Source organism: Girardinichthys multiradiatus, chromosome 14, assembly GCF_021462225.1.
Source record: "Girardinichthys multiradiatus isolate DD_20200921_A chromosome 14, DD_fGirMul_XY1, whole genome shotgun sequence".
Lineage (NCBI taxonomy): Eukaryota > Metazoa > Chordata > Actinopteri > Cyprinodontiformes > Goodeidae > Girardinichthys > Girardinichthys multiradiatus.
Window position 1 is genome coordinate 29,352,222 of NC_061807.1, and position 223,069 is coordinate 29,575,290.

The 223,069-nt window shown below is 39.9% G+C and overlaps 1 long non-coding RNA gene and 1 pseudogene across 1 annotated transcript; one reads left to right on the top strand and one right to left on the bottom strand.

The window, feature by feature from the left end:
* Positions 1-7,375: 7,375 nt before the first annotated feature.
* On the bottom strand, positions 7,376-154,395 carry LOC124880324 (annotated as a pseudogene).
* A 14,071-nt stretch (positions 154,396-168,466) lies between these two features.
* On the top strand, positions 168,467-170,684 carry LOC124881195. Its single transcript, XR_007041568.1, has 2 exons — positions 168,467-170,056; positions 170,495-170,684. It is a non-coding gene; the product is annotated as an uncharacterized LOC124881195 (long non-coding RNA).
* The last annotated feature ends 52,385 nt before the right edge of the window (positions 170,685-223,069 follow it).

Genomic DNA, 223,069 nt, shown 5'->3' on the forward strand with positions numbered 1-223,069 from the left:
GATAGGTGGCTTCATCCTCGTCAGAGTCCCTCCAGCTGAGTAGAGTCTCATGCTCCTGTTGTGTTCATTTTGTCTATGCAATTGTGCTGCCTTTCTTTCCTTGGCCATTCACTCTCCTTGTTTCATTATTCCTCTTTTTGTCGAGTTGAAAAGCAATAGTAAAAGCAACAGACTACAACCCCATCTCAAAAGATTAATTTTATTATTTTCTTTAGGGATTAGATAGAAAGATATTATCCTAATGAATGAAAGCTTGAGTGTTGCCGCACGGTCAGCGAACTTTGGCCATTGTAGATCTGATCCCCTGCGATCCAGCGAGAGCACTAATTTCTCAATTTTTATGCAGTCATATTAGGGTTCATGATGGAACAGATGCCAGCGTGCACACAGGGCTAATGAGGTAGAAGCGTAAGGCTCAGAGTTTGCCCCAAACTCTCCACTGTCGAGACCTGAGTTTATTTGGAGCTGTGCCATCAGTGCTCCATCGCCACGAGCAGAGGAGTCAGAAGATCACACAGGTCTCGACTATTCTGCTGTAGGGAATGATAATAAGAGACTGGTGGAGAAACCTTATGAAGAAAATTTTATGTAGATATACAGTGCTGTGAAAAACTATTTGCCCCAATACAGATTTATTCTGCATTTTTTGACACAATTTAATGGCTCAGATCTTTAAACTTATTTAAGTCAGACATAGATTAGCCCCTTTTCCACCAAAAGCCCCAGGATGGGGCTTTCTTTGGGTAAAAGAAATCCAGAGGAGTATGGGTACCTTCTGTTCCATTGCTCAGAAAGCCCACAGACCATTTATTTAAATCCACCTAATGTCGTTTGAAGATGTTGTGAAGAAAACTACTGCACCTTTTCAGTCCAGCGGATGGCATTACTCCTTTACTCCTTTAAAAAACTCTTAACAAATAAATAATTTTTTTTGTTTCAACTGACAAATGATAGTAGGTGAGGAGCAGCTTAAGGGTTAAACATTTCATTAATTCCTTTCATTACACCTTAAGCTGCACTGGATCCATAAGCAAGAAAAGGTTACATTTTATTTTACATTTACATTTTTTACCAACCTGCATCAGGCCAGTGTTGTGGCTTTACAACAACGTGATTCATTTACAATAACTACTAAACACTGATTAACACACTTTTTTTTCTTTTACTATTACAATAATCAGATAAACTCATATCAGGTATCTACAGCAAAAACAGAACATGTCTTTAGTAAAATTTGTATTTATTAGAGTAAAAAATACGCATAATCTGTACAGAGGTACAGAGAATTGATACCTTGGCTGTCTACTCATAAGCAATTATTTATATAAAGTAGAAGATGCGTAGACAGTGGAGCAGACAATGGCAGGACACGGGGGTGAAGAGGATCACTGGGAGCTTTTAGGAAACAGCACCAAAAGCTGTAACTGTGGCTTCTGTCCTCCTGCAGAGCTGTCTGCACACAAACCATGAAAAATGGAAAATAATAGAGTTGACACTCCACTTAGTTAGGTCTCCATAAAAATCCAGTCTAAGGGAAATGTGTATTTTTTTCTGTACAAGGATACCTTAAAGTGCACTGTTTGATCACGGGTGCTCCATTAAAAAATCTTTTCCTACAGAAATGTAGCAAAACACTTTATAATTAATGTCTAAGTTAACTTAATGTGTCAAAACTTTCCAACAAAAAATATTACATTTTATACTTTGATACTTGCAGTTATTCAGATAAATAAGATCCGACTTTGTTTACAAGGGAATCCTACTCCAACCACCAGACTAGCTTAGCTTATTTTAGCAGCTATACCGGTCTGTCAGTGGAGCTCCAAAAACTCAGAAAGCACAATTTAAAGTTGGTTCATATTCTTGATGAACTGACTGCACAGATTAAGTTTTGGGGTCTACATTCTTGCTTAGAAACAGCTTAAAACTAAAATTTGTGGCAAATTTATGGTATATAAATAATAAGTTTGTACACCATTTATCTGCTATTACTGCTGCTGGTGATGCAGTGCCTTGCTGCACACAACCCGGCCCCTTTACCAATTTGGAAAGGCCTACCTCAGAGGAAGACCTATTACCCATAAATGTAAGGCCACAGCAGTCTCAGAACATAAAAAATAACTTTAGAACAATGAAGCTTGCGTAAAAACCAGACGTCTCACTTCAACATAAACAGTGTGGGTATGTATCTGTGTCTCATGCATTATTAGGTTAAACAGGTTTGTTTATCATTCAATAAAGTAACTCCACGTGGGTGGAGCTGCCAAAAAGTGTACTCATGTCAGAGTAATGTTACTTCAAAATAATATTATTCAAGTAAAAGGAAAAAGTATGGGGGTGTAAAATTACTCCCAGGAGTACCTTTTTTTTTCAAAAAGTTGCTCAAGTAAATATAACTGAGTAAAAGTAACAACTTGTTACCCAACTCTGACTATAGGCACAATGTTATTTTTCTAAAATGCTGTTATTTTTATGACTGACGCAACAGGATGCACACCTGTCAAATGTTTCACTTTTGTCCAATCAAACGTATTTCTTCAAGAATCTCGGGGATTCTGAAGATGTTTTTTTTTTTTTAGCAAATGTCAGAAAGACCTTTGTGTTCTTTGGTAAGTATTGCTTTTGGCCTCATAACTCTCCCATTGAAATAATTGTTGCCCAGTATGCTTCTTACTGATGAATTATGGACACTGACCTTAAAGAGTCACTAAACCCCAAATCAATGTTTCTTTTGTAGAAAACTGTATAAACTGGGCCTTAAGGTTGCTATCTTTATGTTACTGTGCAATTATTATTTTTTTATTTCATGTAAGCAGTTGAATTTCCTATTGGTTCAAACGGTACAGCTTGGTACATGCTTACATCACAATCCCCGGTTTGGATCTGACTCCGACATGCCCCCATAGTGATTCAGGAGCTGGGACTGCTCCTCCACTGCCTTGACAGCGCCAGCTCCGGGCATTTCTGAGTCTGTGCCTTGAGCCAGCGGCTCAAACTGATAAGGCTCAGGCCCGCTAGGCTCCATAAAGCCTCTCTTAACATCCGGTGACAAAGGGGGTGAATTATCCTTCACCTCAAAAGATCCATCCATGGTGAAACAACCAGCATCGTGCTGCTCACTCTCCATGTTTTAATATAATAAATTAATTGTCCGTTCTTGGCATCTTGGTGTTGGGGGGCTGTTGTGAGTATGGTGCTCGGTGGTGTCTGCTCTGTTGCACTTGTGGGCGGAGGCTGGGCTGGCGTTGCATGGGGCCCTTGCCTCGCTGTCACAGTGCACTATGTGGTGGGGAGCACGGTGTGGTGGGGGTGCTTGGAGCGGGGCTGGGTGTGGGTCTTGTCTATGTTAATGTGTCTTCATTGGCTTTTCGGGCATGGATCTCATCTGTGGGGGTGTGCCCCTTTGGGGAGGGGATTCATGGCGTTCGAGCTTGGAGACATGTGTTCAATATCTGTGTCCTGGTTGGGGGTAGGCCTGTATGAAACTTCATTTTGGGTTTCATTGGGGTGGGTGGCTCATGGGGTTGAGATCGGAATTAATTCGGTGGTTGGGACTGCTTTGTCCTGGGGGGACTCTGGTTGGCGGGCTCATTTGGACCAGGTAGGCCCCTCTTTTGTTTATGACTCCCTCTCCAGATGGGGATGGGGGTCATTGGGGGCTGGTGTCAGGGCGGGGGGTTAGTGTCTGTGGTCATTCGGGCACTGGTCTGGGCTGGTGCTGGGATGGCCTGCCTGTCTCCACCGCTCTGGGTTATCGGTACCTGAAACTGGGCGTAAAGTGTATGTATGTAGCGCGTGAGTAAGTGTATGTGTTGGAATAATTGTATATAGATTTATCTTATATTTCCTCTCTTGTTGTTATCTCTGCTATTTGACCTTTATAACCTTTCATGTTGTATGTGTAAGTAAACATGTGATGAGTTGTTTGCAGGCAAGGACGAAAGGTGGAGCCGGGATGATGCAGTCACAGTTGAGGACATCACAAAGATAATGGCTGATTGTGCATAACAAAAGATGCACATATCTTAAGATTATGGAGACTGTGCAAGTGTGTTTGTACAAGATAATGGTGTGCATGACCTATGTCACGTTGCTGCTGTTTTCCCCCACCCTTCAGAAGCAGCAACATTTATTGTAACTAGGGACCGCTCTAAAGATAATAAAAAGAGGATTCGGACAGATGTTTTTCAGAGCGGTAGGAGATTTGTAGCTGAAAGCACATCTCTGTCCGTTCTCCTCGCAGTGAGTAAAATCTAATTATCTTGTCTTTCTCTTCTTTTTGTGATGTTATAAGTATTTAGGTTATTTGAACCTGACATTTTTGGTCCTTCGAGCCGGAGTCCAATTACGCCTGAGGATTCCAGCGGGTTGGTGGAATCCAGTAAAGTCCATGCGCATGGCAGACTCTATCAGGGAGACTCTCAGACCCTTTCCGGGACTGGACCTTGGCCCGCCCGCTGGGGTTTGACGGCTGACGGAACTCCGAGAGAGAGGGGATAGACAAAGTGGTGAGTTGAGTTTGGATTAAAAAAGTGTGACGAATGACTAGGGGTCATTGCGTGTATAAAACCCTGGTAAAAGTAGGACGGCGGAGTCCCGGAAAAGTATTAAGAAGTCAGTCAGTCAGTCATTTTCTACCGCTTATTCCATAGTGGGTCGCGGGGGAGCTGGTGCCTATCTCCAGCAGTCTATGGGCGAGAGGCAGGGTACACCCCGGACAGGTCGCCAGTCCATCGCAGGGCAAGTATTAAGAAGTAATACTGAAAATTCCGTGTTTAAAGCACGGTGGAGTCCTGTTAAGTATTTAAACAAAAATACTAAGAAAATTCCATGTTTAAAAAAAAAAAAAAATGTGTGAATGTGAGAAATGAATGGAGGATTTAAACCACTAGGTTTGCCTCATACCAAAGCAGTAGGATTGTAAGTGACTAACTTTTGTGGATGCAAAAGGCAAGAATTCTCCACTCGAAAGAGTTGAAGTGAGAATTACCACAAAAGGAGATTTTTTCTGTCACCCTACTGAGCAGAATAATCCAGCATTAAGAATACCCTTGGTATTTATATACTGGACCAAATTTTTCAAAAATGGGAAAAGGGGCAAGTAAAAATATACTAAAAGACGAATTACAATGCAAAGATTTGAAATTTATAGAAGCACAGGATCCAAACAAATTAAAATATTTAGATAAATGGATAACCACATATAATTATGATGGTCAATTAAACTCTCAAAAATTAGTTAATCTACAGGATGCAATAATTAAAAGTACAAAATGTGATTCAAGAAAAATGGAAAAAGAAGGTTATGAGGATGTAGATTATTGATTAAAAGTAGCTAAAAAGAGAGAGATGTGATGCAGGACATAAGAATGGATGTTCTTATGGAAAGCAGAAAAGGTCAGAGTGCTAAGAAATAATTTTTGAAGTAGAACAGCAGGACCAAAGAAAGTGAGTAAAAAGAGTAGGTGGAAAGTTTTTGTTTTGTACCAAATATCTGATGAGTGTTTGACAGGATTAGATGGGCTACAATGAGTCCCTTTGGCTTGGGATTTTCCCTGTTGGTGAATAAATCCATCCCCACCATGTCTGTACCTCGTATATGTTTTATTTGTGTTAATTTTGTATTGTTTGAGACGCTGGAGGCTGTTGATACAGCTTGTCACGGAGGTTCACGGCATGACAAGTTTTTTTCTGTGTAACCTTAGAAAATATTTTACTCTTTTTAACAGCAGAACAAACATTGGAGATTTCAGAGTATAAAATGATGCACGTGAAGAAATAAAACCAGTAATAGAGGATTTAATAACTGCAGGGGTGAAAATAAAATGCGAAGACTCACCATGTAACACCCCCATTTTTCCAGTTAAGAAACAAGCTCCATCAACAGGATGGCGCATGGTACAAGACTTACAGGCAGTTAACAATGTTCAGAGAGCACTGTGTGTTCCTGATCCTTATACATTATTAAATTCCCTAAGACCAGATGCTAGAATATTTACTGTAGTTGATATTAGCAATGCATTTTTCTCTGTACCTATAGATAAAAATAATCAGCTCTGGTTCTGGTCAGTTCAGTTTCACTTTTGAGGGACAAAGATATACGTATACCAGACTACCTCAAGGCTACTGTGAAAGTCCAACTATATACTCTCAGGTAATGAGTGCAAGCATGGCCAAGTTTGACCCTCCAGGAGGTAGTCAGGTTTTACTATATGTTGATGATGTGCTATTAGCCTCTCCTGATGAGGAGACTTGTAAAAATGACACAATAGCATTATTGAAACATTTAGCAGAAGAGGGCCACAAAGTCGGGTAAAAAGAAACTTCAGTTGTGTAAAATTGAGGTTAAATACCTAGGCCACAATCTTAGCGCAGGGGGATGCACAATTGTAGAAGAAAGAAAGACTGCAATATTACAAGTTCCAAAACCAGTGACAAAAAAGCAGATGATGTCCTTCCTTGGACTAACTAATTATTGTAGAAACTAGGTGCCAAATTATGCATAAATAGTAGCTCCATTAAACAAACTAATGTATGAGGAAGAGCTGAAAATATCGTCTGAACTGAAATGGAATGTAGAAGCTGAAGAAGCGTTTACCAACATAAAACAAGTTCTAGTTTCCGGTACTGCTTTAGCATTACCAGTAGGGTTGGGCGGTATCCAAATTCTGATACCATCATACCGTCTCCACATTTTACCTCGGTAAACGGCATTACCGTGACTAATTAAAAATTATGACTTAAGGCTGAGACGGCGTCACCAAACTGTTGACTTGTGCCTACTTGTTCAAAAATTAACATAATGTGCACAATATTAACGTTTATTAGAAACAGCTTAAAAAGTGCAAATATAACAGTCAAAAAAATGTATTTAACCTGACCACCCAAAACAGTTTTTGCGCAGAATGCGCACACAAATCAATTAAATTAAATCACAGCCTGAACAACTTTAAATAACAAAAAGAGCGACCTTTAAAAAAGTAGTAAAAGTAAAAGAAACAAATAATAGCAGTGAGCTGGGTGGCAAGTGTCAACAGGTTTAGTCAAGATTTTTAGCCAGAAAAACCAGCATGTTAACTTTTTCTGAATTTAACAGGGAACGTTGGGGACTTACAACTTTTCCTGCGGTGCTGAAAACCCATTCCGACGGCAAGCTTGTGGCACAGACGCACAGGTACTTTCTGGCCACTCATGGCAACAGGGGAAAACGCCCGGATGCACATTTCCACCACAGAAGTGGGTCTTCGTCTGCTTGGATAACGGGCTCCAAACAGTAGGCTGTTATTTCAGCTCCAGCTCGGTCTTCTACGCTGCCAATGGGACCTGCCACTGCATCGGCTTGTTTTTGCAGAAGACTTCCCAGAGTCACCCTTTTTCATGGGGGTTCGGGTTGCGCCTCTCCTTCTTCCACTCTGATGATGACCACTGGACCTGCTGGTGCTTGGTCTTCTAAGCTCACAAACTCAGCTTGTAATTCTGCCTTGGTCTCAGCCAATGCGTTGGCATCAGTCTCATATCCTCCACAGTAACAAGGGTTGAGGAAAGTGCATTTTTGTATTAATTTGTGCACTGAATCGGATTCATACTTGGCCTCTAGCTTTTTTAGAATTCCAGTTTTGATTGACTTTGTTAGCTGGAGGTCGTATTCTGACAAAGCCAACACATTGTCCCTGCATAGCTGGAGTATGGGGAGTATAGAGGAACTGGTCACATAATGTTCTCCTGACAAAATATCAGTGAAGTTACCGACTGGTTTCAGTGCGTCGTGAACAGCTTTCAAGTCATCTGTGTCCTGCCAGGTCAGGGACAGGCTACTCCTTCTGTCGTCAGACAAGACGTGCCTGATCCCCTGGGCCTGCTCCAGGATGCGCTCCACCATTGCCAGTTTGGAGCCCCAGCGAGTTGCGCAGTCCTGCCGATGGATGAATGAATGAATTAATAAACAAATGAATTAATAGATGAATAAACAAATGAATTAATAAATAAATAATAAATAAGCCCCTTAATGTATGTGATTATATTTTTAGTTTGCCTATGTTATAACAGATTCAGATTTTTAGATACAAATTTATGCTTACTGTTATGAGACTATGTTCTGGGAGTCCCAACTCCACTTGCTTCTTGTGGAGTTCACTTTTACGTTGCCAGCTGTGTGAAACGGCCCCGACAAAAATACGGCACACTCCGAGTGTGCGCTTGTTTTTTTTCCTATTGTCATGCATTGCATTTGTGACAGCCAGGTTTAGATTGTGACCGAAGCAATTAAGCCATGGCCAATGCAGGGACCTGATTGCGGCAGAAATGTTGGCAGCGTTGTCAGTGGTTATGGCTGAAAGTTTTTTCTCGTCAAGTTGCCAGTCCTGAAGTGCAGTTCTGAGCGCTGCAGCAAGGTTTTCCGCTTTATGACTCTCAGGGAAATACGTTGTTTGGAGGCATTTGGATTCAAGTTTCCACTCAGGTGTAATAGTGTGGACAGTCAGGGACATATATGGAGTCAGGTTAACTGACAACCACATGTCAGTTGTTAAAGAATAACTGTCTGCCTCTGACAGCAGTACTTGAACCTTGTCTCTAACTTTAATATATAAATGTGGGACGGCTGTTTGTGAGAAATGTCTCTGTCCAGGTAGCTCGTACTGGGCATCTAGGAACTTTACCATGTCCTTGAAGGACTTTTTTTCCACCGTGTGGAAAGAGACCATTTCCTTCGCCAAGTATTTTGTCACTGCATCCGTGCAGGTTTTCCAACGGACACTGTCCCTTTTGTACTTCGTTGTTTTCCCGAAGGCCCCTATTATTGTCAACTGTGTATAAGTGGTGGTGGACTTAATTGTCGTTGGTCTTGGTCCTGCATCGGTATCAGCGGGAGGTGTTGAAACGGTTGCACTTGTTGAACTCGGGGCCAAATGCATCCTTGCAGCAGTGAGTGGATGGTTAACTCTGAGATGCGTCCTTAGGTTCGACGTGTTTCCGTCCCTCGCAGTCACCTTTTTATTACATAATTTACATATTGCCTCGTCAGTATTTACTGGCTCCCCCTTCTCATTTGCTAGGAACCCGAAGTATTGCCAGACTGCAGATGTCGTGTTCTTAGCGACGAGTTCATGCGGTGCGCGACTTGCCATCTTTCTCTCTCTCTCTCTCTCCTACTACTGTGGAAGTAAAACTGAAAATTCAACCACATATAAGTGCTGCTGGACATAGATGCATTTTTAGACACTGATTTAATTATCTTATATTTAATCCTTATCTCCTATATTTTTTAAAGATGCAATGACGGTATTGAAACTGATACCATTGCTTTTGAAAGATGCCGCAGGTATACCTTATTACCGCCCAACCCTAATTACCAGACTATAGTAAATTGTTTATTCAGATGGTAGATTGCAAGGGACATTTTATGACTTCAGTTCTGGTTCAACAACATGGAGATAAAATGAAACCAAAAGCTTATTTCTCTTCAAAACTAGACTGTGTTGCGTGTGCGCAACCATATTGTGTGAGAGCTGTAATTGCAGCTTCAATGGCAGTTGAAGTCAGAGCCACAATAGTGTTATTCCATCCTTTAATTTTAAGAGTTCCCCATGCAGTTTCAGCATTATTACTGCAAACAAAAATGACCGTTCTATCACCTGCCAGACATTTGTTCTGCATGTCAACCTTACTGTCACAACCACACTTAACTATAGAAAGGTGCACCACCTTAAACTCAGCAACATTGTTACCCACGCCTGAAGATGGAATTCAACATGACGGTCAAGAATTAGGAGAAAAAGAAGTAAAAACTAGAAGTGATTTGCAGGATCAACCCCTGGTACAGGGCAAGATAGTCTATGTAGATGGTTCCTCCAGAAAAGATGAGAGAGGGAAGACACAAACAGGATTTGCAGTGGTGACAAAAGATACAGTGTTAAAAACGGAACAATTACCTTCACATTATTCTGCACAGGCTGCAGAGCTTATTGTGCTAACCGAGGCCTGGAAACTATTTGCAAATGAGGAAGTAACTATTTATACTGATAGTCGATATGCATTTGCAACAGTGCATACATTTGCTCAATATTGGAACAATAGAGGCATGGTAATGTCTGCTGGGAAACCAGTAACGCATGCTGATTTGTTAAAAAACTTACTGAAATCAGTACACCTCCCTAGAAAATTAGCAGTCTGTAAGTGTGCAGCTCACACTTCTGGCACAAATGATATCATAAAAGCAAATGCATTTGCAGATAAAACAGCAAAAGTGGCTGCAGCTGGACAAATCAAAATATTAGTTATGGAAAAACGGCATGGTATAGACAATGTTGTGTTAAAAGAAATGCAACAATAAAGCCCACCACAGGAGATATAAATGTGGAAAAAACATGGAGCTGCATTAAAAGATGAAATCTATATTTGTCCAGATAATAAACCTATCCTACCAAAGAACCTATACAAACGGGCAGCAATATTAGGCCATGGTTTTTCACATGTCTCACAAGCAGGGATGGTAGGACAGATAGATCAATATTATACAAAATGGATTTAACTCTTACTCAAAAAATCTTCATAGAACATGTTTAACATGTGCAAAACACAATCCACAAGGAAATCTAAGACCACGAAGGGGACAATTTCCAAAACCAAAATACCCTTTCCAAACAATTCATATGGATTTTATTGAACTAAACCACAGTGAAGGGAAAAGATTATGTTTAGTCATTATAGATGCATTTTCTAAATGGATAGAACTATTTCCAACTAAACATCCAGATGCCTTAACTGGAGCAAAAGCACTGTGTAAAGATATTATTCCCAGATATGGGATTCCCGAGAAAATATATAGTGATAATGGAGCCCATTTTGTAAATCAAATAATAAAGAAAATATGAATTATGTTCCACATAGATCTAAGAAACCATTGTGCTTACCACCCTCAAAGCGCTGGATTAGTGGAAAGAATGAATGGGACTATAAAGAACCGCCTGAAAAAGTGTATTGAAGAGACAGGAAGACCATGGACACAGTGTCTAGATCTAGTAAAACTATATATAAACATTACAAGCACCTCAGGGCTAACACCCTATGAAACGTTATTTGGAAGACCATACAGATTACCACAGTTCAAAAATCAGTGGGAGTTAGATGAAGAACCCAACCTAGCTGATTATATGAGGAGTATGTTAGAAAAGCAAAAGAAACAAAATCAAACTAATGAGGAATGTTCTATTTCCCAACAGGAAAACCAACTAAAAAGGTAATTTTGGTTGAAAACTCCACCAGGGGAAGTGATTTACAGACTGATAATAGGGTGTTTGTGCAATTTTTGGAGAAAAATTTTGCACATTCATACCTAACAACACTGCTGCTGATGGCAGCCTCAACTAAGCCATAGAAGGTTTGAGATCTCTAAATGGCAAAATGAAGGAGCATTCTGGAGTAGACACCTCGATGTGGGACTCCTGGCTGGATGTGTTTGGGAAGTATAAGGTTTTAGTATCATCAGTAATAATTTCCTTTGCAGTGTTTGCTGCAATTTTGACATTGTGTGGATGTTGTTGTATTCCCTGTCTTCGTTCTCTTCTTAACCGTCTCATCACCACAGCTATTTCTCCTATGGAAGATAGAGTTACCCAGCTCTATCCGTTACTTAAACATCAGGATGAGGATGATGAAGATCCGACTGACCACTTTTCTGACCTATACCCAGATCTATCTCTATATGATTCTGTGGTTTAACTGTCAGTAAGTGCCTCTGAGTGTAAATGTTATTTGTGCTCATGAAAAATTATCTTACAGTTAAAAATCCAAAAGAAGTGGCTGTTTAAGTGATATGAGCAAATATAAGATAAACAGGGGGGGAAATGTTGGAATAATTGTATATAGATTTATCTTATATTTCCTCTGTTGTTAACTCTACTATTTGACCTTTATAACCTTTCTTGTTGTATGTGTAAGTAAACATGTGATGAGTTGTTTGCAGGCAAGGAGGAAAGGTGGAGCCGGAATGATGCAGTCACAGTTGAGGACATCACATAGATAATGGCTGATTGTGCTGAACAAAAGACGCACATATCTTAAGATTATGGAGACTGTGCAAGTGTGTTTGTACAAGATAATGGTGTGCATGACCTATGTCACGTTGCTGCTGTTTTCCCCCACCCTTCAGAAGCAGCAACGTTTATTGTAACTAGGGACCGCCCTAAAGATCTGCTTTCTGCTCTCGGTGGAGGAGGATGCTTTTTCTCTGTCTCCCACCCCCTCCCATATCTGCCCTGCTTCAGCTCTGTGTCTTGTCTTTGGAGCCTCTTCTTGCATATCTTCCAAATTCTTAGTTATGGATTTGGTCAGCTGGTCTCTCAATGCAATTGATAAAATTTTCTCGAGGAGAAGACAGGGTGAAGGAGTGCCCAACTTGTCCGGACTGGACGTTTTTCTCTGGATACACAATGGACTCCTGGCAGAAGTGGAGGATTGTGTGTTTGTTGATAATGTCAGTCGAGGATGTGGAATATGTGTATATAATTGAATGTTTGATATCAGGATTTCTGCTTTTTGGAGTCAACGGTTACCTGGCATATCGAGAAATCCGGAGAGTGTCAGCAACTGTTCTGGCAATTGTGAGGCTGCCTGGCATGTGTGATGGGATCTTCAGAGCGATCAGCACTCAGACTGAGATGTTACGTGAGCTGAATCGCAGACTGGATGTGATCCTTACACAGGATCGCAGGCAGGTTGCGGTTCCTGGACTCAGGGGTGAAATGGGATAAATCTTGGAGAAAGTTGTTCGCTCGGATCTGGCAAAAGACCAGGAATTTGGCTGTTTGGATTCGGCTTTGAGAAGCACCAGCGAGACTCTCAAGGCTGACGGAAAATTAAGAGTCAGCCCAACACATATAATTATTGTTTTTCTGAATCTGGCTCCCCTGCACGGCCTTGATGGCTGGCTATATTCAACCTCTCCTGGAAGTTATGTAAACATGACGCTCTGCTCCCTCTGCCCCCTCCCTTCCCTGAGGACATCTGTGGACCTGCTCAGAACTATGTGGCCGGTTGATGAACATTCCAACGTACCATCAAGGACAATGGCCTCTGTGACAGTGCTTCATGGACTTACTTGCACACACTCACTTGCACACACACACATGCTCAAGATAAACATATGCACCCCTCACACCACCTTCACCGTTCCTGGCATGATGTTGTTTTGTCAACTTGTTGCTTCTTTGTGCTGAGGTTTTTTGCAATCTCAAACTGTATCCTGCTAAGGATAAAGTGTGAAATATGTTTTTTTTCCTCTACTTTCCTAATGTGGCTTCTTTTCTCATCTAGAAAGGGCAGTGCCTGTGAGTGGGCAGCAAAGCCTCGGTGAACTGTCCCCCCCTTGTCTTGTGTCATGATGTATGTTTGGATGGGTTGTACTGGAATTCTAATTTCCCCTCAGGGATCAATAAAGTATCTTTGAATTGAATTGAATTGAATTGAAGATAATAAAAAGAGGATTCGGACAGATGTTTTTCAGAGCGGTAGGAGATTTGTAACTGAAAGCACATCTCTGTCTGTTCTCCTCGCAGCGAGTAAAAACTAATTCTCTTGTCTTTCTCTTCTTTTTGGGATGTTATAAGTATTTTAGGTTATTTGAGCCTGACAGTATGACGTCCATTGTTTTGTGTCTTTACGTTGGGTATGTGGGTGTGAGTGTTTTTATGTAAAGGCATGGGGGTGGGAATGTTTTATTCTGACTGTGTGCGCTTGTTTTTTTGTGAGGTTGGGTCTTGGGCTTCTCCCTCTCCTAGATCAGCTTAGGCCCCACATTTAATGTGGGGCCTATTTCCTCCCTACCACACTCCCTGCCGGTGGCTTGTGTCTCTGCCCACTGGTGAATAGGTGGTTTTCTGTGTCCAGGTGTCCCAGCTCACTTCCGGTGGCTGCATGCCAGGGCCTGTGCCGACATGCTCTGTCGGGCTTCTGCATGGGGAGCGATGCACCCCGGGGTCTCGGGTATTGCTGTTGTTATATATGTTTCTGCAGGTGTAGTAGCAGTCTTCTAGGGTGTTATCTTGTATTCTCTCCACCCTTCTTTTTCTCCTGTATTCTTTTCTCCTTCTCTCCCTTTTTCCTTTTGGCCCAACCTCTCTCCTTCTTGCTTTTTTCTCTCTCTGCTTGTTTCCATCTCTATGTCCTTTGCAATTGAAATGATCCCAATGCAGTTTCCAATAATGTTTTATATATGTATAAATATCAAGTGAAGCAGTATAGTGTTTGCTGTAATGGTTCACTTGTGAAAGTAAATCTGTTGGGCTTCTTCTTGGCACTCAGCCGAACAGAAAAAAAATGTGTGAAATGAAGCTAGCAGCGACTTTCACCCTCCTGACAACAGCCCCACTTATCCCCCTCCGCTCATCCCTACACTTGGCACTGCCCACTTTGGTGACATTTTTCAAAATTTGTCTGGGGGCGGAGTTATTCTTTTACATGGGGTTTAGTTTCACTTTAAGTGAAGCATACAAGGCCAAAAAAGTGATCATAATTTACTTCTTCTCAATAATGCCCTTTGACAAAAAATCCCGGTCAAATTATTTAACTATGGTACTAGATAGAGCATGGCCTCAAAGAGTAAAAAAAGAGTTAAAAAAACATCACATGGATAAATTTTGTGTCATTTAACAAATTAATCCTAATTCCTATTTAAACCTTATTGTCTCTTTGCAAGAACACCAGACAGAGAGGGCAAATAATTCCATCATGTTTTTTAGCAAGTTTTGAATTAAGACCACATTTCATACCCTAAAATCCAACGAACATCAAAGATCAATAGCTGCTCAATTTTGCTTGGCTGATCATTAGTGGGAGCTCTATAATAGCCCACCAGCTGTTTTGTGAAAGGCAGATGTTTGTTAGATAGTGCATTTTTTTTTGTTCACTGGCATGTTGTGCTAATTTTGTTCAAATTAAGTCCCTTCTATTAAAATTTGTTGGGTTCTAGCACAAAAGAACATGTTTTTACATGTTTTCTGTAATCTGTTTCCCCCCACACTCAGTTTCACCCTTCTCTACAGTTGAAGCACAAGTGGGTCACATGAAAAAGGGAGGAGGTGAAAATCCTGGGTTATGCCAGCCCCGTACTTGCCCACATATTACGCAGTCTAACGATTAGCTGCTGATTGATGCACTTGCAACTCAGTGAAGGTGAGAGGAACTACAGCCTGGGATCTGTCGGAGCATAATAGCAGGCGACAGCCATCCTAGTGTTTGTAGCGCAGGCCAAGAGGGATTATGGGTAGTAGGTTTTAATATCTGATTTTAATTAGCAGTTTAACACAGTGATCACGCCTCATTAGGGAATTGGGGATGCTGAGAATGTGTGTGAATTAACTGGAGAGTACCAAGAAAGAGGATTGTAGAGGAAGGGATGTAGATGCTTATAGGGTGGAAGGGGTCTGTCTGTTTCATTACAGAGTAATAGATTTGTTTTATATGTAAATATTTTCTGATTCACTCACTCACTGTACTGTGTTTACTTAGTAGTAGAGGTAGGTAGTTGTTTATTTATTTCAAATACTACTTGAGTGTCTGTTAACAAATTTGTATCTCTCAAGCTCATCTTCTCTCAAGCTAAGGCTCACGAGAAGATGAGCGGCCTGACAGTTGATTATTTCTCTTTTTCCATTCGTTCAGCTGTAATTTGCATTAAATAATGTGACGATACATTGATGAAAAAATATGTCTTCTTAAAGGTAAATTTTTCCTGCTTTTTTTTGTTAGCCAGTAATAAGTGAGTAAATGCAAATTGCAGTTTGGTATGGTTTGATAATTAATTTTACTAAACTGAAACTGAATTTAATGGTTTGAAACTGAATTCATTTGCTTTTAAAATGTATTTCGTTGTATTAAAAATTCAGTTTGACTACTTTCACTTTCAGGTCTGTAATTCAATTTCAGTTCCAAAATTCAGTTTTTTGTGTCACACATCCGGGTCTTTGAGGATAGCCACAGATTAATCAAACACAGATTCATCAATTGGCGGATGTCAATCACCAAGTCAAATTAACATCTACAAGAAGTGTCATGTAAACAAATGATTGTCAAACAGTAACACTTATGCTACCTATAGCTATTAGAAATACATGCCAGATTAACATAGTGTGCCGCTAGTGTTACGTCAGTCTACGTTTCTCTTGCCTTTACCTCAGCATAACTGCTGTTGCCTAGCAACCATGTTAGCATGAAGCACAGAGCTGTGAAGCCAAATAAATCGAGCCTGAAGGTTAATAACGCTGTCTCTACTGTAAATAACTACACGGGTTTTATTTACCCTTTCAACATTTAAAATGTTGAAAATATTTTTTGTGTTCATAGATATAAAAATCTAAAACTAGATAAAATACATTGATAACAAATACCATTTGTTTAATTTATTTGTAAAGCTTTCAACAACTTAAACACTAACATATTAACTTTAGGAACACAGTTTAAATCAGTTTATGTGCAGAGCTTAATAATAATAACAAATATTATTATTATTAATAAACCAAACATTAATATTAGATTTTATCTGACTGAATTATATCTGTTTAACTTCCACCCATTGGGGAAACTCAGCAGGATTTTGAAAACAACGTGCCGGGAGTCAGCTGTTTTCTCGGGGTTTAGCGCACCTCAACCACCCGGTCAGCTGACAACTGGCGAGGCGAGATGGCTGCTGGGGCAGTGGACGAACACATCGGCGCATTTGTGTAATTACGCGATATCTTGATAAACTGATCAGATATTTTAAGATTACACAGCTACATTCTCGTCTAAAAACATTGTAAAAGTTCAGTTGCTTCACAGAATGCGCAATATATCTAATTATATTCACAGCTTTTTTCTGTCCTACTTCCGTTTGAACAATCTACTTCGACCCACAATGAATCATGGGATAGGGTGGGACACTGAGGATACACCGAACCTATCCTTCAAATATGGGGATAAGAAGGACGCATTTGTTGGAACCTTGGAGATTGGACAGCATTCGTCACCTCATCCAGGACATTATTGGCCTACAAATGCGTCCTTCAAAAGAATGCAGTCCTGAATCTGGACACAGCAATAGTGTATGACATCCGTGAATCAGTAAATCTGTGTTTGATTAATCTGTGGCTTCAAGGACCCATGTGTGACACAAAAAACAGAATTTTGGAACTGAAATTGAATTTCAGACCTGAAAGTGAAAGTAATCAAACTGAATTTTCAATACAAAGCAAAGCAATTTTCAAAGCAAACAAATTCAATTTTAAACCTTTATATTCAGTTTCAGTTTAGTGACATTTTGTCAGAATCTGTGGTGTGTCTGCCTGTAGCTAACCATTTTACCGCCAGGTGCCGTTGCCTGGAGGTGCTGGAGAAGAGACAGGTGCAGCTCATCAGGCGCCTGCACTTCGTTCCCTGAGCATTTTGCCCTTGTGGTACAGCTACTGGCCTCTCCTGAAATCTATTCTTGTAGTTTGAAAGTTATTTCTGAAAATTTCTGTAAACTTGCACTGATTTTGCAGGTGCCTTACCTCAGGATCTGATGGAGTTGATCAGAGATTTAAAGAATTGGTCTGAACCGAGTCTCGAATTGAACCTTTAGGCTGACTCTTCTGTGAGCCAAAACTGAAGCGAATCCTGTCCGCCCTCCCAGCACCTTCTGTCTCAACAAACACGGTGGTCAAGACGAGCCACTCTCTCTTACACCCTGCAGGTTTCCCTGCGCTTACTTGTAAGCTGCACAATCAGTTCTGGTGCGTTTTCTGAGGTGCAGTTTGTAACTCTGCTCTTCTCCCGCAGACAGACGGTTCCAGTCTTGTTTCCCTTTCCCAGGATCATTTCTTTAAATACACATTCCCTAATCTCATCTGTCTCTGGTTGTTCTCTGCATGTGGGTCAGGTCGGCAGTTAACATTATGACAAATTCATTTTCAAACCAATACATTTAATTTCAAATTACACAAATACAGATTCAGTCTGAGCAATTAAAATTCAGTTTCTGATAGCACAAGTTTCTTCCCATACTTTTGGGGGTAATTTTGTAGGGGTTTTATTGCAAAGGGGGAGGATGCATATGAGCAAGGCAATTTTTATTTTCTTATTTATTAATTTTTTATTCTTTTTTTTTCTTTATATTTTTCTCATTTAAATACACCAACTTAGACTATTTTGTGCAGACCCATCAAATAAAATTTGATTTAAAACATTTAAAGTACATGTTGGAATGTAACAAAATAGGACAAAAGCCAAGGGCTGAATACTTTTGCAAAGCGCTGTATGTTAGAGTAATGGTCCCAATTTTCCATTTAGATAATTTCAATCTATTTTGCCCATTGTTATTGGTCAGTGTTACAGAATTGTCCAGTTTGTCCTTCTGACAATTAGCACAGCTGCTTTTTTGAATTTGTTGGAGTTGTCAGGATCTGTCGCCTTTTGGACTCTGTGGTGGCTTTGTGTTATTTTGAGTGTTTGGTTGTTTCTTCTCCCCTCGTTCATAGCTCCTTTAGTTACTGTTGTTTTTCTTATGACTTAGTATGGTTTTCTCTTTGTTGTCATTGTTGCCATTATTATTATTATGATTGTTCTCTGTTTTCCTTGGGTTCTTTATTTAGTTCTCCATCTGGTTTCTCTGTGTTTTGTATTTGTGGTTAGGTATTTGTTTCTTCCCCCTTGCACTCTTCTGCTTATTAGTTTCTTTTTCTGTTACTCTTCAGTTATACTGTATTGGTCTTTGTTTCCTATGCCTCCCAGTCTGGTTCTCTTTATCTTAATTCTCTAGTCCCTTTTTATAGGTTAGCTTTTGTTATTGTTTACTTTTATTCTTGTCCTCGTGTCCTCTGCCTCATTCACAGTTTGTTCTTTCAGTATTGGTTTATAGTTTCTTTTAGGGTCGGCTCACTATCTTGTCTTTAGTCCTTTTCCTCATTTAGTTCTATTAGGTTCACCTGCTCCCTCTGCCTTCCTGCCTCCTTGTCTCACCTGTTCTTAGTTCCGTTGATTACCTGCCTTTGTTCTCCCTCAGTATATTAGTTGGTTTTGTTTCTTTGTCCTTTGCTAGTTCCTCCAATCACATTACCTGATTTTGCTCAGTGTTTGCTACGTTCCTGCAGTACAACGCAGAAGTTTCGATTGTACTCATGCCTTGCACCTGCGGTGAGTTCTGCTATGTTTTGCTTGTTCATAACTTGTGAATAAAGCTTAAGATCATGATGAAGATGCTGCTGCCAAGCTCTTGCCTCCGCTTCAGTCCACCCCAAAACCACAATGTGACAGGAGTCAGTTTTGAGTTTTTAAATTTTCAGTCTACCTTGCTATGGGCCCTCAGAGGCGTAACAGCGGTCGGTTGACTTTAACCCTCCATACCGTCTTTAGGTGTTTAGTGAAATAGGATTGTGAGTGGTTATAATTGAAATAGCTCTTTCATAAAGTGGTTAGGTAAAGGACCCAACCATAGGCAGATACATAGGAGCAGCACAGTGAGAAGAAGAATTTAGTAAAATAAAAGACAAAAGAAAACTTACAGCATGGCACGAGGAGATCAGGAAATGGAGGATGAACAAGCAGGCAGAACAATGTCGGAGAAACTGGCAGAGTAACAGAAACAGAAGAAGTAAAAAGAGAGAATGGCAGCTGAGGGAGACCGCTTAACACGAATAGAGCTGAGCAAAGATGCAAACAAACTACAAGCCATGGGGCAAAGAAAAACAGAGGTCTAAGAGAAATATATCACAAAAGGACAGGACACATGAATAACCTAAGAAACTAAACACAAAATCATGAACTAATATGACAAGACTGTACAAAGCAGCACCTTACATGCTAAAATGAACTCAGAAAAATGCACCGAATAAGAACATGGCAAGAAAATGATCAAAATATAAACACAAGAGAAAGCTGAAACCCAAATAATTGAGGATCGTGACAAGCTCAGTCAAAGATCCACAGTAAAGCATAATGTAGAATCAGTTGTAAAATGTGTTTCCAAAATGATTTGTATAACTTTATTGACTCAATTTGTTTAAAGTTTGAGAATGATCAACCCATTTGTACTTAACTTAAAAAAAAGTTCAATTTATCTAGAACAACAGACAGCAATAAATTAATGACAATGAAGCATTTTACCCTTCATCCCCTGGTGAGACAACACGAATCTAATGACTTTCCAACAAAGGCTACATGAGTACTTAAGTGGATGAAGTATGATGGTTCACATACAGGTATAATGGACTACATACTATTTTAAAGGCAGTAGACAAATGTCATGGTACAGTGAAAATGTGATCCAAACTGTAGTTCAAACTTTTTTTACATTCAGTGCTTTATACTGTCACTATTCTGAGCTGCCTGCAGGCATTCATCTGTTTGTTGGGAATTTCCCTCAGCTTTGCGGTAGCATGCCACTTAAGGATTTAGGAGGAGTCTATAAAATCTGTGAATAGTCCTCTCAAGCAGAGGATAAAGAGATTAAGGCATTTTAACCCCTGGGCACCTCTTGCCCTTTTACTCCTGTCATCCAGGAATTAGTCTGGCTCTTTCAATTTTGTCCATTTCCTGGTGATGATGGTGGGACACTCAGCAGAGTGGCCAGCAGGCTTGGCACTGCACCAAAAAGCTACATGGCCGGGTGAAAACAGGACCCCCTGTCTCTGTAATGGTATAATAGAACGGGGTTGCAAAGCTCGATTGGTCAGCTGGTAACACACCACTGCCCTCTTCTCTTTTCCTAGTGTTCCTTTTTTCTTCATCCTCCTTGCACTAGTTGACTGATTCCAAGCTCCCTCTGCCCCCCACACTTGCTATCGTTGTCTCTGCTGCACCCACAGCCATCTCTATATGGTGAGATGAATTTAATCCACTTTCAATCCCCTGGGTTTAGTTCAGGGGCTGCGCTCATTTGGTTGAAGGCAGCTTTGACCACTTCTCTAAACCCTCGTATTGCTCCCTGCCTTTTGGTTGACATATAATGTACTTTCTACATCTAGAGATATTGTGCAGAATAACAAAAAACCTATTCAATCCTGAGCATTTAATATTTCCAAGACAGTGCTATTACTAATATCCCATTCAATACAATTCTTGTCTTATCTGGTTACTGGTGTTGGTAACTCATAGTCCTTTGTAAAATTCTATTCAATTCAGTTTATTTATATAGCGCCAATTCACAACACATGTTGTCTCAAGGCACTTCACAAAAGTCAGGTACATACATTCCAATTAATCCTAACCATTGAACAGTACAGTCAGATTGAGTTATTAATTCAAATTGGTTAAAACGTTTTTCTGTCTAAGGAAACCCAGCAGATTGCATCGAGTCAGTGACTTGCAGCATTCACTCCTCCTGGATGAGCATGTAGTGACAGTGGACAGTCACTGCCGTTGACTTTGCAGCAATCCCTCATACTGAGCATGCATGTAGCGACAGTGGAGAGGAAAAACTCCCCTTTAACAGGAAGAAACCTCCAGCAGAACCAGGCTCAGTTTTAGCAGCCATCTGCTAAAACCGACTGGGGGTTTGAGAGAACAGAACAGAGACACAAAAAGAACACAGAAGAACTGATCCAGGAGTACTTTCTATGGGAAGGAAAAGTAAATGTTAATGGATGTAGCTCCGATAAGAAAAAACAGATGAACTCTGAGCCATTTGTCAAGGTTAGCGTATGAAAGAGAGCACATACAGTTAGTCACAGTAAAAGCTCAGTCAGTAGCTATGTCTAGTAGAAAAATAGGGTTAAACACTGAAAGAAAGGGCCAAGTGTATCATTGGTAGAAGGTGAGCATTAAGTTGTTGGCTGCAGAAACTTGAATGATGCCCCCCTCTAGAAAGGTGTCACAGGTAGACACAGAGTCAGGCCAGGTGTAGCTTCTAGAAAGAGAAAAGAGAGAGAACATGAAGTTAAAAGCTGAAATAACAGCAAATAGTGCAAAATTGGAGAGTAGTATGAGAATGTAGCAGAGAGAGTGAAAGTGGTCATTATGTCTTCCAGCAGTCTAAGCCTATAACAGCATAACTACAGAGATAGCTCAGGATAAACTAAGCCACTCTAACTATAAGCTTTATCAAAAAGGAAAGTTTTAAGCCTAGCCTTAAAGGTAGACAAGTTGTCTACTTCATGGACCAAAACCGGGAGCTGGTTGCACAGGAGAGGGGCTTTATATGTGAGGAGGATAATTTTAAATTCTATTCTGGATTTAACAGGGAGCCAGTGAAGGGAAGCTAATGTAGGAGAAATATAATCTATCTTTGTAATTTTCATCAGAACTCTTGCTGCAGCATTTTGAATCAGCTGAAGGCTTTTAACTGCATTTTGTGGACATCCTGATAGTAAAGAATTACAATAGTCCAGCCTTGAAGTAACAAATGCATGGACTAATTTTTCAGCGTCACTCCTCGACAGGATATTTCTAATTTTGGCGATGTTCCGGAGGTGAAAGAAGGAAATCCTAGAATCCTGTTTAATATGGGATTTAAATTACATGTCCTAGTCAAAAATAATGCCAAGGTTTTTTACTAAACCTTTTAAATTCTAATGTTTATGTTGTTTTAGAGCAGCACAAAGTAGTTCATTACTATGAAATAAAAGGGAAATAATCACAAAAAATATAAATTCTTTATGAACTAAATTTTGAAGTGTGGTCTGCCTTGTTATTCAGCCGATTTTACTCATTTAGCCCTAAATGAAATCTAGTGCAATCAATTGCCTTGATGAGTTATCTAGCCACCTGATCATTTAATCTCATTTTAAATACAGCTGTTCTGAAAAGGCAATTTGTTAGAGAATATTTTTGAACAAACAGCATCATGAAGCACATGTAACACCGCCAACAGATCAGAGAGAAAGGTATGGCAATGTAAAGCAGGGTTGTGTTATAAAACAACATCCAAACCTTTAAGCATCTCACTGCGTGAAATGGAAAGAGTATGGCGGGAAGCTGCAAATCTGCCAAGCCATGACTGTCCACTCTAACTGACAGGCAGGGCAGGGAAAGTATAGGAGAGGCAACCAAGAGGTCCATGGAAACTGTGGAAGAGCTGTAGAGGTCCACAGTTCACATGGGAGATAATTGCGTAACAATTATCGGTGCTCCAAAAATCTGGCTTCCATGGCAAAGTGGGAGGGTTGTTAAATTGCTAAAAAAGGACAAAAATAATTCCTACCTGTAGTTTGCAACAAACCATCTAGGGGACTCTGTCAGCATTTGAAATAAGGTGCTCTTATTAAATAAGACTGATGTTGACCTTTTTGTGCTGAATACAACATGGAATGTATGTAGGGAAACCTAACACCCTGAACACACCATGGCCATAGTCAAACATGGTGGTGGCAGCATCATGGTGTGAGCTTTTCTTTAGCAGAAACATAGAAGCAGGTCAGAGTGAATTTGAAGATAGATGGAGCTTAATACAAGGCAATCCAGGAGGAAGAGGTCCACCTGGTAGCAGAACAACCCTTAACATACAGCGACAGGTACAATAAAATGGTTTAGATCAAAGCATAATTATGTGTTAGAATGTGTCTAGAGCTACAGTATACCAAATTGAGAATCTGTTTTAAGACTTGAAAATAGATTTGTTTTCCCTCCATCCAACCTGAAATAACATGAGCTATTTTAGGAAGAAGAATGGCAAATATGGCAGTCTCTTGATGAGAGTTGGTAGAGACAAATCCCAAAAGACTTGCAATTGTAATTGCAGCAAAACAACTGTTCAGTCAGGCGACATACCACACTTTTTACATTTTAATTTTTGCGAAAGTTTGAAACCTTCTGCTTCCAGTTCAACATTAGACAGCAGTTATTGTTGGTCTATGACAAAAAAAAAACATAAATTACTTCAAATGTGAACAAAGTTCAAGTGATACTAATACTTTTGCAAGGCATTGTAGATTCAGGGCCCAAATTAGTGAAAGCTGCTCCCTCATATCCCATACAACTCCTAGAGATCAAGCTAAACTATTGGAATTTGTTTATTCTGAGCTAAATGAGCACTAACATATTGATGAGGGATTGCAACTGGGCAAAAGAGAAACATTAAAGGATATTAGGAACAAACTGCAAAAGTAAAAATTTTAATGCTCTGAAGAGGCCATTAAGCCAGGGGATAGATGGGAATTAGGGCCAAGATTATAGAGCAAATAGTGAGCATATGAACTAAAAGATCACAGGATACGTTCCATTGCACCAGATGTTGCTCATCTTTCACAACATGTTTGTGTCACTCCAGCTGTCTCCCTAATGCCTTCATCTGATACCCACATATCCGTTGTTCTGCCTTTTCAAAGGGCCCTCTGGTGTCTTCCAGATATAGCTCGGCACTATCACCACGATCATTTGGATGGTGTGATGGATATCTGTCTACCTCTGTTTCACACAGAGATCTGAGAGGCTGAAATAAGATGAACCAGGATGTTGCATCACTGTCATTCCTCTTCCTCCTGAATGAAAATCAATTGGCATTGATTAGAGGCAACATGCATGATCATTTCCCACTTGGATGGTTCTCATTCCAAAAACCTCACCCTTTGATTTTGAGGAAGTAGCGATTTTGAAATGCGTAGTGGAATAAAAATATCTATTTTCAAATAACAGAATGACATACATTTCAGTGGCGGGGTGGATCTTTAAATCAAAGAAGAAAAAAGCATTGTTTGTTCCTCCACTGGCCTGCAGAGAGTGTGTTAAAAGGTGCTGAACGTCTGGCCATCTCCGCCTCATTGTGCTTGCCTTTTTAACACCACCATAATTAGTTTTTACCCAGCCCGCAGCCCTGTCTGTCTGGTTCTGTGGGCCATGTCTCTGCAAGAATCGAACCTGTCTGGCAAACAGAAACAAACTGCCCCGTACGACTCTGCTTGTTTGTACGCCTCCACCGCCAGATTGCTTATTGAATAGCTGGCGTGACAGCTTAAGGAGCTGGAGAGGGCAACAAGGAGATGAGTGGATTCCCACCAAACGCAACGTTTCAGGACACCTTTAATTTTTTTCCATCATTTAGGCTGCCCTGTAATTAATCTGTCTGTACGTTTAATTAAAAAGAAAAATTAAGGGTGTAATTGAAAGAAATGCCTGCCTTATGTGTCCACCCACAGAGCAATGTGAAAGGTAATGCATCATGGCAGCAGGGAGGGATCACTTTACGTTAATCTGATGTTGACCTCAGAGCAACTTTTAGAAGAGGAGGCAACCAAGACTTCACCACCACACCTCTTTGAAATCATTGACAGACCTGCTTTATTCAACTCGTGTACACCTTGGTTATATAGCGAGATAGTTGTTTGGTAATATATATTTTCTGAAGCACAGTTTAAACTTTGTTTCAAGTTATTACACCAGCAAACACACCGACAACTGCAAGGAGTTAGCATCTTAAAAACAGCAAATATTACAATATCTATATTGATATTATTCCAAAGCATTAAGTTAGGTTGATCTCTTTTCTCCAAAAAAATAGCATTGTGTCAAAGTATGCACTATGTTTTATAACATTATTCATCATGGCAAAGCTCATTTTTTACCATTTGGTCACATTGCAACAATTAATTTGAGAGAATGTTACAAGAATTTTATGTGATAAAAAATACAAAGTGGTGCATAATTGTCAAGTGGAAGGAAAATGATAAATGCTTCTTTAATTTAGTTTTTTCGAGAAATATGTATCGTTGTCCTGCTGTAAACCTAATGACGCTTGGGCTTAAGGTCATCTTCTGATGGACCTATATTCTTTTTTTTTAATTGTTTGCTTGAGTGTATATTTCTTGCTTCCTTCAGTTATTGCAGGTTGTCCAGGTCCTGAAGCAGCAAAGCAGCCCCAGATCCTATCACTACTACCAACATGTTTATTCATATAAATGATGTTCTTTTATTGACATGCTGGGTTAGTTTTCACCAGATATAACGGGATGTATACCATTAAAAAATTCCACTTTTTTGTCGGTGGCATTGCATTTTTTTTGCCTTGGAACTCTCCCATGGATGCCAATCTAGTCCAGTACCTTTCTTATTGTTAAATAATGAACACTGACCTAACCTAAAACACGTGAGGCCTGCAGTGCTTTAGATGTTATTATTGGTTCTTTTATGACCTCCTAGATAAGTTGTCGATGTGTTCTTGCACTTCATGTTTTCATGTACTGTTTCAGTAAGTTCCTTATTCTACAGACTTGGGTGTGGATAAGGACTCCAAAGTGAAATATGTGATTAAACACAGGCAATTAATGATTAAACAATGGAGGCGATTGCTTTTTTGCATAGGGCCAGGTTGGTTTGCATAGCTTTTTCCCTTACTAATTGAAATCCTTTGAAAACTGTTTTTTTTTTTTTTTTACTCAGGCAATCTTTTTCTGATGTTAAAAATTGCTTGATGATCTCAAACCATTTAGTGTCACAAAGAGCCAAAATCTGTAAGAAGGCAACTCAGTTTTCAATGCACTGTATATTTCAAACAAAAAAAACTGCTCACACAGTTTCAAAGAAAATCAGTTTTATGAATATCTGAGCTCTGTGAGGAGATAGACACAACTTGATCTCTGACCCTTCATGGATAAGCAGGATGAATATTTGAGCTGCCATGTTACTATCTATCAGTTATAGGTAATATTAATGGTAGGTGGGAAATTGGTGTTAAATCTGTTTTAAGCAAGATTGGAAAAGGTCAAGTAAATTTGCTCACTGTAATGCCAACAATAGAGCACTTGTAACCTATGGTTAAAGATGCCATGTGGGGTTTAGTACTTACATTACCGGCAACCTTTGGGTTTAGGTCCTCACCCACCATACTTTGTCTTAGGTGCAAATGCAGGCATAGGGGCAACACTAAGAGCATGAATCAGCTGAATTCCAACTGTTAAGATTGGCTACTGCAATCCCCGTATTAGACTACTGGCTCCTGGCCTGCATTATTTTTCCAATTCTGCTTTATAGAGTCTTGCAAAGTACATTTGCTAAAAGCCCAAAGGCTCTTTGTGTTTGCATTGAATCAAACTAAGATGCCTTACAGCATGTCATTTTGTGTCCACGTTCAGAGTACGCCTGATGAAGCCAGATGCAACAGAACTATCTTCTGAGCCTTGCATTATTCTTGGCCCTCCATTTAAAATGAATGATGTAAGGACTAAACCATGCACAGTCAGCTCGATTGCTAATAATGCGTCACGTTTGAGCTTGGCATGCTGCCCCAGTCAGCCAAACAACGTCTGTGACACGTGTACGTGAAGGGGGGACAAAGTAATTTCAGAAGTCATTTGAGTCGAGTCACTGATAGTCCTCTGTTGCTGCTTGTTGGAAAAAAAAAACAGCAACGGGAGTAAATGAGAACGGAAGAATGACAAGTAGTAGGCAAAACAAACAAGATTGGATAGATTTTACTGCTTTAGTGAGCAAAAACTTTGGCATGGAGCTATTCTACAGAAAGCAGCAAATGTTTTTCTTGTTTTTTTTTTTTTTTGTACAAGAATACAACATGTGAAAAATCGCAGTTAGTTAATCAAGACAACTTAATTGCTGCTTTCATGTTTTTAACTCCACATAATAATATTTACTTAAACCTGTGTAAATATATTGAACAGAAAAATATTCAGATGTCCTGTCATTTTTCAGCGGATTCTTTAATAAATTCATAGGAAGTCTAGAATGTGGAAAATTAAATAGAAGAAACACAATGACAGAAAAAAATCCTAAATTTAAATAACAGAAAATAGATTTAATCAGATGTTTGGTGTATCTGAGGTATTTAATATGAAGTAATTCGTAACAAAGTTGCATTGTGAAATGACACAATAAAAGAAGCTATATAATGTTTGGGGTTTAAATGTAGTTATTAATCATTTTTTTTTGGAATACAAAAATAAAAATAAAAACTTGCTTCACTGTAAGAGCTAAAACTGATGTTTCCCACTCTAGCTTTAGAATGGCCTGCTTAGAAGGACATTTAATGACAAAACAAATGTTGAGATGGGTGCAACTACAGGCATCACAGAAAAAGTTAGTGAATCAGCACCATTGTCTGTGCACAAAATTGTTCTTTTTTTATTTTTTTATTTCCAACAACAAAAATATTTTCAACTGCAAACTGTTTAACATTAAATCAGAGAAAACGTCTAAAGTGCCTACAGGACTTTACAGTTCCTAAAGTTCTTCCATGACATAAATTACTTTAAAAGATTTTGTCTCCTTAAAATGTTTTCCCTCCACCAAACGGTATGTTGTTCAATTATGATAATGATAATGCAAAAGTATAAAACATAATTAATAATGTATAATTCCTAACAAAAATCCTCCGCAACCTTTACATATTAAAAACATACTATGGCATTTTAATTGTTGGGTTACTAGCACTTAATAAATATAATTGATAATTGGAATTAATTTAGAACTATTAACTCTTTAGAACTATTAACTCTGATAATACCGAAATGTATCTGTATTATCAGACCGTTAACCAAAAGCGATAATACAAGTACCGGCCTATTGGCAGCAAATTATTCAAACGAGAATGTGAGGAACCATGACAAATATCAGTAACAGAATTAACACTTTAGCATGAAATGATTATGTCAGTCAAAACCAGAAATTCATGGATGATTGGGAAAGTATTTGGAGTTTTGGCTCAAATGAGAATATGAGAAGCAATGAGTATTAATGGATATACAGGGGTTGGACAATGAAACTGAAACATCTGGTTGTAGACCACAATAATTTATTAGTATGGTGTAGGGCTTCCTTTTGTGGCCAATACAGCGTCAATTCGTCTTGGAAATGACATATACAAGTCCTGTACAGTGGTCAGAGGGATTTTAAGCCATTCTTCTTGCAGGATAGTGGCCAGGTCACTACGTGATACTGGTGGAGGAAAACGTTTCCTGACTCGCTCCTCCAAAACACCCCAAAGTGGCTCAATAATATTTAGATCTGGTGACTGTGCAGGCCATGGGAGATGTTCAACTTCACTTTCATGTTCATCAAACCAATCTTTCACCAGTCTTGCTGTGTGCATTGGTGCATTGTCATCCTGATACACGGCACCGCCTTCAGGATACAATGTTTGAACCATTGGATGCACATGGTCCTCAAGAATGGTTCGGTAGTCCTTGGCAGTGATGTGCCCATCTAGCACAAGTATTGGGCCAAGGGAATGCCATGATATGGCAGCCCAAACCATCACTGATCCACCCCCATGCTTCACTCTGGGCATGCAACAGTCTGGGTGGTACGCTTCTTTGGGGCTTCTCCACACCGTAACTCTACAGGATGTGGGGAAAACAGTAAAGGTGGACTCATCAGAGAACAATACATGTTTCACATTGTCCACAGCCCAAGATTTGCACTCCTTGCACCATTGAAACCGACGTTTGGCATTGGCATGAGTGACCAAAGGTTTGGCTATAGCAGCCCGGCCATGTATATTGACCCTGTGGAGCTCCGGACGGACAGTTCTGGTGGAAACAGGAGAGTTGAGGTGCACATTTAATTCTGCCGTGATTTGGGCAGCCGTGGTTTTATATTTTTTGGATACAATCGGGGTTAGCACCCGAACATCCCTTTCAGACAGCTTCCTCTTGCATCCACAGTTAATCCTGTTGGATGTGGTTCGTCCTTCTTGGTGGTATGCTGACATTACCCTGGATACCGTGGCTCTTGATACATCACAAAGACTTGCTGTCTTGGTCACAGATGCGCCAGCAAGACGTGCACCAACAATTTGTCCTCTTTTGAAGTCTGGTATGTCACCCATAATGTTGTGTGCATTTAAATATTTTGAGCAAAACTGTGCTCTTACCCTGCTAATTGAACCTTCACACTCTGCTCTTACTGGTGCAATGTGCAATCAATGAAGACTGGCTACCAGGCTGGTCCAATTTAGCCATGAAACCTCCCACAATAAAATGACAGGTGTTTCAGTTTCATTGTCCAACCCCTGTATTTATATGCAGGTCTTTCCTCAATAGCACCCAACCAGTAGCAAGCAACCAGGCTAACCTAGAAAGCCAGATAGCAGGGTGGCTAGCCATTGGTTCATTAACTGTTTACCTCATGGTTTGGACAATACACTGAAACTGCACATGGGAAAAAAATCAAACTTTGCATAAACTGTTCAAATTTGTATGTACACCCATTTTTTCTTCTTTACTTTCCTTAGTGTTTTTGCGAACCTGATGTGACAAGATCTGACCTGTCTGTTTTACAGTTTTTCTTCCTGCAATAAGACAAAAAAACCCTAACTTGCAAATTATGTTAATTTAACAGTTGAATTCTTGAGGAAATTTTAGCAGAGGAGAACACAGAGAAACCATACACACCAATTTAGAGCAGTGTTAAAGCTTGGAAATTCCAGCAACTTCCTTATGCATAAAAACAACTAGGCCTGGGCCAGTTATGATGATCATCTTATGATATGAAGGTACATACTAAGGTCTTAAAAAGTTTGGGGAGCAAAACGCAAATATTTTACATCATAATGTCTTACACCTAAAGTTCTTTTAATGAGAGGCCATGTGCGAGAGTGGCCGTAGTTTTCTCTGCCTGGTTGAAGTAAAGTGTTGCAGATAGTGCCCCTCCCCCACTTGTTTCTGCACACTGGTGGTCTGCTGGTTAAAACAATCCTTCTAAACTTTCTCTCTCTTACTAGGAAGACAGAATTAGCTGTTTGGAAATATTTCCATTCACACAAAGAACAGGAACATGTTATTAAGATCTTAAGAAGCTTCACCCATGACTCATATTAAGGTAATGGAGTAATCGCTGCTTTTGTATATGAATGTTAAACAGATTGGTTTTATCATATTACTGTTAACCTTGAATACAAATACCACAGTTTATCATACTGTGGGAATCTGGCACCACCCGATGCCTTCAAGCAACCTAAACACAAGACATAATCTATTTGATTTTTTAGACTGAGCACCTAATTAAAACCTTTACAATTACAGCTTCTTTTGGACTACAACAACTTGAGATTTCAAATGGACAAGCAAATTCTTTAGCTCAGTGTGTTTCCTCCTAAGCCCCCATGTTTCCTACAGATGTCTCTGATATTCACTTCCACTCATATTTATTAAAACTACATCCATTTGTTCTGTATGTGTTTCATAGCTTTCAGTTGAGGCTACTCTGTATTTGCCACCACTCCTCTCCTGGGAAATATTGTCTTTATTTACCATTATCAAACTAAATGGTGCACAGGTCAAGTTTAATTAACCCAAGTTGGCAATAAATGTAAATGCCAAACGTCTGCCAGAACTACATTGTAGAGCTTTTACAAGGTGGAGCTCCTGTCTCTGGTGGACATAAAACAGCCCCTTGCTGTCCAGTTAATTCTGGACTGACCCAAGCTGGGTCATGGACATTGTTATGAGGCAGAGAAAGCAGCTGGAAATTTACATACAGTATATTGGTATAATTCATCGCTGCACTCAGATATTTTCTCACACGGTTCCAGTAGGGTTAAGATTCCTAAGAAGTAGATGAAATAATCTCTGCGTCCACACAGAGTTTAACGCAAGAATCCTGCCAATGGGGTACAGAGAGAGGGGTTTGTGAGCTGTTGATGCTTATTGTATATTCTGCAGCATTCATTCTCATGTCAGAAATGGTTTTATTTAAGACCAATTGTCCTTTTGCAGTCATTTTAACAACAGGTAAAGTGAAGTTGCTGATTTTAATGGCTCTATTACTCTATTTTCCTCTTCTTTGCCAATGTTGACAACAAAAAAATAATTGACACTTTTGAAATAATGTAATGTAATTAAATGTAATTGTCAAAAAAAATTTCAACATAGTCTAAATCTAAATCTCTGTGGCAGCAAAATTGTTCTGCCCTTTAATTTGTTGTGAGATAGGTGTTAAATGTTAATTTAGTCTTAGTCTATCCAGTTTTTATTTTGAAGGTGAGCTTGGGCATGAAACAGGAAGAGAGCAACCTTCTTTAGTTTTCAGTCAGGCACATGTGAGGAAGTTCATGCACTGCAATATGCTTTCTGTTTAGGCCATCGACACCACCATGTGTAAGTATTGATTTAATATCCAGGAGTAGAATTTATTCAAGTCTTTTTTGTTGAGAATGTTTACAGTAAATGTAAGGTTTGATTACTATTTGATGCCTATGGGTTCATGTTAGTTGATTTTAAAGCAAACATAGTATTCTGATTTTCTGTTTAACTAATGATGCTAAACTAAAAGAGCAATTTTATTTCTGTCTTTTTATTTCTGTCTATTTCAGTATTACTCCATGTTAAAACGTGTATGTGGTTCATCAAAATAAAGTGGAGCTAAGGAAGCTACATCCTGACTCACGTGTTCATTCGACTGGAGTTAGGCATACTGCTAAATTGTGTTAGACACACACAAATATGTTGAAAACAACATATTTCCTTGTTAAATGGGATTTCAAAATTTGTTGAAATGGTCACCTGTGTCTAAGTCTTGCCACAGTTACAAAAAGCTCAGAGTGAACATCAGCAGTCTTCCAATCGAATTTAAATCTGACCTCTGCACTGCAGCTGTCCATTGGACTGGGCAGTAGGTTTCAGCTTGTTATTAATTGAAAAGCAACATTTTTAAAGATGCTGCAGAGTAAAACACTAATGTAACCATGGGATGTTTTTAGCTAATAATAAGACTGTATTAAAAGGATAAATAGCATTTTTAAAAACCGACCAGCACAAATGTGACTAGTTTTTGTCATGTTATTAAATAAATCCAATATACAGCAGCAATAAAAAGGGTCAATGATGTTGTTTAAGAATTATTAATTAAGTTAAAGTATGGTACTATTTGATGATAATGATTTTTAATCTTATAACTTTATATGTAAGGTTTATATTTAAAGTGTATTTCAATGTGGATAATCCAATGTACAAAATGAACTTTATTGATCTATGAGATTATCACTGTGTAGGTGTAAAACTACGGTGGCCGGGGGGGTGCAGAACACTTTTACAAATACCAAAACAAATTTACATTTCAGAAAACAAATTTACATTTCAGAAAACAAATTTACATTTCAGAAAACAAATTTACAGTTGGATTACATAAAACTGTCCATTTATTCTGGTTAACCTTAATATCACCTGAAATGTTAAATCGATTTTCAGTAACAATTAAAATAATAACATAAACTGTTAGAAATCACTTGTGTTAAACGTTCACTGTGATGACTGCCAGCGGGAGCTTAGTGCCGGGAGTCCGGTCAGCTTTCTCCAAGTTTTCTCCAAGTTTAGCCGGTTACTACACCGGGAACGGAAAACTCCGAACACGTCGGAGCACATTTGAAATTAAGCGATGTCTAGATAAATCAAGCAGATATTTCACGTCTACATAGTTATATTCCCGCACTAAAAACATTGTAGAAGTTAATTTGTGTCACAGAAAGTGTAATTTTCCACAATTTACTCACAGCTTTTGTTGCTATGGTCCGCCATGGCTTCCCCTGCTTGACCAATCCGCTTCGACCCGCAATGAATGATGGGAAATGATGGGCCGCGAAGGATACTCACAACCCATCCTTCAAATCGGGCAAAATAAAGACACATTTGTCGGCCGCATTTGAGGGAGTCATGATTCATGAATTGGGACAGCCTTCGTCGCTGCGCTGTAAAGTAATCGGTCTACAAATACGGCCTTCGAAGGATGCAGCCCCTGAGGCTGACTTCCGGGTCAGCCTCGGCGTTTGTACATTCCCTTTCCGGTTGATTTTCGGAAATGTAAAAGTGTTTTCTGAAATGTAAGAGTTTTCTGAAATGTAAATTTGTTTTCTGAAACGCAAGTGTTTTCTGAAATGTAAATTTGTTTTCTGAAATGTAAAGTGTTTTCTGAAATGTAAATTTGTTTCGGTACTTGTAAAAGTGTTTTGCACCCCCCGGCCACCGTATAAAACACTGAAAAGTAGCGCAGTGCCCCAATAGCCTGACAGAACTGTTTGGTAAAACATTTCTTAATGGTGGACAGCTGCAAACATAAATGTTGTTTTTTATGGCTTTCACATAATTATCATAGGCAGAGTACCCTGTAGATCGCTAAGCATGTCAAACTTGCCACTGCTGTCCTGCTGCCAAAGGGCTGCTGTTACCTGTTGTGGATAGAATCACCTATAAAAGATCTGCTGTTGCTGCGGCACATCAAACTTTTGTATTTTATGGATAATTTTTAACCCCAAGATTAGCGTTGGAGCATAGCGGTATCAGTGCAGCTTCATAAGCCTTTGCACTTTCTGGAAGCAGCCTTGTTGTGACAGGAGTTGTATACTGTCGAGGGCAGATAATCAGCCACGACCCTTAACCGAACTTTTAAAGGGAAAATGTTTTCAAAGACTGCCGGAAAACTATAGAACAAGCAAAGCAGCAAAGGCAGGGTGTAAACAAAACGGAGCAGTACCGCTAGGCAGAGCATTGTCTGTAAAGAGGATCCTGTTAGCTGAACAAGAGGGTTTAATCATTGAATAAATCTGTGAAAGCAACACTGGAAGTCTGGAACCTTAAAGGAGCAGCAGATGTGGAGCTTCGTATTTTCCTCTCCACAAACATCTCAATGTTGGCTGGAGGGTCGGCTGTCCACTTTTTTTTTTAAATTGTCTGTGTTTAATCACATTTATTGATTGAACTGAACCTTGACTGATGTCACATCACCCTGTCAGCCAATATATTTCAACATTTACTTATTAAAAACTACTTAAATGTATTTGTGATTGGCTGTTTGTACAAAATGAAGCATTCAATGACATTATGAGTTTGGAAGTTTCATTATGAGTTTCATAGTATTTTATCTTTTCTAATGCTGCCACCACCATATTTCACATTAGAAATGGTGTGTTCACAGTTATGTGCACTCTTAGTTCTCTCTACATATAGTGTTTCATGTGCAGGGCAAAATAAAATTTTGGTCTCATCTGTGAACACATCTTCAGTTTACTGTGTCCTTTCTATTGGCTTGTGGCAAACTGCTATAAAACATCTTTCTTTCAACACCGGCCTACTTCGTGCCACTCTTCCAAAAAGGACATATTTGTGGTGCTGAGGAATAATAGTTATGCAGTGGACTCTCTCACCTAAGCTGTGGATCTCTGCAGAGTTACCATGGGGCTCCTGGCTGCTTCTCTAATTATTGTTCTCCTTCTAATTGAAAGGGGTGTTTTGGTAAGTCTCCATTTTCAAACGATGGTTTGATCAATGGCCTATGAGATGTTCAGAGCTTGGGATAGTTTTATAACCAATCCCTGCTGTAAACTTTTCCACAGCTTTATCCCTGACTTGTGTGCTCTGTGCATTGGTCTTTATGATGCTGTTTGTTTGCTAATCTAATCTTTAACATACGTCTGAAGCATTCACAGAGCAGCTGCATTTATACTAAGATTAAATTACACACATAAATCTATATTAAACTTATGTGACTTCTTAAGGTTTTGTTTAAAATTGATTTTATTTTAAAGTATCAGATTCTAATTTGTGACAAAGCCCAGTATAAGTTTATGTCGGCTTCCCAATTATGCAACACTTTTGTTGGTCTGTCACATTAAAAAAAAATCAAAAAATCCTCATCCAACTCATTCGTCCACTCCCAACGTCACTCATTCACCGATTCACAACTTACACACACAAATTTAATTCAATTACAATTCAAAGTTGCTTTATTAATCCCAAAGGTAAATTAAATGTTGTTGTAGCTTATATTATGCAGGTTTATCCGAAGAGCCGTTGTAGATGCTAATGACAGTGGGCAGGAAGGATCTCCTGTAGAGGTCTGTCTTACAGGCAATCTAAAGAAGCCTCTGACTGAAGACACTCTGCTGTTATAGATCAGTCTCATAAAGAGGATGCTCAGGGTTTTCTATAATGTTCTTCATTTTATGAAGAATCCTTCTTTGCACAATGAACTCCAGAGGTTCCAAAGGGAGTCTTGCTCCAAACACCGAAGGTCCTTAGCTTCCACAAGAAGAACAGTTTGCTCTGTCCCTTCTCGCGGATGGCTTTAATGATGTACATGTGGCTGCACAGTGCAATCAGATTATGGAGGGCTGAGGAAAATTGAGGGGTCCTGCTGTTCCTGTCATGCAACCCCTCCGCAGCTCTTGACCTCCTGTGAGGAGCCTGCGCCCTGGCAGTTTGCTTCCATCAGACTGTTCTGAGCTAGGCTGAACATTAGTACTCCACAGATTTCCAGTTAACACACAAACCTGGCCACATGTTTTTGCAGGAAATTCAAAAGATAAAGAAACCCTGATTATAAAATATTACATAATTATGGAAGGATAAAATATATAAGAACTTGAACATTGGTTGTTTGCTCCAAATGCCCATTAAAGACGTAGGTATTCTTTATTTTGGACAGTAAAATCCAACCTGCTCATTCTGTAATTGAATGTAATTTCTAATTGAGTGGTTTGGAAAACAAATACTCGAAAATGCTATAGAGAGGTTCATGGACCAAGGCTAATTAATTAGTGGGAAAGTGTCATCTAATATATTTTGCACTCAAAGGGGGTTCCATTCATTTGTTAGCAGAAATGTTTGAAACATGCCAGAAAAAAAGATGCATATCAAGTGAAGATATAAATTATGCTCTTTATATCAGCATGGTTCCTACACATTTTTCACATTTAAATTCCAGAGTTTTCCAGACTCAACTTTCAATGGTTCTCAGTTCTCATGTTTGCTTTAAAATGAATTCACTATGAATTTATGACAGATATTTTTACATTGGACAGGCTTTAAAAATTAAACCTGCAAAAACCAGAAACAAAAAGGAAAGACAAAAGGAAAGACAAAAGAAGGAAGGAACATATGAAGGAAAGAAGAAAAGCATTAAGGACAAAGCGCAGAGAGGGACGTGTATGGTACTGGTGATCAGACAAAAGGAAGAAAACGAATAAAAACGAACAGAAGAAAGGACTCTTTGGAAGGAAGGAAGGAAGGAAGGAATGAATGAAGGAAGGAACGAAGGAACAACACAAATATGGAAGACAAGGAAGAAAAAAAAGAAAGGTAAGAAGAACAGAATCAATAAACCCAAGATGAAAAGAGTCTAGAAAGGAAGAACACAACAAAGGGAGGGAGATAGAACACAAGTTACAGCAAGAAATAATACAAGGGAGGCACTAAAGAAGGAAGAACCCAAGAACAGAAGGATGTACAATAAAAGAAAGAAGGGGTGGATGCAATGAAGAAAGAACAGAAGGAAGGAAGGATACAACATAAATGTAATCTGATAGGAATCTGTCTGGAAATACAATTATTTCCTAATACATTTTTATATACTTTTCCAGACCCAAAAAATACTGCAATGACATTACAGTTTTTCATACTTTTCCAGATTGTGTAGGAAACCTGTATTAGTGTTTTTTTTTTTAGCATTCACACAATGATGTTCATATTTAATTAATTCATGCCTATCACTCTGAGCACTACATACCTTTAGTTTAATTAGTTTTTGTGGTTTAATTATTCAACTTATAAGTCTTCTAACATGAGTATACATTTCTAAACAGCATAATGACTTAATATTGCCACATGAGTCTGGAAACCCTGAAAACTGTGTAAATAGCTGAGAATGTTTGCTTAAAGTATAATGCTTTTTCATATTTTATCACCGCATCCTCTCAGCTGCCTCCTTTAAAGCGGCTTAACGGCTCTCTGGGCCATTTTCACACCTACACTTGCTGCTGTGCCTAAAATCAGTTTGGGGACTTTCAGGCAGTTAACTTACCTGAGGCTATTACAGCAATTTTTTTACTTGCCAAGTGCTTGCCACTGTAACACAGTCTCATCTGCAGTTTTCCTCTCCCCTGACACCTCCTCTGGTGGTGCTATTTGATCAAGCTTTGTCCGTCACATTTTTATTGGTTTATACTGATGCAATGGGAATGAATGAGAGACAGGTCTGCGAAAAAGGTCAACAGTCAATGATGAAATATGAATATCTCTCTCCTCTGTTTGCTAGAATGATATTACTTGATATTTGGACTGCACTTTGAATAATTCATGGGCGACCGGTGCCAGTCAAGTGGGTGGTCCACACACCAGCTTACTGTCAAAATGTTACATTCAACCAAAAAAAACTGGAATCTTAAAGGTATACTATATAGAAATCGTTAAATATGTCTGAAGATTAAGCATTTATGTGATTATTTTGAATACATTTCAAGGCATTTGTTTCTATTATGTTATATCAGGATAAGTCATGGACTGTTTCTTATTTTGCTATGTGTGCTGGCTTATCTAAAATTGCACATCTAGGCCAAAACGTGAAGAAATTAAGCACATCTTGTGGAAGATTAAGCCGTATCTTGTGTGTCGAGGACTGTACGTCCAAACATTTCGATTTGGTCACATTGTGTTTATATTCGGATGGAACGGGGGAAATTCTCAGTGAAAACAGTGTTCTACTGTGTCGAGATGAGTTATGTGAAATTTGCTGTAAAGTCACCCTGAAACTGAAATTGCTTATACACATTCTAAGATTGTCAAAAAATTATTTTTACTTGAATTAATCAGAACATGGGCCAGACAGCCATCAATTGGAGCCACTCCAAGAAAAGAGCGAATCATCTTCTATGTAGACAGAGTGCCTGCATGCCGATGCATGAGACTAAGGTAGTGTGACTTTTTGAAACCATGATACACCTTGAAACAGGAACCCAAACCATGTCTTGTCCAGACACAAAAGCTACAAGCCAAATTGTTCCCCTCTAAGACCTTTAAGACTAGAACCAAATTTGATCCGTCTGCATCCTGAAACCCTTCTAGAGTAAATGTTCACCTTATTCTCTTTCCCCTGAGTCAAATTTAACCAAGCAAGCTGTACTCAGTTCTGGCTCCCAAAATCTCGGTAATCTGTTGCTGGTACATGAACAGCCCATGAATTCGTTCTGAGACACGACAGTGAAAGAATGTGAATTAGTTTGAGGAATTTGTCACCATTGTAGCCTAAAATTCCCTTGCTTTTCCTGTCTGGCTGCATTTTTGACACTCTCTTTAAGATCTCCTAGACTTCTTTTTACAAATGTAAAAGTGGATCCATGACTGTCCTTTGCAAAAGAGACAAGACAACTTTGGTTGGGCTTGAGGGGACAATTTTAGGGGGCATCTGATTGGGGTGTGATTTAATTTTTTGGGGTCAAATCAAGTGTGCAGCACTTCCCCTTGACAGCTACGATAACCTCTGGAGGATAAAGCAAGAGGAGTTACAAGCGATCTCCAAAGCAAGCTTGAGTGTAGCGGGGCAATTAACTGTGTGTTTTCCATTGTGCTTACCTCATTGCAAGAAAATTATGTTTAAAGCAGCTGATAGCATTAATAAAGCAAGCTAAATTCAAAATGTTGAAAGTACTATTGTGGCTGTCATTAGATTTTAATGTACATTTGGAAAATTTTGTTTGCAGGTATAATCTTTGCCTAGGGCAAGGCAGTAAACTCCTCATAAAACTCATTAAGTGACCCCTTCCCAGCCCACCATGTTTTGGTACTTTTATTCGATGCCTATCCCTTATTAATTTCATTTCTTTCCTTGTCTCCATGATGCATGAACAATTAGTTTGATGGTTTGTTCAAAATTGTTCAGCTAATGGTGGGTTTATTATTTTTAGAGCATCAGAATGTGGAATTAATTTTGTTCAGAGCTGGATTGGAAGAAATTCGCCGCCCCCTTGGTTCCAAAAAAAAAACAGCATCACAAATATTACTTTTTAAGCAGAAGCTTGTGTATGGTACCATTGACTTATGCCTCTCAGAAGCCTTCCCTCCTGCATTAATGTACGTGCAACTTTAAAAGCATTTTAATCAATAATGCCGAGTCTACTAATGGGGCCTTCTTTCAGGAAGGGGAGCTGGAATATACGTTTTCATTACAAGGGCCAGATTGCAGTGTTCACTCATAGCACTCAGCTCTGTATTGAAATGAGAGGTGTGCATGATTACTGGAGTAGGTAAAAAGCTTCTGAGAGATGGGGGATAGTGAAGATGGATACACGATGCTTTTCTCCCTTCATCTTTCGTTCTTTGATTCACCTTTTAATAATGAAAGAAAGAAGGAATTTGATAATGCTGAGTTATAGGATGATGTACAAACGATTTCACTGGATATGGTAGTAAAAATAAAGTGAGCATTACATTCTGGAAAGCTCTGTTGAATAATTTTACTACGGATCCCAAACGTATGTGTTTGTTTACTGCATTTGTTCTGAGTTATTACTTAAATAAGTTAAAACTTTGTACCGGTAGGCTAGAAATCTGTGAACAAACTGAGGGGCAAGCTGATGCAACTTACCAGGCATGGTAGAATTAATTGCCCCCTTTCATAATTTTTTTTATTTGTTGCTTTTCTGTCAACACTGAATCTTTAGGATCGTCAAACACATTTTAAGACCAGAACAGGAAAACCAGAATAAAAACACAATGCAGTAAATTATGATAATCAATCAGGTAATGCATATTCCTCACTTACAGATCAGAGTAACAAGGCTGACAATGACCAGAATATGGAGTGTAAAATTATTCCCTGACAGTTTTTATCTTGATTTCGACTGGGTACACTGAAATCCACAATACTATTCAGTTGTTGAATGATGTAAAACCAGGAAACAGCAGATTAACCCCTTGATTGCCTGTTCATTTACAATGTTTTGGCGGTGGTGTCAGCTTTATTATTATTTTTTGGATTCTGCATATCCAAGATAATAATATCCGTGCAGGTAACAGGTCCAGCTTAACACTAGGACTCCCAGAATTCTGAAACTACTAGTACTTCCAAGCCCATCAATTTGTCAGCGAGCATTCTGAATGCAAGGGCAGAGATGATTTCGTCACATGCCATTGGCCAGAATGCCAAAGGTTTTCTTGCACTCTATAAAATTATGGTTTTGACAAGGATTAATAATAGTATTTGATCAAAAACCTATTATGTTTTATTATTTTTTTATAAATAGTATTGAAAAATAACAGAGTAGCGGGTAAGTTAAAAAAAAAAAAAGCTCCATGTTACACCCCCTTTATCTCCACGAACATAAACTAGTGCTAAAACGCCTTCAGCTCATCCACACTCATGTCCCAGGAGGAATCATCTCCTCTGTGGGCCTCAGTCACAGTGCAGCCCTGAATGTGGATGAGCATTTCGGCGTCCGCCAAGCAGATGAATGCAGTCTAGAAATCTTGGATCTGGCGCTTTGTTTACGTGGAGGGTTCCTCCTCCTCTGTCAACACGTTCTGGCTCTGATGTCTCCTTCTACTTTCCATCCTTTCCTATCTCCTCCTCCCTCTCAGGTGTGTGCTCATCTTGTGATGTAAAGCGCAGAATAGATTATTGTTACTAGGCTACCTAGTACACCTATCTATGGCCTAACATATTGTTTATTTCTTTGTCCATTATCAATACCTTGTTTGTAGTTTCTCTCCTGCCAGTGAGCTGGATTGCTGGGTTTATAGCAGGGGATGCGGCGCCTGGCTCGTCTCCCTGTCTCTGAACCTGCGCTGATTGTGGCACTGTTGCTATAGAAATAGTATATACAGGTCCTTCTCAAAAAATTAGCATATTGTGATAAAGTTCATTATTTTCCATAATGTCATGATGAAAATTTAACCATCATATATTTTAGATTCATTGCACACTAACTGAAATATTTCAGGTCTTTTATTGTCTTAATACGGATGATTTTGGCATACAGCTCATGAAAACCCAAAATTCCTATCTCACAAAATTAACATATCATTAAAAGGGTCTCTAAATGAGCTATGAACCTAATCATCTAAATCAACGAGTTAACTCTAAACACCTGCAAAAGATTCCTGAGGCCTTTAAAACTCCCAGCCTGGTTCATCACTCAAAACCCCAATCATGGGTAAGACTGCCGACCTGACTGGTGTCCAGAAGGCCACTATTGACACCCTCAAGCAAGAGGGTAAGACACAGAAATAAATTTCTGAACGAATAGGCTGTTCCCAGAGTGCTGTATCAAGGCACCTCAGTGGGAAGTCTGTGGGAAGGAAAAAGTGTGGCAGAAAACGCTGCACAACGAGAAGAGGTGACCGGACCCTGAGGAAGATTGTGGAGAAGGGCCGATTCCAGAGCTTGGGGGACCTGCGTGTGCAGGAAATGGGCTACAGGTGCCGCATTCCCCAGGTCAAGCCACTTTTGAACCAGAAACAGCGGCAGAAGCGCCTGACCTGGGCTACAGAGAAGCAGCACCGGACTGTTGCTCAGTGGTCCAAAGTACTTTTTTCGGATGAAAGCAAATTCTGCATGTCATTCGAAAATCAAGGTGCCAGAGTCTGGAGGAAGACTTGGGAGAAGGAAATGCCAAAATGCCAGAAGTCCAGTGTCAAGTGCCCACAGTCAGTGATGGTCTGGGGTGCCGTGTCAGCTGCTGGTGTTGGTCCACTGTGTTTTATCAAGGGCAGGGTCAATGCAGCTAGCTATCAGGAGATTTTGGAGCACTTCATGCTTCCATCTGCTGAAAAGCTTTATGGAGATGAAGATTTCATTTTTCAGCACGACCTGGCACCTGCTCACAGTGCCAAAACCACTGGTAAATGGTTTACTGACCATGGTGTCACTGTGCTCAATTGGCCTGCCAACTCTCCTGACCTGAACCCCATAGAGAATCTGTGGGATATTGTGAAGAGAACGTTGAGAGACTCAAGACCCAACACTCTGGATGAGCTAAAGGCCGCTATCGAAGCATCCTGGGCCTCCATAAGACCTCAGCAGTGCCACAGGCTGGTTGCCTCCATGCCACGCCGCATTGAAGCAGTCACTTCTGCAAAAGGATTCCCGACCAAGTATTGAGTGCATAACTGTACATGATTATTTGAAGGTTGACGTTTTTTGTATTAAAAACACTTTTCTTTTATTGATCGGATGAAATATGCTAATTTTGTGAGATAAGAATTTTGGGTTTTCATGAGCTGTATGCCAAAATCATCCGTATTAAGACAATAAAAGACCTGAAATATTTCAGTTAGTGTGCAATGAATCTAAAATATATGAATGTTAAATTGTCATCATTACATTATAGAAAATAATGAACTTTATCACAATATGCTAATTTTTTGAGAAGGACCTGTATAGCCTAAAATGATAAAATCCTTACATAAGCTAGTCTTTTACTATATTGAAATAATATGTCACTACCTCCTGCTGATGGGACAACTGTCTACCCGGGGGAGGCTCACTGGATACTAACCAAGAGTCGTCCAAATCCCTCTCGTCCCCAGAATGACGCTCATCTAGTTTGTTTCTCTTGAGGAGAAAATCTATTTCTAGAAGCCATTTGTAGGATGCTAGCGATCTCCTTCTCAGACAGCGCTCTAGAGTGGCAGTTGCTAGGCAACACTAGTGCGTATACTCAGGTGGGAGGAAAAAAAATCTATGTAAATAATAAGGCCGTCATAATAGCGGCTGTGGTAGTTACAGGTAGAAATAGTTAGATCTTTTATTTACTTTATTTTTTTAAAATAGAGATATAGGAATACACAAGACACATGTTTAGAAAAAGTCAGGATACCAGGAAGATAATAGTTTTAATAAAGTTATGGCATGTCAAAATTTCAAATTGACGGCCCTTGGAGTTCTAGTGTTAAAAATCCAGATATTCCACTCCCAGGCAACACTTTTCAGCTGCTTTTGGGGGATCCCAAGGCCTTCCAAGGCCAAAAGAGCTATACAATACCTACAAGTATTTCTGTCTGCCCCAAGATTTTATCCCAAGTAAACATGGCCAGACAACCTCCAAATGCAGGCTTCCAGGAGGCATCCTGATCAGATGCCTTAACCACCCTTACTGACTCCTTTTGATGTGGAAGATTAGAAGCTGTACTCCACCTCCCCCCAGTTGGCATACCTCCTTACAATATCTCTAATACTAAGCCCAGCCACCCTGAGGAGGAAGTTCATTTTAGCCGCTCAGATCTGGTATCTTGATGTGTTTTTTCCTCATGATCCATATCTTTTACTTCTTCCATATCAAATTTTTAACCAATATCAAGGTACTGACTGAATCTGTCTGTGTGATTGGATTAAATGAAACTTTTTCTTGTTTTTTTTAGGAATGGGCCTCAAGACTGCATTTGTTGTACATTGGCGCTATATAAATAAGCTGAACTAAATTTAATCAAATGGTCTTTTTAGCCAAACAATCCAACTTTAGTTTCATCAGATCACAACAGGACATGTCTCCAAAAAAATTAAGGTCCTGAGTGCATTTGCAAAATAATGAGGGTTTATTGAGCCTTTTGGAATAATGGCTTCTTCCTCTCTGAGTGGCATGATAGCCCATAGTAAAGGAATTGTTTGACTGTGGATAATGACACTCTCTTACCAGCTTCACACAGCATCCTCAAAAAGTGTTCACCTTTTGTTCTGGGGTTGAGACGATCATTTTGTACGAAAACAAATTCATCTCTTGGACACAAAACGCATCTCCTTCCTGGACGCTATAATTGATAGTTGAACGAGAACTGTGAAGGTCAATATTTCTTTTGGTATCTTTGCTTATTACTTTTATGTTTTTTACCTGATGTCAAACAAGGAAACAGCGATCCCCTAAAATACATTCGCAGGTGCACAGTTGCACTTCTATTTAACTTAAATGTTAATTAACCAATCAGAATTTTATTAAGACACTAAGTAATCTTAGTGTATGCGAACTGAATTTGAAGAAAGAAATACAATATTCTCAAAAATTCTCATTATTCTGGTATTTAGAAATAGAAAAATGTCTGCTAATTGTAAGTGAGTTAAACAGAACAACTTTAGTGTGATTTAAGGTCAGAGTGAGAAAAAAAGATTGTCTTTTTATACAGTGTCTGTAAATACGTGGCAATGCCTATAAGCGATAATTAGGTGTAGGCCTGTCTGTGAAGTAAACCTAGGGGTAAAATCATTATGATTCTGATTCCACACTAAGCCAAAGTAAGAGGAGTCACGTATTGTTCAATTTAACAAAACGTTCATAGACGATCTTAAAAATGTAGGTGATATAAGACTATGTTAAATTCATGTTTTCACACTATGTATATTTCAGTGTTTTCCAGTTGAAGAAAATTCTACTGACATAAAGACTGCCTAAACCTTGACAGCCTCCTGCCCCCAACTGGGCCATGCAACTGTGCCAATGGACAGCTCCATGTATAGATACAATGGTCAGCAGATTTCTCTGAGAGCGGACATAGTTTCACTGTGAAGGAGAGCACATTCACATCCAGGGTTTTGACCTATGGAGCAGTGTTTTGAGCAAAAGTTCTTTAACTGAGTTTAAAACAATAAAGACTGTACTAAATTGAAAAAAAAGACTAATGATTAAAGAGCAGATAATATCACAAATTGAAAGAAAAAGATTACAAATATTTAATGTATTAAATAAATAAATCCTCATCTGCCTATCCATTGGGTTTCAAAGCCTGCAAGTAGCTTTAATACACCCTTTTCTGACAGAAAATGTGCTTTTTAAGACACAGAAAGCATTATCATACATGGATTAGAGCATTTCCTGAGCAAAAAAGAAAAGTTTTTACTGGAAATATCTAGAATGGACATGTGCTTTTGAAACAAAGCTCTCCATACCCACCAAAAACAATCTCTGTTGGAAAAAGGATTTTCACCAAGATTATGAAACTGTTAGAATCTTGAATTTAAGAAACGGAAAACCCTAGAGATGAGAGAAGAGGACACAACAGTTTATACAATGGCTACCACAGATTGCTTAAACATAGAGTTAACAGCAAGATAAAAAGCTAACAATAATTGCCTGTCTCAGCATCATGCCTGCTGTGAGCTACAAGTCTGAACATGGTTAAAAAAAAAGTTATAAGGATTACAATATATTCCCTTTAAATAAGGTATTACTGGTGTTATTAAACATTTAACAAATAAATGTTTTCTATGCTTTGGATTGTACTAATATAGACATGGATTACTTGTAACGCCAACATTCTGTGGTGTTGTGTATTTTCAACATTATTACTAGAATGTATCACTTGAATAGCTAGATTATGTAGCTGTATCTAACATATTTCTATTAAATGTTCTGTCTGGTTAGGTAAAAAAGGCCATGTTTTGATTTTTGTGGCACATAATTCATGCTCAAACAGTAATTTTACTGGTTTTTGGCAAAAAAAAAAAAAAACAGTTAATGACAAAACAGTGAAAACATCTATTTATAACCTCCTGTGGCATGATGAAAATTAGCTTTGAAGAACCTGCATTATGTGTGTTAACTGCTTTCTATAAATGAGGAAACTATTTATTAGTTAACGCAGCAGATTTGCTGTGTAAAGCTCATTGAAATGAACACAAACAATCCAAGCATATTTACTTTACCAATCATATTCACCCAGAGAGTTGGAATGAACCAATCTTAAAGGGAAATTTGACCACTTTAAAACCGCTGAGCAAAATGTACAAATGTGTAATGAAAGCACGCTGAGAGAAAAAAAAATTAAACATTTAATATAAAAGCGCACCGCATTTTAAATGGTGACAATCATCAAAAGCTTTTGGAATACTGGATGCAGATTCAGCAGCAAAGAAAGAAGAGGTGTTTGTCAGAAGAGATTCCTACAAAGGAGGAAAACATTGCTGAGTTTCAGAGGGAAGCTTCAAGAAAGTCTAAATAAAATAGAGCAAACTGTTTAAGAGAATAAGCAAAATGTCTGAGTTGTGTCAAGGGTTTGAGGATGTATGGAGTCATTATGTGGGAATGTTGGAGGTGACTTGTATCAATCTTATTTTGTTTCACCCACCAAAAAAATGTAAGTTTGAATTGAAACAAATAAATGTTATGAGGGCACAGTTTTCTCCTATTTTAAAATTATTAATATAAAATTATCTTCAATTTGTATAATTATGAGTGTATACGATGTATAAGTATAATGTATAATTTCCCAACTTCAGCAAAATATAATTAATCAAACTGATTTGTGTCATGTTTAATAAACTTGATGGTTTTTTTGGTTATGAATTGCACTTTAGCCAAAACAACCCAAAAACTTTCATCCACTGTAGTGTGCAAATTTTGAAAAAAAAAAACATTAGACTTAGGGACTTGTTGCCAAGTCTTTGGTGGGTGAGTTTACTTGTACCTGTCATAGCATTACATTCATAAAAGACCAGATGGTTTATACTGAGAATAAATGACAGTTTTGCTAAATATGTGGCTTCTTTAGGTAATTGATTGGATTATTTGGGGGTTTTAGAGTAAAAGGGAGTGAAAGCATGTCTCACTTTTTAGATTTTTATAAAAAATAAAAAAAACATGCATCCTCTTCCTTCTATTTTCATTTGTGTGCTATATTGTGGTGGTATGTCACATAAAAGTATTTGGTTGTAACTTCATAAAATGGGAAAAAGTTTAAGGAGTACTGTATGAACAGTTTTGCAAGGCTCTGTATACGACTTTAATTACTTATTTAAATCAGAGCCCTTCTATAACCCAAGGCAAGGTGGAAGAGAACAGACTTTTTTTAAAATTCTTCAATGAAACACCATTCATCTCATTATTATTACTTTGTGCTTCTGATGTTTCATCTTCATTCTGCTGCTCTGTGATATTTGCTAGACTTATGCTCTTAATGATGGCAAGCTCCAGTGATAAAAGTCAACAGGGACACCAAAGGCAAGAGACTTTACACATATGCATTTTACAGTTTGAAACCTGGGAGCTCATTTGCACAGCCATAATATTGTCAGGCAACACAGCCACATCCACACATCTGTGTTTGCTGGAATATGATAATGTAATTTTCACTTTAAAAGTGATGTAGATCCTAGGACCTTATCTGAATTACATTGCAGCGACTCATACAATTATTATGATGAATATGTAGTATGTGTATGTGTTATGCGGCTCTTACTACAGAATGAGATTCTGACTTAGACTTAATTTTCACATACATCTAACAATGACAGTGGATTCCATTATTTCTGACTAGCTACCTTTTAAATACTGTTTTAATGATTTCCCACAATATTTTCAACTGTGATTGCTGCTTCTGCTTCAACACCATTCGATATACATATGTTGTATAATGTACATAGAGGGCTTATCCCATATTTAAACTATTAAACTAGAATATTACTAGTATACTAGTAATACTACTATTATCTGCATATCAAATATGTTTTAAATAAGCATGGTAAAAATAAGCAAATAGCTTAAAAAACATATAAACATACAAAGCCTTTTCCTTCCTGCCATCAAAAATATAACCATGGGGGGTTTGCTAAAATCAAATAGAAATCCGGTGTAACCATGTGCTTTGGATGGGTGAGACTAACATTTCAACATTTCACCAACAAACAATACAGTTGGGCCTGACATAAAACAAAGGATACATATGTGGAAAAGCAACTCATGCCCATTGTTACACTCATGAAATGGGCCTATTACTCTAAAAATGACCCTGGGAACTTCGCCACTGTGAACCCAATGAAATGAAAGGACATTTTAAACAAGAATCATTATCAATAATTATCAATAAGACTCTGGAAAAGAACTAAGGAAATGTCAGTAGGTCTTTCAACAAAAATATATTTTAAAACAGTCAGTCAGTCAGTCAGTCATTTTCTACTGCTTATTCCATAGTGGGTCACGGGGGAGCTGGTGCCTATATCCAGCAGTCTATGGGCGTGAGTCGGGGTACACCCTGGACAGGTCACCAGTCTATCGCAGATCGCAAAAACAAAATGTTTCACCAGAAAATCAACCATCTTCCATGGCCATGTCAACCCCCAGACCAAAATCACAAAAAGAATCTGGCAGATTTTTTGTTTTACTATATATTATTTTTGCGGCACTAGAGGCCTTTAGTTTTCATTTTTCGACAGTAGGCAGACAAGGAAAAAGGTCAAAGAGAGGGGGAGACATTTGGCAAATGTCGTCAGGTCTGGGACTCAAACCCGGGTCAGTTGCATTGAGGACTATAGCCTCTGCACATGGTCACACGATTTACATTTAAATGTGAAATTTGAATCTGCCAGGAGTATGAATACATTTGGGCCTACCTGTAGATTGGTTAAGATATTTAGAATTTGGAATAACTGTACCAACTAGATGTTCTTAGAAGTAGCAAACTGCTTCTATTAACATACATAGTATGTGTTGAATATACTTCAACAGGCAATAGTGGTATATATATATATATATATATATATATATATATATATATATATATATATATATATATATATATATATATATATATATATATATATATATATTTACACATATACAGTACAGACCAAAAGTTTGGACACACCTTCTCATTCAAAGAATTTTCCTTATTTTCATGACTATGAATATTGTAGCTTCACATTGAAGGCATCAAAACTATGAATTAACACATGTGGAATTATATACTGAACAAAAAAGTGAGAAACAGCTTACTTAAAATATGTCTTATATTCTAGGTTCTTCAAAGTAGCCACCTTTTGCTTTGATTACTGCTCCACACACTCTTGGCATTATGTTGATGAGCTTCAAGAGGTAGTCACCTGAAATGGTTTTCCAACAGTCTTGAAGGAGTTTCCAGAGATGCTTAGCACTTGTTGGCCCTTTTGACTTCGCTCTGCAGTCCAGCTCACCCCAACCCATCTCGATTCGGTTCAGGTCCAGTGACTGTGGAGGCCAGGTCATCTGGCGCAGCTCCCCATCACTCTCCTTCTTTTTCAAATAGCCCTTACACAGCATGGAGGTGTGTTTGGGGTCATTGTCCTGTTGAAAAATAAATGATGGTCCAACTAAACGCAAACCGGATTGAATAGCATGCCGCTGCAAGATGCTGTGGTAGCCATGCTGGTTCAGTATGCCTTCAATTTTGAATAAGTCCCCAACAGTGTCACCAGCACAACACCCCCACACCATCACACCTCCTCCTCCATGCTTCACGGTGGGAACCAGGCATGTAGAGTCCATCTGTTCACCTCTTCTGTGCCGCACAAAGACACGGTGGTTGGAACGAAAGATCTCAAACTTGGACTCATCAGACCAAAGCACAGATTTCCACTGGTCTAATGTCCATTCCTTGTGTTCTTTAGCCCAAACAAGTCTCTTCTGCTTGTTGCCTGTCCTCAGCAGTGGTTTCCTAGCAGCTATTTTACCATGAAGGCCTGATTCACACAGTCTCCTCTTAACAGTTGTTCTAGAGATGTGTCTGCTGCTAGAACTCTGTGTGGCATTGACCTGTTCTCTAATCTGAGATGCTGTTAACCTGCGATTTCTGAGGCAACTCTTGGTCTTGCTTTCCTGGGGCGGTACTCATGTGAGCCAGTTTCTTTGTTGCGCTTGATGGTTTTTGCGACTGCACTTGGGGACACTTTCAAAGTTTTCCCTATTGTTCGGACTGACTGACCTTCATTTCTTAAAGTAATGATGGCCACTCGTTTTTCTTTACTTAGCTGCTTTTTTCTTGCCATAATACAAATTCTAACATTATATTCAGTAGGACTATCAGCTGTGTACTGTATCCACCTCCTGCACAACACAACTGATGGTCCCAACCCCATTTATAAGGCTTGAAATCCCACTTATTAAACCTGACAGGGCACACCTGTGAAGTGAAAACCATTTCAGGTGACTACCTCTTGAAGCTCATCAACAGAATGTCAAGAGTGTGCGGAGCAGTAATCAAAGCAAAAGGTGGCTACTTTGAAGAACCTAGAATATAAGACATATTTTCAGTTGTTTCACATTTTTGTTCAGTATATAAATCCACATGGGTTAATTCAAAGTTTTGATGCCTTCAGTGTGAAGCTACAATATTCATAGTCATGAAAATAAAGACAACTCTTTGAATGAGAAGGTGTGTCCAAACTTTTGTTCTGTACTGTATATATATACTCAATTACACAATTTCACTACAGAAAAGTAATTATTTTACATTGACAATGTAGGTGTAATTTTGTAAGATATCTTCTTTTGTGAAGGCGATCCAAATAAACATGACAAGGTTATATGGCTGCACATTTTTCAGGCAGTGAGGCACGAGTCAGTGCTGGAGAGTCAGCAATCCTTTATCTGTCCTACCGATACCATATATTACAGTAACTTCCTGTGCTTTCAGAACACAGAGTTGTGTTTCATGTTTTTGACAGCAGGGAATTAATCTCTTACAAATCTTATTGTATGGACAAACACAGCAGATTAGCAAACGCAAGTCGTTTGTTTGTCAGTGATACATTTGCATGTAAGAGAGAGAGGAAGAGAAATAGAGAAAGATAGAGAAAGCAGGGGGCACAGCAAGAGAGGGGGCACAAGGTTTTAACTCTGTGTGTGAGCGTGTACATTGCACACATCCCCCGGGCCTTGCACAGAGGGGTTCTATTATGCCTCACAACCTCAATAGCACCCCCTACTGCAATACATCAGCAGCTTAGAAACATGGCGATTTCACAGCTCTTCAGATCCATGTAGATTCATGCTCTGTGTTTATATGTGTGTCTGTCTTTACAAATAGGACTGTTAGGATTATGAATCTGAGAATATTATTTAATATTTAATATTACTATTTTAATATTTTATCAAATAATATTTTGGTCTGTTAAGGGTTGTCCTGTGAATACCAGCCCAGTAAGGCGATGGTATTACGACAAAATAGAAAGGTGTGAGACGAGCTCTGACATTATTGAACAGCAAAACTCTGCACACACATGGAATGAATTCACACAATTTCTTAAAATACAAGAAGTTATTAACAAAAATAAGTCAACTCAAAGTCAAACATATTTTAATCAACAAACTCTTTACTATGCTAAAACAATCCAACTAAACTACCAAGCAGAATGAAAAAATAATGAAGACTAATAGGCTATGTACAATATAAAGTTGATTAAAGATGATTGAGAACCATGACTGAAGGAGTGATGCAACATTACCATGCAATGTTATTTATGTTTGAGAACCAAGGATTATCTTGAAGAACCTGACGTGAAGTTAAGTTAGTCTTGGAACTAACTTAGGAAATAATCAGCATACCTTTAGACAACCATTCACAATGCAAAATCAGATAAAATCTTATTTATTAAAATAATGTTTTAAAGAATGATTTGCTGAATAAAACCAACCTTCTGGATGACTAATTCTTAACAGGGCCTCATTAGCTGCCTTTATTTATTAAAATAATATTTAAAGAAATATTATTAAGGGAATGGTAAAGCATTTAAGGATGAATTTTGGAAAAGAGCCAAATCTTTCTGGAGAAATGGGGCTTAATGGTGTTTTCTTAGTTATCAAATTTAGTAAAATTATGTTAGGGACACATTATTTACTGGATTGAAAACTAAACCTTTCTGGGTAAATATTATTTGGCAGCAAGCACGTGTCCTTAGCTGTTAGCAGTTAAAGCTAACAAAGGAGGCTGATAGCTTAGCACCTTCTGTGTTAAAATCACCCCTTTAAATAAAGTTTGTCTTAACTTTAAAAACACACCAACACAGAACACAAACTGAGCACGTGTCCTGCAGATATTCTGCTCGCACCAGGATAGCAGAGTTCAACACAAACAAAACCAAACTTCATAAAATGAAAAACGTTTAGATCATTAATCTTTCTCTATTACTACTATCTCTCTGCTCAAAACCTAACCTCGTATGAACCATGCTGAGGAGTTGTCCGGGCGACGACGAAGTTTGAAGAGAGCTCTGTGAACGAAGCGGTTAGCTGCCAGCTTACCTCCGGAGCAGTGGCTTGGCGGCCCGTTCTGTCCGCTGACCACACTGCACGTTAACTGCCGTAATGCGGTCTCCATTGTCCTTCCTTGGGAAACTGATGCACTCGGCGTCGTGCTGGGAACTCTCTGGAAACAGTTCGCTTCTGCAGTTCTCAGAGAGAACAGTCAAGCAATGCTTGTACGTCCGTTCATGAATGAAAATCACCAGATACGCAGAGTTATTTATTTCTACTTATCTTGTGCATATGATCGCATGGTCTTATGACAGCCTTGTATCCAGTTGAAGAGTTTATGTCTGTTTGCCAGCAAAGAGACATATGCACGCTGTTCCTCTCCGGCCAGTCTCTCAGCGGAGTCCCGGGTGGTAGAGAGCGGACCATTGGAAAGGGGGTGCTTTTATACAGCCAGTGGCATCATGGAAAGTCTGCTGCTACCCCCCTTTCCTCAGTTGCTGGAAGTCAGTTAAATGCAATTTATTTTGAAAGTTCCAGAAAAGTTTGTACTGGAGTTTTAATGTTGTTTTCATGGCTGTGGGTCCCAACAGGACCCTGACAGGGAGAGATGGGTGGGGGTGTTTTGCTAACATCCTGTGAAGGTGCAGACATTGGCACTAAAATGCTTGTCCCAGGTAAACTGTTTTTACTTGAAGCTCCTAAGCAGGATCTGTCTCTCTGTCCTGTCTCCCTCTTAATGACGTTCAGCCAGGCTTTGCATTCAGCTACTCTATGTTAAAACACTCAATGGAGAATGAGTGGCCATTCATGCATACACTGCATTACCTCCTTTCTGATGAATATTGTCTGCAGATCATTAGGCGCATTTTAGCACATTAAACGCATTGTATAGGTCAATATTATTCTGTAAGTCACGTCACTGTGTGTGTTTTGGCTGGTACCACTCAGAGGGGGTCCTGTTCCCGGAGCTTTACTCCAACTTAGACAGGGGGTGATTAATGGAATGTAAATGTTGATGGATTATTGAACAGGGAAATTATAAAGTTGGCCTGTGCTTGCATAAAAAAAACAGATTGGGTACTTTTGAGTCAATAAAAGTGTGCATGAGTGTGAGAGTGTATTTGTAAAAGTGCCTTAGAGTGTTTATACAGGGGAACCTAACAGCCCGAGGTTTAAAAGGCACAAACCTTTAACCTGGTTTTTAAATAGCTTAACAGGCTTAAGGTGGTCCCTGTTAAAGACAGAAGACAAAGTCAATGGCATTTTAATGCAGTCTGAGGATAAAGGAATATCCTGATATAATGTAGTTAAAAAAAACTCTTGGATAATTACAGTAAATGACAGTGTTTGCAGGCTTTACTTCCTTTAAAATCAATGGGCTCATATCAAGTCAAAAACAGAGGGAGTGAAAAACCTACGCTCTTTGTTTCACTCAGTGGCTCCACATTAAATCAGCTCAACTAATTAATTTCAAGGAAAAAGGATACAGTTATTCACTTAATATGAAAAGGGAAAAAATTATACTTACGACATTATGCCACATAATATGTTTGTGTAATTCATTATTCCTACCCTTCTGTATAGAAGTTTAAATCCACTCATCAGGGGCATGAATTTTAAATTAGTTTTGGACTTTTAGTAATTTATTTGAACCTTTTGAACCTTGTCAACCTTTTCCTGGGTGGTGGTTTTATACAGCAAGCATCTTTACAGGCTTTAAAAACAACTTTAAATGTGTGTTTGGGAGCAATGTTTTGTTGGAGTGACCAACTGTGTTGAGATTTCAGTCAAGAAATTCTTTATGAGGTTTAAGAACAACCCAGGAAAGCACAAGGCTCAAGCCTATCATAAACTGGGAAATCCTGGAACAAAAAAAAAATTAAAACTCAAAATTATTATCATATCCATGCATGCATCCATGTATGTAACCTTTCTGACTGCAAATGTAAGTACCAATTTTAATCTAAATCTAAATATAGATATTTAAATCTAAATTTTAAAATTATGTTAATGAAATTTCCTTTGTTTTAACCTACTCTCCACATTTTAGTCGAAATAAGGAGCTAGAGCTTCTAAATGGAGACCACACGTGGAATAATAGTCATAGCTTTTGATATGGGTGACACTACTAACTGCTCCGGGGGTCTGGTGTCAGTTGCACCCAGGATCCCAGCTTTTCAAGAACTGTTGTGTGAGTTTGTGACTGTCAAAAACGTAATGTAAGTTCATCAAACCTTGTCCTATCTGCAAATACTTCTGAAAGGCAACGGGTCAGTTTTAAAGATTTTTTGGATGGTAACAGATCAAAAAGGAAAGAAAGAGCCTTAGCACCAGAGGGGAAAATGTTCAAGGTTGGGTGCTGTGTAAAGTCGGGTGGCAGGCCAGGGTGGGGGCCTGGGCATGCAGATCCCTCTCGTCATAATCTGATTCTTTAGACATGAAGTATCATTTCCCTGGTAGTAAAAAAGCTTGAACTGGTGTGTGAAATTGAGTGTTATCAATTATATATAGTTGGACTCATCCCCACATCCAGCTTTGGTTGTGAAACATAACTTCTGGAGAGGGGGCTGTCCTTTCTCCTGCATCAGAATTGCTTGGGAGAATCTTTGAAAGGGTGTGAGGAGACCCATAAGTCCCTATTTGAGTGGCTCGGAGATTGAGTTTTTCCTGTGAGTCAGAGGTTTGGTCCTTTGCAGTTTTGAGTTAAGGGAATGAATGATTTAGATTTATTTTCAATTCAACTAGAGGGGCAAGCCCGGCTTCTAAACCACAGCCCCACAATATTATCCTCCCTTCACCAAACTAGTCAGACAAGTACCGTTCCCCTGGCAACCGTCAAAGCCAGCGCGATTCGTCACTCCATAGAACATGCCTCCACAATGCTTTGCATTGCACTTGGTGATGTGAGGCTTGGGTGCCGCTGCTCGGCCATGGAAACCTATTCCATGAAGCTCTCTATGTTCTTGAGCTAATCTGAAGACTATATGAAGTTTAGAGGTCTGTAGTGACTGACTTTGCAGAAAGTCTGCGACTTCTGCGCACAATGTGCCTCAGCATCCGCTGCCCCCGCTCTGTCAGTTTAAGTGGCCTACCACTTCGTGGCTGAGTTGCAGTCATTCCCATACTGTCCCATACCACACTGGAATTCACTGAGCTCCTGAGAGCGACCGATTTTTTAAACAAATGTTTGTAGAAACAGTCTGTGTGCCTACGTGCTTTGTTTTATACACCTGTGGCCATGGAAGTGATTAGAACACCTGATTTCAATTATTTGGATGAGTAAGCGAATACTTTTGGCAATATAGTGTATCTTCTCTACATTCCAAACTGTGGCAGATGCTGCAGTCTCAGCTAGCCTGCATGGATGGTGATAGGCACAGACTTTTCGGCTAAAAAGCCAGTTATGAAAAAGCATTCTCATGGCATGAAGTCATCCTCAGTGATGTGCCAGTACCTGACTCCTTGCAGGACAATGGGAGATCGTCTTTTTCACAACAAAACTGTGGATTATCATTTTGCAGATAGTTCCCCTCAAAACTAATCATTGGAAATGGGAATCCATAACGTTTTTAGTGGGGGAGGCAATCAACTAGCTCTGAGACCTCAGTTTGCTCCTGAGAGGTGAGGAAGAGAGGTGATAAAGTTGCTGTGTGGAGTGCAATTTACCAGTGTTTGTGTCCAGTCTGTCCGGATGCTCAAATGATGGCATTCATTACAGGAATGCTTTTTCTTGTTCTTAGATTTACCAGCTGATGTTATGTTGTAATATATAATTATCTGCACAAGTTTGTTGTTAATAAACAGTATTCTCTAGCAGATTTGGCCTATATTCCATTAGAAATATCTAAACTTACAATGAAGGTTTCTCTGAAATGACACCATCTTTATCAAGTATCCTCAGGAGGTTACATGCAGCTTTAGATTTATTCCTTGTGGTCATGTAAATATATACTTAATCACTTCCTTGAACCTGGAATAGATATGCAAAATTCACCTTGAGCTCCCTCTGAATGACCAATTTATCAGCCTGTCCATTCATTAGACAAATGATTTCTTTTGGCAAAATGATGGATGGCTTGAGTGATTTGACGTAGCTGTGTGTGTCGACAGAAAATGACAGGTCAGGCAATTTGCAGATACTTGAATGTCAAGGGAACAAGGCTTGTGGAACTATAAAAGGACTAAAAAACGGGACAGTCTGATAATTGACCTCTACAGTCCAATGATACAAACTGCCAAAGATGTTACTCCATGGTTCTCATTTCATCCTTTTATTGATACATCAGAACATCATTTCATTCATTTGGTTCTGATTTTTTTCATTCTTAAACATACGTGCACTTTGACATTTTTACTCTTGAGGGGTATTTACAAGCTGGCCTCTCCATATTCACATGTTCAACACTTTTTTTGGATTTCACATAAAAACAGGAAACTTCATACAATTAGATTTTCTTTTTTAATAAGGATAGTTGAGGAAACAAATAGAAATGTCTCTTTTCCTTTGAAAAGGTTTAGAAGAATCATCAATTTACAAGTATTACAACAGATTCTCAATTGGATTTAAGTCTGGACTTTGACTGGGCCATTCTAACACATAAATATGCTTTGACCTTGTTGTTCTGGCTGTATGGTTTCAGTCTCAAGTCTTTTGCAGCCTAATAGGTTTTCTTTCAAAATTGCCCTGTGTTTAACTCTAGCCACCTTCCATGTCCCTGCTAGAAAATAAGCATCCCCACAGAATGATGGTGCCATCACCATGCATCACTGTGGGGTTAATGTTCTCAGGCTGATATCTAGTGTTAGTTTGCTGCCAATCATAGTGCATTGCATGTTCGATTTTGGTCTTATTTGGCCATTGCTCCTTCTTCTATATTTTTGCTGTATCCTCTACACAGTTTTGGAAAACTGAAACTTCTACATGTCACTACTTCTAATGTCCTATTTTTATTAAGTGTATTAGTCTTCCCACTCTTCCATAAGGGCCACATTTATGTAATGGAAACATTTGATTCTCCCACCTGAGCTTTGGATCTCTGCAGCTCCTCAAGATTTACCGTGGGCCTCGTGGATTGTTTTCTGTTTAATGCTGGAAGGTCATATCCTGGTAAGTGTGTTGTTGTGCCATACTCAACAACCATACTCAAATCAAACTCTGCTTTGTGAGATGTTCAAAGTGGCGGCTATCACTTAACCGAATCCTGCTTATTTCTTCTGAACTTCAACTGACCTGTCTGCTGTGTGCCTTGGTGTTTATGGTACTGTTTGTTCACTAATGTTCTTCAACAAATTTATAACACCTTCACAGAACATTTATATCTATACTGAGAATAATTTACACACAGATGGACTCCGTTTGCTATGTGTCTGCCGAAGGCACTTGGTTGAACTTGACTATTTAAGGGAGTAAAGGGACTGATTACAAATACATGTCAAACTTGCCAGAGTTGTATTGGTAAGAAAAAATAAACTGTAAGCCATGTTTCATTTTCTTTCACTTTACAATGATGTGTTACTTTCTGTTGGTCTAACACATAAAATACCAATAAATAAATTCAAGTTTGTGCTGGTTATAATGCGACAAAATGCTAAATGTGATGTTTGATTTAGGATGTTGCTGTTGCCTCCTTTTTTAAAATAGATTGTGGCACCCTTTATCATTTAATGTGGTTCTCCGCTGTTAATATTTCAATGCTTTTCTAAAACAGTGCAACAGATTTCTGCATCATTATCAATATTAAGTGAAACTGGTTCATCAGGGCTTGCGTCAGATGTTGAAAGTAAATACTTTTAAAATATGTATGTTAAAATGAAATTGATGCTTTCCACAAGTCTTTCAGCATCATTGACTGAACCACTCTTGTCTGACCACGACTCACAGTCACCATGTGTAAATGTTATGTGTCAGCTCAGAGTACCCTGCTGCACACATGCATGTTGTGGTCTAGCCTAGCAAGTCTCCTGAGGTAGGTTGTGATGTCAATATGAATACCCTTCTCCTTATCCCTGGGTTTGCCTAGCGACCACACACAGTCCGCTCAAATGCTTAAACATCGTCACCTATCCAATCCATTTATTCTGGGAGGTACAGCGCCTTGCAAACAGTTTCTACATGAATGAATACCTGATCTAATTTCTATCAAATTTTGTGACATTACAACCAAAATGTGCATTGTGTTTTATTGGGATTTCTTGTGATATATCAACACAAAGTAGTGAATAATTATGCAGTGAAAAAATAAGGATACCTGGTTGTCATTTTTTATAAAGGAAAATCTAAAAAAAATATGAGGTCCATTTATTTGTAGTCACCCCAATTAAATACTTTATCGAATCATTTTTTTTTTTTTTTTGCTGCAATTGGAGCTGCAGGACTTTTCAAATATACAGACTAAATATTTATCAGTTTGTTTTGCGAAACAGCTTAATCTCCATCAGTTCAACATTATTTTCCAAATCTTATGACAGACTCTCAATTGGGTTTAGTTCTGCAGTTTGACTAGACTGTTCTAACGCATAAATATGCTTCGATCTAAACCAGTTGTAGCTCTGGCTGTATATTTAGGTTTGTTATCCTGGTGGATGGTGAACCAAGTCTCTTGCAGCCTCCAACAGGTTTTCTTCCAGAATTGTTTATATTTAGCTCCACCCATCTTTCCATCAACACTGACCAGTTTCCCTGTCCGTGCTGAAGAAATGCATCCTCATAGGATGATGCTGCCTCCACTGTGTTACACTGGATGGTGATGTTCAGGTTAATTTTAGTATTTGACCAGATTACATGATGATTACAAAAAACACAGTTGGTTGCACTAGATTTTAAGGGGTATCATATTTAAGGGAGGCAAATACACACACATGCTAGACTTTTCAGATTTTGCTTTATAAAAAATGTTAAACCATGTATAATTTTTTTTCCACTTAACAATTAGGCATTACTTTGTCTTGATATATCCTGCAGAATTCCATTAAAATATATTTTATACTTGAAAAGTTTCAAGTGAATGTGAATGCTTTTCCAAGGCTCTATTCAAGCAAAACTGTTATTCATTATTAATACTAACCTTCACACTGTTACTTCTGTCAGAACACAGCGTATTTCACGTTGCTTAACTTACAGTTGCCTTTATATCTGGTATGTTGTCCCGCTTTAATAGCTGATGCAAGATTTTTTTCATTTCATGGCACAACTCACTACATGAATAACTGAACCTTTTTTACTACCCATCTGTTTTTGTCCTTTGTGCAGTTCACAAATAATTGAATTTTCAATGGTGATTGCTTTCATTGATTCTAACATACCTTCTTTTCCCAGCAGTCTAACATGCATTCAGCATCATCTTTACTCCCCTTCACACAGTTCACTGCTCTCTAATCATGTGACCCCCCTTTTTTGAAAGAGTTGAGGGGTTACTGTAGTGGCCTGCTGGGATTAGACCAATTTAGGACATTTGCTGTGTCGGGGCTAACGTATCATTATACGTTAAACCACTGGATGAGCCTCTCACTAATTAATTAAATCATAGCAGTAGATGGGTAGAGAGCCAGAGGCTACATTTGGAGGGTAGTAGGCCTTGTAGATGAGAGACAGTAAAATCGCAGACTGCAGGAGATGAGGAGTGGGCAACAACCACATGGGGATTGTGGCTTACGGCAACAGATCTTCAGTGCATGTAATTAGACAGAGCGGGCTGGAGGTCTTGGCAGTAGTTTTTCATTTAATTTAATGCTGAGATGTCCTGCTATCCATGATGTATGCACAGTAGAGAGAGGGCTGAAAATAAAGCATCCTGTAGGGATACAATGGAATTAAATTCTGACCGGATGGTTAGATGTAGATCTGAGACAGAGGATTTTATGGATTCTTTAGGTTCATACATGAGTAAAACGTTCAGCTGTTAATAAAATAAGCATTAGTTATAAGAGCTGTTGGTTGCAAGCATTAGCAACACTGCATTTATTCCATCTGAAGCCATAGAAATGGGGGATGCGATGATTCTAATGTTGTTGAGAAATATTATGAATAATTAGCTGGTCATGGTGAAATTACAACATTCTTGATGCAAACTGAAGAGAGAGCACAAACATTGAGATGGATGCTTTTGCGCTTTAAGCATATCTATGATGCACAGTAATGTGTGTTTGGTTGGTGCATTTGCGCAGAATAGGAACAAGAGAAGAGGGTGTGGCTAAGAGCAGCTGAAGAAGAAGAAATAGTAGGAATAAACTAAATGAGACAAGTGATACAAAACGAAGTAGTTGCCAATATAGGGAGCAGTGCATGTAAACACATATACAGGTAACACGCAAACAAATTCATTACATATAATGAGTTAAGGTGGTTATTTCGGTTATTTTTGATGGATTGATTGTGGCTTGCAGCTAAAGCACACAATAAATTCAGTTTTCAGAAGTTAAAATATCACATTAGACCAATGAAAAAATGTTTTATGCAAAAATGTTGCTGACCTGGCAGCACATATTTACTAATGTCCTCCAAAAGGAGGGTGAGCTGACTGTTCATGTATCCAAGCATATCAATGGAAAGTTAAGTGGAAGGAAAAACTATGGTAGAAAAGGTGCACAAGTAACTGGAAAAACCACAACCTTTAGAGGATTGTAACAAAAGGCCCATTCAATAGTTTGTGGGAGAGTCAAAGAGCATGAACCACAAACGTTCAAGAAGCCGCTAATTCGAGGACATGGGCCAAAACTGTTATCTTTATTTTGGTAAGACACTCCTGGAACTGAAACAATTTATGCATTTTTTTTCACCTCTGGTAAAGATTTGTAAAAAGTTCTAAAACAAATTCAGCTTTTTCCCCCTAGCATGATCTTCCTGAAAGAAACTCAGAGTTCTCCAACAGTGTACAACATTGTATTTTTCTTTACTTCCTTTACCATTTGCCTACTTGTGTCCAGATTAACTTTGGCCGTTGTCCAGCCATGTTTGTCAAAGTTCATTTTTGCTTCAAAAGCTAACAATTTCTCTGATACTAAGCAGGTTTAGGTGAACAGTAGTTTACTTATATGTCCTGACTAATGAAGATCAGCATATATCTGTCTCACTTGAATTACACATTCTTGTGTTTTTCCCATTTTGAAGAATGGCTAAGAGAGCTGGGCCCAGGTGCCTGTCATTTTTATATCCCGTGGATATAGAAAGTCATGGATTAATAAAACAATGTCTAGACAATCTCATGTACTTGTAAAATAATTAATATTTTTTTTTTATGATCACATTTAATAATTGGAATTTTTTGGGGTGAAATAATTGTAATAATGCAGAACTTATTCGAACAGAAGATTTTTTTTCAAATCAGTGTGGAATAATGCTACTGCCATTAAACATTAGTTTATTTAAGGTTTTCTTTATTAGGCGTGGTATTAAACTTGGATTGGAATTTAGCGGGAAATGCCTAATAGATTTTGAAGACAACGTTATACTTCAGGAGGCTCTTAATTGGCGATGCTCTCAATCATCACCATCCTGAACTTCATTGTTGCTTATGTGATGTCCATTAGGTGGACCAACTCAAGTGTGAGGAATACCCAGCAGAGCCTTTGCCTCCTCCACCAGCAGAGAAGTTTAATTCATTACTAAAAACCTTGATCCCATCCTACGCAGCTAGGAGAGTCTGCTGTATGTACATCTATAACTATCTGGTTTAGTTCTGTTAGAAAATCATATATTAGGACGCTGCAGCGAATGGTGCAGAAATAGACTCACATCCAGAACCCACACTCGCTCCCACATGAGGAGAAAAAGCATGAAAAATTATCTCTGACAGCTCACACCCAAGACATGGACAATTTAAGCTGTGTGTAAGTTGCTTCAGTGTGCTTCAGACTAGAATGTTCCACAATTCATTTACCTCTTAAGGAGTTAACTGCCCTATACATCCCATCAAAGGCCACAGTACACTCAAATAATTACATTCTATTATACTATTGACATCATTTGTACATATTGTACTTTTGTCATTTAAATTTCTTGCTGCCATTCACTTTTTGCTATATATTTTACCCTGTAGATAAGCAACTGCGTGTACATTCCTTTATATGTATTTAATTTGACTGCACATTCTTCCCTTTTTACTTATCCATTCTCTAAATAACCGCTCATAGGACCACAGTGACATAATTTCTAATCACCTACAGAGCACTCTGCAAATATCCTTAGATGTTTACTTCGATTAATGTTAACCGTGTTGTGTAAATACATACAAGAGAAATTACTGGTTGTTGCAAGCATGCATACAGAGCCCTCCATGTTTATTGACACCCCCTGGTAAGCAAGTGTGACATATAGTGTGGTGTTTTTTTGAATTATGGGTGATATGGCTCTTTGTCCAGGCTACCACTCTGTCAAAGGGAAACACAAACACTCAAATATAGATACCTCTGTGTTGTGCCTAAATCAGGTTTTCTATTGCTCTTGGTATGCTCAGTCAAAGGGAAATGGGTACCTCCCTGTGTTGTGCACAGTGTAGGCAATATAAGGAAATACACAGCAGTTGGCTTATAAAACTAAAACTTGCATCTTATTCAAATGTTCTACTCAGCACTACATTAGAGTGCCATTCAAATGTTTAAAATGTCTCACTGTTGAATCTGGGCTGAATTTCATCCCCCAAAGTTCTGGTCACACTTGAAATGAATAATTTTACACTAAAAATACATTCTTTAAATTGCACTTTCATATTCGTGCAATCTTTATCCTTTTTGTGAAAACAAACAAAAATGCTATTTTGGAAGAAAACCTTAAATTGATTAAGCTAGAAATACATTTGGTGAAATTGGCCGGTCATATCCTACACTGACCACAGGTTCTTCAAAACAAAGTTTAGGTTTGTTAAAACTATGTAGATACATTTCTCAATAAAACAACTGAAATACATTATATAATTTTTTGGCCCAGAAAGAGGGGCTTGCCCAGGGCAACAGTTATGCAAGAACCATCACAAACCTCATAATAAATGTATTCTATTATTGCAGTAGCCTAATTTCACATTGAAAATTCAATCTTTAGAAAAAAAATTACCCTGTAATTTTGGTATATTTATTTAGGGAGAAAAACAATTGCCTTAATCATTGTTTTAAACAAAATCAATGGTGCCCTAATTAGTGACACTGCTGACAGTTCCTATAAAATGTATGTTATTAAAGCATTATTTTTAAATGAGTAGATCAGTTAATACAAAAAGTAATCTCTAAAGCTCACAGTTGGCGGACAGCAGCAAGGAGTTGATTTAATTGTAACAAATCTTTACAGGGTTGCTAAAAAAATGTGGAGCAGTAGCTGTCTAATGCTGATACAACATACAGGTCCTTCTCAAAATATTAGCATATTGTGATAAAGTTCATTATTATCCATAATGTCATGATGAAAATTTAACATTCATACATTTTAGATTCATTGCACACTAACTGAAATATTTCAAGTCTTTTATTGTCTTAATACGGATGATTTTGGCATACAGCTCATGAAAACCCAAAATTCCTATCTCCCAAAATTAGCATATCATTAAAAGGGTCTCTAAACGAGCTATGAAACTAATCATCTGAATCAACGAGTTAACTCTAAACACCTGCAAAAGATTCCTGAGGCCTTTAAAACTCCCAGCCTGGTTCATCACTCAAAACCCCAATCATGGGTAAGACTGCCGACCTGACTGCTGTCCAGAAGGCCACTATTGACACCCTCAAGCAAGAGGGTAAGACACAGAAAGAAATTTCTGAATGAATAGGCTGTTCCCAGAGTGCTGTATCAAGGCACCTCAGTGGGAAGTCTGTAGGAAGGAAAAAGTGTGGCAGAAAACGCTGCACAACGAGAAGAGGTGACCGGACCCTGAGGAAGATTGTGGTGAAGGGCCGATTCCAGACCTTGGGGGACCTGCGTGTGCAGGAAATGGGCTACAGGTGCCACATTCCCCAGGTCAAGCCACTTTTGAACCAGAAACAGCGGCAGAAGCGCCTGACCTGGGCTACAGAGAAGCAGCACCGGACTGTTGCTCAGTGGTCCAAAGTACTTTTTTCGGATGAAAGCAAATTCTGCATGTCATTCGAAAATCAAGGTGCCAGAGTCTGGAGGAAGACTTGGGAGAAGGAAATGCCAAAATGCCAGAAGTCCAGTGTCAAGTGCCCACAGTCAGTGATGGTCTGGGGTGCCGTGTCAGCTGCTGGTGTTGGTCCACTGTGTTTTATCAAGGGCAGGGTCAATGCAGCTAGCTATCAGGAGATTTTGGAGCACTTCATGCTTCCATCTGCTGAAAAGCTTTATGGAGATGAAGATTTCATTTTTCAGCACGACCTGGCACCTGCTCACAGTGCCAAAACCACTGGTAAATGGTTTACTGACCATGGTATCACGGTGCTCAATTGGCCTGCCAACTCTCCTGACCTGAACCCCATAGAGAATCTGTGGGATATTGTGAAGAGAACGTTGAGAGACTCAAGACCCAACACTCTAGATGAGCTAAAGGCCGCTATCGAAGCATCCTGGGCCTCCATAAGACCTCAGCAGTGCCACAGGCTGATTGCCTCCATGCCACGCCGCATTGAAGCAGTCATTTCTGCAAAAGGATTCCCGACCAAGTATTGAGTGCATAACTGTATGATTATTTAAAGGTTGACGTTTTTTGTATTAAAAACACTTTTCTTTTGTTGGTCGGATGAAATATGCTAATTTTGTGAGATAGGAATTTTGGGTTTTCATGAGCTGTATGCCAAAATCATCCGTATTAAGACAATAAAAGACCTGAAATATTTCAGTTAGTGTGCAATGAATCTAAACTATATGAATGTTACATTTTCATCATGACATTATGGAAAATAATGAACTTTATCACAATATGCTAATATTTTGAGAAGGACCTGTATAGTCCTCTGCTGATAGCCTTTAGTTGGAGCAGTTTAAAATGCCTGAATGCTGGCAATATGTGAGGTTCAACCCACAGGTGGAGCACAGAAAGAAATTATGTCGCACAAGCTTGAATTGGCAGTCTGCATCAGTGACCTACCAAAAAATTATCCAATTCTAACATGAAATATGAAAACATTTAATCAAAACCATTACCGACCTTACTGAAATCTCTATCTAAACTCAAACCTCAACATCCACAAGAAAGGAGAGGTCTCATTTCTCCCTACCTCATCTTCCTTCCTTCTCTTCAAGTCCTCGCTTTCTTATCTTTCCTGTGTGACGTCTCGAGTTCAAAGCACACACGGCACATGGATGAGAGGAAAGGGACGGGGGGACCTTATTCTGCCGAGCGCGCTATAAAACGACCTTGAGGGGAGGTTTGATTGAGGTGTTCAAAACCTGGGCAAAAAAGAGGATTGATGGAATCAAGCGGGTGAGATTACTTCAGATTCTGCACCACACCCTGCCTACTGAGAATGGGATAGGGTAGCAAGTGAGGAGAATGAAGTGGTGCCAAAAGTTTGCAGGGCAATGTTGTGTTTGGGTGGGGAGGACTGTGAGACTAGAAATGGGAAGTGGCAAAAACGGAGAACGATGAGAAAAGCAGAAAGCGTAATAAACAGAAAATAGTTTTTCTTTACATTACATTATCAAACTGGAAAACACAACAAATACTTTGTTTTTTAGGTTTGATGGGCTGCCATGCAGCCATATGTGGGAGCGCTGTTCGAAAATAATACAAAAACCTTTCCAAAAATATATATTCTGCAAAGAATTTGGTTTTGCATCAAACACATAACCTCCATAGTGATACATGGTGGTGATGGTTTGATCAGATTTTAGGAAAAACTGGGAACTGGGAACATGCAGCCACAAAGTCCAAACTCCTCAAAATTATTATCTTGTGCCCTTAAAATCAAATTTGTTACATTTGAAAATTGATGTTCACAAACATTCTCCATCCAATCTGACTGAGCTTGAGCTGTTTAAAAAAGTGAAATGGGCAAAAACATCAGTCTTTAGTGAGCAAAGCTGATAGGGACATACTTCAAAAGACTTGCATCTGTAATAGCAGCAAAAACATAAAGAATATATTTACAACCTTCCCTTTTTTTTTATTTTCGATCAAAACCCTGTATCATTTTCCTTGAATTTCACATTTATGCATTACTTTGTGTTGGTCTACCACACAAAATCCCAATAAAATATACTAAATTGTCTTGTTAAAACATAACAAAATGTTGTATGAATACTTAAAGGTTCTTCTACCCTTGTGATCCTCATGTAAATTCTCCCGGATGACAAACTGAGTAAATACATTTTATGCTCTCCAAATGCGGCAGAAAAAGACATTTGAATCTGTGGAGACACACGACTGAAAACCTTGCGTGTTTGTTTGCTTGTCGCCTCCATCTCTCAAGAGGCCAAAATTGCAGGTGCCTACTGATTCCTCCTATCTTAGCTTTGGAGCCATCGTAAGTGGAGCACGGCTTTATTTGATACATACCCGCACGCTTGTGTTGTTACATAAATGCTCCTTTGTGCGAATTTTCTCTTTTCATCTTCCACCGCTCTTCAGAGAAGGGGGAGTTGGGATATGCTTTCGGCGGTACAGTCTCAGCTGCATTCATCAGTTTTTATGGGAGCTTTGCAATTATTCCCCCTTCTTCAGTCAGAAAAGTCAACCCTGCCAGTACCGGTACACAGATGAATGACTGTTGTCTCCTCCGTCAGATTATCCGCCAGGAGATGTGTCTCTCCCCTCCTTTCAATATGTTCCTCTTTGTGTTTTCCGTCAGGCAAACAAAATGCTGTCACGAGGGAAGGGGAAAGGCGGCAGACTGGAGTGCAAAAACTTGATGAGAAGCTTGATGATGACAAGCGTGAGGGATCTGATATGGGTGCCCCCTTCAAGGCTTTATTGTAGCTGCTGATAAGATGAAGGAAAAGTACTTTATGACTTTTTGCCCTCAGGTTGAGAAAGTTGAAAAGCCACGCAAGCCGATTGAAGGAGTGAAATCACATTGCACGTGGTTACCCCTTTATAACCCTCCAGCAAAAGCAGAGGTTCATCAAAACAGGTCAAGTGATAAAGCTGCATGTTCTTACTGTCTGAAGCATTTCGTGTTGCAAAACATCATTTGGCATAAGGTAATATCTTCCTCTTATCACACCACAGTGATCTGTCAATACAGTTTTCCATAATGAAAGACCAGGATGTGTACTTTCCGTCATCCTCTTCCCATTAGCGGTTTTTTACTCTGTGTCTGTGCTCTCCAGACCGTTGTGCGGTCAGCCAGAGGAAAGTCCAACCCCGGGTGCCCATTAATTTTGGTCACCGTCATGTCTGATGGCCTCACTATGTCTGTAACCAGCAATAGAGACAAGATGAAAAGCGTTTAAAGGGGGGAAAGGTGAGAAGGAAATATAGAGCAAATTGGATGGGGGTTGATTTAGTCTTTCAATGTGCGTAGTTCTAAGACAAAGATGCTACCTGGTCATTGGAGTGAAACCACATTTCTCTGACCTTTGAGGTGAGATAAACTAAGAGTATTTTCTTACCCCTCCAAATTGCTGAATCCAGGTATTCTAATCGCTTAAGTGGCTAGACATGTATAAAATCAATCACCTAGCTCTGCAGACTGCTTCTAGAAACATTTGTTAAAAAAAGACTCACTTCCAGATGCCATGAGAGTACCAGCATCAGTGACTGGATGCCATCTGAGCAATAGGTTGTGAAATTCTCTCATGTTAAATATTCCACAGTCAACTGTTAGTGTTATTACAATAAAGTCAATCACGAACAATCACATACCTGGGTCAGCAGAAGCTGAGACACAGTGTGCAGGCTCACCAATTTAGTAAGTACTTTGAAACTCCATATGACAAGCAGATTAGTCAAAAATCATGCCGAGAACTCTAAGCATGGCAGTTTGGGCAGAGTCTGCTACCGAGAGGGTATACCGTGGCTCTTGATACATCACAAAGACTTGCTGTCTTGGTCACAGATGCGCCAGCAAGACGTGCACCAACAATTTGTCATCTTTGGAACTCTGGTATGTTACCCATAATGTTGTGTGCATTTCAATATTTTGGGCAAAACTGTGCTCTTACCCTGCTAATTGAGCCTTCACACTCTGCTCTTTGTGGTGCAATGTGCAATCAATGAAGACTGGCTACCAGGCTGGTCCAATTTAGCCATGAAACCTCCCACACTAAAATGACAGGTGTTTCAGTTTCATTGTCCAACCCCTGTATATAGGTGTGTATAATAAAAATGACAATAGAAAACTGGGAGTTGCACATGTTGCTATCTCAAGATGGTGGATACTGACAGATTCATACTGAGGAATGACCAAGTGATTTATCTTGGTATCTCATTTTTTTTAAACATAAAAATGTGCTTTTCTAACCTGGATATTTACACTTTTTATATCCACTAGCTAATGCAAGGATAAGGTAAAAAAAATAAAATCAATGTCACAAACTAGACTTGTAACCAATATATCCCTACTGTGTCCTTCTTGTCTCTTTAATACATAGCTAAAATGTGGCTCATGCTGACTACTCAGAGCAATGTTGTCCTGAAAAATTCACATAACACTACGGACACAAGGCCATGAGCAGCCTTTTATTTCTGAAGACAATTTCAAGATGTTGTGCCCAATGTGTTTCATGCTACCCGTCAGGCTCCAATCTTTCTCCTGTACATTGCTCGGCTGCAAGCCACTATATCTCCTCATTCCTTTTATCCTCTGCTCGGGAGATGAAGCCGAGCAACTCATCATTCCACATGTGCTCAAATGACACTGAAACACAAACCTGACAGACACGCTGACTTGAACATAGATTCTCTTTTAACCCATCTTCTGTCGCACGTTCCTCCCTCCTCTTACCTGGAGGATGTACAGCAGTTTCAGATGCAATTGTCACATCAGGTTTTGGCGTTCACAGAGAAAAAAACTGAAGAGAAGGAAGAGAAGAAAAGTGCAAAAATTGATGATTTCTTTTTTCACCACTCGAGGCCTGTCATGTGCAATCTGCTTTGACAATCCACCTCATCAGCTTCTCTATTTAACAATTTTGTGCACAGAGGACATAAAAAGGCTGCAGCCTGGTGAGAATATGGTGGCAGGTGTCTATTCAAAGAGTGAATATTAATGACAGGGGGGTGTAGGGAGGCCTGAGCACATACACAATCATTATCCCAGGCTCTCAAAAGCATCTAGCCATTAGTTGCCATCCAATTTTCATATTTTGCCAATATGTTTTTATCCCTCTGCTCATCCCTCACACTAAATTCTTCTGACACAACGCCCGCAGCCACAGAAGAGGGTACGTAAGCATATGCAGACGTATGCACGCACAGACCTTGTCTACAAGGATCATGGGAGGGAGCTGCGCAATGAATGGAAATTCACAGAATGAAGCCATGACTCATTTGAAGGCTGTCACATTTTTTTAATCTGAGGGTCATGTTTGATTGCGTCTCCCGTGTTTTGAGGTGGCTTTTAAGAGGCATGTTCAGCACAGGGTCAGAGATCAGAGAATGGGTTTGTCCATGTGATCTGGCTCTGCTGCTGCTGCTGGCTCTTTTTTAGACAGAAAACAGTTCAGATCAAGAGAGGTACATATATAAAAAAGCTGCACCTTCTAGTCAGAGATATCGCATATAATGAAATTATTGCACCACTAAGTCGTGAGGCGCTGGTCACTACAACAAGGTGCGTCTCTTTGACAGAAGCAGAAGCTGTGATTTAGGCACAATTTCTCGCACAGTAAAAAGTCTTTTAGAAACTTTGTATGTAAAATGATGCACTGAAATATAATACAATAAAGTATTAATAACAGCTTCTTACTTAATCAGGTTACAATTACAAATTGAAACATATTTTACTGTGATCATATGGGAGAGACCAACACAAAGTTTTGCATATGGTTTTCTCATTTAAATCTTTACAATAAAAATTAAAAAATGTGCCATGCATTTATATTCAGCTCATTTTTCTCTGATATGGCTAAATAAATCACAGTACTATTAGTAAATATAGTCCACATGTGCCGTTGAACCTTACATATGTATATATAGTATATATGCACCTGTTCTTTGAAGGACTTAAAAGTTTCTCAGAGAAAATGAGTGAAGAAGCAGAATAATATGAAGACCAAGGAACAAGGCTAACAGGTCAGAGATACATTTATTGAGAGGTTTAAAGCAGAGATTGAATGGAAAACAATATCCAAACCTCTGAACATCTCACAGAGAACTGTTCAATACATAATTCAAAAATGTAAAGAGTATAGCAAAGCTGCAAACCTGCCAGGACATGGGCATCCAAATACGCTTACAAGGCCAGCAACAAGAGTATTCATCAGAGAAGCAGGTAAGGGGCCCATGGCAACTCTGTAGGAGCTGTAGAGCTCCACAGTTAATGTGGGTGAATTTGTCTACAGGACAACCATTATGCAAGGCAAGTTTATTTGTATAGTACATCTCAGCAACAAGACAATTCAAGGTGCTTTACATGATGAAAAAGGACACTGCAACGACAAAAAAATAGTCCTGGACTCCTGGACAAAAATGTGTTCCTCATGAAAGAAAGGCAAGATTGTTAAAAGAAGGCAATAATAAGTCATGTTTAAAGGTTGCAACGTGTCATGTAAAAATCTAACTGTTGACCTGACATGCATACAATTCCCTACAGCATCTGTGGTGGAAAACTAACATGGAAAATTGTTTTTAAAACAACATGCTCATGGTTTAGCACAGGGTTGGCAGCATCATGCTGTGGGAATGATTTCATACAATCAGGACAGGGAAGCTTGTCAGAAATTAAGGGATGGAGGTATCCACAGTGCAACCCTGGTAGAAACGTGAGATTGGGGCAGGGGTTTACCTTTCAGCAGGACAGTGACTCTAAACATACAGCCAGAACCAAAATGTGATGGTTTTTATCAACCCATGTTAAAATATCTGATTCAAATTTCAGACCTAAATTTAATTAACAGTGGCGGCAATCACAAAACCCAGTGGTCACCGGCAGTAATGGACGCTGTCAAGCTGAAGAAGGAGTCCTATCAGCTGTGGTTGGCTTGTGGGACTCCTGAGGCGGCTGACAGATGCTGTGAGGCCAAGCGTGCCGCGGCCCGGGCTGTGGCAGAGGCAAAATATCGGGCCCGGGTGGAGTTCGGTGAGGCCATGGAGAAGGACTACCGGTTGGCCTCGAAGCGATTATGGGAAACCATCCGGCGTCTCGGGAGGGGGAAGCAGTGCTTTGCCAACACTGTTTACAGTGGGGGCGGGAGGCTGCTGACCTTGACTGAGGACATTATCAGGCGGTGGAAGGAGTACTTGGAGGATCTCCTCAATCCTGCCATCACATATTCCCTGGTGGAAACAGAGGCTGGGGACTCGGGGTTGGACTCTTTCATCACCCAGGCTGAAGTCACCGAGGTGGTTAAAAAGCTCTGCGGTGGCAGGGCTTCGGGGGTGGATAAGATCGGCCCTGAGTACCTCAAACCTCTGGATGTAGTGGGGCTGTGATGGTTGACACACCTCTTCAACATTACGTGGCGGTCAGGGACAGTGCCTCTGGACTGGCAGACTGGGGTGGTGGTCCCCCTTCATAAGAAGGGTGACCGGAGGATGTGTTCCAACTACAGGGGAATCACACTCCTCAGCCTCCCTGGTAAGACCTTCGCCAGGGTATTGGAGAGGAGAGTCCGGGCGATAGTCGAACCTCGGCTTCAGGAGCAGCAGTGTGGTTTTCGTCCCGGCCGTGGAACACTGGACCAGCTCTATACCCTCTACAGCATAGGTGTCAAACTCCAGTCCTCAAGGGCCAGAGTCCTGCAACCTTTAGATGTGCCTCTGCTTCAACACACCTAAATCTAATAATTAGGTCATTAGCAGGTTTCTGGAGAAATTGATTGCATACTGAGGAGGTAATTTGGCCATAGATTTAGGTGTGTTAGACCAGGGCCACATCTAAAACACCGGCCCTCGAGCACTTGAGTTTGACATCCCTGCTCTACAGGGTACTTGAGGGTTCATGGGAGTTTGGACCTGGAGAAAGCATTCGACTGTGTCCCTCGTGATGCCCTATGGGGGGTGCTCCAGGAGTATGGTATTGGGGGCCCCTTTTAGGGCCATCCGAGCAGGAGTTTGGTCCCCATTGCCGGCACTAAGTCAGACCTGTTCCCGGTGCATTTTGGACTCCGGCAGGGCTGCCCTTTGTCAGCGGTCCTGTTCATAACTTTTATGGACAGGATTTCTAGACGCAGCCAAGGGCCGGAGGGGGTCTGGTTTGGGGACCAGTGGATTTTGTCCCTTCTTTTTGCAGATGACGTGGTCCTGCTGGCCCCCTCTAGCCAAGACCTACAGCATGCGCTGGGGCGGTTTGCAGCCGATTGTGAAGCGGCTGGGATGAAGATCAGCTCCTCCAAGTCAGAGGCCATGGTACTCGACCGGAAAAGGGTGGCTTGTCCTCTTCAGGTTGGAGGGGAGTTCCTGCCTCGAGTGGAGGAGTTCAAATATCTTGGTAGTAGAGCCGCTGCTCCTCCACATCGAGAGGAGCCGGTTGAGTTGGCTTGGGCATCTATATCAGATGCCTCGTGCACGCCTTCCTCGGGAGGTGTTCTAGGCACGTCCCACCGGGAGGAGGCCCAGGGGACGGGCCCGGACACGCTGGAGGGATTCTGTCTCGCGGCTGGCCTGGGAACGCCTTGGGCCTCTGCTGGACAGGCGTGGTAAGGCGTATTCGTCACTTCCTGTTTTTGCTGTTGCACTCGGTGGATTGTTTGGCGTGTGAAGGCTCTCTCGTTTGATCTGATTTCTCTCTACTGTGATACCTCTCACTTGTTCTATTACATAAGCATGTTAAACCACATACTTTCTGTTGCTGCTTTTAACGTTTGGGGAGTCTCCGTGTTTTACACGGTTTTTTTCAAGTAGTGGCAAGGGGTCGCTAGCTTAGCGTTAGCTTTAGCTCCACCACGGCTACCCGTACTGCTGTTTCTCTCTCCTCCTCTCGTCCTCTCTCCTGCTCTCTCTGTCAGATGTTCAGTTACTCCTCTGCCTCATTTAGTGATAATGGTACATGTAATAAATGTAGCATTTTTGTAGCTTTGGAGGCGAGGGTGTCGGAATTTGAGGCCCGGCTCCACGCTGTTGAAAAACCAGCAGATAGCCAAGGCCCTTTAGCCAGTGCGGAGCCACCGAAGGTAGCTCCCCGTAGCAGTCCTTCAGCAGAGCCCGCGCAGCCGGGGCCTCAGGCTGGCTGGGTGATGGTACGTAGAAAGCATAGTCCTAGATCCCAGCCCACAGGTCACCACCAACCCCTCTGCGTTTCTAACAAATGTTCCCCGCTCAGCGACACAACCGCTGAGAAGCCAACTCTGGTAATTGGCAGCTCCATAGTCAGAAACGTGGCACTAGAGACACCTGCGACCATAGTCAAATGTCTGCCAGGGGCCAGAACGGGTGACATCCTACCTGAAACTGCTGGCTAAGGATAAGCGTAAATACAGTAAGATTGTAATTCACGCTGGCGGTAATGACACCTGGTTACGTCAATCAGAGGTCACCAAAGTTAGTGTTGCTTCGGTGTGTAAGTTTGCAAAAACAATGTCGGACTCCGTAATTTTCTCTGGTCCTCGCCCCTCTGGTCCTCTGACCAGTGACGACATGTTTAGCTGCATGCTGTCATTCAGCCACTGGCTGTCTAGGTGGTGTCCAGAAAACAACGTGGGCTATATTGATAATTGGCGAACATTTTGGGTAAAATCTGGTCTGATCCGGAGAGACGGCATCCATCCCACTTTGGATGGAGCAACTCCTCTTTCTAGGAATCTGGCTGAAATTATTAGTTCTCCAAACCTCTAACAACCCAGGGTTCAGACCAGGAAGCAGGGTCGTAGTTTAACACTCCTCTCTGCAGCTTCTGTACTGCTATCCACCCATTACCCTATGAAGACAGTGTCTCGCAAACGGCCAAAATTGAATAGATTAAAAAATTATCTAAAACGAGGAATTCAGGAAAACTTTATAAAAATAAACACAACTCAGACTAAAAAGAAAAATAAAACAATTAAATGTGGCTTACTGAAAATAAGATCTCTCTCTTCAAAGACTTTGCTAGTTAGTGACATGATTGTGACAATCAGATTGATTTATTTTGCCTCACAGAATCCTATCTGCAGCAAGAGGATAATGTTACTATAAATGAGTCAACTTCTACTAATTATTTAAATTTTCACATTCCTCGAAATACTGGGCGAGGATGAGGAGTAGCAACCATCTTTCAGTCTGATTTATTGACTAGTCCCAGACCAATCAATAGCTACAACTCTTTTAAATACTCGTACTTGTCGTCTTCCGCTTATCCGGGACCAGGTCGCGGGGGCAGCAGGCTCAGTAGAGATGCCCAAACGTCCCTCTCTTTCCACACACCTCCTCCAGCTCCTCCAGTGGGAGCCCAAGGCATTCCCAGGCCAGCCGAGAGACATAGTCCCTCCAGCGTGTCCTGGGCTGTCCCCTGGGCCTCCTCCCGGTGGGACGTGCCTGGAACACCTCCCGAGGAAGGCATCCAGGAGGCATCCGGTATAGATGCCCAAGCCACCTCAACTGGCTCCTCTCGATGTGGAGGAGCAGCGGCTCTACTCCGAGCCCCTCCCGGATGGCCGAGCTCCTCACCATATCTCTAAGGGAGTGCCCGGCCACCCTACGGAGGAAGTTAATTTCAGCCGCTTGTATCCGGGATCTCATTCTTTCGGTCATGACCCAAAGTTCATGGCCATAGGTGAGGGTAGGAACGTAGACCGACCGGTAAATTGAGAGCTTTGCTTTTCGGCTCAGCTCTCTCTTCACCACAACAGACCGGCACAGTGCCCCCATTACTGTGGCAGCCGCACCAAGCCGTCTGTCGATCTCCCGCTCCATTCTTCCCTCACTTGTGAACAAGACCCCGAGATACTTAAACTCCTCTACTTGAGGCAGGAACTCCCCTCCAACCTGAAGAGGACAAGCCACCCTTTTCCGGTCGAGTACCATGGCCTCGGACTTGGAGGAGCTGATCCTCATCCCAGCCGCTTCACACTCGGCTGCGAACCGCCACAGCACATGCTGTAGGTCTTGGCTAGAGGTAAACCCCAACACGAGACGGCTGAGCTGGGGGGCAACAAGCAAACCCACACCAGCCCTCCGCCTCTCCCCGTGGGCCACTCCAGAGTAGAAGAGAGTCCAACCCCTCTCAAGGAGATGGGTTCCAGAGCCCACGCTGTGCGTGGAGGCGAGCCCGACTATCGACCTCCCGCACAAGCTCAGACTCCTTCCCCCCCAGCGAGGTGACATTCCACATCCCTAGAGCCAGCCTAAGCATCCGGGGATCGGGCCGCTGAGGTCTCCACCTTTGTCCGCCACCCAATCCTCTTTGCACCGGTCCCTCACGGTTCCCACTGGGGGATGGCCTTGCGTCTCTCGTTCGGGCTTGGCCCGGTCGGGTCCTGCGAGGAGCGCCACCAGGCGCTCTCCGACGAGTCCCGACCCCAAGCCTGGCTCAAGGGTGTGGGACCCCGGCTCCGCCGTACCGGGCGATGTCACGTGCCTCGATATTTTGGTCCTCATGAGGGATTCTTGAACCACTCTTTGTCTGACCCATCACCTAGAGCCTGTTTGCCATGGGAGACCATACCAGGGGCATTTAGGCCCCAGACAACATAGCCTCTAGGATCATTTGAGCACTCAAACCCCTCCACCACGTTAAGGTGGCGGTTCAAGGAATATTTGAATATTTAATCCTTAATTTTCTCATCCAAATTGCAAAGCCCTAAAACCACTTCTGTTTGTTGTTTTGTACCATCCACCAGGCCCTTACTCTCAATTTTTAGATCAGTTTTCAGACCTTTTATCTGATTAAGTGTTAAATACAGATAAGGTTATTATAGTGGGGGATTTTAACATTCATGTTGACACTGAAAGTGAAAGCTTAAATATAGCCTTTAATGCTATCTTAGACTCAATTGGCTTTGCTCAAAATATTACCAAACCTACCCGCCTTTGTCTTCATTCTGTGGAGCTTGTGCTGACATATGGCATTGAGTGTAAAGACATAACAATATTTTCTCATAACCCTATCCTGTTTGAACATTTTTTAATAACCTTTGAGTTTAATTTAACCGAGTACTCCACACCTGAAAGAAAATTTCATTATAGTAGATCATTATCCGACAATGCTGTAACAACCTTTAAATAATCTGTTCCTCTTTTAATTTCCTCATTATCACAGAAAAACACAGTGGAGGTCAATCATTTTGTTTCTTCCCCTTCACAAATTGATTCTCTTGTTGATAGTGTTACTTCATCATTGCGTGGTGCATTAGACAATGCAGCCCCTTGAAAAAGAAGGTAATTATTCATAGGAGGCTAGGTCCCTGGTTTAATTCAGAGCTGCGTACTTTAAAGCACAATGTTAGAAAATTGCAGCGAAAATGGCGCTCTACACACCTAGAGGATTCCTACTTAATCTGGATAAATAGCCTCCTGTTGTATAAAAAGACACTTCACCAAGCTAGAACAGCTTATTTCTCATCATTAATAGAAGAGAACAAGAATAATCCTAGGTTTCTCTTTAGTACAGTTGCTAAACTTACACAGAGTCATAGCTCTGTTGAGCCATCCATTACCTTAGATCTCAGCAGTCATGACTTTATGGGATTCTTCCTAAATAAAATTGATTCTATTAAAAAGAAAATATTTGACATACTCCTGAAGATGATTACTTCATCTTCAGCAAGTGAGACAACATTGGAAGTAAATGTAGAACCTGATCTCTGTTTGGACTGCTTTAAACTTGTGGAGCTTCCTGAGTTATCAGAAATATTAGCTTAATCTAAACCTTCAACTTGTATGTTAGACCCAATCCCAACCAAATTATTTAAGGAAGTGTTCCCTCTTATTGCCAGCCCCATTTTAGATATGATTAATTTATCCTTAGTAAATGGGTATGTACTACAAGTTTTTAAGGTAGCTGTAATTAAACCTTTACTTAAGAAACCTTCGCTTGATCGAGATGAATTGAAAAATTACAGACCTATATCCAATCTTCCATTCTTATCTAAAATTCTTGAGAAAATAGTTGCTAATCAAATATGTGAGCATTTACACAGCAATGACCTGTTTGAAGAGTTTGAGTCAGGTTTCAGAGCTCATCATAGCACTGAAACAGGTCTGCTGAAAGTCACTAATGATACTCTCCTAGCCACAGATAATGGATTTGTGTCTGTACTTGTCCTGTTAGATCTCAGTGCTGCATTTGATACAGTCGATCACAATATTCTCTTAGAAAGGCTGGAATATGCTGTAGGGATCAGGGGAACAGCGCTAGGCTGGTTTAAATTGTATTTGTCTGACAGATTCCAGTTTGTTCATGTAAATGATAAATCATCTTTAAACTCCAGGGTTAATTGTGGAGTACCACAGGGTTCAGTACTTGGGCCAATTCTCTTTACTATATGCGTCCAATAGGTAAAATTATCAGGCAGCATAGAATAAATTTTCACTGTTTCGCTGATGACACTCAGCATAACTTATCCATAAATCCTGATGAGCCCAACCAGTTAGATAGACTACAAGCATGTCTTGAAGACATAAAAACTTGGATGACTTTAAATGTTTTGCTTCTAAATTCAGACAAGACAGAAGGTGTCGTCTTTGGACCGGAGTCTTTGAAAATGAAACTGCTTAGTCAATCACTTAACCTGGATGGCATTAAATTGACCTCCTATAATAAAGGAAAAAAACCTTGGCGTTATTTTAGACCAGGACATGTCATTTAAATCCCGTATTAAACAGGTTTCTAGGATTTCCTTCTTTCATCTCCGGAACATTGCCAAAATTAGAACTATCCTGTCGAGGAGTGACGCTGAAAAACTAGTCCATGCATTTGTTACTTCAAGGCTGGGCTATTGTAATTCTTTACTATCAGAATGTCCACAAAATGCAGTCAAAAGCCTTCAGCTGATTCAAAATGCTGCAGCAAGAGTTCTGATGAAAATTAAAAAGAGAGATCATATTTCCCCTACTTTAGCTTCCCTTCATTGGCTCCCTGTTAAATCCAGAATAGAATTTAAAATTCTCCTCCTCACATATAAAGCCCTTAATAATTTAGCTCCATCATACATCAGAGATCTGATTGTTCCATATGTTCCTAACAGAGCACTTCGTTCTCAGACTGCAGGTTTACTGGTGGTTCCTAGAGTCTCTAGAAGTAGAATGGGAGGCAGAACTTTTAGTTATCAGGCTCCTTTCCTGTGGAACCAGCTCCCAGTTTTAGTCTGTGAGGCAGACACCCTGTCTACTTTTAAGTCTAGGCTTAAAACTTTCCTTTATGATAAAGCTCATAGTTAGAGTGGCTTAGGTTATCCTGACCTCCGTCTTCTTCCCTCCATGTTGGATGGAGTAAGGGGGAGTCAGGTTTAGCCTAAACCGGTTCAGTTATGGTTGAGGTGCAAACACACCCTCCATTTCTGCTACCTGTATGACCCCCTCTCTTTTTCAATGGTTATAATCAGTCTGACAGAGACAGGTACCCCCAACTCTTGTAGTTTTTAGTATAACAATGGCCATCAGCGGGCTCTAGATGGACAAACTGTCTACTTTTAAGGCTAGGCTTAAAACTTTCCTTTTTAATAAAGCTTATAATTAGAGTGGCTTAGGTTATCCTGAGCCATCTCTGTAGTTATGCTGCTATAGGCTTAGGATGCTGGACGACATAATGACCACTTTCACCCTCTTCGCTACATTCTCATACTATTTTCCATTATTTGCTGTTATTTCAGCTTTTAACTATGTTCTCTCTCTTCCTAGAAGCTACACCTGGCCTGACTCAATGTCTACCTATGACACCTTTCTGGAGAGGGGCATTGTCCGAGCTTATGCTGGCAACAACTTAATGCTCACCTTCTACCGATGATCCACATAGCCCTGTCTTTCAGTGTTTAACACTTTCTCTCTCCTAGATATGGCAATTGACTGAGCTTTTACTGTGACTAACTCTATGTGCTCTCTTTCCGACTCTAACCTTGAAAACTGGCTCAGAGTTTATCTGTTCTTTCTAACTAGGTGAAACGACTAAAGGAGCTACATCCATTAACATTTACTTTTCCTTCCCATAGAAAGGACTCCTGGATCAGTACTTCTTTGTTCTCTTCGTGTCTCTGTTCTGTTCTCTCAAACCCCCAGTCGGTCGTGGCAGATGGTCGCTCACACTGAGCCTGGTTCTGCTGGAGGTTTCTTCCTGTTAAAAGGGAGTTTTTCCTCTCCACTGTTGCTACATGCATGCTCAGTATGAGGGATTGCTGCAAAGTCAATGCCAGTGACTGTCCACTGTCTCTACATGCTCATCCAGGATGGATGGATTGCTGCAAGTCACTGACTGGATGGAATCTGCTGGGTTTCCTTAGACAGAAAAACGTTTTATCCAATTTGAATAAATAATTGAATCTGACTGCACTGTTCAAGGATTAGGATTAATTGGAATGTATGTACCTGACTTTTGTGAAGTGCCTTGAGTTGACGTGTTGTGAATTGGGGCTATATAAATAAACTGAATTTAATTGAATTGAAATTGAATTGGGCTCCCCCTGGAGGATCTGGAGGAGGTGTCTGGGAAGAGTGACGTCTGGGTGTCTCTGCTAAGTCTGCTGCCCCCGCAACCCGGTCCCGGATAAGCGGAAGACTACGAGTACAAGACGACAAATTTAATTAACAGTCTATAGCAAGATGTAAAATTCATTTTCAAATTTGCTTCATCAAGTCTGACTGAGCTCAACCTATTTTGAAAGAAAAATTGGCAAAATTGTGATTATCCAGGTGTGAACAAGCTGTTTGAGACAAAACCCAAAAGACTTTCAGTAGTAACTGCAGCTGAATACAAATGCACATCACACTTCTCAGATTTTTATTTATAAAAGCCATGTGTAATTTTTGTTTCACTTCTCTAACTACTTGTGAAATAAATACATTGAAACTTGTGCTTGCAAGATTTCTGAATATCAAAAAGAGAGGTTGCACCAGAGGTGTTGATACTTGTGCAAACCTCTTGTCTTTCCTATCCAATCCAAAGTGCACATGCATTCTAAAAAGTCATCTAAACCCCTCTGACAATGTTCTGTTTACACTGTGCTTTATTATTTGTGGAATCAGGATTTGGCTAATGCAGGGTGAGGTGGATCGAGGAGAGAATGATTCAAAATGGACCATAGTTTTTTTTTTTTTTTTGCTCATTTGTGCAGGAGTTTGTATCCTGCTTCATTAGGATGAATGAGCACCACACAGTTGCGCTATGGGTGAAGTGCCTCTTGTTAGTGATTGAGAACAAGGTGCTGGCGAGGCGGTGGGCGTCGACCAGAACATGGTTCCAGGCAGCTGATGCAGTGTTTGTGTGAACAACAGCCAAGACAAAAGCTGGTAGATGAGCTGTGAGGCAAATAAGAGTGGAGAAATGTGAAACATATTTTTAGCTCTTTGTGTCATTACTGAAGTTGGAGGGAAAATGTTTTTCAGCTGGTTTATGCTGAACTTTAGTATTGTGAGTGTTTTGCACACAGATCTATACGAAACTACAACAAATATGAACAATCTTTTCTGTCATTTATGAAATCTCAAACTATACTATATATCTAAAGATCGTAGCTGTGTCTCATCAAGACTCATCTTGTTCTTATAAGCAACCATATGTTCTTGTTCACTTTGATTGTAAATGTTGTGCTTTGAGATTCAGAGATCTGTTCAGCCTGTTATATTGAAACACAGAAAGCTAGGCATTTTCTAAAGCTCAGTTATTTATTCATTTTTTGGCATCCCGGGGCACTGAGGTGGCCATGGAAGAAGGTTGAATATATATACCATTTTTAGTTTACGGGTAGGGGCCACCAGATTTCTATTTTAAATATCCCAGAATTTCAAAGACTTCATAATGCCATGCACTCTATCGAGGTTCCCAAACATTTTCATTTAGAAACAGGCCATAACTGCTTGGCATGTAAATGACCTAGTGGTTGTTATGGAGGCTCGTGATTGTTCTGTAACAGAGAGATATGGATTTTACCATCTTCCTCACAGAATATGATGACAAGATTAACGTGGTTCCTTGTACAGCTGTGTTTCTCACAACTACAGTTGTTTAAGCCTTTTAATTGTTGCTCCGACTGTAGATAAAGGCAAACATCAAAACACACCTGTCTGATTTGAACATTTTTTCTTGTCCTTCCTAATTTGAAAAGAGGCTTTTCTGTGTTGCCTATATTTAAACCCCAGGGAAAATGAAAGTCATAAATAACCAATGAAAAGGGCATAAACACTATGATCAACTTAACATAGGTAACACTTCAGTTACATTAATTTGAAAATTAAATGTGAAGGCTGCCGAAATGTGCCAATATGATGTTCTTAGAAACATTATTTCCCAATTTTAAGTTTTTTTTTTTTTTTTTTTAACAATGAATAAATTTACTAAAATGGAGGGTTGAATAATATATATATATATATATATATATATATATATATCTGTGTCAGATTATGCTACGGTAATAAAAGATAAAATTAAACAAATGCTTTTTACCCAGTTTCCCCATGGCCAGTGAGGAGGGCAGTGTAAAGAAGACAAAACTGATACCCCAGAGTTTTTGGTCCTATTATCCTGCGCAAATATGATGTCTTGGCTTGTTTTCACCAGAAATTGAGAAAGACAAGGCTGTTACATTGTAAAACATTAAGACCACAGGGGTAAAACACAATGGCAGCATGTATTCTTCGTCTGTTCATTTTTTATTAGTATAAATGTAATTAGGGTAACCAGAAACCACGTGCTTTAATAAAACCCCATTAAAAGTGAATGCTTCATTACTTCTAAAGTGTTTTATATTGAGTAACGTCACTCTTCAAAATAGCGTGCAACTTTACCTCACTTCATTCATTCATTCATTAATTCATTCATTCATTCATTCATTTATATTTAAAAAGAAAACATAATGTTTAACAAGCACCAAGATGCAGGGATGCGTTTTATGTCTACATTGTGCTTTGTGAAAACATCTTTCAAAAAATATAAAATTTAGAGCTTGAATATTCTGAATGTGATAAAAACAAACCCCATAACCAAAACATCTACGTCGATAAAAGAAAATCAAACTTGTTTTAGATTACTATGGTTTAATTACTTATTATTTATAGAGAAGTGTTCAAAAACTTCCCAGTGTATGGCTGTGCTGGCTTTGGATTTGATAAAACATAGTGCACCAATAGCCACAGATGACTCAGATGGCTCCACAAATCATCACTGAATGGAAAGTTTACACTGGACTTCAAGCAGCTTGGCTTCTGTGCCTTTTCATCTAATCTCTAATGCTATTTCCAAAAGAAATGCACTATTTACTTTTTTCTGAAAATAGTACCAAGCAACAGTCCAGTCCTTTTTCTCTTTAGGCCTGGTAAAACACTTCTGACATTGTCTCTGGTTCACGAACAGCTTAGCACAAGGAATGTGACAGTTTTAGCCCAAGTCCTGGATAAGTCTTTTTGTGGTGGAACATCTTACCCCAGCCGCTTTGCTTCTCAATCCTGTGAAGGCTTTGAACATCCTTGTAGCTTGTGCACTTTTTCTATGTAGTAATACCTCTTTTACTCAGAGGTATCAGAATGAAGGTTGAATACCAATGCATGTAACACTTATTAGATTTGTATTTGTAAAGATGTTTTCTAAAACCATGTATCATTTTCCTTACAGTTCACAGTATTGTAACTCTTTGTGATGTCGCCTCACTAAATACCTTAAAGTTTGTAGTTCTAATGTTGGAAAATGTGAAAAGGTCCAAGAGGTGTGAATACTTTTACAAAGAAGTGCATATTTAGTAAACCAAATACCAGTGGAATGCTCTTTTCTGTCTCCGCCCCAGCATTAAAAAAGTCAATAGTTGGATATATATGTATACTGATGAAATCATTAGAACTTCTGCTGCCTATATGTCAAATTAAACTGGTATGTAAATGTCACAGTATCCCCTGTCATCACAGCTACATGCTCCCTTTGGTCCCACTGAACCAAGTTTAGCATCTCCCCAGGCAAACATGTTCCTCTCTTTCCACTCTTCTACTTCATCTGTCACAGATACCGTAGGTGCACCCTCCTACCCTCAGCTGCATGCCACCACCTGATGCACATCACACACACACACAAACACACACACACACACACACACACACACAGGCAGTTGTGTGCATACCTGTGCACACACCGACTGTCTAAATGGCAAGCTCATTTGCATATTTGATCTGTCACAGTTCTAAGCGCATGTACGCACACACACCTCTATGAATATGTGAGTGACAAGCGTGGAAATATCAAACTCAAATGTTAGCCATGGAAAATACGGAAAAATAAGGTTTCCTAAAAGAAAAAGAAATTTTTCCAAAAGAAATAGAGAGACCAGTTTTAGAAGGGGGTTGGGAAAAGAAACGAATAAAACCCCTGGACAAAATGTAGAATATAAAGAGAGAACATGAAACAAAACCTTCATTACATCATTGTGAGAGAAAAAAAAACCCTATCTGAACATTATATTCAATAGATAGATAGATAGACAGATAGATAGATAGATAGATAGATAGATAGATAGATAGATAGATAGATAGATAGATAGATAGATAGATAGATAGATAGATAGATAGATAGATAGATAGATAGATAGTAGATAGATAGATAGATAGATAGATAGATAGATAGATAGATAGATAGATAGATAGATAGATAGATAGATAGATAGATAGATAGATAGATAGATAGATAGATAGATAGATAGATAGATAGATAGATAGATAGATAGATAGATAGATAGATAGATAGATAGATAGATAGATAGATAGATAGATAGATAGATAGATAGATAGATAGATAGATAGATAGATAGATAGATAGATAGATAGATAGATAGATAGATAGATAGATAGATAGATAGATAGATAGATAGACAGACAGACAGACAGATAGATAGATAGATAGATAGATGATAGATAGATAGATAGATAGATAGATAGATAGATAGATAGATAGATAGATAGATAGATAGATAGATAGATAGATAGATAGATAGATAGATAGATAGATAGATAGATAGATAGATAGATAGATAGATAGATAGATAGATAGATAGATAGATAGATAGATAGATAGATAGATAGATAGATAGATAGATAGATAGATAGATAGATAGATAGATAGATAGATAGATAGATAGATAGATAGATAGATAGATAGATAGATAGATAGATAGATAGATCGGACGGACGGACATAGACAACATGAAATTGAGCCTTACCTTCAAAGTTCAGCATCTGGAGTCCTCTTCAAAGCTGTTTTCCTGTATCAAATATGGGTTTACACCATCTGCTGTTCACAAACTCTGCAAATCCATCTGCTTTTAGTTTTCACTCTCTATCTCATCTTTGTCTGCCCATAGAGGATGATTAATATGTTGGTGGATGTCTTTTTCACAGGAGTGCAGGTCGGCTAGTATTTTATTTTGCCCAAATATTTTGCTCAACAAGAAAAGGAAAAAGTTTTAGTTTAAAATGTGAAAATCTGGTGAACATGCAGAACCATAAACACTTGCTGATGTAAGTTTAGCAAAAGGTGGTTCTGGAAAGTATTGACTCATGGGGCTGTATAAAAATGTAAGCCACACAGATTTTTATTTGTTAATAAATAAATCCATGTGTTTTCTGCAACTTAACATTCATGTGGTATGTTGTGTTGGTTCCTTAACTAGAATCTCAATTTTTTTTTAAAATCTTTGCAGTTGCAATGTGACAAAATTTGGAAAGGTTTAAGGGGTGTAAATACTTTTCCAATATAGGTGCTAACCTGGAAGACTAAAGAAGCTAATGCTGCACATAACTGACAGTTTCAACAGGACATATTTAGCAGCAGAAGTAGAAATGGAAAACATTTTAGCCGAACCTGAAAAGAAAAAATGTTTTAAAGTCCTGAAAAAAATAACGTATGTAACTAAAACTTCTGCAAGAGTCTGCAACTGAATCAGCACCACTCTAGAACACCAGACACTATATGTCAAACCTTAGAGTAAATAAGCAGTGACTCACAAAACAAGTGGTGCAATACACTTAGTGACGCAAACCCTTTCCAGGGCTAATTGGTTAAGCGGTGCTACAGCAGCTTGTGAAATAATCACTGAAACGACAGCTGGAAACACGGCAGCACTTGTTAGTCAGTAGGAACACAGTGGAGCTGGAGATATTCTTCACCATTTAGAGTTCTCCACATTTTTTCTTCAACATGTCAGAAAATCTCATCAAATCTTTTTTGATAACCACTTGCTTTTACTTATTGTTTACCAATTATTGCTACTTACTACATGCTGTATATCTGCTATCTTTTGATCCGTAACATGGCTGAGATTAAAAGGTTTTCAGCCTGTTTCTGCACAAGACAATCACAGACAAGAAACAAATGATGAACAAAATGTCAATCAAAGTTTCCTTGTTTTTAACTTGCCAATTTCCTGTAAAAACAGATAGCCCGCAGCTACAGGTTAAAAATCATCAAGGATGTGTCTTGCCTCGTTCTGACCCACCTGCTGGCTCACCTGCCTGTCAAATACGCAAAACGTCCCACGCCTGCACGCTCTCAGATGCAAAATGGGAAATCCTTCATCATGAAAACATTTTTGTCTTTCAAATTAAAATGACATCATTAATAAAACATGAGAAAATCATTTTCATGTCACTTAGTAACTGCATGGAAACCCATGTACACCTCCTGTTTTAGCATGAAAACTTAAATAGTGACATTTTGACATGTCATTGGAGAAGCACAGTTTTAAACTTGTTTTTTTCTTTGGAATGTCTCTGCGGATTTACTTCCTACAAAAACTGACTTAAACCCCAGACTATTGTAATATTTAGAATTCACCATCTTTATGAATTGCATATTTACATTAAGTAAATGTGTAACTTGCCTCAGAATTGAATATGTTAGACTCCCACATCTTGTGATTAGCTAAAAGTACCAAATGGGAAAAAAAAACTGATGATTAACAGGTGGGTTCCATTATGGATTGAAGATCTCTTCACCGTGCCCTAATATGGCTCCCTGGGATTTGCTTTACTCTCATTAATACTCCTGCATGCGTCTAAAATGTTCAGAGCTAATTATTTGTTCACAGCTGTATAGCAATAGGATGTTTGAGCAAATGCCAAAAATATACATCATTGCATTCTAATGATTTTTGTTTGTGGGAAATATCAAGTCTGTTTTCCTTATTTTAAATAGAAAATATTGTCTATGTGTGTTTAATGGATATAGTTTAAAGCTAAACTCAAATTCCAGGTGCTATCCGTAGCTTTATAATAGAAGGGCCCCCTTACCCTTACTTTGAACTTACAAGGCATCGTGATGAAGGGATAGTTGTAGTTGAACATCAGTCCATCACCACACTTTCATTTGATGTAAGGAGACACAATGCAGTGTTGAATATAAATTTAGCACAAAATGTATGAAAATTATTGATTGGTTGTGATTATTTCTTTGTTGTAACAGTGCTTCTCAGTGTTATACCATGGGACAAACCTGTGTATTTCCTTGTGGTGGCACATTTGTAAAGAAAATGTGTTTGGGTTGCGGCCATTAAAAGCATGCCACAACTTCTCTGCCAATGCCAAACAGGGGGGCAGCCCGAGGGGTGGGTCTTTGGAGATCTCTGGGGGTCCAATGCCTTTGTTGGCACTGTATTAGTGTGAGCACAGGTAGGACAGAATGGGAGCTGGCCACCGGGGCGATTAGCGCCCATCCCCTCCTCCTTAACATATGCAACACCACACAACAGCAAGGTCTGGATGTGTGTGATGATGGACCATGCAGGCATGGTGGAGGTAGTTGGCGCTGTGGCTCAGCATGGTTCTTTTTTGCTCCCATTCTGGTGCCTGTGTTGGGTGGGGACTGGAGGTGTGGTGATGGCCTGGGGGTCTGACAGTGTCAAAGGTGGACTTGTAGGGGGGCTGCCTCCCTTTATGGGGTGTTGTTTGTTCAGGTGCTTGGGCTATATCCTGAAGTGGTCAACTCCTGCTGGATGTACTATGGCTCCCGGGGATGTATGAGTCCTGCTGTGGGCCACAGGAACTACACTAGGCTTATGTGGGCATCCCTCCCTCTTGACCTCCCCGGGGCTAACTCACTAGTTGGGTTGGTAATGTGCCCAATGGTCCTTCAAAATTCTAGCTGGTGTGGTGGGCTAATGGAGTCTCTGGAGGGAGTCTCCCTTGCTTGGTGCTGGACGGTGTTGTTGCCAGGGGTTGGTGCATCCCCTGAGCCACAAGGGGGACTGGGTCCTGGGCTTGGCCTCTGAGGCTGAAGATGGCGGCAGGGCTCAGTGCCCTACCATTCACCCCGTGCCTCTTTGTCTTGGGGGCAGCTGCTCATGTGCTTCACTGATGACCAACCTCTGTCTGGGGTATGATATGACTGCCCTGGGTTGATGTCTTGTGTTTGTCTGCCCGGGGCTGCTAAGGCCTTTTGTACCTGAGTCCACCTGTCTTTTGCTGCTCTTGGGTGATATGTGTTGCAGACCTTTTACCATTCTTGCCACTCTGACAACCGTGCCCCTCCAGGTGACAAACAAACACACTTATGTCTACATATATGCTTTCACACTCATTCAGACACCCTTGCACTGACAAACAAATAATTGAAATGGTTGAAGGTCATACAAACACAGGTTACTATTACACATTACATGTGGCCTGCCTACTTGGTGCTGGATCCAGTCTTGATTTAATAAAGTCAATCACGCAGACCTGGACAGAATTGTTTAAACTGATTTGTGAAACTTTCACTTTACAAGGAACAGCAAAAAATAAATAAATGAATAAATAAAAATACTGATGCAAAAACTACCACTGATTGTGGTTTCTTGAAAAAGTCTTTAATCATCTTAGATTTTCTTCACCTTTAAAGTGGTTATCATATTGTATTTAATCCCAAAGTAAAAATTATTGTTAAATTTTGGCAGAGATACAAAAGAAATAAATATGGATCCTTGAGGAGAATTACAACTGTCATGAAAATATTACATATTTTTGAATCCCATTTCACTTCATGTGCAGTTTTCCAATCCGCTTCTTTGGAACCTTCATGGTTGAGAATCTCCTGCTGCGTAGAAGATGTGTGAACGAGAAAATGCGGACACACCTAGTTCATACCCAATTCTGCAGATATTTTTGGTTGGTAATGTGTGAAAACAACTTTGATTTTATTTATTTTAGTCAAGCACATGGGTTTTATTCCTCTCACAAGCGTTTTACTGTTAATTTGATGTGTTGGAACATAAAGCCAGTCCTCAGTTATGTTTTATAACAATATTGCTTTAAATTTAATCTGCTCTTTATCACTTTGCTTACATTTGTTTCCGTGAACAGACAGGTAAGACATCTTTTCTTTGGACCATTTATTGTATATTGTCAGGTGTCACTGTCATGTTGAACCAACATCTGTGTAATCCATCAGTGAGAAATGAGATGTTGCATCTGTTTGAAGATTCAACTTCTTTGTTCATCTTAAGGTGACACCTCTGACAGTGAGCTACATTTTTGGAGATAAGACTTGAAACAATTCTCTCACCAGGTACGTTAGAACTTGTTTTTGGAGATCGGCACCCATACCTCTGATATCTTCCAGATAGTGCCGCATCTTTATATCAACATCTTGTGACCTTTTGAAATGCCAAAGCAAGGTGTCTTTGTTTGACACAGAGCAGCGACAAGTGGCCTGTGCAGAAGACGGAGCAGGAAAACCTCATGTCTCAAGCCAAAGTTTGGAGCTAAACGTTAAACCTCCAATGTGTTGGCAGCTACAATGATTTGTGGTTAGATGTTTACACCCACTAATTTTGGACATTGATCTCCTACAAATTTTGTCTTTTAATGATGCATTTGAAGCATTCTTTTTTAAAGGTAAAATTAAAAAAATTACTTTAATGTATTTTAAAAACAAGAATTGGGTGCACAATAAATTTTTTGGCTCAAGTTTTAACATACACCACATTTTTCATAAATCTTCTTAGGCAAGCTGCAAATAAGTCAAACCCTTTGTATATCCATGAGGAAGGTGCTGGTGTCATTCTGGCAGGGAATTTGAAAACTCTTCTCGTCAGAAATATAAGGTCATTTAAAATTGTTTTTTTCTCTAGAAGTAATTTAGATGTGTGGCCTGTTGCAGATTTCAGCAGAGTTTGAAGATGTCTTTTTGGAGCAGGGCATTTGGCCACTCTACTCACTAGAAGTGGTAGAACTCTAAATTAATTAGGTATCTGGCTTTTAACCACAGCTTAGGTTGGAGACATCCTAGAAATGGATTTCTGGCCTACTTTGAATGTTCCAAAACCAGTTTCTATGCATTTCTTTGTCAAACAAGACAAAGAGTGAGGTAATTGTTCAGAATGACAAGTAACATGTTTGGAGAAGTCAAGGTGAAGCTTTAAATGTTATGATTTGTGGGTGTTTTTGGGTTTTTGTTGGTCTTATTTTTTGTTGGGGTTTGAATCATGCTTCTGTTTTCCTGGTCATGCTTTAGTTTTTGTATTCATGTTTTGCTAAGTTGTGTTCTTGGATTGGGCTTCTGGTTATGCTTTGGTTTCATGTTTTTCTAGTTATGTTTCTCTTAGTTTGTTTTATTGGTTTTCTGTTTTTGTCTCAGTCACGTTTCATTTTTATTCCTGTCGGTCGTCTCAATCAGCTTCCCTCGGTCCACTTGCATCTGTTATTAGTTTACTTGTTTCACCTAGTTCCCACTCCAATTATACACTTCTGTTCTGTTCAGTCATCGCGCACACATTACATCTCATGTCCCGGATTTGGTTCATGTCATGCTTGCCTCGCCTGCCTGTTTTTGTTCCTGCCTTCTCTATTGAATGAGTTTCTGTTATTCCAAGATTAAAACTTTTAACTTACCATCATGCTGCCTGCTTGTCTGCATTCCGGGGTCCTCCGTTGTACCACTCCTGACATTAAAGCCTAAGAACACTGTACCAACTGCCAAGCACAGCGGTGAGAGCATAATGCTGTGGACCTGTTTCATTGTCAGTGGTCTTGGTCCTTGGACACAGACTGTTGCGGGTTCAAGTCTCGGCCTGTCAACTTTTACTGCATTCCCTTCCCCTTCTCTCTCCACAATGTTTCCTGTCTACTTACTATTGTAAAAGGTGAAGAATAAAGGGTGCTAGTGCCTAAAAACAAACACTAAAAAAAAAGAAATAGGACAGAATTATGATGGGTTTTCTTTGCAACATGCTAAAGGACATAAAAGTATTTTATGCAAATGTTAGAGGCTCTATGTAAATTCTAGAAAATCAACAACAAATTTAAGCTTGTGCATCCAGTTCTTGTTTTTGGAATTCAGTGCAGATGTATGTTGTGTATTCATTTTGTCCTAAACAAAGAATGTTTCAAATGCATCACTAAATGCTAACTTAAAAGCTTAATTAATATAGGCCCATGATGAGTGTATGAGAAGTTTTTCACCAGATCTGTATGAATTAATGCATTACAAGCTAGTGAAGATTCTTAAAAATGCAATACAACCCAGTCTTAATAGGAATTCATGGCTTTTATAAAGTTCATACAGAATATCATGTTGCGTTTTTCTCATTTTCACCTATACGTCTTCCTGTTAATCTTTAGCTGTCTCTTGTTTATCTTTGCTTTTCCTCTTTTTAATCGGCTTGCCATTTCCACCAGCTCACTATAACTAATTTTTTCCCAAAGATCCCTCCTGTCTTTCTTCACCTAGTTTCCTCCATTCTGACACATTCGGCTGAACTCATACCACCATCCCAAAGCCCCCCCCTGATTTTTTTTTCCTTCTCTCTTGCTCGTTCTCTGCATTTCTGTCTCTTCTTGTTCCTTTTTTACGTTCTGTATCCAACCCACCTCTCTCTCTTTCTCCTTCTATCTTTCATAAACTCCTCACTGTCATCCAATGTGTGTGAGAGTGTGCGAAGGCTCATTGCCATGCCTAGGAGCAGGTGCGAAGTCCAGGGAGAGGGCTTTGGCTAGACGAAACGCTCCCTGACAGAACAGGAACAGGATCGGTTGAGGAGAATTAACCCAGCAGGCCTTTCTTTATTCCCTCCCTTCTTTTTTTGTCTGTCTGTCGCTCCCACTCTCTCTCTCTCTCTTTCCCTTTCTCCATCTATTAGGACGACACTTCCAGAATGTGACTCATGCACACAAAAGGTGGTAGAGACTTCAGGGTAGTTCCTGTTGACAGCGAGAATATATTTCAGTGCAGGTGCAGGAGAAAATGAAAAGTTTGCTAAATGTTCTTTCTTATTTCAGTCTTTTCTTGTATGTAATGTTTTGTTTTGTTTTTTTCATTTCCACGTAGCATTATAAAGCTGTTCAATAAAAAAAAAATGATTCTGGTATTTTAAATAACTGATTGAAATACAGTATACCTACAAATCTGCCTGAGTCGGGGCTGTGAAATCCAGAGTGAGTGGGTTAACTTCAGGTGTCTGTATTATGAGATATTAATTTGTCAAGCTGTCAGTGAAAACACACATATGTCTGTATTTATTTTGGTGCCCTCTCAGGCTCCATTAGAGGGTCAGGTTATTGCTTTTTGATTGTATTTATTCCCTTCTGCCTTTCATTTCCGTTATCTTCACCAAGAAATATTACCAGGAAATCCACTTCTCCCTTTGCTGTTGTCAAAATTTGACTGATTAGTTTTGAAATAAATATATAAGTCTCAGTTTATTGCAATGGTGTGATAAAATGCTTTCCTCGTATAGTATATTGAAAAAAAAAAATAATGCGTCACTCCCGATACTGTATATTACGTGCTGTTGTGGGAATTACTGAGGTTTATGTAGTTCTTCATATCACTTTTCACTTCACATCATATAGCCATCACTCTTAGACATAAACCCAGAGCCCAGGTTGTCTGAAGTTTTGCTGGGATTTATTCTGATCTAAACCATCTATTGTCCCCTCTTTAAAACTTTCAGCTTATAACAATATAGTCCTTGGTTATGCTAATTGTTAAAATAAGACACAGGTAAAAACAACTGGATTTTGTTTATATAAATGTCATTATTTAAAATAAGATATGACGTGACACACTCATTCACATTTTTTCCTATCTCAATATAGTTTGTTCTAATCACCTTGTAAATAACAATATTTACAAGGTGATTAGTACAAACTATATTGAGTGTCATGGCCATGGGTCATGACCGAAAGAACGAGATCCCGGATACAAGCGGCGGAAATGAGCTTCCTCCGTAGGGTGGCCGGGCACTCCCTTAGAGATAGGGTGAGGAGCTCGGCCATCCGGGAGGGGCTCGGAGTAGAGCCGCTACTCCTCCACATCCTGGACACCTTCTTCGGGAGGTGTTCCAGGCACGTCCCACCGGGAGGAGGCCCAGAGGACGGACCAGGACATGCTGGAGGGACTACGTCTCTCGGCTGGCCTGGGAACGCCTTGTGCTCCCCCCGGAGGAGCTGGAGGAGGTGTCTGGGGAGAGGGACGTGTGGGCGTCTCTGCTGAGTCTGCTGCCCCCGCGACCCGGTCCCGGATAAAGCGGAAGACGACGAGTATGAGTATATTGAGTGTCATTACACACATGTCCATGGGTCATGGATCATGTGTGTAATTTGATCTTTGTATAAATCTGGCTGTTTTGTGAAGACCTCAGGGATTTGTTAGAGATCAAACATCATGAAGACCATGGAACACAGCAGACAGGTCAGGATAGTATGATCTGGAGAGGTTTAAAGCAGGGTTAGTTTAGAAAAGAGTCATCCATTCCATCATTTAACAATGGAAAGAGTACGGTACAACTGTAAACTACTGAGTTATGGTCGGGTGAGACCATTGATCAGAGAAGCAACTAAGATGCCCATGTTAATTCTGGAGGAGATGCATTGATCAACAATTTACATGGGGGAATCTTGACAAAACTATCATTCTCACACTTCACAAAGTGTCTAGAAGTAAGTTGTTGATTAAAAAAAGTCATAAAAACTAAGGTTTGCAGTTTGCCACAAGTCATGTTGGAAACACAGCAAACACATGGAAAAATGTTCTCTGGTCACATGAGATCAAAATCAAACATTTTGGTCCACATGTGAATGTCAGTTTTTCACCACACTATCACTAAACATTACCCTGAACACAGCATCCCCACTCTGAAACATAGTGGCAGCTGTGTCATGCTGATGGGATGCTTCTCTTCTGCATGGTTCAACTTAGTCAGAATTAATATATTCTGTAAAGTGAAATTAATCCTGAAACACTTCAGCAAATAACAACAGGTGCAAGATGTTGGCAGGTGAAGAGCGCACTGAATGCCATAACCAAGAGGCAGAAATAGTTTACAGGAACATCTGTCCCAGTTAAGGACTAGAGGTTCCTCAGTTAAAGTGGGAGACACTACCCAAAGTGGAGAAATATAGGGCTAAGATACTATGGGACTTCCAGATCCAAGCCAATAAACAGGTGATGGCTAACCAACCTGCCATTGTGGTGGTGAACAAAGCGGAAAGGAGTGTAATAGCGATAGCTGAAACCTAAGCTAAAGCAACATCAAGACAAGAGAACATGAGAAGCTCAAGAACTACCAAGGGCTCAAAGACAAAATAGAGAATGTATTGAATGGCTCTGTATGCATCATTGTTGTTGGTTTCCGGATATTCTAGTTTCTTAATCACATCCCAAAGGAACATTATCACACAAAATAGCTTACTATCATTGCATTGTGTTTATGTGGACTTTAACAGTAAAAAATCAGAGTGTGCACTTAATATCCAAGTATTATACATATATTCTGCATTGTGTGTACTGCCAGCTGATGGATGTGCTTTGCACTTTCTTAGCAGCAACAAATGACTTGGACTAGCAGGAGCTGAATGGGGGAGTGAAGCAGACATCTCCAGCTTGTGGTTTGTCATGTTGCCCACATATTATAGGTACATGTCTTAAAGTGACAGTGCATAATTTACAAACTGGACACATTTGTTGTCTATCTTTCATAAAAAGAATAAATTGATAGTGTCATCAAAAAATATGATGAGTACAATTTCAGTGCAACATGGAAGATGCATTTTCTCATCCAGAAAAAAATATGGAAATCTTTGCAAAAAGCTAAAGCAGAGGAAACGTCTAAACAATTGGTTACAAAACACCAGAACCAAGTGCTGATTAACTGAAGTATATGACCCAATAACTAGTAATGAAACACAAAGTCTTCCACTAGTAGTTATTTACAAAACCAGTACAATGAAAGAAGAAATAACACATTTATTTGCACTTGGAAATATTTAGTTTTAAAGGTTCCCAGCAATTCCTAATAAAAATGGTTGTTCTAAACCCTTCTCACACAATTACTAAACAGTTGATTAGATATGATACAAGATATAATAGAATCTTGGCTTTAACAGAAAAAACAAAACAAAAATAAAACAACACAAGTCCAAGTGACAAGGACATGTCACAGGTAATGCCCAGCAATGACCAGTACCTCTAGCAACAAGGCATAAGACCAACAAGGCATAAGAACATGCATTCTTGTACAAGATGTATGGTGATATCCATGCACATGCATAATATCTTTTATGTAAAAAATACATAATTTATATTTATATTTATATAAATTCAATAACTGCTCTCCCCAAACCTTATACCTGCATTTCTAAAGCCACAGTGACTCACTTTCTTTCAGAGTCTGAAGCAAATAATTAGATGGTTTCACTACAGCTACTGTCAGAATGTATTTCAGCATTTTAACCTCCATCTGCCACAGGTGTAGCTTTAGCTTGAAGAGACTATTAGGTCAAAAATGATTATGACAAAACTAAGAGTAAATGGACTTATCGAGTTTCTTCGTGACAGTTTTGACAGCTATCTTACTTTAGTACACTTAAGTTCACATATGTAAAGCATGGACTGATTATATCTATTCACTGTCATGTTTTTTACATAAGCTTGGTTTTATTAGCCTGGTGACACAGTAGTTGATAGTAAAGGTAGTACCCACGCCAAAGGGTATCAAAGTAGCAAAAACTAGTAAGAACCAGTGTGCACAAAGCCCTGACCTTAACCTGATAGAACCCCTTTGGGAAATTAGAGAAGGGACTCGGAGCCAGCCCTTCTCATCCAACATTAGTGTCTGACCTCACAAATGCTCTCCAGGAAAATGGTCACAAATTTCCACAAAAACACTCTTGAACCTTGCAAACACCATTCCCAAAAGAATAGAAGCTGTTGTAGCTGGAATGGTTGGACCATATTAAAACCTTTGCATAGAAATGTGATCTCACTTAAGTTCATGTGTGTTACCAGGCTAAAAAACAGCCATTGGAACAGGATTCACTCCATCTTTATCCAAATGAAGATATAGAAGATGTTTGGATGGATTTTATGTGTATGTAAATGCACATATGCATGTGTTACACATTTTAAAATAACTTACCCGAACTCTAGAAAAAAGTATAACATATTCAGTCAACAACACAGCCATGCCATTTTCAGCTGATTTTTTTTAACTACATACAATCCTGATGTTGGATTTATTTGGTGTGAGCATTGCAAACATACTCTGCACAAGAAGATTTGGAATGTTTCTGTAGATACCAATCATCAGAAACCCCCCACCCCCACCCCACTAGTCGTACCTTCTTATAAGCTTTCAGGATCTTACAAGAAAGGCACCCAGCAGACAGCGCGAGAGGCTCTGTGGAGGTAGAGAAGGAAGAAGTAAGAGATGCAGTTAATAACAACTCTCAATATAATCCTGTCCCCCAACTGATTCCTTTGGAGAGAAGCCAGATAAGAAGACACGGGAGCAAAAATGGTGGGGGGGTGGGAAGGAAGGGACGTGTGGATGTGTCACACTGTGCAGGGATAAATGTGGATGCCTGTAAGTACCAGCATGTTAAACAGGCGGTGATAAAATGAGTGGGGGGGTGATACGTTTGTCCTTAATACTTTCACCAGTATGTGTGGTCACAATTACAAATGCTGTTGCAAAAGGAAGTAACATGATGTGATATAGCAGAGAATTAACTAAACAATGTTGTTTTCGAATGACAGCATAGAAAAATTCTGTTGCTGCATGTGTTTTTCCCCCATGTTGCACATATGTCCAATTTACAAAGACATCCAGACCCACAGAGATAGTAATGCCTACCAACTGCGTAAACTGACTGTGATTGACACTCTTAGGTTTACTCGAACCATAAATCTAAAACCTCTGGGAGGAATACGCACAGTAAACAGCAGTAAATAAACACTGAAAGACTCATCCCTACATCCATAACCCCGTCTTTGTACATTACTCCCTGACAAGAGAGATTATCCCCACAGACCTTTGTAAGACAGAACAACACTAACAAGGCGCAGTGTTGCCACGAGAACCAGTTTTAGCTTTCAGATTTTTAGCTATATACAGGGTGAGATTGGGTAATTGCTGAATTGATTGCACACTCGATAGCGGTATGCCAGGAAAGAGTATGCAATCATTTGTAATTTACTTAATTTACAGATGCCAGTTTGGAGCATGCAATCGCGACTAGCGTAATTTCAAATGAAAGGATGGGGGTCATTAAAAATGGAGTGGGCTTGTGTAGAAAATGATTTGTCAGCTTGCATGTGGCGGGGCTGCCGAGCTGACGCAAAGGCACTCCTTCCACCCTTTCGGCTGTGTTTGGATGTAAATGAGCTGGTCCTCGCAGGCTTACTGGCTTCCAATGCCACTGGCCATCCGTCCTGTTTCACGTTTTTTTAATTGTGATATCAGGAAAGTGCAACTGATGACATAATTCCTGGGCCCTCGCAGACGTAAACAGCCATAAACCATTGAGGTAACCATTTCAGCATATCCCAAATAAACATTTTTATGCACACAGGAGACTCATAAAGTAGCTTACTCAGAGTAAAATCAAACAAATGTGTGAGTGCCTTTGTGTTCCTTCTCCACCATTATTTGCTCATGTGCTCTTTGCCACAAGCCATTGAGGTTGTCTGTGTATTTGCATTATTGACTTACATGTGAGTTCATCAATAATTAATTGCTGTAGCAGCTTTGCCACAGGCTGGGATCACGGCCAGAAACACACTCACAATGAGTGAGTATTATGACCTCAGACTCTGCCTGTGCATTGGCTGGATTATTAGCAGAAGGATTCTGTGTTGGCTCTTACACTGTTGCTTTGTAAACGTGCATCTCAATAAATTTGAATCACAACGGAAGTTAATTCTGCTTAAAAAACAAAACTCATACATTACATAGATTCATTACACAGAGTGATATATTTTAATGATGATGACCATCATTATCTTCATCATGGTTTACAGCCAGTAAAAGCGCTACATTATTTTTTTTTTTTTCAGAAAATTAGGATATACTTCAGAAGATTAAATACATTATACGCAATCACTGAGAAAACTGCTGCCTTGACAGTTATGCAGCAGACAGTCACTATATATCCACAAAAATGGTAAGCCCCAGATCATTGCTGATGACGTCTGGGTGTTCATAGAGTGGAGTGACTAAGCATATACAGGTCCTTCTCAAAATATTAGCATATTGTGATAAAGTTCATTATTTTCCATAATGTCATGATGAAAATTTAACATTCATATATTTTAGATCCATTGCACACTAACTGAAATATTTCAGGTCTTTTATTGTCTTAATACGGATGATTTTGGCATACAGCTCATGAAAACCCAAAATTCCTATCTCACAAAATTAGCATATTTCATCCGACCAATAAAAGAAAAGTGTTTTTAATACAAAAAACGTCAACCTTCAAATAATCATGTACAGTTATGCACTCAATACTTGGTCGGGAATCCTTTTGCAGAAATGACTGCTTCAATGCGGCGTGGCATGGAGGCAATCAGCCTGTGGCACTGCTGAGGTCTTATGGAGGCCCAGGATGCTTCGATAGCGGCCTTTAGCTCAGGTCTTGAGTCTCTCAACGTTCTCTTCACAATATCCCACAGATTCTCTATGGGGTTCAGGTCAGGAGAGTTGGCAGGCCAATTGAGCACAGTGATACCATGGTCAGTAAACCATTTACCAGTGGTTTTGGCACTGTGAGCAGGTGCCAGGTCGTGCTGAAAAATGAAATCTTCATCTCCATAAAGCTTGTTGTAATTCTCAGCAACAAGAACAGGATATGGGTCATTCTTTCTTTAAAAACCTTTTGTATTGAGCCTAGGTTAATGAATTCCCAAGTCTGTTTTTAAGTGAAAGGTGGTGAATGTGTCTGGTTCTATTTACCATGTAATTGAAATGAAAGTAAAAACTAGAAAAAAAAAAATCCACCCCCATGCTTCACTCTGGGCATGCAACAGTCTGGGTGGTACGCTTCTTTGGGGCTTCTCCACACCGTAACTCTCCCGGATGTGGGGAAAACAGTAAAGGTGGACTCATCAGAGAACAATACATGTTTCACATTGTCCACAGCCCAAGATTTGTGCTCCTTGCAACATTGAAACCGACGTTTGGCATTGGCATGAGTGACCAAAGGTTTGACTATAGCAGCCCGACCGTGTATATTGACCCTGTGGAGCTCCCAACGGACAGTTCTGGTGGAAACAGGAGAGTTGAGGTGCACATTTAATTCTGCCATGATTTGGGCAGCCGTGGTTTTATGTTTTTTGGATACAATCCGGGTTAGCACCCAAACAACCCTTTCAGACAGCTTCCTCTTGCGTCCACAGTTAATCCTGTTGGATGTGGTTCGTCCTTCTTGTTGGTATGCTGACATTACCCTGGATACCGTGGCTCTTGATACTTCACAAAGACTTGCTGTCTTGGTCACAGATGCGCCAGCAAGACGTGCACCAACAATTTGTCCTCTTTTGAAGTCTGGTATGTCACCCATAATGTTGTGTGCATTTCAATATTTTGAGCAAAACTGTGCTCTTACCCTGCTAATTGAACCTTCACACTCTGCTCTTACTGGTGCAATGTGCAATCAATGAAGACTGGCTACCAGGCTGGTCCAATTTAGCCATGAAACCTCCCACACTAAAATTACAGGTGTTTCAGTTTCATTGTCCAACCCCTGTATGCTTTGATAGTTAAACAGGGATAATGTTGTAATTCCTTTATTTTCTCTTGGATTCGAAACTACCTCCCCTCCTGAGAAACCTGCAACACATTTTCTATTCTTGAATCCTGAGGAAACAAATCTCAACCGATCCAAATCCAAACAGATGGTTCATACCTCATAGAAAACTGGAAATCAGTACTAGCCTGATCATTGCATATCTGCTTCAAATATATCACCTTGTGTGTAATAAATCTATACGTTTTACTTTTTGAACTGAAATAAATTAAGTTTTCTGTGATATTATAATTTTTTGAAATGCACCAGTACCAAAGGATATATATATATATTTTTTTTTTGTAGCAGAGATTGAGCTTCATGGCACAATTTCTTAGGTTTAAGTTTCATGCAGTGGTTAAGCACTATTCTGTTAAAGAAAGCAGCATTTCTGTCATCTAAATAATTCATGAATTTGCTTGCGTTCCATGTATTCTGTCAATATATCCACAGTGGGCTTGTGTAACATTTACTGTTGTCAGGTTTCTTTCCCACCCTTCACGAATGTTCAGTTAGGTGACAGAAGGGAAGTTGGAGACATTAGATAGAGGCTGCAAACTTAATAGTCTTAATATCTTGAATTTTTTATTGCTGTGTGAGAGATGTAATTTAACTGGACAATGCTCCAGCCATACTGAAGGTCAAAAACATTTGGTTGGATCATTTTGGCCGACTGAATGAGACATACCAAAGACATTTAAATTTACCTGAATTATATGTTACAATATATACAGTTTGAACCTTTGGAAAATTGTTCAAATGATATTCTCAGCATGAGAGATAACTGATTAGATCAGAACCACCATAAAGTTCAGACTGTGTAGTTTACAACAATGGAATTTAACAAAATTTAAACAGTAGGTGTGTTAAACAAATTCAGTTTGAAATGAATAATGAATACCATTTATGAATAATTAAGGAAGCTACAGCTCATCAAATCAAACTTAGTGAAATGTCTTCTAGCTGGTGGTACACTTATCTGATTTCAGCCCAAAGTTCTGACAAGTTTAATGAATGCTAAAAATCTAACAAAAAATCTAACTAAAATATGATAAATTCATAAATTAAAAGACAATTCATTATGGATTTATATCCACCTCCTTTACAGGGGATTTAGAGGGTTTACACTGAATTATGCTTTGGTTTACACTGAATTTCCCCTGGGACACATTTGCAACTGTTTGTGTTTAGGTCCTCCTATAATAATATTGCTTAATTTACAACATTTGATTCTTCCAGAGTTGGTCTTTTAATTCTGATGCACTCTCCTGTCTTGACCAGGGTTAAATGTTGGCTCATTATATCATAACACCTAGATTCAGGGTCGCTTTCCAGTCTGGAAAACTATGGAATTTGATTACAGGTTTTTTGTTGTCTGGGGAAGTATGGAAAAGGAAAATAAGAGTAAGTAGAAGTACATATATTTCCCAGACAAATTAGAATATACTTTACGTTTAGGCTCATTGGTCAGATTAAGTACCTTTTTAAAATAACAGCTTTTAAACAGGTTTATACACACTTTTCATTAAGCTTCCATTTCTGTATTAAAGTTTTTATTCATTAGTCTGATGTAATATTCTAATCTTAAATGTTGGGTTTTCATTAGCTGTAAGCAACAAATCATCATAACTCACATAAATAAAGCATCAGTCTATGTGTAATTAATATATTTAATGTGTTTAACTTAGTCAATTCAGTTCCTTAAATGAACTATTCAATAATATTCTAATTTATTGAATATGACTGCATTCCCTATCCCATTATTTAAAAGTTCTGTCTCTCCTTCTCTCAATCCCTTTTTTCTTCTCTTTTTGTTCCTTTCACGTTCCTTTACTTTTTTTCTTTTTCAGTATGAACTAGGGGTTCTAGTGCTTCCTTTCTTCCTTCTGTCCTTCATTGTTTCATTCATTCCTTCTCTTGTTCCTCATGCCCGTTGTTTTTTTCTTTCTCCTTATGTCATTTGTTCTTTTCATCCTCGTGTCCCAACTAAATGTTTTTGTCCTTCTTTGGGTCCTACCCTCTGTACTTTTGTGTCTTTCCTTCTTCCTTGCAACTACCTTGTGTCCTTTCTGTCTTGTGTCCATCCAATTTTTTCTGGGGTCCACCTTCGTCCTCCAGTTTCAGATTTATGTTTTTTATAAACAAATGTTTTTATTTTTATTTGTTTTTACTAGGACTGCTTAACCTGTTGAGCCCTAAGGGGTTTAGGAGCAATTTCCGCCTGAAATTACATACCTCAAATAAATAAAGTATAGCTGTTATATAAGGTCTACATACAAACGTTTGGTACCTGTGTAAAGGTAAGACATAGAAGAACATTTTTCAAGTGGAAGCACTATTGCAACTGTTACTATGTTTGATTTATTTGTGATCAAACAAAAAAAAAAATTAAACACACCACTCACAGCTCGGGCTTAAAAAGGTTAAGAATTTGACAAGCAGAAAGACAGCAATATGTATGGACTACTCCATCCCTGACTGAAATGTTCTACACTGATAGATTACTTAGAATTGCAATTTTTCTTATTTATTTTCAGTCAGCAGTCTGCTACGGTAGAAAGATTTTTTATAGACCAGTGTTATAGTTTCAGTGAGGATTCTCAGCTATAGCTATAGCTACAGCTACAGCTGTTATAATACCAGGGAATTTTCTGACCCACATGTTAAAACCAAGTCAGGACTCAGAGCCCAAGTGAAATGTTAAATTTATTTACAATGAATGACATGAGCAAATTACTCTTTTTGCAGGGTTTCAGCGGTCTAGGTTCAACTGGGTCTGAAAAGGCAGAAGACAGTACAGTTTGAACAAGAGAAATAATGAAGAGGCCATGTTCAAAATATTGAATATGTCGGAGTCTGGGAGTTTTTGTCATGTGTTGTTTTTGCCCTCTGCTTACACTTACTCACCTCTAGATGCCGCCAGGATCCTCTGGTGTGGAGGGTATCAGGTGTTCCTCATCTTCATCCATCTGGAGGAGTATAAGAAGGTTGAGCTGTCAGCACTCCAGTGTCTGAGTGTTAGCCTTTGTGGTAAAGTCGCCTGGCCAAGCTCTAAGTTCTGTGTTCATGCCAAAGTTCATAGTTGTTTACCTCTTCGTGTGCTCCTCCCTAAGTGCCTTCAAAGTCCATGCCTCAAAGCTCCTGCAACCTTCTGCCTTGGCTCAAAGTCTCAGCTTTGGATCCTAACTCAGTCAAGGCTTCAAATCCTTCAAGAAACTTGCCTGGCTCAAGTACTAGCTGAAAGCTCATGCCTACCTCCTTCACTAAGCGAACGCTCACCCTCCAACTATTACCTTCATGTGCAGCTTCCGAAAAACTCACCAGGTAACACGCGTTAAAATCAAACTGTCAAGACCTCACCTGAACTTTCCCTTTCCATTGTTAACTCACTACCTCCTAGGACTGACTCGCAGACTCAGCAGCTGCATTAGCGTTTTCCCAGGCTCCACATCATTCTCCCTCGTCTAAACTCATCTACATCTCCAGTAAGCAAGAACTTAAAGTCATTTTCTATTGCTTCCCAACTGCACTTCAAAGTTACTTACCCCTTTCATTTCTCATGTACAGTTTGGTGTCTCCAGCCCCGGTTCCAGTTCCATTATTCACTACTAAAAGAAATAAACTTTTTAAACCTTTCTCCTGCCTCCTGAATGCCTCTCTGCATGTGGGTCAAAACTATTAAACAGACGATGACAGAACACTCAGGGCAATCTGACCCAGTAGAGGCACTTAGGAGGACTCTAGCTGAACATAGCCATCAAATTCAGTCACACTGATCAACACTTCACACCCTACTGGTGCAACAATGTCACTCGAGTCAACAATTGGATCAGATGGCTTCCCTGTTACAACAAACTCTAAATATCCGGACATCCCAGACACCAGAGGGAGCGGTCTTTGTCTCATCCCCGGCCTCACAGCATCTTCCGTACGCACATGACGTCACTTCCCCTAACCCAGAGAAATTCTCCGGTGAGAACAGTAGTTGTGGAGGATTTTTGTTGCAATGTACCCTGGTATTTAACCATTCCCCACAGTCTTTTCCCCACGATGATACAAATATAGCATTTATTATAGGGCTCCTGACTGACAAAGCACTCCGTTGGGCAGAAGCCAGGTTTACCGATTGTAACAGTTTTGGTTGCTCTTTTGATGAATTTGTCCAAGAATCAAAACAAACTTTCCCCTTTGATCTAGATCAGATAAGTGTGACTTGCCACCTGATGGTGCTAAAACAGTGAAATAGACCCGTATCTGAGTTCTCCATAGAGTTTCGCACATTAGCAGCTGCCTCCAGTTGGAATTCATGTGCACTCAAGTCATCCTTCTTTCAGTCCTTAGATTAATCATTAATACTAGGACTCCCAGAATTCTAACACTACTAGAACTCCCAAGCCTGTCAATTTGACAGCGAGCATTCTGAATGCGAGGGCGGTGATAACATAATCACATTAACGCTATAAAATCTTGGTTTTGACAAGAATTAATAATATTATTTGATCAAAACCTTTTATGTTGTATTTTTATTTATAAATAATACTGAAAAGTAATAGAGTAGTGGGTACATTTTAAAAAAAAGCTTTACTAATCTGACCAAAAGCTGGACAGCTCCATGTTATGCCCACCTTTCACTTCACGGACATAAACTAGTGTTAAAAATGCCTTCAGCTCATCCACACTCATATCCGAGGAGGAATCATCTCCTAAAACTCTGCGGGCCTCAGCCACACTGCAGCCCTGAAAGTGGATGAGCATTTTGGCATCCACCAAGCAGAGGAACGCGGTCTGGCACTCTGTCAACGCGTTCTGGCTCTGATGCCTCCCTCTACTTTCTTCCTCTCCTACCACTGTCCACACAGCTCCATCTTTTTCCTCCTCCTCCATCTCCTCCTCATTCCCAGGTGTGCGCTCGTTTTGCGATGAAAACGCTGTAAAGCGCAGAATAGATTGTTGTTACTGGGCTACTACAGGTCCTTCTCAAAATGTTAGCATATTGTGATAAAGTTCCTTATTTTCCATAATGTAATGATGAAAATTTAACATTCATATATTTTAGATTCATTGCACACTAACTGAAATATTTCAAGTCTTTTATTGTCTTAATACGGATGATTTTGGCATACAGCTCATGAAAACCCAAAATTCCTATCTCACAAAATTAGCATATCATTAAAAGGGTCTCTAAACGAGCTATGAACCTAATCATCTGAATCAACGAGTTAACTCTAAACACCTGCAAAAGATTCCTGAGGCCTTTAAAACTCCCAGCCTGGTTCATCACTCAAAACCCCAATCATGGGTAAGACTGCCGACCTGACTGCTGTCCAGGAGGCCATTATTGACACCCTCAAGCAAGAGGGTAAGACACAGAAATAAATTTCTGAACGAATAGGCTGTTCCCAGAGTGCTGTATCAAGGCACCTCAGTGGGAAGTCTGTGGGAAGAAAAAAGTGTGGCAGAAAACGCTGCACAACGAGAAGAGGTGACCGGACCCTGAGGAAGATTGTGGAGAAGGGCCGATTCCAGACCTTGGGGGACCTGCGGAAGCAGTGGACTGAGTCTGGAGTAGAAACATCCAGAGCCACCGTGCACAGGCGTGTGCAGGAAATGGGCTACAGGTGCCGCATTCCCCAGGTCAAGCCACTTTTGAACCAGAAACAGTGGCAGAAGCGCCTGACCTGGGCTACAGAGAAGCAGCACTGGACTGTTGCTCAGTGGTCCAAAGTACTTTTTTCGGATGAAAGCAAATTCTGCATGTCATTCGGAAATCAAGGTGCTAGAGTCTGAAGGAAGACTGGGGAGAAGGAAATGCCAAAATGCCAGAAGTCCAGTGTCAAGTACCCACAGTCAGTGATGATCTGGGGTGCCGTGTCAGCTGCTGGTGTTGGTCCACTGTGTTTTATCAAGGGCAGGGTCAATGCAGCTAGCTATCAGGAGATTTTGGAGCACTTCATGCTTCCATCTGCTGAAAAGCTTTATGGAGATGAAGATTTCATTTTTCAGCACGACCTGGCACCTGCTCACAGTGCCAAAACCATTGGTAAATTACTGACCATGGTATCACTGTGCTCAATTGGCCTGCCGATTCCCGACCAAGTATTGAGTGCATAACTGTACATGATTATTTGAAGGTTGACGTTTTTTGTATTAAAAACACTTTTCTTTTATTGGTCAGATGAAATATGCTAATTTTGTGAGATAGGAATTTTGGGTTTTCATGAGCTGTATGCCACAATCATCCATATTAAGACAATAACAGACCTGAAATATTTCAGTTAGTATGCAATGAATCTAAAATATATTAATGTTAAATTTTCATCATTACATTATGGAAAATAATGAACTTTATCACAATATGCTAATATTTTGAGAAGGACCTGTATATCTATGACCTAACTTATTGTTTATTTCTTTTTCCATTATCAGTACCTTGAGTTGTAGTTTCTCTCCTGCGAGGGAGCTGGATTGCTGGATTTATAGCTGGGTACTGGGCACCAGGCTCGTCTCCCTATCTCTGAACCTGCGCTGATTGTGGCACTGTTGCTATAGTTTATATATTATTAGTTTACTAATCTGTAAACTATAGCCTAAAATGCTAAAATCGTTACATAGGCTAGTCTTTTACTACCTTGAAATAATGCGTCACAACTTCCTTGTTAAGGCTTGCGAGATATAGGACCCCAGAATGTAGACGAGCAGGCAGCGTGATGGTAAGTGCAAAAAGGTTTAATAACAAAAACTCACTCACAGCAGGAGGCAGGAACAAAACAACAAAAGGGCAGGCTAGACAGGCATGGCATGATCAAAAAACAACAAGACTTGGTTTGAGAAATGTTTCCCCCATGACTAACTGAACAGGCGGGCTTACTTGCTGCAGCGAGCGTGGCAGACAGTGCTGTGGCAGGCGAAGATGAGGGCTTATTTGCCGTAGCCCTCACGTAGGCTGGCAGGGAAACCACCTCCTTGCCAGCCGAACCACAGGAAGGTGCTCCACGCCGGCATTTCTTGCGGCGGGAGGAGGGCGGGGGCTTCACTGCCGGACCAGAGTGCGCAGCCAGGGGAGCATGCGGAGAACGGCGACGAAGGGGACCTGTCCCCAGACATGGAATCACCAACCTGGATCCATCATAAGCCGACTGCGGCACAGACAGCCCTGCGGACCGGTGCAACGACTTCTCCGCCTCCCGAGACAGGAAAGTAAAGAGGTCCGTGGAGCTAGCCTGATGCTCATCCGCGAGGTCCATTGTTGGGGGGAAACATTCTGTTAAGGCTTGCAAGATATAGGACCCCAGAATGCAGACAAGCAGGCAGCACGATGGTAAGTGCAAAAAGGTTTAATAACAAAAACTCACTCACAGCAGGAGGCAGGAACAAAACAACAAAAGGGCAGGCGAGACAGGCATGGCATGATCAAAAAACAACAAGACTTGGTTTGAGAAATTTTTCCCCCATGACTAACTGAACAGGTGTGTATATATATATGGAGTGAAAACCAGATGGAGCAAGGAGACAGATTAACTTGGAGCAGGTGAACCAAATAAACTAATTGACAGACAGAACAAAACGTGGCTGCGGCAAAAACAGAGACTCTAATATACAAACAAAACCAAACTTGACAAAACATGAACAAGACTAAAACATGACCAGAAGAATAATAAACAGACAGTCCAACCAGTGCCTTTATTGTGGATCTTCAGATCACCTTGTTGCAGATTGTCCAATCCAACCAATAGAGAAGGTCTGTCATCTTCAAAGGGGGAGTTGACGGGCCAAAAGATCAGCCTGAAAACCCCTAGACTAACCTTGCCCGCCACCCTCTTATTCAACCAAGATCAGTTAAATCTGTCTGCCCTTATTGATTCTGGGTGTGAACAAAACCTCATCGATCAGTCATTAGTTCAGCAAGCAAACATAGAAGTAGAGCCACTAGATCCACCCCATTATGTCCTTGCACTGGACGGAAAAACGTTCCACCGAGTCATTTACCGCACCAAAACTATCGAACTCATCATTTCAGGTAACCACCATGAAAAATAACATTCTTTGTTTTCCCTATTTCTCAGAGCTCTCTGGTCTTAGGATTTCCCTGGTTACACCATCACAACCCCCATTTGAACTGGAAGGAAGGTCGCATTGAATCCTGGTCTACTAACTGTTTATCTCTTTGTCTTCAGTTCGCAGTCTCGCCTTTGTCCCCTCATATGGATTCAGAGGAAACTGAGCCGTCAGACCTATCGCAGGTTCCTGAGAAGTATTTTGACCTAAAACAAGTTTTTAGTCAATCAAAGGCTTCATCCCTTCTGCCTCATCGTCCATATGACTGTGCTATAGATCTTCTTCCTGGTGCACCACTCCCATCCAGTCGGTTATACAATATCTCACGGCCCGAAAGACAAACCATGGAATACATTTCTGAGTCGTTAGCTGCAGGGATAATTCGCCAGTCATCCTCCCCATTAGGAGCTGTTTTTTTCTTTGTGAGCAAAAAGGACAGCTCACTCCGTCCCTGTATAGATTACAGAGGACTAAATCAAATCACTGTGAAAAATAAGTATCCTCTTCCCCTACTTTCATCAGCATTTGAATCAGTCTAAGAAGCCACTATATTCATCAAACTAGATCTCCACAATGCCTAGCACCTGGTCCAAATACGGAGAGGTGATGAATGCTTTTTGGACAGTAGTATCTCAGGCATTGGTGAATGATGTTTAAGAGACTTTTTGAATATCTTTTTTTCATATACCTAGATGACATCCTCATCTACTCCAAAGATGTAACTGAACATCAACGTCATGTCTGCCTGGTCCTTCAGCGCCTTCTTGAGAACAGACTTTTTGTAAAAGCTGAGAAGTGCGAGTTCCACAAACCATCAGTCACCTTCTGGGCTTCATGCTAGAGGGTGGGCAGGTTCACTCAGATCCAGAAAAGATCAAAGCAGTACTCAATTGGCCCACTCTGGATTCACGAAAGCAACTACAACGTTTCCTTGGATTTGCAAATTTCTACCGACGATTCATAAGAAACTTCAGTCTGGTTGCAGTCCCTCTAACTGCACTGACTTCAACAAAGCAACAATTCAAGTGGACACCAGAAGCTGGCTCAGCCTTTTCTCAATTAAAGGAGAGATTCTCCCAAGCACCCATCCTCGCTCACCCAGATCCCTCTAAACAGTTTACATTAGAGGTGGATGCTTCAGACACAGGTGTAGGGGCTGTGCTATCTCAGTGCTGTGATTTGGATTGCAAACCCGGTGCTAGTATGGACTGATCACAAGAATCCAGCCCATCTTCAATCAGCAAAACGGTTGAACTCCCGTCAAGCTTGTTGGTCCATGTTCTTTTCCCGATTTAACCTGTCCATTTCTTACAGACCTGGAGATAAAAATGTGAAACCCAATGCCTTGTCTCGCCTTGTTCTGAGCCAGACCCCGGCCGGCACTGGTCCGCCTAACCGTACTTTTGTACCATCAACAATCCGCTCTAAAGTTATCCATTGGTTTCATACCTCCAAGTTCTCAGCCCATCTCGGCACCAGTCGAACCATAGCCCTCATATCTAGGAGGTTTTGGTGGCCATCCATTTATAAGGATGTAAAGGAGTACGTCAAGGCCTGTTCGGTTTGTGCCCGGAACAAGTCAACAAATCAACCCCCAGCAGGATATCTCCAACACCTCAATATTCCCAAAAGACCCTGGTCCCACATTGCACTGAACTTTGTCACCGGTCTCCCTTGCTCTCAAGGTATGACTGCCATACTAATCATAATAGACCTTTTCTCCAAATCTTGTCACCTTATTTCTCTAAGGAAACTTCCCTCGGCTATGCAAACAGCCCAGCTTCTGGTCAAGTATCACTCACGTCAGGCTATCACCCACAGTCCAATGGTCAAACCGAGTGTATGAATCAAGAACTCGAGTTAACTCTTAGATGCCTTACATCAACCATCCCTGTAGATTGGAATAAGTAACTACCTTGGGTGGAATACGCCCACAATGCACATGTTTCCTCTGCCACTGGATTCTCCCCGTTCGAAATCTCTCTCGGTTACCAGCCCCCTCCTTTCCCTACCGATGAAAAAGACATTGCCATAACCTCTGTTAACCACCATATCCACCGCTGTAAACAGGTCTGGAAATCTACCATTCAAACACTCCATCGCACAGCTCAACAAAATAAAATATTTGCTGACAGAAAACGGTCTCCTGCTCCCCAATATCAACCCAGACAAAAGGTTTGGTTGTCCTCCAGAGACATATCCCTAAAATCCATGTCCAGAAAACTGTCACCCAGATTCATAGGTCCTTATGAGATCAAATCTATAATCAGCCCAACCTCAGTCTGTTTCTGTCTCCCTGCCAGCCTCCGCATTCATCCAACTTTTCATGTCTCCCAGTTGAAACCCGTGCTCACCAGCACTATGCTGCCAAAGTTTACTCCAGATGTAATGGGATGCATCCTTTCCAAAACATTCCACCTTTGGGGATCAACAATATGCTTTTGGTAAATATGGTGTTATTGCCCAGTTTCTTTCTTATTATTGATCTATAATCACTGATCTGTCTATAACCGTGGACTGTCCTACAACAGAGTGTCTTCAGTCAGAGGCTTCTTCAGATGTGCTGTAAGACAGATCGCTACAGGAGATCCTTCCTGTCTACAGCAATCAGCATCTACAACGGCTCTTTGAAGAAACCTACATAATAAGCTACAACATTTAATTTCCCTTTGGGATTAATAAAGTATTTTTTAATTGAACTGAATTGATCTTAACTCAGGCAAGCAAGGCCTGCCGTGTTTAAGATGCTTTTCTGGGTTCTTTTGTGTTCAATGACTCCAGGATGAGTCGTTGATGCACTCTTGGAGCCCCCTTGGTCAGCCGTGCACCCATGGGAGGGTTCAACTGTGTTTCATGTTTTCTCAGTGTGGTTCTCATATCCTTTGAAATTCTTTGCTGACTGATAGTTGTCAATGACCTTATTTCTTACCTCTTCTTTAACTTCTTTATCATGTGCTTTTGAGATTTTTACAGGTCAGGTCAGGAAGTAATCTGGCCCAGGTGTGCTCAGGAAAACTGAAACTAAAAAAAGTTAATCATGGTTTACCAAAGAGAGCAATTACTTTATCACGCAGGCCCATGCTTGGTTTGGATAGCTTTTTTTTCCCCTATATTACATAAAATCATAATTTGAGCAGCATTTTACATTTACTTAGCTTACATTAGTCTAATATAATATATTTGACAGTTTAAAATAATGTGACAAATAATGCAAAAGCAGACGAAATCTGTAGGAGGTCAAACTTTTTTTTTTACATTGGATTCCATGTCAGTCAGGTACAAGCTTAAGTAAAAACTAAAAATTTCCATATATTTCCTTCTCATGCTGTAAAAAGAGTGTGGGTGGATATTTGTAATTGGCAGGAAAATAGTATACAAATAGAGTGATTTCAGTAATTAACCAAGACTTTTATAAGGGTATAATTTAATTGAGAAAAAGAGAAAAAATATTTTTTCCGTTGGATACAGCGATCTGTGTGGAGAGTAGGAGTGATTTGGGAAGAACATAGTACCTGCTAAACACAACGTCTAGTCCAAACTTCCAGAAAATCCCATGAGACATTCTTTATTTGCTTTATTTTGAGAAAAATTCTAAAATGTTTTAGCTTGGGTCATTAATGGCTAATGAGCTGTTTGTTTCAATAGTTGTTTGCCCCTGGTTCTTTTCTGCCATGCATCAGAAGGTCATCTGGATGTTAACACGCAACATTTTGCACGACTAATTAGATTCCACCAAAACTATTAAGCGAACATGTTAGCCTGTCCATTAAAGTATCCACACACAGTGTTTCAGTATATTTTCTTTTCAAAGATGCTGAGTGCATTAAGCAGAACTACTTTTGCACTGTTCAGTACAATTAACATTTCGCTCATTATTTCAAATGCTAACGGGTAACTTGTAGAAACAGAGGTAAAAACCAGGCAATAGTGAGAGAGATTATAAACAACATAGAAACATAAAAGCTACTGCAACATTCACTATTTGTGAGGATAAAAAAAGAACGTACAAGAAATTCCAAGAGCTGCACACCAACAGAAACTATTACATGATTGGAAAACTACTTTAAACATGGTCTGCATTTGCCTACTGATCAATTTCCTCCTCTCACCATATTGGAAGTGATCTGTATCTGTGAAAGTGATCCTCTCCCTTAAATGGCACACTGACCACAAAGCCAAATGAGCTCACCACCCTCGATACAGTTCTCCACCTCTGTCCCACTCCTTTCATCTCACCCTCTACCTTTGAACCCAGGTCAATAGCTTTAAGAGGAGCATACTCAATATGTTGATTTTTAGCACAAACAACAGATACAACAATACAGTCTGCGAAGGTCAGCTGGCCAGCTTTGCTATTCCTGAAATGGCAGGTTTTATAAAACAAAAACAGATTAACTGTACAGTTAATAAGCATTAATAAGCATCTTGGTTTCATACTCCATTTTTCTTTTGATGTTCAGCTTCCTCCTCCTCATCCCTCTTCTTCCTTCTATGATAACTCCTGCCCACAGCAGATTGGTGTGAGGGATCATTTCTGGGTTTCCGCATGGATAGATGCTTGGGTCAATATCTTTCCAAAGACGATGGGCAACAAATGAGGGATGGGCAACGTGAGAAAGCTGCAAAGATGCACAAAGATGAGGAAAGCCAAGTCAAGAGAAGCTCTGAAATGCAAGCGGCTGCAAATGCCATCATGTAAATTAAAATCACGCATCATTTGTCTCCTGTCTTTGCTCCTTTTAATCATTTACAATTTGTTTTATGCAGTTTTAAGCTTTAAACACATACAGTAACCATGGATAGAAAGGTTTATTCTGAACATTTGGCTTATGAATTGTCAAATTATGAAGATTAAAGACATTTGTGTAAGTCATATGTTGTTGAAATCAATATGCCATTAGAGGTGCTGAATGAAAAGCAACAGCAACCCTCTTGCTCATTCTAATGTTTACTGACTTCAATCGCTGAACTACAACACCTGTGACAGCTAGGTTGAGTCAGGACTCTATGGTGGCTCTTCAAGTATTTCCTCAGCAGAGGTAATTATTTATGGTCCCTATATATATATATATATATATATATGTGTACACACACACATTTAGACAGACAGACAGACAGACAGACAGACAGACAGACAGACAGACAGACAGACAGACAGACAGACAGACAGACAGACAGACAGACAGACAGACAGACAGACAGACAGATGATAGATAGATAGATAGATAGATAGATAGATAGATAGATAGATAGATAGATAGATAGATAGATAGATAGATAGATAGATAGATAGATAGATAGATAGATAGATAGATAGATAGATAGATAGATAGATAGATAGATAGATAGATAGATAGATAGATAGATAGATAGATAGATAGATAGATAGATAGATAGATAGATAGATAGATAGATAGATAGATAGATAGATAGATAGATAGATAGATAGATAGATAGATAGATAGATAGATAGATAGATAGATAGATAGATAGATAGATAGATCTTACCATCATAATAAATAACATAAAAACAAATGAGAAGAGATAACATAAGAAAAAGATTAAATGCCAGAAACATCAGGTAGCAACAAGATGATCAATATTCTTCACTTCACAGTTATACTATCCTATCTTTCATTTAAGCTGCCCAGCAAGTTAACAAATCTTGATCAGCAATCATTAACATAAGCAGATGTGAATAAATAATGCACCAAGAAAAAAAAATCAAGATGAGATATAAATTAGGCTAAGTACTTATGCATGTACTAAATATTGGGAAACTCAGCACAAGTCTAAACTAATTTGGCTACAATGCAAAGTATCTATAGTATCTATAACTTTTTTTATTTTTGGACTCAGAATAGATAATGATTATCAAACCAATTAGAAAAGACAGAAAGTAGTAATAGGATTGAGAACCAGTGTTTCCTCTCCCATTTTAGTTGTCCAAATAATGTATATTTCTGCCAGAAATAATTTACATCTCTTCTGAATTTCCAAATTTGTAATTTCATTGTAAAACTTATTTTATTAAAGTTTTCTTTAAAAATTATTTGCACACTGTAGCCCATAAAAATAAAACAAACAAACAAAAAAAAATATATTGAGTCCTTTTTTCTATAAGTACACAAAAGTGCTAACATCCTTTGCTATAAGACCTAAAGTTAATCTTCGATGCACTTCATTTTCTCAGATCATCAAAATGCTTCTGCAACTGGACTGGAGCCCACTTGTGGAAAAATTCAGTTAATTGAGCATCATTTGAAATAGAAGACATTTGTCTATAGACTGTCAGAATTGAAAGCGCCTAAAGCAGAAACCAAGCAATGAAGCTATTGGAAAGGAAAAAGGCTAACTCGAAGGGGAAAAACATCTTACACCCAGGGGCCGTTTTATAAAAAATGGAGGGCAGTTGAGTACTTGTTCAAACATGGTTTTGATCACATGGGCCAATGTTTCCTTTGCTGTACTTTAGTAAGCTCAGGGAACACTGGGAATATGCAACTGTGGCAGGTGAATCACCATGAGCATTTCTTTGCTTCACAGAAGCAGGGCATGGAGCTTGACAGACTGCTCAGCATATCGACCACTGGCAGGGGATAAACATGTATGCATTCTGTCCAGAATGAGGCCCAAATCCCAGGAGGAGCCCCAGTCCCTGTATTACACAGGTCCCTTGATTATTATTGGTTTGGTGATAGGTTTCGTTGATGTGTTCTGGACCGATTCATTTTATGAGTAATAGTTTGTTTTATTAACAGCTGAGTGTTTCAAATGAAGAAACTACAATTTGAGACATTTGAGCATTGTTCAAACACCACAGCTACATGAATATTGCAGCTCATTATGTCCAACCTTTTTTTAAGCGCAATTTACTTATATTCTGATTGATACTGAGCAGGATAATTCAGTATCTCTCATAGCTCAAATCATTTTAATCTGGTTTCTTGAACTGTGTGATGCTTTCATATCAATATGGACCAGAATTTCTGAGGAATGTTTATGCCAACTGGCTGAATATATGCCACAAAAAGTTAAGGGGTCCAACCTGGTACCAGTGAGCTGTTCCTAGCAATGAGGAAGTGGGTGAGTGTACATATTTTGACAAGAATTTGTACTTTCAGTTTTATTGTTGCTATTCAGATCTTTGTTTGCTGTGTATACTATAACGAGCTGTGAGGTTTAACACATGCTTTTAAGGTTATTGAATTTTTTGCCAATGTTGAAAGAGGCAGGACTTGTGGGGAACAAAAATTTGAGGAGAGGAGATAATGGGGTCATTCTACTACTAAGAAATAATCTATTTTCAAAATCACTGTAAATTATTTGCTTTAAAGCTTTGTGTTGTTCATCTACAGCAGAGGTTCCCGAAGTGGGAGGCGTGTCCCCTAGGGGGGGATCAGCGCCATTGCAGGGGGGGCGCAGTATAAATAACTGAAAAACTGTTTTGCTTCCAAAACAACTTCCTTCCAAGCCAAAGGTTAGAAAATATGATGAATCATATCTTGAAATAATTCATTGAAGACAACAAGCTGCAAAACACAGTGGTCTCATACATGCAAGCACACATCTCTGCCCTTCAGAAACATTTCCTGAGATATTTTCTGGTGCAGGATTCCAAAGAATTTGACTGGATCCGTGATCCTTTCAGTGCAAAACTACCTACAAACTTCAGCACATCAGAGGAGGAACAGTTCATTGATGTCACATCTAATTCAACAAGGCGGCTACACTGGGACTGGCTGCATTTTGGATTGGAGTGGAGAAAGATTATCCACTGCTAATGCACCATTTTATTGATATATGTGTATATTGTACATTGTAAATATGTATATTCTGTAATACAAAAACAAAACCAAAGAGCAAAGTGTACCGGAGTCAAATTCCTTGTTTTTATGTACGAACTTGGCAATAAAGCTGATTCTGATTCTGCTAGGTAAGAGAGCCCTGGCCATACTTCTCCCTTTTGCCACATCCTACCTTTGTGAGATAGGTTTTTCTGCTGTGGACTCAATTAAGACAAAATACAGATCAAAGCTGGACATTGAAAACGAACTTCGAGTGGCAGTCTCACAATTGCAACCCAGATTTGAGAAGATCAAGCAGGCTCACACCAGTCACTAAAAAGATATGCAGATGAAAGATGTTTCCACAAGAAACCTTATTTTTCCTCTTAGGGAGTTGTTCATGTTTTAGACCCATTTTGCACAGTTTTGAAAAACAGGTTAATAGCAATGTTGAATATTGTTATACTGCAAACAATTACATTTGAAATGTTTTCACTGTATAAGATGGTTTGTTGTTTTGTTACTTAAATGACTCTGTAGTTTATTTAATTGTAACCTGTAATGTACTACAGTTTACTGAGTTGTGAAATAAATTGCAATAGAGTTTGAAAACAAAATACGTGTGTGTCTGGTCGGAGTGTGTGCTGGGCAGCGGGGCAGCAACATTTTCCTATAAATCAAAAGGGGGCCCAGGAGAAAAAAGTTTGGGAACCACTGATCTACAGTATCACAGCAAACATATTTCATTAAGGCATGAGGAAATTGGGTTATCTTGGGTTATCTAAAATAAGAGCCTATATTCATCATTATAAACCAATGACTGAAGAAATATGACATCTGGAATTAATCTGTTACCTTGATGCTCATGCAGTTCAACAAAAAAGAATCTGGTGCGAAGGCCAGCCATCATTTAACCCCCGGTAGGTATCTTTCCATCGGACAAAAAAAAAAGTTCGGAGATAGGTGAAAATCATCAAGGGCAAAAGGGGTCCTTCTAAGCAGATAAATAATGTACTCGGGTGCTGGTTTTGGATTCACAGCACGCCATCAGTGGATAAAATCATATCACTTTTACTCTGGTTGCAGCAGGAAGTTCGTATCAGGTTCTGCAATCTCAAATATATGTGATTAGATTCTCCAAGCATGGCTGACAGAGGGGCTGGGGCTGTGTCAGAGGTTAGAGTAGCCAGAGAGGAAGGTGGGCAGGTTTGGGAGTGAAAGGAGTGCGGGTCAGACAGCCTAAGCAGCCTTTCTACTACCAACACCACTAAATAATTTAACTGTTAAGGATAAATCTAAGAGATCTCCGAAGCATTCTTGTGACTTGTTGTGTTCGAGGGATTACAAGGGTAGGATAATTTACCTTGGAGTGACTGCTATTGAACACAGATTTAAGTACTTTTGCTAAAATAAGTAGTGAGAATGAATTATGCATTGCACCTCACATTAAACATAATTAATAAGCAGTTCTGCTTTGTTGCATTTATTTTTAAGTTCCTTTTAAAATGTTTTCAATCATTTGTCTGAATTAAGGCTTTACAGATGAATGAGGCCTTATTTGTTATTGAAAAGCTTTTTTATTTAATTTTCTCCACTTGAGTTTGCTGTCTGTTATTGTTTCTTTTTAAACCCACTGAGTGGCTTTAAAAAAAAAGCTTTACAAACGTGCTGTTACAAACATTAAGGCAGAATATGTATATCAACAATCCTACAAATTATAGAAAAGGTTTTAAAGTTAATAAATACCACTTAGAATTTCAGCTTTGTTATTTATAATCAGACAACCATGTTTAAAATATGTTAATGTTAAGAAAAAATGAAATTCTTATTTGGAAGATCTGTTAACTGCTGCCAAGCATGGAAGAAAGACAATTAAAATAAGGTGCATTTAAATGTGCCTATAAAATTCTACTTTTAATATGAATAGGAGGGAAACAATGATTAAAGGAATTATTTTTCCTAATTTGTTTATGTGCAAATTTTCATGGGTTTATTGTTACTTGCTTAATGTTTAGTAGTGTTGTTCATCCCCAATTGATATTAAATGTTTGACCATAAATAAAAGCACAGTATACTTTTTTTGATAGGTTAATTATAGTGGAGAAAGACAAACAAAATTCTAAAAATGTTGTTGTACAACAGTCATGAAGAGGTTGCTCAGGGTTCTCCATAATGTTCTTCAATTTATGAAGAATCCTTCTTTGCACAATCATGTTCAGATGTTCCAGAGGAGTCCCCAGAACACAGCCAGTGTTCTTTATCAGGTTGTTGATGCTGCTACTCCAGCATATGATGGCAGAAGAGATCTCACTCATAGAAACATAAGACACAGAAGATATGCAGCATCTTGCTGCAAACACTGTAGACAGCTTCATTGTTGCAACTCCAGCCCAGTCTGTTGTCTAGGTGATCACAGCGGTATTTATACTCCTCCATCACCTCCACTTCTTCTCCCATGATGGAAATAGTCTTTGACCTATTCTTGGTTTTTCTGAAATGTATTATCACCGCTTTTGTTTTGTTTAAGTTCAAGATGAGATGATTGTTTCCACACCATGCCACAAACCATTCCACCAGCTCCCTGTACCCAGCTTCTTGTCCATCTCTGATCCACCCCATGACTGCAAAATCATCAGAGTGTTTCTGCAGGTGAGTGACAGGAGTCTGCCAGAGCGAAAAGGAATGGTGAGAGCACCGTCCACGGTGGTGCTCCTGTGTTGCTGACTACCTGGTTAGACACGCAAGCCTTCAGTCTCACAAATTGTGGTCTGTTTGTCAGGTAGTCTTTGATCCAGGAGATTGTTGAGGCCTCTGCCTGAGTTTTCTGGAGTTTCTGACAAAGCAAATCAGGCCGAATTGTATGAAATGCATTGGAAATGAAATAACATGATCCTCACAGTGCTGCTGGCTTTGTCCAGATGACAATGGATATGCTGAAGCAGGTGTATAATGGCATCTTCAACTCCAACTCCACAGCAATAAACAAACTGAAGGGGGTCCTGATAGTTGCTTGTTTGCTTACTCAGGTGGGCCAACAGGGGTCTCTCTGGGACCTTCATGATGTGGGATGTCAGGGCAATAGGTCTATATTTCTTTGGTACCAGAACAAGACATGAGGTCTTACACAACACTAGAACCATTTTTTATGTCCGTCTAAGTTTGAAGAGGTGCAGCAGAATCCTACAGACATGCCCTGCACAGGTCTGGGGACTCTGGGGCTGACACTATCATGATTTGTAGCCTTACTCTGGTTCTGCCTCTCCAGCTGCCTTGTCACCTGACTTCTAGAGATACACAGACGGAAGGGGGAGGTAAATAGAGCATCAGCATCTTATGATTTGGTTGAAAACAAATATGTAAAAGCAGAAGGATTCATGGACAAGACAGGCAGGTGGGGGGGTAGACAAAAGGAGCACCAGCATCTTCGGAGGAAGAAGCCGCAGAATCCATGACCAAACATTTAAAGTGTGACAGGAAAGTCAAAAGAGGGCAGGATTTATGTTTGGCTATGGGCAGGAGAGGAGGATAATGAGCTTTTTCCTGAGTTGAACCTTTTGAAGAATGTGTTCAGTTGATTGGCTCTGTCCAGACCTCCATCTGTCTGGTCCTCCTCATGCTGGAAGCCTGTTGTCTTCTTCATCCCTTACCACTTGCTCCTCATATTCATTTATCTTTGCAAATGATTACACCAATGATTGTGGCAATGCTAAAATCATTGTCACAATGCTGGCCAGCAGATGTGTTTAACATAAGAGGAAGTTGAACCTCATTTATTCCATTGTCTTTAAACTGCATCTGTGCTGTGCACCAAATAAAGCAGCATTAATGTCTGAGAAAAAGGTTTTGTTTTTTTGGTTTTTTTTTACAATAGTTGCTTTTCTTTAAATTGCTTGATTGGGAAAAGTTTTAAGTCAAGAAAAAAAAAACAGCAACATAAAGCAAATAGGATTCCTTTATCTTGTCTATCAGGTGTCTTTTTTTAAGATCTCATACTGCCGTGCTGCTGTGACTGAAGACCACCAAAAGACTTGTTCATTCACCATGCTTGACATCTGACTTCACTGTATACTTTATAAGTCAGTGGTGCCTGGTGATGAGGGCATACTAAATGTGACATTTGCCATTGCAAATGAGCTTGCAAATCAAGGCCTTACTGCTATCACCAACTGGCTATGGCACATATTCATTTATTTATACTGCTAGATTGCTACCATCAATCAGAGTATTATAAATCTTCCGTCTCATCAATAGGCAATCTGCTAATGCATGCAGCCGATCAATTCCTGACTTGGAAGAGCCAAGATGTGAAGCAGCTCATCTCTTCCTCCCTCTTCTCCTCACAGACACATGAACACATAATTGTTTTCCTTAAACTACAAACAAACACATTTGTACGAGTTGTGCAAACACATATCTTGTTTAAGGATCGTGCTTTTGATCCATAGAGATCGGGTGTCATTTTAGTTTTTCCCATATCGGTGGAAAACGGGCTTAAGAATTGATCTATGAATGGGGCCCTGCAGTATCATAATGATATGATTAGTATTTATGCCAGCCAATAAAAAAGGCAGTCAAGATCCCGAGCGGCCAGTGAAAATCTGACCGTAACTGAAAATCAGCACTTCAGAAAGCCCCCTATTGTGCAATTCAAATCAAATATTATTTAAATTATTCCACGCAGGATTGTTAAAAACAGAAGATAAAAGGTTTAAAAACACTGCTTTAAATTTATTTCTTTTAGGATACCTTGTCAGAAGTGAATACCAATATTATCTTCCAGAATCAGACTTTTTTTTAAATACAGAATCCCCCAATGCCCACATTAACAGGTGCTGGATGTATTGAATATAAGCCTCAATAATAATTGAAAATCTTGTCAACTCTTCCAGTCATGCATTTCAAAACAAGATAGATTTGTTCAATGAGTGATTAAAATGATTCGTGTGGAACATGCTTTCCATCCATATGTCTAGAGGCTAACATCTTTGTTGAATAAATGGAAGAAACTTACAAAATTATTGAGTGGAGGATTTTCTATAAGAAAGGCTATTTCAAAAGAAAATGACAAAAAAGGTTAAATCCCAGATCCCACTACTTTGCAGCCTTGTGCTTGTTTCTGACACTTGTGAGTGCACTAGCTTTGTAAAAGATAGTAACTTAAAAAATGGTTATAGAGATAGCTGAGCACAAGCTGATGGTTGCTGAAGATTGATGGCGTTGCATCAGGTTCTCAGACCCAGAGGCAAACACTACTGCCAAATGGCTTCCTGCCACCAAGACAGTGAGGAAAAGACCTATACATATATCATTTTTGGCTGGTCGATAGCATTTTCTTTTCTAAGAATAGATGAAGAAAAACATTTGTTTCACATTCTTGAATAGAGGTAATAGTTTTAAATTAAACAAAAAATAAAGAAATTACCTTTCTTTTTTGCCCGCCACATTGAACACTGAAACATTTTTTTAGGCCACCATTATTTCCGAAATACTTGTGTAGTATATTTTTTATAAAAACAAAAAATCAAGTTGGCCGTCGTGTGTGGCATAGTAGTAGAGTGCCGGACCCATATACGGAGGCTTCAGTCTTCAACGAAGCTGTCCTTAGTTCGAGTCCCGACCCTGGGAACCTGTGATGCATGTCTTCTCCCCTTTTTCACCTCAAAATCTTAAAAAGAAATCAAGTTAAATTTGGTTTTTGAAACATCTATTTTCATCTGCTCTTTATTCTGTAAAAAACTATTGTATTGATTGTATTGTATAAGAACTAAAACAATGTACTGTACATGTGTACTTTAAGGCCCAATGAGGTTCATTTTTATTTAACTTTATTGTTTTTTGGTAAAAAAACAATCAAGTTGGGCGTGGCATAGTGGTAGAGTGTGCGACCTGTATACGGAGAGACCAGTCCACGATGCAGCCATCCCCTGATTTGAGTCCCAGCCATGGTGACCTGTGCTGCATGTCTTCCCCTTTCTTAACCTCAGTTTCTGTTTGCCTGCTTTCAAAGAAAAATGACAAAATAAAGGCAACTACTGCCGCAAAACAAATCTTAAAAAAAAAACAAACAAATAAAACTATTTTTTTATATGAAAGTAAACAAACAGTTCAAGGACATTATAGAATAAGGATATGAAATGTAATTTCTTGTTTTTTTAAAAGAATTTGATATTTCGTTCCCCAGAAACTTGGACAGCTTTCTGTGCTTCAACACATGGTCAATTGGCATTTAGAAAGCTGCTTCAATGGTTCAATGACACGCGCAAAGCTTAAGTTATTAGGATAGGAGAAATAACTACCATGAAAAAAGACACAAACCAACTAAGAAACATCTACAAATGAGGGGTTACTACAACAAGCTAATTAAAACATCATTGGAGAAAATAGTCTCAGTCATCAAACTATTCATACAGACATACAGTAGGGTTATATTGAGAAGAGTACAAGAAGTATGATGCAATCAATGAACCACTCTATTCTTTATGTAAAGGTCAAATGGGAAAAGGAGTTCAGTGAATGAAGCCCAGAGGTTATGAGATACACCTTGTGGAAAGCCAATCTCAATACAACCCATTCACAACAAGGGAATGAGTTTATTTGGAGGAATCAAATTATTTTCTTCATTATATTTCTAAGTAAAAGAACAAAGACAAAGCAGTAATGCTGAAGATTATATGATATAAACACAGCACTTACAAATCGTCTGAAGTTGTAGTAAAACCCAACTCTTCTGAGACAGAATTTATTCTGTTCTCTGTAAGGTCCTGGGTTTTGAACTACCTCCAACATTTCAAGTGCTGTATCTGAGCGACATACCACAGAAGGTACTGAAAGATGACCAATACTTCAAAATCAAAATCCTTTCTGTTGTAGAGAAAAAGAAACTATAACAAAAAAAGTTAGAGACAGATTTACCTACACAAAAACAATAAACATGCTAATGCCAATATGCATTTCTTCAATGATTACTGAGAAGAGTATAATGTTCTCATAATAAAGGAACACAATGTTTTTGTTCTTTGAGAGATCAGAAACACAATTCCTTAAATAAAATAATTTTAAATCTAAATGTGCCAGTGGTATAACTAATTTTGGGTTGAACTATGTCATGGACTCTAACCTTGATAGTGACTGGGTCATCGCTGAGTTTTAGCACTAAGCTTATACTTCTATCATAAAATCTGCCAAAGCCTAATTTTCATTAACACAGAACCATTAAGTCTGGACGCATGGTTCCAGCCCCTGTTGAAGCCAAGAGTAACATGGGGATTGCATGCAGATGCCAACATGGGTTTAGGAGCAATACAAAAAATCAATATTAGTTACTTTTTAAATCTAATTTTAGTTTAATAATTTAGAAAATTAAAGTGAACATCTCCCTTATTCAAATAACAGTGTTTTGTTACTTTTCAAAATGATGATTCACTGTGTTTTTCACCACTAAACCATTGACAACTATCTCACAGCCTTGTGTCAACTGTTGCATATCTTAAATAGAAAAAGCTGAAATGATGTCTACAATAAAAATACATTAAGTTTATCTTGCAGATGAGATAACATGGACATGCCACATTCTGTGCAAACAACACATGAGGGACAAAAACTTATCTGCAAAGTCAAATGGGTGCAGACTGAACACACAGAGCTCATTCGATCAATCAGAGAAGCCAAACACAGTTCTTGTTCCAGAGCTCACCTTTACCTTACAAATACGTGGGCTAAGAGATTTACCACTGTTAGCCCTGGCTCTACCCTTGACTGCCCCTGCCCTTTCTCCCACGCAACATAAAGATAATTATCACTTGTCTCTCATCTAATAGGGTCCCTGCTCAATGTGCCCTGGCCCACCTTCTGTATTACATCTCTGGACAGATTAATTTCCATAGCAACGGGCACAGCTAGTGCCAAGCACCTCCTGGTGGGCACAGGAAAAGGAGATGAGATCATATCAAGTTATTAATGCTGACATTAGTGGAGGCATGACACTTCCAGCCGAGGACAAAGCCCAGGCCTTTGTAATGCAGCCAAGGATGGGAAACGTCCCTTCAGAACAGAGCATGCTAACAATTTTATTCAAGAAATGGTTTTAATTCTTTAATGCATCGTGGATGGTGTCCAACAAAACTTGTAAAGAAGGACTCTCATGCAGCGTAAGAGTGCTGCATTATATTGAGGTAGTGGGGTCTGTTCGTACATGTGTGTGCCGTTATTAAACCTGCACAGGTGGGTAGCTGTGGTTAAGAGCTGACAGACTGCAGCTCTGACAATATAGAGTACAGAAGTCACAAGTACATGAGTCATGCGGTGAGGCAGCTTCCCATACCACAATATGTGGGTGGCAGGGTTTGTGATATACTTGACTTTTAGCAACAACAAACTGATTGCTATGGAGTAAAGCACAAAACATATCATTCAAATAGATGCCCTAAAACCTTTTACATATGCCTTAATCATGTAAATAAAAACATCTGCTTGGGTTCAGATCGAGTCATACTTTCGCTAAAACCGAAGCAACTTTTGCTGAGAAATACATGGTACCATTCAGTTTTACCACATTGTTAATTTACAATATTTTTCTGTCAAGATGAGAAACTAGTGTCTTCCTGTGCTTCCTTTTTCCAACTTGAGATTTCCCGATCAGATTGGCTGCATGCCAAAGATCTTGGTATGTTTTTGTTTAACAATTGTTTTAAGTTCAATAAACACAGTAATTCAGTTTTTAAAACAGCTTTTCTGCTTCTTTGTTATTAGACATAAAAAAAAACTAAGCCTTTTCTTTTTAAGACTTCTTCACACTTAAACTATGGAAATTTACTGGACACTAAATTACTCCTCACTGGCACCTGGAAGCGCACAATCTCTTACCTACTTGAGATTCTGTCCATTTTTTCCCCAGAAACGTTAGAACTGATTTCTAGATCAGTTTGTCTAGATTGTCCACAATCTCTTTCAAGATCTGACTTCCACATACATCATCAACCTCTAACTCTCTTACTCCCCTCCAGGTCTCTCCAAACAGCTGACCAGATACTTGCAGGCTGTAGATTCAAACTCGGAGGAGAATGAGCGGCCTTTTTGCTCACCCCTAAACTCTGGAACAGCACTTCCCTCACAGATAGATCTGCATTTTAAGTTCACAGTCCATTTGAATGTTTTTTTTTTATATTTTGTTTTCTCTGTTTTTGTCTGTGAATAATACTCAATAACCCTTTATGTTATATACATGTTTAGTGGTTAAGAAGGACATATTTGTTGGTAGGAAGCAGACATCATATGCAAACTGAAATTTAATAAGTCCAAAGAATCCTAAACCAAAAGATGATAAAAACAATACAACTGACAGAAACCCAAACACAGAGGACAACAGAATACATCAGATGTAAATAGCAGGAGAATTGGACAGTAAAAGAAGGTAACCAGAGTGTTTAGGGACTGGGGCAGTGATTGCTGGATGTGAAACTGGTGAGTGATTATTAAGTGACTGCAGCTGTGAGGGAACATGACCTGAAGTACTGAAGGACTGTGACTGAATGAGTAAACAGAAGACACACAAGGATCAAGGAACAATAACTCACAAACTTTTCACTTTAATATTCTTTCGTGTGCACTCTTGTGTCTGCACAGTAGATCAACAAATTGACTTTCAAATGGGATTTTATAAATGAATTTGAATCCCTTACTGAGGCCAATGTTATGATCTGCCACATTTGTTTTTACTCAATTTGGGGTAGTTTTCACAAAATGTTAAGTAATTTATTTTGTCGTTTTTTGCTGTAATATTGGGAAGGAATCTTATACCAAGGAAAGCCTGTGTATCCCCCCTTAAACTGTGTCACTATTATTGAGCTGTAGAGTGGGATATGTGGGTTATTTAAAAACTTACCAAATGCTCTCTAACAATACTAAACATTTTTGAAGAGGAAGTATAGTCTTGTGGGCCACCATCTCCCTCACTAGAAAAACAAGACCTGTCATTTTTGAAGGTATTTTCATTGCAGATAGTTATCAAGTTAAGATTCTGCAAATAATGGTAATCCCATACTCCACTCTTAGGGACTGACCTCCATACTCAAAGAAGTCAATGTTGCTCCCCTGAGAGAGGTTTATCAGAGACTAACTCCAAAACGTGAGAGGATGGTAAGGATTGCTTTCACTGATCAAAGGTTTCTGGCATAACTTTACATACTTTCAAGATGCATGGAAAAGAAACAAAGACCTGGTGAGGCAAAGACTCCATCAACACTTGAAATAGTGAGGAAACAACTTTATTAGTAGCATGGTCTGCTAGCACTCCAGACCTTAAAAAACATTTGCTTGGGTGTATTACTCATGCTGGATTGACCAACACAACCACAACCATCCCTCAGCAGTGTGTGACCAAGCTGGTGAACACCATGAGGACAATTAGCCTGGCAGTTGTGATTGTGTTTATATAAAATTGTTGTGATTTCTTGCATTCCTTGAAAGGTGAGTTAAATACAGTAAAAATAGTGAAACGTATTGGTTTTATCAGGGTGTAGCTTTATCAGGCCACAACTTGTATCTGGTTATGTTCAAATTTAAAATTCAAGTCAATAAACTTTAGTAAACTGAAAAGGCAAATTTGAATAAACTAAAATGGGTTTAAAGACTTCCATATTTATCATAAGCAATTCAATTGGTTAGATGAGGTTGATTAAAACAAGACATTTGATAAAACTTACCGCTTTAATCCATGTCAAATAATAAAAACTAGCCAATAAGCATGTATAATATTTGCCAAAGAGAAAAAAAGAACACAATGCGATTTGCATCCATTCCATTAATTATTTTGAAACCAAGTTCATGGCAATCCTTTTAATATTTCAGGAACAGTATCAGTCTGGACCATAGTTGCAGGCTGACCATTTGAGTCATGCTGTCAGCCTCAATGCAGCTAATAGAGCAAAGAAAACAGCAAAACCAGTCATGAAAAGTGTTGTGAATAAGACAAAATGGTATAAATAGGAAACTCTATACAGTGACTTCCATTCAATTAAACAAAGAAACTTTCATTTGTACCATCAAACTTTGGTTTATTTAATAAACGCACAAACTTTTTAAATAGCCAGGAGCGGAAACCTTTCATTCCCAGAAGTCAAGCATAATGAAATGCATGTGTCAAGTCTGCAGTCAGCTTCATGAATCACAAATAAAGTATTAATACAAGAGTAATTAACTTACTAATTACAGCTTTTGCTGGCATTGGAGTGTCCTGTGCAACAACCCCTCCCTCTTTCAACTTATTCTGCCTTCAAATATCTTTCTCCTTTCTGGCCTTGCTGTTTTTCAATGTATTTATGCCTCAAAGTCTATGCACTTTATTCTCAAACTTCCTTCAAATGCCTGATCTTTTCTGAACCACATCAAATGTTGTTTATTTGCACAGACGCTTTGCAAATGTAAATGCAAATAAGAGTTATTGCGGTCAACCGCGAGACAAGTGTCAGGCACTGCCAAGATTCTTCAAAAAAAAATTTATCACAGTGTAGTGCCAGCAAAGAACTGCCATAACAGTTTGACATTTTCTGGATGGGACACAGTTTTTCTGTGCCTCATGGACTCATGTTTGACAGGATGTAAACCAGCCAACCGAATCGGGCCACATGGGCACTTTCTGAAAGGTCAGGAACTTCTCAAAGCAGTCGCCCAATCAGAGCTGAGATACAGCTGTCACAATGGGGGGAATTGAAGGACCTGAATAGAGGAGCCTCAGGGGAAAACTTCCTGAAGTATTGCAATTACAGAAACAATCAGTGAGGCTGTTTAAAGAAAATTTTACATTTTGCTAGACAGCATTATTGTGAATTTCAACCCCAAACTAAAAGAAAAAGTCCCCATTAAAATGCTGACGGTAGCTGAATACAGAGCATCATTATCAACAGGGAAATTAGTCCTATACCAACATGATCTAAAAGGCCTCTCAGCAACAAAGAGGCTATTACTCCCAGAGCAAGATTAAAAATCAGATTACAGTTTGCAAATCCACTCAGAGACAAAGCCCTTAGTTTTTGGAGAAGTGTCCAGTTCTCTGATGAAAGATTAAAGTTCATCTATCCATCAACTGTCTATACCCACTTACCCTCCAGGGTTACTTGAGGGTGCTGGAGTGGCCACTTGCGATGGTCAATGGGCGAGAGACGGAGTACACCCTTGACAGGTTGCCAGTCTTTCACAGGGCAACACAGAGACACACGGGACATAGAAACCATGCACCCACACACACTCATACCTAAAGGAAATTTAGAGACACCAGTTAACTGTTATGTTTGCGGTCTGTGGGAGGAAGCCAGAGAACTCAGTGAGAAACCACACCTGCATGGAGCCTCAAATGCAAACTTCATACAGAAAGACCACAGGCTAAAATTTGCACACAGCAGCGCTACCAACTGTGCCACCGTACAGTCCCAAAATTGAAATTTTTGTCCATAATAGCCAACCGCTACAATGTCATATGGGTGTTTTGCTATGGGAGGGACTGGTGCACTGCATAAAATAGGTGACATCATGAATAAAGATTGTTTTGTGGAAATATTAAGGCACCATTTGAAGAGATTTGTCAATGAATAAATATTGTTTGTGCAGGGTGGCCTATCCCGATTCAGTTACCCCAGTTCTGTCTGGAGGACAATCTGTAGCTATTTCCCATCTGTGGTCAGAGGCCGGGAGAGGGAGTGGGCCCTCTATTCGGGTCTGGGTAGGGGGTTGGGTCTTGGGGATTGTCTGGTGCTGGCATTTCGGTGGTTTCCTCTCTCGGGAACACAAGTGATCCTGAGAGAGGATCGCTTGGGTTCCCTTGGATCTCGGCCCCTGGCCCCGGGTCGGGTGAGTGGGGCGGCGGAGCATGTCTTGTGACTGCACCGGGGCGGCTGGTGGGTTGTGCTTGGGCTGGAGTGGTTGGCCTGCATGGCCCAGTTACCTTGCTGGTGCATCTATCCCTCTCGTGGACTGGTGGGCTGGGGCTGCTGGCGTTGTCAGGGGGGGTTGGGTGGGCTTGGCGGTGTGTTGCTCTACTGGCTTTTGTGTATGGAGGGGGATCGGGGCGGTGAGCTGGGGGATGGCGTGGAGGGGCTCCAGCCTGTGGGGTGGAGGGGTTGTGTCCACTTCTAGGATGCGGGGTCACCAGCGTTTGGATCGGCTGGGCGGCAATGGTGAAGCTGAGCTGGATAGTGTCTCCCAAACAGGTCGGCAGATGATGCTGTTAACTTAGGTCTACACTTCATCCTGCAACACCTCGACCACCCAGGGACGTACGCCAGGATCCTGTTTGTAGACTTCAGCTCGGCCTTCAACACCATCATACCAGACATCCTCCACCAGAAGCTCACCTAGCTCAACGTCCCAGCCTCCACCTGTCAGTGGATAAACAGCTTCCTGACGGACCGACAGCAGCAGGTGAGACTGGGGAGCATCTTCTCCCGATCCAGATCAATAAGTACTGGTGCCCCCCAGGGGTGTGTTCTATCCCCACTCCTTTTCTCCCTGTACACAAATGACTGCACCTCACCGGACTTGTCCGTGAAACTCCTTAAGTTTGCAGATGACACCACTGTCATTGGACTGATCCAGGACGGTGATGAGTCTGCATACAGACAGCAGGTGGATCGGCTGGTACACTGGTGCGGTCAGAACTACCTTGAACTCAACCCACTCAAGACTGTGCAAATGGTGGTGGACCTTCGGAGAACACCACCCCCATACACCCCCCTCACCATCCTCAACAACACTGTATCGGTCGTGGACCTCGTCAGGTTCTTAGGAACCACCATCTCTGAGGACCTGAGATGGTCTTCACACATAGACACTGTTCGAAAGAAGGCCCAGCAGAGACTGTACTTCCTGAAGCAACTCAAGAAGTTCAACCTTCCACAGGAGCTGCTGGTCATCTTCTACACTGCCATCATTCAAGCTGTCCTGTCTTCATCCATCTCAGTGTGGTTTGGCTCATCCACAAAACAGGACAGGTCCAGACTGCAACAAATAATCAGCAATGCAGAGAGAATAATCAGGGCTGACCTTCCTTCCATCCAGGACTTATACAAGTCTAGGGTCAGGAAAAGAGCTGTTAAAATCTCTGCAGACCCCACACGCCGTGCACATAAACTGTTCAGAGCTTTACCTTCAGGCGGCCGCTACAGAGCACTGTTCGCTAAAACCAGCCGCCACAGAGTTAGTTTCTTCCCCCAGGCTGTTTCTCTGTTGAACATGCAATAGAGTTCAAAATAACAGCATACAGATACCGGAGTCAAATTCCTTGTTTGTATGTACAAACTTGGCAATAAAGTTGATTCTGATTCCCTCTGCGGTCATTGCAGTGGCAGTGATGTAGTGTTTTTTGTGGCTGAGGGGGGCGCGGTGGGGGGCACTGGCCCTGGGTGCCTGCCACTAGCCGGGGACCTCTTGGTGGGTGAGTTTGTCCCGTCATGGTGCGGGGTCGGGGGTCCTGTTGTGGGTGCGGTGCTCGGTGGGGTCTGCCCTGTTGCACCAGTGGGCGGGGGTGGCGTTGCACGGGGCCCTTGCCTTGCCGTTGCGGCACGCTGTGTGGTGGGGGAGCGGGATGCAGCGGGAGTGCTTAGAGTGGGGCTTTGTGTGGAGCTTGCACTGTGTGGGTGTGGCTTCATCGGCTTCTCGGCTATGGAGTTCACCTGTGGGGTTGTGCCCCTGTGGGGGAGGGGATTCGTGGCGTTTGGTTTCGGGGCATGTGTTCGATATCAGTGTCCTTGTTGGGGGTGGCCCTGTGGGGAGGTTCAGGTTGGGGTTCACTGGGGGTGGGAGACGCATGGGGTTAGGATCGGAGCTCATTGGGGGGTCGGGACTGCTCCGTCCTGGGGCGGCTCCGGTTGGTGGGCTGGTTTGAGCCATGTGGACCCCTCTTTTGTACATAGCCCCCTGTTGGGGACTGGATTCGGGGCAGGGGCCGGGCCGGTGTCACCCGGGCCTGGGCAGTGCCGGCGCTGTCTGCCTGTCTCTGCCCCAGGAGGGAAGGGGACCACCTCCTGGGTCCGGGGGCTGGTTTCCCCTAGGGGGTACCGGCGCCTGGACCTGGGAGTATAGAGTATGCATGGGGAGTGTGAGTGAGTGTATAACGTTCATTGTCATTTCTCTTTACGTTGGGTGCGAGTGATTTTGTGTGTATGCATGAAGGTGGGAGTGGGTGATTGTGACTGTATGAGCCTGTTTTTTTTTTTTGTTTGTTTGTTTGTTTTTTTTGTGACAGGTTAGGTCTTGGACTGCTCCCTCTCCTGGATCAGCTTATTCCCCCTATTTCCTCCCCGCCACACCACCTGCTGGTGGTTGGAGTCTCTGCCTGCTGGTGTTGCAATAGGGCTTCGCAGCGCTTTCGTACCTCATAAATTAACTAAGATAGATTAACTCGATGATACCGATGATAGTCAAAGTGACAATGTAAGTACACATTCTATCCACTGAAGTGTTTATGTATAAACGCTAAGGCCTTTACAAGATGCTAAAATTATTTAAGTCGAACCTTAAGTAAACAAAACTTGAATGAAGCCAAAATGAAAATGTTTGCAAGAAATTAAATACATCTCAAAAATTCTAAAAACATAAGAAAGGCACAAAACAATAGAATTTAAAAAGGTGGAGGTCGGTGAGTGGGGGTTCTTTGTTTATAAAGTGACATCGAAACCATCTGCAAGTTCAATTTCATAGGCCTCAACCCCATCAGTAGTGAACACCATTTTATTCCTACAGAGACCAAAGAAAATATTACAAGCAATTGAAAGGCGACACATTGAGCTGCAAAAAACGACATTCTTCCCATTAACAATGTTAGAATGAACTTTTGGGGCTTTTGTCTCATGGGGCCTACAAACTTGAAATGACAAACGTTTTGTAGCATATTTTTTTCTGTGTCTGAAAACTGTCTCTGAACAGAGCAGTACTCTCCTGAACTGTCAGACTTACTGTCTGTAAAATGGCCCTTGAATGTTTAGATGTCAACCTCTGGTTAAATGAGGCTAAAATTAGAACATTTTAATTTTTCTTCTTTTTAAAGCATCTTCAGCCTGGTTTTCCCAGCACAAGTGCAGACCTAATTAAGCTTGTTTATTTTGTCTTTCAAGGTTTTAAATTTAGATTTGCAACATGCTTTAATCAATTTTTATATTTACTTTTTTAAGTTGTATTACTATAAGGCTGTTTTTTGGATTTCAGTTGCATTAAGCATGGGAATTATTCTGGGTCTTTGGACTATATTTTCTCCTTGGTGTGGTATAGTGTATTTATTAATTGCTAAAGATCCTTATTTTTGCACATACATTTTATTTTGTCAGATTAGATTAACTTGGAAATGTATTTTAGGTGTGTGTGATGTATATCAGAAATGTTTAGTTAAGGTTATTCTTTTGGAGCATTGAACATTGGTCAGAAGCCATAATGCAAATGTAATAGGAATTGTGCTTGATTTGACAAACAATTTACACTGGATGCCCTTGACAATGCAGTTCTCTGAATGCATGAAGACATGAGACTAGCACATGGACTACACGGACTTATAACTGCTTATAAGGTAGGGCAGCAATCTGTATTAACAACAGCATAGGGGGTATTCACAGGTATTGATCAATAAATTAGAATATCATCCAAAAATGAATTTATTCCAAATACAAAAATCATCTAAAGTAAAGGAACAATGATTTGCCCCTTACAGATTGCTACTGAAATTTCTTATACAATTTTTGGATCACCAAACAAATCTTATATCAAAGATAAGCTTAGGAAATACAAAATGTAACTTATAGTCCCATAGCCTTAGAAATTGCTTTGTAAACAAAGATTTATTGATGCCACTGACTTGGTTTCTCATCTATTCTTGGATTGCTTTCCATGGGGGCATGATGTTCTGCTTTTTGAGATCTTTTATCCAACTTCATGTTCTTCATGTTGTCAGACAGTTTATATTTAAGTGGTCTCCACATACTACTAGCTCTGACTAGTGAAACTGGAACCCAAAAAGGCCATTAATTAAGATTTGTCAATTCATTTTCTATACCGGCTTCTTCCTTTACATGGTCACAGGGAAGTTGGTGCCTACCTCAAGCAGTGTATGGGTGAGATGCAGGTACGCCTTGGACAAGTCGCCAGTCCATGGCAGGGTCACACACAGGACAAACAACCATGCACACACCCACCTTCACACCTAAGGGCAATTTAGAGAGACCAATTAACCTTACAGTCATGTTTTTGGACTGTGGGAGAAAGTCTGAGTAGCCAGAGAGAACCCATGCAGGCACAGGGAGAACATGCAAAATCCATGAAGAAAGAACCCTGACTGGGAGTTGAACCCAGGACCTTCTTGCTGCAAGGCAACAGTGCTTCCAACTGGGCTATCGAGCAGCCCTAATAGGCTTTGAAGTCCATATTTTGTCAGATATTTTCTTTTTGGCCTATACACAGATAAGGGTGTTACACAGATAAGGGTGCTAATTTTGCTTCCCAAACTGAGGAAACGTTTTTGGATTCTAAATCAACACTTTTTGTTTTTTTAATAAAGGCAGCATATGCTAAACTGCATGAAGAGCTGTACTTTATCCATGTTTAATGTGGGATTTTCTGTTGACCACTGCAGGCCAGTCTTGGACATTTAAACAGTCCAGTATGCCACATTGGCCTAAAAAAATGTGAGGATTTGTATTATAATGTTTGAAGATGGTATTTTTATCCGTATAGGAATAGGGAGCATGTAGAAATCTGGAGAATAGAGAAATATAAGTCCTTAGAAACAATACAGAATAAATGAATGACAGAGACACAGGGGTAACAGCGAAGCAACAAAGAACAGGTACAGAATATGGATGAGTTTAAGTACCTGGGGTCAACTGTCTGAGGTAGCGTGCAGTGCACAAGAGAGGTAATGAAGAGAGTGCACAGAGGGAGGAGCATTCAAGGCTGAGATGGTTTGGACATGTGCAGATAAGGGATTGTAGTTTAATTGGAAAAAAAGATACTGAAAATGGAGCTGCTAGGGCAGAGGAAAAGAAGAGAACTGCAGAAAAGGTCCATGGCATAAGTGAGGATATGTGAAGGGTTTGTGTGACAGAGGGGAATGCTAGAGATAGGGTTGGGTGGATGCACATGATCCACTGTGGTGAACCTTGAACTGATAAGTCCCAATTTAGAAAAACAAGAGAATTATTAGGTTTAATTAATAATTTATTTATGTGAGTTGTCATTTCTTTAATAATGTTACAATTTATTAGTTAGATTTAAGTATTTTCTTTTTCCTCTGCCACCTCCTTGCTGAGGTAGTATTATAGAAAGTATCTCCCAAACAGCAGCAAGTTTAAGAACTGAATTTCATTCTATCTATAATCTGAAAAGGTGCAACCTCTAAGCTCATAACATCTGCTTTCAGTTCTCTTCCCCACTGTTGCTACCTTACAAAAGGTGCTGGTCTGCCTCCATTACAGATCCAACCCTCAATCCAAAAGCTATTCCATCATAAGTTCCTGCCATTCATAAGCCTTTGAAACAACTCACTTCCTTATCTGCCACCTGGTCGAGCTTCAAGCTGCTGTCACATGGTTTCTCCCAACACTTGTTGACATGTGTAAAAACATATTTTTGTTGGTTCAAACATGAATAGGTGAGGCACATTTTGTGGAACATCAAGTGTTGTCACAACTATGCAGTGTATGTCTCACCTCGTATAGTGCATCTGTTGGGTTGAAGGGAGTAAATTCTGCATTCTATAACAAGTAACTTTTGCTGTGATGTTACCAACTTTTTATTTCTCTTGTCCATGCTTTATGGCCATCTTAACATCTTGGGCTGAAAGTTCAATGCCCTTTACACAGTCTACAAGTGCCCCCAAGTGGTCAAATAATTATTAGCTATATTACTCAGAAAATGGGTCAGATTGTCCAGCTGCTGGAACTGCCTCCATGCAAGGTGAGTGACTGTTAATCAGTGCAGACATGCATCACCATGCCATCCGCCTAGTGTAGCCTGAGAAGAACTGCTCCTATTATGATGTCATTGCTGCAACATTTAAGTAGCACCTAAAGTTATTTGTAGTGGCGGATATCTGTGGTATAAATGGCAACCCTGAGTTGTGACACGTATATGTTACATATGCCACTGTCAGTGTTGTGCCTGTGATGCTCCCATTCTGGAGAACTGAACAATGCAATCATTTAACTGTGTATCGTTTGGGGGTGAACAAAAGATTTACGCTGTTTTTCAGAGAAAGAGGTGTTGCATATTCCCACAAGGGGCACTCTGTGTGGCTGTGGGCACACAAGGCAAGCAGAGATGCAGTTCAGCTTTGTGAAAACCTATATTGGTACTTAGGCCAATGTGTTTCCTGTCATTTTAAACTTTATCTTTATCTGTACCTCATATTTAAGGATATTAAATGAAGTCTCAAGCTCCAACCCTTAAAACTCTTTGTTTATACTGATGTTTTTTTTTTTTTTTTTGCTGTCAAACTATTGGTTTTTGTTAAATTTGTGAGATGGAGCAAAAATGTTCAAAGATGATGCAGCCGTGAAATCGCCTCTCGGACCATCCTGCATGTAAGTAACTGAAAGAATGACAGAGATAAATCTATTTACATAATTGAAGATACGATTTTATACAAGTGGAAGATTGTAGTGAGTTTACTCCTTTTTGATCAAAATTATTATAACTGAATGCATTTTGTTTTAATGACTGTAGAATTATCCAAAAAACAATATGTAATGAGTAGGGGCATTTTGTCCATTTCAGCTTAAAATTGAAGTATTTGTCAGTTATGTATTATTACCGTGGGATTTCGACTGTGCAATAAGAGTTTAAAGGACCAGAAAACAAAAACAACTCATCCCATCTGCGATTTCTTGGTGGTAATAAGAGGGTTAAAAGTGACTGGAGTTACAAACGTAACCTAAATGGATGCTTTTCAGTCAAAATTTTCTTTTCTGTTAATGAAACTATTAAAATGTGTGAGTGGGAGCAGGTGTTTCTGGAATTCATCAACTATTAAACACAGTTTATTTGACAAAGACAGTGAGTAAAACGGATGCTAGGCAATGGCATAATCCATTTATTAATTTGTGAATGATGTCATGACCTCTACATTTTTAAATTAACGAGAACTTAATGAATTTCTACCTGGCTAAACTGAGTTAAGATTTACTTCTTGTTAAGGATGAACTGGAACAACATTGGCTACAGTTTTAAAAGTGTAGAATTGTTATGTATTTTTTTAGCCTTTTTTTCATCTTCTGAGCATGGGTAGGCAGACATCGAAACTAGATTTAATATTTGATCTAACTACCTGATAGTCATGATCTATGACTACCCCACACCCAAACATGTCTTTTTCAAGTCAAAGCCTGAAGTTATGCAAAACCTTATATGGAACGTGTTGGAATAATTTTATATAGATTTATCTTATATTTTCTCCTATCTTTAACTTGACTATTTGATTTTTATAACCTTTCATGATGTTTGTGTGAGTAAAGGATGTGATGAGTTTGTCTGCAGGCAAAGGTCATAAATGGAGCTTTGTCTCTCTCTTCTTTTTGTGATGTTATAAGTATTTTTGGTTGTTTAAACTTGACACAACGTCACAAAATATATGACTCTTGAAAATTATTAAAAATGCTAAGCCTTAAGCTGTTTTAGGTTGGTGAATGTGCATGACAATATTGATAAAGTGAGAATATTGAGTGCAATAGGTTCAAATAGTAAGACCAAATATGACATATTAATAAATTTACCACTCTAATGTCACTACAGATGCAGAACATTTATATCACTTCTGCAAAAGCTTCATTTAACTTCCTCTTCCTTCTCCCTGGGGCCAAATTTGCAAAAGCGGGTCATCCCAGACTTCCTTCCCAACCAGTAGTAGAGCACGCTTATTCATCTATCACAGAGCTTCCCAGAGGATATCCCTGGCAATGTAAATTGGTTTCTTTTTAAACAGACCAGAGTTTAGAGAATGCATCTGATTGTAAGCTCATATTTGCTATTTTACTCTGTCTGGGCCTCTGCTCGTACCTTCTTCCTTATCTGTCTGCTGTTTTATCTACTCTCCAAGGTCAGACAAGCTGGAGGCGATCGACAGTGATAAAGACAGAATGCGAAAATGAGGATATTGGTTTGAAGGCATCAACGGCATGGTCAAGTCAGTTCTCTCCAGCTTTACAGTCGCATTTAACAGATCCTAAGTGCCTTTAAAATAAACTCTGAAGGGTCCAAATGACCTAATCTGGTGTTTGTTCTCTTGTAGATTATTTGAAAAATTTCAAAGAAAGACAGAGAATAGAATCAGGTAGCAGGTCTGTTGAAGAATGTTAAAGAAGAAGGGGGAGCTGAAACCAATAGCAAATTGCCACATGATGCTCTTGAGAGAGATAGATACACCAGAGAAACCAACTCATCACTCTCTTTCCTTTCCTTTCCTTTTTCCTCAGCACCAAATGGATGAGGGCGGTGAGAGCCTGAGGGCCGGATTCTTTCAATATCCTCTCTGTGTTCTGTGCTGGGATTTCGGATAAGACCGATTCAACCCCGCTACACCTGTTGGATAAAAGATTGAGAGTGGGCAACGTTTGATTAATTTTACTTTTAATCTGTAACTATGAGGGCCTTGTTTTGCCTTTTAGCTAACAACCTTGCTCCAGTCGAGTTACGTCTGGGAGAAAGCCAAAGAAAAGACAATGAGGAGCAAGGCACCATAGAAAGAGCCAATAACACAAACACGCAAACACAAACATATTTCTTTTTCTTGCTCCACTAAGGGAATAGAAGCCCTGTTAAATAATTCAAATGGCTGTCCTAGGATGCCAATCAGAAATACTACAGCCATAAAAGCCCCGTCTATGCTCGGTGCGGAGTGGAAGCCCCTGCAGCAAATGAAGGCATTATTCTTGTTATCCTCCGGAGGATGAAGCCACACTAGTATTTCTTCTTTTTATGCACGTTGTCGATTTCTTTTCTTTATTTATTCTCTGGGTGCAAGGAGGGAGAGATGTTTAGTTTTTGAAGCAGGACATATCGGCTGGGGGAAAGCAACTGTCAGCCTACTTTATCCCCATTTGAATAGTACATCTATGCTTGCTCCAAGGTGGAACACGCTCTGTTAGAAACTGGGTTAGAAGAAAAACTGCCACAGCAGAGTTGCAACAACACTGTGAGTAAAAATCATGACAAGCTCCTTCCCTAGAACCCCCCCATACCCAACCCCCACGCGCACTGTATCTGACCATTGCAAGTTATCCATGCTGTTAAAGGATGTATTATTAATCACTGATCTGGCCTGCCTGGACTCTGCTTTGACTGTTCAGGTGTTTCTAATAAACACTGCATACAAAGGCACATAAAGGCATGTTAAAACTGTATTTCATACAAGCCAGTTCAGTACAGATGTAAGGCAATCTGATCAGATTCAGTATATACTTAAGGGGGGGTTTGTTGAAAGTTATTCATTTTGGGAAGGCAGCAGATTTAGTGGAATTTTGCTTTGATAATTCCATAACTTGAGCTCTTCCTAGGTTTTGAGCGACAATGAGGAGGAAAGACTCCCATTTAACAGGAAGAAATCTAGGGCAAAATCAAACTCATGACGTCGCCTATCTGAGTCTTCCAAAAGCTAATCAGGGGGTCAAATTAAAGAAAAATTGCCAATATATAGACAACTTTTCAAGCAGTTTGTGTTTTTACACCTGCGACTTTTTTGCATGAGACAGTGGTGTCAAATGTTTTTCTAAGCCAGCCATTGTTTGTGTTGCTTTGTAACTGCATGAAATGTGGCTTTGAAATGATCTTAGTGGGCCTGCCAGGAACTGTAATATTTTTCTAACATCTCTTTGTTTCAACACACGCGGATACATATTGTCGCCTTAGTAAAAATGCATATCCTGTCACGATTTTTATTGGCTATTGACAAGCCTTCTCCTGAGACAAACGTGTACAGATGATGTTGGTTTACAGAAAAGCAGCACTTGTATGACAGAAACATAAGAGACGATATTGATGAGAAGTGTAACAGCGACACAGCAGATAAACAGAAAATATTTAAACTAATTTAACACGTTAAATATTTACACGCAGGTTTAATCTCCACATGAACCATTAGTGAAATGAAACACAGCTGCACAACGTGTTGCATAACTAAATGACAAAAACAACTCAGCCATATAAATTTATATTTATTTCCTGCTTTAATGTTCCAACCTGTAAGATCTTAACTCATCAAAGCAAACATTGTGCTCTCGATGGATGCCAGACATCATTGGCAGCCGGCATAACAGAAAAATCAACAGACAGCACAATATTTTTCCAGACAGCTTCTCTCATTTGTTGAGTTTGCTCATGCGGTTAGAGCGCTGTACTGTTAATCACAGAGAAAATGGAGGGAAACAAGACTGATGGTGTAAACTGCCTCCACTGGAAGTTATTATTGTATGCTGTCATCTATATGCAGATGAAACAAAATTGCACCATGGGCTGTATTGACTCAAGATTTGCTTTTTTTTTTTTTTTTCTACAATTAATTTCTGTATCCATTTACTTCAAACATAGTTTCTTACAAAAGTATTTATACCTGTTGGACAGGTTCACATTCTGTCATGTTATAAACACAAACCTCAGTGTAGTTTCTTGGAATTTTATGAGGCAAAAAACACAAAATAGGCCGTAAGTGTGAGTTGAATAGAAAAGCATCCATCCATCCATCCATCCATCCATCCATCCATCCATCCATCCATCCACCCACCCATCCACCCCCTACTTCTTCCATGCGGGGGGAGCTGGTGCCTATCTCCAGCAGTCTACAGGCATTGTGTGCAGTTGTATTCAGTCCCTGTGCATCAATACTGTGCAGGACCACATTTTGTTCCAGTTACAAGTGCAAACATGTGTAAGGTATGTCTGTACCAACTTTGAAACTTAGAAACTGACAAGATCTAAAGCTCATTCAGATTAGATGCAAAATGTTTTTTAACATCAATTTGCCATATTGTTTTATAACCTAACCCTTTCCATCTAATCTCTAAATGTTGCCACAACTTTCTGCCGGCTTTGTTCCTTGATCTCCATGATGCGGTTTGTTTAGTAATGTTCTTTAAAGGGGACGTATCATGCAAAATCCACTTTTTTAGCCTTTAAATACATTTTGTTGTGTACTTGGAGTCTGCAGGAGTGCAGAAAAGTTGAATTTAGTCTCTCCAGGTGTTGCGGAGAAATCTTCATATTCTGTTTGGGTCATACTTTTCAGTCCGTTCAATTTTCTCTATCATCTGTTACATTTTTCCAACTATTAAGTCACAGTAATTGCTCTGGAACAGCTAAATATGGTCAGCCCATTTTCAGGAAGAGCTAATGGACAATTTAACCACCATTCTCCCTCTGCACCTAAAGATGGAACGAATCCCCTTTACCACCAAACCACCCCTACTTATCTCTTTGAATACCTTGAAATTATGTCTCTCTCTCTGGTCTCTCTGCTCGGGGAACTCGTGCAACGTTATGCATCTCCTGTGTGAGTGCACGTGCAAAAGGACACAGCCAAGGTCATCGCTCATTGATAAGGCCCTGGTGGCACGCTCATGTTATCTCTTCTGCCTGGAGACTCCCCACAGCGACATCCACAATTAGATATCTCACCCTTACTGTTTGCTTCAGTGATAGGCAACCCCACCAAACCCCCACCCAACAACTATTTAGTGTAGCTGAGGCAGAGCAGACCCCCTACCAAGGTCTCTGGGGGTTGCATATAAAATCTGACCAAATCAACTCACGCTGCACTTACCATAAGCTTAAAGATGAAGTAATGCAGATGTAGAGGCCAACAAGCTAAAAGTTCCTAATATTCCTTTTAGTCTGAATTATCTCCCATTACCTTTTTCCATCATCCAATCCCGGCACTACGTTTACTGGCGGTGAGGAATGTGACAGCACATGCGCAATGCGAATCGACTAACTCTGTGCTCCACTAACCAGCCTGAGATCACGTGACACCAAGTCGCTGATGTAAATTCGTATTCTCAAAGAAAAGAAATCGTATTCACAAACTGTTATAGCATATTGTATTCATAAAGAATAAACCACAACTGTAAACTTGAACTTTATGTTTGTAATTTCTTGAAGCTGTAACATTTTATTTTGTATTCTTACAGAGAAAATATACAATACCTCTTTTGGATTTTACTTATGCACAACTATTGACTAATATGCACACATTTCCTTCTTTACATACACATTGTTTTTGACAGCGTTCTTACCCCATAGAGTAGCCACTGAAAAATAAAATCCTCTTGTCTTCCTGGAAACATAAATGGTTGAATAAGACTTCTAATATACAACAGCACATGTGGCATCGGTGGTGAATGAAACAGTTTTGTGAGGTGAAGTTCTGTGAGCCACTTTTTTGCTTTTTTTCCTACATTTTATTCTGGTAAATCCATGCTTGAACAGAGGCACTGAACAGGAAGGGGAGGCTTGGGGGTTACAGGCACAGCAACCACACAAGAGAGAGAGAACACTTGACAGTCAGAGTTTCAGAACAACACCATGCATACTTGGACTGATCTCACATTATTTTCTATTGTAAAGTAAATTGTATATACAGTACAGACCAAAGGTTTGGACACACCTTCTCATTCCAAGAGTTGTCTTTATTTTCATGACTATGAATATTGTAGCTTCACACTGAAGGCATCAAAACTATGAATTAACACATGTGGAATTATATACTGAACAAAAAAGTGTGAAACAATTGAAAATATGTCTTATATTCTAGGTTCTTCAAAGTAGACACCTTTTGCTTTGATTACTGTGTAATCAAAGTCCATCATTAAATGTTAATGATGGGCTTATTAATTATCTTTGAAGATTACATTTGCAGTTAGAGGTTATGGCTGTGGAAGAAGATTTATGTTAACTGGAACATTTATTATATGGAAATCATCAACTATATCTTCTAAAGCATTTTTGTGCATTACACATTATAGACATGTTCTGGATTTTATATTGACATTTTAAAAGATGATTGAGAAAATATTTCATTTCTAATCTTCATTTAGATGGTTAATAAATATAAACAAAATAAAATAACATCCAAAATGCTCAAAAACCCACGTTATGTCAGACAAGTGTTAATAACTGAAATATTAACATGTCAAAATACACACATTTTATTTGTCTTGTGTTTAACTGCAGTCTATAAGTCTATAAGCTGAGTGGTCAAATTAATAAAAAAAAATTCTCACATTCATCACTTGCAAACCTGAGTTTGCACAGCTGTCTAACTACAGCTCTCAAACTGAATGCAAAGGAAGATCCATTCCTAAAATTGGCTGACAAACTAAAGTTGTCCCTCTGTACCCACATTTAAAGGAGGGATCCCACATGTATTTATGGGACAATGCAAATATATTGATGTATATTTATGTAAGTTACCTCCAGATCAAAAAGCGCCAGATTTTCAAAGAGCCGTGCTGTTGTAACATGGAAATTGCATGATAAATTGACCATGTCTTACAACAGAAGTAATTTCAATGCAGGAGCAGAAGCAAGGAAAACCAAGTGACCTGCCGCACTGTATGCCGCACAAACTATGCACAAAATTATCAGTCATTTAAATTTTGAATTATTTTCAGAATACAAATTTTTTTTCAACAGATTGTTTTTATTTACACAGCACAGCTCAAACTAATTAACTATCTCAACATAGCATTCATGGCTCTGTTGCCCTGCAGTGTCTGGCTTGGCTGGGAGTTAGCCCAGTCAGGTCAGTCTGGATGCACTGGGGAGAGATGGAAGAAAAGTCAAAAATAAAGCACCACTAGTGGTCTTTATTTTATGTTTTTCAAAATAGGCAGACAGGAAGTAGGGTGGATTAAAAGGCATGCAACACAGGTCTCCATGGTCGAGACTGGAACCCGGTATTGCTGCACTGAGGGCTGATACCTCCGTATATGGGATGCATGTTCTACCACTATCCCATGTGCCACAACCCCCGTTTATGATTTTAAAATAACAGCATGTAATCCCAAGCAATTATGCATGAGCACTTCTTTTTCATCTGACAACTTAACACGAATTACTTGCATTAACCCTGCAAGGATAATCTTTATTGAGAAATACTCAGATTGATAGCTAATCAAATTTTTTTGTGTTCTTTGGAAATAAAAAAATTTGAATAGCACTTAACAAGAATTGTTTTATTCATTAAACAAAAAATGCATTTTCTAGCTGATGATAAAGTTAGGACACCCTACCCTGTAATAGTGAGTGTTACCTCCTTTGGTTTAGTGAAACATTTATTTTAGCTATCTAGCAGTCTCTGTCATCAGTCTAAGGAAAGTTTACCCTACTCCTTCAACAAATTGGCAGACTCATAGGCTAATGCAGGACTTGGAAGGCAGGCAGGGTGACAGGCATGGAGCAGGTAGTAAACAGGAAGGAACCAGTGGTGAGCAATGACAACCAGTGGAGAATAGACCAAAGAACAAGGTGGGGGGGTGGGTCATTCACATCAATGAATGAACTAAAATAACAGCGATTGAACATAAACAACAGGGCGGAAATCTAACAAAATATAAATATACATTACTATAAGAAATAACAGTAAAGAGAAACTTCACGAGAAAATAAGGAAACTAAAGCTCCTAAAATAGGCAGATCATGACATATTCACTCATTCACTTGATAACACACCTTGCTTTTTAACTTCCAACACACCTTGGAACATATTTAGACTTCACAACTGATGTTTTAGGACATTGTTTTATAATTTCACTCCTCCAACTCAGAGAAGAGAAAAGCTTCTAAACCCTACAGGGGTTAGACAATGAAACTGAAACACCTGGTTTTAGACCATGATAATTTATTAGTATGGTGTAGGGCTTCCTTTTGTGGCCAATACAGCGTCAATTCGTCTTGGGAATGACATATACAAGTCATGCACAGTGGTCAGAGGGATTTTAAGCCATTCTTCTTGCAGGATAGTGGACAGGTCACTACGTGATACTGGTGGAGGAAAACGTTTCCTGACTCGCTCCTCCAAAACACCCCAAAGTGGCTCAATAATATTTAGATCTGGTGACTTTGCAGGCCATGGGAGATGTTCAACTTCACTTTCATGCTCATCAAACCAATCTTTCACGAGTCTTGCTGTGTGTATTGGTGCATTGTCATCCTGATACACGGCACTGCCTTCAGGATACAATGTTTGAACCATTGCATGCACATGGTCCTCAAGAATGGGTCGGTAGTCCTTGGCAGTGACGCGCCCATCTAGCACAAGTATTGGGCCAAGGGAATGCCATGATATGGCAGCTCAAACCATCACTGATCCACCCCCATGCTTCACTCTGGGCATGCAGCAGTCTGGGTGGTACGCTTCTTTGGGGCTTCTCCACACCGTAACTCTCCCGGATGTGGGTAAAACAGTAAAGGTAGACTCATCAGAGAACAATACATGTTTCACATTGTCCACAGCCCAAGATCTGCTCTCCTTGCACGATTGAAACCGACGTTTGGCATTGGTATAAGTGACCAAAGGTTTGGCTATAGCAGCCCGGCCGTGTATATTGACCCTGTGGAGCTCCTGACGGACAGTTCTGGTGGAAACAGGAGAGTTGAGGTGCACATTTAATTCTGCCGTGATTTGGGCAGCCATGGTTTTATGTTTTTTGGATACAATCCGGGTTAGCACCAGAACATCCCTTTCAGACAGCTTCCTCTTGCGTCCACAGTTAATCCTGTTGGATGTGGTTCGTCCTTCTTGGTGGTATGCTGACATTACCCTGGATACCGTGGCTCTTGATACATCACAAAGACTTGCTGTCTTGGTCACATATGCGCCAGCAAGACGTGCACCAACAATGTGTCCTCTTTTGAACTCTGGTTTGTCTCCCATAATGTTGTGTGCATTTCAATATTTTGAGCAAAACTGTGCTCTTACCCTGCTAATTGAACCTTCACACTCTGCTCTTACTGGTGCAATGTGCAATCAATGAAGACTGGCTACCAGGCTGGTCCAATTTAGCCATGAAACCTCCCACACTAAAACGACAGTTTCATTGTCCAACGCCTGTATATGGAGCGCTCTGCACCAAGTGAGTGAATATTGTATGTTGACTGCGCCTTATCATGTGGAGCCTTTATATAGCCGTACTATGATGATTAAAGAGATCATTTTATCATATAACATTGTTTTCTGCAGTATTTAATATTCACATTTTTTTTGGTTAGGAGATACTGTTTGTAATCCAGAAAGTGTGCTTCGTGCAGATCCTGGTGGCCGTTCTCTCACTCTCTTTTATTCTACTTTCTTTCCTTAATCAGACTGAAATGTCTTGTTTCTTTATTATTTCAAGACACGCACTGAGCCAATTATCTAATCATTACGGCAAACCAGGTGGTGCACTAATACAAGATAATAACACATCTTGGGCATTCTGAGCCATCGCACTGCTCATGGCTTGCACTGCTCTGCACAAGCCTAATTGGGCTGTGGTACACGGGGAGATACACAAGAGAGAGAAAATCATCACACTTCACACATCACACCTGGAAGAATGGAACATTCTTTTATTGAAGGTGCAAGAAGGACATAAGCTGTAATTTCATCCTCTGCATGAAAACATTTTAGATTTTTAAGCATAAATGTTGGATTGATTTAACCATATTAGACTGAGACTTACATCTGCACACAATCACAATCAGTTTCTCTTAAACATACTGGCTAGACTTTACTTGAAAATAAATCAAACTCAGGTTACATTTAGTTCACCCTAGAAGAAAATATAAAAGTTGTAGCAGTTGTTTTGCTATGTAGTTCCAAATTCACAACTTCAAGATCCACAATACCAAATTCAGGAAAAGGTTAAGAGCCCAGGCAGGGGAAGATTACAAAAAAAGAGGCTAGGTGAGTAATTTCCCGACACCAGCTTAAACAGAACTTTCAGTAAACCTGCTTAATAAGATCTTTCAGGTTTATTGAAGTCCGGATCTGTTGGATGGAGAGCTGGATTGAGCAATCCCTTTAGACATAGGGAAGTAGGAGGGAGGGGTTAGCTCATCGGACAACAAAAGGTGGTACCACAACCACAAAAAAGACTTAGCGGAACTTAACTAAATGACCCAAAACCCTGCGGGGTGCATGGCGTAGTGTTAGAGAATGTGGCCCAAATAAAGAGGCTTCAGTTCTGCCATCCTGGGTACGAATCCCAACCCTGCTTCTTGTCTGGCTACTTTGGAATAATGACAAAGGTGCTGCAAAAATAAGAAAAAAATGACACAAAACCCAACCAAGCACATGGTGACCACAGATCATGACAATATGCACATTTTGTCCTAGCACTTTCTGGTCTCTGCTTTTAGTTTCAAGAGGCTAACTTTCTGCCATTGGTATTCTGAGAGGCTTCCGGTTGTTCTGTGTCGGTCAAGTGGATGTTCAAGAGTCGGTCATCAAAACACAAATCCCTTATGCTCATTTTAAAACAACACCTGACAGCTGAAGGTACCAGGGGCGAGAAATGCCTGACAGCAATGTTGCGCCTGCATCAATAGGTAAACCATGAAAAGAACTGAGCCATGAGTGTCAAAAGTACTTTGCTTCCAATAGAGCCCAAGTCACACATCTGGTATTCATAGAAACAGCTTTTATTGCCCCTTCTTATGCAGCCATGGCATCTTTCTTTTATAATATTAGCAGTGGAAGGGCAGGATGCTGTTTTGCTGCCCATTTACTTTGGCAGATGTCTATCAGCATCCTACATTTTGACTTTGTAATATTTGTCCACTCTTCTTTGCAAAAGCTCTCCAAATCTACCCGATTGTGAGAACATCTCTTTTTTTGACAGACAGATTTAGTTATGAACTCTGGCTGGGCCATTTCAAATCAATAATTTCCCTCTCATGAATACATTCTGTTGTTAATTTCTATGTGTGGTAGACTTACTGGATGCCAAAAAGCCTCAGCTTTCCAGCTGACCCGAAGGTTGTGGATCCAAGCTAACTGGTATGGAAAACTGGTCACTAAATGACTTGATTAAAAACCCCAGTTCCATATAAAGAAAACATATTCCAACATATGATGCTGCAACCACAATATTCAAACAGCTCTTTGGACCAAGAATGTAAATTTGGTTTCAAATTTACATTCTTGGTCCAATGTTAAAAATAACATACAGGATTTTAGAATATTTTAGGCAGGACTGGACGTTTTCTTTGAAAGAAAATAATTCTGTGTTCAACCCTAGTTCTTACTCCAGACATACAAAGAATACCATACATAAAGAACACAGCCTGTGCTTGTGAGAAAATCCTGCAGCTCCTTCAAGGTTGCTGTCAGGCTCTCAGCAGCCTCAATCACCTCTTTCAGTCTTGTTTTTTTATCAATTATAGAGAAATGTCCGGTTTTGGAAATGTCACTGTAGTCCCATATTTTTCCCGAATTATTGTTAGGTGTTTCTACTGTGCAGCTATACCTATAATGCTATGTATCCTTTTTTTGTTTGTTTATTTTCTTCTCCTGACACATACCTTTATATGGCATCCTTTTAATCTTTAATACTTCTCCATGAGCTATGGTTTTCGACAAAGAATCAAATTTGGCAAATTTCCAAAAAACCCTAGGAGGACAGCTGAACTTCATTTCAGTTTGATTAGATTCACTATAATCTTATCTTTATCTCTCTCTAAAGCTTTAATGTATCCACAATAACAATGTATGTCAGTAAAAGTTCATGTTAACATCTCTTGGTCGGTTAATTTTAATCCAGGGAGCCTATCCCAGCAGTCAACAGGAAGGAGGCAGTGTACATCCTGGAAAGGTCACCACTCCATCACAGGGCCAGAGACATCTGAGTCAGACAACCATTGACTTACAAATTGACACCTAAAGAAATTGTAGATTTGCAAATGGAATTGTAAATTTGTCAACAATATCAAAAAAGGTATTCTACAGTCAATGTAAATCTAGTGTAAACTATTATTTTGTTTAGAATAGCTTCTTAAGTAATTAGGTTTTTATAAATTCATAATTACATGATGTATGAAACTTTGCAAGGTGAAGGTGATTTTATAGAATAAATAAATGTCTAAGCAGTCATGAAAAACAAGACAAAATCCTTCAAAGTGAGCACAAAATGAGCCTGTTAAGGAGCCATGTGGGTGTTAAGTCCCCTCTCCATCATGCACCAAAGACACTGAAGTGAGGATAAAATAATGTGCCCATAAGGCTCGGGGTACTTAAGAAGGTGCACCGAGAGAAACCAAATCCCCTACCTTTATGGGGAGGCTGAGATTGCTTTGATGACTCCCTGAAGTACCTTAGCTGAATCGTGTCAAGAGCAATTGCAACATAAGTGAACAAAAACAGTGACATTGTGACTTGTAATGTCCCCAACTGAATTTGGACATAAAGTAGTCTAATAGAGCGGAAGAAATGTGCCCTGTGGCCAAAGTCCTTTATACACATTTCATTTACAGGCTAATATCACCTTGTCCTTGCAGGTTGTTGTTTCCTGGTGTCCTTATGTGTTTTTTTTTTTTTTTCTGCGACCTATAAAAAGGATGTTTTAAAATTTTTCTGTACTATAGGGTTTTTATTTTCCTTGAAAAAAAATCCATCTTTTGCTCAATTCTTCCCAGATACAATATGTTATTTCTGATGGCAAAGATAGTCATCAGTGCCATATGCCTATTTTATTCAGGTAGTAATTCAACCTGGAAAGACTCACATAATGGAGAAACAACAAGAAAACGGTTGAAGAGTTTATTAATGAAAGATTAGTTCTTTGGCGCTCGGACCCCTGAGGGAGATGTGAACGCTGAGGATGAAAATGAGTTTGAATAAACATCTTATGATTATGATTATGATTAGGTACATCTTCCCCTCCTGGGATCCGATCCTGGTGGCGGTGTAGGCCTTGTAGGTCTTGGTATGGAAGGAATTGGGAGCCTATGGTGGAGAAGGGGTGGAGGAGGGTTGAAGCTCAGCAGAAGAGCAGTGTCTTCCATGCAGAGGGTCTTTAAAAGTGATGCCCTGGGAGTTGATTGACCGAGGAGTGTGGATCTGCCGTTGATTGGAGCAGCCAGTGAGGAGAGATTGGACGAGACGGTGTGGTGAGTCTTCCATGTTGAATTTTCGTTTAAACTCCATTTCAACCTGAAAAGACTCACATAATGGAGAAACAACAAGAAAATGGTTAAAGAGTTTATTAATGAAAGATTATTCCTTTGGTGCGCGGACCCCTGAGGGAGACGTGAACGCTGAGGATGAAAATGAGTTTGAATAAACATCTTATGATTATGATTATGATTAGGTACGTCTTCCCCCAAAAGGACTGAGGCCAGGCTGAGGCTGAACTGAAGGAAAAAGGAGATTAGCTATGGATGATCTGAGATGAGCGGGGAGTAAAAACTCAGACCAAATTTATTTAATGGATTAGTCTCAAATGGGCTTACCTGAGTTATGATTGAAGATGCGTGGATGGCCGATGCCAGGTCGGGTGAAGATGGGCTGCACCTGACATGCATCAAGGTGGCTAGATGAATGCCTGACATGGCATATGTAGCCCAGGTGACAAAAAAACAAAAACTAACTAATGAAAGGAAAAATAGAATTAATAGGAATGTACAGGTCCTTCTCAAAATATTAGCATATTGTGATAAAGTTCATTATTTTCCATAATGTCATGATGAAAATTTAACATTAATATATTTTAGATTCATTGCACACTAACTGAAATATTTCAGGTCTTTTATTGTCTTAATATGGATGATTTTGGCATACAGCTCATGAAAACCCAAAATTCCTATCTCACAAAATTAGCATATTTCATCCGACCAATAAAATAAAAGTGTTTTTAATACAAAAAACGTCAACCTTCAAATAATCATGTACAGTTATGCACTCAATACTTGGTCGGGAATCCTTTTGCAGAAATGACTGCGTCAATGCGGCGTGGCATGGAGGCAATCAGCCTGTGGCACTGCTGAGGTCTTATGGAGGCCCAGGATGCTTCGATAGCGGCCTTTAGCTCATCCAGAGTGTTGGGTCTTGAGTCTCTCAATGTTCTCTTCACAATATCCCACAGATTCTCTATGGGGTTCAGGTCAGGAGAGTTGGCAGGCCAATTGAGCACAGTGATACCATGGTCAGTAAACCATTTACCAGTGGTTTTGGCACTGTGAGCAGGTGCCAGGTCGTGCTGAAAAATGAAATCTTCATCTCCATAAAGCTTTTCAGCAGATGGAAGCATGAAGTGCTCCAAAATCTCCTGATAGCTAGCTGCATTGACCCTGCCCTTGATAAAACACAGTGGACCAACACCAGCAGCTGACACGGCACCCCAGACCATCACTGACTGTGGGTACTTGACACTGGACTTCTGGCATTTTGGCATTTCCTTCTCCCCAGTCTTCCTCCAGACTCTGGCACCTTGATTTCCGAATGACATGCAGAATTTGCTTTCATCCGAAAAAAGTACTTTGGACCACTGAGCAACAGTCCAGTGCTGCTTCTCTGTAGCCCAGGTCTGGGGAATGCGGCACCTGTAGCCTATTTCCTGCACACGCCTGTGCACGGTGGCTCTGGATGTTTCTACTCCAGACTCAGTCCACTGCTTCCGCAGGTCCTCCAAGGTCTGGAATCGGCCCTTCTCCACAATCTTCCTCAGGGTCTGGTCACCTCTTCTCGTTGTGCAGCGTTTTCTGCCACACTTTTTCCTTCCCACAGACTTCCCACTGAGGTGCCTTGATACAGCACTCTGGGAACAGCCTATTCGTTCAGAAATGTCTTTCTGTGTCTTATCCTCTTGCTTGAGGGTGTCAATAGTGGCCTTCTGGACAGCAGTCAGGTCGGCAGTCTTACCCATGATTGGGGTTTTGAGTGATGAACCAGGCTGGGAGTTTTAAAGGCCTCAGGAATCTTTTGCAGGTGTTTAGAGTTAACTCGTTGATTCAGATGATTAGGTTCATAGCTCGTTTAGAGACCCTTTTAATGATATGCTAATTTTGTGAGATAGGAATTTTGGGTTTTCATGAGCTGTTTGCCAAAATCATCCGTATTAAGACAATAAAAGACCTGAAATATTTCAGTTAGTGTGCAATGAATCTAAAATATATTAATGTTAAATTTTCATCATGACATTATGGAAAATAATGAACTTTATCACAATATGCTAATATTTTGAGAAGGACCTGTATGTCCTTTAAGTTTATTCATAATGGTTAGGTTTTAAATGTCCTACTGCACTTGAATGCATCGTTCAGTGTACGTGATCATACGATGTTCAGCAGCTCAGAAGCGTGGGGTGAAGTCAAGGCACAATTCTACTTGGTTTTCTTCTGACTTAAAACACGATGGAGAAGGTAGCTACATGCTGAAGACAAAATTTCGGTAAATATAGTAAGGAGAAAGCCAGAAGTAATTAGTTTACTTGTGGGTTCAGGAAATAGTGATTCAGCAAAGTGAGACAAGTTACATCAGCTGGTTTGCCTTCCATATTGGGAGCTGTGGGGAAGCCGAAGCTAACAAACTCCGTTTGAAATCCAGAGCAATGGTGAGAACCGCGTTCGTTTAGCTACAACTAGTGTGATTTGGCTGCTGGAATTAAAAGCTAATGAGAGAACTATGGTGAAATAAGTGCAAACTGAATGTGTAGCTGTAAGTAGGCAGTATTGTAACGTATGCTAAGAAGAGTTGTAGCTGTGTTGTTGCTAAATGTGTTTTGTAAGCTCAATTTATGGGGAAACCAATAATTTTTTTCTTTTGTAAATTAAAGCAGGTTAGAGGAAAATTTTGGTGCAGCTTCTCTCTTGTATTATTAGGCCTGTAGTGCAAGGGAAGAAATTAAGCACACTTCTCTGATATCTCTAAACCAGTTTTGTATTTGTGTTCATTTTGGTTGAAATTATTTGATTATCCAGGTTATGATAACTTTTCATAAGATTTATTTGAAATTGTAATCTAGTAGAACATCGTTCACACAAACAGCAGGTAATTTGAGTACTTTAATATTTAATTCACATGGTTGATTTGTTTGAAATGTTGAATGTTGTACAACTAAAACAGAGCTTTGATAGACTGAAGACTTATAAACAAAGTTAAATTCAATAGATATGTTGATTTTGAATCTTTAATGATGCATCTAAGAATAGAAATTCATTGATATGTACATATATGACCTTATCTTTAGGTCAGGTTCTTTTGAGTGGACAAGAAAATAATCTTGAGGACCAGGCAAGATTCCGATCCAATTTGATGGCGAGCTAAAAGGACCTTGAAGAAGGGATCCAGAACCAGAAGAGGAGAAGAGTCAAGTACACACATATACATACACAGACCATTCAGACAGACTCAACATAACCGGTACACCTGCAACACGGGCTGTCCTTCCTATAAGAGGTCCAGACGGACAATTTTCTTTTGTTTTCATCTCTTGTGGGACATTTGCACTATTTTCTTCTTTGTTTTGGGCGTTTTCAGTTAACCGATTGTAAGCCATGGCAAATTTTATTTTTATTATGTAATAATATAAGAGACTGATAAATCATTGAGTGGATAAGACAGATTGGAGGTCTGGACAGACATACGAAGAGAACGCTGAGGAGGACCAGCGGCCAAGTTGTTGGAGCGAAGCAATTGAAACACCCAATGTGAGGCGGCTGTAGTGGCCGCCCTGATTCGAAATGAGTGACCTGAGAACTGACTTGGGGGAAGATTGCATTGAACTTATTGCATTGAACTTAGTCTCAGATAGTTAAGAAACCAAGTAGCAGTCATGGGAACTCCTGCAGGTGTAAGGAAGAGGGGCAAGAAGGTTGAAAAGACTTTGTGGCGTTTGATGACAAATTTAAACATGGCATGAAAGGGGCAGAATGGACCGTTTAAATGAGCAATGAAGATAAAGCAAGGACATTTTCCTTTGGAATGTTTAAGATGAATATTAAAATGATCGGGATAGAACTTTAGGTCAGAAATAGTTAGGTCTCTAGCAGGATCGAATGAGCTTTATGGGGTAGTAAATTCCCCTATTCTGAGGATGCCATAAAAAGCTAAAAGGCAGGTGGTGGAGAGAAGAAATTTTGGGTAGGATGAAGAAGGGCCTGAACGGAGCACTAGGAGGAGATCTTTTAAGATGGAAAGAGTGATAGGTTTCCTGGAATCTGGCTCAGGAATGCTATGATTTTTAAGACCTTTGAGAAAAAGTTTGATGGAATGATTTGAAAAAAGGCTTGGAGAGGATTCGGATAGATGGCCTTTTGGAAAGAAATTTATGCCGGCTAATAAACTCTTAATGTAAGGGAGTTTGAAATGCTGGACATCGAAGCAATAAGTAATAAAAGCTAAGATGGTAGGAATGCAAACAGGGTAAAGAGGAGTATCATGAGCGATGCAAAATTTTGAAAAAGTTTGCCAAGCAAAGGAATAAGACCTGAGAGTGGAGGGAGCCAAGCCTGAATTACAATAATAATTAGCTGATTGGAGTAAAGGAATGAGGGATGAGTTTAGCCGAGTATCAGGTCTTCGAGAGGTGGTATCTGTGTTTGATGAACTTTGGCTGAAGGGCAAAGACGACGGAAGACCTTGAATGTAGAACAAGAAAGAGCATCAGTAAGTGAGTTATGATGACCAGCAATATGGCGGGTAGTAATGATAAAATTGTGAGTTACAACTTGCCAAGTGATGCAGCACATGAAGGGCATGATTGACTTAGAAGACGAGCGGCCTTTATTTATTACTTCTACTACGGCTGTATTGTCGCATGAAACGGTTATGCGTTTTCTTCTCCATTGATTGCCCCAGACGGAGCATTCGATGGTGAAGGGGATTATCTTGAAAAAGCTGATGATTCGGATTGTGGAAAGGAAGGTGGCCAGATGTCTGTAAACCATGCACCCTGAAGAAATCCCCCAAAACCCACGGACGGAGCTGCGTTCATGAAAAACTGAATGGAATCTGCTGACGTGACGATGTCATCATAGAGGAAATATATACCATTCCAATTCTGCAGGAGAGAGGACCAGAAAGACAGGTCAGAGCAGCAACCTTCATCTAAAGAAACCAAATCTAGCAGGGAGGGGACGGAAATAGCCAGATCCAAAAGGCGAGAAATAAAGGAGCAACCTTGGGGAATTATGCGCAATGGGAAATTCAGATGACCCAGGAGGGACAGAAGTTGATGCTTGGAGATGACTGGGGAGGAGAGAAAGGACTGAGAAACTTCGCAAATGCGGGACAGCTTATCTTCAGGCAGAGAATTTACCACGGCGGCTGAATCTAGGGAGATGCCTAGAGACTCGAGCTTGTTGGCTGGACCTGCAGTTTTTTTTTTTCAGACAGGGGAACACCGACTTGCTGAAAGCTTAGGAAGAGAGGGGCTGGGGTGAGGGGAGGGGAGGGGGGATCGATTAGAAGAAAGTAATCTAGCAGATGAAGAACGAAAGGGAGTTTGCAAACATTAAGGAGAATCCAGCAGAGAGCCTGAGACAGCTTGTTCAAGAGGCAGGGGCTACTTCTGCAGCCGAAAGTGAGCCTGACTGCAAAAAAGAAACGGCGATCCCATTTGACGCCGAGGAGGTGCCATTGAGAAGGGTGCACCGGCATGATTTTAAACGCATCGGTAATGTCTGCTTTAGAAAGCCAGGCTCCACACCCCCCAGTTTTTATAAGTGATATGGTGTGACCTACCAAAACATAATACAGGGAAAATGGGGGCTTGGGAATAATGGAATTAATGCTGAAATGGGGACTGGAGTGAGGAGATGAAAGATCGATAATAAGGCGCTTTTTTCCTAAATATTTTCTGGTAGTTACTCCTAAGGGGCTAATACGGAAGAAAGGGAAAGGAGGGAATTTAAAAGGACCTATCATATAGCCTTTGGAAATTTCTTTTTTAAGAAGCTGATCGACAACTTCTGGCTCACTGAGTGCTGACTGCAGGTTTGCGCAAATGAAAGACGAAGTGGGGAGGAGAGGGACGCCAATGAAAAAGCCTAGGGAGAGACCAGTGATAAGGAAATTGACAAAAGTACAGTCTGGGTGGAATTGAAGGAGGGTAGCTAGTTGGGGAATAATGACAGGAGTGGAAAGATAATGGGAAATTAATGCCTGGAACCACGACGAGTCCTCCTGAGGGAAGAACGGCAGGGGCAGATGGACTTCGAGTGGGCATCTTTGCAAAAGCTGCAAATATGAAGAAAAGAGCATGATTGGAATGAACACCTTCATTGAAGTTATTGCAAATAGGAGAATTATTGAAAACCTGTATTTTCCTTCCTGTGCAATCATGGCCTTGAAAGGATGAGGAAGTGGAAGGGAGAGGATGAGTAGCTGAGCCAGAGGAGAAAAGGAGTGAGGGGCAGAGAGAACTTTGATGACCGACTTCGCCGCAGGAGAAGCATGGGGAAGTTTGTGTCAGCATTATTAGGATATCCGTGTTGAGCACGGACCAGTCTAGGCGAGTTCCTGACTGAGTCAAAATGGAAGCGGCTTTAGCAGAGAAGGTTTTGTGGTATTGATAAAAGAGAAAACGTCCGTATATAAGTTGCAGATGTATGATAAGGGCCAAGTATGTGTCTAGCTTGATTCTTCTGTCAGGGAATACAGAACAAATAACGTCTCTAAAAATGCCAAAAGCTGCCACAAATTCTCCAAAAAAGAGATCTTTGGAGAGGCGGGGGTCGGAGGATTAAACGACTGCTGTGATGTCACGATGCGATGATCTAATCCAGGACAAGGTAAAATGAGAGACACTAAATTAATCATTTGACCCTCAAGGATTTTTGAACAAAGTCCGGGTGATATGTTGGCATGAAAGGGGACGTAAGGTCTGCCTCAATGTGAAACAAAAAGGTTAAAAAAAAAATTTAGAAAGAATGCAGAAAAGGGGAAGGAAGGCATAAATATGTCTCACCTAACAATGAGCCCGGCTGGGCATTAGCCAGTGTGAAAGCTGAGAGGAGGGGCCGAGCAACTGGCTGAGCGACAGACTGAGCGTCGGGTGGGGCAGAGGACGGATGGACAGCTGACGTAGCATGTTCTGCGGAGAAATCCATGTGGTGATGAGTGAGCGATGTTATGGAACGTTGAAGTAAGTCCATCGGTGAGATAAATGAAGCGGGAACAGCTGGAGTAGAAGAGGATGAGGCAGCAGGAGGTTCCGGGAGAGAGGCGAGTGCGGCTGTAGACGGGCCGGGAAGAGACATAGCTGAAGCTAGAGTGGATGAGGAACAGCCTCGGTGTTTCTTGGCAGGGGGGTTGGACGTTTTGCAGCGGCGTTTTCCCGTGGACGGAGGCGGAGGAGGTGGAAGCGGAGGGGAGTCATGGGAGAGGATATCAGCGAGCTGAGAAGTGTCTTGGTTAGACCCGGGATTTATTCCGCTTGCCCTGAGCTGAGAGGAACGAGAGGGAGTGACGAGCTGCGAAGCTAGACGAGAGCTTCTTCTAGCATAAGCTGTGGCAGGAGGGCGAGGACCCGGAGAGAGGTCTTGCGAGGAACCAGCAGGATCGTCAGATTTGTGATCGGACATGCTGATCGAAGCTCAGCAGAAGAGCGGTGTCTTCCATGCAGTAAAAGTGATGACCTGGGAGATTATTGGCCGAGGAGGAGTGCGGATCTGCCGTTGATTGGAGCAGCCAGTGAGGAGTGATTGGACGAGACGGGGTGGTGAGTCTTCCATGTTGAATTTTTGTTCAAACTCCATTTTACTATTGAAAGTGAATACATTTGAACAAATGTAAGTCAACAATTAAAAATGTTGTCATCACACAACAATTACATTTAATATTTTTAGGAAAAGAAAGCTAAAGCTAAAAATGTCACCAGGCTGAAATTTTAAAAAAGATGCACATTTCATATGGCCAAATGTAATAATATTTTACATCTTTACATACTTTGTGGTAGGTCTATTTTCGATAAACTAATGAGGAAAAACTGTGACCCAAAGCAATTATTTGCCATCTTTGCCCACAAAACATTTTCCTCTATTATTTGTTTTACTAATCTTGCCCTGGATATGCAGGTCTATATACTGATCAGCTTTTACAAAAATTTCAATACAGGTTTGGCATGCATTTATTAATTTACAAGTAGTTGTCTTTTGAGTTATGTGCCTTTCTCCTTAGAGCTAGTTTCCTTTTTGTGAAGACCGTCATGACCATGAGGTTTGGCAAAATTAGATCTTCTCACTGGTGAAACTAGAGAGAAGCAAAAAGGACTTGACAGCATCAGCACATTCCAGCACTGCGCTGCTATCTCATATCAACCTTCCATCTGTTGATTCCTATATTGTGTTTCTTTATGAAATAAACATGTTGGGGAAAAGGGGAAGAATATTCCAGGAGCAGACACAAATTTGATCATGCACTGGAGGAAAAGCAAAAATAAAAGCAAATTGGATGGCCGAAACAAAATAATTGAAGATGTGTCGGTAAACTAAGAGGACATAGACTCATTTATCTCCCTGTCTAAAGCAGGAGAACCAAACTACTAAGTGATAAAGGTCATGTTACCAACAATGGTAGCAAATACTTCAGAGAAATGTACTGTTTTGCTTCAGCTGTAATGTTTTATATTTATCCTTATTATTGCTTTATTTCTACCTATGTTGTTTCTCCATCAATTTATGCTTTGCAAATATTTTCAATTGTTTGACAACTGTACATTGGGTACAACACAGTAATTTGTTATACTTTACACCAATAAATTTGGAGTTATTATAGACCATAATGCAGCTCCAATTTCCATAGCAAAACATTTCTAATAAACTTTCTACAGAAAAATAGATTGGAGTATAATAAGCAAAAGGAACATTTTCTAACTACTAGAACCAGGATTTACTGTTAAGACATGTAAGTAATAAGATAAATGTTTGGTGTAGTGGTAGTGTGGGCCCCATATACAGAGGATATTATTCATTAACATAGCCGCCCGCCCAGGGTTTGATTCCTGACCTTGGGAGATTTGTTGCATGTCTTTCCCTTTATCTTTCTGTCTGTTTCCTGACTGAATACTGTGAATCAAAGGCCACTAGTGCTACAACATCTTGAAAAATGGGTTAGTATGATTTACTGTCGATGAGGGGACAGGATTTTCTGTTTCACTAGAAAATATCTTACAAACTAAAAAGAAAGGGCTTTTAAATTAATAAACATTTATCCAGCAATCTAGCTTTACTCAGATGCTTTCTTTTGCTGAAACTGCAAGAACACCCCCTATAGTTTGAATTTCAATTTGGAAATTGATAGGTCTCTGAGCATCCCGAGTTCAATTATTTACATGGTTGCTTTGCAAATACATAGTAAAAGTTGTATAAACTATCATCTTTTGACAAAACTGACAGTTTGTAACATTAACTCAGTTGCACATGTAGTACTGTGTCTTGGTTGTAGTGAAAAAAGAGAACGCAGGGGCTTAAATACTCAGGCAAGGTTAAAAGATGATGAAGAAGCCAAGTAAGCTAGTCAGAGATAACTTGCAGCAGCTATGGCAGAATATAAGCAGGAAAGCTGGGGGAGGGAAACTAATTAACACAGAGGAAGCAGAACTAAGACACGAACTACAAATCAAGGTGAAAAAAAAACAGAAGTCAAACAGAAACAAAATCCAAATGTCAAAAAACAGAACACAAGAATACTAAGAAACTTAGAAACTAAACCCAAAGAAATTAACTAATATAGCAAAACCCTAATGGCAAAATATCAAGGAATACATCAAGACCTATTCGAAAAAAATAAATAATAAGGAAATGATCAAAATGCAAGCACAAAAGAAAACCAAAAACCCAAACACTGAGAGAATGTAAGAGTATGGTACAACGTCTATTTTTTAACATGTTCCTTTCATGTTCAATGCATACAAAGATGAAAAGAACTGTTATCTGTCATAGAGTTACATATGGCTGTGACCCACGTGCAGAATCATGCTCAAGGGAAACGGGTACAAGTGTGAAAAAAGGTTTATTTAAGGAGAATAGATCGGTATGATGTGCAGGAACAACTGTAAGGAAAAACGACAGGTAAGTGGCAGAGTAAACGAAACCGGAACTTATATGTGAAATGTCTCTTACTAGGAGGGAGTAGGCAATCTGCCTCGAGGAGAGGGATTTGGACTGGAGAAGAAGTGAATTTGGAGTCAATGGTGAGTCCGATGATTTCTTAGTTATTTGGGTTAGAGCTTGGAGTGCAAGCAAAGCGTCACCGGAAAGGTGGAAGGTGGACAGGTTAGGTAGAATTGTCTGTGGAGAATCCGGGTCCGGAAGCAGCCAGACAGGGAAGTTCTAGAGTTCGGCGTCGGGTAGGTGTGTGTGGAAAATTTTTCCTGGGGAGATCCTAGGAGCGAGGCTAGTGTGAAACGAAACCACCGGGGCCAGCCTGGGTAACCTCCAGGTAGTCACCGGTATAATCCTTGGAAGGTCCTTGAAAACGTAGTTAGTGTCAGCCTAGGTAACCTCCAGGCAGTCGCCGGTTTAGTTCACTAAGAAGAACAAAGAACAAGTTAAACGTTGTCGAAGGCAAAGTACACATAAACTTAATTAATATGAGGCTGGCTGAGTAGCTACCACAGAGGCTAATACTCGAGCGACGAGATTCTGGCTGCTTCCTGCTTAAGTACTCCAGGACTCAATCACCGAGATGGAAAACACCTGTCTCCACCACTGCTGAGCACTAGCGCCTACTAGGAGTCAAAAAAACACAGACAAAAACATACAACAGAAACTCCAGCCCCGACATTATCAGCTATTGCCACTAGTAGTTAACACCATTGGAAGACAGGAAAGGAAAATAACTCTGGCATCAGCTTACTACAGCTTTAGCACTGAAGCATACAGTTTTTGTATGTTACATGTTAAGAATGACAAGACTGTCACAGATTTTTGGGACATTTAAAAAAAATTATCCAACATTACCAACAGCCCTCATGCACTCCATGTACACAGAACATGTACACCTCCGCTACACAACAAGACTACAAATGTCTGTGCAATGACCCAATAATAACATTACTTATTCTCACATGACATTATGCAGAGACTTTACTGACCTTGGCATGCTGATTGTTTGTAACTGAAATGAAATTTATGGTATGAGTCAATTTCTGCTCAATTTGATCAATACTTATTTGACCAGTTGAAAGCACTGATAGAGCAATGGAAATCCCTTCCTAAACAGTCAGTCGACCCTTAAATGTAAACAACAAGGCACCTTCATGGTTAAAGTAAAGTACCCCATCCTGATGTAGCAGACATTGTCAATTCCACACCCATGATCCCAATACAGCTGCGCTATTTAGAACACAAATCCATGAAGAGACGTATATCTCAATGGTACAACAAGTTGTCATGTTATACAAAATTCTGTTCATTTTTTCATGTTTGAATAAACAAAAGTTATTTTGTTTTTTTGTTTTTTCAATATGGCACCGTACATGGGAAGATAGGAAATAGTGTGGTAGCAGTTGAAAGAAAATTTCCAATCTGTATTGGCCAGGAAAGGCCTGAATTGTGCATCTCTACCAAAGACTATTCAGTCCTCCTTGGCAGCAAAACAGAGTCAATACAAGATGACGGGCCTAAAGACATTGTCCCTGTGGGCTTAAATGCAATTCTTTTCTGCACATTAATCTTTGAGGTTCTTGTTTTGATGTGGCTCATATTTTTTGTTGGTTGGTCCAGTGTCTTTTTTGAAACAGCCTTGGAGAAAAAAAAATATACAGAACTGTCTGGTAAATAACTCGATCAACAATGTTCCACATACACATTTATGTCCTGTAAAGAAACTGCAAGTTGCATGGCACCTCATCAAAAGATGGACAGCTTGGGGGGATGGAACCTAAAAGAAGATAAAGACAAGCCAAGAATTGCAGGCAAAGATGTAATGGAGAAAGAGAGACATAGAACAAGTTAAGAGACATAGAAAGAAAAAGGGGGAAAACTTCACATGAAGCTTGGTAAGGCATCAGGCACGAAACACCGCTTCCCTCATAAGATGATTATGTTGTTAAATGAGATATGGCAATACTCTTGTAAGCACTTAATCCAAGGATCTCCAGCTGCCATGCAAATGTAACACATGTCAGCAGGATAACACAAAGCCGAGAAATGAGCAACCAAAATTCCACTCATCCTCCACTCCACCCCCTCCTCCTCTTTCTTGGAGCCTCGGAATTATTTCACAGGGAAGTTTCTGGGTTCGTAGGTGCATTGTACTAATTCAGGCTTTATTATCAGTGGGAGCTGTGGCAAAGCGCTTGCAAAACCACTTTTTTTGCTTTCCTTTTAGAAAGATCTTTAAGACTTGGATATTCAGAGCAACTTCTCAAAATCACTTTCAAGTTTCTCCACACTTCACTGTGCTTTCATGCAGATCTCTGGGCATTCCCAGCTAGAATGTTAGGGGTGGGTGGACTGAATCTTGCTGAATTACCTCTTGGGGAACGTTAAAATAAAGTATTTGATTCAGGCTTTTGGGATTCGTTGTGATGACATCATGAATGTGTGAGTGTAAATGAGCCGCTGTCCAGGCCCATTAAATCAGATAGCATCTACTTTAATTTGCCATCAGTTGAACTAATTGAATTTGAATGTCGACTCCAGAGAAAGCAATGCAATTCTCCTTAATTGGTTAAAGTGGGCCCTGCGACGGACTGGCGACCTGTCCAGGGTGTACCCTGCCTCTCGCCCATAGACTGCTGGAGATAGGCACCAGCTTCCCCGCGACTCACTATGGAATAAGCAGTAGAAAATGACTGACTGACTGGTTAAAGTGGTAGTGATGAACTGTAAAATAACTCCAATGCATTCTTTGAGTCTTTTTTAAAGAGAATTGTATTTACAGTGAATCACAAATGTATTCATAACCCTTGAACATTTTCAAATTTTGCCACGTTACAACAAGATTCAATGGATTTTATTAGGATTTTATGTGATAGGCCAATACAATGCGGCATATAATTGAAAAGCAGAAGAAAAATTAAAATCTAGAAAATATGGTGAGCACTTTTATTCATCACCGTTTAAGCTGATACCCTTAACAAGAAAAATTTGTAGATAAGCATCCCCACAGCATGATGATGCCACCACCATATTTCACTATAGGGATAAATAAATATAGGTTTTTGCTGCCTTATAGTACCCTTTGCATGTCACAATCTCAAAGGTCAACATAGGGCTAAAAACAGGGTAAGCAGTTAAGATTTAGATAGACATTTAGCTAAAATGAAACTTCTCAAGACAGTCAGTGGATTGTTGAGAGATACAGGACAGTGGCATTTCACGTGTGGGGCAGCAGTGGTTAAAGGAGGTCTTGCAGAAGTTGATATTAGATTCAGAAATGAGCTTGGTGTTCATTTTTACACCAAGGTTTGTGACTGCTGATGAATGAAGGATATTGGAACCAGAAAAGGTGATGCTAATTATGAATGATGATTGGACTAGTCGGACTAGTCGGTGCCAACTAAGATAGCTCTGGTTTTGGAGCTGTTGAGTTGAAGGACGTTGTGGTCAATCCATATTTTTATATCCTTCAAAGAGGTAGGCAGCTTTTGCATTGACAAAAGCTGTGTTTCATCGATGTACAAGTGAAAAGAAAAGCCATGACAACTTGGCTTAAACCCACGTATGTTCTGGGATGGATGGGTCCTATGACTGACTCCTGAGGAACACCGCAGGTGACTGTAGGTGTATTTTATATGGAATGAGATGCATTATGTTCGGTTAGTAAGGTATGAACGGAAAACACTAAAGGTAGTATCGGTCCATTCAGTGGTGAAAAGGAGCTGGGTGAGTAAAATGTCATGGTCGACTGTGTGAAATGCAGCACATAGATCCAGGATGATGAGGAGGGAGGAAGAGCCAGCATCAGATTACCTCAGGAGGTCGTTTGTGACTATGAGTGCAGTCTCTGTGCTGTGGGCAGGATGGTAACCGGACTGGTATTTTTCATAAAGGTTATTTACTTGTGCACTTTGTAAATGAAGGGCAGGTTGGAGACTGGCCTGTAATAGGAAAATACTTTTTTGTCAGGAGTGTGTATTTTGAGAAGTGGTCTGATAATGGCCTTCTTTAAACTGGAGGGGACATGAGCAGCTTGGAGAAAGTGATTTATAAAAGAGGTGATCAGGAGACTTAAGGCAGTAATATGGGTTTTTAAAAGGGAGATTGGGATAGGGTCCAGGCACAAGTGGAGGGTTTCATCTTCCTGGCAATGTTCTGCACCTCTTCTGATGAAATCAGAGGAAAGCAGTTTAGGGGTTTGGAGATGGCAGATGTTGGGGGAATGGCTTGCGGAGGACTGCGGAGGGCAGAGTGAATGTGCGCAATCTTGGAAGTTAAGAAGTCCATGATGCCGTTATCTCAGTTTCCTGCCACAGATAGTGTTTTGCTTGTAGGCCAAAAAGTTCAATTTTGGTCTTATCTTGCCAGAACACCTTCTTTCACATATTTGCAGTATCCCCTAACTTGCTCTTTGGGTAATTGAAAATGTTAGTTCTTCAGGCTTTCTTTCTGCAGTGGCTTTCTTCTCGTCATTCTTCCATAAAGGCAAACTTTGTTCAGTGCACAAGTAATTGTTTAATGTTAAGAGATTCTCCCCAATCCTGAGCTGTGTAGCCTCCGAATTACCATCTAATTCTTGGCTGCTTCTTTGAATAACGCCTTCTTACCTAGGTCTGTTATTTTAGTATCAGTCTCATGTCTTAGAAGGTTTGCAGTTGTGCTACACTCTACTCTTGGATGATGACTTTAACAGAGCTTGGCAAGATGCGTAAACCATGGGACATTGTTTTAAGTAACTTTTATATTATTTTTTGAACCGGGTTTTATTTATAGACATCAGGCTAAAGCGTGCTGAATACATATATATGCCACTTTCAGATGCTAAATAAATTGAAGTATAATTTTTCACTTTGTGTAGATCTGTCTCAATAAAACACATTAACATTTGTCATTGTATTCTAAGAAACTTTAAACAACTTAAATGGATGTGAATGCTTTCACACAACACTGTAAATACCAATTTAAACAGCTTCCAAATGTGAACCAACCATTTAAAAAAGTCATATAACCACATTGGGCATTTATATCAAGCTTGTTGTACCTTAGTTGTCATTTATCTTTCAGCCTAACATGACGTGCTTTTTCCGTGCAAAAATTATGTCTCAAACTGCCCCTTTCTCTTTTCCTTCCCCTTTTCTTTCATCACTCTTTTTCCTGCTCCCTTCTGTGGCTCTGTGGCTCTGTGGAGCTTTGTGCTCATGTTTGAGTTCTTACTGGCTGACAGGTTGTCACAGATAATAACTTTTAATTCCCTGTGTGGGACCAAAACTCACTTGCCTTGTAATTTCCTCATAATTTTATTCCCTATTGAAGAGCCTCCAATGTAGATTGGTGAGGTGTCAGCTATAAGTGCAATATGATGAGATCGTAATCTTCCTTATTAAGAACGGATCGTGTCAAATTAATCAAAAAAAGATAGCTTTCTTACACTTTTATATGACTTTCATATTTGCACATCACATGTGTTTGTTATAGGAATCATTTACTTTGAGTTTCCCATGTTTATCAGTCTAAGGGCCTTCAAATATGTGACAAAGCCATCTGTAAATGTGGACTTGGGTGAGTCGTCTGATTTTACTCCCAACCCCTGATCCCCATTTGTCCCAGTGGCGATGTGTCTAAACGCACCAAAGCAGCTCTGATGGACACTTCGCCTCGAGCTCCTGTTCACCCCTTCTACCCCTCAATGCCACTTTCTTTCCAATCCAGAATAATGAGCCTTTCAGAAATTCAGGTCAGGGATCCGGGCCCAGCAGTGTGCTTGCAGTTTAGATTCCTGTCCTCTTCCTCGTACTAAAGCTTTCACTATTGCTATAGAGCTTCCTGGCCACTGAAAAAAATAAAATAAATCACAGCTCTGTCGGCCAAGTGTGGCCACTGTTTCAGCAGGATACGTTGGCGAGGAAAATATTGTCTAAGTCCCTCTGAATGTAAACGAAGAACTCTTTGCTGTCACCCTGGATGCCCGATCTGTCTTCTGTTGTGGATGGCTGCTTCGGCTTACCTCATAAAGGATGCAGCTGTGCTGGTTTAAAGAGAAAACAAAGTCAACTAATGCAAATATGTGCCCAGGTCTAATTCTTTCCTGTGCAGAAATGCTACAGAAAGATATAGACACTCTGCTAACCTTGTGCCCTGTTTAACAGCCAAATAAAAATATAGAAAAATAGGTTTTAATGTTTTCCACCTACACAGAGTATACACTACACAGGTATATCGCTATTTTGGGGAAACAGTGTCATGATTTCATTGAATGTGCATTTCTGATTCCTTATCATCTGTTCTCTGGTGATTCTCTATGGATCCCATGTGATGGATGCTCTTAATGAAGGGTGTTAATTTAAAGTCACCTGGAGGCTACAGCCTTTCCCTCTGTATGGCTGCACTGCCGCCCATCCAGTGTTCTCTGAATGCTGACGGAGGAAGGCCAAGGGAGAAGTGAGGAGATGGAATTGGATTTGAAGCTCTGAGGCAGGTAATAAAAAGCAACACCCCCACACACCAAGGAATGTGATTTCCCCAAGTACCTCTGGCAGACATGTTGAATTTTTTGCAGTAATGTATAGGCAACTGAGCTATTCATAACATGCCGGCCCCATGCATGTAGACTGGCTGGAGATTGTTTTCTTATTAAAAGACCCACAAAATGAGCCTTAAACTGGAACCAGGCTATTTGTAACAGTACCTCCTTCAGGAAACCTTCTTGGCTGCCATGCTAACCTCAAACTGTGTTGAGTAACTGTTTTATTTAGTAGCTATCTGGGAAGTAGCTTGATTAGGAAAGTGCTCGACTAAATAATTTGGAATAATCGTATTTAAACTATACCATGCTAGATTGAAGTCGATGACCAAAGGGTGGGGTTCTCTGGTAAATTAAGTCAACAAGGACCTAAACAACTTTAATCCAATACATTCAAGATTCAATGTGCACTTACTGAATACCCTAGAAATAAGGCTTGGCTTCGAAAATCAAACTGAAAACAATTACCTCGTAGATTTATTCATCTTTTCCACAGTGACCTCCATGGTTCAAATCTTGTCACTGCCTTCTTGTTTCTCAATTCCTCTACAGCAGAATTTTGCCTGCAGTCATAGAGAACACAGCTATGGTCATTGCAAGATACAGACACAGCTCTTTTTTTTTTTTGTGAACTTGATGTGGCAATAATCCGGGATCCCTGTCCTGTATCTCTCAACAACTCTTCTTCCCTTCTCTTTCCTCTGTTCTGGCCCTGCCTAGAAAGCACATGTTCGATGTTTTCTTAAGGCATGGGGTATACTATAAGAAGGTGTAACCCCGTTTTAAACAGTCATTATTCAGTTCATGTTCAGGAACCACAAAGACTCCCAAATGACTCAAAAACTGAAAACCAGTGGAAAAGTTGTGGAGGAGTAAGAAAGACCACACAGAAGCTAGGTTCAATCACCTTGTTTACTCAGTTCCAACCAAGAACAACAAAAGAGTAGCAAAATGCACCAAAAACACATATATGTAAAACTTAACATCCTGTAGTCTGGGTGTGAGTGGAGCCCCCTAGTAGCCCCTCACAAGCACCCCTTCTGAACACCCAGTAAGCTCCACAGCTAGTCTAGGAACTTGGCTTGACCAACTGGCCAGAATGGCTGAACCTGGACACCGCAGAGCCAGCCCAGAATGCTCTACTCTGAAGGCGAGGTTGAGAGAGACAAGGAGGGGGTGAAGAAGACTTGAGCTCTGACAGCTGATAAGAGTCTCTGGAAGGAGGACAGCAATCCATAAACACAGTGGAGGGAGGGCGTACACAGCGTGGAGTCTGGGCCATTACCACCTGATCATCTGCCAGAACATAAGCAGGTATCAATACAGACTGTCACCCTACGCCCCCCTAAAAATCTAAAACAAGGTGCTTCGGGCCAAGTTAGAGGACCTTAAGAAGGCCTTCATTAAACAGGCATTGCGGTGTCCTGTGTTCGTTGTGTCTCACAAAAACAAATTTAGAAGCCTAGAGAGACCAGTGTGTGTCAGCAACCAAATTGAACTTACTGGACACATGCTGAATGTCTGTCATAAATTTAGAAACAGCTGCACATTGTTGTTGCTGCCGTGTCAACCAGGTGTCAGAAATTTTGGACATGGCAAATATTAAGGGGTTGTGGTCAACATATGGAGTAAATTGGCGACCCTAAGAAAAAAAAAGAAAATGGTGTGTCGCTTGGTAGAGAATCAGCACCTCCGTCACACAGAGCGACCTCTGTTGCAGCGTACAGCTGGAATGGTGAATTTTTGTCAAACGTTTAAGACTTGCTGCTCTAACACCGCCCCTAGTGCTACATCTGACATGTCAGCTATCAAAGCTATCTGCACAGAAGGGAAAGGTTGGGCAAAAGAGTAGCCAATGCAGATTTAGAATACCAAAATGCTTGGAGTTGTTCTGGGGTCCAATCCAGTCATTGGCTTTTTTCTTCTTAAGCACGCCATAAGTCAGCTGTAGAAATTGTCCTGCCCTGGGGAGGAAACTGTTGTAAAAATAACCTAACAAAATCTCTTTCAGGGCTTTCACAGTCTGCTGGCACGGGAAAACTTGAAACTGCCTGCACCTTATTCAGAAATGGAACAGCAGCATGCTGTTCAGTAGAGCTGAACAGAAGAAGGCTTTGACTCTTGGTCCAGACATGGACAAGTTTTAAAGGAATATTCCCCCGTTATCCAGATGCGTAATGGGTCAGAAGGTTTTTAAGGAATTACCTCCTCCCCAAGGAGAAACGTTTGATTTTATAGCGAAAAACATAAAATAAATATGGACAAAAAAACACAGATTGCATCAATGAATAGGTTCAAGACGTAAATTCCTGGTTTGTTTAGTCTTACGATTTTACAAAAAAGTTTAGGTCAACTTTACTTTTCTTTACTTTCCTTTATCATGCCACTGCAATGCACTTTTTTAAAATATATTTTTTTTCTTGTAAAGCAAAGTGCATGAAATCACTTGGATTAAATAAGGGATTACAAAAGTTTTTTTTAGTTAAGATTTTTTGGCATTAACTGGCAGCTCAAGGTAGTTTTGCAATGGATTGGGGCTATGTCCAGTCAGAACTTGGCATACTTCTTGCAGCCCTGAACTATAGAAATGATTGACTGTGAAAAAGTAAGCTGCTTAGCCACTCCTTACTGTTATTTTATGAGGTTTAGAAATCTGGCATTATTAGGCTGCATTATCCAAGGAAGCAATATGCCAGATTTGTCATATAAAGAAACAGAAAAAGGCAAGAGCTAAACAATGATCTCAAGGATTTCTAGGTTGTTTTTTTCATTGGAAGAATATTGGTCTGACGTGGATGGAAATTCCTTGGGGCCCAATGACAGTTTATATTAAGCAAAAAAGAAACCTGCCTCTAGTGTTGTCACAGTTAGTGTACCGGAGGACCCCAGAATGCAGACGAGCAGGCAGCATGGTAAGTAAAATGATTTAATCTTAGAAAAACCAAAATCTCACTCAAAAGAGAAGGCAGGAACAAAACAATAAACAGGCAGGCAAGACAAGCAAAGCATGATAATAATAATACTAATACTACAAATAATAATAATAAGAAGAAACCAAAAACACCCACAAATCATGACAAGTGTTTCCAAACACTGGGCCGCCATGAATATATTTATGGCTATTTCAAGACAGCCAGCCAGTCCTGGCCTTTTCAAAGCCAAGGAAACTGAGTTACAAATTAGGTTTTCTTTTTTGCCTTTATGTGTTCAAATTAACCTAAGCAAAGATGTTGAAAGTGAGGTATAATCAGCCCATTTGACTGGAATCAATCGATGTCGTTATTCAGACTGCATTACACTTCTCAGCCACATTTTTACATTGTTTAGGCAATAGACAAAGCTGTCTTGAATAAATTGCTCAGTGGGGATGGCAGTTTAGATAATCAAAACAAATAAATTGTTCTTTTTTTTTTTCGGGTGGGTTTCTAGGCCCTCTTCAAATCAGAAGGGTAACGAGGGGAATGCCTAATGGATGCCATGTTAAACATGGCTGGCAGCAGGTGTCAGTCCTGCTCATGTCTGACCTTGCAGAAAGGCTGCATATTTCAGTTTCTCCTTCAGTAGTTTCAGAGTGGTTTCCAAAGAGAGTTGGGGAGAAGGGTGTTCATGCATAAGGACCCTCAGAAGCTGTCTATACAGGCCAGTAGAGCAGTGGGGATGGCCCTAGGCTGGAACTAAGCCTCATGCTTGCTTTGCTGACACTGATCCTCCCTTGCCTCACTGCACATCCTAAATAAAGCAACTGCGGTCAACAATGAAAATGAAAGGTTAAAGAAAATGAAGTTTTTACTTCGTGGCATCCAACTGATATTGCAGCGTACTTGAAGAATGAAGCCTCCATTCTTTTCAACCAGTTTCATGGCAGCATTTGCATTTAGCAAATCTAAGTCTAATACATTACTGATGCAGGGATTTCTTTTGCACTTGTTTTGTTGCGAGGAAAGGCAATAAGCACAGGGCAGCCATCCTCTTGGTTAATACTCAATAAAACATTTGGTGAAGAAATAACCTGAGTTTATTTTAATGTTCCACAATGGGGCTGACTGACACTAATGGGTGGGCTCATAAAAAATGGTGTCAATCTTGGCACTGTGATGGTTCACTGAACAGCGCATTACTGTTAAAAGTATTTCATGTCTCTAAGTATGCTTTGCTCTCTCGGGTCTATACAAGAGTGGCCGAGACAATTGAAAAAGCAGTTTCAGTATTCATCATCATAGGAGAAAGCTGAGAGCGCACACTTTGAAACAGACAACCTGCAGTACAGGCAGGGAATGTCTCAATCCCCTCTGTTGATCCTCAACCTCAAAGATGCATTAGCAGGAGTGCTGAATGGATTTTCTTTTCTTATTTGTTCTGTCCAAATACCCACAGTCAGCAAGGAAGAATTGAAAACAGATGACGGTCATTCGATCAAAGGAAGTACTCATAGGATGCCAGCACAGCAGAATGTTATTTTAGAGCAGAAATGCTGGCTATTGCAGCAAAGATTAATGAACAATTTGCTGTGTAATTATTTACAACCCTGGTCATTAAAGCACAGCAATGTGACTGGTAAATACTGCTGGACTGAATTGTTAGCGAACCCTTGCCTCTGTGGGGAGAGGCGGCATTAGCAGTAGTAGTAAACGACCTTAGAGGATTTAATATGAGTCTTTGACTGCCTTGCAGCAAAACCAACTCTCTGCCATTAAGAGATACAGGCCACAGATATAGTGGGAAGATAAGAGATGGACTGTCGTCTCTCACAGAACATGTAATAACTAGGAGGCAACAGGGGTCAAGTGCCTTCACTCTGTTCACAGCTGAGACTGTATGGTACAAAAGAAGGCTGGTGAGTCATTTTACCACTTGACTTTATTGCAAAATAGCAGTGTTCACAGCTCAAGCTGTGATAAGTCATTCCTTAGAGGTCAGTCTCCCAAGAAAAGTAAGCTTTGAGGATTCAGAAGGATACCAGGTAAGACTTCTCTGCTCATCACCCAATCAGCACATAAATACATTTCTATCAAAATATTTTATACATTTATAGCTGTTGTCACACTGTTTCATATTATGTTGACATACAATATAAAAATGTATTGGGTCTAAACATGATGAAGTAACACGTTTAATGAAACATCAGGTCCTCTTGAATATATCTTGTGTGCATTTTGATGAGGCTTGTGTGACTGTGCACTTTTTTATACTTAGTGATTGCCCGACCATTTTGGGCTGAAAGTTTTATTTTACACCAGAGGTGTCCAAGCTTTTTGTCACATAGGACAAAGTATTCTACTTGTTAAAGAAAAATGGATCTATAAGACTTTCTAGATCTGAAACATAAAAGGCTCTCATGTATTTTGTTTTAAATGTTTTTTGCAGCACTAGTTGCCTTTATTTTTCTGTGTTTTGATAGTAAGCTGACAGGAAAGGGGCGGAGAGAGGGGGAAGACATGCAGCAAAGGTCGCCTGGGCCTGGAGTCCAACATGCAAAGGGCTGCGTTGAGGACTGAAGCCTCTGAACATGGGTGGCACGTTTCACCCCTGCACCACTGCTGCATCCATATTTGCCTTATTAAAAGAATGACTCACAATTTTCAAAGATATTTGTAGTGATTGTTTTCTATTTTCTTGGTCTAGAAAAAAAATATTTTGGTCTATTTTTAGCTGCGATATTGCTGTTGTATATGTTCATCTCTATTTATCTGCATAATTCCAAAAAATACTTAGCTATGAAGTACTTGTGTACAAACTGGAAGTAGGAAGCTTTGGAAAGGCAAAAATAGGGGTACGGATTTGCAAAGGGGCCAAACCGATGTTGAGCCCATTTTGACTCTTTTGTGAAAACGTTTTGTTTAGGTTTAAAGTAAATCTTAATGTCATGATCCTTAGGTGTTTGAGTTTTGAATTTCTGTAGATGTCTGTTTCTTTTCCCAGTTGTTTACATTCTCAGTGTTATATTTTTAATTTGTCCCATTGTTAACTTATTTCTGCCTATTTCTTTTCTTACAGTATTTATCTATTCCTTAATTCTGTATGTTTAGATATTCTCTGCTAGATTTCCTTTCCGTGGTTCTCTCCTAAGATGTTTCTCATTTCTTCTTAATTACTCCCTGCTGTTTTGCCCTACCTTTCTCCACACTTCTCAGTGTATTTAAACGGTATGGTTTTCATGGTTCTTTACTTGATTCTATTTGTCAACCCGTTCCATGCCCATCTCATCTCCCATGGTCATGTTTACTCCTTGTAAGTTTACCTGTTTTATTAATATTAAATATTTCAACTTACCATGAAGCTCCTACGCTCCCGTTTTCACTTTGGTCTTGCGAAACACCACCACTCCCCTGACAGAAGAATCCAGTCATCACTTGGACTAAGCAGACAGTAGAGCCTCAGAGCTATCCTGGTGGACCCAGCAGCAGGAGGATGAAGCTAGGGGTTTGTATGGAGAGGAAATAGAGATTCTGCCTTCTCCACTGTTGCTGGAAGAGATGCAGATCTTTCGGGGTTAGAGGCTGGTGATCAATCCACCAGGTACAGCCTGTGAAAGGATTCTGGCATCTTCAACCCACCTCCTCTTCTCCTGTGGAGGGTCTAGTCAACACCTTCCCCCGGCATCTCCAACCTTATCTCAGGCTTCCTGGTCCCAAGACAGATCAACATCACAAGCTACAATTCAGCGTCCTGAGCCCAGGATTCTCCGCCGCTCTCCACTATACCTCCAGTGGTCAACAGAGGAAGATGGGTTTTTCAAACTCTGTGCAGCCAGCAGCAGGCGCAGCAGATACCAGCTCCATGTTCTTGTTCTCATCCGTTGTTACAGAAGTCCCCATGTCTGCAGAAGCAGTGGCTCTCACTGCTGCAACTGTAGCAGTAGCTGCAGCTCTCTGGTCTACTGTTTTTGCTGCAGAGACTTCAGTAATCATCACTCTGCATCTCCTATTCAGCCTCCTGCTGCGGCACTCCAGACTCATGTTCCTGTGCCCGAAATATCTGAGAAGTTTGAGGATGAACCATCTCCTTTTCTAGTTCCTGAGTAATCCGATGAGGATGCCCAGGTGGACCTGCTTCATGTTCCTGTTCCTGTGTTCATCAATGTCTATTTCTCCAAAGCCCCATTGAGGGATTCCAGGGTTGCTCTCCAGAGCTCCATTGAGGGTTCTCCAGGCTTTTATGCCACTCTCCAGAGCTTCGTAGAGAGTTCTCCAGGCTTCTAAGCCATTGTCCAGAGTGTTGTGTAATTCTTCCAGGCCTTCCACCTCCATTCTTGAGGGTTCCTCCAAGGGTTCCAGCAGGTTCCACGGTCATTCTCCAGGCTTCCAACGGTTCCTCCACCAGTCTCCACAGCTCTTCTGTGGGTTCCTGTTTTTAGTGCACCAGTCTCCAGAGCTCCACTGTGGTCTCAGGTCTCTCAGACCTCCAGCTCCAAGGTTCTTGCATCGCCACCGCCCTCCGAGGCTTCATCTCTGCCACTGTTGACCTCGAAGGCTTCGCCTCTGCTGCTGTCGACCTCCTAGGTTCTCTGCCTCAGATCTACAGGGCTTCATCTCCGCCGGTTTCCTGAACCTTGTGTCTCCTCTGGATGACCTCTTGGCTGTCCTCCTGAACTCTGTACCTCCTTGAGACAACCTGCCAGATGCCCACCTGAACTCTTTCTTTTTTGGTTTGTTTGTTTCTAGCCCTCCTTCCAAGGCCCCCTCCACCCAACCTGTTGGGATTGTTTATTGTTTTGCTTCTTGCTCTCTTTCTGAGGCCACCTCCGCCCACCATTCCCCGATACTTAATGTGTAAATAACTCTCAACCAAAGATTGCAATTTTTGAATTTGAAGCCCAAATCAAATTTCTATCATAAAAAACAATTGATCAAGCTGCAGAACTTTAAACAATGTCAACTATACCTGTAGATATTGAATTTTAAAAAGACTCTTGAAAAAGAATGAGAGATCCCATATATAATTTGATAAAAGTGACAAGCCATAACAATTGAATGCAGAGAGGAAATTAATAATTCAAACCGACAGACACCTTCCTGAGAAGGAGAAGGAGAAAACAGAGAAAAAAAAGGGAATCTGATTCCCCTGTGTGCACTTGGTTTCCGTTTCCTTACAGGATTTATGAAATCTGGGACACTGAGTTTTATATATATATATATATATTCTTTCACGTGTACTTCTGCTTAAATAATCTCACAACTTAATTGCTGAAGTTCATCCTCACGACACAGACTGGAAAAAAGTTACAATGCAGAGGGTAACAGTTAATATTGCAGAGGTTCAAGCTTAGGTCAAGAGGGATATGCTCTTTAATTGTCGGGTGTATATTCCACTAAACATGGCATGCTGTTTAAATTTGCATTGCTGTGATGTTCCTATTGATGTGTTTCCAGTAAGCTTCCACGAGGGTTAATAACCAAATCTTCAGCTGTAGCCGTCTCCTAAGCGATTCAGCAGAGGTGAGGTGACCTTAGATATCTCCTCGAGGAACGTAACTGCATGGAGTTGTTTATTGTTTTCTCTCCTTCCTCTTTTCTCATCGTCCATGCATGTTTATGATTTGTTTGGCTTCCGGTATGCTTCACTGAGATGCCCTTTCCATTCTTTGCCCTGGGTGCTGTCGATGGTCTGGGACTTCGGCAGCACCCGCGTCTAGGGTAAGAAAGCCCTGTGGCCCTAGTGATGCCAGGGCATTCACAGGATTAGTTTATATTTTGGTCCTAACCCTCTCTTCTTTCTTTCATATTTACTCATGCATGAGCGTAAACTCTTGGTGTGATAAAGCTCACGCATAACTTTGTATCCATAACCCAACCCCCCCTTAGGACGAGCTGTTGGGGAGGCCCAATTTCCACAGCCGAGATGAGAGAACACACACATTCACGACTGTTTTCCCGCCAAGTAGGATTTGTAGTATTTTTCCCTCAAGAATCTCATGGCATTCATCCGATAAGCTTCATCCCGCCAGTTTTCCCTCTGCCTGGCACCAGAATGAACGTGAAGCCTCCGAAACCTTCGGCATAATTATTGAAGAACATCATTATTTTTGCAACCATCTGCATTCTTTCAATGGATTTTCCCAGTACCCACACTGCAGGCAGCCACTGGTATCAGTGTGCAGCATTTTTGGGTTTTCATTCCAGAGAATTAGGTGTGTATGTACCTTCCCTAACAACATGCAGCTGACAAGCATTTGGCAAAATCTTTTCAACACTTAATCGTGTACCCTCTCCCCTCTTACTCCCACCCTAATTGGTTTAATGTACAGTGAAATAAGGTCGGCTGTTTTCCTTTAAACTTAAACTGTGGACAGATCCTTCCTTTCTTGCCAAATGGCTGTCAGGTTCAGTTAGCAGCTTAGCTAGACTGAACAAAAAGGATACTTTAAGCTGAAAATCCAATCTGAAGTGGGCTGGTCGTAAAGTATTCTTTAATAACTAAATGATGCATGAACTCCTACTGTAATATAAGTCAATAGCAGAGGTTAAAGCAAGGGCAGTGTACCTCTCTTATGTTGTTAGTCTTGCACAGGACGTTTAATGAACTCAAAGCACACACCTTGAGCAGACAATAATTCTTGCTGAATCCTTTTTTAAACTGCACATCAACAGCATTTTTCTAGCTGGTGAGCTGGTGTTCATGCTCTGGAAAAAGCAGGAGCATGGAAACAGGATTCTTAAGTAAAGTTGAACCTGCACATCTTGCAGCCAGAGGATCTTAGTTCAGTTTAGTTTATTTATATAGCATCAATTCACAACACATGTTGTCTCAAGGCACTTCACAAAGTCAGGTACATACTGTACATTCCAATTAATCCTAACCATTGAATAGTGCAGTCACGTTCAGTTATTTATTCAAATTGGTTAAAAAGTTTTTCTATCTAAGGAAACCCAGCAGATTGCATCCAGTCAGTGACTTGCAGTATTCCCTCCTCCCGGATGAGCATGTAGAGACAGTGGACAGTCACTGGCGTTGACTTTGCAGCAATCCCTCATACTGAGCATGCATGTAGCGACAGTGGAGAGGAAAAACTCCCTTTTAACAGGAAGAAACCTCCAGTAGAACCAGGCTCAGTGTGAGCGGCCATTTGCCACGACCGACTGGGGGTTTGAGAGAACAGAGCAGAGACACAAAGATAACAAAGAAGGACTGATCCAGAAGTACTTTCTACAGGAAGGAAAAGTAAATGTTAATGGATGTAGCTCCTTTAGTTGTTTCATCTAGAAAGAAAAAAAAACAGATAAACTTTGAGCCAGTTTTCAAGGATAGAGTCTGAAAGAAAGCACATATAATTAGTTACAGTAAAAGCTCAGTCAATTGCTATATCTAGGGCCAAGTGGATCATCTGTAGAAGGTGAGCATTAAGTTGTTGCCAGCAGAAGCTTGGACAATGCCCCTCTCCAGAAAGCTGTCACAGGTAGACATTGAGTCAGGCCAGGTGTAGCTTCTAGGAAGAGAGAAGAGAGAGAACATAAAGTTAAAAACTGAAATAACAGCAAATAATGGAAAATTGGAGAGTAGTGTGAGAATGTAGCGAAGAGGGTGAAAGTGCTCATTATGTCCTCCAGCAGCCTAAGTCTATAGCAGCATAACTACAGAGATAGTTTCAGTTTATTTATTTATATAGCACTTATTTACAATAATATCGTATCAAGGCACCCCACAAAGGGTCCAGAACGGTGCGGGGCCGCCGGGAAGGCCAGACCAAACCACCGAGTGCCTGAGCTCAGCCATTCCAGAACGGGCCACATGTAGGGGCACTATATAATAAACTGATAAAGTTTGTCCATCTAGAGCCCACTGATGGCCATTGTTATACTAAAAACCACAAGGATTGTGATACCTCCCTCTGTCAGACTGATTATAACCATTGGAAAAGAGAAGGGGTCATACAGGTAGCAGAAATGGAGGGTGTGTTTGCATCTCAACCATAACTGAGCCGGTTTAGGCTAAACCTGACTCCCCCTTACTCCATCCAACAGGGAGGGAGGAAGGCGGAGGTAAAAATAAGTAAGATAGCCTAAGCCACTCTAACTATAAGCTTTACAATCTTACAAATGCAGGTTAGAGTGCATCAGTGAGGAGAATACAAAGTGTGGTGTACCAGTATGTCTAGTTTTGGCTATGAATTGCTATTTAAAGTTCCAAGGGCAATTTTTATTAAAGTTGACACCACCTGATCATCAGGAATTAATAAACAGGAAAAATGAATGGTATTAAAAATGTTTTAATTTGCTGTGAGCAATCAATAAATATAAAAGGAACAGATGTGATATTTCAGAGAGCAGTTGCAAATAGGGTTTTACTAATATTTAAAGTAACATCATCACGAATTTGACATTTAGCATTTTATATTAGCAAGAAGTATGGTTAGTGCAGCTAGCATTACTAAAACAGAGGTCTTATTTTCTATAGAGATTGTAGATGGTTTTCTTGATTCTCAGATTTCCAAAACGCTGGCAACATTTCCAAATCCAGGTTGTTGTTCCTCCCTGTTTGCTGTCATCTGAAACTTGCGTACCTCTGACTGAAAATATCTTAAAACTGCCCTTCAGTTGATATAGTGCCTAACAGACCTACCAACTTAATAAACTTAATGTAAGCATGAGAGCAGTGATGCTTGAAAACATAAGAAATGGGCAGATATATTTAAGTGTGTAAATGGACCATCAATGGCCCTTCCAGCAGTAATTAGTATTACTGTGCTTTGACTGTGAAAAACTGTTCAAAATGTAAAACAAATAAACACATGGTAAATCTCTGCTGCACTGATGGGATGATAATAAGAGGTTGTGACATTTCTGTGCTTTGTCTGACTTGATTTGTATACACCTAACTGATACTGAATAGCTACATTTGAGCCTTCCCCTCACATTAGTATGGTGGATACTACTGATGGTAGTATGATACAACTTCCTTCCTCTCTGTTGATTGTTGTTTCCATCCCATTTGGACTATTGGACTCTTATAAAATAAGAGGACCCTTATCAAAGCAAATTAATTGTAGTAATTAATCATAGTATACATTTGAGTCGGATGAGAACATTTTCTCATTCTAAACTATAAGCTGGTTACATAAATTGACAGAAAATTATCAGTAGACAAAGCCGAGTGCATGCAAGTTATCACATGGTGGATAAGAAACCTCCCCTTGCAGGCAGTTTTTTGTATTCCAAAAAGTCAGGTATTAAATGACCAGAACTATAACATTTAGAATGGCCAAGTAGCAAAATGGCAGTTTCTATTGCCATTTTTAGATGGAACAGATTATCCATCCACCGTTTTTCAAAATCTTCTCAATCCAGTTCAAAGTTTCAATGGGGCTGGTGCCTGTCTGACTGGCAGTGTACATTCTGGACAGGTTGCCAATCGCATCATAGATCCAACACAGGACGAACAACTCTGCTGGCATGCACACTCACAACTAATAGCAATTTTAGATTGGCCCAGTTTTTCCAAGTAACCCACCATGGATTTCTTTGGACTTGGAGAAAATACACATATGTATGGGCAGAAGTTGCATACTCTTCATATTTTTATAAAGAATTCTATATTGTCCAACACATTAAAAGGTTTAGTTTTAATTTCCATTTTTTTAAATAAAAATGAATCAACTGCTCTGCTGTATCTTTTTATGTCTACGTCTTGAACAGCAGTGAGCAGCATTTGGGACAAAACACCAGGTATAATGTGGAATATTCCAAAAGGTTTAAAGTTTGTGTGTTTTCTTTCAATTCAGACATACACCAAAGGTTTTCTGCTGCCATTTGATTAGGTTTCCACACCATAATTTAAACTCATAATCTGCCAATGGTTCATCAAGCCTACTGATTTTAGTGTGGCCTCTGTGACATATAATGATTGTAGCGATAACACCTGCAAATTGTTTTTTGATGGACTATTAATATCTAAAGTGGGAGGGGAAGAGCTTCTCAGCAAGCTCAGCCATCAGCAGCATAATTAAGGGAGGGTGCGGGGTCACTGGTTTGGGCTATGAGTACATGTTTTCTCAAAACACATACTTTTAAGTGTAATCCTAAAGGCAGTTTATGATTCCCTATATTAAACAGTACACTGGTCAAACAGGACAGGCTTAGCTTCCCATTCTGCTTGTAAAAAAATCTTGGACTTACAAGTAAGTATGCATTACAGGGGAAGTGGTCTAATCACGTCTTTTGGAGACGATGGATTTGGTGATTAAGGGCTTTGTAGGAGGGGGATTTTAAATTCTATTCTGGATTTTAGAGAAAGCCTGTGAAATGAAGCTAATACAGGAGAAATATGACCTACTCTGCCAGTACTCTGGTTGTAGCATTTTTGATAAGCTAGCAGCTTTTCAGATAATTATTAAAACCTCCTGATAAGGCATTACAGAAGTCTAACCTGGAAGTGAAAACACACCGAGGATGTTCCAGTGTTTAACACCAGTAAAAGAAGGGAATTCTACACTCTTGCTATGACCTTTATTGTGTGGTTTTATTAGCACCTCAGCTAGCTTTCTGTTTACCATACAGAATACAGGTCCTTCTCAAAATACTAGCATATTGTGATAAAGTTCATTATTTTCCATAATGTAATGATGAAAATTTAACATTCATATATTTTAGATTCATTGCACACTAACTGAAATATTTCAGGTCTTTTATTGTCTTAATACGGATGATTTTGGCATACAGCTCATGAAAACCCAAAATTCCTATCTCACAAAATTAGCATATTTCATCCAACCAATAAAAGAAAAGTGTTTTTAATACAAAAAACGTCAACCTTCAAATAATCATGTTATGCACTCAATACTTGGTCGGGAATCCTTTTGCAGAAATGATTGCTTCAATGCGGCATGGCATGGAGGCAATCAGCCTGTGGCACTGCTGAGGTCTTATGGAGGCCCAGGATGCTTCGATAGCGGCCTTTAGCTCATCCAGAGTGTTGGGTCTTGAGTCTCTCAACGTTCTCTTCACAATATCCCACAGATTCTCTATGGGGTTCAGGTCAGGAGAGTTGGCAGGCCAATTGAGCACAGTGATACCATGGTCAGTAAACCATTTACCAGTGGTTTTGGCACTGTGAGCAGGTGCCAGGTCGTGCTGAAAAATGAAATCTTCATCTCCATAAAGCTTTTCAGCAGATGGAAGCATGAAGTGCTCCAAAATCTCCTGATAGCTAGCTGCATTGACCCTGCCCTTGATAAAACACAGTGGACCAACACCAGCAGCTGACACGGCACCCCAGACCATCACTGACTGTGGGTACTTGACACTGGACTTCTGGCATTTTGGCATTTCCTTCTCCCCAGTCTTCCTCCAGACTCTGGCACCTTGATTTCCGAATGACATGCAGAATTTGCTTTCATTCGGAAAAAAGTACTTTGGACCACTGAGCAACAGTCCAGTGCTGCTTCTCTGTAGCCCAGGTCAGGTGCTTCTGCCGCTGTTTCTGGTTCAAAAGTGGCTTGACCTGGGGAATGTGGCACCTGTAGCCCATTTCCTGCACACGCCTGTGCACGGTGGCTCTGGATGTTTCTACTCCAGACTCAGTCCACTGCTTCCGCTGGTCCCCCAAGGTCTGAAATCGGCCCTTCTCCACAATCTTCCTCAGGGTCCGGTCACCTCTTCTCGTTGTGCAGCGTTTTCTGCCACACTTTTTCCTTCCCACAGACTTCCCACTGAGGTGCCTTGATTCAGCACTCTGGGAACAGCCTATTCGTTCAGAAATTTCTTTCTGTGTCTTACCCTCTTGCTTGAGGGTGTCAATAGTGGCCTTCTGGACAGCAGTCAGGTCGGCAGTCTTACCCATGATTGGGGTTTTGAGTGATGAACCAGGCTGGGAGTTTTAAAGGCCTCAGGAATCTTTTGCAGGTGTTTAGAGTTAACTCGTTGATTCAGATGATTAGGTTCATAGCTCGTTTAGAGACCCTTTTAATGATATGCTAATTTTGTGAGATAGGAATTTTGGGTTTTCATGAGCTGTATGCCAAAATCATCCGTATTAAGACAATAAAAGAACTGAAATATTTCAGTTAGTGTGCAATGAATCTAAAATATATGAATATTCAATTTTCATCATGACATTATGGAAAATAATGAACTTCATCACAATATGCTAATATTTTGAGAAGGACCTGTATAGCAATAACAATTTGCTACTAATGTTTTTTATGTGTAAATCAGGGACAAGAACATAAAAAACAATTTCATATGGCACTAGAAAACAGAAGAATCTTTAAGATTAAGGCAATTCGAATGTTAAGAATAACATGCGAGGACTTACTTGGTTCTGCTTCCTGGTCCTTGTGCTGGTGGTGTCGGTGGGTCTGTCTGCCTGTTGGCCAACCTCCTATCTCAGGAGAGAGATTCCCGCTCCACCTCTGCTTTGTGAAACCAATTAATTGTTAAAACACCAAGAAAACTGTTTAGATAGGTGATAAAAGCAGTGAAACAAACAAACAAAAAAGTTTTCAGCATCTAAATGACTCATATCACACAACAAAATATCAAGTTTAGATCAAATTGTGGACTTTTTTTCCTCAGTATATAATTCATTGCATACTTTAGACAAATTCTGAAAATTAGCTGTTAGTTTTACAACTTTTTTCCAGTTTTGACATCAAACTTATCAACAGAAATGTTATCAAGTGAACAATAAGACTTTCATATCTTAACACAACAAAATTTGGCCCATTTTAAATTAGAGCAAAGCCTTAATGCCTACATGTCTTTTGACTGAATCTTCAATCAAATTCAATCAGATCTAGGTGCACCTAATAAAACAGAATTCACTTTAAATACAGCATTGACATGAAACACTTTACGAGATAAACTTTTTTCAGAGAGGACATACAAAGGACTGTGTTTTGTGCCATGTACTGTCATATAATTATGTTCCCAATAGGTCTGAAAACTGCAAATGCTCCACTTCAAGTGATGTAAGGAAAGAAAATTGTGTATACAAGCTTTAGTATATACAAAAATAATTCAGAATTTTGTTATCACATATCTCAGACAAAAACAAAATGCTTTTTGAGTAACATGCAAATGATTTGGCAGCAACCATTCCATTGAAATGAGGTTCACGTTTTATGTTGTACTGTAAAACATGATGTTTGTTTTAGTAAATTTGTTCTTATTAGTCTGAGATTCTTTAGCTCAGGCAGAGGAGAGAAACGTACCTCAACAGTTCAGATTGCTGAAAAATCCCACTGCTTGTCTTTCAACATATCTGGAAATCACAATAATTAGCTTCAACAGTGTTAGCATATACTGTAGTCTATTTTGACAGATTTAGTGTACAACCTCTGTGCACTACTTTTTATGCATTACCTGAGGAATTTATTGTAACAAAAATTACAGATGGAATTTCGAAAACTATTACAGATTAGCTGACTCCAAACACTAGTGACAAAGTGGCTAACTGCTTTATTTAGTCTACAGCCTATTTTTGTTATTTGTTCTTTGTCCAGCCAAAACAAAAAACAAGTGCCATTACTTATGGAAATGAATCTGACTGACAATGTTTAAAAATAAACTTATGTTTTTCTTTTCTTATGTCAGTAATGTTTGTGTTACTGTTCATTACTCAAATCTTTCCTGCCACTTTGTTCACTTGATTTATTTATTCTTTTACATGGCCTTAAAAGCAATTGTTAGTATTGGCTCTCAGTTGTCCATCCATATTTTTCGTGGCTGCATAATTTTATTTCTTGGGGGCAATTCTGCATGTTTCGTCTCTGAAATAACATCAAAGTTATCCAGTTTTCATACACTAAACGTTATGTGCAGTGCATTCTCTAGTTGTCAGCAAAAGCCCAACTCATGTATGAAACTTTCTCCTAAGTTGTGCCTCAGGCTATATCTCTGATCCACTTGGACTCTGCACACCCAGACTCCTTCCTGGCCCATTCACTCTGATTGGAAGGGAATCAGGAGGGACTGAGATGCGCTGGCCTACATAACCATAATGAGGTGCACACGTATACAGTGAGCTAACATGGTGAGACATGTGGCTAAGTTAATAGGGAAGGCAGTGTAAGTTTCCACAAAGTTATGCGTGTGGGAGCGGCTTGTTATAGGGTATTGATGGGCATTTTAGTAATGGGTTTTGAGTGCTCTGACAGTGAATGAATTGGAAGAGTTTAAGACCCCTCAGGCATATTTAAGGTCAGTAATGAAGATCTACATGGTTTAATGATTACCTCATGATTTTGCCTCACCGTTAAGAAATGCATAGTACATGTGCAATAAATATGAAGGGTAATATAGAAATTGTAATTCAGATAATTAAGGTTTTTGCTATTTCTCTTAAATTCACCTTAACAGGTTCATTTGGATAACTTTTCTTTCTAACCTGGTGCTGTAATTAAGTCAAATATGATTTATAAAGTGACAAAAAGTAATGATAATTGGTATGGGTTTATGCCTTCAGTTTTGGTTCATTATTTGTTTGTATATGGCTTATTTTAATTGAGTGTTAGGAAAATCAAACTGGTTCACTTAAAATCCAGTAACATCAGCCCAATTCAGTTGAATTTGTTAGAATTAAATACAATTTTGCTATGATCGATTTCATTTTAGTACACATGGTTTCAACACTAGATCACTACAGTCCTGTTTAAACTAATTAAATTGAATCCATTGAAATACTTTAATGTGCATTAGCAATAATAAAATAGTTATTTGACTAACGTAGAAATAAAAAAAAAATGTATTCGTTTTTTTTATATTTTGATCATACATAGGTGAGCATGATACTGGACATTTCTGTTTTACTTTTAGACTCTCATTGAACCATGAATAAAAAGTTTAAAAAACATTAGCAATAGTAAGGTTTTTACTATATGTTAGTGCACGTAGAAAATTTTTAAATCCTATTATGGACTTTATGCGTAACTTTCAAGGAGGAGCAAAAATAATTCAATCTCTCTTGCTAATTAAAAATCAAAATTTTTTGTAGCACTGTTTTGGATCAAATGGAAACTTTGCAATCTGGATAATTGCTACATTAGTCCAGTCTTCAAACAGCGAATGCAGAGACCAGTCTTTTTAAATTACTGTAATACAAGGCAATCCTAATATGAGTAGTACTACACGGGCATAAAATCAGGTACTGTGAACTTGTCCAAAGTGTATGCTAGAGGATATATCCTTTCTTCAAAATACTTTAAATCAATGTGTAGTGGTGCCAATGTAAAGCCATTCAGAGTATCTATGCAGTGTATTTTAATGATTAGGTTTCAAGAAAATAACTCCAGGGAAACAGTGAGAGCCATGAAGAAAATCTTCCCAGTCTTATTAAAAATACTCCAAGAGCACATCAGTGGTCAAAACAGAACCAAAAACATCTAAAGCATTGCAAGCTTCACATGTTTCAGATAAGGAAAATTTTACCTATTCATCAATAAGAAAGAGACTGACAAGAAAAAAGTAGCACTTTTAAGAAGGTGTGGTTCTTGGATTATCTGGTTTAAAACTACCAAAATGAACAGCATTCTAATGGTCACACATGGTGGTAGTAGTGTGACTGCCCAGGGCTGCTTCATGGATGACATTAGGTCATTGAGGGGACCATGAGTTCTTCTCTCTACCAGAAAGGTATCAGTTCATGATATTAGGCTCAGGTGAACTTTAGCTATGCAGCAGAGCAGTATTATGAGGCACACCAGCAAGTCCACCTCTGAATTGCTAAAAAAGCTAATTCAAAGTTTCACAGGCTAGTCAATATTTCAACTTAAACTTCACTAAGATACTGTCGCATGACCTAAATGAAGATGCTCAAAAAAAGAGTTAAAAACAAGAGTTAAAAATTAAAAAAGTTAAAATTCAAATTAGGTTTCTTCCTTAGAAACAGGTCTTGATTCTCTTGGCAAGTCAGGGGTCATTTAATTTCTGCAACTTTTCTACCTCTGCTACACTATGGTGATATATGGTCTAAGAAAATTAGACTGCTTTATGTTTCATTACCGATTTTGGAAATGTTGTCCACCGTTGTCATTTGTCGCTGCTGCTGGCTGTTCTTCTCTGTCTGTCTGTAGACATTCACATTGGCTGCTTTTTGTTTACAAATGTATTCTGAGACTACTTCATTTTATGACAAGACTGCTCAATCATCATGGACTCCGCTCTCAGACTTTTTATCACCTGACTGTTCCCAGAGTCAGTACTGAACTGGGTAAAAGAGCTTTTAAATATGCTGTCCCCTCTGCCATGAATCAATTCCAGAATGACTCCAAGTTGAAAGAGCTAGTGAATGTTGGTGAATTCAATGAAATCTTAAAAGAGGAAAGAGGCAATTTATCTTCTTGTAATTGTTCTTGTTCAGACGTGTTATGCTATGAATGAATGTATACATAGCATAACTACTGCCGTCTTGTCCCTCTTGGAAAATTGACTTGTAATCTTAACTGCACTGTTGTATTGCTCTTGCATCTTATACTGCTCTATATTTACTCTCACTCACTTAAAACTGTGCACATATATTTATATTATATTGTAGATATGTTTATACTGTTTAATTTGTATTGTATTGCACCGACTACGCCAAAACAAATTCCTTCGTTCGTTCGTTCGTTCGTCGTCTTCCGCTTATCCAGGACCGGGTCGCGGGGGCAGCAGACTCAGCAGAGACGCCCAGACGTCCCTCTCTCCAGACACCTCCTCCAGTTCCTCCAGGGGGAGCCCAAGGCGTTCCCAGGCCAGCCGAGAGACATAGTCCCTCCAGCGTGTCCTGGGCCGTCCCCTGGGCCTCCTCCTGGTGGGACGTGCCTGGAACACCTCCCGAGGAAGGCGTCCAGGAGGCATCCGGTATAGATGCCCGAGCCACCTCAACTGGCTCCTCTCGATGTGGAGGAGTAGCGGCTCTACTCCGAGCCCCTCCCGGATGGCCGAGCTCCTCACCCTATCTCTAAGGGAGTGCCCGGCCACCCTACGGAGGAAGCTCATTTCAGCCGCTTGTATCCGTGATCTCGTTCTTTCGGTCATGACCCAAAGTTCATGGCCATAGGTGAGGGTAGGAACGTAGACCGACCAGTAAATTGAGAGCTTTGCTTTTCGGCTCAGCTCTCTCTTCACCACAATGGACCGGCACAGCGCCCCCATTACTGTGGCAGCTGCACCGATCCGTCTGTCGATCTCCCGCTCCATTCTTCCCTCACTCGTGAACAAGACCCCGAGATACTTAAACTCCTCCACTTGAGGCAGGAACTCCCCTCCAACCTGAAGAGGACAAGCCACCCTTTTCCGGTCGAGTACCATGGCCTCGGACTTGGAGGAGCTGATCCTCATCCCAGCCGCTTCACACTCGGCTGCGAACCGCCACAGCGCATGCTGTAGGTCTTGGCTAGAGGGGGCCAGCAGGACCACGTCATCCGCAAAAAGAAGAGACGAAATCCACTGGTCCCCAAACCAGACCCCCTCCGGCCCTTGGCTGCGTCTAGAAATCCTGTCCATAAAAGTTATGAACAGGACCGGCGACAAAGGGCAGCCCTGCCGGAGTCCAACATGCACTGGGAACAGGTCCGACTTAGTGCCGGCAATGCGGACCAAACTCCTGCTCCGCTCGTACAGGGACCGGATGGCCCCTAATAAAGGGCCCCCGATTCCATACTCCTGGAGCAATCCCCACAGGGCATCACGAGGGACACAGTCGAATGCCTTCTCCAGGTCCACAAAACACATGTGAACCGGTTGGGCAAACTCCCATGAACCCTCGAGCACCCTGTAGAGGGTATAGAGCTGGTCCAGTGTTCCACGGCTGGGACGAAAACCACACTGTTCCTCCTGAAGCCGAGGTTCGACTATCGGTCGGACTTTCCTCTCCAATACCCTGGCGTAGGCCTTACCAGGGAGGCTGAGGAGTGTGATCCCCCTGTAGTTGGAACACACCCTCCGGTCCCCTTTCTTATAAAGGGGGACCACCACCCCAGTCTGCCAGTCCAGAGGCACTGTCCCCGACCGCCACGCAATGTTGAAGAGGCGTGTCAACCATGACAGCCCTACAACATCCAGAGACTTGAGGTACTCAGGGCGGATCTCATCCACCCCCGAAGCCCTGCCACCGCGGAGCTTTTTAACCACCTCGGTGACTTCAGCCTGGGTGATGAAAGAGTCCAACCCCGAGTCCCCAGCCTCTGTTTCCACCACGGAATGCGTGATGGCAGGATTACCACAATATACAAATTCCTTGTATGTCCAAAAACGTACTTGGCAATAAAGCTTTTCTGATTCTGATTCTGATTCTGATTCTAATGAGGCTTACCTGGTTAAATAAAGGTCACATAACCCTTACACACAAGCATGGTGCGCTGTATATAATAACGTCCTAAATCAGCTGATCACACATAAAATCAGCTGTTCAGATGCACATTCACATGCACATGTTCAGTTGGACATTGAAACTGAAACACCTGTCATTTTAGTGTGGGAGGTTTCATGGCTAAATATGACCAGCCTGGTAGACAGTCTTCATTGATTGCACATTGCACCAGTAAGAGCAGAGTGTGAAGGTTCAATTAGCAGGGTAAGAGCACAGTTTTGCTGAAAATATTGAAATGCACACAACATTATGGGTGACATACCAGAGTTCAAAAGAGGACAAATTGTTGGTGCACGTCTTGCTGTCGCATATGTGACCAAGACAGCAAGTCTTTGTGATGTATCAAGAGCCACGGTATCCAGGGTAATGTCAGCATACCACCAAGAAGGATGAACCACATCCAACAGGATTAACTGTGGACACAAGAGGAAGCTGTCTGAAAGGGATGTTCAGGTGCTAACCTGGATTGTATCCAAAAAACATAAAACCACGGCTGCCCAAATCACGGCAGAATTAAATGTGCACCTCAACTCTCCTGTTTCCACCAGAACTGTCCGTCGGGAGCTCCACATGGTCAATATACACGACCGGGCTGCTATAGCCAAACTTTTGGTCACTCATGCCAATGCCAAACGTCGGTTTCAATGGTGCAAGGAGCGTAAATCTTGGGCTGTGGACAATGTGAAACATGTATTGTTCTCTGATGAGTCCATCTTTACTGTTTTCCCCACATCCGGGAGAGTTACGGTGTGGAGAAGCCCCAAAGAAGCGTACCACCCAGACTGTTGCATGCCCAGAGTGAAGCATGGGGGTGGATCAGTGATGGTTTGGGCTGCCATATCATGGCATTCCCTTGGCCCAATACTTGTGCTAGATGGGCGCGTCACTGCCAAGGACTACCGAACCATTCTTGAGGACCATGTGCATGCAATGGTTCAAACATTGTATCCTGAAGGCAGTGCCATGTATCAGGATGACAATGCACCAATACACACAGCAAGACTCGTGAAAGATTGGTTTGATGAACATGAAAGTGAAGTTGAACATCTCCCATGGCCTGCACAGTCACCAGATCTAAATATTATTGAGCCACTTTGGGGTGTTTTGGAGGAGCGAGTCAGGAAACGTTTTCCTCCACCAGTATCACGTAGTGACCTGGCCACTATCCTGCAAGAAGAATGGCTTAAAATCCCTCTGACCACTGTGTAGGACTTGTATATGTCATTCCAAAGACGAATTGATGCTGTATTGGCCGCAAAAGGAGGCCCTACACATTACTAATAAATTATTGTGGTCTAAAACCAGGTGTTTCAGTTTCATTGTCCAACCCCTGTACATTTCCCCAACAACACACAAAACAATGCCACCATGAAACATCGTGTTTGGTTCTGAAATTTATTGACGGCTATTAAGCAAACCAACGTGTGCAGGCGGAGGGAGCAGCCAGGAAGCAGCTGCCTGTAATCAGACTGCCTGCACAGCATGCCACACCGACGGCTGGAGGCGGTGCTTTAATCCATAGCTCCAGCTGCCAGTGAGTCAATGGAAAAACAACAGGTTTTGTGCAGAGTGGAGTGAGACCGAGTGGAGTGGAGCCATGAAACTTGGATAGAGCCAGTTGAAAAGGGACTTTTGTGTTAGCACCTCTTAAATACAGTAAAGCAAGTTCAAACACAGGAACGAACGCCAGTGTTAATCTAAGAGCAGGAAAGGTCCGTTAGCGGTTTTGCCGCAGTAATAAAATTCCTTTATATAATTCCTAGCCCCTGTGCTTCCACCAGTTGTCTAAATGTGACTTTTGGTCAGTAATAGGAGTAGTTGTTTTGCAATACAAAAGTCATGGGTCGATTCCAGCTTCCTCCTGCCATATTATGTCGATGTGCCGTAACCTCAAGGTGCCTACTGATCTGCGTATCTATGTATGTTTGTGAGTGCTATTGGATTAACGTGTCTCTGGTGTAAAGCGCTACTGGAAAAGTGCTATATAAAATCAATTCATTTACCATGTAAAGGTAGAGGTGCTTGAAGTTAACTGCATATCAAATGTAAAAAAAAAAAAGGTATTAAAGCAAGATTAAGATAAATTTCCTTATCCGTGAGCTCCTGTTTCTAACAAGCAAAATGAAAAAGCATCAAAGAAGGAAAAATACTCAATTATTCAGAATTTCACCAGGAAAAATAAAACAAACTCTTAAATGGTTAAATATCTTTTCTCCCTTCTATCTAATTAGCACCATCACACCTCTGCAAATATGTTTCTTATTTCTGTCCTTTTAATTGTTGTGTTTTACAGTCTATTTATGGTTACTGTATCTTTCCCTGCCTTCCTATTCATCCTATTTTTTCCCTTGTCTGTGCTATTTTGTTTTTTGAAGTTTCGTACAGTTTTATGTAAATTACACCATGATAAAAAGACAAAATCTTTCCTTCTGAAATGACAAAACTGCCACAATTCCACCCTTTTGTCTGTGGATTTGCTTTATTCTCAGGGATGCTCTGCAATCCTCTAAAGGTGGCACAGCATCCTGTATGAACCAAATTGAACCTGACAACTGCCTCATTCATTTGCAGCCCATGTTTGTTCCAGAAGTTAGACATACCAGCCTCTTGCATTCTTGCATCTGCCGCAAGAGCTGTAAATGCTTGCAAAAAGTACAGTGTCACCCCAAGGCTTCTCTCTTTTCTTTCTGATGCACACCACAGACAACACCATACATAAAGAACCCTTCTTATCTTATTTGAACAGTTGCTTAAGGTATTTCTGCAAACTCCAAGGGGCTGGAATTATAAATCACTATGAAGCAAGATTGCAATCAGCAAGTATTGTTGCAAAGAAGACTAATGAAACCACCCACACTGGTAAATGACCTGCAGATTAGGTAAGATACAGGCTCCCCACAGCCGCACAGATGTGATACACCGGATCTCTCTCACACACAGTCTCCCATAATGTGCGGTGCACTGGCCCAAACCAGATAAGGCCACAAAGGCAAATGAATGGAGCTCTTTGTCTGTTTGTTCCATTACGGCGATGCAAGCTTATTCCAGATTTGGAGCTCTGTTTAACTAACACGAAGAAAACCTTAGTGTTATCAGAGAGACGAATTGAACTGTGAGCTGGAAGAAGCTGATGTTCCCTGTGGTAAAACACATTTAATTGCAGATACACACTGCAACCTTTCTTTAGAATAAATTAGCATGTTTGTTGCTTTGTACTTGCAGGGACCTCAAAATGATCAAAGAGGGCGAGTTTGTTTAAAAATGAGGCATTCAGCATATTTTAGGTTGACAAGAGGAGAGTTTTCCACTGCACATGGCTAATGACATTTCTGCACCCACACACTCCTCATCAAACCTTGTCTATTTTTGGCCTTTTTATTACTGTATCCCTAACATAGATAAAAATATTTCCAAACCACTTTATCTTTATTACATCGGGCTGCCATGGTAAATCACCTCATTTATCTCTTGCCAGATCTGTCAAAAAACCCTAAAAATAGGAAACAAACAACAAAAGCTTCAGCAAAAGGAGATTTCTATAAATATAGAATCAAACTTGTGCTCTCTGCAAGAAGCTTTATCGACTAGAAGGGTTTTGCATTGTGTTTCCTGCACCCGGGCAATGTAAGGCTTCATCCACTACATTGAAACCAGCTGTGAGCCAATCAGCTGTTTTTTTTTTTTTAGCAACTATTAGCTACTTTATATGATTTTAATGTCTATAAACCAAGCAGTCTCATTGTTTATTAAAATCACATCAGTTTTCTAACTTATTAATACCACTAAATTAATCTGAAACACTTTTTTAGAACTTCCAGTAATAATCCTTATTAACTTTCAAGCTGCTTAAATAGCCATTGGGACATTACTTAAGTTGTGCTAAAAGGGCATTTCACTGCTTTAAAGCACAGTTGTGAACTTACTTTTCAACTTTCGTTTGTAGAAATTCCAACAAAATTGTTGTTTTACTGCTTTATTTGAAATTTTAGACCCAGCTAGTTTTTTTGGTTTTAAGTGTAAATGAACAAATATCTAAAACGTTGATGAATTTGACAAAGGTAAGTAATTCAAAAACATATTATTAGTTGCAGTTTGGTTGGATGGAAAAAAAAGCTCATCCCTACCAAATATGGAAAATTATGTTGCTGGATGACAAACATGCATATTTGCAGTCCGTCCCTTTATCCTTGAACCAAGCATTCAGTAGCTAAGGACGAAGGGCAGAACTAACACAGAGTCACATTAAAACATTTAAAAGCAGTTGCAACATTGAAAGGAATCACCGTTCACAGCATTAATCTTAATACTGAACATTTAAAATGAACAGGTGCATGGCATCTCAGAGTTAAGCAGACAATAGCAACAGCGGCCTAACGCTTCTCTAAACAGTTTATCAAGTGACCAGCTGGGATTGCCTGCTACAAAACTCAGCCCTATTTTCAGTCGATGAGCACCCCCAAGCAGCCAAACAATTATTAGCTTACACTCTTATTGGTGAAAGAAAACACTGAGGAGAGCAGGCATTTAATTTTGACACTCTGTTCTCCTTTAATGATATGACTTGAAACATGAATCTGCCTTTTGAGGCAAGCCTTGTAGTACATACTTATGGACTTGTGTAAGCATCACATTCTTAGCAGTCCATTGTTTTGTCTGTGTCGCATTCATCATTGTCATCCAGCAGATCAATCATTAAGACCTGCTCTGTTGTCTCATTTTCTTCAGTTGGCACGGACTCAGGCAGTCTACTCAGACCATTTGCATTGGAGTGCGGTTTTCCTGGCTTTTACACAATTTTGTACTCAGAAACACAGAGATGCACAGTCCATCTTTGCACTATTGGAGAAGCCATCATGGAAATAGGTTTCTTTTCACTGAACAGAGCGATCAACAGTTTATGGTCAATATAAATGGCAAATGGACAGCCCTGTAGGTATTTGTGAAATTTCTTCACACCCTCTTTGTGAAGTTGTATCTTTTTCAGCAGGTATGTGTGATATAAACCCTAAAAGTTGTTCACTTCTATCCCCTGTCTGGTGTAATAAGAATAAGCCACACTATAAGGTGAGGCATCACAAGAAAGAATTAGATCTCTGTCTGTTGAATAATAAACTAACACTAGTGCAGAGTTCAGCAAGTCTTTTGATTTTTGGAAAGATTCTTCCTGTTATTTTTTCCATGTCCACAGTACATCTTGTTTCAAAAGTTCAAACAGAGTTCCTAGATTTGGAAGAAACTTGTTGCAATAGTTCAGCAAACCTAGGAATTATTTGAGCTCTGTAGCATTTGTGGGGACAGAAGCATCCATTATAGCTTTAACTTTATTTTCTAGAAGATGAAGTCCTGTGGCATCCACTCTGTGTCCCAGATAGTCCAATTCATCTTGTAACAAGGTTCACTTGTTCCTTCTTCAGCACAGTTATGCTTCTTTCAACATTGTTTATACTGTGTTGAGATTATGGAGATGATCTGCTTCATCTGCTCCACTCTCCAGCATATCATCAAGATAAATTGCTACCGTTGGAATTCCTTTCATCAGGTCATCCATAATTCTGGAATATAGCTGGTGCAGTCAATACTGCAAGCTGCAGTTTGTTGTAGGTGAACAGCTCCTAATGAATGATCAGTGTCAGGTATTTCTTGGAGTCATCATCCATTAGTAACTGTTGAAATGTGTAACTCATATGCAATTGAAAACTGCTGATAATGTTGTAAACAGGTCTTCTATTTGAGGAATGGGGTACTGATCAAGTGTGGAAACTGTTTAAACAGTGAGCTTGTAGTTCCCACATAATCTTGCTGTGGTGTCCCCTATTGTGAATATTTCACTGAAGTGAAATATGCCCTCCTTCAGCAATCTGTCAGTTTCTTCATCCACTTTTGCCCTCATAGAACAGAGAACTCACCTTGGGCAGAAAAATTGTGGTACAGTGTTGGCTTCCCACATAATTTGTGGCTTTGGCTCCATTTACAGTACCTAACTCCGCTTTCAACACAGTTTCATTGTTATTTAGCACATCCTGAACTTCTTGCTGCCTGAACAGCTGGATCGACCAACCATTTACAGGTCCTTCTCAAAATATTAGCCTATTGTGATAAAGTTAATTATTTTCCATAATGTAATGATGAAAATTTAACATTAATATATTTTAGATTCATTGCACACTAACTGAAATATTTCAGGTCTTTTATTGTCTTAATACGGATGATTTTGGCATACAGCTCATGAAAACCCAAAATTCCTATCTCACAAAATTAGCATATTTCATCCGACCAATAAAAGAAAAGTGTTTTTAATACAAAAAATGTCAACCTTCAAATAATCATGTACAGTTATGCACTTAATACTTGGTCGGGAATCCTTTGGCAGAAATGACTGCTTCAATGCGGCGTGGCATGGAGGCAATCAGCCTGTGGCACTGCTGAGGTCTTATGGAGGCCCAGGATGCTTCAATAGCGGCCTTTAGCTCATCCAGAGTGTTGGGTCTTGAGTCTCTCAACGTTCTCTTCACAATATCCCACAGATTCTCTATGGGGTTCAGGTCAGGAGAGTTGGCAGGCCAATTGAGCACAGTGATACCATGGTCAGTAAACCATTTACCAGTGGTTTTGGCACTATGAGCAGGTGCCAGGTCGTGCTGAAAAATGAAATCTTCATCTCCATAAAGCTTTTCAGCAGATGGAAGCATGAAGTGCTCCAAAATCTCCTGATAGCTAGCTGCATTGACCCTGCCCTTGATAAAACACAGTGGACCAACACCAGCAGCTGACACAGCACCCCAGACCATCACTGACTGTGGGTACTTGACACTGGACTTCTGGCATTTATAATAAAGAATGCAGGAAGATGTAGCCCATTTCTGTTAGATTTTTGGTCATAAAGGACAAAGTTTAGGAGCATGCTGTACATACCACTGTGGCTCCAGGTGGCTCAACTATGTTACTTTTTTACATCATTTTTAATTTTTATAAAACTAATTCTTCTGCTAAACACTCATCTCATCTTACACATTAAACAACATTACGAAAAATGTCTGTTGTAAGGCACAGAAATAGAGGACTCAAAAGCAAGACTTAACACAGTGGCGTAAAATCAGCAATAATACAGGCCAGGGTCAGTACACAAATCGAATCCAAGCTGACGGATCCAAAACAGAGGCAGAGGCAAGTAAAAGAAACATACAATTAGGGTCAAAATCACTAAAAGACAGAATTAGAATTAAGGCTAGAACGACTGACACAAGGGACCAAGATGGCAAAGGGAAGTTGCACAGGGTTAGGTATAAATAGAGAAACAAAAGAAGACACAACATTAGGATGTGGCAGAGGGTGAATACAGGTGAAAGTCTCAAGAAGTGAAGTTGTCTGAAATGACACCCAGGAAATTAGTGCACAAAATTAAACAGGAAGTTAAAAAAAGAACACCAGATACACAACTCTAAAACACCTAACCAGCAGAGTTGGACACAACAGCATCAGGGACATCAAGTTAGCTCAGTCATCCAAGTTTTGTGGCTCAAATAAGTAATAAGGCAGTACCTGCAGTAAGTGATTATGCTGCAGAGTTTACAGCTGGGCTCTCTTCCTCCCGCTACACTGCTTCATGTCATTGACCTCAGGTCAGAGTTTGACTATTTGCGTTTCTCTGTCATATTTTTGTCTATTTCTGTCAAAAACAGTGCTCTAACCATTTAACTACTTTTTCTGAAGCAAAATATATATATAAATTGCATTCTCTTTGTATACATTAGAAAGAGGTGCATAGTGGTGAGTTTTGAATTTATCTGCATTCTGTTATCAAGTCAAAAACAAAAATACTGATAGGTGCAATGTTAAAATCAAGGTGTGATTTGGCAAATCAAAGATAGAGCATATTAATGTACTATATATCATTGTGAAAACCATAGAATTTATTGGGTACCGTTAGACATTATCTTTTAGATAATGAAAGAACTAACAAAGTGGAAAAACTGTTATTTTTGACATACTCTTTGAGGTTTTGTATTACCTATGCTGACCTGAATAAACAAAATGCCGTACTTTTTTCAAGACTGCATGAGAAACCTGATTTTTCCTTTTTGCAACAGCACTTAAAAACAAGCAGGATTTCTCATAATTTTATATAGTATATTGAAAGAATCAATGTTGAAGATCTAACAGATTGTAGACGAAAATTATATATTCACTTTCTGAAAGATTTGGAGAGCTTTTGCATGGCAGAGTGAGCAAATACTGCCAAGTAAAGATTGGAGATCCTGCCAGACTCCTTCAAAAAAAGACTGGATGCTGAAATTGAATCAAAAGGTGGTTCCATAGTAGAATAAGTTTTAGGGTGTACTCATTTACTGAACAGGTTGTTGCAGATATATTTTTCTTACTCCAGCACATTTGTGCATTTTTCAGTTGCATTGTATAGGATCTATGTCACTTTAACAATGGACATGATTTGTCATGGTCTCATTTTCACATAAAAAAAAACTAGCATTTCAACTGGGGTAGGTTCTTTCTATCTACTGTATATATTAGCTGTCCATGTAAACTATAAATACCCACTATACCATGTTCATCATTATCTGCCCTTCATGTAGTATATTAACCTTATTTCTCTATTACCTATTGTCTTATCAATGCATAGTATGGAAACTCTGCAATGACTTATTTGTCAAATATTGTCAACTGATCCCAATAGTTTAGAATACTGAGTTATTGAAAGTGACCAAGGTTTTGAATTATTTTGATAATTACAGGCTAAGTAAAGGAGAAGACTAATTTCCCACATAAATAGCCTTATGTGTGCTTTTAGTGATCATGAAAGCAATTACTGCTTAGAGTCTCCCAGCCCTTAGTGCCAGCTTAAATAAGTAGCTCCACATTTCTGTACATAGCTTTTCAAAATTGTGATCAGAAAGCATCAGGAAGTTTATAGAGTGACATAGCAATGACCCAATAGTCACATTACTTAATCTCAGGATACATTATGCTGCTGCTCTGTCTGCACTGCTGAAGATTCACTTACCTCATTATGCCGAATACTTGAAATAGCTGGCATGGCAGGAAATGTGGTCTTGTTTTCTCATTTGTTCAGGTGAAAAATATCTGTTCTCTAGGGAGCATTCAGACTGTTTAGAACTAACCTGTTGGACCACTTGTTTGCTGAATATTGGACCATTTGCACGTTGCTGGACGCAACTATGCTTTTCCAACGTCATTGGCCATTTTGTACCGCAGGATAGTGTGTCATACAAAACCCAGCGGCCACTGCGGCTGATATGACGGGGCCGTCCCAGGTCTGACATCACAGGAGGTAATATAGGAAGGCGAACGTTTGAAAGAAGCGCTTTCACGTAGGATACCGGACCAACATCTGAAGCATCTCTCTCTGGAGAAGAAGAGGTCCCACGTGGATTATTCATTTATTCTCCTTCATTGGCCAACGAAAAAAATTATGAAAGACCAGAAGACATCTCTGGTTTCGATTCATAAATGAGGATTTTTGGTTAAGAAATTCATTTTCTCAAATTATGATTTTTAATCATAATTATTGATAAATATTAATTAATCAATAATCATAATCCCAACAAACCCTAGTCCTAATCCTAACCCTAAAATGGTCAGGTTGTTATCAAATAAGAAAAACAAACAAAAACAAAAAAACTAGGCCTTACATAGTAACACAATGTAAAATTTCACACCCTTGATCTCAAAATAGATACACATATTTCATGAATGTGACAGGACTTGATGTTTCACAAAATCTGCTTCATTTCTTTATGTTTTGACCCAAATAAAAGAAGTTTTCAGATACACTGACATAAATGGTAAAATGAGGGTAAGTAGTTTTGGGAAAATACAATGTGCATCAAAATAAAAGACAGTGATCATTTAGAAAGTATTACAAGGTACTTTGAATTGTTTCTGTTTAGTTATTAGTTATTGAAATCTAACCTGCAGTAGAGTTGGAGGATCAAAGAGACTTTCTCACTACAGATTTGAATTAATGGCTGGTCAGATTCGAACAAATCCTAAGTAGTGTTAGGATTATTAATCTGAGAATATTATTTAATATTAATATTTTAATATTTTATCAAATAATATTTCGGTCTGTTAATGGTTGTCCTGTGAATACCAGTCCAGTAAGCCGATGGTATTAAGACAAAATTGAAAGGTGTGAGACGAGCTCTGACATTATTGAACAGCAAAAACTCTGCACACACATGGAATTAATTCACACAATTTCTTAAAATACAAGAAGTTATTAACAAAAATAGGTCACCTCAAAATCAAACATATTTCAATCAACAAACTCTTTACTATGCTAAAACAATCCAACTAACTACCAAGCAGAATTAAAGAATATGGAAGACTAATGGGCTATGTACAATATAAACAAGTTGATTAAAGATGATTGAGAACCATGACTGAAGGAGTGATGCAACATTACCATTCAATGTTTATGTTTGAGAACCAAGGATTATCTTGAAGAACCTGGAAGTGAAGTTAAGTTAGTCTTGGAACCAACTTAGGCAACAATAAGCAAACGTTTAGACAACCATTCACAATGCAAGATCAGGTAAAGTATTATTTTAATAAAGTAATGTTTTAAAAATGATATCTGCTGAATAAAACCAACCTTCTGGATGACTAATTCTCAACGGGGTCTCATTAGCTGCCTTTATTTATTGAAATAATATTTAAAGAAATATTATTAAGGGAATATTTTGGAAAAGAGACAAATCTTTCTGGAGAAATGGGGCTTAATGGTGTTTACTTAGTTATCAAATTTAGTAAAATGATGTTAGGGACACATTATATACTGGATTGAAAACTAAACCTTTCTGGGTAAATATTATTTGGCAGCAAGCACGTGTCATTAGCTGTTAGCAGTTGAAGCTAACAAAGGAGGCTGATAGCTTAGCACCAGAATCAAACACACACCTTTAAAAATACCTTCAATAAAAGGGTTAAAATGCATAAGCGTGGACGGTGCGTTGTGATCAATCTTCTGTTTAAAATCACTCTTTAAATAAAGATTGTCTTAACTTTAAAAACACGCAGACAAAGAACACAACCTGAACACGTGTGCTGCAGATATTCTGCTAGCACCAAGATAGCTGAGTTCAACACAAACAACACCAAACTTCATAAAATGAAAAACATTTTGATCATTGCAATCTAAATCTTTCTATTATTGTTCTGCCCAAACCCTCCCCTCATGAACCGTGCTGAGGAGTTGTCCGGGCGACAACGAAGTTTGAAGAAAGCATCCACAGTGAACAATGGTTAGCTACAGCTAACCTCCTTAGCTGCGGAGGGGTTTGAAGGTGTGGCCGCTCTGTCGGGCCCACCAAACTGCACGTTACCACGGTGATGCGGCCTCCGTTGTCCTTCCTTGGGAAACTGCTGCACTCGGCGTCGTGCCGGGAACTCTCTGGAAACAGTTCACTTCTGCAGATCTCAGAGAGAACAGTCAAGCAATGCTTGTACCTTGATTACCCCGTTCATGAATGAAAATCACCGGATACGCAGACAGTGATTAATTTCTACTTATCTTGTGCATATGATCGCATGATCTTATGACACCCTTGGATCCAGTTGAAGAGTTTATGTCTGTTTGCTAGCAAAGAGACATTAGCGCACTTGTTTCCCCTCCTATTCTGATGATCACCGGCGTGGAAGAGGTCGGACCATTGGAAAGGGGGTGCTTTTATGCAGCCAGTGGCATCATGGGAAGTCCGCTGCTACAGTTTGCTTGGCTGTGCCGGAAGTAGGTTAATGCAATTTATTTTGAAAGTTCCAGGAAAGTCTGTACTGGCCTTTCACGTTGTAACCATGGCTGTGGGTCCCAACAGTAGACTTTGTACATCTTAATTAAAATAAACAATATTTTCTTTGGAAGCACAGCAAATTCTTTGGTTATTACACCGTATGTTTTTTATTTAAAAATATTATTCTGGCCTTGTCTGCTTACCAAACATACTTTTCAGCATGTTCCACATGGAATACTATGAATAATCATTGGCCTTTATGTAAATATCCATCTAATGGACAGGAGCTTTAGAAACCCTAGTCTAACCCTGAAAAGCTGTTAGCTTGGCTCTCGGAAGAGATATAATTTCTAAACTATTGCCAAACATGTTGTAAGACTGTGTCCTTAAGACTTAAAGTTAGAAATTACTTAAAGTTATAAACCCAAATTTAAAACAATACACACAATTACAACTTTTCACACACATATGATATGACAAGCAGAGAGTTATTAAAAGCAGCAATTGAACTAAAAAAAGACATCACCTTCTCATACTTGCACTTAAAAATAGGAACCACATGTGTGTGTTGTTTGAAGTATATAACTAAAATAACCATTCAAAAACATTACACTTTTTAGTGTCCCTATGCTTAAGAGTTTTCTGCTCCAATAAAACTAAAAGAGGTTTGATAAACAGCAGCTGCCAACCCTGCACCCAACTGGTGTTTGGTTGGTTTCCAGCTGGATCCACACCTTCAAGTCGAAGACCCGATTAACACGCCTAACACAAATGCCTTTTGAGATTTCCTGTGGGTGCCAGCACTTCTATGCGCTCTTGCTTCTGCACGTGTTCGTGTTTATTCAGTTATAAAGGTTTAGAAAAGAGTCTAAACCAGGGGTCCCCAACTAAAATAGCGGGAGGTCCGAACATCTTAAATCAATTGACAAACTTTTCTTTCATTTTTATTTAACATTTAGTTAACACAAGAGGTTTTGTTTTTTTGTTGTAGTTTTTAGTATAACAATGGCCATCAGTGGGCTCTAGATGGACAAACTGTCTACTTTTAAGGCTAGGCTTAAAACTTTCCTTTTTGATAAAGCTTATGGTTAGAGTGGCTTAGGCTATCCTGATGTATCTCTGTAGTTATGCTGCTACAGGCATAGGCTGCTGGAAGACATAATGACCACATTCACCCTCTTCGCTACATTCTCACACTACACTGTAATTCTGCATTATTTGCTTTTATTTCAGTTTTCAACTTTATATTCTCCCTCTTTTCTCTTCCTAGAAGCTACAACTGGCCTGACTCTGTGTCTACCTGTGACATCTTTCTGGAGAGGGGCATCGTCCAAGCTTCTGCTGGCAACAACTTAATGCTCACCATCTACCGATGACCCACATGGCCCTGTCTTTCAGTGTTTAACCCTTTCTCTCGCCTAGACATGGCAATTGACTGAGCTTTTACTGTGACTAACTCCATGTGCTCTCTTTCAGACTCTAACCTTGAAAACTGGCTCAGAGTTTATCTGTTCATTCTTTCTAGGTGAAATGACTAAAGAAGCTACATCCATTAACATTTACTTTTCCTTCCCATAGAAAGGACTCCTGGATCAGTGCTTCTTTGTTCTCTTTGTGTCTCTGCTCTGTTCTCTCAAACTCCCAGTCGGTCGTGGCAGATGGCCGCTCACAGTGAGCCTGGTTCTGCTGGAGGTTTCTTCCTGTTAAAAGGGAGTTGTTCCTCTCCACTGTTGCTACATCCATGCTCAGTATGAGGGATTGCTGCAAAGTCAACCCCAGGGACTGTCCACTGTCTCTACATGCTCATCCAGGAGGAGTGAATGCTACAAGTCTCTGACTCGATGCAATCTGCTGGGATTACTTAGACAGAAAATCTTTTTATCCAATTTAAATAAATAACTGAATCTGACTGCACTGTTCAATGGTTACAATTAATTGGAATGCATGTATCTGACTTTTGTGAAGTGCCTTGAGATGACGTGTTGTGAATTGGCGCTAAATAAATAAACTGAATTGAATTGAATTGAATTTTTTAACTACTGAGAAATTATTCATAAGCCCATGAAATCATCTGCTGTGCAATCCAATTTAAGTACCGACAATAAACGCACTCAGAGTGGCACAGCCAGGTTGGGTCTGTACATCTTGGTAAAACATTCCTGCTCTCTTTGTTGTGCTTGTGGCAGGCATGGTAATTTGCCTATCCTTTTGCTTAAGTTGTTGTCCTTCTGTTCCATCTAAAAGTGTTTCCGCCACAGCTTCCATGCACTCTTTGATCATTTCCCACTGAGTGAAAGGCTTTTTGTGTTTTCCTAAAATCCACTGTACTTGCATTGAACACTCGTATGCTCACAGTGGTGCTGTAAGAGACTGTGATATTAGCCATGTATCTCACTCATACTGTCCCCTCACTTTATTTATTTATTTTATCTTCATGTCCCATTGTCAGACCCAGGCAAATAGCTTTGGTTGAAGTTCTTGTGTTTGGTTTGACAATGTCCCTTAAGATTTCCACTCAGTCCAATTGATTCAGAACATATGAGGCAGACTGTCCTTATACCCAACGGAAGTTAAAAGGCAAGCATATGCTTCTGTCCATTCATCTTTAAGTGGGTGATTTTTATACTGCACTTTATGAATTTTTGACAAAGCCATCTTCTTTTACTCACATATCTGCGCACCAGCATGTCATTGTACTTTCAGTGTGAGCTCTCAAACTAGTTAGCAACTACTAAAGCTAGGTTTATACTTGACGCACTGGGCACGAGTGCCAACATTGACACAATCGCGCCGTCCTCAACCATGTGCAAATGTGAGAGGATGATATACCAGACACCCTTCACTCTTCAATTTCACTGACACCACTGTTGATTTCACCATCTTCTAAATCACTCTTAGCAATTTTGAAATCTATTTACATTTAAAGGTACATTTTTCTATCTTCAGACAGCAAGGTTGTTTCATTTAACTGTTTCAGCATACACACATCAGTTACTCTAATGTAACTCTTACTAGGCTTTGTGCAACTGCTGGATGACAAGAGGAACTACTGTAATCAGAACAAGTAGATGAATGCCATAAGATTTATTGAAAAACAATTTCAGACTATTTTATAAGAGAAACAAATGGTGGTGAAGAACTAATGTTTATATGCTTATTGTCATGACAGGATTATATACAGTAAAGGATATGATGGACATGAATTCAATTCAATTGAGTTTATTTATAAAACGCCACTTCACAACACATGTAGTCTCAAGGGACTTCACAAAGTCAGGTACATACATTCCAAATAATCCTAACCATTGAACAGTGCAGTCAGATTCAGTTATTTATTCAAATTGGATCAAATGTTTTTCTATCTAAGGGAACCCAGCAGATTGTATCGAGTCAGACACTTGTAGCATTCACTCCTCCTGGATGAGCATGTATTGACAGTGGACAGTCACTGGCGTTGACTTTGCATTAATCCCTGATACTGAGCATGCATGTAGCGACAGCGGAGAGGAACAACTCCCTTTTAACAGGAAGAGACCTCCAGCAGAACCAGGCTCAGTGTGAGCGGCCATCTGCCACGACCGACTGAGGATTTGAGAGAACAGAGCAGAGACATTAAAAGAACACAGAAGCACTGATCCAGAAGTACTTTGTATGGTAAAGAAAAGTAAACGTTAATGGATGTAGCTCCTTTAGTTGTTTCATCTAGAAAGAAAGAACAGATAAACTCTGAGCCAGTTTTCAAGATTAGAGTCTGAAAGATAGCACATATAATTAGTTACAGTAAAAGCTCAGTCAGTAGCTATTTCTCGGAGAGCGAAAGGGTTAAACACTGAAAGACAGGGCTAAGTGGAGCATCGCTAAAGAGTGAGCATTAAGTTGTTGCCAGCAGAAGCTTGAATGATGCCCCCCTCCAGGACAGTGTCACAGGTAGACACAGAGTCAAGCCAGGTGTAGCTTCTAGGAAGAGAAAAGAGAGAGAACATAAAGTTAAAAGCTGAAATAACAGCTTGGAGAGTAGTGTGAGAATTTAGCAAAGAGAGTGAAAGTATGTCCTCCAGCAGCCTAAGCCTGTAGCAGCATAACTAAAGAGATAGCTTAGGACAACCTAAGCCACTCTAACTATAAGCTTTATCAAAAAGGAAAGTTTTAAGCCTAGCCTTAAAAGTAGACAGGGTGTCTGCCTCACGAACTAAAACTGGGAGCTGGTTCCACAGGAGAGGAGCCTGATAACTAAAGGATCTGCCTCCCATTTTATTTCTAGAGACTCTAGGAACCACCAGTAAACCTGCAGTCTGAGAACGAAGTGCTCTGTTAGGAATATATGGAACAATCAGATCTCTAATGTATGATGGAGTTAGATCATTAAGGGCTTTATATGTGAGGAGGAGAATTTTAAATTCTATTCTGGATTTAACAGGGAGCCAATGAAGGGAAGCTAAAATACGAAAAATATGATCTCTCTTTTTAATTTTCATCAGAACTCTTGCTGCAGCATTTTGAATGAGCTGAAGGCTTTTAACTGCATTTTGTGGACATCCTGATAGTAACGAATTACAATAGTCCAGCCTTGAAGTAACAAATGCATGGACTAGTTTTTCAGCGTCACTCCTGGATAGCATGTTCCAGCCTTTCTGAGAGAACAATGTAATCGACTGTATCAAATGCAGCACTGAGATCTAACAGGACAAGTACAGACACAATTCCATTATCTGTGGCTAGGAGAGTATCATTATTGACTTTCAGCAGACCTGTTTCCGTGCTGTGATGAGCTCTGAAACCTTACTCAAACTCTTCAAACAGGTCATTGCTGTGTAAATGCTCACACATTTGATTAGCAACTATTTTCTCAAGAATTTTAGATAAGAATGGAAGATTGGATATAGGTCTGTAATTTTTCAAGTCATCTTGATCAAGCGAAGGTTTCTTAAGTAAAGGTTTAATTACAGCTACCTTGAAAACTTGTAGTACATACCCATTTACTAAGGATAAATTAATCATATCTAAAATGGGGCTGGCAATTAGAGGGAACACTTCCTTAAATAATTTGGTTGGGATTGGGTTTAACATACACATTGAAGGTTTAGATGAAGCTAATATTTCTGATAACTCAGGGAGCTCCACAAGATAAAATAGTCCAAACACAGATCAGGTTCGACAGTTACTTCCAATGTTGTCTCACTTGCTGAGGATGAAGTATGTGAAAGATTTAATTTTTTTTAGAATCAATTTTATTTAGGAAGAATCCCATAAAGTCATGACTGCTGAGAGCTAAGGGAATGGATGGCTCAACAGAGCTATGACTCTGTGTAAGTTTAGCAACTGTACTAAAGAGAAACCTAGGAATATTCTTGTTCTCTTGTATTGATGATGAGAAATATGTGGTTCTAGTTTGGCGAAGTGTCTTTTTATACAACAGAAGGCTATTTTTCCAGATTAAGTAGGAATCCTCTAGGTGTGTAAAGCGCCATTTTCTCTCCAATTTTCTAACATTGTACTTTAAAGTACGCAGCTCTGAATTAAACCAGGGAGCCAGCCTCCTATGAATAATTACCTTCTTTTTCTAGGGGGCTGCATTGTCTAATGCACCACGCAATGATGACGTAGCACTATGAACAAGAGATTCAATTTGTGAAGGGGAAGAAACTAAATTATTTCCCTCCACTGTGTTTTTCTGTGATAATGAGGAAATTAAAAGATAAACAGATTATTTAAAGGTTGTTACAGCATTGTCTGATAATGATCTACTATAATGAAATTTTCTTTCAGGTGTTGAATACTTAAAGTGGAATAAATTAAACTCAAAGGTTATTAAAAAATGTTCAAACAGGACATGGTTAATAGAAAATATAGTTATTTCTTTACACTCAATGCCATATGTCAGCACAGGGTCCAGAGAATGAAGACAAAGGTGGGTAGGTTTGCTAATGTTTTGAGCAAAGCCAACTAAGTCTAAGATAGCATTAAAGCTATATTTAGGCTGTCACATTTAGTGTCAACATGAATGTTAAAATCCCCCACTATAATAGCCTTATCTGTATTTAACACTAAATCCGATACAAGGTCTGAAAACTGATCTAAAAATTGAGAGTAAGGGCCTGGTGGATGGGACAAAACAACAAACAGAAGTGGTTTTAGGGCTTTGCAATTTGGATGAGGAAAACTAAGGATTAAAAAAGAGTTGTAGCTATTAATTGGTCTGGGACTAATCAATAAATCGGACTAAAGATGGTTGCTACTCCTCCTCCTCTTCCCGGTATTATGATGTATATGAAAATTTTAATTATTAGTAGGAGTTGACCCATTTATAGTAACATAATCCTGTTGCTGCGGCCAGGTTTCTGTGAGGCAAAATAAATCAATCTGATTGTCACGAATCATGTCACTAACTAGCAAAGTCTTTGAAGAGATAGATCTTATGTTCAGTAAGCCACATTTAATTGTTTTGTTTTTTTTCTTAATTGTTTTATTTTTTAGTCTGAGTTCTGTTTATTTTTATGAGATTTTCTATTTCTATTCAATTTTGGCCATGGGCGAGACACTGTCTTAATAGGGTAATGGGGTGGGTAACAGTACAGAAGGTGCAGAGAGGAATGTTAAACTACGACCCTGATTCCTGGTCTGAACCCTGGGTTGTCAGAGTTTTGGAGAACTAATAAATTCCGCCAGATTCCTAGAAAGAAGAGCTGCTCCATCCAAAGTGGGTTGGATGCCGTCTCTCCAGATCAGACCAGGCTTTCCCCAAAATGTTCGCCAATTATCAATGTAGCCCACATTGTTTTGTGGACACCTCCTAGACAGCCAGTGGTTGAATGACATGATTTTTCATGGTCTCATTGTTTTGGGATTGTTGGACGTATATTCTAATTATTTTTAACCATTTGAAAAATTTTTTTGAAGCAAGTGTAACATTTTCTTCAAATACTAGTATCTGCTTTGTAGATTAGTAAGAAAAATGGGCTTCTTATTTTCAATTATATAAAATTTTAAAACTTTTGATGGCAAAATAAATTTGTTTACAGATACTATGTTTTTATACATAAGGAATAAAATGAGGCTTCCTAATTTACTGTAAAGCTGATTATTGATGCACATAGCAAATGATCCAAACTAGTGCTAACATCAATAGGTAATGGAAATGACAATGACTGCAAAAGAAAGAGAGGCATAAAGTGAAGCATCAAAAATCCCATTCACCCGTTTTATATGTGAAATATGAACTTGTGCATACTAGTCCACTGACATAATGCTACAGGAGAAAAGATCAGCCTATAATGCAAACATTTTAGTACAGTGAAATATGTTACATTGTAGATCAATTTATTTCCCCTTGGTTAAGTATTTATGATCTCGCATATAATTTACATTAATTAGATATATTTCTCTGAAGACTTTATATTATACCTAGGTTTCATTTAACATAGCTCTGACCCAGGTTCTTGTTAAATGCCTCGTATGACAGATCATCATCCCTGATCAAAGTCAAATAACTCTGCACCACATCCTAAAGAAAGGTATTTATTGGAGCCAACGTGGATTAAAGTGGACTATAGGCTTTTTAGAAATTTACTTTGAACCATCTAATGTCAGAGTAGGAGCAAAAAGTCTTTTATTCCAATTTTCTGGTCTTATATTTTTACCTTTGTGTTAATCTGCATGCTTACATTTTGCCTATTACTTTCCTGCTAGTACACCTGAATTTTCCCACTGAGGGATAAAAAAGGATATTTCTATTTTATCTATTCTATTCTATTCTATTCTATTCTATTCTATTCTATGCCATGTATAGTCAGTATCAAAATGTATCCCCCAACATTTCGTACCAGAAAAGGTTTGGTACGGAATGTTCAAAACTGGGGCAAAGCTGGGTCAAAATAAGCAGCACTCTTAAAAACCCTATAATGTATCCTCTAATGCAAACAACGTTTATAAAACACAGTTTACATGAGGTTTCAGATCACATGGAGCAAGATTTCTATGGCATTTTTTAGTTTGGAGTTAAAAGAAACAAGACAAAAAACACTTTTGTGCTTGCTTAGCTCTGACTACCTGTTAGCTTGAAAAGTCATCTATGTTTAATCAGTGTATTAACACTAAGGGAAGATATTACCTATCCTCTTAATATACTTGAATGCACACATTGCTCACAACAGAACCCTAGAAAACTTGCTATGTAATTATTTACATCGCCCTACAAACTACAACAGTTATGGAAAGGATTTCACATAAATGATGTTGTTTGCACTTTAGTAAAGTTTTAAATGTTTAACTTTTTTAAAAACTTTTTTCATTTAAGTTTCATTTTTGTATACATGAAATTTAAATATACTACATCAGTATCAATATACTCAAGTTACATGCATGCTCACTGCAAACTTCTAAAAAGGAAGATGGCGATAACCACAAAATGTGTTGGTTCAAAAAGGTTCCCCACAGCGTGATGTAAAGGTGGTTACAGTGACTTCTTTTAGACTCAAGAGACAGACATGTAAACTTTTGAAAAAGCGTGCCAACAATGTCAAGATATACTACATTCGACCATTTGTGGTTTGGCCCGAGTATTACCCATAATTAATGGCCTGTGTACATTACAAATCACTTAGTAGCATAATATTGCTTATTAGCTTCATTATAGGGAGATGAAGGATCTTGGGTTAATTACTAATAAGGACTCTAATGATGGTGCCTCCTCAATGCCTCTGTCGGGCACCTGTAAGTGTACTTGAGAGAAGTTGGGTTCGTATACTGCAGGCAATACTAAATTACCTGTAGTCCACTTCAGCTATGGCATAATTGCATGCTACTTTAAAACTACATGTAAGCAAGGCGCGGCAAGTTTATTTATATAGCACAATGAATATTCAAAAGAATTCTAAGTGCTTTACAAGAAAATAAAAGAAAGGTAAAGTAAACAAATTTAGCCAAAAAAGAAAAATGTCAAAAAGCATATTTAAAACAAGTAAAGGGCTAAGACATGATAAAAATTACCCAATAAGTTGTCTTTAACATTCAAGGGAAAGCTGCTGTGAGCTGTAATGTTTTCAGTCCTGATATTTGTTTTTTTTCTGCCAAGCTAATTCAAATTTGAGTTAGGATTGTTATTAGAAAATGGTGCATGCAATATAGACACAGACAGACAGACAGTATAAAAATTAGCAAAAGTGGGCATCATTTGGCATAAGACCAACTGCTAGATGTTGCCAAAGAGCATTCCAACATGATTATTTTGGTATGTTTGGAATTTGCATAAACCAGCATTTGTGGGATACATACACCACCTTGGCAGCATTAGGACCATACATGGTTTGAAGCAAATTTGCTGCAACAGTTTGGGTTAAAAGACTGTTACTGCACATCTACCAAAAAAAGGGTTTCAAAGCCGGTTAATGTCAACTAAAATTACAACCAAGAGTGCATCAACAACTCATCCAGGAGGTCCAGGACAAACCAAGAACAATATATAAAGAACTGCATTTAGCAGTTCTGATCATGTTCATAATATAACAATAAAATATAGACTGGGCAAAAAAAAAAATCATCCATCAAAGAGATCCAAGGCAAAAGTCTGTGCTGACTGAAAACAAAAAGAAATAACCACCAAACATTTGGATGATTTTTAAGATTTCTGGGAAAATGCTTTTGTAGTCTGACAAGACACGTGGAGATGTCTGTGCCATTATATCTAGTGTAAAACTAAGAGAGCATTTCAGAAGTTCATATTTTATCTAATTTCTTTTTAGTCAAACATAGTGGCGGTAGTGTCATGGTCTGGAGCTGCTTTGCCACCTTAGGAAATGAACTCTGAATTCAGCTCTCAGAACATCATGAAAGAGATCAGCAGTACAATAATTCAAATAACAACAGCAAGCCTACCTCTTAAAGGCTAACAAAACCGAATGATATTCTTTAAAGTGACCTAGTCAAAGCCCGGACTTACATTCAATTGAGATGCTGCCCCATGACTTAAACAGGGTTTCATGCTCCAAAACTCTTCATTTTGTCTGAATTAAACGAATATTGCTAAGAAAGATGGGCCAGCGTTCCTCCACTCCACAGTAATGTAAAAGAGTCATTCCTAGTATCTCAAATGCTTGATGGCATGTAACTGTACACAACTAGTAAATAGGTTTCAGGGATGGTGTGTTCAGGATGAAACACAACATTTTACAGATTTTTATTTGCAATAAAAACTAGTCAAACAATTTTTTTTAAATTCACAACTATGCAATACTTTGCATTAGTCTGTCACATAAAATCCCCAGGCACCAAAAAAAAAAAAATGTTTGCGGTTCTGGAAAAATTAAGGGGGTATAAAAAATGTTTACAAAGCACCACATGTTACCATTTGCATTTTTAACCTATCTGCGGGAAAAGCTGCCTGTACAGGCTGAAGCTTTCCCTGCTATGTTTCTATTGTCTGTGCTGCCAATATTACATTTTTTTCCTCACAGCTTCTTTTTTAAACACACACTGGGAAAAAATGAACAGTCCAACCTAGTTCATATCCCCATTATTTTTCAACTTGTGTTCATTTGAAGCACAGTGCGAAAAACCCCTAGTCAATACAGCATATAAATAACCAGCTCTCATCTACCAGAGACGGATCGCCCCCATAAATGTGGTTTATGGTGTTAAATTATGTAGCGTGAACGATGAGTGAAATGTGTTCAGTTATAGTGGGATAATAGTAACAAAGTTGAGTCTTCTCATCTGGGATGAACTCCACTGAAGAAAGCAATATTTTATTACAATCTATCAGAAAACCCCCTTCAGGGATAGATTATTTTTTTCCCCATTTAAGAAAACTATGTCTTGAAAACTCTGAGCCACATCCTCAGTTTGTGCATGAGCTTGTCCTCAGAGTCTTGTTCAAAAGGCAAACTACCAAATTGGAAGAATTAAGTGTGATCCTGTGAACACAGACAGGGTGAATCAAGTTACATTTTTTTGTTATCTGTTACCTTCTGAACTCTTGATAACCCCCAGGAGCACAGATTTCAGGAAGAATGTCTCTCCAAAGTTAGGTTTGACATACATGACAGTGGTCAGCACTTTCATTTTAAAGAGTTAATCACATTGCATATGCAGAATCCTTTTTTGGTGGCATATTTTCACACCCTCAAGTTAAATTCCCCATACAAAGCTGTTTCTATCTCCTTTACTTAACTGCATGTGCCATGGCCATCCATCGGTGTCCCTTCCCTGTTATTTATTTAACAAAGTACCATATTTATTTTAAAATATGGTACTGGGTTGTATTTTCTTACAATGTTATCACCGGAATCAGACAGTTTGGAGGACAAAAAAACTGTATTAAACAGGGGTGGGTATCTGCTTTGTTACTAATAAGGCATGTATCTCAAAATAGACCCAACCATTGGATGCACTGAAGATACTTGAGCAACATTGTTTCTACACAATTAAAATAATCATTCAAACAAAATACAGTCTGAGTAAAGTTTTAAGAGTTTGATTTGATCCAGTGTGAACTGAAACATTTGATGAAGTAAGGAATGATGCATTAAAACATTGTGGCAGTTCTTTGAAAATTCTGTGGTTGTTGCTACTTATGTAACTTGTGACCTAGGTAATTTGTAAAAAATAAAAATAAATCTTGAAGGAGACCTTAAGCTCAGTTGTTTTTAGGTTATACACCAGGGTAATGATCTAAAGCACAGCCAAAATCACAATTTAAATCTGATTACATTGCATCGTATGATACGCTAAAACTGCACTGCAAGCGAACCGCTCTGGGGTCTGGAGAAACTGTGCCGACACTGGCAGTTGTAACTGTGCCAGGATACGGTTCTCTGGTCTGCACGAGGGTGCAGGATGGGTTTACACTCCACTCCACTCCAGAAACTGGACTCTGGCACTGTAAAAAGCATTCCAAAGGTTTGGTGTGAAAGCACTGTAAATATTCTAAAAGTAATCCAGTAATGTGTACACTGTTTCTTTATTTCCTTCTTTGTTTCAAGTTTCATAACAGTTCTAAGATTAAAAATAATTCTCCCAGCTGAGTAAAATCTTTAAATAAAAAAGGAGGACTTTTTGGTCAAACACATGCCAAGCAGAATTTCTTGCCCTGGCTTGTGATTATGGTCGGTAAACAATGAAAGCTAATATCTCTGTCCCAGATTCCCCACAGTTCACTATAGTGCTAAATTTAGTTGGCGCGTCTAGTGATGTCTGGTTATCATTATCTTCAAACAGCAGACAGCAGTTGTTGATGTCATCTGATCATATCCAAATGGTAACTAAACGCACAGTATCTGCAAAATGCAGTAAGAATCTTCACTTTAGAATCACAAGGCTTTTATTCAAAGCATTAAACTTTTACTGTAAGACTATATGTCATAGTTGTGGCCATAGGTTTACATACTTTCAGCATGCAGATGATTGTCATTGATTTGGGCATTTAATAATTGATTTTAAGCATTCCTTTATCAAGGCGGAATGGTTATACGACTAACAACTTGAGGGATTAAGTGTACAAATTCAAATTTATTCTGGATTTTCTCACATCCACACAGGCTTTTAATACTTGCTCAAATATACTATACATCTACACCCAACTAATATTTGGTTAGGTGTCCCATACCAACTTGCACCTCAACCAGGCACGTTAAGTAGCCATAAACAAGCTTCTGGTATAATTTTAAGCAGATTAAAGCAGACTGACATATTTTATTTAAAATGTTTCATTTTCTGGAATAGGCTGGGCTTTTAGCTTGTCAAAATAAGGTGAGATCTTTCCATGTAATCCATGCAACATTTAGTAACTGCTCACAGTTAACTCCATAAAAGTTACAATAAATACCCTCATGTGTAATCCATGCAATAATTATTAAAACACATAGTTGAAGCAGTAGGGAGTGAAACAAGCATGTTCTCATATTCTGGAGCTGAGAGACTCGAGAGGCCTGCGTGGCGCCACATATTATCTGCCTTATCTTTTGCAGAAGTATAAACAACAAGTATCCAATGATGTATGATTATTTTCCAAGTATTAAATGCAATCAGTAATCTTTGATCATTAAGTAAAAAGATATATGATTGAAATGTGGGTAAGAACTGAGAATTAAAGTAAAAAAACATAAAGGTTTGACATTCTCAATCAGCTATATATGAAAGAGATATAACGTTAATCATTTGTGAAGCATGAATAAAAAGAATGAAGTGATGGTTTTGTAACTGTGTTTTAAAGTAAATGCTGAAAGCTGAAGAATGGAATGTGTAATACTGTGTAAAGTTTAAAGCTGAGCAGATTAGGGAAAGAACTGTAGGATGACTAGGAGTGACGAGAGCCAGCTGCATGCTGACAGCGAATCTTTTGATGGCTAATGGGAAGAAGGGAGGATGCGACTACAGCAGGCTGCGTGGCTATTATCGGCATCTCCAAGGCCGGGAAACAGAATCAGTGGGTCACGATGAGCATGACTAAAGTATTGAGCAATAACCAAGAAGCTGAGCTGAATAGGTTGCGCAATAACTGAAAAGCCTAATAAGGGGCTGACTGGTGAAAGCATCAAGCACCATAAAAGCAATGCTGATGGAGGGAACAGGGTTGTTTCCTTGCAGAAGACCAGCGAACAAGATCGGACAGAGAAAATAAGCTTGGATGGAAAAGGAACAGAGACACAGCCCAACTGATCGACTGCGTTAAAAAGAGGATCAACCCTTGTGCCCAGAAAGGACTGTGCCTGAAAATTAAGAATCTGATTTAATCTAAAGCCTTTTTATCCAGTCAACAGAAGTGAACTTGATTGGTGAACAGCTGATTGCTCTAAGTTTCAGGCTTCTGGAAGTCCTGAATCAATCTCATTTATGTCTCCGGGTTTTCTTCAACTCTTCAGCCTCTGGAAACTACTGTCTTCGGAGACATATGACAACAAAGATCCTGTTTAACCATCAAAGCCTGGAGCATCAGTGCCTGCCACTTAAAGGACGAAAACTGAAGATTAAGTCGTATTCCCTTCAAGAAGCCACTCGTTGTTATCAGAAGAATCTTCTCCATCAGGTGCATGGATGAGCCTCCGTCTTCAAAGCCTCTCCAAACTCACTAGTTTCAGCATCAGGGAAAGACAGGTTGAGTTGATTGATTAATTTCTATTATTGAAATTATTTTGTTCCTGAGTTTAAGCTGTTATTGACCCCTGCAAAAGTGTTACTAATTAAAGAAAGCATATAAAATTCTAGTTAAATTGTGGACATTCAATTATTTGAGTCACTGTATTTTTGGGTTTTTCATTAGTGGTAAAAAGTCTTGTTGCCTGGTTCTAAGATATTTTAGGAGGTTTTTGTAGGTTGCCTTAGCCAAGTTTGTTAAAACAGCACTGTTGGGGCTCGTGCCAAGCCACTAAAATTAACCAAGCCCATACACCAAGAGCCAGTTGTGAAAAAATTAAGGAATGAGCAGCCGTGAACAAAAGTGACTGTTGAAAGTGTGGATGACTGCAATAGGCTACTCAGTCGTCCAGACCTCCAGTTGAAGAAGGGCGAGACTTTTGTATGAATGCTGTCATAGGCTAGGGAAGTCATTTCCCGACACCAGCTTAAACAGAACTTTCAGTTCATAAGTTAGTTAGTAAGACCTTTCAGGTTTAGGGAAGTCAGGACCCGTTGGATGGAGAGCTGGTTTGAGCAATCCCTTTGAGACATAGGGAAGTAGAAGGGAGGGGTTAGCTCATCGGACAACAAAAAGCTATAATCTACGTATTTTTAACATGCACAATATCAGCATGCTTTATCAATTCCAAAATCAGTTTAAATTGTTTTTTTTATTTTAACTATCCAGGCTTTGACTTAAGGTGAAGTAAAAGAATTTGGAGCTAGAACTCCTTTTTCATCCTTGTATCCACTTTTCCTCGATGCAACAGATTCAATGGCAGCTAAGCTCCACACAGCACCATGTTCCCACTACCATGCTTATCAGTTGCTGAAGTACTTATATTTTAAAGTCTCACATTGACTCCTCAAAAATATGTCTTATTGTTGTGATCTAAAACGCAATTCTTTTCTTGTCTGACCATAAAACATTTTTCCTGAAGGGATTTGGCTTGTGCATGAGGGCAAATTTCAGTAGAGCTTGCCTGCACTATCTAAATCCAGGACAATGTAAAGGTGGCTTTGTTTTATCTGAATTGTGTAAATCTGTAATTCTCCTTCTTACAGTAGATTTCCCAAGACTTTCTCTATCATTCTCAGTATTGGTTAATCCTATGAGGCCTTTCAGAAAATTAACTGTTATGCTTGCAAGGAGAAACCTACAGCTGATTTCAATAATTGTCACTAAGTAATAGGTGTTTACTTAGGTGTTGGCCTTGTCAAGAAAAACACATTCTGGAACCTTCAGTCGCTACCATATTTTCAAAGATTTAGGTAAATATATGTTTTTATTTAAGCCTGTTTGGATTGCAGAAAATCCATAATATATTCACATTTGTGTAGCAACTACTTATTTTTATTTTAAAAATTAACTGATTGGTAGATTGCAAAATAATCAAACAACTAATTTTAGATCCCGAAATGAGACTCATGCCTATAATGAGTGCATGTAAACTTCTGGCTCTAACGTTAAACTTCTGCATGTATACAGAAAACACCTCCTCCAAGAATGTCCAATGTTTGAGCCAGTTTGAGCTTGTCTGAGTTTGTCTAATAAAATAATAACATTAACAAGATTTGTCTGACTCAATTCCAAAGAACTGCAATATTTTATAGTGTGATCTCTAAACCGTATTAAAACCAAGAGATTTGTAGATTTTTTTATTAAAGGAGATGGGGATGGGCACAAGGAACAAATAAAGACAGCTAAGAACAACTGAAGTCTAAAACCTGTTGGTGCGTCCCATGTAACTATAGTTACATGGACAACATCTGGTTTTTCATTCCTGGAACACAAATACCTCTCTCTTTTTGGTGCATCTGTGCACAAAAATATATGTATAAACAAATAAACATTTATAAAAAAACTTTTTGTTTTAAGGCTTGAGAGATTTGCAAGTAAAGGTACTGTCAGCCAAGCGACCTGAGTTCATCAGCCATCTGTCCCTACACTTTCAATTTACTCAAGTTTGGTTTCAGTAACTTATTTTGTTTTATTTCTCTTTTAATGCAGTGTTTACTTAGATTTATGCATTCAAAACTATGCAATTGGGGTTACGAAAAGCCTTACCATTAAATTAAACCTCAAAATGTTCAAAACATAAAAGTCAATATTTTTCTGCAAACAGCTTCATGCATGGGGTAGAAGACTTTGTTCAACAGATATGTTGTTTTTTAGAGTCCTTCTGTCTCCCACTGCACTGGGTTGAGGGGTCATTCAAGGATAGAGCTGGCCTGCAGATAAGCTGCTGCTCCAACACATAACAACATATCACATTGCTGATGCCACCACTGGAGAACTCTATTTCGTGTAACACAGCTGCTGATTATATCTCCATCACAGGCTATTTTAATTTTATTTAGCATGCGTTGGTCCCAACAGACCAAAAAGGCCATATATCTTGTTTTTTCCTTAGGCCTTAACGTGAAAGATGTTTCTTTGGAGAATATTTTTTAAGTGATCACAGCTGTATATATTTTAATGTGTCTTTAATCTTGATCCAGCTCCCCATAGACTACTGATCCAAAGGCGGATCATAGATGAACATTATTCTCCAGCTTTTTCTTCTCTTTTTGATTCTGCGTCTTTAGATTTCAACATGATGAATGTGGACTCACTGTTTCATCTTTTAATACACATTGAAATAGCATTTTGGACACAATGACACCTTTAAAACAGCTCTGTCTAGCACGCAGATTCTCCATGGATAAATAAGGAAATCCTTAACATGAGGACAGTTTGCTGTAAGGCTGAACGATTGTGAAAAAGCACTAAGCTTGAGGATCATAGACTTTATTTTAAACAGTTGATCAGGTGTTTAAATGAGGTGCTTAAAAATGCCAAAACCAATTATTTTGTTAATCTCATCAAATACAATCTTGTTGATAAAGAACATTGTTTTGCTATTTCTTCCTTCTACATTTTCTTTTTCAAATGCAGATTGCAATCTCTTTTCAAACTATTTTATACATAAAGTTGCTGGCATCAGGAACTGTATCTCTCCCACACCACTGTTTGGATTCTACCCTCTCACCTCTGATACCTGAACCTCTTTCACCCTAGTGTCAATACAAGACATTGCAGCTCTGTTGGGTTGAATGAACCAGTCTTCTAACCACTTTGATGTCCTCCCTGCATCTGGTTTTGTGGATATATTTGACTGTATTGGCCCCAGAGTAGTAAAACTGAAAAGCTATTTTCTTTGTTCTGGCTTCTTGCCCTGTTTTTTTTTTTTAATAAAGCTTTTGTTAGACCATTGCTAAAAAAGCAACATTTGGATTCCTCTCTTCCTGGCATTGGTTCACTTCTTATATCAGGCAGGTCTTTTACTGTTTCTATGAATCAGGTTTATTCTAAGAGAGCACCACTGTCTTGTGGGGTACCTCAAAGTTCAATTTTGGCCTGTTTTTATTGTATTTATTTCCGTGAGGGGACATAAATGCTATAACAATGTGTCATATCATCTGTATGCTGATGACATACAATTGTATTGTTCCTTAAGAATGTCTGAGATCTACAAACTGTGAACTGTGAAAAAACTGAAACTCTTGTTTCCCCTGATGAAAAAAAAAATATTTGCTTCTTTAACTCTTCAGTCTGTGCAGACTGCTGCCCCAAGGCTGTTAACAAAGACCAGCAGAAGAGCACCCATAACTCCTGTTCTGGCCTCCCTGCACTGGCTCCCAGTGCACTTGAGGAGTAATTTTAAAACTTTGGTTTTAACCTTAAGGGCACTTCATGGCCAGGCCCCCAAATACAGGTCCTTCTCAAAATATTAGCATATTGTGATAAAGTTCATTATTTTCTATAATGTCATGATGAAAATTTAACATTCATATATTTTAGATTCATTGCACACTAACTGAAATATTTCAGGTCTTTTATTGTCTTAATACAGATGATTTTGGCGTACAGCTCATGAAAACCCAAAATTCCTATCTCACAAAATTAGCATATTTCATCCGACCAATAAAAGAAAAGTGTTTTTAATACAAAAAACTTCAACCTTCAAATAATCATGTACAGTTATGCACTTAATACTTGGTCGGGAATCCTTTTGCAGAAATGACTGCTTCAATGCGGCGTGGCATGGAGGCAATCAGCCTGTGGCACTGCTGAGGTCTTATGGAGGCCCAGGATGCTTCGATAGCGGCCTTTAGCTCATCCAGAGTGTTGGGTCTTGAGTCTCTCAACGTTCTCTTCACAATATCCCACAGATTCTCTATGGGGTTCAGGTCAGGAGAGTTGGCAGGCCAATTGAGCACAGTGATACCATGGTCAGTAAACCATTTACCAGTGGTTTTGGCACTGTGAGCAGGTGCCAGGTCGTGCTGAAAAATGAAATCTTCATCTCCATAAAGCTTTTCAGCAGATGGAAGCATGAACTGCTCCAAAATCTCCTGATAGCTAGCTGCATTGACCCTGCCCTTGATAAAACACAGTGGACCAACACCAGCAGCTGACACGGCACCCCAGACCATCACTGACTGTGGGTACTTGACACTGGACGTCCGGCATTTTGGCTTTTCCTTCTCCCCAGTCTTCCTCCAGACTCTGGCACCTTGATTTCCGAATGACATGCAGAATTTGCTTTCATCCGAAAAAAGTACTTTGGACCACTGAGCAACAGTCCAGTGCTGCTTCTCTGTAGCCCAGGTCTGGGGAATGCGGCACCTGTAGCCCATTTCCTGCACACGCCTGTGCACGGTGGCTCTGGATGTTTCTACTCCAGACTCAGTCCACTGCTTTCGCAGGTCCCCCAAGGTCTGGAATCGGCCCTTCTCCACAATCTTCCTCAGGGTCTGGTCACCTCTTCTCGTTGTGCAGCGTTTTCTGCCACACTTTTTCCTTCCCACAGACTTCCCACTGATGTGCCTTTATACAGCACTCTGGGAACAGCCTATTCGTTCAGAAATTTCTTTCTGTGTCTTACCCTCTTGCTTGAGAGTGTCAATAGTGGCCTTCTGGACAGCAGTCAGGTCGGCAGTCTTACCCATGATTGGGGTTTTGAGTGATGAACCAGGCTGGGAGTTTTAAAGGCCTCAGGAATCTTTTGCAGGTGTTTAGAGCTAACTCGTTGATTCAGATGATTAGGTTCATAGCTCGTTTAGAGACCCTTTTAATGATATGCTAATTTTGTGAGATAGGAATTTTGGGTTTTCATGAGCTGTATGCCAAAATCATCCATAATAAGACAATAAAAGACCTGAAATATTTCAGTTAGTGTGCAATGAATCTAAAATATATGAATGTTAAATTTTCATCATGACATTATGGAAAATAATGAACTTTATCACAATATGCTAATATTTTGAGAAGGACCTGTATATATTGGTCCTTTTAGAGCCTCAAACTCCATCTAGGACCTTGAGGACTTTAAGTCAAATGCTGTTGGTGGTACCATGAACCCCTTTCAAAACCTGTGGAGACCAACCTTTTTCAGGCAGTTGCTCCTAGGCTTTGGATTGCTCTACCACTGTGGGCACACTGCACAGACCCTTAAGAAACAACTAAAGACATTTTTATGCAGACAGGCTTTAATTAATGTGTTTGCTATTTTGATTACTTTGTTCTATGTGAAGCACTTTGTGATGTTTATGTATGTAAAAGGTGCTATAGAAATAAAATTTTACTTACTTACCTTCTCCTCTGGTTGCAATGCCCGATGCTAGGAGGGCGCCAGTGTCTCCTCCTTCTCAACTCGCAGGTATTATCAAGTTGCTCTGTGTGAGGCGGCACAGCGGAGCTACCGAGAGCTAGAAGCTGATCCCTTGGGTAAACAATGGGAGCATTGCCGCTAATGTTCTCTCTGAACACAAATGCCGTAAAACACAAAACAGTCAGCTCCATAACAAGTACAGCAAAGCAGAAATAAATAGGTAAGGACTACATTTAAACATATGTAGATATGTACATATATAGAACTTAATAATTAATATCATGCATTAACCAGTAAACTGGCTTTAATGTTAACTTTCTGTTGATTTCAGATGAATGTTATTCCATATATTAAAGGAGGGCACATTTCCAGTGTAGCCAAACATAAAATTTAAATGACCAAATGGTCTATGTAACATGGCATATCTCAAGTCAGATAACTCATTGTCCATGTGACTTTTCTGTAGCTTTTAAACAGATGCAACCATAGCTGCTCCATGTATTTCAAAGTATAGAGAAACATTGTAGTAGTGAGTCTAACTTCAAAAAGCCTAATGACTCGTTCATATTGGTGATCTGTCAAAGGTCTTGGTCAATTACCCAAGCTTGTAGGAAAGCTGACAAGCAGCATTTTACATTTGGCCAAAACAACGCTGTGCTGGTTTTTATCACACCGCCAATGAGCTTACACTGACCCCACTTTCCAAAGTGCAGCTCATCTTAATTGCCTGGAAAATTATCATCTGTGCCGAGAAACACGAGGCTCATAGATTGTTCTAATTCATTCTATCCCAGCTCAGTGACAACTCTGTCCAAGGCAAAACTGCCAAGCAAGAGTAAATGTTTGCTAATTAGTGCACTGTGCTACAGTGTCTTCAGAGTTGCCTTTGGCCACATTTCCTCTTCTTAATTTGCCCAAAACATTAGGCAAAATTATTTTCCTCTGTGTCTTTTTAAAAACTCAAATCAATGATAAACATGTTCGGGTATGACTGTACAAATGTGAGGCTTACTTAAAATAAATATTTTAAATTTCTGATTGATTATAGTCCTTTTTAGGCATCTTTTCAACTAAAGTAAAAAGAAAATGTGCTAACTTTATTGTATCTTCTTGTAAATTTTTTAAAAGATTGCATTTTTTATAAGAATACAAAAGGTAAAAAGGGTAAAAAAAAAAAAAAATTACAAGAAAAAGCAGACGGGACACATTATTTTACAACCTAAACTGCTCAGGAGCCACTGCAAGCATTGTTCTTCCTCAGTTTGCTTTATGGTTAATAATGCAATGATTTGCCAAGAAGCACGGTTACCATTATATCCATGGAAAATTGGCATCAACTACATCACGTCTGTGTCCAGATATGAAATTATTCATTATATAAAGACCTCAAATCATTTGTCATGGATTTTACATGGTTACAACTTATTAAAGAAAGACAACATGCATTTTTAAAAGAGGGGGTTGCTTGAGTAGGGTAATGATCATCATCTTCTCAGTAAGTCTCAGTAAGTCTCATGTTATGAGACTTAGCGACTAACATTAAGGTTGTATAATAGGTTGAAAACGCTGTATATAGAGTTTTATTAGAAAAACGCTCTTATTTTTTTAGTGTATAGAACCATCTCTAGCAGAGTGACCAGAAAACATTGGGGAATTTACCTCACCAAAGCAGTAGAGGGCGCTTACACTACTGAGGATGTAGTGAGCAGTTACTTCTCAAGCCATACGTAGCACGGGTCAGAAATAAAATGGCTCTGGCTTGACTAAGACGCTAATCTGTGTCTTTGCAGTTCTGTCCATATTTTTCAGTAATTTAACAAAGTTTATTTTTCTAACTAGTAACTTGTTTAGCCCTATCTTGTGATTGTTTTTATTTTTCACTTAGCTTGTCTTTTATTAACATTTGTGCATCTTAGTCATGAATACAATATAGTTTATAGACCAATATTGAAAATGAACTATTTTCCTACTGGTCTGTGAATAACATTGAAATAAAAGGGAAATTTGTTTTTGACATTAGCAGAAGTAAAATGGCGCAGACTTGACTAATACGTTAATCTGATCCGCAGCCAGTGCATCAGTGGTTCACAGTGCTACTTAGCCTGTGTATCACATGTTGCTGGCCAAGATACGCTAGGTCAGGCACCAGTTACAGTTGCATCCAATAGATTTTTTTAGGAATTAACTCATTGAGTTTAGATTCTACATTGGTAAAAGACCCGTAGTTTTAATATTTAACTTTGCCAGTGGGCATTCGGGTTTAGGTGGTCGGTGGGGAGAATTTATTTGAGTGGTAATCAACACAGAGACACTCCTGACCAGAGACCATGCTCACATAATAACTAATAAAGTAAAATTAGAATCGTAAGTTAAAGCACATACTTATGGACTTTGAGAGAAATCCAGAGTACCCAGGGAAAACATAATTTAATGCGACTACCTCGCAGTAATTTGTTTTTTTAAAAAAAAGCTTTGCTGTTGTCACATCGTTTCCTACATTACCATGTAGGTTTGGTGATACAATCATACAAAACGAAAGTTACGACTGTAACTACGGTCCTATGAATCCTGGATGACCACCAGATAGGTGCTTTAAGCACTGAATGATCATTTTTGAGCATGTGCAGGTCAAGAATTAATAACAACAAAGTCGGTGACTCACGTGAGTCTATATAGTCACATGTCACCAGGAGCTCAGTCCCGACAAGCCTCTCGCGAGCACGTGGAGACCAAGGCACCGAGCACTCTGGCGGTCATCCGGGATTCATAGAACTGTAGTTACAGTCGTAACCTTTGTTCTATTTCATCCCCACTGACCACCAGAGGCTGTGCTTCAAGCACTGGATGACGTATACCAACAAGGTCCCGAGGGATCCAACAGAAACCTACAGGAACACAGCAACAACAGCAACCACGCCAACTTCAGCAGCATGCAGAAGGTGGTTGCTCCAGGACGCCCTGTAGGTGATGGGGCGTGGCGACAATCACCCTGTAAAACCTGGCACAGGTGCTTGGTGACATCCAGGAAGCTGCCTCACAAATGGCCTCCAGAGGCACCCCGGTCATGGCAGCCCAATAAGTGGAAAGGCTCCTAGTGGAGCAACAACGCACCTGTGAAGAGTAAGCCACAGAGACCACCTCCACAATCCAACATGCCAACCGCTGTATAGAAAGGGCCTGACCCTTCCAAGAGCCCACAAAAAAGTCCGTCAGACAAACGTGTGCTGTGGAGCGGACATACGCGGACAAAGAGGCTCAGAGGAGGTACCAGGGTTAAAACGGAATAGCCGGAGTGGCAGAATGCTGCCAGCCACCACAAGCACCTTTGGAACAAAGGAAGCATTAGTCCAATGTAACACCAGAGCCATTTGGGTTCCACTGAAAAACCCGCCTAACAGAGGCCATGGCCAACAGCTAGTCGGTTTTCAGGGAGAGCCACTTGAGATTCACCCCTGTAACGGGCCCAAACAGTGGAGACTGAAGGGCCACAAGCACCAGCGACAAATTCCACGCAGGGGCCACAGGGCGCCTAGGTTGCCACAAGCGCCTGGCACCCCTCAAGAACAGCGTGACATTTCCATGTCGGCCAACAGAGCAACCACTGAACCCGACATGCCAACGGGAAATGGCTGCCACATACACCTTCAAGGTGGAAGGGGATCACCCCAGATCCAGCAACCCCTGAAGGAAGACCACCAAATGGGAAACAGGACAGAGTACAGGGTCCAGTCCCTTACCACAGCACCAGTCAGCAAAGACAGCCCACTTGGCTCCATAGACGGCTCGTATGGACGGCGCCCATGCGCCAGTCATGTTGCTGCCCACCCTGCCTCCATAATAGGAGAAGGCAGAGCCTGTCCCTGTAGAGGCCAAAGCGAGAGCTGCAGGTGGTTTGGATCGGGGTGGAGAATCCAGCCTCCCAGCTGGGAGAGGAGAGGAAAACCAAGCCCTTGCCGGCCAAAACGGGGCTACCAACACAAGTCTGTGCCCCTCCTGGAGAACCCTCAGGAGCATCAGGAAGGAGGCATAGAGAAGGGTCCGGGGCCACTTGTGCGCAAATGCATCGCAGCCAATAGGACTGGCACTGGCCATCTGGGAGAACCAGAGGGGAACCGCATCCCTGGAGGCAAACAGGTCCACCTTTGCCATGCCAAAGGTCACCCAATTGCGATCCACAACCTCTGGGTGAAGCCGCCATTCCCCTGGATGTTGCACCTGCCAAGACAGACCGTTTTGTGGTCCCGGAATATAGGCTGCCCTGAGACTTGCATGGCCCAGACCAGGAGCCGGCGGGTCAGAGACAGCAGTCTATAAGACCTGGACCCCCCCTTGATGATTTATGTGAAAGACAACTGTGGTGTTGTCCGACCGAACCAACACATGCCTCCCCAGCAACCCTGAAAGGAAAGCACGGCGGACAGGAACACAGCCATCAGCTCCAGAACATCGATATGTTGCGGGGACCACCCCCTGTGCCGCATGGCCTTGCCAGGTTGCTCCCCAACCCTTGGAAGAAGCATCTGCATGGACTACCTCCCTCTGACACGGAAGGCAGTCGAGCGGAACACTAGAGGCTAGAGGAAGAGTAGTCGTCTTGCAATCAGAAGGTTGTGGGTTTGATTCCAGCTTCTTCCGGCCATATGTCGATGTGCCCCTAGGCAAGGCATTTAACCTCAAGTTGCCTACCGATCTGCGTATCGGTGTATGGATGTGTGAGCGTTAGTGAGTGCGATTGGGTGAATGTGGCTCTAGTGTAAAGCGCTTTGAGCGGTCTGTATGACTGGAAAAGCGCTATATAAGTTCAGTCCATTTACCATTTACCATTACTCACTACGATGTAGGACCTGTTTCACCATGGGAACAGAGGCTGCAGGCACTAAGGCACAACCCGAAGCCGCTGGAGCCTGTGAGAACAGCAGGAGGGGTCCAGACCATACCCGTTGGTCGTAGGTCGCAGCACAAATTAGCCAGTCATCCAAATAAGTCAGGATTAGCACTCCCCATGCCTGAGGAGGGAAAGAGCCGCTGCTACACACTGAGTGAACACCCATGGAGAGAGGGAAAGACCAAAGGCAAGAACCCTGAACTGAAAGTTCCGCCCTTGAAACACAAGGTGGAGAAACCGCCAATGATCTGGAGCAATGGGGACATGAACATTTGCGT